The 288,358-nt window shown below is 38.0% G+C and overlaps 3 protein-coding genes across 3 annotated transcripts; 1 reads left to right on the plus strand and 2 right to left on the minus strand.

Annotated features, from left to right (window-relative positions):
• The first annotated feature begins 629 nt into the window (after positions 1-629).
• On the plus strand, positions 630-70,382 carry BORCS6 (BLOC-1 related complex subunit 6). The gene is made up of 6 exons (XM_090369073.1): positions 630-749; positions 29,038-29,812; positions 39,079-39,254; positions 48,486-48,569; positions 56,669-56,745; positions 70,257-70,382. The coding sequence occupies exons 2-6, from the start codon at positions 29,092-29,094 to the stop codon at positions 70,309-70,311; spliced, it is 1,113 nt and encodes a 370-aa protein (XP_090225199.1). The 5' UTR covers positions 630-749; positions 29,038-29,091; the 3' UTR covers positions 70,312-70,382.
• Positions 70,383-79,826: 9,444 nt separating this feature from the next.
• Prp18 (pre-mRNA processing factor 18) lies at positions 79,827-186,238 on the minus strand. Its single transcript, XM_090369074.1, has 9 exons — positions 186,104-186,238; positions 144,507-144,614; positions 125,701-125,775; positions 116,500-116,763; positions 110,844-110,912; positions 108,337-108,549; positions 92,773-92,890; positions 85,714-85,751; positions 79,827-79,945 (listed from the first exon to the last, which is right to left on the minus strand). Exons 1-9 carry the CDS (start codon positions 186,170-186,172, stop codon positions 79,859-79,861), a joined length of 1,041 nt encoding a protein of 346 aa, XP_090225200.1. The 5' UTR covers positions 186,173-186,238; the 3' UTR covers positions 79,827-79,858.
• Positions 186,239-207,834: 21,596 nt separating this feature from the next.
• LOC150090312 (chorion peroxidase-like) lies at positions 207,835-267,919 on the minus strand. The gene is made up of 11 exons (XM_090390259.1): positions 267,874-267,919; positions 267,307-267,391; positions 263,856-264,088; positions 246,920-247,093; positions 238,998-239,153; positions 224,989-225,093; positions 224,057-224,170; positions 221,303-221,438; positions 213,024-213,587; positions 208,160-208,329; positions 207,835-207,896 (listed from the first exon to the last, which is right to left on the minus strand). The coding sequence occupies exons 1-11, from the start codon at positions 267,917-267,919 to the stop codon at positions 207,835-207,837; spliced, it is 1,845 nt and encodes a 614-aa protein (XP_090246385.1).
• Between the last annotated feature and the right edge of the window lie 20,439 nt (positions 267,920-288,358).

A 288,358-nucleotide genomic window follows, 5' to 3' on the forward strand; every position in this document is an offset into this window, starting at 1 on the left:
GTTGGAAACCAAGATCTTGATGATATTTTTACTAAGGATTCAGCTGAACTTTTATGGTAAATTCTCTTCATCAACTGAGATTATAAGGTGGGACAATGATTGTTATCACGGGCCCTGGGAAAATAACTTCTCTGAGTCTCCCTGTTCTACAATTAATAATTAAAAATTAAGACGCCATCTCCTTATGCGGAATTTGCCAAAGGCCGGTGCCCTTCTTCCTCCCTATCAATATTTTTATGATAATGTATCAATTTGAGACTTTTTAAAGAGATATCTGTTGTCAAAATTAGAAGAAGATGTTTTAATTTTCGCAAGGGCATCTGTGATGGTCTTTGGCATTATTTGAATAAAACTCAATAATATTTATGACAGTTATAAGGTAAGGCTTGTTACAATGATTTGATTTAACGCGCCAGTGCTAATTTCTAATATGTTCGATCAGCGAGTTGTTAAGCCGTAAAGATATATCCATGAAGCAAAGTGAGTACAGTATTTGAAATATTGAAGTACAGTATTGTACAATGCGAAAAATTTTTCATCAATATGGATTCAACACCAAGGAAGCGTCCCCTATTGCCCTTTAGTTTTTCATTGGCTTCTTATCTGGCAAATCTCTCCTGGAAGGAAAATCAATGAGTGATTCAGCTGTAGCTGGTAGAAACAGACTTATTTAAATGATGTTTGGAAAATGAAACAGCAAATGACGTGATTTTGCGTTTTAGATTCTCCTAGAAAACTCTACGGGTAATGTAAGTTCGGTTTTGTCCTTTTTGAACGTTGTTATCACTTAGTTTTTTATTGCTAGTACGGCATGCATATTGTTTTCGTATATTATGTAAATATAAATATATTGTCAGATGAATCATGCAGCTCATTGAATGTTAGCAGAAGTTGTGATAAATCTCGCGTTGTCAAAAAATCTTAAAATGTTTAGCGCATTTGTGTAATTGACGCATACATATATTTTTAATAAATGTTGATTTTAAAATATATTAGCTGTCGTTACACAAGTTCTTTTCTAGTGTATGTCGCATTACCTGCAGTTTGGGCTAACTTAACTAGTACCAATCGGAATAATACCTATTTTCCATAAAAATATATCCCATGGAAAAATACTAGCAGTTGACTCTTATGATGCTTGTTCCATTATTACATTTCTTTAGATAGAAAAGTGCGTCTATTAGTTTGTTTCCCCCAAGCTGGCAGTTTTCCGACCCACCTAACACTGGAAAAATATTCTTGCACCCTTTCTAACACAACTTCCAGTAACATGTGACAAATTTTAATATATTTTTTCAATGTGTTTCAGGCATTTTCATTATTTTTTAGTAATAAACTTCGCCCCAACTTTTTATTTATTCATTGCGATAATTGCTTAGTGTTAATAATAAAGTACTTTTAGTACTTTATTATTAACACTAAGCAGTATCATGGTGCAATATCATGGCAACTCGTTGTGAAGGCATTCACAATATGAGATATAACCTAAAACGATGCCACCTTAAAAATTTTCTGTTTATTCAGAAATGGCTGTGTATTATGATGCTAAGCACTTTATATACATAGTCTAAATTTGTTCGCAGCTTGAGGCTCTAGCCCTAAATGCGCCTTAGTCTAAAGTACTTTTATTAAAATTCTGGCTTTAGTCCATACAGAATCATGTATGTCAAGCTGTAGTAAAATCTCAGATATTTCCTAACTATTTTCAGTTTCAGATTGATGAAAATTTGTGCTGCTCACTGAATCTTTAGCAGAAGTTGTGATAGCAACAATTTTAATAACCAAATCTGTGATATACTTTAGCTGGCATAAAGTGCAAATAGGTCCAAAAATACCCACTTGTGCAAACAGCTGATACAATGTGGCCTAAGATGCTGATGTACCATAAAACCAGTAACAGCCCTGGATCATAACTTGATAATGATCCAGTGGAACCTCTGGTTGTGTAACTATTCTCAGGCCTTGTGTTATGTGGATTTCCAAGAATATAAAATGGGCTGATCTGTGATATATATGCTGTAGTTCAGGAGGAAAAAAGTACCTTACAAAAAAAAAATAAATAAATAAATAAAATAAATAAATAAAAATAAGTGAATATTATGGTAATTGAAGCAAAAACAGCTAAATTAATATTTGATTACTGTACATCTGCTGATATATATATATATTCCATAATGATACTATTTGTCCAGTATGTGTAGATGTATCTGCAGTTATATGCAGTTTTTTGTGCTTAGTGCAGTGTAACATTCTTGTAAACGAATAATTGTATCTCCTTTGATCTCTGTGGTAATACTGGAGCAAAAACATAAAATTTAAGAGAAAAGAAGTTAATGGTCCTAATAAGTCTGAAACCTCTGGTTTCTGTTCACGTTTGGTACCATTTTGGCATTGTCCTGCATGTAGATGTTCTTATAGTTGTAGTGTAACAGTAACTATTAGAAGTGTTTTTGTAGTAGTGTTGTTTACTGTGTAGTTAAAAATGAAAATAAGAATTGAGAATGGTAAAGGCAGAGTGTCTGTTGACTGAGTTAGGTTTAACGTGCTCAATGGTAAATTTTTATTTTATCTTATTCTTTTTTATATAATAAGTATGACAGTGAGGGATAAAGAGCAAATTATGAAAATGAGTTTGAGCAGGCAGTGAATCTCTTCCACTTGTGTGTGTAGTAGATAATGGAAGAAATGGAAGGAGTTTTGAAAATGTGGATTGATGAAAAATGTATATATCAGATTCTATTTAATCTTGCAATGAATCAAGAGAAATTAAAAGAAATCTATGAGAATCTGAAACATGAATGGGAAAAGGTAATGGTGAGGGTAATGATTTCGATCCTTTTAATGCAAGTTGAGAGTGGTTTCAAAGAAGATAAACAATCCATGCAGAACTGCTTAATATAAAACTGAACGAGTTGCTAATCCAGATTTAGAAGCAGCCATACCCCCAACTTGTTTTCAGAAATTACTGACACAGAGGTTGGGGATACAGTGCTAATGAAGTGTTCATTGTGGATGAAACAGGGTTATCTGGAAGATGTCCTCCTTTACGTACATTGCAATTGAGGAAGAATTAGTATTGGCAAGTGATTAAGGGAAGTGATTTTTTTTTTTTTTTTTTTTTTTTTTAACTGATTGCAAGCTTACATAGCAAAGAAAAAACCAAAAAAAACCTTCCCTGCCCATTCCTTTAATAATTTGTTTAATTCTTCCTTAGATATATTCAACCTGCTGCCCACTGCCATACATCTATCCTGCATTCATCCTCGGTTTAAATTTGTGCTCCCTTATATTTATTATATCTGAACTAGATTAATGCCATTGACATTTAGCTTATTCAAACCACCCAGTGCCTTAAATCAGATCTTGTAGGTGTCCGACTTTGTGCATTTTGCAGTTTATTTGATATCCATTTAGGTCTAAGCCTTGAACAGTATTTCTTAGTTGCTATAAAAAGTCTTGTAGTTTCTATGATTAATTCCATGAATGCTTTCCATTTAGAATTTGCTGTTGGTATCATCAGTTGGTTCCACTGTATAGAATTTAAAGTGTCTGAGACCACTATAGTCACCTTTATGAAAGCAAAAGCCCTTCCTTTTACTCTTTACAGTAGTTATGCCTAAATCCCACATTAGTACTCTGTGATCACTGCCACCCAGTGGGTCTTTTACCTGAAGATTCTTAATGCATGAAGAATCTCTGCTGATAATCAGGTCACAGTATTGATTTCTCATGTTGTCTAACATTCTGATGTAGAAAACAGTTGTCCAATAAATCCAAAAGTCTTATCTACTGTATATGTGACCAACCCACAAGTTCCAGTCAATATCTGGAATGTTAAAATCCTCATTATTAGACATTTTGATTTACTGGCCCACTCAGTTTGTCTGTATAGTTGTTTGTGATGCTTATCACAGTTGTTTGGTTTATAACTCTTCTATTTTAATTTTTTTCTTCCCCAGTGCCATCATCACACCAAACCAACTCAATATTGCATGGACCACCCATGTCAGTTAGATGCACTGCTTTCAATTCTAAGTGCTTTTTAACCAATAGCATAACCCCCCCCCCACTGTCCTTTTCGTGCACAGTACACCCCATATTCAAACTCACAGTCCCTTATATGAGTGATATCATGTCTCTGTTAACCTCATAATGTCTGCATTTGATGACTTGGCTATTATTTCAAATTCATCAACTTTATTTACTATGCTCCTAGCTTTAGTGTAGTGCAAGTATAAAATGCAACTGTTTTTACTCTTAGTAATCCTAACACAGCTCATGTATTTACTTGTTCCATGAGGGGTCTACAGCAGGTCTTGATCTTTAACACCTTGTTTTCTTGGCTGCTGCATGTTTGAACAGAAGCAGTGCAAGAATCATATTCACCTATGCCTGTGACTATTGTTAATCTGTTAGTCTGTTATCCAGCTTTTCTGCCCTGCACCAGCAGCTTTAACTTAGCATTAGTAATGGCATATGATGCAAAAAAAAAAAAAAGCAGGCTTATACAGCATCAGCAAAAAGAAAAAGAAACAACACTTCCCATTTCACCTGTTATTCCCTCCAAACGTTTTTCTATTTCATTCTTGAATTTATTTAAAATGTCAACTTCCAGAACAACTGATGGAAGTTTGTTCCAGCAGTCAACCAGTTGCTGGCTAAAGTCAAACTTCTGCAAATCTATTCTACCTACACTGTGTTGCCACTTTATTAGGTACACCCCTGCTGTGCACACAAATGATTTGTCCCACAACGTTGCAAGTCACATGACCACAGTTGTGGATATAAATGCAACAGAACAACCTTTTTAGTATCAGTTAAGCGCAGTGGTGAGCTGTGAATATTTTAACAATGGGCTAGCAGTTTTTCAGACTTTCTACTGAGTAAATTTGATCGGTCATGGAAGTGATGTCATCCGCTGCTTCCACTATAGACACTTCTCATGCTTGCACTAACAGTAGTGTGATTAGAGCGGGTGACTAATTTTTCGTGACCGGTATGATATCTTGAGTCAGGAGCGGATTTTGGGGGGGGGGATAGATGCGGATTATTTCTCCCTTAACCATGCACATAAGTCAATGTGTAAAACGTTCCTAGGTCTATTTAAAAAAAAAAAAAAAAACTTAAAAACCTTAATGTCATGCCTTGCCTTATGCAATGATACTGGATATGACAGTCTCTGGAGTTCTAACTTTTTTAGAATTTTTGAATAGTGTGACGTCACAATCATACTTCCTAAAGTTACTACTGCAGTATGATTGGAACAATGCAAATATTTGTCAACAATTTCTTTTTTCGTATCGCATTTTCATTACATTCCATTGTTAGGTTCCCCAACAGCTGCATATGTCACTTCAACTACAAGATCGGTATATCAGTCGGTGCTGTTTTACAGAGATATTTAGATACTTTGCACTCGCAAGTATACATCTCTTACTTTAGATATCATAAATCCATTGTATCTTGTCTTCCAGAGATTATGAAAATCTGTGAATGATAAATAAAATATTTACAATAAAAAAGTTCTTATTTCGTAATCGATACATACAAATCAAAATACCTAAAAAGAAACGCGAAGGATGTTTCACATAAACCATCTATCGCGTGTGCCGAGCACACGTGCAACTTTTTTATTCATTCTTTTTTTTAACAACTAGGGAAATATAATGGATACATTTTTTTTCATGATACAATTTTAATATTGCAAATAAAAAATAACATGAAATATTTCCCATATCACAAATAACATAAAAACTATCACAAAACATTCCACAATATAAAAACAAATATTACATAAAAAAACAAACTTTCTAGAAAAAGTAAACAAAAAATCACAGATTACATGAAAAAAAATTATTTCGCAAATATTCAAGAAAAATTTATTCTAAAAATTGCCATATCGAATTTGTTTCTTTATTAATATTTGTTGTCGATCTTCTGCTTTGCTCAATAGCCGAGCAATGATTTGACGCAATGATCCGGATCAAATTGGAGCAATGGTTTTCCATTTAGGTGTATGGTCTTCATAATCTGTAATGTGTATAATTGTCACAATATTATTCATTACGCTGAAAGCTGAACTCACTGCTTCAGCACTGCTGATTGCAGTGGTTTCAAAGATATTTTCTGGCTGTCTTAATTGAAAAGGGAATTTTACTTGATTTTAAAGATAAACTGTCTTCGACAAAATCTCTAAAATCATTAATTTTTATTTCATATTTTATCAGAAAACTTAAATTTCTTATTCGGTTTTCACCGTCTTGCCACCGAGACAAAAGTTCTTTCACATTCCAGGATTTCGGGTAGCATATATTTAAAATTTCTTTCAATGGTATCATTATTGTCTTTATTTAATTTGAAATCACCCTGTTGCATTAATAACTTTTCCTTTAAGGATAAAACAATGCATTTAATAACTTGTCACGAGGTAATTTTTTTACTTTCGATTTTGATTCTTTCAAATTCTTTCCACTTCAACATGCTCTCAAATTTAGTTTCATAATTTCCTTCAAATTAGCATTGATAGTTTGAATAATTAATTTATATGTTTTTACCATTGTGATTCTGTAAAGCTTCTTCTGAAAGTTAAGAGAGCTCCTGCAGGATGTCGATCATTAGTACTAAATGGTTAAGAAATTCCAAATTTAAAAGTCGATTTAATAATCCTGAATATTTTACTTCTGATTCAAAATGTTTGCACAAAGCGGGATAATTCCTCCAACCCACAATTGCCATCTGCAAGCTACAAGCTGCTCATCATGGCCCAAACGCACGACCGATCTTTATAGTTTCCACATCAAGTTCATTAGCAATCATCTTTAATTCGCGCTAGTTTTTTGGAGATTGGCAATACAGTTTTTTTTTTTTTTTTTTTAAATTATTGTCTTTATGCCATTATATGATGTCCGATGAACCAATGAGACATATGACAGAGAATAAAAATGCATGGGATACATCTAAATTAACATGTGACACAGAAGCCTATGATAGATACAAGTTGATCTGTAAAAAAAAAAAAAAAAGTAAAAGTGCAGCCATTATCAACTCACTGCAGGATGGAAGCCTCCTCAACAATTCATGCTGAGAGAAATGGGCCATAATCTGCCACGCTGGTCCAGTGCGGGTTGGCAGATCGACCGTATTCAGCAGTCAGGGACTTGAACCCCAGTCTACTCGAAGAGCGTGTGCTACTGCACTCCCACTCCTGACCACTCGATGGGTCAACTGTTGATGATCCTGCTCAGGTAGCTAACAAACTAAATGAATATTTTGCATCGACATCCACACATGAGGAGTTATTCAGCGAGGGGAATGCCAGAGGTGTATTCAACTCTGGCAGTAAGCTAGAGAATCTTGTAATAACTGAAAGTAAAGTGGAGGAGAAATTGTTGAAGATAAACACAAGAAAGGCACCTGGGGTGGATGGGAGCTATCCAGTTATATTAAAGGAGGCAGCAAAGGAAGTAAGCAAACTCTTAGCCATAATTATTGAGAGCTTCCTTGGACTCAGGGGAGGTACCCATAGACTGGAGATGTGCAAATGTGACCCCAATTCACAAAGGAGGATCAAAGGCTGACACAAGTAATTATAGACCTGTGAGTCTAACTTCTGTTCCAGGAAAATTAATGGTGGCACTGGTTAAAGAAGCACTGCAGGATCATCTAGACAAGACTTCAGTTATAGCTCGGACAAAGCATGGTTTTGTTAAGGGGGAAGTCTTGCCTGACCAATTTGATTAGATACTATGATGCAGTCACAAAAGAACTGGATGCAGGGAATAACTTTGATATTATATACTTGGATCTTAGAAAGGCTTTTGATACTGTTGCACATGGAAGACTGCTGCACAAATTGGAGCAGTGTGGCATTGGAGGCAAATTGCTGCTATGGATAAAGGGGTGGTTGAGGGGGTAGAAGACAAGAGAGTGGTAATCAAAGGACACGGCTCATCGTGGACTAATGTTATTAGTGGAGTCCCTCAGGGTTCAGTGTTGGGTCCATTATTGTTTTCTGTATTTATAAATGATATTGATGATAGTATATCAAGCTTAATGTCCAAGTTTGCAGACAATACAAAGTTTGGCAGGGTTGTCAAGGACACTACTGACACCATGCTGCTGCAACAGGATCTGGAAATGTTGAGCAGATGGGCTGAGAGGTGGCAAATGAAGTTTAACATTGACAAATGTAAAGTACTACACATGGGAAACAGCAACCCCAGAGCAACGTATCAACTGTGTGGTACTACACTGACAGTGGTAGAGAATGAAAATGACCTGGGGATAATTGTGCATGCAGATATGAAGTTCTCTGAGCAGTGCAGATGGGTTGCACAAGTAGCTCATGGTGTCTTATCAATGATATCGAGTCTGCTGACGAGGCTACTAGAGACGGTCGTGTTCCAAGCCGCTAAGTGGATTTTTCATATTTATTGATTTGAAAGTATTGGTTTTCTAAAACTTTTGATTTAAATTTAGTAGTATAACATTATTTTGTGATTTTCTGATTAACTTGGTGTATTTATTCTTTACTCGGCCTTGTAATTGCATAAAAGTATCGGTAAAGGTTTCCACGTGTTTCAGCTCCGCTAGCGTTCGTAATTTTCCCGCCATTGTGATACGATAGTTGTATGCCGTACCAGATAGCGTTAGTCGAACTTCGTTAGCAGTTAAATTGTACATTTAAATAAATACATATACCGACTTAGATTACAAACGTAATATAATTAATAACATACCATAATTAATTATAATTAATTAATAAATTAATAGAATCCTGACTCAGACCAGAGCAGCAAAGCAAAAGGCTCAAGCTAATGGAAGCGCTGTGGCTCAGAGCAGATCTGAGGGGGGCAGTTGTCGTCTGACTCACAGCCTTATAAAATGCACTGTTTGCTTGATGTTTGCAGAGCAATCGGGTACGGGACATGATACTGCCAAGGGGGATGTCTTTGTGTGTGCGCGATGCAAGGAGTGTATCGATATTAGGCAACAACTCGGCGTTCTTGTGGGCCTATATGAGAGCTTGAAGGACAGGGTGGATGCCCTCGAAGAAACTAAATTGAGGGGCCCATCAAGCTCTCAGCTGCCCACATCAACGCCAGAGCTTGCACTTGGGCATCGCGTGACACAGAGACAACCCCCAAGGCAGAATGCGCTGGTCCCGAAGGAACTAGTAGTTGTTGGTGACTCTATTGTCAGGGAAACGGGAACATGCTTTGTAAAAAAGATAGGTGGAACAGGACCAGGGTATGTCTGCCAGGGGCAAAGGTTGATGACGTTGTAGAGCGAATATCATCTTTTAAGGGCACAAAAGGTGATATAGTTGTACACATTGGCACTAATAATATTAAGAGTAGGAGACTGGCAGAATTACTTAACAAGTACAGGTCACTGTTGAACAAAAGCCAAGAATTAGGGTTGAATTTGAAAGTGTCTGCAATTCTGCCCAGACACGATAGGAGGGAGTATATGATGAGAGCCTTGTCGATCAATTCGGCCCTGGAAAGATTGTGCAAGGCTCAAGGGGTAGAATTTTTTTTCAGCCTGGACTGTACTTGTTAACAGGAGAGATTGCTTCTACAGGGATGGGATACACTTAAATAGAAAGGGTGCAAGAATATTTGCTGATGCTATCGAGGCAGTGTTAGGTGGGTCGGAAAACTGCTAGCTTGGGGGGAGACAAAGACCAATAGATTGACAGTAGCCACTGGCAGAGGTGAAAGAGATTCTTGCACTGCTTCTATTAGAATGAGCAGAAGCCTGAAAAACAAGATGCATGGTATTTCAGAGACTGCTGGGAGCCATTGCGGTACAAATAAACACATGGGTTGTGTTAGGGTAGCTAAGAATAGAAATAGGTGCATGTACCTATATACTTGCGTGTACACCAATGCTAGGAGTTTAGTAAATAAATTTGATGAATTTGAGGTATTGCTCAAAACATCAAAGGCAGATATTGTTGGGATATCAGAGACGTGGTGTCACACAGATATAAGGGATGCAGAACTGCAATTTGGGGAGTACAACGTCTACAGAAAGGATAGACAGGATAGGAAGGGGGAGGGGTTATGCTATTAGTTAAGAAACACATAAAAACCAAGGAAGTGAAGCCAGTCGACATCGCTGGACAGTGCAGTGTTGAGTCAGTTTGGTGTGACATAAGCATTGGGAGATCAAAATTGAGAGTAGGAGTGTGCTATAGGCCTAATGACTCTGATGAGTATAATAAGGAACTGTACAGGGAAATAGAGTGGGCTAGTAAATCAGAGAGTCTTATAATGGGAGATTTTAATTTCCCAGATATTGACTGGAATTTGGGGGCTGGTTACTCACACACTAGCAGGGCTTTTGTGGATTTATTGGATGATTGTTTTCTACATCAGCATGTTCAGGAGGCAACTAGAGGGAGTAATACTCTTGATTTGATTATCAGCAGTGATTCTTCATGCATTAAGAATCTGCAGATAAATGAACCACTAGGTGGCAGTGATCACAGTGTGCTGAAGTGGGATTTACTGAAAGAGGTAACTACCATTAGGGGTAAAGGGAAGGGTTATTGCTTCCGTCAAGGCGACTACGATGGACTGAGACAGTATTTAAATTCTATACAGTGGGACCAACTGATGATGTTACCAACAGCAAATTCAAAATGGGAAGCATTCCAAGAACGTATCTTGGAAGCTACTAGGCTTTACATACCAACTAAGAAATATTGTTCAAGGTTTAGGCCAAAATGGATGTCAGATGAACTAATGAGGCATATGGCAGAGAAGAAAAATGCATGGGATACTTACAAATTAACACATGACACAGAAGCCTATGATAGATACAAGTTGATATGCAACCAAGTTACAAAGGAGGTTAGGCAGGCGAAGGCAGATTACGAGAAATCCTTGGCAAGGGATGCAAAGAAAAACAGCAAAGAGTTCTTTACTTGTGTAAACTCTAGAAGGAAGGGGATGAATCAGATTGGTCCACTTGATATTGATGGGTCAACTGTTGATGATCCTGCTCAGGTAGCTAACAAACTAAATGAATATTTTGCATCGACATTCACACATTGGGAGGTTTTCAGCAAGGGGAATGCCAGAGGTGTATTCAACTCTAGCAGTAAGCTACAGAATCTTGAAATAACTGGGAGTAAAGTGGAGGAGAAACTGTTGAAGATAAACACAAGAAAGGCACCCGGGGTGGATGGGATCTATCCAGTTATATTAAAGGAGGCAGCAAAGGAAGTAAGCAAACCCTTAGCCATAATTATGAGAGCTTCCTTGGACTCAGGGGAGGTACCCATAGACTGGAAATGTGCAAATGTGACCCCAATTCACAAAGGAGGATCAAAGGCTGACACAAGTAACTATAGACCTGTGAGCTTAACTTCTGTTCCAGGAAAATTAATGGAGGCACTGGTTAAAGAAGCACTGCAGGATCATTTAGACAAGACTTCAGTTATAGCTCAGACACAGCATGGTTTTGTTAAGGGGAAGTCTTGCCTGACCAACTTGATTGAATACTATGATGCAGTCACAAAAGAACTGGATGCAGGGAATAACTTTGATATTATATACTTGGATCTTAGAAAGGCTTTTGATACTGTTGCACATGGAAGACTGCTATACAAATTGGAGCAGTGTGACATTGGAGGCAAATTGCTGCTATGGATAAAGGGGTGGTTGAGTGGGAGAAGACAGAGAGTGGTAATCAATGGACACTGCTCATCGTGGACTAATGTTATTAGTGGAGTCCCTCAGGGCTCAGTGTTGGGTCCATTATTGTTTTCTGTATTTATAAATGATATTGATGATGGTATATCAAGCTTAATGTCCAAGTTTGCAGATGATACAAAGGTTGGCAGGGTTGTCAAGGACACTACTGACACTACACTGCTGCAACAGGATCTGGAAAGGTTGAGCAGATGGGCTGAGAGGTGGCAAATGAAGTTTAACATTGACAAATGTAAAGTACTACACATGGGAAACAGCAACCCCAGAGCAATGTATCAACTCTGTGGTACTACACTGACAGTGGTAGAGAATGAAAGGGACTTGGGGGTGGTTGTGCAGGCAGATATGAAGTTCTCTGAGCAGTACAGACGGGCTGCAAGAGTAGCTCATGGAGTATTGTCAATGATATACAGGAATTTTTCCAGCAGGGATAAGGAGGTGATTATTCCATTGTACAAGGCAATGGTCAGGCCACACCTAGAGTACTGTATACAGGTCTGGAGGCCTCATTTCAAGAAGGATGTAGAGCTGCTGGAACGAGTACAGAGAAGGGCAACAAGATTAGTGAATGGAACAAAGGGGTGCTCTTACGAAGAAAGGCTTAAGTTTTGCAAATTACAGTGTCTGGAGACTAGGCACCAGCGAGGTGATCTGATAGAGGTGTATAAAGCCTTGAATGGTTTGAGCATGCTCAGTGCTGATGGGATTCTTCCTCTTGCTCAGAATAATCACTTGAGAGGGCATAAATTCAAATTGAGGAAAGACAGATGTAGGATAGACCTGCGGAAATTTACCTTTAGTCAGTGGGTAGTTGGTTGGTTGGTAGACTTCCATCCCTTGTCGTGGAAGTTGATAGCTGGACAGGTATTTCAAATGAACGGAGGGGTGAAGTGGAAGTGTTTTTTTTTTTTTGGCTGATGCTGCATAAGTTTGCTTTCTTGCCTCATTAAACTGTGAAAGGCTCGACAAAGTTTCAGAATTTGCCAACATTTCATCTTCGTAAAGTTTATACAATATCTTAGTTGCCTCAACCCCACCTCCCACATTGCTACACTCACTAGTTCTTTGAATACAGTGCAAAAAGTCGGAATCACACGGATGAAGTGGAAGTTTTTTTTTTTTTTTTTTTTGGCTGATGCTGCATGACCTTGCTTTCTTGCATCATGTGCATCTACTAATGCTAATATTCAGCTACTGTGACCATGTAAACATAGACAGGAGAAATTTACTGGATGGCATGGATCACTCATTTCTCCAAAAAACATATGCCCGTTTGGCAGAGTAAAGGAGAACCACAACACAGGTTGACCAGAGGCTATAATCCGTGTCGAGAATCTTCTTAATTCCCTGACTGGCTATGAAAAGAATTTTGAATAGTGTGACTTCTCGGTATGTGACTGCATAGGTTTTACTGACACCTCTAACATTGTGAAACGGTAATCCCTCTCACCCTTAATTTGCACTTTCTAATTACCTAAATGGCCTCAAGGCCAGAGGTGAGAACAATGCATACAAAGTTCTCTCCTAACCCATTCGTTACATGGAAATTTTCTTTGTTCAACGGAAAGTATTTTAAATGTAATTACCAAGGGGAATCAAAAAAATTCGCTATAAAGAAGTTCGTTAAACAGAGGTTCGCCTGTAATTTTAAAATACATAACCGATCGATTGTGCCATTAAAATGCTGGGAATGGGGTCACGCTCACCCCACCGTAGTTCCAGCTCTGGATACTCAATAATTGCATTCAGGATTTCATTTGTAAAATAAATGATCGTCTCAACAATGGACTTGCAAATTTTCAAAAAAAAAACAATGGGCTCTCGTGAGCCCACTATAGCTCACCACTGGTTAAGCGTACAAACCGTAGCAAGAATGGGGAAAAGGCGTGATCTAACGGACTTCGAATGTGGCATGGTAGTAGTAGGTGAAAGACATGCTGAACAATGCATCTCTGAAACAGCAGTTCTCCTGAACTTTTCATACACCACAGTTTCAAGGGTATATCGAGAATGGTGCAACAAGCAGAAAACATCCTCTCAGCGGCACTCCTGTGGAAGAAAATCGCTTGTTGATGAGAGAGGTCAGAGGAGGATGGCTAGAATTGTGCAAGCAAACAGACAGGCCACTATTAGCATCAGCATTAGTAGAGGCATTTGATGCAAGAAAGCAAGCTTATGCAGCATCAGCCAAAAAAAAAAAAAAAAAAAAACCCACTTCCACTTCACCCCTCTGTTCGTTCAAAATACCTGTCCAGCTGAGCTTTAAACTTATTTAGGCTATCAACTTTCATGACAAGGGATGGAAGTCTGTTCCACCAACCAACCACCCGCTGGCTAAAGGCAAATTTCCGCACGTCTATCCTACATCTGTCTTTCCTCAATTTGAATTTATGCCCTCTCAGGTGATTTTTCTGAGCGAGAGGAAGAATCCCATCAGCATTGAGCATGCTTAAACCATTCAAGGCTTTATACACCTCTATCAGATCACCTCGCCGGTGCCTAGTCTCCAGACACTGTAATTTGCAAAACTTAAGCCTTTCTTCGTAAGAGCACCTATTTGTTCCATTCACTAATCTTGTTGCCCTTCTCTGTACTCTTTCCAGCAGCTCTACATCCTTCTTGAAATGAGGCCTCCAGACCTGTATACAGTACTCTAGGTGTGGCCTGACCATTGCTTTATACAATGGAATAATCACCTCCTTATCCCTACTGGAAAAATTCCTGTATATCATTGACAATACTCCATGAGCTACTCTTGCAGCCCGTCTGCACTGCTCAGAGAACTTCATATCTGCCTGCACAACCACCCCCAAGTCCCTTTCATTCTCTACCACTGTCAGTGTAGTACCACAGAGTTGATACGTTGCTCTGGGGTTGCTGTTTCCCATGTGTAGTACTTTACATTTGTCAATGTTAAACTTCATTTGCCACCTCTCAGCCCATCTGCTCAACCTTTCCAGATCCTGTTGCAGCAGCATAGTGTCAGTAGTGTCCTTGACAACCCTGCCAACCTTTGTATCATCTGCAAACTTGGACATTAAGCTTGATATACCATCATCAATATCATTTATGAATACAGAAAACAATAATGGACCCAACACTGAACCCTGAGGGACTCCACTAATAACATTAGTCCACGATGAGCAGTGTCCATTGATTACCACTCTCTGTCTTCTCCCCCTCAACCACCCCTTTATCCATAGCAGCAATTTGCCTCCAATGTCACACTGCTCCAATTTGTGCAGCAGTCTTCCATGTGCAACAGTATCAAAAGCCTTTCTAAGATCCAAGTATATAATATCAAAGTTATTCCCTGCATCCAGTTCCTTTGTGACTTCATCATAGTATCCAATCAAGTTGGTCAGGCAAGACTTCCCCTGAACAAAACCATGCTGTGTCTGAGATATAACTGAAGTCTTGTCTAAATGATCCTGCAGTGCTTCTTTAACCAGTGCCTCCATTAATTTTCCTGGAACAGAAGTTAAGCTCACAGGTCTATAATTACTTGTGTCAGCCTTTGATCCTCCTTTGTGAATTGGGGTCACATTTGCACATTTCCAGTTTGTAGGTACCTCCCCTGAGTCCAGGAAGCTCTCATAATTATGGCTAAGGGTTTGCTTACTTCCTCTGCTGCCTCCTTTAATATAACTGGATAGATCCCATCCACCCCGGGTGCCTTTCTTGTGTTTATCTTCAACAGTTTCTCCTCCACTTTACTCCCAGTTATTTCAAGATTCTGTAGCTTACTGCTAGAGTTGAATACACCTCTGGCATTCCCCTCGCTGAATAACTCCTCATGTGTGAATGTCGATGCAAAATATTCATTTAGTTTGTTAGCTACCTGAGCAGGATCATCAACAGTTGACCCATCGATATCAAGTGGACCAATCTGATTCATCCCCTTCCTTCTAGAGTTTACATAAGTAAAGAACTCTTTGCTGTTTTTCTTTGCATCCCTTGCCAAAGATTTCTTGTAATCTGCCTTCGCCTGCCTAACCTCCTTTGTAACTTGGTTACAGATCAACTTGTATCTATCATAGGCTTCTGTGTCATGTGTTAATTTGTATGTATCCCATGCATGTTTCTTCTCTGCCATATGCCTCATCAGTTCATCTGACATCCATTTAGGCCTAAACCTTGAACAATATTTCTTAGTTGGTATGTAAAGCCTAATAGCTTCCAAGATAAGTTCTTTGAATGCTTCCCATTTTGCATTTGCTGTTGGTAATATCATCAGTTGGTCCCACTGTATAGAATTTAAATACTGTCTCAGTCCATCATAGTCGCCTTTACGAAAGCAATAACCCTTCCCTTTACCCCTTATGGTAGTTACCTCTTTGAGTAAATCCCACTTCAGCACACTGTGATCACTGCCACCTAGTGGTTCATTTATCTCCAGATTCTTAATGCATGAAGAATCACTGCTGATAATCAAATCAAGAGTATTCCTCCCTCTGTTGCCTCCCGAACATGCTGATGTAGAAAACAATCATCCAATAAATCCACAAAAGCCTTGCTAGTGTGTGAGTGACCAGCCCCCAAATTCCAGTCAATATCTGTGAAATTAAAATCTCCCATTATAAGACTCTCTGATTTACTGGCCCACTCTATTTCCCTGTACCGTTTCTTATTGTACTCATCAGAATCATTAGGCCTATAGCACACTCCTACTCTCAATTTTGATCTCCCAATGCTTATGTCACACCAAACTGACTCGACACTGCACTGTCCAGCGATGTCCACTGGCTTCACTTCCTTGGATTTTATGTATTTCTTAACTAATAGCATAACCCCTCCTCCCTTCCTATCCAGTCTATCCTTTCTGTAGACGTTGTACTCCCCAAATTCCAGTTCTGCATTCCTTATATCTGTGTGACACCACGTCTCTGATATCCCAACAATATCTACCTTTGATGTTTTGAGCAATACATCAAATTCATCAAGTTTATTTACTAAACTCCTAGCATTGGTGTACACACAAGTATATAGGTTCATGCACCTATTTCTATTCTTAGCTACCCTAACACAACCCATGTGTTTACTTGTACCGCAATGACTCCCAGCAGTCTCTGAAATATCCTGCATCTTGTTTTTCAGGCTTCTGCTCATTCCAATAGAAGCAGTGCAAGAATCTCTTTCACCTCTGCTGGTGGCTACTGTTAATCTATTTGTCTTTGTCTCCCCCCAAGCTAGCGATTTTCCGACCCACCTAACACTGCCTCGATAGCATCAGCAAATATTCTTGCACCCTTTCTATTTAAGTGTATCCCATCCCTGTAGAAACAATCTCTCCTGTTAACAAGTACAGTCCAGGCTGAAAAAAATTCTACTCCTTGAGCCTTGCACAATCTTTCCAGGGCCGAATTGATCGACAAGGTTCTCATCATATACTCCCTCCTATCGTGTCTGGGCAGAATTGCAGACACTTTCAAATTCAACCCTATTTCACGGCTTTTTTTTCAACAGTGACCTGTACTTGTTAAGCAATTCTGCCGGTCTCCTACTCTTGATATCATTAGTAAAAGTTTCCAAGCTGTCAACCTACACATACAAAGTCTTTCTTACACATCCAAAGTCTTTCATCAAAATCGATGCCCTTTTGCCAATCTCAGGAGGGATGTTGCCCATCTTTGGACCCTTTCAAGATGCTTTTTGTCTTTTTTAGGTTTGTCTTCATACTTGAACACAGTATTCCAAGTGTGGTCTAACAATAGCTTTATATAATGGGATTATGGTGTCCTTATCTCTACTAGCAACTGTTTAATAAATTATTGACATCATGGGCCCTTCTTGCGACCTGTCTACAATGCTCGGAGAACTTCATATCTGACAGTTTGATTTGGCAAATTACAGCCTCAGACGCTGTCTGACCGTTCCCAAGTCTTTTTCTTTCACTACTGACTTTAGTTCAACTCCACGGAGTGTATAAGTTATTTTGGGGTTACTGTACCCCAGGTGTTAAGACCTTGAACCTTGATGTATTAAAGCAAAGCTGCCACTTTTTTAACCACCTTGAAGTCCAATTAGGTCACTCTGAAGTAGCTCTGCTTGGTGGCAATCATTAACTACTCTACCAATCTTTACATTATCTGCAAATTTAGACATCATGCCCTCTATCCCTTCATTGATGTGATTTAAGAAAATCAGAAACAGCAGTGGTCTCAATACTGATCCCTGGGGAACCCCACTTCATCATCATAAGCCATTTTCAATCCACTGCAGGATGAAGGCTTCTCCAGCAACTTTCCGGTTCCTTCTGTTTTGAGCCCTGGCCATCCATTTACTACCCACAAAGTCATGACTTTCATCTATCCATCTCTGCCCTTGTCTTCCAGGCTTTCTTCTAGCCCTCTTGGGTACCATTCTGTTATTTTCTTAGTCCATCTGTCATCATGTCTGTGAGCTATGTGTCCTGCCCAAGACCATTTTAGTTCTTTAGTTTTGATAAGAATGTCCTTTACTTGAGTTTGCTGCCTAATCCATGTGTTTCTCTCCTTATCTAAGAGTCTGATTCCCAATATAATTTGTTCCATTCTTCGCTGTGTAGTTCTCAGCTTCTGTTCCATTCTTTTGGTGAGTGCCAAAGTTTCACTTCCATAAGTCATGGTGCGGAGTATACATTGGTTCATTATTTTACGTTTCAGACAAACTGGGATATTGCTCTTCAGTATGTGACTATATTTCCTGAATGCTATCCATCCAAAATTTATTCTTCTCTTGACTTCCAGCCATTTATCATTATTACAGCTGATAACTTGTCCCAGATAAGTATATGACTCCACCTTTTCAATTACTGCTCCTTCAATCATTATTTCCCTTTCTGTGGCATACTTGTTCATCATTACTTTTGTTTTAGCCATATTCATCTTTAATCCAAAATCCTTACTAACTGTGCATAACTGATTAAGATTTTCCTCTAATTCTTTGGGATCGTGGCTTATGACCACAATGTCATCTGCAAATCGTAAATGGTTTAGGTACTCTCCGTTCACGTTGACTCCTTTCTGCGACCAGTCTAATCTTCTGAAAGCTTCCTCAAGGGCAGCAGTAAACAGCTTCGGAGATATTGTGTCTCCTTGTTGAACTCCTTTCTCGATTTTAAATTTGCTACTGTCTTTGTCTAGTCTAATAAAGGATGTAGCACTCTCATATATTTTCTTCAAAATCATAATATATGGGGTATCTATGCCTTGTCTTTCCAGTGCCCGAAACACTGCCTTATGCTGTATGGAGTCAAATGCCTTTTCATAATCCACAAATGCCAGGCATAATGGTGTTTTATATTCATTTGCTTTCTCCATTAGCTGTGATATTACGTGAAGGTGATCCATAGTTGAGAATCCTGTCCTAAAACCAGCTTGCTCTTTCAGTTGATTCTCATCAAGTATTCTTTCTAATCTGTTAGTAATGACCCTTGTGAACAACTTGTAGATGTTTGGATAACAAGCTAATTGGTCTATAATTTCCAATTTCTGATTTATCTCCTTTCTTATGCGGCAAAACTATGATTGCATTATTCCACTGCTTAGGCGTTACACCTTTTCTAATGCACTTTGTGAAGAGTCTTGCCAGTTTTTGTGTTATGTCTCTTCCTCCCAATTTTAACAACTCTACAGTAACTTCATCTTCTCCCCGGGGCTTTCTGATTCTTCATTTTCTTCAATGCATGTTCTGCCTCATTAGGAAGAATATCGGATATGTCGTATGTGTTGCTACTTTACAATCCATCTTCCCCACTGCTGGCGTCATTCCCTTGCTCCTTGTATAATTCTCTTTAGTAGTCTTCTGCTATTTGAATTATGCCTTCTCTGCTGTTTATAAGTACACCATCGCTATTCTTCAGTTTCAGTATCATTTGTCTTTCTATATTACTGCTCGTGGCTGCTGATTTAAATCCTTTGTTTTCCTTTAATGCTTGTTCTACTTTTCTTGTGTTAAATCTTCTTATGTCCTCTCTGAGTCTCTTTCTAATGGCTTTGTATAACTCAGTATACTCAATTTTTTTCTTGTTAGTATTTATCTTGCTCTTCATTTTTTGCCTTCGGTTCATCATATCAAGTGTTTCTTGACTAATTTTTTCTTCTTTGGATTTCTTTTTCCCTATAGGTTTCTTGGGCTTTATCACTTTCAGAAAGTTGTAATATTCCTCATAGATATCTTGGTCCTGAGCAGTCTGCAGAAGCTCAAACTTGTTAAGTTCCAGTACATGCTGCTTTTTCTCCTCTTCTGTTATCTCAAAGACCTTTGTATTATTTACTCGAGTCAGTTTTTTCCTTTCCTTTCCTACATCTATATCAAGTGTACATCTTATCATTCTGTGATCACTTCCAACATTTATTTTATTCAGGATGGTAACATCATTCACAATATATCTTCTGTTTGTGAGGTTGAAGTCGATTTCATTAGTTGTTAATCCATTTGGTCTCTTCCATGTCCATTTTCTGTTCACTCTTTTCTTGAAAAAAGTGTTCATTACTGACAATTCTTGAGATTCTGGAAATTCCACAAGTCTTTCACCTCTTTCATTTCTTTCACCAATTCCAAAATATCCTATAGTTCCCCTTTCTGCGCTGTTTTGTCTTTTTCCAACCTTAGCATTGAAGTCCCCCATAATAATAGTGTAGTGGGTTTTCTGCTCATCTAGGAGACTCAATTTCGGTGTACATTTCTTGAACCTCTTCATCATCATGGCTCAATGTTGGTGCATAAATCATTATAACCTTTAGCTTGTACCTCTTAGAAATCTTGAGTATTAGTCTTTACACCCTTGGTGATGTACTTTTGAATTCCAAAATGTTGTTTTTTAAATCTTTATGGACCAGAAACCCAACTCCACCTTCACTCCTTTCCCTGTTTCCATTGGTGTACAGCAGATTTCCACTTGATAAACTTATAAGTGATTCATTTCTTCTTCTTGTTTCAGCCAAACCGATGATATTCCAATTCACATTTTCTAATTCCTTTTCCAGCTCTAATATCCTGTCTTCCCTGATGAGTGATCTTACGTTATAACAGGCAAAGTTCAGTTTCCGTGCATGGCAGCCTGATCGTACCCAGAGATTCTTAGCACCCTCTGCTTCCATTCTGATCCTCTCGCTGCCGTAAGAGGGGGAGTGAAAGCTGCTCGGGACTGAGGGTCATTTGTTTTGTAGTGCTGTCGTATGCTGGAGGGTTTGGTGTTTTCCTCTTCGTGCTGACCAGCGTCTTGAGAGAACCACTCTACACGTTCGTTGCCACTTAAGTGACATAACAGGGCTTACCATTGAGAAGGTGTGCATGAGTGGATTTTATGGAGCCAGGCCAACCGCACTTCTCCTAAATCTTCTGTAATAGAGAGATATTGGATCCATCAGTATTTTAGGCTGAGTGTCTGATAACATACAGGATACCTGTTCCCCCTCTAAGCCCATTCTTACAGTAACCCCACTTCTTACCCCTCTAACCCCCTACTTTCTTACAGTAACCCCAATCTGAGGAATAACCATATATCACAACCCTCTGCCTCCTGCCCAGAAGCCATCCTGCTATCCATTTAAGGATTTTACCTGTGATTCCAACAACACAACTTTCCATGTGTTCCAACTTATAAAGTAACCACTCATGTGGTACTGAGTCAAATGCTTTGCTGAAATTTAAATAAACAGTGTCAAAAACTATTCCCTAAATTCAGCTGATGAGTGACCCTATCAAATAGCTAACCAGATTTCTTAAACATGATTTTCCCTTTATAAAACCATGCTGCATATCCTTCACAATTCCATTTCTATCTAAATGATCCTGAATTCCTCCCTTGATCATTGCCTCATGATTTTACTGAAGTTAGACTGACCCAGCAGTAATTTCCCACTACTCTCTTAAAGGACAACTAATATCTGTAATTTTGAGTGATTTTTTTTTTTTTTTTTTTTTAAGAAAAAATCACTAGTATTGTGTATATTGCTAAATTGTTTGCTGTTCTGGTAGATAGATTAACAAGTTGTGCTAGGGTGATTAGTTGCACTTAAAGCTTCAGTATCTCAACCAGTTGGTCTCTGTAACTAGAAAATTGCAGCTAGCTGGGAGTTGATACAATAAAATCACCGAGAAAAAATTACCTCATTGTTAGGAAAGTTAGATTGGGGCAAGTTGTTTCAAAGAATGGAAGTCAGAATTATATGTAGAGTTGGGTAAGTGATAGAGACAACAGAAGAATTATACAGACTTAGGTAGATTTAAGTCAGAGGCGATTTAAGATCGCCTAATGCTAATTTCACAGCTAAGTTTGTTCTGTTAGTTTGATTATTCATTCTCATTTTGTAGATAAGGCACATGTATAAATTAATGAAATTTTAGGTTATAGTGAGTCCCCCTCCCCTATGTATACACTGTTTGCGCTTCCTCCAGCCACTAGCTGGCAGGGTAGAGACTGATATTATATGTGAACTAATCCAGTGGACTGTATCTGTCAGCTAGCTTGCAAAATCTGTTTTAAAGCTGTACATTAGAAATGATCCTGCAATGCTTCTTTAACCAGTGCCTCCAATAATTTCCCGGGAACAGAAGTTAAACTAACAGGTCTATAATTACTTGTGTTGCCCTTTGATCCTCCTTTGTGAATTGGGGTCACATTTGCACATCTCCAGTCCATGGGTACCTCCCCTGAGTCCAAAGAAGCTCTCATAATTATGGCTAAGGGTTTGCTTACTTCCTTTGCTGCTTCCTTTAATATAACTGGATAGATCTCCTCCACCTCGGCGCCTTTTTTATGTTTATCTTCAACAATTTCTCCTCCACTTTCCTCTCAGTTATTACAAAATCATCTAGCTCACTACCAGAGTTCAATTCACCTCTGGCATTCCCCTCCTTAAATAACTCCTCATGTGTTAATGTAGATGCAAAATACTCTAGTTTGTTAGCCACCCGAGCAGGATCATCAACAGTTGAACCATCAATATCCAGTGGACCAATCTGATTCATCCCTTTCCTTCTGCAGTTTACAAAGGAAAATAACTCTTTGCTGTTTTTCTTTGCATCCTTTGCCAAAGATTTTTCATAATCTGCCTTTGCCTGCCTAATCTCCTTTGTGACTTGGTTACAGACCAGCTTATATCTATCATAGGCTTCCATGTCACCTGTTTATTTATATGTATCCCATGCATTTTTCTTCTCTGCCACATGTCTCATTAGTTCATCTGACACCCATTTAGGCTTAAACCTTGAACAATATTTCTTAGTTGGTATGTAAAGCCTAGTAGCTTCCAAGATAAATTCTTTGAATGCTTCCCATTTTGAATTTGCTTTTGGTAACATCATCAGTTGGTCCCACCAGATAGAATTTAAATACTGATTCAGACCACCGTAGTCGCCTTTACGAAAGCAAAAACCCTTCCAGTTACCTCTTTGAGTAAATCCCACTTCAGTGCACTGTGATCACTACCGCCTAGTGGTTCCTTTATCTGCAGATTCTTAATGCATAGAATCACTACTGATAATCAGATCAAGAGTATTACTCCCTCTAGTTGCCTCCTAAACATGCTGATGTAGAAAACACTCATCAAATAAGTCCACAAAAGTCTTGCTAGTGTGTGAGTGACCAACCCACAAATTCCAATCAATGGGTAACAGTAACCCCAGAGTAACGTACCAGCTGTGTGGTACTCAGGGTAGTGGAAAATGAAAAAGACCTGGGGATAATTGTACAGTCAGATATGAAGTTCTCTGAGCAATGTAGACAGTCTGCCAGGATGGCTCATTGGGTTTTGTCAATGATATACAGGAATTTTGCTAGCAGGGATAAGATGATTATCCCATTTTATAAGGCAATGGTCAGATCATGTCTTGAGTCTGCATACAAGTCTGGAGGCCTCATTTTAGGAAGGATGTGGAACTGCTGGGATGAGTACAGGGAAGGGCAAAGTGCATTAATTGTCTGGTGGCACCAGGGGTTTCTCCTATCTCCACATACAGGGAAGGGCAATGAGATTGGTGAGCAAACCATGGGGGGGTCTCTTATCAAGAAAGGCTTCTGTTCTGTTAATTGTCGTCTGAAGCCTAGACACCTGTTAGGTGATCTGATTGAGGTTTTTAAGGCTCTGAATGGTTTGAGCAAACTCAGTGCTAATGGAATTCTTCCTTCTGCTCAGACTATGCACATGAGGGGACATAAATTCAAATTGAGAAAGGATGGTTGCAGAATAGATGTGCGAAAATTTGCTTTTAGACATGAGTGGTTGATTGCTGAAACAGACTTCCCTCTCTTGTTGTGGAAGTTGATAGCTTAAACAAAATCAAGAAAGAACTAGACAGACTATTGGAGGGAATAGATAGGTAAAATGGCAAGTTTTTTTTTTTTTTTTTTTTTTGGCTGATGCCATATAATCTTGCATTAAATGTCACTACTAATGCTAATGCAATGGAGACAGCAACTGAATTTTACGAACTTTGAAATATATTCGAATATTATTGTCAGTTATAATATTCTCTTATTTCATTTATATTTACATATATCCTTTTAATTACAGTGGTACCTTGGATTGCGAGTAACTTGGTCTACAAGTGTTTTGCAAGACGAGCAAAAATTTTTAATAAATTTTAACTTGATAAACGAGCGAGGTCTTACAATACGAGTACAGTCAGTCCTCGTATAACACGTGTTCACACTACACGAATTCGATCATACACGATTTATAAATACGCGAACGATAGCTTATATAACACGAACCGAATTCGCTTATGCACGATTCGCCTTTGTGTTTACAAGAAATGGCAGTCGAACGCAGAATCACCCCAACCGAACGCAACACGATAGGAATGAAGAGAAGATTCTGAAAATGTAATTTTTTTTATATCAGTGAAGGGGAAACACATTTCACCATAATAACGTAAAAACCAACACAATTTCAGCTATCAGTATAATCGCAAATGCAATTAGATCAAGTTTACTACCAGTTTATAACAGATTCCACTAGCAGGAACATAACTGGAAATTTTTTATTGTTTTATGGTAGTAACCTCCAGAAATGTGCTTTAGTAAAATGTGAGGTGTTAATAGTGTATCTCTGCCTTTATGGTGTTGTTTATTCAATTGCTACACGCGCGCAGCTTTGTTTATGTGTATCAAGCGTGCCTCCTCATTTTGTAATAGTGCGAGCGATGAATCTGTTTAACGACAATGCAATGTCATATTTCCGTGAAATCCTCAAGAGGAGGCAAATGTCATTGGAGAGGTTCCTTGTTAAAGTCGCACAAAAAGAGTCAACAGATAGCAGTGATTCCGTTAGTGACAGTGAAAGTCGTCCTACCATAAATTCGATTGCTTTATGTATATTAAATTTAAATATTAAAAATATGAAAAGGTATATATGTATTTTGTATTAATCATTTTTACAGTATATGAATATTTTTGAGTTTTGGAACAAATCATCTGGGTTTCCATGATTTCTTATGGGAAAATTCGCTTTGATATAAGAGTGCTTTGGATTACGAGCACGTTTCTGGAACGAATTATGCTCGCACACCAAGGTACCACTGTATATATTAATTTTCTCAATATATATTGTAAAAATGTCTTCATTTTTACTTTTCATTTGCCTTTGAGGGCTGTCACCGCACCAAGTCACCCTATGCTTTTGCCACTACTATACTTGTAGGGTGATATTCACTTCATGTAGAAGGCTGTTTCCTTTTTTTTTTTTTAGCGTACGCACGTTGATGCTACGCTAGGGAAAACAGCAGTTGAAACACTATGGCATCTTTATGAGTCCGGCTGATTCACAGTGAGAGATTGTTACTCGATCGGATCGGATGAACATCGTGGATGTAGTGTTTATAAAATGGTGAGAAAGTATATGACTTGTCAGAGAGAACTGAGTAATGTCAATTAAGGAACATACTTTTGGGTGAAATGTGAACATGATAACTACGGGGTGTGATTGTTGTCTGGAAATTCCTTGTGTAGGAATGAACAGACTTTAAACCTAGTGACTACCGCTGGACAGTCTGGAAATGCCACCCCATACAGATGTGAAGTTCCTCTTTCTCCTCATAAATTCCATTTTTTACCGGGTCAGGTTTCCGAAATAACAGTCACTGGGATTTTCTTTTCCCCACAAAATTAGCCTTTTGACCAATAGAAGGATTTGAAACTCAAAAAGGGGGGATATACATATATGCAGAGTGGAGACAAAGAAAGGGAAGAAAAAAAAGAAAAAAGTGCGTGGACGCAGAGACAGGACAGAGGGAGAACAGAGACGGACAGAATAAAAACTAGGAGAAAAATCTAGAGAGAGATGAACGCTGAGGAAGCTTTTTTTTTTTTTTTTTTTTGAGGCTATCTAACCATAAAAGACGTCTTGTGCTGCTGGCTCCTGCTCTCAACTGCCAACCCCTGAACATACCAAGGAGTATTCTGGTAAGTTTCACTTCATGTTTGTAATACGATAGCTAGCAGAATGAAAGTGTCGAACATTAAGACCTAACCCCTTATTATTATTATTATTATTATTATTATTAGCCATATGGTGCAAGGAAGCCTGAGGCTTATGCTGCACTGGCCAAAAAAAAATTGAGTTACCCTGAGAGAGAGAGAGAGAGAGAGGGGGGGGGGGATCACCAAGAAAGAGAAGAATGATGATATCCAGCTCAGGACCCTGGGTGTGCCAAGCCCATACTCACCGGATGTGAGCCCCTAACTAGAGTACAGTGACAAACAACCCTCCTCCTAGGTACACACTATGGTAGCATCTATTTTATCACACTTAGAACCTAGAATTTAAGGCTAACAAGATCCACTTGTATAAATGTAATACTATCAGTTGTGATTGTCAAACCTATATGGCATCCTTACACTTGTACCCAGATGTTCGGACAGCGAGATGACTGTCAGCTCCAGAGAGTATGAGCAGCCGTGTCAACTTAAGGTTACATTTTTTTTTTTTTTTTTTTTTTTTTTTATGAAAACCCCAAACACGAAAGATATCAAAACCTATAGTACTTAGTACCATGCATGGGTTGAAGGAGAAGTATGGGGAGAGGGGGAAGCCGGAAACTTTGCTCTAGAGACTAAACATGGGTTTCACCACTTCAAGCCTCCAATAAGCAAAGTGGTGGTATTTCACCAGTTGATGAAAGTCATCTACCACCTAAGAATGCAGACAAATTTATATATATATATATATCATTATCATATTAACCTATTATTTATCCATTAATGAGAGATAAAGAATTCTTATTTAACTGTTCGAAAGACACCATAACTTGATTTTTATATCTATTTGTATGCTACAATTAATCAATCATGTTTTGTTTAATCATCCTTGCCTCTTAGCCATTCTCTTGCTACACGTTATCCACAGCACGAGTTTTATATTAAAAGAACCATGTTATGCGGCATTTTGAGGTCTAACTGATAGAAAGATTTCAGAATGAATAAACACAACGCCGATTTTGATATTGCGAGTCTATTCTCAGCGATTCAGAATAGATCTTGAGAACACGAGATTGTTGTCCCAAAGTATAAACCACTAGTCAATCATATAAAACACAGGCATTTTCTGGAACATCCGTATTAGTGATTAGACTTGCCCGGAACTTTATTGTACACATTGAATGGTGAATAATAGTAAGAGCTGATGGCCTTATTCTCCATTGGCATGATGTCCAGCAAGCAAGCACACAATAACAGAAAGCCCTGTGGAACACTGGTGCTGTGATCAGGATGAATTGTTTTTCGGGATGAAAAACCGTTCTATACGAATGCCCGTGAACCATTCTAATTTTTGTGGACCGAGGAGCAAAGTTACAGTAGAACAGACCAGAGAACAGAAGACGAGACTAAGGGGCCTACTACTGTAGTAGAAAGAAAGGTTGGTGGTTTTGTGCATACAGAGAATTGGTCGAGGCATTTCTCTTTCACATCAATACAAACAATACAGACATCTTCAGGAACATTGAAATTGAGCAACAGTTAGCAACTAGTAACGATCTTACCCAATATACTTATAAAAAAAAAGAACGAATCGCTATATGTTGTAACAGTTTTCTTTTTTAGAATTTGTTGATTACTAACGTTATAGTGCCTTTTCAGCTCTACATAAAGGTAAGTCACACCATTTTGGGGGACCCTAATTTTACCCAGATATTAATAAATTCAAAATGGAGGAACAGAGCCCACAAACAACAGAAATAGAATTATCATCCCTGTTATTTGGAACACAGCAAGCAAGCACACAATAACAGAGAGCCCTTTGGAACAATATAGCCTGCATTTTTTGAACTGTCACTTCTTTATTTTTCATTGGCATTGTTGTGTAGCATTGTTGCACATCCTTAGCTTGCTATTTATTCTGTTCCTTTGATGATTTTGACATTGTCTTTTGATTGCAAAACTAAGTTCCATTTCTTTCTTTTCACTGCATAACATTTCTCAAATTAGTTATATTATATTATTATTGTATTGAATTAACTATTAATGTTGCAGTTTCCTCAGCTGTTGTTGCCTTCTGAGATGAATCTCAATAGTCAACTTTCTTTTTATTTTTTATTATGATTTTGTTTTTGTTTTGGTATAAACATTTGCAACATTTCACTCTTTTTGGTATCTATTGGTCTGGGGTGGAGTATAAATTTCTTTATTATTAGTAATTGTTATTACTGGTACCCAGTAAAATATTTATTGATGCTAGTCACACATCTACTCTTATTCTTACTTAATTTTTGTTTACTTCAAAATGCCACAGCAGTTTTTTTGAAATTAAAACACCTATAATGCTATAAATGTTGAGAATTAGACATGTTTTTATGCATTTTTTTTTTGCTTCTTTTATTTATGTTGTACCCTAGAATACTTCCCAGAATTTTTTTTGCACATACTTTGAAACACCCTATACATGTATGTGTACCTTTTTTCTTTTAATGGTGTCATTGTTTTTACTTTTTATATTTTCTCTTGTATTATAAATATTATATGATGATTCTTTTTTCTTCTTATATTTTCACTTATACGTGTGTGATATTTTTGTTGCATTTTTGTAATATAGGAATTTTGTATATTGTAGAAATCTTCCCTATTATGTAGATTGTCCTAGTAAATGAATAAGTGAATATTTTTTTATTTCACAGCATTTCTCCAACTTTCCATGCTTTTTTTATTTTAAGTAAATATTGTCATTTACTTATAAAGCCACATTAAGTTACACAAAATAACCAGTTTTCTTATTCACATATTATTGGTTAATTTGTTCATAATATGCCTTACAGCCCAACAGACTATTTTTACACATGAAGAAAATATATTTATTTAAATGACAGTGGTAATTTATTTTATTCTTTTCAGAATGCAATCCTGTTTTATCCATCCAAATCAAATATTGAAATAAAAATATGCACCATGAACACAGAAGAAATGTGTGCATCCTTGGATAATACTTCTGTAGGAAAGAGTGGAGAATCACTTTTGCAGAACTGTAACACTACTGGAATTGTGGGTGAACAGCTTCAAAATGCTGATGGATATACAAAATCAGATACCAAAGCACAAAATATGTGCACACAGTCAGACAGGTTTAGTGAAACCATATATCGTGAGGATAATGAAGAGTATCCTGTGGATACTATGACAGGGTCATATGGGGAAATATCATTTGATCAGGATGTTTGTGATGTGAGAAAAGGTGTAGTAAAGAATAGGGACTCCAAGCCTAATCAAGAACTAAATAAGTTGTCTGAAGAGGGAGATGAACAGGATAATGATGGTTTTAAAGAGAATAAGAGGCCTAATAGTCTCATCTTACAAAAAAATTCTTCTCAGAGTACAGCAGTGCAGACTGAGGGTGAAGCTAAGTCAGCAGTTGAAACAGAGGAACCCTGGAGACAAGTTCATAAGAGCCAACAAACTTCTGACAGTCAAACAACAAGTTTAGAAGGATCACCTTCCTTTAGCTCGGAGGAATATGCTCTATATTCATCAGGCCACAGAAGAACTGGAAGTGATACAAGTGGTCTCTCAGAACTTCAAGGTACACTAACTGTGGAAGGGGATATGGTATCTTTTGTTGCTGAAGATTTACAGGAAAAGATTAAAATGAGTAGCCCAGTATCAAGATGGACAGGTAGGTTATTAAAAATTTCTAACAAGCTATTCTAAGTAGTGTTAGTGCATTATGTATTTTAAATTGCATTTTTGAAGTGTATTTTTGTTTGTTACATTTAATTGTGTAAGCATTCAGTCATTTCACTCACATTCTTTTTGTTTTTGACACACATTGCCCAAAGGGACCTGTCCTCCAGCAGGTCAGATATTTGTAAGCATTCCCATTTTTTGGCTACCAAAAATTAAAAACATGGTTTACTGAGTAGTAGTAATAGTAGCATGTGATGCAAGAAAGCAAGCGTATGAGCTTATACAGCATCAGCCAAAAAAATTTACACAACAATTCCCTCTAAATGTTTGTCCAGTAACACCTTAAATTTATTTAACCTATCAACTTCCACAACAACAGATGGAAATTTGTTCCAGCAATTAACCACCCACTAGCTAAAGGCAAATTTCCATACATTTATTCTACATCTGTCTTTCCTCAGTTTGAATTTATGCCCCCTTAGGTCCGTAATCTGAACAAGTGGAAGAATCCCATCAGAATTCAGTGTGCTCAACCCATTCAAGGCCTTATACACCTCGCAGGTTCCTAGAGTCCAGCCACTGCAATTTGCAGAACTTAAGCCTCTCTTGGTAAGAGGATCCCTTCATTCCTCTCACCAATCTTGTTGCCCTTCTCTGTACACGCTCAAGCAAATCTACATCCTTCCTAAAATGAGGCCTCCAGACCTGTATGCAGTACTCCAGGTGTGGCTTGACCATTGCCTTATACAGAGGGACAATCACCTTTTCCCTGCTAGCAAAATTCCTGTAAATCATTGACAAAACCCCATGACCTGCCCTGGCAGCTTGTCTGCATTGCTCAGAAAACTTTATATCTGACTGCACAATTACTCCCAGGTCTTTTTCATTTTCTACCACCTTAAGTGTAGTACCACACAGTTGGTACATTCCTCTAGGGTTACTTCTACCCATATGCAGTACTTTGCATTTGTGAATGTTAAACTACAGTTGCCACTTCTCAGCCCATCTTCCAAAATTTTCTAGATTCTGTTGCAGTACCACACTGACATTACTGTCATTAACAACCCTGCCAACCTTTGTATCATCTGCAAACTTCGACACTAAGCCTGATATACCTTCATCAGTATCATTGATAAATATACAAAACAACAGTGGACCCAACACCGAACCCTGTGGGACTCCACTAATAACATTAATCCACGAATTGCAGTGCCCATTGATTACCACCCTCTGTCTTCTCCCACTCAACCATCCTTTTATCCATTGTAGCAACTTATCCTTAATACCATTCTTCTCCAATTTGTACAGTAGTCTTCCATGCGCAAAGGTGTCAAAAGCTTTCCTGAAATCCAAGTATATGATATCAAAATTATTTTTTGCATCCAGTTCCTTTGTAACCACATCATAATATCCAGTCAAATTTGTCAGACAAGACTTTCCCTTAACAAACCCATGCTGTGTCTGAATTATTGCCGCAGTCTTGTCTAGATGATCCTGCAATGCATCTTTAAACAGTGACTCCATTATTTTACCCGGAACAGAATTTAACTGGTCTGTAATTGCTCGTGTCACCCTTCGATCCCCCTTTGTGAATTTGGGATACATTTGCACATCTCCAGTCCATGGGAACCTCCCCTGAGTCCAAGGATGCTCTCATAATTATGGCTAAGGGTTTGCTTACTTCCTTTAATATAACTGGATAGATCCCATCCACCCCAGGTGCCTTTCTTATGCTTAACTTCAACAATTTCTCCTCCACTTTGCACTCAGTTATTATAAAATCATTAAACACCCTGCTACAATTTGATAACCTTCTGTCATTTTCAATCCTTAATAACTCCTCGTGTGAATGTAGATGCAAAATAATCATTCAGTTTGTTTGCTATCTGAGCAGGATCATCAACAGCCTAACCATCGATATCAAGTGGACCAATCAGATTCATTCCCTTCCTTTTAGAGTTTATATAAATAAAGAAATCCTTGCTGTTTTTCTTAGCATCCTTTTCCAAAAATTTCTTGTAATCTGCCTTTGCCTACCTAACCTCCTTTGTGACTTGATTACAGACACATAAACAAACATTTGAGTACATGAACAGTATCAACTGACAAATAAAACAAGCATAAATAATGTATTGTGGCAGACAAATAAAACAAGCATAAATAATGTATAGTGGCAGACAAAAAAACTGCATCACTTTAAAAAAGTAACATTTGTAACATATAAGATGTTTGATTACAGTCATTTTGTTTGTCGCAAAGCAAAGGTATTGCATCAGCCGTTTCTATAAATACACCGTTGGAAGGGTATACATGTTCATTAGTATCCTGTTCTGCAGATGTGTAAGCATGGCTCCATATGTTCAGTTGACACTGAGAAAAAAAAAAAGTGTAGCTGTTGCTCTCTCCCAGGAAGGGCTTTGTATGCATGCTATCGCTGATAAAATAGGCTGTCAACAGTATCCCGGGTGCTGAAATTAAAGCGTGAAACCGGTGATGTGAAGAGAAGACCTGGATCAGGCCATAAGAGAGTGACTATGCCTTCCCAAGATTGATATTTGCAATGGCTATGCCTTCCTAATCGCCCTGCTTCTGCTCCTGATCTAAAACTGGACTTTGAGATAGCCTCTGGTGTTGAAACAAGTGCATGAACTATCCAAAGATGGCTTTCAGAATATGATCTGCATGCCTTTCGGCCCAAGAAGAAGCCTTTGTTGACCAACAAATGAGGAAGAAGTGACTTGCTTGGGCCAAAACGCATGTTTCATGGACAAAAGAGCAATGGGACACCGTCATCTTTTCTGACAAATCGAAATTTAACCTGCATGGCTCAGATGGGAAGCGATATGTCAGAAGATGAAAATCAGAGACATACCATCCTGACTGCATAACACTGACTACAAAGTTCCCTGATAGTCAGATGGTCTGGGGCTGCAGCTCCAGGAGGAACAACAAAATACTGAGAACTTATTTTGCTGATTTACAGTACATAATACTATTACGTTAACTTGTCATTTCAGTTTGTAAATAAACTGAAATGCAGTAAAATGTATGTTTAGTTGTCATGATTGCCATCTGCATGATTTCTCCTATTTCCATTAATTAAGCATTTTACCCTTTGGGGAGATATTTATGGCAATTAGGTATATCAGGTGGAATCTTTTTATTGTATTTCATTCACAGAGATGTATCCAATCTAACAAATGCATTTTGAGCATTTCTGCAACCCACAATTCAGCGCAAAACACATTATTTGCAAAATTCACAAGTGATGCAGTTTTTTTGTCCACCAATTATAAAATGTAAATATAAATAGTAAATTTATTATGCATAAATACTTTTGATACTGGAAAGCCCCAACCATATACTTAAAATATTGAGTGAGTAGTTGTGTATTTGGCAGCTTTTGCAAATTAAAAAAATTTAGGTGCCTTATCTTTTTTATGATTTTTTTTAAGAAGCTTCCCTCTTTAGCCATTTCATTTGTTCATGTTAATGTTTCTTAAATTTGTTTCCAGTACAGATATACTAAATGCTAACATATTCAGTAGGTCTGTATTGGACATAACTGAACAGTCGGGGTTAAAGCCATGATTGATATAATTGTTTATAGATGATACTTATATTAAAATAAATAACTGCACTTTAATATCTTTCCCAATTTTATTCAACACTGATGAGTGTTAAAGGAAGCTTAATCTAATAATGAACGAAAACCAGATAAAACATTGCTTTGCAGACACAAACTTCTGATATTGGTCAGTTGAGGTAATTGCTGGTAAGTTACATGTGCTGAACACGCATGGTTTGATATGTTTTCTGTTCTGTGAATAAAAGATTCTTCTAGGTATGTGGAGAAAATATGTATTTTGCTTTCTTTTATTTGAGGCTAGTTTCCAGCCTTGTCGAAAAGAGCAGAATTGAATTCAAATCCAAATAAAAGATCAAATTCTGATATTTAAAACCAATTGACTGTCAAATGAAACAGCCAATTGGTTTTAAATGTCAGAATTTGATCTTTGCTGTGAACAGATGCTCAGTGCAGACCCTTGAAGTAAAAATAGCTACTGTTACTTTAATCTGTTGTATGTCATCAGGTGAAGAATTATCTCAGACATTATAATAAAATTTTTCTTTTTAATGTTTAAAATCTGAATGTCTGTTAATTATTTTGTTCTTTTCCCACCGTGTTAATGGCATGTTTTTTTTTTTTTTTTTTTCTCCTCCTCTTCTTCCTCTCACTTCAGTTAAAATATATATATATATATATATATAACTTTTTTTTTTTTTTGCATGAAAAGACTCAAAGCTAGCACTGTGTAATTGAATACTACAAAGCAGGGGAGGGAAAAAATACCTCTCGAATATATATGGAGTGATTGATTAGTTTGTGGTTCTGCAACCCACAATGCAGTGCAAAACTCATTATTTTCAAAATTCACAAGTGATGCAGTTTTCTTGTCCACCACTGTATATAATGAATTATAAAAAGTAAATTTAATCTAAGTAGCAGTGACAAAAATTAACATTTATTTTTCTATATAATCTCTCTCCTCTCATGTTACTATACATATTACAGCAGTCTTTTAGCATTTGTTATCTGTTTTTTGGAGACCGCATCTTGGACCTCCAACCTGATTAAACTGCACAAATTACATCATTTTCACTTTAAAATTTAATTTCTTTCAGGAAATTTTTCATTAATCCGAACAAATAAAAATCCCCTTTTTTATTTGTTCATTAAAAAAAAGGATCTAGGGTGCTAAATCTGGGAATAAGGGAGATGGGAGAAGAATTCGGTCACTAGAGTGATTATTGTCATTGCAGTATGTGACTTGTTAGATGGTGCATTGGCCTGATGAAACTGTTTTGGTAAGCAACTCACATCCTTTTATTTTATTTTTTCACAAAGTTGTCTTATTTGGTTAGAATTATTTGGTCTAGAAGTGCAATCTTATTTGGTTAGAAGTGTTCTTCTGCAGTTGTATACCCATTTTTAAAGAGTTTCCCATCATTGTTCCCTTATTCTCATTCGAAACTTCTCCAAAGCAGAAAAAATGGAAATTGGCATGTTTCCACTGCTTTGATTGTTGTGTTAATCGAAGTTTCAGGCCTGTGTTCCATCCATCATCACAAACCTACTTATAAAATCAACTTTTCAACAGTTGTATATTTGCACATGTGTGCACTTGATCCTCTAATGTGTGGTTAAATTCAAAAGTTTTGGTGCCCACCTTGAATTTTTGTTACTTAGAGTACGGTCTAGATTATACTGAACTCTTGTTTAATTTGCACAGAGTGTTAGCCACATGTTTAATATTAAATCTTTGTGCCCAAAAGCGCAATATCATAAATCAGTTTTCTGGAGAAAAAATTTGAAGTTGAAGGCGAAAAAATTCACCTTTAACTGCTTTTTTGAAGCAGTTGAAGGCAGTGGTGGGAATCAAAAATTTTAAAAATCAGTTCTCTATCACCTTACTCCTCCTTTCCAAGGTAAAAAAGAAAAACCAAACATAGACCAAAAGTATCATAGCTTGCATGGCATTCGGGGTGAAACTCGGGAAATTCTAGGAACAGGTTTGCACTAACCAACTGAATCCCACCACTGGTTGAAGGTAATCCACTTTTTGTATTGTCTTAGTGAAAGAATACTCTCTTTCCAAATTTCTATAACCCAGTTGGAAAAACCTTAGAATTAGAAACAGCATTTGCCACCAGTAGTTTCCACCATATTTAAGAATTATTTTTTGCGAGTTAAGCCTTTTATATATAGTTATTTTTTATTTCTATAAACCAAAAGCAATCAAGGCTAAATATGTCCTGTGTCTAAATCTTCATTTCTAAGGTTTCAGCTATTAAAAGTCTTGTGAAATCATGCTGTATGCTCAAAACCTTAGCTTCATTAAACAAGAAGACCTGATCCTCATTTATTGAATGAAATGACAGTTCAGATGCTGTGACCCTCATTGCCCTAACCAATGTTGCATGTTTCTTTAAACGAGTATCTAAAAGGCACCTGGTGCAGCCGACATACGAAGAATCACAGTTACCACATGGAATATTGGAAACTACATCATGTAATTCCATAACTGAAGAGGAAAGTGCGGAGCACCTTTTCAGCACAGAATGCAGTTTTTGAGTGGGCTTAGCTATTACTTTGAAATCAGTGTCCATAAAAAAGAATATAGAGCTGTTTGTAGCATTGTTGGACATATGGAATCATAATAAAATATTTTATATATAAATTCTTTATTGCTGATAAGTGGGCTCTGCTGTAGTCACCTTTGCTCTTCAAGAGCATCTCGTGGAATGCATGATGACTCTTCTTATGATTAAAGCTGGCCCCTTTCAAAATCGGCCATGTAGTAGGCAGTGGCATACAACCACATTATCTGATGCCACAGAGACCATAACAAAACCAACTCCAAAAACTGCTGTTAAAGGAAGACCTGCAACTAGGTGGAAGGATGGGATCAGTGAACTTTTGGGCGTGAAATTTTTCAATGCCTCTTGTATAGCATATGATCGATTCAGTTGGAGGATTTTGTTGGTGGCCACAACAGCTCCTCAGGGAACTATGTGACTGGAAGGAGAAGGGGACTAATGGTGTTTTGATTGTATAAGTAACTACTAATGATATTAAATGTAAATGAACTGAGGAAATGGTTAAAAAGTATAGGATCTTGCCGAAAAATGCCACGAGTAAGGGCAAAACGTAATTGCATCTATAATCCTGCTCAGGCACAGGAGGGATTTTTTGATGTAGGCTTTTCAATTAATCCTGGGCTTGAGGCACTTAACAAAGCTTTTTTGAGGTGGGGTTAATTTTATCAGTGTTGTTTGCCCTAGTAGAAAGAATTCATTCTAAAGTGAAAGAATTCATTTTATTATTTTGGGTGCCTGAGAGGCATCCAAAATAATAAAAAGAAAATAACCTAGATGTTTCATGCCTCTGTATTAACCATCCAGCTGATCTTTGAATTTCTCAGCCATCAGCCTTAACTACCCATGGAGTTAACTTATTCCAGTAATTATCTTACTGGCTAAAAGAAAATGTCCTACAATGCAGTCTAAACCTCCTTGTAATTTGAATTTATATCCCCTATAGTGAAAATTTCCCCTTCATTCATTTTACTATCTCCTCTCAGAGTATTGTAGACTTCAGTCAGGTCCCCTCTAAGATGCGTTGTTGTCAAGCTCTGTAACCCCCATATTTTTGAAGCCTTTCTTCATATGGATCACATTTTACAGATCTCACCAACCCTTCCAACAAACCAAGATGGTTGTCCATCTTTGAGATTGTTTTTAACTCATCTTATATCATCTTTCATATCTGACATATTCTTAACTGCACATTCCATTATCTTTCCCACATTTTTATACAGGGTGTTTTAGTTAAACGTTTCAGAACTTCTAAGAGGGGTAGGGTACATCCTGACAACTCGAAATCATATAGCAATGTGGGGTCGGAAATGCTTTCCTGAAGCGGTGTTGTACACAGAAGCACCATAAAGAAAAGAGACCGTAAGTGAGAAATCGTTTTAATAATACATGAAAAGAAGCAAAAGGTACATGGATTAAAGTAAGTGTTCGAAGTTTCTTCCACGGGCTACAATGCACGCCTCACATCTCCGACGCATGGACATCCGAACATTCTGGAATACTCCAGGCGAATTTCGAATTTCTTGAACAAGAACGCCAAGTTAGTAGGATGGATGATTACACGAACGCAGAGTTAGCCGATATGCATTTGGCGTACGGGGCTGCAAATTGTAGTGGGCCAGCCGCACAGCGTTTGTACGCGGAACGATATCCGACGAGGCGTATTCCCAGTCATAATTTCTTTGCAAGACTGCTGAGAGAGGTTCATTTGAAAGAGCTGACAGGGACAGGGTAAGAACAGCACGGACTCCAGCCGTCGAACAGAATGTGCTGCAGCATGTACAGGGGAATCCAAGAACGAGTACACGAAGTCTAGCAAACGCAGTCGGGGTTTCCCATTGCAGCGTCTGGAGGATTCTCCGAGAACAAGACATGCATCCATTTCACGTGCAGCGTGTCCAGACACAGCAACCGGAGGATTATGCACCTCGTATTGCTTTCGCACAGTGGTACCTTGGAAAATGTGCTACAAATCCCCTTTTTCCTGCTGAAGTGTTGTTTTCCGATGAGGCATCCCTTCACAAGGGAAGGAATTTTCAACACACATAACGACCATATCTGGGCGGTCGAGAACCCGCATGCAATACGACGTCGTGCAGCACAGATTCGATTTTCGGTCAATGTATGGGCCGGTATTATGGGAGATCACCTCATCGGACCTTACCTGTTACCGTGTCGTCTAACCGGACCTATCTACTTGATCTTTCTGCAGCAAGTATTGCCACAACTTTTGAGAGATGAACAGATTTCTGCATCGACGCAACAGACAATGTGGTTCCAACACGATGGAGCCCCTGCCCATTATAGCGGAGATGTTCGTAACTACCTGGATGTCACATTTGGTCAACAGTGGATCGGACGTGGTGGTCCCGTGCGTTGGCCTGCTCGGTCACCCGACCTATCATGTCTTGATTTTTATTTCTGGGGTCATATGAAATCGCTAGTTTATGACACCCCTGTTGACAATGCTGAGGAGCAGGTTGCAAGAATTGCAGTAGCTGCCGAAGAAATTCGAAATTCGCCTGGAGTATTCCAGAATGTTCGGATGTCCATGCGTCGGAGATGTGAGGCGTGCATTGTAGCCCGTGGAAGAAACTTCGAACACTTACTTTAATCCATGTACCTTTTGCTTCTTTTCATGTATTATTAAAACGATTTCTCACTTACGGTCTCTTTTCTTTATGGTGCTTCTGTGTACAACACCGCTTCAGGAAAGCATTTCCGACCCCACATTGCTATATGATTTCGAGTTGTCAGGATGTACCCTACCCCTCTTAGAAGTTCTGAAACGTTTAACTGAAACACCCTGTATACACATTGTAGCCTTTGTTGCTAATGCACCACTAAAACTGAAATTGACTCAACCAAATGTGGGGGAGCAGGGTCTAGGTTGATAATACTCAGTTTTATATTTTTAATACTTAGGTTGCCAAAATTCTTGCTTCCACCAAAGTGAAAGCTTTTTGACACAGGGTACATACACAGTGCATTGCTGATAATTGCCATATTTATTTATTTCAGTTGTGAAGAAATTTTAAAAAAAAGTTTATTTATTTATTTATTTTTTAAGAACAATTTATCTTTTTGTTCTAATAGATTCTCCATCATTTCCTGGATCTCGTTCTTCCACACCTAGTCTGTATAGACAAGCTCTTCAACCTCATGTCCCAATTGTAGATGCAGGGGCAGTTGCTGATCTTGAGGTCCATGCACGCAAAGTTGCAACATGTGTTGATACCATGCTGGAAAATCTCAGTGGAACCCTTCAGAGTGTAAGTATTCCTTTAGTAGTTATAAAACTATTAACTTACAGTTATTGTTTAAATATGTATAAAAATCAATGACTAATTACTTGTTAAAAGTGCTGTTGTTAAAACAGTTATAGGAGTATAGTATAAACAATACATGATGGCTGACACAGTGTGTATGGAATTCTCATATTTTAAAAATTTTCTTACAGGATTGGCTATTTATGTTAACTAAGAAGGCATACAAATTAGTTGATAATTTTTCACTATAATATGCCAAAAAAAATTTTTTTAACAAGTGATAATAAAAATGTTTAATTGCCATCGGTGTCACACAGATATAAGGAATGCAGAACTGGAATAGGGGAGTACAATGTGTACCAGGAAAGAAGGAGGGGTTATGCTATTGGTTAAGAAACACAAAAATCCAAGGAAGTACAGTCATTCAGCATGGCTGGACAGTGCAGTGTTGAGTCAGTTTGGTGTGACATAAGCACTGGGAAAGCAAAATTGAGAGTAGCAGTGTGTTTTAGGCCTAATGACTCTGATGAGTATAATAAACAACTGTACAGAGAAAAAAATAGTGGGCTAGCAAATCAGTGTCTTATAATGGGGGATTTTAATTTTCCAGATATTGACTGGAATTTGTGGTCACTCACACACTAGCAAGGCTTTTGTGGATTTATTGGATGATTGTTTTCTACAGCAGCATGTTCGGGAGGCAACTAGAGAGAGTAATACTCTTGATCTGATTATCAGTAGTGATTCTTCATGCATTAAGAATCTGCAGATAAAGGAACCACTAGGTGGCAGTGATCACAGTGTACTGAAGTGGGATTTACTCAGAGATAACTACCATCAGGGGTAAAGGGAAGGATTTTTGCTTTCTTAAAGGTGACTATGATGGTCTGAGACGGTATTTAAATGCTATACGGTGGGACCGACTGATGATGTTACCAACAGCAAATTCAAAATGGGAAGCATTCAAAGAATTAATCTTGGAAGCTACTAGACTTTTCATACCAAGAAATATTGTTCAAGAATTAGGCCTAAATGGATATCAGATGAACTAATTAGACATGTGGCAGAGAATAAAAATGCATGGGTTACATATAAATTAACAGGTGACACAGAAGCCTATGATAGATATCAGCTGGTCTGTAACCAAGTTACAAAGGAGGTTAGGCAGGCGAAGACAGATTACGAGAAATCTTTGGCAAAGGATGCAAAGAGTTCTTTACTTATGTAAACTCTAGAAGGAAGGGGATGAATCAGATTGGTCCACTTGATATCGTTGGTTCAACCGTTGATGATCCTGCTCAGGTAGCCAACAAACTAAATGAATATTTTGCATCTACATTCACACATGAGGAGTTATTCAGGGAGGGAAATGCCAGAGGTGTATTAAACTCTGGCAATAAGCTAGATAATCTTGTAATAACTGAGTAAAATGGAGGAGAAATTGTTGAAGATAAACATAAGAAAGGCACCTGGGGTGGATGGAATCTATCTAGTTATATTAAAGGAGGCAGCAAAGGAAGTAAGCAAACCCTTAGCCATAATTATGAGAGCTTCCTTGGACTCAGGGGGAGGTACCTATGGACTGGAGATGTGCAAATGTGACCCCAATCCACAAAGGAGCATCAAAGGGAGACACAGGTAATTACAGACCTGTTAGTTTAACTTCTGTTCCAGGGAAGTTAATGGAGGCACTGGTTAAAGAAGCATTGCAGGATCATCTAGACAATTTCAATTATAGCTCGGACACAGCATGGGTTTGTTAAGGGGAAGTCTTGTCTGATCAATTTGATTGGATACTATTATGTAGTCACAAAGGAGCTGGATGCAAAGAATAATTTTGATATCATATATTTGGATCTTAGAAAAGCTTTTGATACTGTTGCACATGGAAGACTGCTGCACAAATTGGAGCAGTGTGGCATTGGAGGCAAATTGCTGCTATTGATAAAGGGATGGTTGAGTGGGAGAAGACAGAGTGGTAATCAATGGCCACTGCTCTTCGTGGACTATTGTCATTAGTGGAGTCCCCCAGGGTTCAGTATTGGTCCATTGTTGTTTTCTGTATTCATTAATGATATTGATTATGGTATTTCATGCTTAATGTCCAAGTTTGCAGACGATACGAAGGTAGGCAGGGTTGGTAATGACACTACACTGCTGCAACAGGATCTAGAAAAGTTGAGCAGATGGGCTGAGAGGTGGTAACTGAAGTTTAACATTGACAAAATGTAAAATACTGCATATGGGAAGCAGTAACCCCAGAGTAATGTATCAACAGTGTGGTACTACACTGACAGTGGTAGAGTGAAAAGGACCTGGGGGTAATTGTGCAGGCAGATATGAAGTTTTCTCAGCAGTGGTGACAGTCTTCAAGAGTACCTCCTGATGTATTGTCACTGATATACAGGAATTTTTCTAGCAATGATAAGGAGGTGATTATCCCCTTGTATAAAGCAATGGTCAGGCCACACCTTGAGTATGGGATACAGGTCTAGATGCCTCATTTTAAGAATGATGTAGAGCTGTTGGAAACTATATAGAGAAGGGCAACAAGATTAGTGAATGAAACAAATTGTTGCTCTTACAAAGAAAAGCTTAAGTTTTAAAAATTACAGCAACCGGAGACTAGGCACCTGTGAGGTGATCTGATTGAAGTGTATAAAGCCTTGAATGATTTGAGCATGCTCAATGCTGATGGGATTCTTCCTCTTGTTCAGAATAATTGCCTGAGAGGACATAAATTCAAACTGAGGAAAGACAGTTGTAGGATAGATGTGCAGAAGTTTGCCTTTAGCCAACAAGCTGGAACAAACTTCCATCTGTTGTTGTAGAATTTGATAGCTTAAATAGATTCAAGGCAGAACTAGACAAACATTTGGAGCGAGTGGATGGGTGAAATGAGAAGGGCGTGTGTCTTTTTTTTTTTTTTTGGCTGATGCTATATAAGCTGGTTTTTTTGCATCGTGTGTACTATCATAATGAATATATTCCAAAGATAGCAAAAATTTTCTCACCGAATGCAGAATAAGTCATTGTCTTACCATAAAGAAATAATAATAAAAAAAATGACTGTTGAAAGTGCTGTGTATAATATCTGATCTATATTATATTAAATGTTGCTGAAAGTGTAATATTTCAGACAGCTAATTGCATTACATCAAGTGATGAATGTAGGTATGCAGTCATAGTGCTAGTTGGAAAGTACAGTGTCATGCTGAAAAAAAATTATTTTGTAAATCTTCAATCCTTTTTGTGGGCAAGTTTGAAGATTATTGCAAAATAACAGTTATGTAGAAGGTGGATAACAATGTGTAGATATGTCCTTCTGTATAACTGCTATTCATTGCATGGTACCTAGCTATTTTCTTTTAGAACACCAAAAAAAAAAAAAATTTTTTTTTTTCTGAGGTGTGATGTTTAGAAAACAAAGCTTTTTCAAAATTAAGTTAAATTCTGCAAGGTAATTTTTGGGAAGTCCTTTTAGTTTCAGGATTCAAACTTGAATCTTGAAACTTGAAAGGACTTTTCTGGAATATTTAAACTTACAATTTTTCTGAATGGAGACTTACAGTGATTTGTTGTTCATGCATAGTTTGGTTTATCTTTCACTTCACTTTATCTTCTAAGTCAGGAGGCCATGCATTATCTTTTAGAACTTTATTCTGTGGAACAGAGAAGAAAGAAATTGTCTTATCTTTAGACATTGATTTCTGAGAAGACCATTTGCAGTAGGAACTTTTATTTATGAATTGTATCCTAATCTGTTAACACTAAACTAAGGCAGGCATGAAAATATTCTGTAGCTACATGCTGCAAGTATAATCTAGTTGAGTATAATGCAAGAAAAGTTTGCAGAAATTATTTGTTAGAACAGGAGGTAGCTTGTATTCTTTAATTGGAGAAATAAAATTTTTTACTTTTCCTGAAAGAAAAAATTGTTTTTGTTTTATATATGCTGAAAACTTTGTTTTTATTATATATATATATATATATATGTGTGAATAAATTTTCAGTACCCATTCGCAAGTGCTGAATTTCCAAAACTGTTAGCTTCTCTGATTTATACAGATGTGATTTTTGAAAACAGAAGAATCTGAAAATATATTTTATTCCCAAATATATTACTTATGTTTTTAGCTAATACTGAAGTAATTAATACAAATTATTAATGACTAGCAGTTGTGCATTTACCTATTTAAGCATAGGAGTCCTTTTTTCTTAAACCATTGTTCATTTTTGATTATTATTGTTGTTATTCTGATTTTTAAATGTTTACTTAGATACCAAATTTGATGTAAATATCATTCCATTTTGTATTAATATTAGTGCTGTCAAAATAATGCAAAGAAGCAAGCTTATATCGCATCAGGTAGGGGAGGGGGAATAATAACAACACAGACTAATCAATGTCAATTTTACTACTTTCAAATATTTGTCCAATTTCTCATTGACTAAAGGAAAATTTTCAGACATCTATTCTACCATTATCCTCACTCAGTTTAAATTTCTGTCCTCTTGAGTATGTTACATGACTTAAGTGTAGATATCCTCAGAATTTAGTTTACTCAACCGTTTTTGAAGTCTTGAACATAACGTGTTATCCCACAGGTGGCTAGTTTCCAGAAAGTAATTTACAGAACAAGTCTCTTTGTTAAGAACAGCCTTGTTACTCTTCTCATTATCTAGCAGGTATATGGGCTTCCAAGTTTATGCAGTATTCAAGACACAGTATAACTTTGTTGTTGTTGCTATCATTAAATAACCTTGTTACTCTTCTCTTTATCTAGCAGGTCCATGGGCTTCCAGGTTTATGCAGTATTCAAGACACAATATAACTGTTGTTGCTTTGTATGATGGAATAATCATCTCTTTATCTCTACTGACCAAACTCCTGTACATTATTGATAGAACCCCATGAGCTTACTTAGCAGCCCCTTGGTGCCTCCGTAGCCAGGTGGGAAGGAACAGTAGTGCGTAGCACATGCTTCTTGATTAGACCGGGGTTCGAGCCCGTTACCCCCAAATACGGAGGATGCGAAAAGGTCAGGGAATGACCACCGCATATCCCGGAGTAATATGGCCTTAGTTGCCAATGCTCCTAAAAACCAAATAACAAACAACAAACAAACTTAGCAGCCCGTATGTTTACTCCCAAGTCCTTTTCATTTTCAATTGTTTTGAGTTTAGTGCTACCCAAGTGGTATATTACTCTAGAATTTCTGCTGCTCAGATGTATTTACTAGTGTTCGATAATAAAAGCCTATTACAACATATACCATTTTAACAAAATTTCACTATAATGAAAATGTCCAGGTTCCACATTACTTCCCTTGTTACTTTTAAAATTTCATCTGAACAAAATCGTTTGGATGAAAAAAAAGTTAGGATAGTGAATTATTTTCAAAGTTCACCTAGTCATAAAATGAATTAACATACAAGGAAATAAAAACTTCATGTGAAAATTGTGAATGGCTTGGTGCAGGAATGAATAATCTCCAGTTGACTTTCATCATTCACACAAACTAATTTTTGGAAGGCTATGTTGAGTACACCCCATTTTGTAAATATGGCTAAGGAAGGGATAAAAAAAAAAAAATGTTGACAGCACTTGCTTGAAGGAAAAAAAAAAAGCATGTTCAAAAATAAATAATAACCATTTATACTCTGGGTGGGTAAGGTCAAAAGAGTTCACAACTTTATTGTAACTATTTTATTGCAGCTGATTTACCAGTGAAACAACTAACAATCAGTAATACACCTTTTGTGGAAGCATGAAGCATATGGGCTTTACCTTGCAATGTGTGTAACAACATTTGCATAGGATAGATGAATTCTGTATAATCCAGAAAAGTTTAAATAATAAATGACATGAAGCTTTTCAGAGTTAAATGGGGCCCTTTTATCAGCAAATTCTAACGGGATAAAGACGTTAGAGACAAAATTTAACGGATACAGAATTGTGCATGCAGTCCACTCTGTATCTGTTAAATTTTGTCTCTAACGTCTTTATCCCATTAGAATTTTCTGATGAAGGGGCCTGTTTAACCCTGAAAGTTTCATGTCATTTATTATTAAAACTTTTCTGGATTATACAGAATTCATCTATTCTTAAACTATGGAATCCAGAACAACAAGCCCATTTATTTTCATTTGCATATGTTACTCCAAGACCACAGCCAGCCCACCCACCAAGGATGTGACAAGAATTCAGCATTGCAGTTTCATTTTTCCACAGTCCAGTGCATTCTTCCCCCACCCGTATTATGCAATAGTACGGTATATAGGAATCTGATGTTGTGTAATGACAAATCTGCATATCAGTTATTTTTAGAAAAAAAAAAAAAAAAAAATACTGCTCAAATTGAAAAAAATAAAAGTAGACATGAAACTATAATAAAAGAGTGCTTATGTTTTCAAGATTTCAAAATTTGTTTCCTCTGGGGTGGTGGGGGATGCAAGTTTACTACATCACAGACTGTCGTAATACACAATTTTCATTAAACAACATGTTAATGTACACAGTGCTTTACACTTTGAGCTTTTTAGCAAATAGTAATAATCCATGATTTATAACAAAAAAAAAAAACCCAAAAAGCAACAACTTTTATGCACAAACCAAGAAAATTACTTCTGCACATCTACCATTACCCATTCAATCTTCCAACCAGAACATGGCAACAAACATAATACTGTGATATGTATAAGAAAAAAATAAAATAAATAATAATAATAATTACCAAATTTGTATTGGTCCAATATTAATGAAATTTTGGAAGGCTTGATAACCTACCCCGGGGGCTCACATCTGGTGAGTATGGGCTTGGCAAACCCAGGGTCCTGAGCTGGATATCATCATTCTTCTCTTTCTTGGTGATGCCTTCTACTTCTCACTCTCGCACACACACAGGGGGTAACTCGGGATTTTTTTTTTTTTTTTTGGCTGGTGCAGCATAAGCCTCAGGCTTCCTTGTACCATATGGCTAATAATAATAATAATAAATCATTCTAAATGGGCAAAATATAAAATTTCATGAAAATCCATTCACTGGGAATTGAGTTATTACATTCTGATGAACACTGCAAGAAATAACACATACAAAAAAAAAAATAATAATAATAAAAAAAATAATTGCCAGATATCCATTGATCTGATTTTAATAAAATTATGAATGATTCAACAACTGTTTGCAAAAGGCCCATATATAAATTTTACTGAAAATCCATCCACTAGGAGGAGGACAACAGGCTCATTACACATACATGCTAACATGTCTAAAAAAAAAAGCATTTTATAATGTAGTCTGTGATGTGATTAATTTGCGTACTGTTACCACCCCCACCAGAGAAAACAAATCTCTTTACAGATATTTTACTTTTGTGGTATGTTTTGTCATTTAATTTATTAAAGCAGATTCTTAAAGTAAAAAAAAAAAAAGTCATTCTTTTAAAATAATTTTTAGTGATTTGTTGGAACAAAATTTTGGTAAAACAAAACAATTTGTGCTCTCCCCTAGAAGTTAAATGTAATGGTACTTACTACATAATCATCAAAAATGTTTTTAATTATGTGGTTTAATCTGGGCCTTTTTTTTTTTTTTTTTTGTGTTTGTGTGTAGGTAGCAGTAAGCAGCTCTTTAGCATTGCCATTTGAAGCAATTCTTGTACACGGTACAATTTTGTTACATCATTATTTGTATGATCATTATGCTCAAGCATGTTACAGGAGATAAAATCAACTTGCAATTCAGACTAAAACATTTTAAATACTAAATATTGCAAAAAGGTAACAATTTTTGCAGTTTGAAAACTACTATTTTGGCTGAAATAGTTATTTCAAGATCGTGAGTGAAATGTTCAAGAGAAATTATTTGGAATGCACTGAGTCCATTGACAAAGGTCATGACAATCTATTTGATGGAGTTTCTGCTCTTCTGAGCTATTATTATTAAAAATCAAAAGATGAAAGCAAGGCTTTTGCTGCAAGAACCAAGGGAGGGAAGCACCCTGCAAATATAACCTATAGAGATCTGCATTTGTCTGGTGATATGGGTGAAAATAATGCCTGCACTCACCTCACGAATTTGTTTGTCGTTGCCACAACAGCTGATGTTGATAAGATGTTCTGAGGGTAGCAATGTTTCAAATGAGGGGGAAGATAAAGCTTGGGATACAAACCTAAATAACTTCAAGGGATATTTCACGTAGTAAACTGTAGAAGATAACTTGGTCTCAACTGTGTCTATAGTAACGTCAGGAGTGTTGTTAATAAAATGGCTGAATTTGAATTCTTGCTTAGGACAACTATTGCTGATATATCCAGAAATTGGTGACAATGAGTTCCATTACAGTATGTATAATGTATTTAGGAAAGACTGAGAAAAATAGAAGGAAGTTTTGTAAATTGAATGAGTGGCAGAATGAGTGCTAAAAGACAATAGTAAGTGGAGGCCAAAGCTGTTTTTCTTATGTAGCATTGAGAAAACTGAGTTTGATACTCACTGCACTACTGATCTCATGTTGTGGCAGTACCTTCACTACAAGTTTCCTTGATATTACACTACTCTGATAAAATGCATTGGCCACCATTCACAATGTTTTTTAGCACTCATGGCATCAGCTTTCACCAATCACTTAATTTACTTAATTTTATGCACCCTCTCGCATCTCATAACTGTGGATACTTCTTGCCACTGGGTTGCCAAGGTCTTCATATTGCCTACTTGCTCACTGATAAGACTCCAAACAGAGTTAAAACTTGAGCTGTGCAGTAGCAAACACTTTAAATAAAACAACAATACACTTCTTAAGTGGAGTAGTACAGTACCAAGGTAACTTGTGAAGGTGCTTCCACAGTATGAAATCAGTGCACTAAATAGCAAACTTAGTTTGCTCAACATTACATAAGAAATATGGCTTTCACCACCACTTATGAGAGTAATAATTAAGAATGCATGCTTAGTTTGGTTATCTGGACCCAAAATATAATTTTCAAAATTGACAATATTTCAAATGCTAACCCTCCACTTGTCCAAAGCCCAACCATAGATCTAGAAAATCCATCTAAAACAGGGCAGTCACAGTACATTAGAAATTTTTAGAATTATTTGTATTTCTTCATATACTTTATAATCATAATACAATGTAAAACATACTTTACTTTTGGTGAGGGATCTTACCAAATATTAGAAAAATTTCATAATTAAAAAGTATTTCTTATAAAACAATACTTATTAGATTTCGTCACTGACAGTGGATTGTATGGAGACCTATGAAAAGGCAGTATGTAAAACCTGTGATGCTGTGGATGGCAATATAAAGGTATGCCACATTTCTGTTTGCTCTTCTAGTTGTAAATAGTTCACCACAGAATTATTTTTCTAATATGGAATTCAATATTTGTTAAATATTAATTCAGTATCACCCAACTTTAAGTATATGAAATAAATGTATGAAATTTATATTTATGGAGGAATTGCAAATGCATGTATATTAAACTATGCTGCATTGAAAGAATATTCTGGAAAGCATCCATGAAAGTAAACTCTGCCTGCTGAGACATTATAGTCTTCTATGCAGCTAATTCTTTTGATAGGCACAATTTTTTTCAAATAAGATACTAAAAAATCATATAACCTAGCATAGTAGAATAGTAATTTATAACTAGAAAATACATAAAGATATTTGTCTTCTGAGGTTCTATCTGGTCAGGAACTACAAGGCCCCAGTGAAGGAAAGAACCCAAAGGATGTAGTATTTCAATAACCTCTAAAACCTACAAAACTGTTCCTTGCATCTGGCTATTCCTCTATAACAGTACAGTAAGTACCCGACATAACGTTCAAGTTTTATGTAACTTGAGAATGACTATAAAATATTGCTACTATATCCCTGATATGCCAAAATTACAAAAACCACATAATGTCCTCAGAAGAATAGTTATATATTTTTGTATATATATATATATATATATATATATATATATATATATATATAGAAAAATAGTTATTTTTTTAATTAGTCCAATTAACTATCTGGGGACAGCAGTGAAATAGCCAGAGTTGCACATAAGAAAAGAAAACACATGTTATTATACTGTAAAACCTGATATGTATTTCATAGCCTTGGTTATTATAGTTGAATTCATTAGGGCCGATCCCTTCACCGCTTTTCATATTCTGTCTTTGTCCTTTATTATTGTGTTGACACTAGGGCTTGCATAAAACCGAGAAATTTCAAAACAGAGTTTAACCGAAGTTTACTCTTAAAACCGGTTTTAAAACCGATTTTCTCAGACTTAGGGAAAATAATTAAAAGCGTATAACACAGGTATTTATTTTATCTTGGGTAGATTGTACAAATCGTAATCAAATCTTTTAAACAAAATCTATCACCTCTTATAGTAAAAAAAATTAAAATATTCCAAAAAAGTAACCAGCTTGAGATTATACAAAATTACAAATTGTATTCAAATCCTTTGAATAAAAACTATCTTCTTGTATAGTAAACAAAAAAATAATAAGCCCTATAATAATAATAATAATAATAATAATAAATAAAAATAATGTGAAAAAAAAAAACAGCTTGGGGAAATTACTTTACTATTTATTGCTCAGCTTTTTTTCTGAAAATGATCCTTTAAAAAACACGGTATATTAAGCATTTTTCCTGATAGACTTGACCTTATTTTTGTGTTAAAGAGACCAGTGATCGAAAACACTCTCAGATTGGATACTTGTTGGTTTAATGGTCAGCAGTGCTCTATAAACTTTCTCCAGCTTTTCACTTCTACTGCTAGTTGCCTCCAAAAGTTTAAATTCTTTGCTGATTTCCAATTCACTCGGATATTTTGAAGGCTATTCAGTTAATCTCTTTATTACACTATCGTACTCTCGCATGAGTGTATCTCCAACATCGGAACTAGACGAGTCTTTGTTTTCTTCTAAAAGAACGGTTCGTTTATTTTCGGTTTCTTCATTCAACGCTAAGACTCCTTCGGAATGTTTTGCAAATAATCTCTGATAAATCTCTTCAGCATGCTTTTTCAAAACTTGCTTACTTGGAAAATCAAAAGTTCTTGAACCTCAATCTTCTTTCCTAAACTTTTTGGGGTTGTGTAGGTAGCTCAGCAAAGCCACAGTTTGGCCATTTCGTCTTGCATTGTAACGCTGCAAAAAGCTTTGGTGAAACTTTAAAGAAAATGGGTTTTCTGCTGTATCAAGCTGTTGAAAACTCTGTTTTAAGTAAGTCTGTATCTTCTGAGGTTATAGCCTTCAGAATCATTTCAACTGGTCGCAAAGTTTCACATAGCAATTCAAGTGTTTTCCAGTCATCGTCAGACACAGCTTCAGTTGACAGTACTGCACATAGAGCATTTGGAATGCAATTTTTCAATTTCAAAAATCTCTCAATCATATAGAATGCGCCATTCCATCTAGTCTTGCAATCTAATATAAGTTTATATTCTTTCCCATTAAATTTTGCTTTAACAACATTTTGTAATACGTCATTTTTGGTAGGCGATTTTCGAAAAAGCTTGCAAATTTTTCTGACTTTGTTAATAGTTTGTGCAATATTGGCCATTGGATTGAAGAAATAAATGAGCTCATCGGTAAAGTCGGTTTGATAAAGTGTGCCTTGCTGTCTTTCTTCAACTTCTTCATCATCACTACTTTCTTCATTATTTTCATTTTCTTCATTGTCTTTGGGAGACTCAGACTGTGGCACCATAAATGATTGCTTTTTCATAAAGTACATCTATAACTGACAGATATATACAATGGGCTATACATTGTTGATGATTAGGCGTAATTTGCTTGCCAAACTTAATCATCATTGCTGCTCCATCGGTGGTGCAAGCAACAATATCCTCATCCAAGTTCAAACCAAATTCCTTCAAGTGTCCATCCACAATTTGTTCAGTTCTTCTGCTATCAAGTGAACCGTTAATCTCAATAAGACCTAACGACCAATGATTGTCTTTTGAATGCACTTTTTATTTTGTATAGACATATATTCGTCTAGAATCAATGAATACCGTGCACCCAAAACCAATGAATTTTTGAAATGCTGAATGAGTTCTTCTTTCTTAGTTTTATAATAATACAGAACCATTTTTTAATTCCATTCACTGAGGTTAGTGGTAATTTATCATATTTATTTCTCTGAAGGTGAAGGCTTGATTGTATAAACTCACTCTTGGAAAATGAATTAAAAGAAAATCCATCTAAAGCAGCTAATTTTGAAATCTCTTCTTCCATAGATTTTTTAACGATCAAGTTTTCTAATGTTCTTACAATCCTCCAGACGACTTCATTATCTTCTGACATTTTGAACATTGTGCTCCATCTTTGCTTTTTCAAGCAAAATAATTCCATAAATTTGATTTCATCTTAGACATATTAAGATCACCGACAATTTTAAATAAAAATATTAAAGATAACAAAGGCACAATACTATGTGTCACTCCCGCAAACACTGAATGAAGAGTCTAAACGAGGCAAGTTTCAAAATTTTCACGAAAGAAATTTTTTATTTATTTACTTGCAATTTTTTTTCCCCCCAATTAAATTATTGTATTTTCAAAATTGCATAAAAGCTAAATTTGGTGAAGCAGCTTTTTGGAGAACATTTGATCGCAAATTTAATAGGAATAAAGAAGCAAAAAACTTTCTACGATTGAAATTTGATGCAATATTCAGCGAATCTGTTTCTAGTGGGTAACCATCAATAAGGCGCGTTCCACAACTTGCCTGGCGAACAAGATAGATGGAACGGAGAAATGTTGAGCATTTTCTTTTACGCTATCGTTCCAACTCACTCAGTCGTCAATGAGTACACCTGCATCGTGCCATGATACAGGTGGGAAGATTAAAGGTACCCCTCCTAGATTTGGGCCACTTGCCCATGAGATTCGTACCTTAAAATAAAATAAAAAACATAAAGCAGTTGAACGATCCAGACAAACGAACAAACAAAAGAAAATGTGCGTAACAAAAAACTATATTCGAGGGCTAACTAAGAAAATATTAGAATCCGGTTTTAGAAGCTCGGTTTCGGTTTTAACAACTCAATATGAAAACTGGATTTAACCGGTTTATAAAACCGGTTTGCAAGCCCTAGTTGACACTGACAAATCTAAATTCCACATGATACTTGTTTATGTTTGACCACTTTCGTACATCATTATTTAAATTTTTTGATCCAAATCGATTAGGTTTCTTTTCTTGGTAGATTTACTAGTACGGCTGTCTCTTAGTCAGCACCATGATAATGATCAAACTTTCTGTAAAGAACTTCACAGGGTTAAGGCACATTATTATCATCTCACGTAAGCTCACATTTTTCTAAAGCACATTTCAGAGGTCACAACCATAAAACAATTCACTTTACAGTTTATTGGGCTTTTCTATTAATGCAATTCATAAGTGGGTAGTAAACTCGATCTTATTGCATTTTCGATAATACCGATAGCTGGAATTCTGCAGGTTTTTTACGTTAGTGAAATGTGTCTCCTTCACACTGAAATTTCAGTCATATAAAAAAAAAAACAAATTTTCAGAATCTTCTCTTCATTCCTATTTTTTAAGCTTTGTAAACTTGTTACTCACTTGTGCAATTTATCCGTGTCATGTTCACCGTTATTGATTGCTTATTTTTTATTGTTATTATTATTATTTTTTTACTGTTTTAAATTTTACAATCCTAAAAAAAAAAAAAAACTGAGTGAAAAAAAATTTACACAAGTCCAAAGTTATGTAATTTGGTTGGCTTACATAAGTGGGGACTTACAGTATATCAGGTACTCCACTTGTGTGGGGAAGCCTGGAGTTTGAATCCTGTTGGAGGTGAATTTTTAAAGGTCTCTTTGATTAGAGCTGTAATTAGCTGATCTTAGATGGAGGGAATAAGGTTTGCCCCTATGAGTTATGCTTTATTTTATTTTTTTCAGATTGCACAGCATACAAATCATTGATACATTTATACAGACATAATATACACTGGGGGGGGGACAACTTAATTTGTGATGCGATCTACTTTTTTTTTCTTCAAAATGTGCCTTGATCTACCATCTTAATTTCATTGCACATGTTTAAAAAAGTTAATCAATACATATCGAAAAATGTTTATAAATTTTAAAATTAAATACAATTCAGAATTCTTATATTAAATTCATACGTTTTTTAATTTATGTGAAGTTTGTGTCTTCATGTCATCTGCCAAGCTTTCAAAATCGGGGATATACTGTGATAGGCCAACTGTAAAGAATCTTCTGTATGCAAGTCCGTAAAAGTACAGCGATTCCTTATTTGTTTCAAATACGAAAAGGCCGATTCACATATATGTGGAACCAAAACAGGAATTTAAAAGTTCACTGATTTTTTTTACATTTAGGCAAACATATTTCCAAAAGTCTTTTTCTGATGATCTGGCTTTTAGGAAGATTTCATTTTCAAGTAACATTTTCTCCATGTAAAAAATCTCAGCGATATTTTCTGAAATTTGTTTCATATCTAAATCGAGATTAAATGGATGAGAAATATATTGAACAATGTCTGCAATTGTTTTAAAATCACTGAATCTGGTTTCAAAATCATCTACAACTTTCTCAATTTCAGAAACATATTTCTCAATATTAAATTCAAAAACAGGATATTTTTGCAAATGATTTTGCATATTTACAAAATGATCGAATTTTTTTTCTTTGAGATCCTTAGCCATTGCCAAATATTGATATTTATATGCAGAAATACTACTAATTGTGTCGCCCACATTTTTATTTTTCCCTTGTAATTCCAAATTAAGATCATTTAATTTACTGGTAAAATCTGGCAAAAAAGCCAGATCACATAACCACTCCATATCTTGTAGCTGTTGATAATCATCTCCACTTTGATCAACAAAATTTTAATTTCATTCAGCAAATTTCGAAATCTCTGTAGAAACTTACTCCTACTCAGCCTCCTCACATGTGTGTAATATCAGGTCTGGTTCATTTTCATCGAGTTGCATTTTGAAAAGTCTCCTTTGAAGAGATTATCCTCTGATGGAATTCACGATTTTGAAAGCTATGTCCATAACACTTACTATTTAATCTTTTTCTGGCTAACACTTGTTGGTGGATAAAAAAAAAAAAAAAAACTGCAGCCATTATCAATCAACCCACTGCAGGATGGAAGCCTCCTCAACAATTCATGCTGAGGGAAATGGACCATAATCTTCCATGCTGGTCCAGTGCGGGTTTACAGATAGACCATATTTAGTAGTCAGGGACCTGAACCCCGGTCTACTCAAAGAGTGTGTGCTACTGCACTCCCGCTCCTGACCACTTGGCTAAGGAGGCCTTTAATGCAGTGGTAACTCAAAAAATCTGGGAATTCATCATCCTTTTGGCACAAAGTGATGAATCCATTAAGATGCCCAGTCACTGCTTTAGCTCCATCTGTTGTTATTGATATGAGCTTAAATAGTGGTAATTTAATTTTTTCAATAAAATTTTTGAATGTGATAAATATATCAAGAGCTCTAGTTCTTTCTTTTAAAGAAACCATACCCAGCAGTTCTTCTCTAGTGACAGATTCATCCAGTTGTAAAGAAAAGAACACACAATTAGCAATATGAGCACGCAATTGTTCGCTCACATTTTTACTCATTTTTTCAATGCATCGCATCACAGTATTTCAAGATAATTGCGGATATATAAGAGCACTTTTAATTTAATTTTTGTTCTTAAAATTTTCAAAAACAGAATCTGTTATTTCTAAAAATGCATATTCGATGAATTGACCATCAGAAAATGGTTTGCATTTTTTTGCAAGAAGATGATTCTCTTTAAATGATGTTCCAGTTACTGCTTTATATTGTAAATTAGTAGGTGTCATGAAGAAATTTTGTTGTGTGAATAATTTGGATTTAAGGTCTTTTAATTTATTTGTTCTAAGGTCACTTAGGTGGAAAATCGGATTGGTATTTACCATGGAGTGTGTTGAAGTACCTTTCTAAATTTCCTTTTTTGGGTATAGCCACGGAAGCATTGCAAGTCAAACATTTTTCTTTTATCATTATAAAAAAGTATTCTAGTTCCCACTCTTGATGAAAATTATACATTTTACTCTTCTTCGTAGTATTCATTTTAAATCAAAGGGTATTAAATTAATGTATAAGTACTGTCCCGTTATTAATATTAAGTAAGCTGAATAAGAATTTGACACACGCACACACCCTGCTCTCCACAACATAACTGCTTGAATTTTCACTGTGGGGCCCATAATAATAACAACATTTAGATTTTGACTAAGCTATTTTTTATATATATTTAAAATTTGTTGTGATCGACCGAAATTAAAGCCACGATCAACGTGTTGGCCACCCCTGATATACACCATAAAGGGTGCAATATTCTCAGAGCAATCAATGTGCTAGGAAATTACAACAAAAAGGACTAAGGGCATGGGTTCCTACATGTAATCTATCAAGATTTTTCCCATTATAAAGCTGTGTAAGTGAATGGTTAGCAAGATGTTTGCACTTTGCCAGTCCAAAGATGACTTCATTAATCCGTAATAGTTTGCTGCTGCATTCAGTACAACCATGAAAATACCATTGGTGCTAGCAGCTTTAATAGAGCAAATGGCTTAATGAGAAGTAGTATAACCATTGGCTAAAAGTGAACTGTAGCAACAAAAAGCATGAGATAAAAGAATTTATCATAAAATAACTTAGAGGCAAGAGGGAGCAAATGCATAGGTAGGAAAGATAAGGGAACAGAATAATTTATAGTAAACAATAGCAGAAATAAGCAATAATAAAAAAAATAAATTTTTTGTTTAATTTAATGTAACTGTAATTTTGCGAATACTCCCCCAATTTATGTTTCTGTTATCACCAACCAAAGGCATTACACGTATGCTAGGTTTGTGTTTAGTCACTCATAGAGAATCACTGATATTGGTACCATAAATGTGGAATTGTACACTCATTAAATTACAAGTCAAGAATAGTGGGTAATTTTTACCACGCAGCGTTTTAAATACAGCATTAGTAAAGGCACATAATGCAAGAAAGAAAGCTTATATAGCATCAGCCAAAAAAAAAAAAAAAATCTAATTTCACCCATCCACTCGCTCCAAATGTTTGTCTAGTTCTGCCTTGAATCTGTTTAAGCTATAAACTTCTACAACGACAGATGGAAGTTTGTTCCAGCAATCAACCACACGCTGGCTAAAGGCAAACTTCCACACATCTATCCTACAACTGTCTGTTCTCAGTTTGAATTTATGCCCTCTCAGGTGATTATTCTGAGCAAGAGCATTGAAATAAGGTAAAATTTTTTTTTAATAAAACATTTATTTATTAAAAGATTGTTTAGAATATAGAGTAAAAATAGTATTTGATTTGTGATATTCACTTTTTTCTTTCAGTCAATGTATCAATTAATGGCAAAATGTGAAGAATTGAGTAATTCTATGAAACCACTTTACAAGATATCTGAGGAAATGTATCCTTTTAGAGATTATTATAATTTATGCAGTAGTGTTAATATGGACTAACATATATAAAATTTGCATAGGCCTTTTAAATTTCATGTTCCAGAAAACCAGGATTGCAGCCTGGTTTTCTGGAGCATGTCTCACACTATTAGAGCGAGTTTTTACTCCTGCCTCTAACACTTCTGTTGCTATGTTCTGCATAGGATTTTTTTATTTTTGGATTTATCTTTCATCACAAATTGAGGAGAGCTATTCATTGTCTTTTGCATCTGAAGTCAATAGCCTTTTATGAGAAAGAAACTGCATGCAGGTTTTTTTGTGCACAGTTTCAAAAGAAACTTCTTTTGAAATGGATCTGCCACTCTCATTAAGATGAAACTATTCATGATTGAGACTTCTAAAAGCCAGAAAAACAACTTCCTCCACCATTTTATTGATTTTCAACTGAACAAATAACTAGCACAGTAATGATCAACTTTGTCTGCAGCGACCATCTTTCTTATGTATTCACAAATAGCAGCTAGCTTTAAAGCTTTCTGCTGTTATTACTTCAGTTTCGGTATAATTTTTTCTTTTTGTGCTAACACCTTAAATTTTGCCCTCTTTTCGAAAACCAGCAATACTGTGTTTTTAGGTGCATTAACATATGTATAATGTACCTATTGTCCTCATTTCTCTGTCTGTATGTAACGACTCTACTTCTAGTGGACAGATTTTTATATTTGGACCTTTTAAAAAGATTTGTTGAGCCATTCCAAATTTCATTAAAATCAGACCCATAGAAATCTGGCAATATTATTTATTTTTTCATACCTATCACATAGGCTACCCATATAATGTATATTATAGATACACTGGATAGTTTATTGTCATGCATTAATTGGGGGAAATCAATGGGCAAATGTGGATTTGCAAAAACAAAATTCTCTATTCACACAAGTCATTGCTTTTTTTTTTTTTTTTTTTTTTTTTTTTGTAGAGCATTAGTAGAAGCATGTGATGCAAGAAAGAAAGCTTACACAGCATCAGCCAAAAAAAAAAAAAATCCTTCCCGTTTCACCCATCCATTCACTCCAAAAGTTTGTCTAGTTCACCTAGAATTTATTTAAGCTGTCAACTTCCACAACAACAGATGAAAGTTTGTTCCAGCAATCAACTAGAAACTGGCTAAAGGCCAGTTTATAGTTGATTCTGCACATCTTTTCTCAATTTGAATTTATGCCCCCTCAGGTGCAGAATCTGAGCAAGAGGAAGAATCCCATCAGCATTCAGCTTGCTCAAACCATTCAAGGCCTTATATGCCTCAATCAGATCACCAGAACAGGTGCCTAGTCTCCAGATGCTGCAATTTGCAGAACTTAAGCCTATCTTTGTAACAGCAAACCTTTTGTTCCACTCAGAGCGTGATTATCCCCTTATACAAGGGGATAATTACCTCCTTATCCCTGCTAGAAAAATTCCTATATATCATTGACAAGACCCTATGAGCTACACTTGCAGCCTGTCTGCACTGCTCAGAAAACTTCGTATATGACTGCACAATTACCCCCTGGGTATTTTTCATTCTCCACTACCCTGAGTGTAGTACTGCGCAGTTGGTATGTTACTCTGGGGTTACTGCTTACCATGTGCAATACTTTGCATTTGTCAATGCTAAACTTTATTTGCCATTTCTTAGTCCATTTGACTAACTTTTCTAGACTGTTGCAGTAGCATATTGCCATTAACCACTCTGCTAACTTGGACATCAACCTAATATGTCTTTATTAATATCATTCATAAATATAAAAAAACAACAATGGGCCCAACACTAAACCCTTGGGGACTCCCCTAATAATATTAGCCCATGAAGAGTAATGTCCATTGATTACCACTCTGTCTTCTCCCACCCAACCAACTCTTTATCCATAGTAGCAACTTGCCCTTAATGCCACACTGCTTCAGTTTGTACAGCAGTCTTTTATGTGCAACAGTATCAAAAGCTTTACTGAAATCCAAGTATAGGATATCAAAATTATTTTTTGCATCTAGTTCCTTTGTGACCACACCACATCATAGTAACTGATCAAATTGGTCAAACAAGATTTCCCTCTAACAAATGCATGCTGAGTTTGAATTATAATTGCGGCCTTGTCTAAATGATCCTGCATTACTTCTCCCTGGAACAGAAGTTAAAATCAGGTCTGTAATTACTTATGTCACCCTTTGATCTTCCTTTGTGAATTTGGGTTACATTCATATAATATAATTGGATCCCATCCACCCCAGGTGCCTTTCTTACATTTAATTTCAAATTTCTCTTTCACTTTCCTCTCAGTTATTACAAAATCATTTAGCTTCCTGTTAGATCTTGATAAACTTGTGGCATCCCTTTCCCCAAAGAATTTCTCATGTGTGAAATGTAGATGCAAAATACTCATTCAGTTTGCAGCAACCTGAGTCGGATCATCAACAGTCAAACTATTGATATCAAGTGGACCAATTTGATTCATCCTTTTCCTACTGGAGTTTACATAAGTAAGGAAGTCTCTGCTGTTTTATTTTGCATTTTGCCAAAGATTTCTTGTAATCTGCCTTTGCTTGCCTGATCTTCTTTGTGATTTGATTACAGACTAGTATATATCTACCATAGGCTTCTGTGTTGCCCAATAATTTATATGCATCCCATGCACTTTTCTTCTCTGCCATGAGTTTCATCAGTTCCTCTGACATCCATTTAGGCCTATACCTTGAAGAGTATTTCTTAGTTGGCAAAATCTAGTAGCTTCTATGTTTAATTCCTTGAACACTTCCCATTTAGAATTTGCTGATTGCAACATCATCAGTTGGTCCTACTGTATAGAATTTAAAAACTGTCTGAGACCACTGTAGTCACCTTCACAAAGGCAAAAACTCCACCTTCACCCTTAATAGTAGTTACATCTTTAAGTAAATCTGAAATCAACTGCCACTTTTCAGCCCATTTGTCTAATATTTCTAGGTCTTGCTGCATAAGACACTTTTATTCGTGTAGTTAATCCTGCCAACCTTTGTATCAATTGCAAAGTAAGATAGTAAGCTTTATGTTCCTTCAATATCATTAATAAATATTGTAAATAGTAAGGGGTCCAGCACTGAACCCAGATGGACTCAACTGATAACATCCCAAGAAAAGCAATAAGCAGTACCCATTTATAATCACCCTCTGTCTTCTGCCACTCAACCATCATTTCAATGCGATGGTTGAGTGGCAGAAGATACTTTTTATTTTCCATAGCAGTAACTTTCCCAGTAATGTTAGTGCTCCAGTTTGTAAAGCATCCTTTTGTGTGGAAGTGTTAAAAGCTGTGCTGAAATCTAAATATGATGTCAAAATTGTTTGCCCAGTTCCTTTGTTATTATGTCATAATAGCTAATCAGATTGATCCATGCTGTGATTTTCATATAATTTCATTCCTGTTAAGATAATCCTCAATATTTCTTTAATCAGACTCCCTTATTTTGTTTGGAACAGAAGTTAAGCTTACAAGTCCATAATTGCTCATGCTGCCCTTTGTGTATAGGAGAAACATTTGCACATCTCCAATTTGTAGGAATCTCCTCCTGAATCCAAGGATGCCCTCATAATTATGACTTAAGGTTTTCTTACCTCTTCTACTACATCTTTTAACTGGATAGATCTCATCAATCTAAGGTGCCTTGTTTATTTTTAGCTTCAGCAATTTCTCTTCCGCTTTCTTCTCAGATAAAAACAATTTAGCCCCCAGAATGTACTTCTGGTGTTCCCATCCCTAAAAATGTGTTGGTGGACAACATCAAAAAAGTGTGCAAAAATCTTTTTGCTAAATACATCCTTGAATATGGGAATTTTGTCTGTACATTCTTCAATATCAATTTTATCATTTAGTCCCAGCTTAACAATAACATGCCTTTAGTTCATTTAGTGAAATCAAAATCCATTCACAGAATATGGAGCAATTGCAAACTCTTTCATTTGAAAGAATTTTTTGGCAGGTTTGTGTTTCTTTCAAAACTTTTTCAAATAAACAATTGGTAAAAATCAGGCTGAAAAAAATTCGAGTTTGGTTTTTAGAACACTTAATTTACCTGACTGAAATCCAAAGTTAAAAAACAATAAAGAGAAAATGTTTGAATACAGCATCATTTACCTAGCTGGATCTCCAATTTCCTGCATAATTTTCAAGTGACGGGTTGTCATCAGTTCCTCATCACTGCTACTAGAAATACTGTTTTGATTGAATAGAGGTTATCATCACTATCTGAGATGCAATTCAAATTATGAATCAGAAAATTCTTATGATTTCTTAGTTTTTTTTTTTATTTGGAAATGCCTTTACAAGATATATAAGCATCTTATACTCTTGAGTTCTACAATGAAGAAAACAGCTACCAGCTGCTGGAAACAGTTTTATATAAACTTCGGTAAACATTGATGTCATTTTTCAGATTGTTTATATGAAATATAAACAGATGGCAGTACAGTACTTACACCAGCACAGCAAATTTCAGAATTGGCAACATCAACAGCTGCACAAAATTGCACTGCAAAGGATCAATGTTTCTGTAGGAAGGAAACCAGAAAGTAACTTAACTTATAGGTGGATATTTGTCTGGAAACTAAAAGCTTTCTGGCAGTTGAACTAAAATTAAATTATTAATTAACATCCTAGTTTTTAATTATACAGGCCATCAAACTGAAATTTGCAGAATGGTACTTTTGGTATGTTTATCTTCCCTAAGCTTACTACACTGATTTCAAAACATTTTTTTTTTTTTTTCATCACGTAAGAATTTTCCATAAATTGAGGAAAAATCATACTTTTTGTTATTTTATAAATTAAATTTATCCAAGTGACAAAACTCAGTTAACAAGTTAGCCATTTCCTCTTGAAAAACATGTGGCATTGGTTTTTGGAAGCTGACTAATTCAGTCACAGTGAGAAGAAAACCCAAAATTGTCTCTGTCCTCTTCAATCCAGGTTAACTCAATCCCAGGTCAAAAAAGGTCGTTAGAAAAACCATCAGTGAAAGTGTTAAAATGAAGAAAATAGAAGAATATTAATAAAAAACAGTTACTTTAAAACTAAACAGTTATGCAGATTCATCAGATATTTAGAATAAATTTTGTCTTTTATGTATAATGCCAAAATCTCTCTTCTCAGAGACCAGCAAGAAATCTTTCTCTCCTTATTTCTCTAAGAATTTGTGAATGAACATTTTTGAAACTAATCCATGCTTTTTATCTTATCCAGTCATTGTTTCTTCAAGCTGATGAGTTAACTTCCAACTTGGCTGGCCAAAAGTTTTGCATCAGATAAACTTTGAAATTGATTCCAGGCTATTTAGTGATTACCATCCTTGTCAAAAGTCTTTACAAACTGTTTCAATCCTAATTTGACATAGAGTGGAGGTAATAATATTTTCATTGGATCCATAGATTTTTGAATTGTTTCTTTCTCTAGCACAGATTAAATTTACTGGAATATTTGAACTGCATGTGTGGGTTGTATATATGTTTGATCTTCCAGTCTGTAGGAACTTCAGCTCTATTTAGTGATGCATTCATAATTATAGTAAAAGCTTAATGACCTCCTTTGCTGATCCCATAAAAAATAACTGGGTAGAAATACTTTAGGCACATTGTTTACTTTTTAATAATTACTCAGGAGCTGAACATTCACTGGATGATAAGTATGGATGCGATTGTCTGGATTCCTCTACAATTTGATTGATCAGTTATTTTATAACAAACTGCCCACAGAGTCTTTCTTGTTTTTGTCTGATATTTATGTACAGTCTGTCCTCGTATAGCACGATAGTTGCGTTCCTAGAAACCCTCTTGCAATGCAAAATCGTGCAATATAAACAACAGGCCCTATGGAAAAAGTAGGGTTAGGTGCTGACCACCCAAGATTGAACACACATTTGGAACCAAAACATTACCAAACACAATAAATAATTGGGTAATTTTAATCGTTATAAAATACTTACGTATTTTATAACGATTAAAATACGTAATAAAAATATATTATAATAAAGTATTTTTTAATACTAAAAAAGTATTTTTTACGAATAAAATGCGTATTTTATTCGTAAAAAATTTATTATATTAAATAAAATAGTCGTAATAAAATACTTACGTATTTTATAATACGTAAGTCGTAATAAAATATTGCTAATGCTTTTGCTTCTATCGTAAGCAAACTTGCTTTTTGTTTGATTTTCTATCCAAACAGATGACAGCCGTTCCATCTCTTCCAATTCTTGTGTCTTAATCTAATGGATATTAATTACACTTTGAGTTGTTCCCGCTATGAAAGTTGTTTTTATTTTCGCTGCATTCTTTGTAATTCTCGGCATTGCCTCATTTAGGTCTGTAGCACGTGCAATATCACATGGTCTTTAATTTCGCTTAAAGCGTTTCACAATTTCGTATTTTTTCTCTATCGACAGAAGAGGACTGGCCATAAGCCTTACGGGGGAAACCACGGTGGGCCGGAGGCCGGTGTGATTTTGGCCATAAACCGTAGTATGAGGCCACTATAAATTTTCCCGGGTAAGAATTTTTGACCCAGTCCGCCTCTGTTTATCGACATTGCTTTTTTTTTTTTTTTTCTCTCTGAATCTGCAGTGTCTTAGCCAGGACGCTTCCTTTTCACACCTTTTAAGTATTTTACTAATTTTTAGGGAATAAAGCACAATTACAAAACGAGGTGGCACGCTTTATACACATAAACAAAGCTGCGCGCGTGTAGCAACTGAATAAATAACACCGTAAAGGCCGAGATACACTATTAATTAACACCTCACATTTTACTAAAGCACATTTCTGGAGGTTACTACCAAAAAACAATAAAAACAATTTCCAGTTGCATTTCTGCTAGTGGAATCTGTTATAAACTGGTAGTAAACTCCCTCTAATTGCATTTGCGATTATACCGATAGCTGGAATTGTGTTGGTTTTTACGTTATTATGGTGAAATGTGTTTCCCCTGCACTGATATAAAACACATAAATACATTTTCAGACTCTTCTTCATTGCTATCGTGTTGCGTTCAGTCGGGGTGATTCCGCGTTCGACTGCCATTTCTTGTAAACACAAAGGCGAATCGTGTATAAGCGAATTCGGTTCGTGTTATATAAGATAATGTTCCCCTATTTATAAATCGTGTATGATCGAATTCGTGTAATGCAAACACGTGCTATACGAGGACCGACTGTATATTCACTTTTTTATTTTTGATATTATCAAACAATTTTTATATGAGGAAGCTTTAATAAGTTTCAGTAGTTGCAGCTAAGTGATGTAAAAAATCATCACTACTTGAGACAGGGCTGGTTTTGGGCTGTTAGCCATCTGCGTGCTAGATATATTTGGCTGCCCCTATCAATGCGGATCACGAGTAGATTCATAACATAACCTACCCCAACCCATGGGAGCCTACTAGTATGTTTTTATGACAGTTCCATATAGTTGATAGGGGTAAAAAAAATCCATAAAAATATTTGATATATTTATTTTAATTTTATTCAAATCAAAAATGTACAAGATATTAAACAGAAGTAACAAAATGTACCCATAAAGTTAGAATTGCACTCTTCTTTTTTATTTGCTATTTCATCAATAACATCTGATAATTCTAAACTTTCGCACAATTCTTTTTCTAGAGCTAGATCATTAAACATTTCTTTAGTCATTGATGTTCTTAAATATGTTTTTATAAGTTTGAGTCCCAGGTGCCTCCGTAGCCAGACGGGAAGGAGCAGCAGTGCGTAGCACATGCTTCTTGATTAGACCGGGATTCGAGCCCGTCACCACCAAATACAGAGGATGCGGAAAGGTCAGGGAATGACCACCGCATATCCCGGAGCAATATGGTCTTAGTTGCTAATGCTCTTAAAAACCAAATAATAACAACATAAGTTTGAGTTTCGAAAAACTCCTTTCACCTGATGTTACACTAACTGATAATGTAAGAAAAATTCTCAAAGCTATAAACAGATTAGGAAATGATGACATCAAGTTATTTTTTGTAATATATGTCAAATTTTTTTAATGGGTCTGCAATTCAAAATTCTATATGTTATCAGCTCATTGAAGAGCCGAAGACCGTCAATATCTTTAATACTTGTACTTCCTTTATTAATTTGAAGGGAAACATCAAAGCAAGATTTTTTTTAAATTTCCTCTCCAGTCATTTCTCCAAATTCACAAAGAAATTTAAACATTATTACATTCATTTAGATTTTCAAACCTTTCCTGAATGGAATTTAAGGCTGTATCAACAATTGTTAGATAAAATTGTATTCTAAACAATTCTTTTGGATTTATGATTTGTTCATCGGGACTTTCACATAATCAAAATGGCGAACTTTAGTTCTACTCCTTACAACTGGAAATTCTGCCACTACATTTAATTCTGCAGCTAAAACTTTTGCATCCCTAATATATTTATTAAATGCCTCATCAAATCTGGCTGCACTTAGAAATTTAACAAGCTCATTCAAAACATTAAGAGATTCATTCATTCAGTTTTTGACAGAATATCGTTCCATATAACAACTGCGCAAATGAACTTGACAGACGCAGCCTGAGCTGTATGTTTTGTTTTCATGTCTCTGGAATTATCATCTATTATGTCATTTGACCTTTTCCAGGCTTCACTTAATTGCAATCTGAGAGGCCACACTGCTTTTATTATACTCTCCCATCTTGTATTACCTGCAGACTTCAGTGTTAATCTAGTGATATTACGATTTAGTATATCCCATCTGTAAGGGGATGTAGAAAAAAAGTGTACAATTCTTGAACAATGTTAAAAAAAAAATTGTTTCAAATGTTACTTTGGCAGCATCATTTACAACTAAATTTAATGAATGAGATGCACAAGGTACAAAAAAGCTCTAGGATTTATATTCCTAATTTTGTTCTGCAAGCCACTATACCTACCGTGCGTATTTGCCCCATTATCATACCCTTGTCCATGCATATCTTGAATATCTAATTCATAATCTGTTATGAGTTCACTTAAAAGATAATTACATAAACCTTCCCTTGTAGCATATGATACTGGATAAAACTCAAGAAATAATTCTCAAACTGCAACATCAGAAGTGTCAATATTTACAATTCGTGCTACAAATGCTATCTGTTCAGTATGACTGGCATCTGGCGTGCAGTCGAGAATTACAGAAAAATATTTTGCTTTCTTTACAAATTCCTTGATTTTTGATTTTATGCCACTTGCTAAAACAGATATGATTTCATTTTGAAAAGCATGGGCCTAAGTAATGAGGTATGACTTGTAGCAGGTTGAGATTGTGTTATGTTATTGACATGCTGTAAGATAATGGGATCAAATTTCGCAAAACATTTCTATAGTCTTTAAAAAATTTCCATTGTTTCATAAAATTTATCATTTTTACCTCTGAAAGATAAACACTGCCCAATTGCATGATTCTTTCAATAATGGCTCGCCATCGTCTTTTTTCAGATTCAAAGTACCGTTGTTGTTATTTGTCACTTGTTGTCAAGGCATATTTTTAATTCATACCACTTTTTACAATTTTGAAAATGTTCTACGCTCGTTTCATGCCTTGATAAACGAGTGGCTAAATGTTGCCAATCTGAAAACCCCTGACTATCTGTTACTTTGTTTTGCTTTAAAACAAACAACTTGCAAAAAAAGCAAAACACACTATTCGATTTTGTAGAATAGATTAACCAAGTTCTTTGAACTTTTTCGCCGTTAGGTAAAAGTCTCATATTGTGACACAGAAAATGATCTTCCATTGTTATCTTTAGGAAACTTCATATTTTGAGGCGTTACTTCTGAATTACGAGTTCTAATAACCGATTATTAATAATTGGTGGCCAGCTAAAAGGATCCCCTATATCATATTCGGCCATCAATTAAACACTATTATTTTCTAAATTATCCTCACCACAGCTTGAATCAGGCACTGTTATTTCTTGGCACAACTTCAAACAAACTTCAAACTTGTCATTTGATTTTTCACCTTCCATTTTGTCCTTACTGTCTGAATTGAATTCCGAAGTGACTGATGTTGATGCTTCCGGGTCAACCTCGTCCAACTTTACGAATTTCAGCATGGATCCTCGTAATTTTTCCTTATCACTTTCATTCTTCCATTTGCGATAAAAAGCACCAGATTGACGTTTTCTTTTCCTATCTGACCCTATAATAATAAACAACCACTCTGTGTACGTGGTAGCAATACCCGTCACGAGGTGGAACCCCCAATCAGGAAGAAATAAAATAAAATAATTCTTTGCATATAGGGCACAAACTATTTTTTTCTCTTGTCGAATGTATAAAAACTTTAATGACCCTAACCTGACTTAAACCTTTCTGTGCGGGTTCCGAAGGTTTACTTACACTAAATTAAAATAAATAAGCACAAAATGAAAACACTTACCTGTTATGTTTATTCTTTATCAGCAAAAGCTCTAATCTCACACGACAGTTTCTTAGGTTACATTTATGATTTCTGCACCCGTTGTCCATCCACATACTTCTCACCTCACTACTCACTCAGTAGTAGCAAATTTTTTGCTGTGAAAATGTTGAAAACGGTCGACAAGAGAATTGGTTGTTGGGTGAATATTTAAATTAATAATGTTTGTGCACATTTCTCTCTTTATTTAAATTTCCGTCAACAATTAAAACAATGATGTAAGTAAGTATCGCTTTAAGATTAACAGTATGGGAATGAAAATTAAACATAATATAAGCATAAAACCTTGTACCTATGTAATTTAATGAAACCATTCACAATGAATTACGTAAGTGTAACCTTAAACTTAATACAAGATGTTAACATGAAAGTTTGCAAACTCCAAGCTTTTATGCTTTTGTTTACATTGTTTAAAACAAGACAATCGTAGAGGTTATGGAAGCCTATTGCTGAATCCTTCTCTGGTTCAACGGATGAACCTACCATCGCCTGTACTTACACTTCTAAGATTTCTGATGCAAAACACCTAACATGTATGCTCCGGCGTTATTTATAACCATAAACTACACAGCTATATCATCCATCATTATGCAAACATCAATTTTTTGAAGTATGAAAGAAGAGCATGTTGTGCTTCCATGGTTACCAAATATGTTTACATTTCCATTGTGAAGAAGTCATACCAACATTCACAGCATCCATTGTACAAATGTTGGTATGACTTCTTAATTTTATGGCAACATTTGTTACATTATTTTTATTGTGAATGGGCCCTTAGAGAATACAATATTATTTGTTAACAATGCCACATTCGCTATTTCATTGCCGACCACTACATTAAAATAAAATTAAATAACATTTTAATTTTATTCTTTAAAGTGCACTATCAGCTGCCCTAGGGATTTGGCCATCTGCATGCATGCACACCTACCAGAACCGGCCCTGACTTGAGGGATGAATGAAAAAGTTATTTGAATTAACATACTTATCCATATTTGTCAGTGAGAGAATGAGGCTGTATGTAAGATAGATTTTATGAAATCGTAATATTAATTAGTGTGCAAAAGTTATTTGGATTGTGGCAGCCATTATTAACCTTCTGTCTGACAAATGCCACTTTTTTAAAATTTGTAAATGAAATCCAGTTTCCTTGTGTACCTTTGCTCACCAAAATTCTCTAAACTGGTTATATGCTGTTTTCATTTTGATATACTGTGAATTATGGGACATTAAATTTGTATTTGGTGTTTAATAGATACTAGGTGAGTTTTAGCATCTACATTTATTCTGCCATTCCATTGCATCATTTTTGAAATGCCAGTGCCAAGTATCTAATCATCTCATAGATAGAGCTTTAATTTTGCTGGATAAACTCACACAGCTGACAAAAATACAGACATTCACACTGTGTCTGCCAGACCATACAAACAATGGTCTGGTAGACAGTGTGCCAGACCATACAAAGGGTACTAGGAAAGTTTTGCAATACAGCTTTGTTTATTTAATTTTTTCAAAGTAATTTCCTCTACATTCAATACACCTCTCCATCCTCCGAAACCAATCTTTAAACCAGTTCTGCCAAGTTTCACTATGGAGTAAAGCACACTCGTTGTCCCAAGCCCGTAGAAGGTCCTCATCACTGGAAAACCGCCTCCCTTTTAGCTTCATTTTCACATGTGGGAACAGTGCAAAGTCGCAGGGAGCAAGGTCTGGACTGTAGGGAGGGTGCTCGAGAAGTTTCAGTCCTGTCGTGGTCAAATATTCGGTGCAGGCTTTGGCGCGGTGAGCTGGAGCATTATCGTGATGGAGGTACCAGGTATCCATTCTTGACTTTGGCCGCAGGTTCTTCATAGATCCAATGACTTTAGGCAGGCATTGTTCAGTATACTACTTAGCTGTGACTGTCTTCTGCGTGTCCAAAACGACACGTTCCACAATTCCACTCGATTTGAAAAATACAGCTATCATTTTCTTCTTTACAGATCGGGATTTTCTGACAATTACGGGTGTGTCGTCATCATCAAAGACCCAAACTTTGTTTTGAGCCTTGGTCGGCAGATCGTAATAGTACAGCCAAGTCTCGTCACCTGTCACGATGTTGTTCACATACCGAGATTGTCCCTTATCAAACTTTTTTAACATCTCCCGGCACCAAGTCACACATCGTGTCATCTGCTCTTCAGTCAGTTGATGCGGCACCCAGAGAGAACAAAGTTTCTTCACGTGCAAATGATCTTGCAGAATCGAACGAATTGCTGGTGCATTTAGGCCCAAAGTATCCTCTATCTGTTGGTAGGTCACTCGCCTGTTTTCGTCAAGCATTTTCCTCACAGCAGTAACGTTTTCCTCCGTAACTGACGTTCGTGGCCTTCCCGGCCTCTCAGAATCCTCCAGAGTGAAATTTCCCCTTTGGAATTCTCTATACCACCTGAATATCATTGTACGATGTGGACAATCATCATCTAGTGCAAGAGTCATTTCTTCTAAGCACTGGTCTATGGTTAAACCACGCACGAAATTATACCACAAAACTGTCCTTATCTCATTTCGTGACCACGATGCCATCGCAAGCACTTTACACTCTCACTACTAATGAATAACTGAGCCCATAGACTTGGCGCGGCGGCTACTATGCACGTATGAACATGTCTCAACATGCAGCAACAAGCAGCTTCCTGTGATTCATTGTTGCATCATATTGCAAAACTTTCCTAGTACCCTTTGTACAAGCATCTGGGTTTCAATCTAGGGGATCAGTGACCATAAATTCTAGAAAATATGACAAAAACTTTATTATTACTATTGGTCAATATATTTAAACTGGGTTTAGTAAATCATAATTAGTAGATCACACAGATGCAAATGTCCTTTTTAAAATTGAGGGTGCAAGTGAAGGAAGGTGAAAGTAGTATTTTGCATAGTTGTTTCATTCATATTTAGATTGATAGTTATAGATTTATTTCATTCAGAGAGGACTTTACATAGTGCTTACTACTTTATAGCTTTATTGTTAACAAATATTTCCTTAATCATTTTACAGAAAAGAAATTAAGAGGCTTCTGGATCACTTTGAAAACATTGTTGAATATAAATGATTGCCAAAACTCACGATCATTACTTTACGCCTTTTTTCCTCCCCTCTTCTGTAAATAGAAGTGTGCCTTTTATGAGGTACATTACAACTATTCAACAATTACCGTTTGGGTTTTAGTTAATTATATGATTAATTTTATGTGAATATGTTGTATTTTGTATTGTAAAGCAGTTGTTTTTATGTGGTGCTATTTTGACAAATTAGTGGTGTATAAATTTTTTAAAATTGAAATGTAATACAAGCATTTTTGTACAGAAGTATTAAACTTATTTAACTGCAGTTTTTATTGCCATTTTTCACTGATTATGTAACCACATAACTATAAAGCATTGCTGAAGGTCTCTTATTCCTTCACTTTCTGATGGAAACATTAACTGTATTTAATTAATTAAATTGTATTAATTAGAATTTTTTTTAAATAAGGCATCGAGCAGCAGGATAAAAACAAGTAGTGCAAGGCATGATATTTTGACCAGTGCAGCAAAAAGCCTCTGGCTTCTTCACACTATATGGCTAATACTAATATGAACTGTAAGCTGCACGTGTTCTTGCACAACTAACTTTACTGTTATATTATCAATGTGGACTATGAAACAAGAATTAATTCTTGATAGATTCTGAATTTAAAAAAAAGTACTGGGTGAGCAAAATTTAAGTTCACCCAAACTGATTGACCTGTAGTTACAATGGTTAGTTTAAAGACAGTAAAAATTGATATATACAATTATTGAGAAGCAGATAAACCAGGAAAAAAAAAAATTCCAGTTTTCATTATTAGAGGAAAATATGGCACCATAATTGTGGAATTACATAGCTGATAAGAAGTGAATGATGATAGTAGCCATTCACAGAAGAAGTCAGAGCCAATTTGGGTGTTTTCTTCTTAAAAAAAAAAACAAAAAAAAAAAGACCAATCGTAAATTCAGCAGTTGTTCCCCCCCCCCCATGTGCAGTCATCATACTGAAACTTCTTGTGACTGCAGTAACACTGTATATTGTGCAGGGATTTTCCTATGCCCATATTATGCAGCTGTGTATTCACAACACCATGCAAATAAAAATAAGTTTCATATGTTCAATTAAGATGTTCCATACAAACATCAATTGTTTGCATTACAAGCAAAGAAGCTGCTACATCTGTTGAATTTGATGTGGGTAATACCACAGAACATTCTTCATGGGCCACGGAATGAGGCAGTCTTAAACATCAGTACTGCAGCATGAGCACTGCTGGTTTCTGCTGCATTCCCCATCCTTTTCTGTTCAGTTTTAGGCGCAATGTTTTAAGCAGCATGTGCAGGACCACATTTCCTTCTTTGTCTCCATTGCACATCTGGATGCCCAGTGCCTTCATATTTTTAGATCGCTTTCCTTAACAATTAGTTGTTAGAGGACTTGTAAAATCGTTCAGCAGCCAAAATGTTCTCAGTGATGATGGTGCACTGCTATTGGTAAAACAGTTTTGCAAGTAATCACATTCCTAGCTTTTGTAGAATGGCCATTGCTCTGGTTGCTCCCCAGTATACTAGCCGCACTCATGAAATTCCTTTAAACAGGTTTTTTGTTTGCATAGAATGTGTATCATGATGCTTCTCACTTGTTTATTCAATTTCTTTGCATGCAAGGCAGTGCATCTTTCCATTTGTTAGACATGGGCTTTAATTTCAGGAAAGGGGACTATGTCAATTAAAGATGCTACACACAACCTACAAATCTTCCTTTCTGTTAATCAGTATCAGTTAACAGCAAAATGCAAAGAACTGAGTAATTCTCCGAAGCCACTTTATAACATATCCGAGACTCATATCAGAGGGAGGATTAATACGTTCGAATTATGGAATATCTATAAAGCAATGGTTACAGAAGCCATGTATGCATATATAACATTAAGAAATATAGCATATGATGGATGACCAAATACAGAGGATGCGGAAAGGTCAGGGAATGACTACCGCATATCCCCGGAGCAATATGGCCTTAGTTGCTAATGCTCCTAAAAAATTTTTAACAAACAAACATATGATGGATGAATACTGAGCCGGCCAGTTTAACAGAACAGGAAAAGATGGCATTGGGCAGTTATGGAGCAGTGAAAAGTACAGAAGTCTATAGCAGCTACCAGATGATCTGTAATAGACCCACAGCAAAGGTGAGGTTGGCAAAGGTTGAGTATAAGAAATCACTAAGAGAACAGAGATGAGTTTTATGTATGCAAATACAAAAAAAAAACATGAATCAGATTGGACCCTTGCATAATGGTCATGAAAGAGTTAGATAACCCTGATGATGAAATGAATAAGTACTTTGCATCAATCTTTAGAGATGAAAGACCCTGCATAGTGGGGAGAGGCTGTATGGGTGAATCTGAGCAGTATGAAATTATGATGCCAGAAAGCAAGCTTATACAGTATCAGCCAAAAAAAAAAAAAACCTTCCCATTTCACCCATCTGGTCACTCCAAATGTTTGTCTAGTTCAGCCTTAAATTTATTCAAGCTATCAACTTCCACAACAAGATGGAAGTCTGTTCCAGCAATCAACTACCCGCTGGCTAAAGGCAAACTTCCGCACATCTGTTCTACAACTGTCTTTCCTCAATTTGAATCTGTCTCCTCAGGTTCTTAATTCAAGCAAGTGGAAGTATCCCATCAGCACTGCACCTGCTCAAACCATTCAAGGCCTTATACAACATCTCACAGGTGCCTAGTCCCCAGATGCTGCAACTTGCAGAATTTAAGCCTTTCTTCGTAAGCATACTCAATCTTGTTGTCCTTCTCTGTACATCCTTCCTAAAATGAGGCCTCCAGACCTGTATACAGTACTCAAGGTGTGGCCTGACCCTTGCCTTATACAAAGGGATAACCACCTCTGTCTTTGCTAGCAAAATTCCTATATATCATTGACAAAACTCCATGACCTGCTATGGCGACCTGTCTGCACTGCTCAGAGAACTTCATATCTGACTGCACAATTACCCCCAAGTCTTTTATTTTTCCATCTCTCTGAGTGTAGTACCACACAGTTGGTATGTTTCTCTTGGGTTACTGCTACCCATATGGAGTTTTTTTGCATTTGTCAATGTTAAACTTCAGTTGCCATTTCTCAGCCAATCTGCCTAATTTTTCTAGATCCTGTTGCAATAGCATATGTCTTTACTGTCATTAACAATCCGGCCAACCTTTGTATCATCTGCAAACTTGGACATTAAGCCTGATATACCTTCATCGATATCACTGATAAATACAGAAAACAACAATGGGCTCAACACTGAACCCTGGGGACTCCACTAATAACATTAGTCCACATAGAGCAGTGTCCATTTATTACCACTCTCTACCATTTCCCATCCCTTTATCCATTTCATTAACTTGCCCTTAAAGCCATACTGCACCAGTGATTGGATGTAGCTTTGCAGTATCAAGAGTTAAAGTCTGGAGCTGTACTCATTCTGGCTTCTGCATCTTCTGGAGACTCCTTTTCCGATCCTGAATCAGAGTCAGCTCCATAAGTTTTTGGCTTTGGCATTGTATCATCGTGAGGAACTGGCCTTAGAGTAGAAGGTATGTGGGGATACTCTATATACTGTATGCTTGGATTTTCCAGAAAAATCAGAAATACTGGTCATGCAAAATTAACAATTGTTTATGTGGTGTCCATATCACCAGAGCAGCAAAAGGCATTGATTTATGACTACCTCTAAGCCAGCCTGTTAATGTCCTTGAACGTGAGCTGCAGTAAATCTTCGGGGCTCATACTTATCTTGATCTCCAATCTTACATCCAAAATAGAGTTCACAGGCTTTTCTTGCAAGTGATAGTGGCTTCTGCTGCGATTTTAATACCACTTATCTGCAAATGTAGCAAAAGCTATCAGGCATATTTCGACAAGAACGCAACCTATTTCATGTATGGTTGCGGTACATGCACATAAGAACACAATTAAGAAATTGTAGATTTTTATTTCTAATTTAAACACAGTTCACGATTTACGTTTATGAACACAACACTTGTTTACAAACACTAATTCAATGAAACACTTGTTCACCACTCCCTCTCGCAACACTTTTTGAAATACGAAAATTTTTGCTTGGTGCAGAACCATATATCCCGGTAGAGAAGTTTCTAGATAACTCCACTGAATGTTCTAGAACCTTTCACAAACTTCTGGCCCTTTCTTCCACAAGCAACCATATTCTAGCCCACTCTGGAACATTCCTGAATGTTGTAGAAAGCTCCAAAATGCTCAGAAAAAAATAATAAAATAAATAAATAAATGGAAAAGATGAGTGAACCAACTACAGGTCTTGTTTTCAGTCATTAACCTATGATATTTGGAAACTGACGGTGACGAGAACTTTTTAAGCATGTATCTTCAGTTTTTGAACATATTTCCTACAAGAATCTGTTGAAATTATTTCAGGGAGGGAATTGATGCCGACCAGTGTAATCAGTCCATGTTATTGCTATGAAGTTTGGCAGAGGTGCTGTCAAACTGTCTGGAACAATGAATTCCATGCAATAGTTGATATTCTCGACAATTATTTTTTTCCTACATATGGCAGCAGTATGGAGAAAGCTCTTTTCTGTTTCAGAATGACAGTACAGGTAACGTTGTATAACACTGTAGTTTGGTTCCTACAAAATCTTGTGTTAATGCTAAACCATGTTATACGGGACTAAGAACCAGTATAAAAAGGGAGGTTATGTTCCAAAAGCTAACAAAAAATACACCATTTTTTTATAACTATTGGAAACTTAATTTTTATAGTAGTAATAACTTAATATTTATAATAGTCGTAACTTAAATAGTAATAACTGAACGAATGTCTTACCTTACAAATTGTGATATTTATGTCAGATAATGTACGCTCATTTAAGTTTCTTCCTCTTCACATAACTGCTAAGCACAATCTCTTCTGCAGAATCTAGATTTCGTGTTGCTCTCTTTAAAAGTCACGAACTGCAAGCTTCGAAGTCAATTTTTTATGGTCTCAAACAAGCACAAGTTCAATAGCACAGAGCCTAACCCAGGGATCTCCCAACAAAATACAGTGGACCCCGTTCAGATCGTGTCAGTATAGTTAAAGATATAAAGCACAAATTTAACTTTTATTACCTTACCAATTAAAGTTAAATGATACGTGAAAATTGGAAGAATATTTTCCATTTAGCAAAATAAAAATAAATTTATGCTTACGTACTGTAATATGTACATACTAATTCATATTTCTGTTCATTTTTTTTTTGTTGTAAAATTTAAACCAGTAAAAATGATAAGCAATTAATAACAAAGACCCAGCATGCACAAGTTGCAACAAACACAATACGCACAAGTGAGATACGGCGTAATGAGTTTCTGAAAATTTGTTTTTTATACGATTGAATATTTCATGGAAGGGGAAACACATATCACCATAAATAACATGAAAAACTCAGAGTTCCAGCTATCGGTACTATAGCAAATGCAAGAAGGTTGAGTTTACTACCCATTTATAATTGATTCCATGCAGTAGGTTGACATTCTGGACAATTATTTTTTTCCTACATATGGCAGCAGTAAGGAGAAAGGCCTTTTCTGTTTCAGAATGACAATACAGGTAACCCTCGTATAACACAAGGATTACACTAACACCAAATTGTTTTATGGTAGTGACCTCCAGAAATGTGCTTTAGAAAAATACCATGAAGGCGATAAAAATAGCGAGTCAACAGCAGGGATTCACAAAAAGGAATGGAAATGTCGAAAATTACATCTAACATAAAAAATAGCAGGGTTTCCCCCAGCACAAAAGCACCATGTTATGCAGATTTCCCACAATTCTCAAACCATGTTAGAGCGAAACCCTGTTGTAGCATGAGTACTGTGTTGTGTGAGGATTGTCGCAATTTATCAATCTTGTTAGAGCGAAACTGTGTTGTAGAAGTACCATGTTATACTGGGGTTGCCTGTACATCGTCTCAGTTCCAATCTTAATATCCATTTCCACTTAGTCTGCCAAACCCCTCTTACTTTTTCTGAGAGAATCCCAATTATCGGTTGATTCAACTACTACTTATTTCAGTTGTTGTAATTATTTGCTGTATGATTTGCATATGTCTGCACTGATAATTTTGCTCTTTTCTTCTTTTCCTTGGTCAGATTAGTTTCAAATCTTCTGATGTCAGTGTTTGTTCAGATTGTGTCAATGAAATTATTCTTGTAGGGATGAAAGCTTTTATTCCACACTCCACCTTATCTCATCCTTTATCTAAACCTCAGTTTTCCAAATTCCTTTCTGCTTGGAAAGGAATTTGCTCCTATCCATCCCGTTCCTAGATAGCATGACAAATCCCTCCAATCCAGGTATTGTCCCATTGCATTTACTTTTAATCTTTCTAAAGTTATGGAGAAATCTATTAACTGCCAACTCAAACTATTTAGAAACTCTTCATCTGATCAATGATTGCCAGTATGAATTCTGTCAGTGTCAGTCCACTGGTGATATACTGGCTTATGTTACCCATCTATAAACAAATTCAATGGAAAAGTTTGGTGAAACTCAAACAGTTGCTCTTGACATTTCAAAGGCTTTTGATCATGTTTGATATAAAGGTCTTCTAAATAAGGTTCCACCTTGTGGTTTGTCGACTGTTTTTTGTAATAGTTATCCAGTTTTCTCTCTGTCTTCTCACTGCAGGTGTCGAGGTTAATTTGGGCAATATAACGTGTATATCTGCAGATAGAATTCGAACTACTGAATAACAATTTTTTCCCCTTCCCAATAATGCAGAGTTAGGTCCTGTCAAGGCTGTGTACTTGCTATATATCTCCTCTACTATAATGTAGGAAAAGTGTAACTGTTAATTTGACATTCCATTCTTTTTATAAGGGTGTGATTCCAATCCTATTACTTTATGCAGTATTAGTAGTGGCAAATGTAAGTTTATACAGCACTGGGGGAAAAATAAAAAACCTTTTATAGTTACACATACATCAAAACTGTGTCCAGTAATGTTTAAATTACCAATGCAAAAGATAAAGATGTTACCAATTCCACAGGAAAGGTCCAAAAATGCTGCTTTCAATATGATTTTTTGAAAGCTATGATATATCCTACTAAGACTGGCTGATAAATTAATGTCAACCTTGCTTTACAACTTGGTCCAAGAACACAAAAACTTAATAATGAGGTGTATCTTTTGCTCTCACATCCTTCTGTTTCCTTTTTCCTATGCTATAGGAAACCCACAATGTTTATGAAACTGGTCTGCTGCATTCTAGTTTGAAATAAATTGGCAAAATAATCACAAAAATGTTACACTGTATTTTCTGTCTGTATAAGTGTTCTTGGTAGGCTGATGTAAAAAGTGATCCCATAATGTAAATTTAATATAATTCTGTGTCTTCCCCACAGAGCATGCCAATTCATTTTGTGGCATGCAACAGACTGAAAACTGAAACATTGATAATTTCTATATGAAATGCTTTTTACCTTACCACTGGCACCTCCATAGCCAGGTGGTCAGGAGCAGCAGTGCGTAGCACACACACTTCTTGATTAGACCTGGGTTCGAGCCTGTGGCCACCAAATACGGAGGATGTGTAAAGGTCAGGGAATAACCACCGCATATCCCCGGAACAATATGGCCTATGGCCTTAGTCGCTAATGCTCCTAAAAACCAAATAACAACAATGACTTACCATTGCTATAATCTAAAAGAGATATTATAGTGTACAACATATGATCTAGGTCAGTGGTCTCCAAATTTTTTTGGTTGTGCACCCTTATTTTACTTAAAAGGATTAGTGTGCACCCCACGAAAAAAAAAAAAATTAGATGTCATATATTTGGATCTTAGAAAGGCTTTTGATACTGTTGCACATGGAAGACTGCTGAACAAATTGGAGCAGTGTGGCATTGGAGGCAAATTGCTGCTATGGATAAAGGGATGGTTGAGTGGGAGAAGGCAGAGTGGTAATCAATGGACCCTGCTCATCGTGGACTAATGTTATTAGTGGAGTCCCTCAGGGTTTAGTGTTGGGTCCATTGTTGTTTTCTGTATTTATAAATGATATTGATGATGGTATATCAAGCTTAATGTCCAAGTTTGCAGATGATACGAAGGTTGGCAGGGTTGTTAAGGACACTAATGACAGTATGCTGCTGCAACAGGATCTAGAAAAGTTGAGCAGATGGACTGAGAAGTGGCAAATGAAGTTTAACATTGACAAATGTAAAGTACTACAGATGGGAAGCAGTAACCCCAGAGTGATGTATCAACTCTGTGGTACTACACTGACAATGGTAAAGAACGAAAAGGACCTGGCGGTAATTGTGCAAGCAGATATGAAGTTTTCTTAGCAGTGCAGACAGTCTGCAAGAGTAGCTCATAGTGTCGTGTCAATGATATACAGGAATTTTTCTAGCAGGGATAAGGAGGTGATTATCCCCTTGTATACAGGTCTAGAGGCCTCATTTTAAGAAGGATGTAGAGCTGTTGGAACAAGTACAGAGAAGGGCAACAAAATTAGTGAATGGAACAAAGGGTTGCTCTTACGAAGAAAGGCTTACATTTTGCAAATTGCAGTGTCTGGAGACTAGGCACCTGCGAGGTGATCTGATTGAGGTGTATAAAGCCTTGAATGGTTTGAGCATGCTCAATGCTGATGGGATTCTTCCTCTTGCTCAGAGGGCATAAATTCAAATTGAGGAAAGATATAGGATAGATGTGCAGAAGTTTGCCTTCAGCCAATGGGTAGTTGGTTGGTGGAACAGACTTCCATCCTTTGTTGTGGAGGTTGATAGCCTAAATAAATTTAAGGCTGAGCTGGACAGGTATTTGGAACAAATGGAGGGGTGAAATGGGAGTGGTTTTGTTTTGTTTTTGGCTGATGCTGCATAAGCTTGGTTTTTTTTTTTTTTTTTTTAGTTTGCGCATCGGCTTCTGTGGCCATAATGCACCCCCCAAGGTTTTTGCAGTACTTTGATCCAAGCCCGAGACAGGATTCGAACCCGTGACCTTTGGGTTGCCAGGCAGGCAGGCACTTTACCCACCTGGCCAGCAAGCTTGCTTTCTTGCATCATATGCCTCTGCTAATGTATAAGTATAATATATCTTTTTATTTATAAATTATTTTCATGGAAGACATATCTAAAATCACAAATGAAAATACAAAACAATTAAATTGAAGTTCAAGTACAAAATGATAAGAAATCCATTAATGCAATACTATTTGTTTTATTTATAAATAATTTACACGGTATGCATCATATATAGATTATATATCAGCGGAGTGGAAAACAGCCCTCATGATTTTATTGCTTGTGCACCCCATGGATCATCTCACGCACCATACTTTGGAGACCACTGATCTGGGTGGTGCCCATTGCAGAAGTACTGAATTAGCTGTAAGATATTTTTTGTGGTGGATCCAATGTATTTAACATTTTTTGATATCTAATAAAAAAATAAGAATTATTGAGACTTGTATAAATAATTTCACATCCATCTGTGGTAAACGTTTTTATTACAAGTTGTCACTATATACACTTTAGTTATTTAACTGATTTCAATCACAATATGCATTATATTCTACAGAACGTGAAGGGGCAGTTGGAAAAAACTTCTGGCACTGTGTCATTAGTCTTTTTAGTGCCTGTAAGAAAGGAGAAAAAAAAACAATTTTAAAAAGGGGAAAATTTTTTTAAAAACTATTGTACTAATATGCAGGTTATTAATAATGAATGATTTACCTTCAGTGGTAAGCAGTTTTTAAATTTTTCTAATATAGGTATACGTACCTGCCAAATTTTTTGGAAATTGTTTTGCAGAAAGTTTTTCTTGTTAATTTAAAGTTTGTTTTTCAAATACATATTGATAAGAGCCCAAAAGTGTTGTTCAGCAGATATGACTGTCCTCATATTTAGTAGGTTGTTTAGGGTTTGTTCATTAGATAGTACTGTATTTGTGTTGTGCAGTACTGTACCATTATATACCTGCATAGGTTTTTAAATTGTTTCAAAGTGATTCTATTGTTTAAAGGGGAAAAAAAAAAAAAAAAAAAAAAACAACAAAATGCTTAGCTTATCTGAGAATTGATGCATTTCCTAGGCATAACTTTTTCCGAACATGACTCTCAGACACCTACTCCGGTATAAATCCTTGCATTTCCTATGTGAACAGATTTCTTTGAACTTTTTTTTTTATTTCACAAGTTCTTTATCACAAATGCCCCACAAATCATTATCATTTTGTATGTATGTGTGGAGGGGGGGGGTGGAAAAGCAGTTACTGTTGCATTACTTCAGTGTTCTCCCCAGGACCTATCGAATGGGTGCACCACCCAGTGAATTTAATTGACTGCCCGTCTAAAATCACTGATCTCAATCAATATTAATTCAAACATACTATGTGATCAAGGTCAATGCGACAGGAGCATATAATGTTAAATTATGCAATTAATTTTTACTCTGGATCGCTTAAGTCACATTTATAAATAACAGAAAATTTTATAATACTGCGAAGTATTACACATCCCCACCTGGCTGGCAAAATTTTCTGGGGAGAACACTTATTTTAAATACAAATAAGTGTCAGGTGACAAAATCAAGAAGTATTATTTTCTTATTGTATTATTATTGCCTTATATAGTGGGATTGTGACCTCCCTATCTCTAGAATCTCCAGATGAAATTGAGGTCATCCAAATCATAAAATGCTAGAGCTGTAGATAGAGTCATACTGGAAATGCTGATGCTGAAGACTGGAGGAAAAAACAGTATCACATTGGTTACGCTACATTATTTAGTTTTCTGAAGAGCAAGTTATAGGAACTTGATCAAAAAAGTAAGTGCATCAATACATATTGGTCTTAACAAAAAAAGTTCTAAGACTATTTATTACAAAAAAGTATAGTATTTTCCAGTTGTGCAAAGAAACCCTAGTCTTTTGCTATGCCCCCCCCCCAAATCTATTTAAAATAATAAAATAAATTACCTGTAAGACTCCATCCTCACATCCGGTATCCTTTCCCCAAGCTGTAGCTACAGTTACCCATGGAAGAAACTTATTACAGTAATTAATAGCTCACTGGATAAAAGTAAACCTGCAATCCAGTCTAAATTTATTCCCCCATAACTTGAATTTATGGCTCCTAGTCATAAATTCAAATGCCCTAGTTATGGAATTATTTATAATAGTGAAGATTTCACAAACATTCATTTTACTTTCACCTCTCAGAGCCTTATGTGCCTCAATCAGGTGTCCTCCAGGTTCCCAGTTACCAAACTCTGTAGCCCACACATATATTTAAAGTATTTTGTCATATGGACACTCCTCTGCCAATCCAGTCTCACAAGGTGTGTTATGTCTTTGAACCATTTCAAGGAGTGCAATGTCTTTTCTATATGTGAACACTATTCCAAGTGCAGTCTCACAATTGCCTTATATAGTGGGATTATGACCTCCCTATCTCTAGAAGAGAATGTTCAATAGGTCATTGCCAACCAGAGAACTTCATGGCCAACCACAAATCCCTTTCATTCCAAGTGCAGTCTTAAAATTACCTTATACAGTGGGATTATGACCTCCCTATCTCTACAAGCAAATATTCAAAAATCACCAGCAGGACACTATGGGCTTTCTCTGCTGCCTGTCTATTTTTTTTTTTTTTTTTTTTTTATGAAAACCCCAAACACCAGAGGAATTAGAACCTATAGTACTTAGTACCTTGCTTGGGTTGGAGGCTGAGAAGAAGAAAGAAGATTTGTTGACATTAAACTTGAATTTCTGTAGACTGTAATTTTCAGGAAATACATATGAAGGAAGGCTGTTCCAGAAAACGGCAGTTGAATGAATAAACGAAGAAGATGAAAAGTTGGACAGCAAATGGAAGTTGGCGGCACTTGTTCGGACAGTTTTGAAAGAGAGAGTGGGAATTATAGAAGCCAATTCAGAAGAACAGTGCCCATGGAAGTATCTGTAGAAGAGACATGCAGCAGAAACAGTAGGTCTATGAGACAGCGAGTGCAGAACATCATGCCTCTTTGTATCATAACTCCCCAATCCTTTTCTTTCTCTACTGTTTTCAGTTAAACCCCACCAAGTGTATAAGTTATTTTAGTTTTACTATTCCCAAAGTGTAAGACCTTGAATTTTTCTGACCATCACAACCTGTATCCCCACATCAATATCATTTAGGAAAAGCAAAAACAGACCGGGACCACTACTGTTCACAACCCTCTGTCTCCTGCAGCCATCCTGCAATCCATCTAATGATTTTCTCCCATAATTCCAACATATTTCATCTTACACAGTAACCTCTCCTGCAGGACTGAGTCAGATGCTTTGCTGAAATCTAAACATGACCTTCCCCTTTATAAAACCATTGTTTCCTTCAAAATTCCATTTTTAACTAAATGATTCTGTATTGCCACGGAAATCAAACTGACCAAACAGTTGCTAGCCACTTTGCTCTCTTAGAACCACCTTTATGTATTAGTGATATATTGGCACTTCTCCAATCCAAATGAATCTCACCCAGGTCCAGTGATGCCCTCATAATTAACCATAACTCTCTTGTCACCTCCCTCAAAAGTAATGGTTATGTGCCATGAATTCCAGGAGCCTTACTCATCTTTAGGCTCTAAAGTTTTTCTAATAAGCAATCTGAAATTTCAATATCGCTAATTTTATGCTTTTCAGCTTCACTCACATGGTTCTTCCTCATCATTTTTTTTTATTTTTTATTTATTTATTTTTTTTATTTTTTGGTAGTTGTTGGCGCATCGGCTTCTGTGGCCATAATGCACCTCCCAAGGTATTTGCAGTACTTTGATCCAAGCCCGAGGCGGGATTCGAACCCGCGACCTTTGGGTTGCCAGGCAGGCGCTTTACCCACCTGGCTAGCCGCTTCCTCATCAAGAAGTCTTTGTAACTACTTATGCAAAGCACCTGCTGTTCACTTCAGCTACATCAGCTGGGTTATCCATGCTCATTACACAAGGGTCTGATCTGATTCGTCTCTTCTTTGTATTCACATATGTGAAAAAGCCCTTATCCCTGCTTTTTGCTCTCTCACACAGCAATTTCACATAATCTGCCTCTGCCAACCTAACCTTTTTTTGTGGCACTATTACAGATCAAGTTTTAGCTGTTAGAGGCTTCAGTACTTTTTACTGCTCTGTTAATTTTTCATGCCATCTTGGAATTTCTCCCTCGTGTTGTATTTTCTTAATGGTATAGACACATTCAAAGCTCCTGTGACTGTAGCTTTAAAGATATACCATAACCCTAACGTATTTATGCTCTGTGAGCTATCTCCTTAATTATTGGAGCATATGTAGCTTAAGCTGTCATAACCTCCGCTGCTGAAGTTGTAACCATTCCATTCCTTTGCCTTTAATACCCCTCTTCTCTTTATCCGAGTTAGAACTTCGCAATTGCTCCCATGTAGTAGAGGTAGAAGGCCAAGATGATGAATAAGCACAAGGGGACAGGCCCCCCCATTACTGGTTAGACCACCCCATAATGTTCTTTCCAACTATATTAAACTTATGATAAGAGTAGATAGGATGGGAGAAGGGAGATTAGCTAAACAGATATTTATTCAAAAATGAATGGTAATACACGCACAAGCAGACCAAGACGAAGATAGGCAAATGGTACCAAACAAGCAAGCTTACTCTCATCAGAGCTAAGTATTAATAGAAAATAGTATAGCATGGAAATCCAGGATGACTAATTTGTACAATCATGGTAACCTTTACCCCCACTGGGCATAAGAGATTTAGACGCTTCCGTAGCCAGGTGGGAAGGAGAAGCAGTGCGTAGCACACGCTTCTTGATTAGACCGGGGTTCGAGCCCGTCACCACCAAATACAGAGGATGCGGAAAGGTCAAGGAATAACCACCGCATATCCCGGAGCAATATGGCCTTAGTTGCTAATGCTCCTAAAAACCAAATAACAAACAACAAACATAACATAAGAGATTTGAGTGATGAAAATAATTTTCAAATACAGTTTATTCATTATGATAAGTAAATTTTTCCATTTGTTTTAAGCTATATAATACTTATTAATTTGGAAGTGATGTTCCCATGTGGTGTGGCCAGAAGTCAAATCTACTTTAAAAGTTGGCAGATGTGTATATTAATTAGATTGCCAAAAGTATCTGGAAAAAATGAACCATAATTATCAGAAATAGGTACAAAAACCAACTGTTTTCTCCCAGAAGCAAACAGATCAACAAAACAGGATAGATGGATTGAAGCACTGAGCTTAGCAACTTCCAATGGGTAAGATGCCATATTAACAATCAAACTGTTCGTGACTTTACAAGAAAACTACAACACCCTAGATAAACAATGTAAATTAAATTACCAAATGGAAACACCATGGTGTTACTATAGCAGAGGAAACTGTTGGGACTGCAAGAACTGATGAAAAGAGACTGGATGGAACTCAGAGGGGTAGTAGATAGATCTTGTATCTCACCAAATATTATCAACAAGGATTTCAAGGAGACCACAGGAATTGATAAGTAGAAGCTGTACAGCATCAGATTTTACAGAAGAGCCACAGCACATGAAACAGTGTCAACTTGCCTGGTGCACAACCTATTGTTATTAGTCCGTGAACATTGGAAAGCTGTATTACAGAGTGAAAAAATACAGCACATAGCAGTTCTCCAATCTGATGGTTGTTTGGATCTGGCAGATGATTGAAGAATGTTATTTCAACTGTGAAGTTTGACAGAGATGCTATCACTGTCTGGGATTGTTTCAGGAACAATGAATGTCATTTTGTACACTGACATTCTAAACAGTTCTTCTCTTCCTACACTGGAGGCAGTGTGGCAGGATCCTTTTCTGTTTCAGCATGACAGTGCACCATAACATACTGCACAGCCTTTAGTGAATTGATTCGAAGACTGGGTTGTTCAAGTCACTGGCTTGCCTGGATCCAGTCTGTATCCAACTAAACAATTTGGAATGCATTTAAAAAGTAGAAGATAAAAGCTAGCAGATAAGTGAAATTTTGAATTATGCTTTCAGTGAAGTTTTTCACACACATGGAGTGAACCAAAATATCAGCTTAGGGACAGGCCAACATGACCACAACCAGTAGCTGAATTGACCACTGCGTTGAAAGAGGAATGGACCAAAATATTGTCTTCCTATTATCAAAAATTGGTTTAGAGTGTAAAACGAGGATACAGTGCATAATTAAAGCCAAAGGTGAGTCAGCACATTATTAAATATTGTTTCAATAAAAGATTCTTTGAAATGCTCAGGTATCTGGTTATATTATTGGTAATAATATAGTGTATATTTGTAGAAATATCCAGGAATTATAAAATTATAGAAAATCAAAAAAATAGTTTTATTTACTTCATTAGAAATAAACATCCAATTTTTACATACCTGAATAAATTTCCTCTGTGTTTCATCATTTAATACATCTGTGAACAATTAAAGAAGAATCCTGCATTATTAATGAGTTGGAAAAAATCACTCATCGTGAATGTTCATTAAATTTAATTTACTAAATATAAGATAAAATCTAGTAAGCATCTGCACAAATGGCCCATGTTGTAGAAGACAATAAAATAAAAAAGTTTCAGTTGATGAAAAATTAATTAGTCAGGTATGACAGATGCACCTAAAAGTGCAAAGCAGCATTAAAGGATGCAAAAGTATATATAAGTATGTATGAGTAGATATATTAGATAAAGTATGCATAGATGGATGTGAAAATTACACAAAGTGCCAGTGACTAGAAGGGCAAGGAGAGTGGAAAAAGTATAGTAGATATGTAACAAGTGAAAGAATGTTAATATCCTAAAAGTTATGATGAATTAAGAAAATTATGAGCTGAATTACAAAGCCAACAGCAGTTAAGTGAACTGTAAAGTAAAATTATTAATAATAAGGTAATATATAATACATATAAAAAAAAAAAATGGTAGAGCTGTCATCAGATATGGGGGGACATATTTAGATAAAAGTTGAATACAGGCAAGGCAGATATGCAGAATCTGATGTCAGCTAAAGTAAATATAGATATTGTTATTTCATCGGGTGTAGTCCCCTGATGAAATACCTGACTATGTATCAATATTTACTTTAGCTGACAGATTCTACATATTTGCCTTGCCTGTATTCGACTTTTATCTAAATATGTTCCCCCATATCTGATGACAGTTCTACCATTTTTTATTTTTATTTATTTTATTTGTATTATATTTTACCTTATTATTAATAATTTTACTTTACAGTTCACTCAACTCCTATTGGCTTTGTAATTCAAGCCCATAATTTTCTTAATTCATCATAACTTTTAGGATATTAATATTCTTTCACCTATTACATATCTACTATACTTCATTTTCCACTATCCTTACCTTTCTAGTCACTGGCACTTCGTATAATTTTCACATCCATCTATGCATACTTTATCTAATATATTTACTCATACGTATTTATATATATATTTAAATTTGTAAAATGCCAAGTTTTATACAAATAGTTATCCATTATAATGAATAGTTCTGCTGCACAATCTCACATTGCACCTTGTGGTCAACTACCCCACAGTGGCTGTTCTCTTAGCCACACAAGCTGCTTCATTCATCTTTCATTCCGTTCATCCATCATTAGTTTCAACACCAAGGTTTTGTGCAAACTGGTTGTTTTGCCTTGTCTGGCACACTCATATGATGAGTGCACTCATTTAGTCAGCCAAATAGATGTAGTCCCTGAGAAAGACACCTCCCTAACTCTGCCAACAAGCAACCTTATCGAGAGTCACAATGCTTATCGCAAATAAGAAATTCTGATATTCATATTATGAAATTCAAACACTATTATATTTTCTCCCATAAATAAATGTGTTTATATTCTTACCTTTGTACAATCATTGAATATGAAGTAAAGTTTTATAATTTGTATAATTGTTGTCATTTTCACCCTCATGTTTCACTTTCAACTTTGTATTAATATTCAAAATGTGGCCCTTAATATTTTTAAGGTCCACTGCTATTGTTGCTAGCAACAAAAGAAAAAAACAAAATGAAAGGATTTCAATGGAAATTTTGAAAAGGGTTTTGGAACTAATGAGTTTTTGTTTTCTATAATGTAACTAGAAAGTTCAAAGGCTGTTCTTTAATATCGAATTATATTAGTGAATGATTCTTGGAAGATATTCATATAATTTTAAAAAGCAAAAGTTAAAAGGATGTAATTTTGTGGGAATATTGCTTTTTAATAGGAAAACACTCAGCCCCAATTTGGAATGCATTTAAAAAGTAGAAAATAAAGCTAACAAATAAGTGAAACTTTGAATTATGCTTTCAGTGAAGTTTTTACAAGTCTTTTACAGCAGCAGCTACTTTATCAAGCCTTCTGGATATGAAGCAGGATGGTTTTTCTTTGCAATACCACTCTTTATATTCAACTTTTTACCAGCAACACTAAACAAAAAATTGCCTTTTTTGCAAAGCAGAAAAGTTTTTTTAAAAAAATCTTCAATAAGTGATCCACTTGTGAATCATTTATTGAAGATTTTGATTACAGCTGTGAAATAACAATAAAGAAAGGAACAGTTTGTGTTTTGGAAAGACACTTTACTCAATTTAGTTGTTTCTGAAACAGTATATGCTTTATAGCATTACTTAGCATTAGTAGAGGCATATGATGCAAGAAAGCAAGTTTATGCAGCATCAGCCAAAAAAAAAAAAAAAAACATTTCACTCCTCCATTTATTCCAAAATGCCTGTCCAGCTCAGCCTTAAATTTATTAAGGCTATCAACTTACATAACAAAAGATGGAAGTCTGTTCCACCAATCAACTACCCGCTGGCTAAAGGAAAATTTCCGCACATCTATTCTATAACTGTATTTTCTCAATTTGAATCTGTGTCCCTCAGGTTCTAATCTTAGCAAAAGGAAGAATCCCATAAGCATTCAGCTTGTTAAACCCATTCAAGGCCTTATAAACCTCAATCAGATTACCTCACAGGTGCTGCAATATGCAGAACTTAAGCCTTTCTTGGTAAGAGCATCCTTTTGTTCCCCTCACCAATCTTGTTGCCCTTCTTTGTACTTGTTCTAACAACTCTACATCCTTCCTAAAATGAGGCCTCCAGGACTGTACACAGTGCTCTAGGTGTGGCCTGACCATTGCCTTATACAGAGGGACAATCACCTCCTTTTCCCTGCTAGCAAAATTCCTATATATCATTGACAAAACCCCATGACTTGCCCTGGCAGCCTGCGTGCATTGCTCAGAAAAACTTGATATCTGACTGCACAATTACCCCAGGTCTTTTTTCATTTTCTACCACCTTAAGTGTAGTACGACACATTTGGTACGTTTCTCTGGGGTTACTTCTACCCATATGCAGTACTTTGCATTTGTCAAGGTTAAGCTTCAGTTGCCACTTCTTAGTCCATCTGCCCAAATTATCTAGATCCTGTTGCAGTAGCACACTGCCATTACTGTCATTAACAACCCTGCCAACCTTTGTATCAACTGCAAACTTCGACACTGACTGATATACCTTCATCAATATCATTGATAAATATACAAAAGAACAATGGGCCCAACACTGAACCATGGAGAACTCTACTAATAACATTTGTCCATGAAGAGCAGTGTCCATTGATTACCACTCTTTCTTCTCCCACTTAACCATCCCTTTATCCATTGTAGCAACTTACCCTTAATACCATTCTGCTCCAATTTGTACAAAAGTCTTCCATGTGCAACAGTGTCAAAAGCTTTCCTGAAATCCAAATATATGATATCAAAATTATTTTTTGCATCCAGTTCCTTTGTGACCACATCATAGTATCCAATCAAATTGGTCAGACAAGACGTCCCTTTAACAAACCCATGCCGTGTCTTAACTATTATTGTAGTCTTGTCTAGATGATCCTGCAATGCTTTAACCAGTGATTCCATTATTTTCCCCAGAACACAAGGTAAACTAACAGGTCTATAGTTACTTGTCTCACCTTTTGAGCCCCCTTTGTGAATTGGTGATACATTTGCACACCTCCAGTCCACTACTCTGAGTCCAAGGAAGCTCTCATAATTATGGACCGGCGCCTCCGTAGCCAGGTAGGTAGGAGCAGCAGTGCGTAGCACACGCTTCTTGATTAGACCGGGTTCGAGCCCGTGACCACCAAATACGGAGGATGCGGAAAGGTCAGGGAATGAACACCACATATCCCCGAAGCAATATGGCCTTAGTTGCTAATGCTGCTAAAAACCAAATAACAAACAAACAAACATAATTATGGCTAAGGGTTTGCTTACTTCCTTTGCTGCCTCCTTTAATATAACTGGATAGGTCCCATCCATCCCAGGTGCCTTTTTATGTTTAACTTCAACAATTTCTCCTCCAATTTCCTGACAGTTATTACAAAATCACTTAGCTCCATGTTAGAGTTTGATAAAGTTCTGGCACTCCCCTCATTGAATAACTCATGTGTGAATGTAGATGCAGAATACTCATTCAGTTTATCAGCTACCTGAGCATGATCATCAATAGTCAACCCACCTATGTTAAGTGGTCCAATCTGATTCATCCCTTTCCATCTAGAGTTTACATAAGTAAAGAACCGTTCACTGTTTTTCTTTGTATACTTTGCCAAGGATTTCTCGTAATCTGCCTTTGCCTGCCTAACCTCCTTTGTGACTTGATTACACACTAGTTTGTATCTGCTACAGGCTTCTGTGTCACCTGATACTTTATATGCATCCCATACATTTTTCTTCTCTGCCACGAGCCTCATTAGTTCATCTGACATTCATTTAGGCCTAAACCTTAAACAGTATTTCTTAGATGGAATGAAAAGCCTAGTAGCCTCCAAAATTAAGTCCCTGAAGGCTTCCTATTTAGAATTCAACTTTGGTAACATCACCAGTTATGGAAAGGTTTTAACTTTAGAATTAGAATATGGTGGCCACTTTTAGTTCAAAGAAAAAAGTCAGTTATATTTTTAAGTCTGTCTAATGCGCAAGTTATTTCAATTAGAGTGAACACTTTTGAATTGTTTTTGTTGTATTTTTAAAACTCAGAATATAATCAATTATTTTCTCTTTTAGAAGTGTCAGTGTTATTGATTTCTCTATAAATGAATATTTTGAAAACTCAGTCAACATATGACAAAAACAAAGTTTCTGGGAATTTCAGAAAGTGGACACAGTTTTTGAAACCTGTCAGTTATGTTCCCATATCCTATATCTTAGTGATCAGTCCACACTTACACTCTGAATTTCTTTTAAGTCTTTTTTCAAAATTGTTTATTGAATTTGGTGTTGGATATTCAGAAGACTGTTTCCCTCCTTTAAATGAAGGGAGGCAGAATTTATCCTCTTTTGGGAATAAGTTGTTCTATTTGAATGTATATAGCACATCACTTTTTTTCAGCCCTTGGATCAAAGTGTGATAGCAAAAACAGTGGCAAATTATATTGTCATTGTTTGTGCATGTCTTGGGGACAGGAACCTAACACTAAGTGTTGCAGTACTGGAAAATCTATAACATTTGTATTACATAAACATCATAAAAGACCCCAATAAGATAAGTCTGCCCAATGTTAAATACCTGTTGGAGAAAACCATAAGATAGCAAAGGACTTAGAAGGCATTCCTCCTGTTGCTGCTGAAGTGCAGGAAAACACTCAGTCACAATTTGGAATGCATTTAAAAAGTAGCAGATAAGTGAAACTTTGAAAGGTAGTGGGCTCTCAACATGCAACCTAATGATGGTAAAGAACTCCTTCAGTGGAGGAGTTAACAGAAGAGAACCTTGAAGCTCTTATTCAATCTTTTGATAATGATGAGAACAAGGATGATGTCATAGTAAAACCAGTTATGACTCTCAGTGATACAAAGGAGGTGCTGAAGGCATTTAATCTTGCTGACCATTTTATGGAAATTGATCTGGTTACAGAGCATAGCTTAAACTTCAATAGTTGAAAGAATTGCTGAAACCCTATAAGGAAGTGCAGAGGGATTTGAGGAGTAAAATGAGTCATTCATCCATTTTTCAGTTTTTTGAAAAACCCTACTACTGAGATGCTCATATAAATTTCTCATAAATTCAATAATTTTTGAGAAATTAGGAATAAAAAGTTTTTTTCCTCATAATTTTATGGCAGAACCCACTGGGTATGCTAGTTTTGTAGTTTAAGCAACTTCTTAGAGGGTTTGGTGTAAATTTCTCTGATGGAAAGAGGAAACAACCTGAGTGAGTAATCAAATGTTAGGAGTTGCACATCCTTCAGATCAACCTGGAGGATGTGTAACTCGTAATAATGATTTTACCACTTATAGAATTATTATTTTTAAACCCCTGCCCCTTCAAAATTGCATTGCCAGACATGAAAAGGTATGCAAAAATAAGATATTCATAGATGTACATTTTCGATTTCTGAATTATCCTAATTATGAAATTTGCACTCAGTGCTGCAGAATTAGAAATTGAAACAGCACAAAATTGAAAGAAGGATGTCATCAGAAGTTTCAAAAAAAAAAACCTGTCAATTAAAAGAACACTAACTTAGGATTGCATTCATTGTGGTAAATTCAAGCTTACTGTATAATTTAAATAGCTTATTGTCAAGCATACAAAATCATCTGCATTTTAATTTTTACTGTTTATTAAAGTTATTTTTACAAAGTATACATTTGATTTGATTTTTATGGCACATGGGCAACTAAGGCATGATGCACCATATCCAAGAATAAAAATGAGATATGTAAAATAATATAGTAAATTAAGTAAAAATAACAGACAGAATACACATTTAAGAAAAAATAGATATAATTAAGCAATGTGTAATTAGAGTTTGAAATCGGAGTTGGAAAATAGGGGAAAATACAGGTGGATGCATTCCTCCACTATGAATGGTAGTTGTAGTTTGGGCTGATTACACAATCTGCATAAATTGTACAGTTCAACATAGCAGGTAACATTTTAAGGTGTACAGTTTCATCCAGTCTTTATCAAGTACATTCCTCTCCTCTGCTGCAGAACAGCAGAGATTCCACAATACACATGAAGCCAGAAACTGCTGATGTCTTGTTTTTGCTCAGCAACTTAACTAAAAATTTATAAACTTAATTACTTGTTTAATTCTTATTTAATACACATTATTTTTTATTATTTTTATGCATTATATATGATACTGATGTATTTTAATATAAATTCTCTTAATACTTTCTTTTTTTGTGGGGTTGTGGGTCAGGTTGTAGGAAACAATGCAGATGGGTCTAATACAGTAGACTATTTCTGTTCCACTTTTCCAGTGTCCTGTGAAATACTGTTGAGGTTGCCACACTCTAGTTCCACTACTGGTGCCAGATAACAAAGCTTCTGTTGTACTTCCTTGATAAATAATACATAAATATAAAGCTTAATCTAAATTTACTACATTTAGAGAATAATAAAAAATATAATAAAAGGATACGGGCTATATTTCTTGAAAATATTTTTTCTCTTCCTGTACGAGCATGAATACCAACCATAGTCACTCCTATAGGCCAAGGTGCATTACCAATGGCCATTTGTAAATATGCATCATTTGCCTAAAGAAACGAAGTGTTAACCATAACTGAAATTTGCTGTTAAAAATTAGAGGCTCTAAACAGAAATGCACTATTATTGTTCCATACATTAAGCGTATGCTAAAATTTTAATTTTGTTAATAAAATTGTCCTTAAAAATACATACTGAGTGGCTGCTTTACTAAGTATGCCTACCATTTTCATGAAAAGCAATCTTTCAGTGACAGCATGTGTAGGGATGCTGTTTGTGTTCAGTTAAGTGATTTTGAATGCAGCATGGTGGTCAGCATCAGACATGCCAGTATAAATATCTTCAAAAGTGCAAACCTTCTGTGTTAGGTATGACTGTGTCTTGTGTATCAAGACTGGTCCAATAACCAAATAACATTTAGCCAATGGTCAGAAAGAGCTTTGCTGTCCTCTTGCTTCATGCAAGAGTACAGCAAAGCAATCGTGTTGGCCTCTGCTGTCCTCTTGCTTCATGCAAGAGGACAGCAGAGGCCAACACGACTTGTACAGGATAACAGAAAGGCTACAGCCAATCAAATAGCAACCCAGTACAACAGTAGTAAACAAAGAGGCATTTCAGAACACAAAACCTGTAACTTGTTACAGATAAGTAGCATAGCCAATTACCAAACTAGGCCAGACTCCTGTCAGAAAAAAAAAAAAAACCAAGAAGGTACAATGGAGTTAGGAACAATAACAGTGGAGGATTTTTTGGAAAAATATTTCCTGGTCTGATGAATCCTGATTCCTGCTGTTTTATATTGATGGAAGGACCAGAATATGGTAAAAATAACACATGCATGGAATCATCCTGCCAGATATCAACAACAATAAAGGCCAATGATGTAATGGCACAATCACTGTTTTTGTGGTACACATTGAATGGCTTGATATCAGTAGAGCAACATGTAGGTGCCATAGGTTATCTGGAAATTGTTTCCAACCATTTGTGGCTACAGTGTATCTACTTGTGAATAGGTTTTTCCAACAGGAAAATGCACCATACCACAAGGCCAAATTCAGCCTACAGGTGGCCTCCCCATTCACCAGATTAATTAAATCGAGCACTTGTAGAATGAAATGGAATGAAATGAAATGATCTTTTCAAAGTGGAAATTCACAACCACACAATTGAGTCAACATGGATCAGTATTCCTCTTGTATGCTTTGACATCTCATTGAGTCTACACCATTCTGAGGGGTAAAGGAGGACCTACTCGCTATTAGGTAGTTGTACTTAATATAGCTCAGTTTATACCAAAAGCATGAAACAAATTATATCTGGTTATTCATTTCACTCACAAATTCTGCAATGGAAACACCAGAAGGGCAGCTGTAGAATAATGGTGGTGGCAGATTTCTAACTGAAGAATTCCAAATAAAAAGTATTCATCAGAGTACATGTGCTGTTGTTGTTATTTGGTTTTTAGGAGCATTAGCAACTAAGGCCATATTGTTCTGGGATATGCGGTGGTCATTCCCTGACCTTTCCGCATCCTCCGTATTTAGTGGTCCTGGGATTGAACCCCAGTCTAATCAAGAAGCATGTGCTATGCACTGCTGCTCCTGCCCATGGAGGTGCCCAGAGTGCACGTGCATTAGCAGCTGAGAGAAAGGGAGACTTTCTATAAATGAATCAGAGACTGTCCATCACAAGACACAGGGCAACAACAAAATTTTTTTTTGGTAAGGATACAGCAGCATGTGGCATCAGTTATGGTGGGTAGGACAGATGCTTCTGAGCTTGTGTTTCATGCAATCACTGATGGGCACGTGTTCCTTTTTAATGAATTGGAAGTTCTTAATAAACAGCGGGAATATTTTAAATTATTAATTGCTGAAACATCAGAAATGAGATTATATGCTAACTCTATTAATATATTCAGACCTTATAATATATCGGACTCGTGGATGCTTACACATGTGTGAACAATAATTCATACATTGGTCTATATAAATAATCTCGTGTCAAGTTTCGATAATTTTATATAAAACGGGGGGGGGGGGGGGAGATATCATTCGCGAATCACTTTTGTACTTCTTGTGAACATGGTAACAAACCGAATAAGTTGGTCTCTTAAAAGAAGTTATAAAATGGTTTTAAAGTTTAAATTGTGTGTGAATTAATGGATATTTATTTGTTTCATGGTTTTAGATTTTTTTTGTGATAATTGTTTTTCAATTCTCATGGTAGCATGCAATGTTGGTTGGTTTTTATGGGGGTTGGTGGCCACAGTCTTTCCAATTTGCTTGGTGTGATATGAGAATTGAAAGCATGATGATTTTAATTAATAGCTATTTTAATTTGATTTGTTTATAACTATGCACGTGGGGTAGGTTCATATTATAATATAATCATCTGTGATTGAGTGTCGAGAGAATTACAGTCCTACTGAAAAGGTATGAGGTTCCCTCTTATAATTTAAGACTACACACAGTAGAATGTAGTTCAAGGATAGGTATCCAAAGACTTCTTCATAAAACCACTACACCTCCAACACATGTGTGACAGTGTCATAATGCCTTTGCAGTACAATACCTTTAAACTCTAATCTTACTGGTATACAAGAGAATCATTTCTCTAGAGTTTCTCTTGATTTAATTTGTCTCTGAGGCCACTAACACTCCAGTTGCCTGGCTGCCCTCAAATTTTCTCTCTATTTCACTTTGGAATGATTCAGTCTTTTTATCAAGAACTACAGGAACTTTTATAATACAAGAAAACATTTTAGTAAAATTTCAGTGGGTAAATAAATATAAAAAAAACAATGAATAAATATGGAACACAAAACTCTGTATCTAATAAGGCACTTTCACATATAAGCTTAAAGTTAAACTTGTTAAAGGCAGGTATTAAACTGAGGGTCATTCTGACAGTTGACTTTCACTCTGTAAAATATTTTTTTCCAAATTTAAACAAAAATTGTAACAGGCCTACCTCAGACTATATACCATGTGACTTCCATGTATAGTGAATATTCCCAATGAGAACTATGTTTGCAAGTGCTTTTATTTCTTTATTGAAATACAGTAGAGCATCAGTTATCCGGAATAATTGATGTCAGACCTTTTCCAGATAATTTGAACATAAGGTAAAATTTAAATAAATTTAATCTTACCTAACGATTAAATTAAATAATTAATATCAATTAAATAAAAAAAAATTATAAACTAATCTCAGAAACAAGAAACATCCATCCGGGCATAGATTTTTAAACAAAACAGGAAAATTAGAAAGATTTTTAAATGCTCTTGGTTTTTTTGATTTACTGATAATGAACACAGACAATCTGTGCATCCCAGTAGCATTTGCACACATTGCAATTGTACTTGCCCTTTTCTCATCTTAAAATCTGGTGCAGGAATTTCTCTTTTAGTGGCTAGTGTTTTTCTTGATAATGCTTTCCATAATAAGCCCATCCCATTAACATTTTATTTCTTGTAATTTGCTAGAACTGAAGCAAACTTAGTTTAAGTGAACCAGTGTCTGGTCCAATGCTTTTTCACACAACATTGGGCCAGACACTGGTTCACCTAAACTTCGCTTCTGAAGAAACCACAAATTAAGTGCACTCTTTAAAGTGGTATTTTCAGGTTTCGACATCATCTTTTTCCTGCTAGATCCTCCTTCACTATCCATAATCAACACAAATTCTGTTATAGCACTGGAATTTTTCTTTTTCTTGATGTTGTAAATTGTTGAAGTGTCCACATTAAACTCTTTGGAGAGATTTCCTAAATTTTCACCTTTTCTAATTATATTATTAATTTCCGTTTTTTTTGTTGCAATTTTAAAACTATGCATTTTCAATTCATTCACATTTTACTTAAAAAAATTGAAAAACAAAAGAAAATAAATAATCGCAGTTTTTGGCTGAAATTATTCTTATCGAATCTGGAGCTAAACTAATCTGAAATTCACTCATGGTTTCCAAGAAAACCCAGTAGTCTCTGTGATATTTTTCTAAAGCACATTTCTGAAGGTCATATAGAATTCTAGAGGTCACAAACAAACAAAAATAATTTGCAGTTTATTGGGCCTTTTGCTTGTACAATCTGTTATAAATGGGTAGTAAACTCGATCTTTTGCTTATTAGAATCGAAATTCAATTTGAAAATGTGATCACTATAACCAGCGCTCACTGTTAATAAAAAAAAAAAAAAAAAGAAAGATCAGCCTTTCAAATTCTGACGATAACTGACGTTCTACTGTATATGTTTTCTTTCTCTGCCTGGTCCCTGGGTTTATTTCACTATTCAAGGTTCCTTTCACTTGCCACTAACAAATACATACATAATTAAACACCTGAGTCAAAACTTGAAGCAATACTTAAAACCATTAAACCACTTCCGCCATAGTTAGCTGCTACATTTTTTTTTTTTTTTTACTGTAAATAATGTTTTCTTAACTAATTACAAATATTCTAATGCTGGCTACCTATGTGATCTGTATAGACTTCCAGAGTTATAAATTACTGGAATAAGTTGCCTTCATGGGTGGTAGAGGCCGACAGTTTGGGGAAATTCAAAGGTCATCTGGATAGTACTTTCGGGTAAGGGAAGCACATAGGATGATAGGTTTAATTTCCTTTTTATTTATTTTTTATTTTATTAATTATTATTATTTAGTTATTTATTTATTTATTTATTTTTTTTTTTGTTTTTATCATTGTTTTGTTCGGATTTATATATTTTTTTATTTTATTTTATTTTATTTATTTTTTTTTTTTTTTGGCTGGTGCAGCATAAGCCATAGGCTTTCTTGCACCATGCGGCCGTTACTAATACTAATACTAATACTATACAGTTCATGTACATGTTGTATAAAGCCGGAAGTATGGTATTTACAAAATGCAGCAAAAAATAAACAGGTTTTGAGGTTATAACATAGAAACTGGGTATATTTTAGAATAATTTTATTGAACAAAAGGGTAAGCACTTTGTTCTTTTAAAACTATTTCCAAATGGATTTTGGCTTAATAAACGTTTCCCCTAATGTAAGCACATCCCCATGTGGAATGCTAATGGCAGCAATTACATATATATTATACAGCTTAATACCAGACTTTAATAATACAATTATTTTAACTATTTATCACTAGAGAGAATGGACACTTTTTAAGATCATGCCCCCGTGTACTGTCACATGATGGTTTACATATCCATTACATGACAAGTATTATTAAAATTTAAAAGATATTTCTTGGCTAAATGCCTAAGGGTATGAAAGAGTTTACTTATGCATGGGTAATGCACACATATCATTTCTACTATCAAGGTAGTTTTAATGCATTGTTTTAATTATACTACCTCATTTTATACATTGTTTTAATTATACTTATGCATGGGTATTGCACACATCATTTCTATTACCTTGGTAGTAGAAATGATGTGTGCATTACCCATGCATAAGTAAACTCCTTTATTATTAAAGTTTATATGAAATGCACTTTAAGAATTAACAAAAAGGCATTTCTGCTTTGAAAGCTTCTCTATTTGTATATACAGTAATGTCTCATTTACAACAAATACCATTTTAACAAATATTTCACTATAACAAAAATATTTGTAGGTCCTGGAAGACTTATTATTAGTGCTTTGTAAGTCTTGCAACTGACATGCTGTGACACCATTGCAACATAAAATGTGCTAGTTTACAAAGAAAGAAAAATTATTGGAAAATTATGAATAGCATGGCATAGCTCATGCAAATTCACTTGAAGAAAAAAAAATTAAAATTGTTTTAGTGAATAATCCATTAAAAGAATTCTAACCTATTTATATTTTTTGAATGATTATGCTGCTTTTTTTTTTTTTTTTTTTTATTTTTTACCACCAGCTATTTATTTGTTATTTGTTATTTTTGGTTTTTAGGAGCATTAGCAACTAAGGCCATATTGCTCCGGGATATGCTGTGGTCATTCCCTGACCTTTCCGCATCCTCCGTATTTGGTGGTGACAGGCTCAAACCCCGGTCTAATCAAGAAGCATATGCTACACACTGCTGCTACTTCCCACCTGGCTACGGAGGCGCCTTTTACCACCAGCTTCCAAAGATTCACAGAGATCTGAATTCAGTTTTTTTTTTATTTATTATTATTTTTTTAAATATGCTTAAATATTCTCTGGCAGTCAGCACTACTAGGGGAAATTATTAAAATTCCAAGAATATCTTGTTACATTTCATGCCTCCTTGTGCACTTAGTTCCCCAAACCAAGGACATCTGTACATCAGTTATTTCATAATAGCATCTGGGTAGGTTCTCAAACTGAAAGAGCTCATGTTACAAAACATCAGTTGCTTCACCTATTTCTTTATCTTAAACCTTCTATCTATTACCCTGGTAGTAGAAATGATGTGTGCATTACCCATGGGTAAAATAATGGAGTCACTGGTTAAAGATGCATTGCAGGATCATCTAGACAAGACTGCAGCAATAATTCAGACACAGCATGGGTTTGTTAAGGGAAAATCTTGTCTGACAAATTTGATAGGATATTATGTGGTTACAAAGGAACTGGATGCAAAAAATAATTTTGATATCATATATTTGGATTTCAGGAAAGCTTTTGACACTGTTGCACATGGAAGACTTTTGTACAAATTGGAGCAGAATGGTATTAAGGGTAAGTTGCTACAATGGATAAAAGGATGGTTGAATGGGAGAAGACAGAGGGTGGTAATTAATGGTTGCTGCTCTTCGTGGACTGATGTTATTAGTGGAGTCCCACAGGGTTCGGTGTTGGGTCCTCTGTTGTTTTGTATATTTATCAATGATATTGATGAAGGTATATCAGGCTTAGTGTCGAAGTTTGCAGATGATACAAAGGTTGGCAGGGTTGTTAATGACAGTAATGGCAGTGTGCTACTGCAACAGGATCTAGATAGTTTGGGCAGATGGGCTAAGAAGTGGCAACTGAAGTTTAACCTTGACAAATGCAAAGTACTGCATATGGGTAGAAGTAACCCCCAGAGAAATGTACCAACTGTGTGGTACTACACTTAAGGTGGTAGAAAATGAAAAAGACCTGGGAGTAATTGTGCAGTCAGATATGAAGTTTTCTGAGCAATGCAGACAGGCTGCCAGGGCATGTCATGGGGTTTTGTCAATGATATATAGGAATTTTACTAGCAGGGAAAAGGAGGTGATTGTCCCTCTGTATAAGGCAATGGTCAGGCCACACCTCGAGTACTGTGAACAGGTCTGGAGGCCTCATTTTAGGAAGGATGCAGATTTGCTTGAGTGTACAGAGAAGGGCAACATTAGCATTAGCAGAGGCATTTGATGCAAGAAAGCAAGCTTATGCAGCATCAGCCAAAAAAAAAAAAAAAAAACCCATTTCCACTTCACCCCTCTGTTCGTTCAAAATACCTGTCCAGCTGAGCCTTAAACTTATTTAGGCTATCAACCTCCACTACAAAGGATGGAAGTCTGTTCCACCAACCAACCACCCGCTGGCTACTAAAGGCAAATTTCCGCACGTCTATCCTACATCTGTCTTTCCTCAATTTGAATTTATGCCCTCTCAGGTGATTTTTCTGAGCTAGAGGAAGAATCCCATCAGCATTGAGCATGCTTAAACCATTCAAGGCTTTATACACCTCTATCAGATCACCTCGCTGGTGCCTAGTCTCCAGACACTGTAATTTGCAAAACTTAAGCCTTTCTTCGTAAGAGCACCCCTTTGTTCCATTCACTAATCTTGTTGCCCTTCTCTGTATTCGTTCCAGCAGCTCTACATCCTTCTTGAAATGAGGCCTGTATACAGTACTCTAGGTGTGGCCTGACCATTGCCTTATACAATGGAATATTCACCTCCTTATCCCTGCTGGAAAAATTCCTGTATATCATTGACAATACTCCATGAGCTACTCTTGCAGCCCGTCTGCACTGCTCAGAGAACTTCATATCTGCCTGCACAACTACCCCCCAAGTCCCTTTCATTCTCTACCACTGTCAGTGTTGTACCACAGAGTTGATACATTGCTCTGGGGTTGCTGTTTCCCATGTGTAGTACTTTACATTTGTCAATGTTAAACTTCATTTGCCACCTCTCAGCCCATCTGCTCAACCTTTCCAGATCCTGTTGCTGCAGCATAGTGTCAGTAGTGTCCTTGACAACCCTGCCAACCTTTGTATCGTCTGCAAACTTGGACATTAAGCCTGATATACCATCATCAATATCATTTATAAATACAGAAAACAATAATGGACCCAACACTGAGCCCTGAGGGACTCCACTAATAACATCAGTCCACGATGAGCAGTGTCCATTGATTACCACTCTGTCTTCTCCCCCTCAACCACCCCTTTATCCATAGCAGCAATTTGCCTCCAATGCCACACTGCTCCAATTTGTGTAGCAGTCTTCCATGTGCAACAGTATCAAAAGCCTTTCTAAGATCCAAGTATATAATATCAAAGTTATTCCCTGCATCCAGTTTTTTTGTGACTGCATCATAGTATCCAATCAAGTTGGTCAGGCAAGACTTCCCCTTAACAAAACCATGCTGTGTCTGAGCTATAACTGAAGTCTTGTCTAAATGATCCTGCAGTGCTTCTTTAACCAGTGCCTCCATTAATTTTCCTGGAACAGAAGTTAAGCTCACAGGTCTATAATTACTTGTGTCAGCCTTTGATCCTCCTTTGTGAATTGGGGTCACATTTGCACATTTCCAGTCTATGGGTACCTCCCCTGAGTCCAAGGAAGCTCTCATAATTATGGCTAAGGGTTTGCTTACTTCCTTTGCTGCCTCCTTTAATATAACTGGATAGATCCCATCCACCCCGGGTGCCTTTCTTGTGTTTATCTTCAACAGTTTCTCCTCCACTTTACTCCCAGTTATTTCAAGATTCTGTAGCTTACTGCTAGAGTTGAATACACCTCTGGCATTCCCCTCGCTGAATAACTCCTCATGTGTGAATGTCGATGCAAAATATTCATTTAGTTTGTTAGCTACCTGAGCAGGATCATCAACACTTGACCCATCAATATCAAGTGGACCAATCTGATTCATCCCCTTCCTTCTAGAGTTTACATAAGTAAAGAACTCTTTGCTGTTTTTCTTTGCATCCCTTGCCAAGGATTTCTCGTAATCTGCCTTCGCCTGCCTAACCTCCTTTGTAACTTGGTTGCATATCAACTTGTATCTATCATAGGCTTCTGTGTCATGTGTTAATTTGTATGTATCCCATGCATTTTTCTTCTCTGCCATATGCCTCATTAGTTCATCTGACATACATTTTGGCCTAAACCTTGAACAATATTTCTTAGTTGGTATGTAAAGCCTAGTAGCTTCCAAGATAAGTTCTTTGAATGCTTCCCATTTTGAATTTGCTGTTGGTAACATCATCAGTTGGTCCCACTGTATAGAATTTAAATACTGTCTCAGTCCATCGTAGTCGCCTTTACGGAAGCAATAACCCTTCCCTTTACCCCTAATGGTAGTTACCTCTTTGAGTAAATCCCACTTCAGCACACTGTGATCACTGCCACCTAGTGGTTCATTTATCTGCAGATTCTTAATGCATGAAGAATCACTGCTGATAATCAAATCAAGAGTATTACTCCCTCTAGTTGCCTCCCGAACATGCTGATGTAGAAAACAATCATCCAATAAATCCACAAAAGCCCTGCTAGTGTGTGAGTAACCAGCCCCCAAATTCCAGTCAATATCTGGGAAATTAAAATCTCCCATTATAAGACACTCTGATTTACTGGCCCACTCTATTTCCCTGTACAGTTCCTTATTATACTCATCAGAGTCATTAGGCCTATAGCACACTCCTACTCTCAATTTTGATCTCCCAATGTTTATGTCACACCAAACTGACTCCACACTGCACTGTCCAGCGATGTCGACTGGCTTCACTTCCTTGGTTTTTATGTGTTTCTTAACTAATAGCATAACACCTCCCCCCTTCCTATCCTGTCTATCCTTTCTGTAGACGTTGTACTCCCCAAATTGCAGTTCCGCATCCCTTATATCTGTGTGACACCACGTCTCTGATATCCCAACAATATCTGCCTTCGATGTTTTGAGCAATACCTCAAATTCGTCAAATTTATTTACTAAACTCCTAGCATTGGTGTACACGCAAGTATACCTGCACCTGTTTCTATTCTTAGCTACCCTAACACAACCCATGTGTTTACTTGTACCGCAATGGCTCCCAGCAGTCTCTGAAATACCATGCATCTTGTTTTTCAGGCTTCTGCTCATTCTAATAGAAGCAGTGCAAGAATCTCTTTCACCTCTGCCAGTGGCTACTGTCAATCTATTGGTCTTTGTCTCCCCCCAAGCTAGCAGTTTTCCGACCCACCTAACACTGCCTCGATAGCATCAGCAAATATTCTTGCACCCTTTCTATTTAAGTGTATCCCATCCCTGTAGAAGCAATCTCTCCTGTTAACAAGTACAGTCCAGGCTGAAAAAAAATTCTACCCCTTGAGCCTTGCACAATCTTTCCATGGTCGAATTGATCGACAAGGCTCTCATCATATACTCCCTCCTATCGTGTCTGGGCAGAATTGCAGACACTTTCAAATTCAACCCTAATTCTCGGCTTTTGTTCAACAGTGACCTGTACTTGTTAAGTAATTCTGCCGGTCTCCTACTCTTAATATTATTAGTGCCAACGTGTACAACTATATCACCTTTTGTGCCCTTAAAAGATGATATTCGCTCTACAACGTCATCAACCTTTGCCCCTGGCAGACATACCCTGGTCCTGTTCCACCTATCTTTTTTACAAAGCATGTTCCCCGTTTCCCTGACAATAGAGTCACCAACAACTACTAATTCCTTCGGGACCAGCACATTCTGCCTTGGGGGTTGTCTCTGTGTCACGCGATGCCCAAGTGCAAGCTCTGGCGTTGATGTGGGCAGCTGAGAGCTTGATGGGCCCCTCAATTTAGTTTCTTCGAGGGCATCCACCCTGTCCTTCAAGCTCTCATATAGGCCCATAAGAACGCCGAGTTGTTGCCTGATATCGATACACTCCTTGCATCGCGCACACACAAACACATCCCCCTTGGCAGTATCATGTCCCGTACCCGATTGCTCTGCAAACATCAAGCAAACAGTGCAGTTTATAAGGCTGTGAGTCAGAGGACAACTGCCCCCCTCAGTTCTGCTCTGAGCCACAGCACTTCCATTAGCTTGAGCCTTTTGCTTTGCTGCTCTGGTCTGAGTCATGATTCTATTAATTCATTAATTAATTATGTTATGTTATTAATTATATTACGTTTGTAATCTAAGTCGTTATATGTATTTATTTAAACGTACAATTTAACTGCTAACGAAGTTCAACTAACACTATCTAGTACGGTATATAACCTACGGTATATCTAGTACGGTATCACAATGGCGGGAAAGTTACTAACGGTAGCGGTAGTTACGAACACGTGGAAACCCTTACCGATACTTTTGCAAGGCCGAGTAAAGAATAAATACACCAAATTAATCAAAAAATCACAAAATAATGTTATACTACTAAATTTAAATCAAAAGTTTTAGAAAAACAATAATTTCAAATCAATAAATAAGAAAAATCCACTTAGCGGCTTGGAACACGACCGTCACTAGAACACGAACATCATCATCATCAGCCATTTTCAATCCACTGCAGGATTAAGGCCTCTCCAGCAACTTTCCAGTTCTTTCTGTTTTGAGCACTGGCCATCCATTTACTACCCAAAAACTCATGTATTTCATCTTATCCATCTCTGCCTTTGTCTTCCAGGTTTTCTTCTAGCTCCTCTTGGGTACCATTCTGTTATTTTCTTAGTCCATCTGTCATCATGTCTTTGAGCTATGTATCCTGCCCAAGACCATTTTAGTTCTTTAGTTTTGATAAGAATGTCCTTTACTTGAGTTTTCTGCCTAATCCATGCAGTTCTCTTCTTATCTAACAGTCTGATTCCCAATATAATTCGTTCCATTCTTCGCTGTTATATCATTAGTAATTACTTATACAATCAAAACACCATTAGTCCCCTTCTCCTTCCAGTCACATAGTTCCCTGAGGAGCTGTTGTGGCCACCAACAAAATCCTCCAACTGAATTGATCATATGCTATACGAGCAGCATTGCAAAATGTCACGCCCAAAAGTTCACTGATCTCATCCTTCCACCTAGTTGCAGGTCTTCCTTTAACAGCAGTTTTTGGAGTTGGTTTTGTTATGGTCTCTGTGGCATCAGATAATGTGGTGGTATGCCATTGCCTACCACAAGGCCGATTTTGAAAGAGGCCAGCTTTAATCATAGGAAGAGTCATCATGCATTCCACGAGATGCTCTTGAAGAGCAAAGGTGACTACAGCAGAGCCCACTTAGTGCAGAAGGCTGATTACAACTGGTTTCCAGAGGTCATCTGACTTATTATATGATTGTATTAGTCTCCATGAGAATTGGTAATTAAGCAGTTGCATCATCAATATTAGCAACAGGAAAACATTCTAGTTCTATTCCACTTTAATGAATTTTCTTTACAATTGAGTTCTCCCCCCCAAATGAAACTACCTCCTAATGAACCAAAACAGCTGGCTCTTGATATTCATATCAGAGGCCTGAATCAAGGATTCATCTCCTCGCATATCACTGGACAAATCATCAGCCATTTTCAATCCACTGCAGGATGAAGTCCTCCCCAGTAACTTTCCAGTTCCTACTGTTTTGTGCAATGGCCATCCATTTACAACCCAAGAACCCTTGAATTTCATCTGTCCATCTCCATTGTCTTCCAGGTTTTCTTTTAGCTCATCTTGGGTACCATTCTGTTATTTTCTTAGTCCATTTTTATCATGTCTTCAAGCTACGTGGCCTGCCAAAGTTCATTTCAGTTCTTTAGTTTTGATAAGAATGTCCTTTACTTGAGTTTGCTGCCTAATCCATGTGTTTCCCTTCTTATCCAACAGTCTGATTCCTAATATAATCCGTTTCATTCTTCGCCATGTTGTTCTCAGCTTCTCTTCCATTCTTTTGGTGAGTGCCCAAGTTTCACTTCCATAAGTCATGGTGGGGAGTATACATTGGTTCATTATTTTACGTTTCAGACAAACTGGGATATTGCTCTTCAGTATGTGACTATATTTCCTGAATGCTATCCATCCAAAATTTATTCTTCTCTTGACTTCCAGCCATTTATCATTATTACAGCTAATAACTTGTCCCAGATAAGTATATGACTCCACCTTTTCAATTACTGCTCCTTCAATCATTATTTCCCTTTCTGTGGCATACTTGTTCATCATTACTTTTGTTTTAGCCATATTCATCTTTAGTCCAAAATCCTTACTAACTGTGCATAACTGATTAAGATTTTCCTCTAATTCTTTGGGATCGTGGCTTATGACCACAATGTCATCTGCAAATCGTAAATGGTTTAGGTACTCTCCGTTCACGTTGACTCCTTTCTGCGACCAGTCTAATTTTCTGAAAGCTTCCTCAAGGGCAGCAGTAAACAGCTTCGGAGATATTGTGTCTCCTTGTCGAACTCATTTCTCGATTTTAAATTTCCTACTGTCTGTCTAGTCTAACAAAGGATGTAGCACTCTCATATATTTTCTTCAAAATCATAATATATGGGGTATCTATGCCTTGTCTTTCCAGTGCCCGAAACATTGCCTTATACTGTATGGGGTCAAATGCCTTTTCATAATCCACAAATGCCAGGCATAATGGTGTTTCATATTCATTTGCTTTCTCCATTAGCTGTGATATTACTTGAAGGTGATCCAGTTGAGAAGGGCAACAAGGGATCCTCTTACCAAGAGAGGCTTAAGTTCTGCAAACTGCAGTGACTGGAGACTAGGCACCTGCACGGTAATCTGACTGAGGTGTATAAGGCCTTGAATGGGTTGAGCACGCTGAATTCTGATGGGATCCTTCCACTTGTTCAGATTACGAACCTAAGGGGGCATAAATTCAAATTAAGAAAAGACAAGATGCAGAATAGATGTGTGGAAATTTGCCTTTAGCCAGCGGGTGGTTAATTGCTGGAACAAACTTCCATCTGTCGTGGAAGTTGATAGGTTAAATAAATTTAAGGAAGAACTGGACAGGGATTTGGAGGGAATGGTGTGATTTTTTTTTTTTTTTTTTGGCTCATGCTGCATAAGCTCATACACTTGCTTTCTTGCATCACATGCCACTACTACTACTGCTGCACCCTTGATTTTAACAAGGCCACTCACAAAGTGCCTATTTAACACTGCTGTTTTGTTTTAATTTTAAAAAGTTAATTTTTAGCTTTTTTTTTACTGAATTAAAAATAGTGATCTGTTAATTATGATTTGGTAAATCCAATTAAAAAATATCAAAAGAATCTAAATGAAAGAAACCAATAGAAAAATAGCCCATCTTTCAGAGACATCAACCACTACTTTCCTTATCCATACAATTTCACTAACAGTGCCTGTTTTCATTCTTCCACAACAATATTTTGTTGGCTATTTCACTACTGAGAAACAAATTTCTGAACTTATATATATATATATATGATCACTTACACAATCAACACAATTCAGAGGAAGATTTTGTTCCATAACAAAAGACGGCAATAAACATTTGTATCTTTTATCATTATAAAATGCTGCACTTATTTATTATTATTATTACCTATAAGGTGCAAGAAAGACAGGCTTTTGATGCACCAGCCAAAAAAAAAAAAAATCCTCAGTTACAGAGAGAGAGAGAGAGAGAGAGAGAGAGAGAGAGAGAGACTCAGAAGTAGAATCACTAAGGAAGAGAAAGAGAGAAGAATGATGATATCCAGTTCAGGACCCTGGGTGTGCTAAGCCCATACTCACCAAGATGTGAGCTCCTGGGGTTAAATTTTCTGCAAACTTTAGACTCTCCTCATGCTTATTTGTTTGCAAATATCTGATTTGATTGTGCTTTGCACCATTTGAAATTGAAAATCCCATCTATATAAGCACACATGGAAAACATTACATTTTTCAGATTTCAAAATACATGGAAAAATTATCTTTTGAAATTTACGTTATATTTCTCTGTCATCTTGCCAAAACATTTTAATTAGCTCTATCACACACAAATATGATGAAATGATTGCACATTACAGCGAAAAATGCTATTATCTCGCATGTATATTTTGAAATATTAACAAAATTCATTAACAAAAATAAGAAGAAATATGCAAATTTTCTTTTGTAAAATCACATTAAAAAAATTCCAATTTTAATGTGATTTTACTTTTCTTTGTGAAAAGAGAAAGGCAGAAAAAACTTGAGTTTTTGCAAAAAAGATGGACAAACTTTGTCAACAACTATATTATAACAGTAAGATGGAGAAGGGGTCAAATCAAGTAAAGAGATGAATTCTCTATTGTAAATCCAGAGTTGGCATCTGTGCACAAGATTTAACTGTATTAGAGAATATACCCCAGTTTATGGTGAAATAAATGATAAATAATATCCAACTGAAAATCTTACCTTTACATAATCTCGTCCAAGGACATATTTTACAATGTATACCAAGTGCTCTAAAATATCTTCTGGTACAGTCTTATTTTTTAGCCTCTTGAAGAGAGGTGTAATATATGCCTGAGTTTGAGTATATGTAGCTGAAGCCAGTTTTCCCCTCATGGAAATTTTTTCACTTTCAGGTCGAGAATTAAGCTTTTTACCCCACAGTTGCAGCAAAAACTATTGAAATACAAATAAAAAAAATGAGACAACATCACATTTGGAAGACTATAAAGTTGTTTAAAATAAAAAGGAAATTTTAGATTAAAGTCAAAACAAACCTACAGCTATTACTTTTATACAGGTAACATTTGCATAACATGCTTACAAGTTAGTGCAAATGCATCAGATCTGCTCGCAGCTAACTACTAAATAGTTATAAGATTGGCATCATTATGTATATCTCATATTGTTAATACCTTCACGAGTTGCCATGATATTGCACTACCTCGAATTAGTAAGGGTTCACCACAGGAGAAGACTATTGTTACTTATTCTCAGTGGATGCCACCACCCAGACAGCACTGTTTCAGAGCTGATTGGCTCCTCTTCGGTGAGTGGGCAGGCACCCTGGTGTTACCCTGGGGTAACTCGAGGTGCCTGGGTTGATGATGCCAATCTTATAACTATTTAGTAGTTAGCTGTGAGCAGATCTAATGCATTTGCACTAACTTGTAAGCATGTTAACTCACTATGCAACTTGAGGCTTTTGCCCTAAAATGGAATGCATTTGCATAACATTAAAAAAAATGGAAAATGTGATTTTCTACAAAATAATTATATGGAATATAATAACCTATATCCACAATGTTATGACTTGATATATATTGGGAAAACATCCTTGAGAATGCTCTTGCAGCATAAATAGCAATATCATATAAATATTCTATGTACAAAGGCTCACTCAAATAAAAGCCACAAAATCAACATAAAATGCATATTACGCAAGTTTGATGATAATATGTCAGATTATGGCAGCATTGGGCACACACATGGCACCTTCTGCTGGCATTACTATCTGGGAACACTATTTTCAACGTGGTGACATCTCTGCAGTCATGCACCAAGATATAAGATGCAATCTGTAACCCACTTTTTGAACAAAGTAAGAATAAAACCTGCTGAAATTTATCAAAGAATGTTAGCTCAGTATGGCAAACTGTACATGAATCAATTCCAAGTCTATGAATGGGTGAATAAGTTTAATTCAGTGGTAGTGGTGCACAATAGAGCTGCATTATGGTGGCATGGGACAAAACAAAGTTAGCACCTGACAACTGCTAACTGTTTTTAATTTCTGGAATATGTTTTGGCTTTTTCAAATTCTTCTTCAGTATTACTAGAATAAATTAGTAAAGGTTGTAAAGAATTTGGCATGAAAACCAGTTGTACAAAAACAAAAGTTAGGAGACAAAGATAAACTGAATGTAGACTAAATAACAAAAAACTGAACAAAGTCAGCTGCATAAAATTAATAGTTTGGCATGGAATTAAACAACAGTTTAAGTAAAGAAATAAGTGCAGGAAACCAGTTAAAGTGATTTGGAGAAAAAGATAAATTAGCTGTTTATAACATAGTTTTAACTGGAGCTGAAAGTTGGGTAAGGAATAATGGAATTGATCAAAAACTAGAATCTCCAAAAAATAAAAGAAACTAACAGATGGAAACAATGGTAATGTCATACTACAAATGATGAAATAAGAAAAAAGCTTGGAGGAACAATGAAAGGTACTGAAAAACTTAAGATGGTATAGGTAGAGAGAAGAGATAGAAGAAAAACAATTAGGCCAATAAATATTTGAAGCAGAAGACAGCAACAGGCCCAGAGTCAGACCAAGAGCAAGTTGGGTTGAGTGTCAAACATTAGGAGGCCTACTAGGGTAGAGCTAAGAAAAAATAGGATGCTGTAGAGAAAAATTATGAATGGAATGCTGATAGACCAGACAAATTAATTTTAATCAGTGACCACCAAGTACTCACTAAACTTAAGAGAACTGGTTGATTAGCTGATGAAAATATTTCATTAAACTTACTCTCATATAAGTTAGTGCATTATATGCAGCTGTTATACTATTAGGGTATTGTATCTATCCACTTACTGATGAGGAACCAAATAGTCCTGAAACAGCTGTCTGGGTGGTGGTGCCCAGTGAGAATAAGTAACAGTAGTCTTCTAATCAGTGACCACCTAGTGGGGAAACATTACTTATTCAAAGTATAATGAGATAGGCAACTCTTAAAGGAATGCACAATATGAGACATTATGTAATGATGCCACTGCACAACATTGGCTGGGTCACTGTGTATAAAGATGATGATAATGCACTAACTTTTATGACAGTAAACTCTTCCTCCAGTCTGAGGCTTTTTTGCCCTAAATATTACATATTCATTAAACTTATTAAAAATTATTTTCTATACATAAAGGTAGAACATTTATTTTCAACATCAAATATTTCTAATGTATGCCTACCTTCAAGAATGTAAGAATCACTTTTACATCATGGCTGTCACTGCCTTGGCCAAGATTAATGGCCATTTCCTAAAACAAAAAAAAAAAAAAAAAAAAAAAAAAAAAGTATATTCTTAAAACCATCTTTTTTTTTTTTTTTAAAATCACAAAGTATTCACAGCTCATCATATGAACTAATCACCCTTTGCACAATATCATCCTGCAAAACACTTTGTATTAGTTTACCAATTACATTTCATATAATGCAGAATATTTTTCCATATTAATGCCATTTGCACATTTTTGGTCTTTCCATTTACCACCGGTGCAAAATTATATGTTGAATGAAAGGAATTCAACTGTATGATAATAAAGACATTATCGTCAGTTTTGCAATAATGCACATTGTTGAAAAGAAAATTTGCTCCAACGCGACTGATATGTTAGGGAACAATGAGAGTATAACGTGATTTTCATGTTGGCACATGCACGATTTCATCTGTAAGTAACACCAGGTGAACGCAAAATCCAGCACCAAACTGAACATAGCAACCCAGCAATACATACAAGTTTACGAAGCTTAAAAAATGTCAAACGTCAAATGTGTGAAAGCTATATTTCCCATTTACTGTAGTTGTATCATTTGGAGACAGTGTTTTGTCATTTGCTGCATTTACAAGATAACACGTGATATTGTAGACCGACTCGTGTTTTCAGGAGCTCACATTTTTCTGTTCGAACAGAAATTTTGTGAGGTGTGATAGCATGAGTAGAGGAGCACATTTCTGGAGGTCACTACCATAAAACAATTTGCAGTTCCTGGTTTATTGGGCTTTTCAGTTCATGCAATCTAATTATAAATGGGCAGTAAACTCGATCTTACTGCATTTGCAGTAAGATCGAGTTTACTGCCCAGTGAAAGATCGAGTGAAATGTGTTTCTCCTTCCATGAAATCTTCAATCATATAAAAAGCATAAATAAATTTTTGAATCGTCTCTTCATTCCTATTTTTTAAGCTTTGTAAACTTGCTCACTTGTGCAATTTGTGCATCCCATGTTTGTCATTATTGATTGCTTATCTTTTTTACTGCTTTAAATTTTACAATAAAAAAAGAAAAGAAAATGTCAGTGAACAGAAATAGCAATCAAGCAAACTTCATATCTTGTCAAGGTAAAGGTGCTACATTTACCTGTGTTAGCAATTTTATTGGGTTTCTAACTTTTTTAGTGTTTTACTTAACAGACTGAACATTTTTTTGAGTGCTCTGCCCCATCTCTATTTTACCCATAAGCCCTGTTGTTTTTAATGTTCAAAATAATACAACATGGAGATCTTTAGGAACACATGTACCACATTATAGCAGAACTGACTGTACTTTTTTTTTTTTCTCATTCATCATTTTGATGCATAACATGACAACAGTGAATGATACCTCAATATCTGACAATATTCAGAAACCAGAATCTCTCTCTCTCTCTCTCTCTCTCACACACACACACACACACACACACACACACACTTTTAATGCAAATCCATCTTTCTGTTGGAATGGCAATCTGAATGTTTCTTTCAAATTCCAAAATGATTAATAAGTATCATACAATGCACATAAATGAAAATTGTGATGTCATTATGAAATGCAATAAACCATATTTTAAAATTATCTGCTTTAGTTTTATAAATTTCCTAAATGTGTGGGCTGCTTGTAGTGAGTTTTTGATAGGGTTGGAGTCCATGGAGTGAGTTTCTTTATTATATTTAAGTTTTCTTTTGGAAGATGCATCCTGAAAATTAAAACTTTGTAGATACAAATTTTTAAATATTAATTTCTTCTCATTTTGACTTGGTTACCCATCATTAAAGTAAAATTAATATAAAAAATGAAACACCAATTTAAAAATATAAATAAAAAATTCACAGAAATTAATGGCTATTTTTCTGAAAGTGTAAGAACTTTGTTTTTTTTATTTGAAGCAATAATATCTTCTACATATATCCCTTAATTTGATATAATCAACTTCAGGATCTAAATTCTAGAGAATTGACTCTTGTGAGCCAAAATCGGACAAAATGACTGAGAGGTGCGATGTCCTCATCTAATTTTTAAAAGCATTTTTGCTGGCCATCCATTAAAACCATGTCTATTATTAGTTGGAAACACAGACAAGATATGGCAACATATACTAGAAAAATTGAAGCACATTCATATATAAAGGAAATGTTATTTGAAACAACCTTCAAAAGCACAGTTGAATGTGTTCATGTTTGAAATTTGTTTCGTTCAACTAATACATGCTGTTACTCAAAAGTAGCTGCTTTTTTCATGAGTGTGTGTGTGTGTGTGTGTGTGTGTGTGTGTGTGTGTGTGTGAGAGAGAGAGAGAGAGAGAGAGAGAGAGAGAGAGAGAGAGAGCGAGAGAGAGATGAAATACTCTGTAAATAAATAAGTACAGGTAGACAGCCTGAAATCTGGCTGTCCAAAAACTAGACATTAAGATTCAGACCATCCCACTTTCCTCCTATTGTAGCATGAAATTTTCTTTCCAAATACTGTTGAACTGGCTTTCTGAATACAATTACATTTAAGTTAAATTTCCCATATTTTATTTAAAGATCCCAAAAATTCATCTCTACATTACAAGTCAGGCACATTTGATATTTTTCTTAAATTAATGCAATTTTAACTTCTTTTTCTGTGATTAACAGAAGTGAAAAGTAAACAGTTATTGCCTTATCAATTAATACTATCTGTAATCAAGTCACAAAGGAGGTTAAGAAAGCTAAGGCAGATTATGAGAAGCCTCTGGCAAAGAATGCAAAGAAATGTAGCAAAAGACATCTTTACTTATATTACAGCAGAAGGGGTCGAATCACATTAACACTGATGATCCTGGAAGCAAAACTGTTCAAGCTAAGCATAAAAAAGGCACCTGGGTGGATGGATATAATCTATCCAATGATATTGGGCAACAAAGGATGTAAGCAAACCCTTAGCTATAATTATGAGAATGTTTTTGGATTCAGAGGAGGTTCCTATGGACTGTAGATGTGCAAATGTATCCCCAATTCACAAAGAGGGATCAAAAGGTGACATGAGTAATTACAGACCTGTTAGATTCTGTTCCAGGAAAAATAATGATAACTGGTTAAAGAAGTAATGCAATATAATTGCAATTCTGTATAGAAATGCAATTATACTGCAGTCAGTCACAGCATAGATTTAAGGATCCTGCCTGACTAATCTAATTGCATACTATGATGGATTAACAAAGAAACTGGATGCAAAAAATAATTCTGATATCATACTTGTTTATTTGGAATTCAGGAGAGTTTTTGATACTGTTGCTCCAATTTGTATAGCAGTCATAATAGACTGCTATACAAATTGAAGCAGTGTGGCATAAGGTTAAATTAGCTATGGATAAAGGGATGTTGAGTGGGAGAAGACAGAGTGGTTATTAATGGATGCTGCTCTTCATGGACTAATGTTATTAGTGTAGTTCCCCCGGGGTTCTGTGCTGCGTCTATTGTTGTTTTCTATATTTATTAATGATACTGATGAAGGTATATTAGGCTTAATGTCTAATTCTGCAGATGATACAAAGGTTGGCAGATTAATAAAGATAAGCTACTGCAACAAGATCTAGAAAAATTAGGAAGAGGGACTGAGAAATGGCAGTTGAAGTTTCAAAATTGATGAATGCAAGGTACTGCATATGGGTAGCATTGAACAAACTTCTAACTGTTGTTTTGGAAGCAGGTAGTTTGAATAAATTCAAGAAAGAACTAGACAAATTATTGGAGGAGATGGACAGGGAATTCTTTTTTTTTTTTTTTTTGTCTGATGCTTTTGTAAGCTCGCTTTCCTGCATCATTTTCTAATAATTACTAAGATTATAACTTTATAGAATACTTGATAAAACTATAATTTATTTTCCTTACACTTAGCCATTCAGTTTAATTACAACTCAATAACACTTATTACTCTCCTCATGTATATATATTTTTCTCTTTTTTTATAGGTGTCTCTTCATAAGCAACACCACATTCATAGGCTGCCTAAAGCTAACAATATTATGTTAAAACCACATTTAATCTATGAATTTCTATTTGCCCAATTTTAATGAAATTTGGAAAGGCCTGACAACTCTTAATTCTTTCTAAGAACTAAATAAAATTTTATGAAAATCTATCCATTGGGAGTTGAGTTATTATATGCAAATGGACGGATGCAAGGACATGGTGACAATACCAGTCAGTCACTTATGCATATGTGTGAACATGCCTAAAAACAGGCCTTGTGCATTGGGGATCATATTAATAATATTATTTGACACAACCAAATGAAATTTATCAAAATAAGTATACAAAAATAAAAAATATAATTAAAAGTAAGTCAAGAATGACAAGCAATATACTAAAAATGAAAAAGTACAAAGTAAAATGAGTTAAAATCACAGAACATAAGCGAGAAGCTGTTAAGTGGGCCATTTATGTCATGCAAACACAATACAGATAAATAGCAAGTTTGTCATATGATAAAAGGTACACCAGGACATGATACTGTAAAAAAAAAAAAAAAAACCCAGAGTCAGCAGTCACTTATCTGGAATAAATGACATGCATTGATTAGTTGCCCCCCACACTCCAATTTTTTTGCAGTATCATCATGTTCTGGTTTACCTAACATCACCTCATTTATGTTTGTGACTAACTCATTTTACTCCGTGTATTTTTATTTCTATATATTTTTATTGTTTTCAGTATATTGTTTATCATTAAAAATTAAATAGGCCTCTTGCTCCAGGATCCATAGATAATACAATATAATATTACGGAGGAATGGAAATAATAATGAAAATTGCAGGTACAAGTAAGGTAGTAACTTTAATAGAACTACAGGTACAAATTAAGGTAGGCAAATGAATTAAAAATTAAAATAAAACAAAAAGTAGCTTTTGAGTCTGAGGAACAACACTTCATCAGCTGAAACAAAGCATGACATGAGTACAAGCAACAGTATGGACAATCAATGGTTAGAACCAGATGCTTGTGGTTGTGAACGTAGGGCATGCACTTGTGGCATGTGCCAATGTTTATCACAATGCAGAATAGCAGCTTCTATGATCAGATGTATGCACATGCCTCTGTTGAGGTTAAAAGTATTATGACAACCGGATATGTGGAGTGATTCCAGCAATAACCAGAGAGGGGTCAAGGTTGTGTTGAGACAACCAATAGTGCTCTGCGACAGCGGAGCAAAAACAGATTTATTTAACTGTGGCTATCCTGCCTGTGCCCTGGACAAGTGCGATCTGCAGGCCCATGAGCTGGCTGCATTTCCCAGACCCTCCAATAGTGAGGACACAATCTCGACCTTACCACCCTGGCATCTCAGAACACCTCTCTACGGTTTCGTTAAACTCCCAGGTAAAAAACCGCGATCTCTTCACTCGAGGATAACCCCATCCCCCCCACTTTTTAAATTTTTCTGGACTAACTGATTAAACTATATATTATGCTGATAACATTTTTTGTTGCAGAGAGAAGTCTCAGAAGGTAAATAATAGTATCACTAATGGCTTAGTACTATCCTCAATTTAAAAAAATTAATCTTCTGCCATAGATTACTCAAAAATCTGAAAATTACCATAGCTTGAAAATATTAAAAAATACCTTAATTTCCTCAATTGTTGTACCTTCATCCTCCACTTTTACATCATTAATAGATTTTCCATCATCAGTTTTACCCTGTGATTTTAGAATTTCATCAAGGTATGCCTGGTCCACTTTTTCCATTGCTTCTTGGAAATCATTCCTAAAGCCACGATCCACTTCAGGTTCCAAAATTTCAAGTCTTCTTAGTCTCTGAAAAGCTTCTAGTTCTGCTTCACCAAATAAAAGAACTGGTTCATTTCTCTCACGGAGTCTCCTAATTACCTGTAAAAAAACTGTAATCACTAAAATTCATACCAAGAAAAAAAAAAAAAAAAAAAAAGGAGTATATCAATCAAAAACAGGGTAAATTTTATAAACAAACACTATGAATCGAATTTCAAACTTATGAATTCAAACATTTCAAGCAAAACAGGTAGTTTCGCATAGAATGAATCATTTTACATAATCTATGAGGTAGTAATGAAACAAACAGAAAATGATAAAACATTTATGTTAATGTAATGGTGGCTCAAGTTTAGTTCAGATTTTTTTTTTTTTTTTTTTTTTTTTTTACAGTGACCATACTCTTATTGCTTTTCAAGAAATAATCTTTGCACACTGGCATATATTCAATAAATATGGCAAGGCACTGATTCTGACAGCATAGAAATATATAGGGTGATCATGTAGCCACTTCCAGAGACTAATTTTGAATAATCCATTTAAAAATTGTCCTCAAGGATATTCTACCAGTGGTCTGAATAAGTGGAAATACTGGTAACCAAGTTCGATCAGTAAGGAGAAAGATGGCTCGTAATTTCAAATTGCAAGATTTCCAGTATTGTTATTATCAAAGCTGCAGTATGCAGCTTTGTTAATAACAATGCAATAGAATCAGAGCAGCTTCAACAGGTTCCTGGGCTTTTTCTTGCAAACTACTCGAAACTGTTATCCACTGCACATCAGTGTATAACAAACTGTTATATTACATATTAACCATTTAAATTTGTGGCATGAAATCAACATGGATTACTTTATCCCCCCCCCCCAAAGTTGCACCCATTGTGCACACTTTTTTTTTTTGAATGGCAAGAATAACTATTTCCACATTTCAAACATTAATACAATGTGAATGCAACGTTACACTTAGCAAGCCTGCTTTTCAAAATCTATTCCTCAATATGAATATTTATGCTAGCAACAACAGTCAGTGAACATGAGCAAGCAGTTGGTGGTGTAATCAGTTTCGTGGTTCTCGGACAACTTGTTGCATCAATATATACCCTCTGATATTGTGACAGAGTCTCTTCTCAGTATGCTTTTCAATTTTAACATGAGCCCAGTCATAAAAGTATGGTTATCTTCAGGATGCTATGGTTCATTAATACCACTAATATACCATTAATATCCATAAGTATCACTAAATTTAAACTAATCTGAATGCATAATAAAACACTGTAACTGTATCTGCCTTTTCTTAGCTTTTAATACTCTTTTTGTATTGCTGCTAAGGTATAATAGTGGAAAACTTTTTTTTTTTTTTTTTTTTTTCCAAGAGTAGAATGCTTATGTAAATATTATATAGGCAACTGATGAGAGATCTTTCAGATAGCAGTACTGCCCATAAGCTATGGTATGGCTAGATCTGATTTATGAACTTTTGCACTATATAAAATGCTGTATAATGCTGTATAAAATATACATCACATATTTTACACTATACTGTGCTGAAAATCAGAATACAGTCAGTTCTGCTATAACATGGTACACATTCCTAAAAATCTCTACGTTATGGTATTCCGCACATTATAAACAACAGGGCTGATGAGAAAAATAGGGATAGGGGTGGAGAAATAAAAAAAAAAAAAAAAAAAAATTCAGTCTGGTAGGTAAAATACTAAAAAATATAGAAACCCAATAAAATTGCTAACACAGGTTTAAACATCTTAAATTTCTAATAAATAAATAAATATTACAGTAAATATAGCACTTTTTTACCTTGACAAGATATGAAGTTTTCTTGATTGGTATTTCTGTTTACTGATATTCTTTTTTTTTTTTGGATTGTAAAATGTAAAAAACAGTAAAAAAGATAAGCAATCAATAATGACGAACACACGATGCACAAATTGCACATGAAGATTTCAGTGAAGGGGAAGAAAAATGTGAGCTCCTGAAAACACGAGTCTGTCTACAATATCAGGTGTTATCTTGTAAATACAGTCTCCGAACAATACAACTACAGTAAATGAGAAATATAGCTCTTACAACATTTCACGTTTGACATTTTTTAAGCTTTGTAAATTTGTATTACAAAACCTGCTGCGCAGGTTGCTATGTTTAGCTTGGTGCTGGAGTTTGTGTTCACCTGGTGCTACTTGCAGATGAAATCACACACGAGCCAATGTGAAAATCGCATTGTTCCCTAACATATCAGTTGAAGTGGAGCAAATTTGCGCTGCAAGAAATGCACGTTATAGCAGAACTGACTGTATAAGGAAGGCCTTGAGACTTTTTTTTTTTTTTTTTTAACTAGTGCTTCTGAATGAAATTTTTGAAAAATAAATTAATAAACAGAAAAGAAATTATATAAAGAATTCATCAGCTGGGATATCATCTTGCCAGGAGGTACCATAAAATCTTGGCAAAAAAAAAGTGCTATCTAGGGGCATTTAACACCTTGACTCAGCCTCCTTTAGTTCTTGACTTCGTAAAAGAGTACAGTGAAACCAAGATTATTAGAGAATAGGATCATGCCTAAGCCTGTGGTAGGGTTTAGGGGTTTACTGAAAAGCTATTCTTTAGGTTTTTTTGCTTTTGTTCTTTTGTAGGTGCTTTCCAAATATTCTATATGATTTTAATATGGTGCAATTTAAAATAATACATACATTAGTAATTTCTGCATATGTGGACCTTCATATTCATATTTCATAGACCTGATTTGGAATGATAAAATAAGATATAGCTAAACATCACAAATCGCTACTTTGGGGCCTCATCCTTGTCAAATACAAGAATGTGCCAGATACCATGTGGTAATATAACAATTTCATGCATTAAAAAACATTTTAAATATATCATCATTAAAAATTTATTTTGCTAAAAATTACTTACTGGCCACAGCAAATAAAAACAAAGCTTTGTTTATTTTTAATTTTATTTGCTGTTGCCAGTAGGTAATTTCACATTGCATTTTTAGAAAGTCACTTTTTAAACAAAGATCTATAAAATTTTGCTTTTTTTTTTTTAAAGAAATCAGCCCAAGGGACTGTAGAAATGATTGCTGAAGCATACAATGGAAAAGCTTGATCAATAGATAGGATATCTAAATGGTGTAAGCACTTCAAGGATGGATGTGATATGTAATGTTGAGAATGTGCAAGGTGTGAGAAACATCACATGTTAACAAATGATGAACTTGTCACTTGCATTCATTATTCAGGGTGATTGTCAAATAAGAATTGAAAAAAAAAAAAAAGTTTAAAGATGAAAAGATTATAAATTCTTTGTTCCCAAGTTTTCAACAGCATATCAGTACAAATAAGGTTTGAACTTTCTGAAATTTGCGACTGTTATCCAAGATTTTTAAAAATAGTGATATGATATAAAACATGGCATTATCTTTACAATCTGCAAACAAAATATCGCTCCTTTAAATGGAAGACTGCATGTATCCCAGGATGAAAAAGACTCCTGGTTCCCCAAGGGGAAAAAACATAAAACAATTTATGAGAAGATTAAGTGCAGTATAAGGGAAGGATTATCCATTTTGTAGTGCTGTTGCAGAGTGATAAAGATACAGGGACAGTCAAGACCTGGATACAAATAACCCCCCCCCCCTCCCTCTAGAAACATGAAAGTTGCAGCATTCTTTTTGCTGCCACTAAGTGTTAGCACCTGGTTGTGATCTCTAACAGGCTTCTATTTAACATGGCCCCACACAGACGTCTCAAGTGAGAAAACCTTAGTGAACTACCATCATTAACTGATACAGAAAATCAAAAGCATCCAACTAAATGCTGTAATAAGAAAATTTAAAAAAAGTGGAAATGTTGGTCATGGAGAACTGCTGTGCAAAAATTTGTGAACTGGCTTAATAGAGCAATTTGTGAGTATTTTCTCTATGGAAAACATCATGCACTTCAATAAGGCTTCTGTCCAAATGGATCCTTTAATTGTCACTTTTCCAGAAAATACAAAGGCAGAATTGTAAAGAGCAACTTTTGATGATGTGTAACAGTAGCTAGAGTGACTTCTTTTCCCAGCTATGGATGAAGAATTAGATTCACTATTTTGACCATGAAATGAAGAATGTTCCAAAGATGTAACATTCTTAGTTCCCAAGTAATCACCTCATTAATAACGAAGAAATCCCAATCTACTAGCTATGTGTTGTTATTATTTTGGTTTTTAAGAGCATTAGCAATTAAGACCATATTGCTTCGGGATATGCGGTGGTCATTCCCTGACCTTTCTGCATCCTCCGTATTTGGTGGTGACGGGCTCGAACCCCGGTCTAATCAAGAAGCGCGTGCTACGCACTGCTACTCCTTCCCACCTGGCTACGGAGGCGCCCCCTACTTGCTATGGATATAATTATAATGTAAAGTCACCAAATCAGAAGGATGGCATTTGTTTTCCAACTACCACACCACAGTATTATTCAAACTTCCTGTCCCATTTACATACAGCCATCAAGGAAAAAACAGCAAGGAATGTAACTGAAAAACGTACTGGAGGAATAGCTTTGGTATTTTGAAATTTTGTTGCATCTGTTGTACTCTTCTAACTGCATCCATTTGGAGGTCCTTCCTTTTCCATCACTTAAGTCATTTTTTCATAGCAAGCATTTTGCTGGAGATGACACATTGATTTATAAGACTTACTCATGGCTTCAAGAACCTGGACATTCCACAAAAATGGCCTTTGGACACATATCCATTGGTGGTAGATATACTGCGGGCAGGGGTGTCAAAAAAGATTTGTATTCACCCAGAAGTGGTTGTGATAGAAGGTTGAAACAAACACCATGTTTTACACTTTTGCAACATAGTCACAAGACAAAAATGACATCTTTTCCATCTCTCAATACACTTCCACATAGGCCAGTTTTGTAGAGGTTCTCTGACTGTCCTTCAGACCAACTCATCACCAGCAGCATAGTGTTTTCCACAAAGAAAGGACTTCAGGACAGGAAGAAAGAAGAAATCTGAAGGTGCAAGGTTGGGAAAATAAGCAGGATGAGGCAATATTTCAAACCCACATTCATGGGCACACCTCACTGTAGCATGCAAGGAATGCACAGGGGCATCATGGAGCAGGCACACAGCTTTCCCCATCTTTTTTCTTTTATGCCAGCATGTGGCTTTATTGGGAGGTTGAAATAATACTTTGCCATCACTTTACAGCCCTTTTGAAGGTAATCTTTAGTATTACATCATGCTGATCCCAAAAAACTGACATTTCGTTGTACCTTTTCTTTTTGGGGAGGGGGTGATTCGGCATGCTTCCATTGTTTTGATATTTATTTAGTTTTAGGATCATAGTGATGAATCCAGGTTTCATCCATGGTGACTAGCTGTGGAAAAAAAAAAAGCTCCTCTTGCTTTTGACAATATTCCATGTGCAAATTGTGCCCTTTACTTCTTCTGTTGAGGATCAGAAGTCCGGGAACCTATCTAGCAGACAGTTTACTCATATGCAACTGTTGATGGATGATGTTCTTCACAGATCCTACACTAATTTGGAACTCTGCAGCTAGTTCTTTGAAGTTAATACAACCTTCCAGGATTAATGCCTCCATTTTTACAACATTCCCTTCTGTTACAGCATTTGCTGGGAACCCTGGGATTTCTTTATCATGCACAGGATCTTCCACACTTGAATTGTTTATACTAATGTGCAATAACACTGTAACCTGAGCAGTCTTCTCCATAAATAGCGACCATTCTTTGTGGATTGTTTTGGGTATTTTCCATTGCAAAAGAGGAACCACATCACTGATCTGTATTCTACTTTATTCTCTGTGACAGTTCACTTCATTTGGTGTTGCAAACAAAAAATGAATTGTCAGATCAAAACCAAAATTTGTGGTTGCTATAGATATTTCAACGTATGAAATATGTCTGGGTGAATTCAAATCTTTTTTGAACTCACCCTTGTATGTCTCTTTGGTTAGTGGCTATTGACTAATAAATATTTAAACTTCTGCCACAGGGTTTCCAAGCAAATCTAAATCTTTACTGAATTACTCTTGAACTTGACCTTTGTTAAGGTTAAATTAATTTTAACATGGAAAATGGTCTTTTGCCACTCCCTACACATGCTGACAGTGTAACCATAAATTTATGTAATCCAATTCTAAGTTATTTGAGTAAGTATACTGCAAAATACTTAAAAGATAAAATATTTCAGCTATTAAAGAAAATTATCTTTTAGACATAAAAAAAATTCAACAAAGGAAGTTGCTAGTAATTTATAAACCTGTGATCAGTGTGGCATTCTCTAATAAATATCAATAGTTTTTAATGAGGAGCCAATATTTGTGTCTCACAGCATGTTACTGAGATAGTTAAGCTGATTTAAAGAGCTTTGCCACAGTATTCGAAATATAACTTTGGCATTATGTTTTGTTAAATTGTATTTTTGATCATCTTAGAAATTCAAAATGCAATTCACTGCTGATCTGATTAAAGGTCTAAGTATATTGAAAATCCAGTATTTATATGAAACTAAGTATATTGAAACTCCAGTAGCAAAATGAAGCAAGCTTATAGAGCATCAGCCATAAAATAAAATAAAAAAAATTCCACTTCAACTGTCCAATCCTTCTTTAAATATATTAAAATTAGCCAATCCACAATACCAGGGTAGTTTATTCCAATAATCAATTTACTCTATAGCCAACAGCAAATTTCTGCACATTTATTCTGCAACCATCCTTTTACAATTTATGAACCCTTTATGTTTGTTGTCTGAGAAAGTTAATTTTGAAATTTGTTTCTTTAACACATTTCCTGGAAACTTAAAAGATGTATATTTTAACAGTACTACCTTTAATCAATTAATAACTAAATCAGTTAATCAGTTTAAATTTAATACCAAGAATATTCTAATTTCCAGCCAATTTCCCACCTTAGACCTCACAATCAAGGCTGAAATAAACGTACTGCATTTACTAGATTTCCTCATTTAAAAAAAAAAAAAAAAAAGCAGATGCAGTAAAGAAAACCGAACTGGATGGCAGCAGTGTCAGCCTTTTTGGAGAAATGGGCAGTAAATTTCCATACATAAGGATAAACAGCAGTTAACATATGGAAAATAAGTTTTAAGAAACGAAGAAATTCCATCATGATGTTGAGATTTACCAGTATCAAGATTATTTGGAATTATTTTTAATCTTCCTGTTAAGAATTCAAATGAGGCATTAAGTAGGGAATGTCTGGTGTAAAAATCAGACATGACCTGTTGTGATTCACTTTGGAAACTGGAGTTTAGCTTTGTTTTGCTTATGATATTTTACCAAATTTTAACAAAGAATATGTAAAGAATTTGTACGCAGATAAATAAAAATTATTGATATATTTCATACACTTATTTGAAGCTGGATCAGTAATTTCTGGTTTTGGGTTTACTGGTGCAACTGCAACCTAAGCCATAATGTGCCAACCACAAAGTAATTTCTGGTGGTGGAAAGAGTATTACAAGAAGAATGCAGGTTATACAGACTTTTTTTTCCCTTTGGATGATGCAGCAAAAGCCTAACTTCCTTATTAATACTAATGGTAAAGTTATATTAGAATTATTGATGAAAACATCTTTGGCAGCACTTATTAAATTTTGGAACTGAAGTAAAGCCAATTTGTCACGAAAATAAGATGCAGAAATTACGCAAATTCCATCACATCTGCTAATGAGGTCACTAGCTTTGATTCTTGATGTGAAAACATCTTTGATGGCACCCACCAAACCCTAGTCCTACAGCGAGTGCCCGGCCCACTGGCGAAAACACAAAACACAAACCACGCTACTCCCTCCAAACAGTGCCAATGCAGTCACCAATGCCGACCTGATAGAGCAAGCAGAGAGTACGAGCACAAAATGCCACCTTGGACCGAAGCAAAACTGATCAACAATGAAGTGCAAGATGGAAACGATGTCATTTCTGTCCCACACCCCACCATCAATCAGTCCTACCCCAGTCCGAAACAACGATGCAATGTTCCACGCTCACGCCCACTCCACCAAATCAACGCCAGTCACCATACCAGTGCCACCCAGGAAGTGCTGCAATCTGCATCAGTTCTGCCACACACCACTGCCAACAGGCTGAACACAGAATGCCAGATAGAAACCTAGTAGGTACCACAAAAGATGTTTTCACATAAAACATTTTTTGTGCATATGTGCCTTTTTTTTTTTTAGCTGTAAAGGCATAATTATTATGATTTATACTAGGAGGTTATATTGCCCATAAGGATATATACTTGGAAATCATTAATCACTTGACAAATGCAATCAGTATTATCTATTATTATCTGTTGCTGGGCAAATAAAATTTGTACATTGTGAAAATGATGCTGCTCTTAACATAGCAATAATTTCTGAATACTTTTTAAAATACAGGTAGTTGCAGCTTTATGAGTTCTTTTTTTCAAGTATCAACAGAATTGAAAATATGAACATTAATTGCAATAAATAAATGCTAAACATTCATAAATATGGCATTTCAAATCATGTGCGTAGCTATACAATTCATTACTACTGTGCGGGCATTTATTTGTTCAGGCAGAGATAAGGAGGGAGGTCCAACTCTTAAAGTTGGAAAAATTCTGTAAGTGACCTTTTACAAGTGACATATGGTTTTAATTTCACTGAAATTTAAAATCCATGACCTTGGGAATAAGAAAAGGACAAGGAATTTGATATAGAAGAGGAACACACTGATAAAGAATTTGATATAGAATTATTACCTCAAGTCCTAAGATTTGCTGCCTTTAGTTATCTGGTAAAGAATTTTTTTTAAATATAATAATGTATCAACAGCAATATAAGTTACATTTGTGAGTCGTTTTTTTAAAATTTTTTTTAAAGTCAGTGATGATGAATTTGAAACATTTGGCACTGTGCATATTATATAACATAAAGTGGTTTTTTTTTTTTTTGCTGGGAAGGTATTCTTAAATATTAGATAAAATAAAAAAGCAACAACCAGCTTACCTCTTTGCGGGGCAAAATTCTTTCTTCCTGTGCATTTTTCGACATTTCAGCTTCTTGAAGTTTGGCTCGATTATACTAAATAAATTGAGGAGAGTTTTTTACATATAACAGAAAAATGAAGTGAATGACTGACACACACACACACACACACACACACACACACACACACACACACACACACACACACACACACACACACACACACACACACACACACACTTTGAATAGGATTTCATATATTGGTGAGTGCTCATCCCTAAAATAATTACAGAAATATCATTTTAAAAAATTATATTAAAATTGATTCCTTTAAGAAAAGAGACTAAAAGGAAATTGCATGACTTTTACATTTAACCCCAGGGGCTCACATCTGGTGAGTATGGGTTTGGCACACCCAGGGTCCTGAGCTGGATATCATCATTCTTCTCTTTCTTGGTGATTCCTTCACCCCCCCACCCCCTCTCTCTCTATGTCTGTTTGTCTGTGTAACTTAAATTTTTTTTGGCTGGTGCAGAATAAGCCTCAGGCTTCCTTGCACCATATGGCTAATAATAATAATAAAATAATACTAAAAATGTTTTACAAATCTGTAGTAGTGCTTTATGTACATTCAATTATCATAATGACATTTCATACATGATATTTTTGGAATGTGTTACCAAGATGGCTACTCACTTTTAGGCAAAACTAAAAAAATGAACATACACTTCTGCATAATTTTAAAATGCAGCTACAATCATTATCAAAGAAACATTTTTCTATTGGAAAAATGAAATAATTCACAATGACAAACAGTTTTAACCATCAACCAATCAAGAATAGGATAACAACTGAATAATAGGGCAAGGAGATCAGATGATATTACAAATGTATCTGTCACACTCTCATACAATATATTTCCATTTATATTCTGCATAGATGAAGATGGAGTCTGTCACTTTACTGCAATTGTTTTACTGTAGTTAACACAATGGCCAATAATAGATGGCAGCATATGGACTTAATCTTGCAATGTACTAATCAACATGTCTGTGTATGGTCTCCAGAATGACAGTGAGCTCAAATAACCACTTACTAAGGTGGACCTTTCAGAATATGAACAGTAACTTAAAAAGATTTTGAGAGTTTCTTGCATAACTAGACCTCAGTTAAACTGTGCCTTTGTTTTTTTGGATTATGAAATCATCGTTAGGACTCCATTTGTTTGCACTGATACAGCATGCAAAATTATTTTCTGATGGTAAACCAATACTTCACGCTGTCTCTGAAAGCTGAGGTTTCATTTAATCACATGCCAGTTTTTGTGTGGCAAATTGCTTTTGTCATTAGAAATAGTTACTATTCCCACATGCCTGCTTACTGTGCAGGGACAGCAGTGCACAATATAACCATATAATGAACTGGCAGGTGACCAACCAGTTTATATGCAATTAAGTGCAATGTTCAAACTGTATTGGAATGCTTTTCGGGGTGAAAAGCTTACCTTTTACAATTAGCTCAAAGTATGAAAGATGTTAAACTCTCCAGAAAGTGTTCCAAAATATTAAAATGGTCACTGTCTACAAATTAAAGCACAATTTGATTAACTGTGATGTTTAACCTTTTTTCTCTTCTAGTCCAATTTCATGTCAGACACGCCTTGCTGTTTTGCCAATTATAAATCTTGTTTTCCCACCCTTCTGGCATAATTACTGAACTGTGGTGAATTGTTAAACAGTTGGTGGCCCTAGTTTTTCTTTGTTTACCGTGTATTTATCTGCCAGAAACAGTGTTTAGTCATGGCATCAACATCTTGTAAAGTCCCTTCTGAAGAAATTGAGAAATTGTTAGAACATTGATTCAGAATTTGATTTACTTTTTGTCCAACAGTGTCCGTAATGTTATTTTTAACCCCAACGATATATCCTGTAGCAGTGATGAAGAAACTGCTGACGACCTATTAACCAATGTTCATGTGGAAAATTGGCATTTCATTCGGACATTTTCCCTTTACTATTTCGAACTGTGGATTTCTTTTGAGTAATTAAAGTATTCCAAACACTGAACTTGAATATTTTCAGTTGTTTTTTACCTATTTTTTGCTTGAATAAATTTTGAAAAAGAAACAAATAATTATGCCAAAAAAAACTTTTCAAATAAGCTAATCCCTGATTGTTCCCATATGGTTTGATTGGTTTTGGTTTCAATAAATAACTAAAGGTTTTTTTTTGGTGTGATTATTAACATAGGACTAAATGAAAAACTTCTATAAAGGAAGAAAGTGGAAGCAGTGGAAGAAAAGAAGCAGTTTAGTGTTGTGAGACATCTACAGAAAACCAGGACTGCATCCAGATGAATGTTTCAAGAAATATCACACACTAAAATCATATAAATAATAAATATTTAAAATCTCTGAAATGTTTTTATAATGTTTTATCAATCAGTTTTATATATTAACTCATGTAAACTCAAAAATAAATAATTTTTGAAGAGCTTATAGTCGGTATTCATTTTTTTCCCATTTCCGAGCTGGACTGAAATGGGAAGACAGCAGAAATAATGGCGGACTGCAAAGGGTTAAATGTCTGAGTCAATGAGAACTGTTGTAATTTTGCAGAAGTATTGGATAAACTTTAAACAAAAGTTTTTAATCTTGTTTTTGTTGAAAACAATTAGCTTTCTGGCTGTTAATAATATTTTCAAATTCAACTTGCTGTTGAAGTGCATTTATATCCGCATTTTTCAGATTTATTTAATTTTGTTTTTATGGTTGCATACAGGGTGACACATGATATGTTTGCTCATTTGTATCATTAATTAAAACTGGACAATCAGCTGTATTTTCTTTAAATTTGACATTAGTCTACAGTACTTCCCTGACAATTTTTTAGGGAACATCAGTAAGTCACAGAATTTTACATGCTCATGAATCCTGTGAGCTCCCAATGAGTAAGCAAAATAGAAGTCATACTGACAATCCAGCAGAAGCTAAAATTGTTCTTTTTTTTGTACCAAAAAGGGGAAAAAAAAAAAAGATAACTGTTGTGCAGAAACCCATTGAACATCTATAAGAAATATGATACTCTGTTTATCCCAGCAGCTTAAAGAGAATGGATGTGGGAAGGAATGAAAACAACCTCAAGCAGCCAATATTCTTTCTCCAGAAAATTTTGAGGCTCTCCAAGCTGCAATGCAGCATAGTCCAGGAGAGTCAACGAGGGAAAGCAATTAATTTGGAATACCTCAACAAACATGCTCAGCAAATGCCTCCAATGGATTTGAAAGGAAAAAATGAAGTGTGATGAAGCTTATTTTCATTTGGATGGAAGTGAGAACAAACAGAATATATGGTTTTGGGCAACAGAACCTCCCATCAGCATCATAAGAAAAGCAGTGGTGGAAGGAAGTGTGACCCCCATCAGCATCATAAGAAAAGCAGTGATGGAAGGAAGTGTGACCATGTGGGTAGCAGCCATAGTAAGTCGTGGTTTAATTAGCCCTTCTTCAAACTCACAGTCGCACCTGCATATGCTTCAGAATGACTTTCTACCACAAGCCACAGCAACTCAGATTTTGGCCCTTGCATATTGTCATACCATATTATCCTGATCATCACAACTGTAGATATTTTTGGCCACCTTATGTTTGAGTCCAGACTTGAACCACAACTTTTTTTAAAAAAGTGGTTGTGGTATAAAACTGACGATGTACTGTTGTATCATTACAAACACTGATGTACATCCCTTCAGGAACTCATTCATCAAAATGTAGGACACACTGAACACTGATAAAACATGAATGTTTTTCGAGAATCTGAGCATGAAAATTCACATTTGTAACAATTAATGAATTTCAAGAAAAGTACTTAAATACATCAACATTTCATGCATCACCCTGTATATTGCTATGCTTCTCTGTATAGTAAAGGTTTGATTTTTTGACATCAAGAATTGTGATCATACTGAACATAATGTGGAATAGTATTATTTCACATCTCTCTCTCTCTCCATACATTTAGCAAAATGTCATCCATAGAATACATTAAGAATTTTATTTTCACTTAAAAAAAACATTCATTTACATAATGTAGATGATGATGACATGTGATATTTTGTTGCATAACCTCTCCATGTTTTCATAAACATTACACTGCTGAATCAGGCTGTTGTTCAATATAATGTAAAGCTATATCTGGGCAATTTTTGGATGCTGCATGAGAAATTTTTGGCTTTGGATTTGATTAATTCACTCATTCATATTTAAATCCATCTGTTTCTGCCACAGTGTGTATGATTTCTGCATTGTCCATAATTTAATTTTCCACAACTTGATTTGTTGGAAAACCTTACTGATCTATAGTATGTCTTCTTGCTGCAAATCTTTGGAATCTTCAATTTCTTTCAGAACTTTAATTAGTGTTGTTAACCTTGGCTCAAAGTTTTCTCCAAGATTTAGTAAATGTTCAGCTCAGAATTTTGTTCCATACTATAAAGTTACCAACATCAAAAACACATTTTTGATGTTGGTAACTTTTAATGATTTTATAATGTCTGTATTTATTCTTCTATTTTTTTTTCCACAACTGAACTCAAACTTTTTATCTCTAATTTGGATCCATAGGCTGAATCAAGACTACTACATTCAGTGGTAAAAAAAAAAAAAAAAAAATCTCTTTATGTCCCTTTTTTTTAAGTTACTCAACTGAAATTTGAAGGTGTGTTATCCAGAAAGAAAATAGCTTTTTCAGGTAAGTTTATTTTCTTCCATTTCTTTATAGAAGGTACAAATTCAAGAGAAAAAAAGCAGAGTCCAGCCATGCTGATTTTTGCAAGTGGTATTAAACTTAACTTTTTTTATCTTTCAAACCTCTAGAATAGCTCATTTACCAACAACAAAAAGTAGCAATCTGCGAGTTTCAGCTGCATTGCTCGAGGCAGATACCAAAATTCTCTCATTTTGTGTATCGTGTTGCAGTAGGCTTTCCTCCTTCCATCACTTTTCTAAGTAACATCTTATAATTTACACTTTTTCCATCTATAAAGTTGTGCTTCAGTCACTTTCTCTAATAAATAACCTTAATATGTAATTTAAAAAATAACTGTTAATACCATGACATTTTTCTGCTGTAAAACTTTCTGCATCAATCTTTTGATGTAAGACCAATGCTTTTTATTTGACATTGCTTTTATGAGTCTGCTGACTGGAGTTCTGTGTCATCTTCCTTACATAAACCACAGCCATAATGCATTGTCTGCTATCTCTAATTTTGGCTTCTTTAAAATGGAGTGAGAACTTAATACCCTTGTGAAACAAACTGAATGAAAAATCAGTGTTTTTTTATCATTTATTTCCCAATCTTTTACAGCTGTCTTGCCCACACGAATTCAAGAACAATTTTTTGACTCACTTTTACTGAGTATTTCTTGAGCATCCAACTTAGTTTTCATAGAAACAACAACTCCATTGTTCACCCATATTTTGTTAATTTATGTAATATTTAATTAAACTGCATACTGTAATTACAATAAAAAAATAATTGTACTGGTGCAAACATGGTTTGGAACAAACAACTAACTTTTCGGGAAGCATACAACTGAACAGATGGATGTGGTGTATTATACTAGCTGCAAGTAAGTACTGGACTAGTGCCAATGGCAGTGGGATGTGGGCATCGGATATCCTGGTTTAAAGAGGGGAATAAGGGTGGGGGAATGTTGGTTAATCCAGGGAGTCAGTTAAGCAGAGGCAAGTTTAGAGGGCTTCTACTGTAATCATTACAAAACTGTACTGTAAGTACATTTTCACAGAGATGTACTCTTGAAATCATTTGTACAAGTAGCATGTTGCAGTCAAAGGCAACCATGAAATTTCCCAGTGCTGTACAGCTGCAAACAACAGCCAATCACATGAACATTAACAAAGATGAGAAGCTTATTCTGGATATCCACTATAATTCTGTGATTATATGTATACCAAGGAAATATTTTCTAACAATACTTTTTGAATAGCCTGTTAGCTGTAATCATTAGCATTGTATTGTTCGAAAATATTGCAGTTTTGTGAACAATACACATTTCAAAAAACAATCCATTATTCATAGCGGATGATTTTTTTCTTCTTCTTTTGCGCACCAGTTTTCAAAGTTTATAATGCAGCTATCAATTGAAATATTTTCTTGAAATTTTGTTAGAAGATCAACTATATATCCAGAAAACCATTGTTCCGATATTGTTCCCTAAAAACAATTACAACAGAGCAAACTTTTATCATATTTGCAGTGTTATCAGTTTTACACCAGTTTTTCCAGTGTGGCTTCCAATAGATGAATTTCCTTGATTTTTTGTTAGTAGGTGCAATGCACATTGAAGAAAGGAAATATGATCTTTTCGCTTTTCTGAAACAATTGTTACTACTGTTTCACTTTACTGTTTCTTATGGCAACTAACAGTAGCTTGCATTTGTCTTTTGATTGTTTTTATTGCCTTCTCGATAAAGCTGTATGGAAAACTGAAGCAATGCTGGAGTGAATTGTTCTCACGCTTCGCTCCATAAACAACCCGTGCTGTAAACAGAGATGCATGCTCTCTCTAAAGCAACAAACAAATCAAGTATTGTGTTTCATAAGCCCTAGGCTAGTTAGGGTGGGAATTAAAAAATAACTGTAAAAGGTGTAAAAAAATGCACACTAGAGGTCACATTTTTGTTGTTTGCATGAAACTGAATTGAAATTTCTGAAAATTGAAGTGGGAACATCAAAGAAAACAGTTCTGGCTCCAGCTATAGCAAGTTTCAGCTCTCTAGATAGAGTAAAAATTATAGAATTTATTTGTTGAACCCAGATGGGGTGGGTACACATCCCAATGGACACGAATCAGAATAAAATTGAAACTGTCAATGTTTCTCAAAATACAGACAAACCATTAAAAACAAAGAAAATATTAAAATCAATAATTAGAAAATGGTTAATGCTCTATTGTAAAACAGTCAGACTGGTAGGTAGGAGTACAGATACAGTACCATCTTTCACAGAATAATGAAAGTGACACCCATACAAATTGTATAAAGCAACAGCAGTGACCAGACAGGTAAAACACTGGCGTTCAAAGAAAGTGCATCACCCCTTAAAATTGTAATTGTTGTCCAAATAACGTAAGTATATGGCAATATTTCTTACAGATTGCATCAGATAAGATTGGCACACATAGGCGATGATGTAATATTGCGTCAACTGTTACTTTCAGCTATATAAGCATGCTCTGCAAGAGTTGCAGTCATTTCTTGCTTGTGTCAGGATGGAGAGTTACGTGCAGTTGATGCCACGAAGAAAGAGTGCTATTGTTGCTTTACGTGAGGAAGGATCTTCTTCCCGTCATATTGCTTATAGAGTGTCTTGTAATCAGTCGACAGTGAGTAGATTTCTTTCCAAACTCAAGAATACTGTTTCTGCTGATAGGAAAAAAGGAACCAGACGCAAACAAGTTTCTACGCCAAAACAGGACCACATTTTGAAGCGCTTATGCCTTAAAAACCGTAAAGCTTCTTTTTCTGAGATGAAAAGAGAATGGGAAGAACATACAGGAGTGGTAGCAGGTGCAGTAAAAGTCAGAAGATGCTTCTTCAAAAATGGACTTGTAGCCCGTTGTCCTAAGAAGCCCCTCCTCACACACAAAATGAAAAAGGCCCGATTAATTTGGTGTAAGGAGCATGTAAAATGGACCCCCAAGCAGTGAACGTCAGTTATTTTCTCGGATGAGAAGAAATTCAAAATTCAACCTGCATGGCTCTGTTTGGAGATAAACGATTCACCGTAGACGTGGTGAAGAATACTATCCAGACTGTATGGTGTCTACAGTGAAATTCCCTACCAGGCAAATGATATGGGGGTGCACTTCGTATCATGGAGTAGGTCACCTGCAGTTTATAAGAGGTTCCATAAATGCCAATAGATACCTGGCTATATTGGAGGGTAAATTGCTGCCAACCATTAGAGACCATTTCAACCTGCCAAGTAACTGCATCTTTCAGGATGACTCTGCTCCTTGTCATCGGGCAAAAAGTGTAAGTAGGCACTTCTGTAGTTACTTTAGCTTCATTTCTGCATTAGAGGCTAGGCAGTAATGTGTTTACATCTGTTACAGATGAAAAAATGGTTGGAAGAATGGTCCGTTACAACTCTTAGCTGGCCAGTAAACAGCCCGGACCTGAATCCTATAGAGAACTGTTGGCATCGTGTGGAATCTGCAGTTGCCAGAAAGAAACCAAAGACCCTTTGTGAACTTCAGGAAGCCATAATTCATGTTTGGAACCATGAACTATCAGTTGATTATCTTCAGAAATTGATCTTGTCAATGCCGCAACAGTGCACTGCTGTCATCAGGGCCAGAAGCAGTTCAACTAAATATTAGTTTGCACCTGGTGTCGTGTTTAGCAAAACTGTTGTAAAGGTTGCAAATGCTCATTTTGGAATATTTTGAGAGCACCTGTCAAATATTACTTGGCTTTGCCTTAATAAATTAATAAATATCTTTTGTTTATATTTCTATTTGTGATGCTAGTAATGTAACATACCATCACAAAAAAGGGTTAGAAATGTGAAATTCCTAGCTGATGCACTTTCTTTGAACACCAGCATATGTTGGAGTTCAAGAACAAAATGTTATATACAGTAATACCCCGAAGTTACGCGATAGGTGGGTCCGACGAAAATCGCGTAAGTCGAATTCGCGTAAGTCGGGGTACAACTTTGCATATAAATACATATAAGTTTTGCTTAATTGGGACCAAGGACTAACAAAAACACTAGTTTAGAAGAAAAATATTAATAAAATTGCAGTTCTTTATACATATTAATACAAAATATGTATTAAAAAAACAAATGACTTACGTTAAAAAGTTATTTCGATGTCGATGGCTTCATAAAATCTAACAAATTCGTCTGACGACACAGCGCGTTCTTTTTTTCACGCAGAATTTCTTCTTAGCAAGCTAATAATTTTTTTATTCCTTGCTTTGTAGCTATAACGCGTTCTTCGTTGGAGTCTATGTTTTCTAAAATTTTTAAGCCCTTTACAATTGAGCCCTTTTCAATTTTCAACCTGTCAAGTTTGCAATTGTCATGTGCTTTTTGCCGTTGCTTCATTTAGGCCTGTAGCACGTGCAATATCACAGGTCTTTCATTTCGCTCAAAGCGTTTCACAATTTCATATTTTTTTCTCTATCGACAGAGGTGGACTGGCAATAAGCCTTACCGGGGAAACCCCGGTGGGCCAGTGTGATTTTGGCCATAAACCATAGTATGAGGCCACTATAAATTTTCCCGGGTAAGAATTTTTGACCCAGTCCGCCTCTGTTTATCGATAATTGCTTTTCTTTTTCTCTCTGAATCTGCAGTGTCTTCACCAGGACGCTTCCTTTTCATTTTTAGGGAATAAAGCACAATTACAAAACGAGGAGGCACGCTTGATACGCATAAACAAAGCTGCACGCATGTAGCAACTGAATAAACAACACCATAAAGGCAGAGATACACTATTAACACCTCACATTTCTAGGGGTTACTACCATAAAACAATAAAAATCCAGTCGCGTTTCTGCTAGTGGAATCTGTTATAAACTGGTAGAAAACTTGATCTAATTGCATTTGCGATTATACCGATAGCTGGAATTGTGCTGGTTTTTACGTTATTATGGTGAAAGTGTGTTTCCCCTTCACTGATATAAAAAACATAAAAGCAGCAAAGTTGAATTTTGCTCATCTTTTGCTCTCATTCTCCGCCGTCGCACCGTATATCGATAACATAGGAAAAACGACCTTGAAGATAGTGGGTGGCAGCGTTGCCAAACGAAAAAAATCAGGAACCGCGTAACTCCGAGTTTGCGTAAGTCGGGGTATTACTGTAATTACTTCTACTGCAAATGCATAAACCTGAATAAGGCAAAAAGTGATATCATCATCAGCCATTTTCAATCCACTGCAGGATGAAGGCCTCTCCAGCAACTTTCCAGTTCCTTCTGTTTTGAGCACTGGCCATCCATTTACTACTCAAAAACTCATGAATTTCATCTATCCATCTCCGCCTTTGTCTTCCAGGATTTCTTCTAGCTCCTCTTGGGTACCATTCTGTTATTTTCTTAGTCCATCTGTCATCATGTCTTCTAGCTATGTGTCCTGCCCAAGACCATTATAGTTCTTTAGTTTTGATAAGAATGTCCTTTACTTGAGTTTGCTGCCTAATCCATGTGTTTCTCTTCTTATCTAACAGTCTGATTCACAATATAATTCGTTCCATTCTTCGCTGTGTAGTTCTTAGCTTCTCTTCCATTCTTTTGGTGAGTGCCCAAGTTTCACTTCCATAAGTCATGGTGGGGAGTATACATTGATTCATTATTTTACGTTTCAGACAAACTGGGATATTGCTCTTCAGTATGTGACTATATTTCCTGAATGCTATCCATCCAAAATTTATTCTTCTCTTGACTTCCAGCCATTTATCATTATTACAGCTAATAACTTGTCCCAGATAAGTATATGACTCCACCTTTTCAATTACTGCTCCTTCAATCATTATTTCCCTTTCCGTGGCATACCTGTTCATCATTACTTTTGTTTTAGCCATATTCATCTTTAGTCCAAAATCCTTACTAACTGTGCATAACTGATTAAGATTTTCCTCTAATTCTTTGGGATCGTGGCTTATGACCACAATGTCATCTGCAAATCGTAAATGGTTTAGGTACTCTCCGTTCACATTGACTCCTTTCTGCGACCAGTCTAATCTTCTGAAAGCTTCCTCAAGGGCAGCAGTAAACAGCTTCGGAGATATTGTGTCTCCTTGTCGAACTCCTTTCTCGATTTTAAATTTCCTACTGTCTTTGTCTAGTCTAATAAAGGATGTAGCACTCTCATATATTTTCTTCAAAATCATAATATATGGAGTATCTATGCCTTGTCTTTCCAGTGCCCCAAACATTGCCTTATGCTGTATGGAGTCAAATGCCTTTTCATAATCCACAAATGCCAGGCATAATGGTGTTTTATATTCATTTGCTTTCTCCATTAGCTGTGATATTACGTGAAGGTGATATTAGATGATAGTCTGGGTGCGAGATTAGCCTGTGCAGACATTGCTCATTAAAGCTCTTCAAACAGAGAAGTTTTTCCTGATTTATTTTCTGCTTTATTAGTTTAAATTGTCATATTAACTTATTTTCTAGAGTAGCTTTATATTCCTAGTTACGATACTTAGTTTAAAGTTTAACTTAGACAGAGATTTCGTAGATATTACTTAGTATCGGTAACGGTATCAAATCCACGTGTCACAAATTGAACGAGAGGTCTTTTAACCAAATTTAGTCGATTTATTAACCAATTGTTATATCAAATTATCTTCTATAAGTAGATTATAGACTTAGTCAGGATCCTTAGTTTATTCTAAATTGAGATAGCGAGATTTCGAAGCTAATCAATACTTACGAGTCTGTAGAAATACCGTTCGTGAATTCCCGCCATTTTTACACGATAGCATAAGCTTAGTGTAGTATACTGCATAATATAATATTGTCAATTAATCAGTAAATCTATTAATCTTGATAAACTTTATTGTCAATTAAATTGTATTTTTAACTCTATAAATATATATAACGACTTAATCGTAACAAATAATTAATACATAACTATAGTGGTACGGAAGTTGTATAAAGGGAACACTAGATACCGAAAAAAAAAAAAAAAAAAATATATATATATATATATATATATATATAACATAACTGTTTTGGGATATAACTTAAGGATTTAATTTTTGTTTTAAATTTTATTGAATTAAATTGGAATCATGACTCTGACCAGAGCAGCAAAGCAAAAGGCTCAAGCTAATGGGAGTGCTGTGGTTCAGGGGAGAACTGAGGGGGGCAGTTGCCCTCTGAATCACAGTCTATTAAAATGCACTGTTTGCTTGATGTTTGCGGAGCAGTCGGGTACGGGACATGATACTGCCAAGGGGGATGTCTTTGTGTGTGCACGATGTAAGGAGTGCAAGGAAATCAGGCGACAACTCAGCGTTGTTATGGGCCTTTATGAGACCTTGAAGGACAGGGTGGATGCCCTCGAAGGAAATAAATTGAGGGGCCCATCAAGCTCTCAGCTGCCCACATCAACGCCAGAGCTTGCACTTGGTCATCAGGCAACACAGGGGCAGCCCCCTAGGCAGAATGCGCTGGTCCCACAGGAACTAGTAGTTGTTGGTGACTCTATTGTCAGGGAAACGGGGAACATGCTTTGTAAAAAGGATAGGTGGAATAGGACCAGGGTATGTCTGCCAGGGGCAAAGGTTGATGACGTTGTAGAGCGGATATCATCTTTTAAGGGCACAAAAGGTGATATAGTTGTACACGTTGGCACTAATGATATTAAGAGTAGGAGACCGGCGGAATTACTTAGCAAGTACAGGTCACTGTTGAAAAAAAGCCGTGAATTAGGGTTGAACTTGAAAGTGTCTGCAATTCTGCCCAGACACGATAGGAGGGAGTATATGATGAGAGCCTTGTCGATCAATTCGGCCCTGGAGGGATTGTGCAAGGCTCAAGGGGTAGAATTTTTTTCAGCCTGGACTGTACTTGTTAACAGGAGAGATTGCTTCTACAGGGATGGGATACACTTAAATAGAAAGGGTGCAAGAATTTTTGCTGATGCTGTCGAGGCAGTGTTAGGTGGGTCGGAAAACTGCTAGTTGGGGGGGATACAAGGACTAATAGATTAACAGTAGCCACTGGCAGATGTGGAAGTGATTCTTGCACTGCTTCTATTCAAATGAGCAGAAGTCTGAAAAACAAGATGCAGGATATTTCAGAGACTGCTGGTAGTCATTGCGTTACAAGTAAACACATGGGTTGTGTTAGGGTAGCTAAGAATAGAAACAGGTGCATGTATACCTGCGTGTACACCAATGCTAGGAGTTTGGTAAATAAATTTGATGAATTTGAGGTATTGCTCAAAACATCAAAGGCAGATATTGTTGGGATATCAGAGACGTGGTGTCACACAGATATAAGTAATGCGGAACTGGAATTTGGGGAATACAATGTATATAGAAAGGATAGACAGGACAGGAGGGGAGGAGGGGTTATGCTATTAATTAAGAAACACATAAAGTCAAAGGAAGTGAAGCCAGTTGACATCGATGGACAGGGCAGTGTCGAGTCAGTTTGGTGTGACATAAGCATAGGGAAATCAAAATTGAGAGTAGGAGTGTGCTATAGGCCTAACGACTCTGATGAGTATAATAATATATTGTACAGGGAAATAGAGTGGGCCAGTAAATCAGAGAGTCTTATAATGGGGGATTTTAATTTCCCAGATATTGACTGGAATTTGTGGGTTGGTCACTCGCACACTAGCAAGTCTTTTGTGGATTTATTGGATGATTGTTTTCTACATCAGCATGTTCGTGAGGCAACAAGAGGGAGCAATACTCTTGATCTGATTATCAGTAGTGATTCTTCATGCATTAAGAACCTGCAGATAAATGAACCACTAGGTGGCAGTGATCACAGTGTGTTGAAGTGGGATTTACTCAAGGAGGTAACTACCATCAGAGGTAAAGGGAAGGGTTTTTGTTTTCGTAAAGGCGACTATGATGGTCTGAGACAGTATTTAAATTCTATACAGTGGGACCAACTGATGATGTTACCAACAGCAAACTCAAAATGGGAAGCATTCAAGGAACTAATATTGGTGGCTACCAGGCTTTACATACCAACTAAGAAATATTGTTCAAGGTTTAGGCCTAAATGGTTGTCAGATGGACTAATGAGACATGTGGCAGAGAAGAAAAATGCATGGGATACATACAAATTAATGGGTGACATGGAAGCCTATGATAGATATAAGTTGGTCTGTAACCAAGTCACAAAGGAGATTAGGCAGGCAAAGGCAGACTACGAAAAATCCTTGGCAAAGGATGCAAAGAAAAACAGAAAGGAGTTCTTTACATACTTGAACTCGAGAAGGAAAGGGATGAATCAGATTGGTCCACTGGATATTGATGGTTCAACAGTTGAGGATCCTGCTCAGGTGGCTAACAATCTAAACGAGTATTTTGCATCTACATTCACGCATGAGGAGTTATTCAGGAAAGAGAATGATGTAGGTAAAGTAAACATTGGCAGTGAGCTGGATGATTTTGTAATAACTGAGAGGAAAGTGGAGGAGAGATTGTTGAGGATAAACATAAAAAAGGCACCTGGGGTGGATGGGATCTATCCAGTTATATTAAAGGAGGCAGCAAAGGAAGTATGCAAACCCCTAGCCATAATTATGAGAGCTTCTTTGGACTCAGGGGAGGTACCCATAGACTGGAGATGTGCAAATGTAACCCCAATTCACAAAGGAGGATCAAAGGCTGACACAAGTAATTATAGACCTGTTAGTTTAACTTCTGTTCCAGGTAAATTAATGGAGGCACTGGTTAAAGAAGCACTGCAGGATCATCTAGACAAGAATTCAGTTATAGCTCAGACGCAGCATGGTTTTGTTAAGGGCAGGTCTTGCCTGACCAATTTGATTGGATACTATGATGTAGTCACAAAAGAACTGGATGCAGGGAATAACTTTGATATTATATATTTGGATCTTAGAAAGGCTTTTGATACTGTTGCACATGGAAGACTGCTGCACAAATTGGAGCAGTGTGGCATTGGAGGCAAATTGCTGCTATGGATAAGGGGATGGTTGAGTGGCAGAAGACAGAGAGTGGTAATCAATGGACACTGCTCAACGTGGACTAATGTTATTAGTGGAGTTCCTCAGGGTTCAGTGTTGGGTCCGTTGTTGTTTTCGGTGTTTATGAATGATATTGATGATGGGATATCAAGTTTAATGTCTAAGTTTGCAGATGATACAAAGGTTGGCAGGGTCGTTAAGGACACTACTGACGCTATGCTGCTGCTGCAACAGGATCTGGAAAGGTTGAACAGATGGGCTGACAGGTGGCAAATGAAGTTTAACATTGACAAATGTAAAGTACTACATATGGGTAACAGTAACCCCAGAGCAATGTATCAACTCTGCGGTACTACACTGACAGTGGTGGAGAATGAAAAGGACCTGGGGGTAATTGTGCAGGCAGATATGAAGTTCTCTGAGCAGTGCAGACGAGCTGCAAGAGTAGCTCATGGTGTCTTGTCAATGATATACAGGAATTTTTCTAGCAGGGATAAGGAGGTGATTATTCCCTTGTATAAGGCAATGGTTAGGCCACATCTTGAGTACTGTATACAGGTCTGGAGGCCTCATTTCAAGAAGGATGTAGAGCTGCTGGAATGGGTACAGAGAAGGGCAACAAGATTAGTAAATGGAACAAAGGGTTGCTCTTACGAAGAAAGGCTTAAGTTTTGCAAATTACAGAGTCTGGAGACTAGGCACCGGCGAGGTGATCTGATAGAGGTGTATAAGGCTTTGAATGGTTTGAGCATGCTCAATGCCAATGGGATTCTTCATCTTTCTCAGAGGGCATAAATTCAAATTGAGGAAGGACGGATGTCGGATAGATGTGCGGAAATTTGCCTTTGGCCAGCGGGTGGTTGGTTGGTGGAACCGACTTCCATCACTTGTTGTTGAAGTTGATAGCCTAAACAAATTTAAAGCTCAACTGGACAGGTATTTCGAACGAACGGAGGGGTGAAATGGGAGAGGGTTTTTTTTTTTTTTTTTTTTTTGGCTGATGCTGAATAAGCTTGCTTTCTTGCATCGTATGCCTCTACTAATGCTAATGCTAAAGGTGATCCATAGTTGAGAATCCTGTCCTAAAGCCAGCTTGCTCTTTCGGTTGATTCTCATCAAGTATTCTTTCTAATCTGTTAGTAATGACCCTTGTGAACAACTTGTAGATATGGGATAACAAGCTAATTGGTCTATAATTTCCAATTTCTGATTTATCTCCTTTCTTATGCAGCAAAACTATGATTGCATTATTCCAATGCTTAGGCATCACACCTTTTCTAATGCACTTTGTGAAGAGCCTTGCCAGTTTTTGTGTTATGTCTCTTCCTCCCAATTTTAACAACTCTACAGTAACTTCATCTTCCCCCGGGGCTTTCTGATTCTTCATTTTCTTCAATGCATGTTCTACCTCATCAGGAAGAATATCGGGTATGTCGTATGTGTTGCTACTTTGCAATCCATGTTCCCCACTGCTGGTATCATTCCCTCGCTCCTTGTATAATTCTCTATAGTAGTCTTCTGCTATTTGAATTATGCCTTCTCTGCTGTTTATAAGTACACCATCGCTATTCTTCAGTTTCAGTATCATTTGTCTTTCTGTATTACTGCTCATGGCTGCTGATTTCAATCCTTTGTTTTCCCTTAATGCTTGTTCTACTTTTCTTGTGTTAAATCTTCTTATGTCCTCTCTGAGTCTCTTTCTAATGGCTTTGCATAACTCAGTATACTCAATTTTCTCCCTGTCAGTGTTTTTCTTGCTCTTCATTTGTCGTCTTTGGTTCATCATGACAAGTGTTTCTTGACTAATTTTTTCTTCTTTGGATTTCTGTTTCCCTATAGGTTTCTTGGGCTTTATCACTTTCAGAAAGTTGTAAAATTCCTCGTCGATATCTTGGTCCTGAGCAGTCTGCAGAAGCTCAAACTTGTTCTTAAGTTCCAGTACATACTGCTTTTTCTCCTCCTCTGTTATCTCAAAGACCTTTGTATTATTTACTCGAGTCAGTTTTTTCCTTTCCTTTCCTACATCTATATCAAGTGTACATCTTACCATTCTATGATCACTTCCAACATTTACCTTATTCAGGACGGTAACATCATTCACAATATATCTTCTGTTAGTGAGGATGAAGTCGATTTCATTAGTTGTTAATCCATTTGGACTCTTCCATGTCCACTTTCTGTTCACCCTTTTCTTGAAAAAAGTGTTCATTACTGACATTCCTTGAGATTCTGCAAATTCCACAAGTCTTTCACCTCTTTTATTTCTTTCACCAATTCCAAAATTTCCTATAGTTCCTCTTTCTGCGCTGTTTTGCCTTTTTCCAACCTTAGCATTGAAGTCCCCCATAATAATAGTGTAGTGGGTTTTCTGCTCATCTAGAAGACTCAATTTCAGTGTACATTTCTTCAACCTCTTCATCATCATGGCTCGATGTTGGTGCATAAATCATTATAATCTTTAGCTTGTACCTCTTAGAAATCTTGAGTATTAGTCTTGACACCCTTGGTGATGTACTTTTGAATTCCAAAATGTTGTTTTTAAAATCTTTATGGACCAGAAAGCCAACTCCACCTTCACTCCTTTCACTGTTTCCATTGGTGTACAGCAGATTTCCACTTGATAAACTTATAAGTGATTCATTTCTTCTTCTTGTTTCAGCCAAACCGATGATATTCCAATTCACATTTTCTAATTCCTTTTCCAGCTCTAATATCCTGTCTTCACCGATGAGTGATCGTACGTTATAACAGGCCAAGTTCAATTTCCGTGCATGGCAGCCTGGTTGTACCCAGAGATTCTTAGCACCCTCTGCTTCCACTCTGATCCTCTTGCTGCCGTAAGAGGGAGAGTGAAAGCTGCTGGGGACTGAGGGCCATTTGTATTGTTGTGCTCTCATTGCTGGAGGGTTTGGTCTTTTCCTCTTCACGCTGACCAGGCGTCTTGAAGAGAACCACTCTACACGTTCGTTGCCACCTAAGTGACGTAACAGGGCTTACCATCGAGAAGGTGTGCATGAGTGGATTTTAGGGAGGCAGGCCAACCGGACTTCTCCTAAATCTTCTGTAATAGAGAGATATTGGATCCATCAGTGTTTTAGGCTGAGTGTCTGATAACACACAGGATACCTGTTCCCCTCTAAGCCCCAAAGTGATAACGTGAACCAAAATGCTTATTACAATACGCATTGTTTTTGTTCTATGTATTAATGTCTCATTAGGACTTCCTAAAAGTGATAATATTACACAAATGATAACAGTCTGCATTCACACCTGGCATGCACTCTATTCCTAATTAACCTCTGGCAGCAAACAAACTATCTATAAATTTAAAAATGTTAACATATATGTGTAATCAATATAGTTCAAAGTTTACCACTCAGTAATATATAATAGAATTTTCATTTGCAATATTCACAAAGGGGGAACACCTTTCTTCTGTGAGCTACTCATTTCTAAATTTTGACTACTAATGTCTGCTTCTGTAAAAATTCCTAACTTAATTTAAAAAGATTGCATTCATACCAGACTTTATTATGTATCAACTTGCACATCAGCATTTAGGAAAATTTCTTATTATCCCCTCCTCCAGGTTTAAAATGCTGCTGCCAATAAATAATTTTTTTTTTATGTTCTCTTAGTAAGTTACAATATAGAATATCACAGAATGATGTTATAACAATATGTATTTCAAAAAACAATATGCTATGAGCAGTGTGCACTTTTTTAGTTTTGTGCTTAATGCAGGATTGGCACAAGTTTACTATTTGATACAATTGTAAAAGCTTAAATTGTGGCTGCCTATGATTTTCCTAAAAATTGTTACCATATCAAATACACATCCAGAAAGGTTTGTGTAACAACAATATTTTCAAAAAATAATTCATTCTGAGTAGTGTCTTTTTTTTAAATTTGCATTCAAGTTGTACTAGCCTTTACGTACTGAAAATAATTTTAACACAACACTAAACAAAATCGAACCTATTTTTTTATATATCAATCATAAGTTCAATGAAATTTTCCTATTTATGAAACTATTAATACTGAAACCTGTTCTGATATAACTGCATTATCTAAACAAAACTTTTTTTTAAGTAATGCACATATATACCTCATCTCTTGCTGCTTCATCTTTATGTCTTTCCCTTTGTCCCTCCCAATAATCTTCTTCTTGTTTCTTTAGCAGTTCACTTCGCTTGAAATATTTCTTTTCAGGACCCTGTCATAAATTCATGGAAGTTCAATGTTAAAATGCTGAAGAAAGCCTAATTTAAATCAGTACATGGTCAAAATACATAAACACGTACTCTGTACATTCTGTTTGAATAAATAAATTATAAAAGCATCAGAATATACAAAAAAAAATTGGAGTCTATTTTTACTTTTAACTACTATCAAGGGAAAGGGAAGAGCTTTTTCTTTTGTAATGGTGACTGTAATGGGCTAAGACAGTTTTTAAAATCTATTCAGTAGGTCCACCTGATGATGTTACCAACAGCGAATTCTAAATGGGAAGCATTCAAGGAAGTAATCATTAAAGCTACTAGGCTTTTTATACTAAGAGATAAAGTTCAAGATTTAGAACAAAATGGATGTCAGATGAATTTATGTGAGTGGTGGTAGAGAATAAAAATGCATGGGATGCTTATAAATTACCAGCAGAACCTATAGCGGGTATAAATTTGCAATCAAGTCAGTCAACAAGGTGGGCATTATTGCCTTAATCGCATCAGCAACTAAAGCTATAATGCGCCAGAACGAAGTCATACAAAAGAGAAGATTTATATTTCAGTGACCTAAAAAATTAGGTCATTACATCAAGATGTATAGAAATAAAGATATGTAAAAAGTTCATAAAGACGGTAACTTTTATTATTATTATTACTAGCTATATGGTGCAAGGAAGCCTGAGGCTTATGCTGCACCAGCCAAAAAAAATTTCCCGAGTTACCCAAAGAGAGAGAGAGAGAGACACACAAAAGGGAATCAGCAAGAAAGAGAAGAATGATTATATCCAGCTCAGAACCCTGGGTGTACCAAGCCCATACTCACCAGATGTGAGCCCCTGAGGTTAAATTTTTAAATACGTGTAAAAATATTTAAACATTTTAAATAACTAAAATCAGCTGATAAACCTGCATTGTCAGATAAAATCTGACTGAGTGTATAAAGCTCCGTCAGATGCTAAAAGCAGTAAAATATAGACGACGTTCGTGCCTGTAAAGTGGGCACTCGGATAAAATGTCTTACTGTTAAAAAGGTGTCACATTGCTCACACATAGGAGTGTCATCTGCCCTCATCAGGAATGAACGAGTAAGATGACTGTGTCCTATGCGGAGGCGAGCTTGAACAACTTCCTCTCGGCGGTTTCTGTGTAGACTCGACTGCCATGGTTTTATTACAGGCTTTATCTGATAGTTTGTTCGTGACCTGCCCATACCACGATTGTTGCCACTAGGAGAGTAATCTTTTGTGTATTGTTATTTTGTTTGTTTGTTATTTGTTTTTTTTAGGAGCATTAGCAACTAAGGCCATATTGCTCCCGGAATATGCGGTGGTCATTCCCTGACCTTTCCGCATCCTCCATATTTGATGGTGACGGGCTCGAACCCCCGGTCTAATCAAGAAGCATGTGCTACGCACTGCTGCTTCTTCCCACCTGGCTATGGAGGCACTCTTTTGTGTATTAATTGCCTGTAGTCTGTATAGGGGACTAACAGGCTACTGTTCTTCTGAGGTTGCGGTGATCTGGCTGCAGCATCAGCCAGTTCATTACCCTTGATCCCAGAGTGGCTAGGGATCCAGCAGAAACGGATGTCAACGGAATGATCAAGGAGAGAATATAACATCTGCTGAACCTGGGTCAGGAAAGAATGAAGATTATATTTCATTCCTGATGAAACCTGTAGTATACTTAAAGAGTCAGTGTACACACCGTACACCTTTGATAGTTGTAGGTTTTTACGTGGCTCAGGGCTAATTCAATTGCATACAACTCTGCTCAGTATATGCTGCATTCGTCGGGTATCTTCTCAGATATAGTGTTATTTGGGAAGATGGCGGCAGACCTGACAGATAACTCCGACTTCGAGTCATCAGTGAAGCCAGGAAAGAAATCGGAGTATTTGGCTTGGTGGGCAGCATATAGTTTTGGGTATACAGAGTTCGAAGTGGTGGCCTTTCCCCATTTGTTAATAGAGAAATTGCACGGTGGTGTTCGAGCATGCTACGGTGGACCTGGTTGCCTCGTGGATATGGCAACATTCTCTACAGTTATACTGATCTCTCTGAGTAGCTCCTGTACACAAACACCAAAGGGACGTTGGCAGTCTGATAGGTGTTATAGAGATTTTCCCATCGTGGCTCAAAAATGGATGCGCTCACATGGGATTTTAGTTTGAAAGTGTACTGTAAAGTTATTGTTTGTTATTTGGTTTTTAGGAGCATTAGCAACTAAGGCCATATTGCTCCGGGAATATGCGGTGGTCATTCCCTTGACCTTTCCGTATATTGATGGTAATGGGCTCGAACCCCGGTCTAAACAAGAAGTGTGTGCTACGCACTGCTACTCCTTCCCACCTGGCTACGGAGGCGCCATGTACTGTAAAGACAACTGTTTCCTACAAAACAAATAGTGATGGCTCATATGCTTCAACGTAGACTTTGGACTGGAGATGTGCGAAATGCTCCAGCGGCAATACGAATTGCCCGATGGTGGATGGGCTCCAACCATCGAAGTACTAGCAGATGCACTACCCAAGAACTGTAGTCTAACTCAGATCACAGAAGTGTGCAATACAGGCGCAATAAAATGCATTGGTCAGTACCCCAGGAGATACGAGATGGCACATAGGATGTTCAAGCCTCTCATGCATTTCGCTCGAAGTTGACGGATGTGCTGTAGAAAGGTCAACTTTCTGTCAAATACGAGCCCCAAAAATCTAGTCTCAGGTACTACTCGAACAGCATTTTGCCCTAGTCTCAGTTCAGGATGAAGATTACACTTGCGGAAAAAGTGCATAGTCTTTTGCAGAGAGAACCTAAAGCCATTATTCACTGCGCGTGAGCTCAGGTGGTCAATGGCATGTTGCAGTTGTCTCTAGAATTACCCTCATGTTGCAAGACTGACAGAATATGCTAAAATCATCAACATACAGGGCACAATTTACAGTTGGAGGAAGTTGTTCCGTGATGGAATTCACTTTTATGGCAAAAAGTGTAACACTTAAGATGGATCCTTGAGGTATTCCCTCCTCTTGGCTGAAATGCCAAGGTAGGGTGGATCCTACACGAACTTGGAAGGAACGGTGGGTTAAAAAGTTTTTGATAAAAACTGGGAGATGACCTCTATAGAGGTCTTTTAAAATTCCAAACCTTAAAATTGTGTCATACACTTTTTCCTTATTGAAGAACACTGACACCAGGTGCTCTCATTTTAAAAAGGCATCTCGAATAGAAGTTTTGAGCCTGATTAAATGGTCCAAAGTGGGCCTATTCCTTCGGAAGCCACACTGTACTCTGGAGAGGAGCCCATTTACTTAAAAATATTATATAAGGTGGGCATTTACCATTTTCTCCAAGATTTTGCACAGACAGCTAGTCAGAGCGATAGGATGATAGTTTGTTGGGATTTTTGGATCTTTTCCTGGCTTAGGAAAGGCAAGCACGATTGCCTTATGCCAAGAATCTGGAAAATTGCTCTTCTAAAAAGATCCTATTGTATATAAAGAGCAAATGGTCCATGGATTTAGCTGACATGTGTTTGATCATTTTGTAATGGATGAGATCGGGTCCAGCAGCATTTGTCTTGGTAAGAATAAGAGCTGTTTTTAGCTCTTCTATGGTGAAGGGTCCATTATAAAGATGAGGAATCTTACATTTTAAGTTAATAGGCTGCCTTTCATGTTTGTTTGTTTTTCAGAATGAAGAACTCTGGGGAGTAAGAGGACGTTAAAGAGACGGTAGCAAACGTTTTCCCCAAGAGCATCAGCTGTTGCAGTTTGATCTGCAATAACACATCCATTACGTTCCAGGACCGATGAAGGGTGTGATGTATATTTCCTCTTCATTTTACTTACAGTCTGGATTTTGTCCCAGATAGTTTTAGTGCTGGTCGACTGAGTAATAGTGGATGTAAAGTGGATCCACAATGGCTTTTGGTTCTGACACGAATATAGCGAGCTTTTGCATGTGATGGAATATCCCCCAAGCTTTGTTTTGTGCCTTTTTTGCTGCTGTGCATTCAGCATTCCACCAAAGTTTTGGAAACCAGGCAGATATTTTTGGAATTGTAGTTGCAGCTGCAGAGACAATGCTTTCTGTGATGAATGCCACTGCATCATTGATAGTCCTCCGGCTGACTGTACTAATGTCAAAGTCTACCAGATGTTGAAAGACATTCCAATCAGCCTTATCAACCTTAAACCACAGTAACCTAAAAGGTAGACATGGCCTGCCACTAATTAGGCAGTTATCATGGGGAAGTGATCGCTTCTGTAGAGGTTCTCCTCTACTTCCCAAGTGAGTGAAGAAAGGAGAGAGGGGGAGCATATAGTAAAATCAATGGCAGAGAACGTACAGGTAGGCATGTGGAAAAAAGTATAGTTCTCACATTTAGGAGGGAAAGGTCATTGTCACCGAGCATATATTCTATGAAACATCCCCTTCCATTGACGTCAGCACTACCCCAGAGGGTAGTATGTCCATTAAAATCGCCCCAAGAGTAAGATAGGAGAAGGCAGCTGCACAATGAGATCATCAAGGTCTTTCTGAGAGATGTCGGCTCCAAGTGGCAAATAAACCGAACAAACTGTTAGTAAAAACCCTACCGCAAGGCAAACTGCTACCACTTCTATGTTGAAATGGGGGTGTGGTTGCCCAGAAGAATAGCAACACCCCCATGAGCAGGTCCATACCCAGTTCTGTCCCTTCGAGTGATGGTAGTATTACGAAAGGAAGGGTTTTTGTTTGTCTTCAAGTATGTCTACTGCAAGCAAAAGCAAACTGGTTCATGCTTTTGCAAAAGGGCCTTGATGTCATCATTGTTTTGACGGAATCCACAACAGTTCCATTATAGGAATTTAGCCATTATTTTGGCTTGGTGGGTGTATCAGGCAGCTTCCGAGGTGTTGAGGGCTTACGGGCTTACTTGTGTCAGTCTTGGATTTCTCTTTTTTGGGGAAGTATGGACGCTGTTCCATGTCCATTTCCTCCTGCGCAAAGAGTTCCAAGACTGAATCATCTTGTATCTCCTTCTCCTTGACATCCATGTTTTCTTGGGCACCGGGAGATACCCGAGGTTTCTTATTCTTTTCTCCTTCAGGCTTCTTATTCTCTCCTTTTTTTACTGGTGGAGCATTAAGAGGTACCGATATGGGAGTGGCAGCTGATTGATCTTTCCTTGTGGGTGTTTGTGAGCTTAGCAGGTAGCAAATGATACGAGTGAATGACTCTTTTGGTGGTATAGTCATTTCTGTTTGAGTTCCAATGGAACATCTCCCTGCCTGTTACTGGGAGGGAAACAGGATGCTTCCATACCATGGAATCCACTTCAGCCTCAGGAAAATAGCAAACCACCTGTGTCCTGTGCATAGGTGGGTTTGTTAACATTTATAGGTTTTACCGTTTTTCTTGCTTCCTGATAAGATATGTTCAGCTCTGCCTTAAGTCGTTGAATTTCTTTTTCTTCTTTCCATCACTGGCATACTCATGAGTATGCAGGGTGCTCTCCTTGGCAGTTAGTGCATGATGGTTTTTCAGCTGAACATGTTGTTTCGTGGTCCTTTACACCACAGAGCGCATGCAAGGGCACCACGACAAGCCATCTGTGAGTTTCCGTATTTTTGGCACTTAAAGCACCATAAGGGATTTGGTACATATGGACGCACTGGACAGTTAATATATCCAGCTTTGATCTCAAAACTGGATATATTACGTAGGTGAATTGAATGTTAGGATGATGTTTCTTGTAGGTATGAGTTGCCCAGCCCTATGCATGAATATTCATTTCACAACTGTCACTCCCTGGGGTTGCAATTCAGAACAGATTTCCTCTTCCATTACATCCATCAGATCCTATTGGGAAATGATACCACGGGATGAATTAAGTGTCTTATGGGGGCTAACTGTGATAGGTATTCGCCAATAGATGTGGCTTAAAGAAGCTGTCCCGAGTGTCTGTCACTTCTGGTCTCTACAAGGATGTCTCCCGACCAAAGTCGTTTTACTGATTTCTGATCACTTGTAAACCATTCCAAACCCTTCTGGATAAAGAAGGGTGACATTTTCCCTAAATGTTTCTCACTTATAGAGTGCATAATCAGGAAATGGGGTGTTGGACATGATATGGTTTCAGTTTTTTGTCTTTTTGCTGAAGTGACATCAGCTGGATCAAGATCTAAATTTTCTGACAGGGACCGGGTTGTGGTCCCAGGAGGGAGAATTTTATCAAAATTCATATAGTGTTGTAGTAGTTCAGTGCCTGGGCTCCCCATCCACCACGGAGCCCAAAGGGACGCTCACTACCCAGCATGCAATAAATGTGCTCGGGAGTGGGACGCCAAGGCTACCCAGACACCATATCTGCACTGCCACCAGCCTGAATCCTGTCCCTCGGACCATGAGGGTAGGGGCGTGGCATTGACATAGCTGACCCTCGCAGGCGAGCCTACCAGTCGATTGATCCTAGCTGGGCCTTCCAGGACCACCCATCTTGTCGAAGCAAGGGCCAAAGTGGTGTATTGAAGCTGGGCCCCTCAACCACCAGGATCCCCTTTCTGAATTTCCATGGGTCGCAGTGCATGGCAAACACGCCAGATTCCATTGATGGTAGCCTGGAACCTAGGCTGTGGGCATTGGATCCCAGTGATGCTAATCTGGAGGATCAGCAGCGTCACTGGGTGGTCCACTCACCACGTACAGGTGTCCATGTCGAGGGGGTGGGTTAGGCAAGCTAAGGCAGATTGGGCAAAGAATAGTAGCAGACTTCTTTACTTATACAGGGTTATTCAAAATGAAGTCCGGGGTTTCAAACAATTCCTGTACACACATGAGCAGACATAGAAAGAAAGAAAGAAATATTTCCAGAATGCAAGTATAGTAATGAAGTTTTTTTACATACCTCATAAATGTTCAATATGAGAACCTTTAGTGATCCAGCAGACAACTCGGAAAGGAATTCTTCCCACACACGGCTTAGTAAGTCAGGAGTAATGCCGTCAATGGTTTTGGTAATCCGATCTTTCAGCTCTGGTATAGTCGCAGGTAAGGGAGGCACAAAAACGTTATCCTTTACGAAACCCCACAGGAAGAAATCGCATGGCGTTAGGTTGGTAGACTGAGGCGGCCAGGATTTGATCTGCAGCCCTCCCACGTCCAATCCATCGCTGCGGTAAATGGCGGTTTAAAAAATTCTGGACTATGTGATGGAAGTGACATGGGGCACCATCTTGCTGTAGGATGAAGTTCGCACTATCGTCCTCTGGTTGGGGTAGAAGCCATAAGCGTAATAAATCCAGATAAATCTCCCCAGTGACAATCTTTTCACAAAAGAAAAATGGACTGTAAACTTTCCTTCGAGATATGGCGCAAAAGACATTTACTTTTGGAGAGTCCCGCTTGTGTTCCACATGTGTATGCGGATTTGATGTCCCCCAAAATCGCACATTCTGCTTATTCACTTTCCCCAACAAATGGAAGATCGATTCATCAGAAAAAAAAAAAAAAAATCACTCAGTCAGCAAACGTGTCATCTTGTTCCATGCGGCTCTGCAGTGCAGTGCAGAAGTTACTCCTCGCGCACAGATCATCTGGTTTCAAAGACTGCAACAGGGTTAGACGACATGGTTTCATTAGTAATCGCTTCTGAAAAACAGGCCAAACTGTAGTTTGTGGGATGTGAAGTTCTTTGCTTGCCCTCGTAGTGGATTTCCTTGGGCTCATTAGAAAAGTTTCCCTAATGCGTTCCACATTAGCATCTGATATGGGCGAGCGACCAGGACTTTTTCCCTTGCACAGACATCCTGTCTCCTTAAACTGCGTATACCATCATTTAATTGTCTTGTCCGTCAGCGGATCTTTCTTAAATTTTGTCCGAAAGTGGCGTTGCACAACGGTAACAGATTTACTTACATGAAACTCGAACACAGTAAAAGCTTTCTCATTACTTTCCGATGCCATGTCGCAACAGAGCAGAACTGGCATCACAGGCAAACAAATGACTGCACGGCAGTATGCATCCAACGCCATCTGGTGGTAGCTGTGCAGCATACCGAACATCGTGAGCGTGGGAACGAAACTTGAGATATTATGCGTTCTTTTGAGATGGCTACAAATGATTATGACACGTGCTTTCCCAAAAAAAAAAAAAAATCTGAAACCCCGGACTTCATTTTGAATAACCCTGTATAAACATTAGAAAGAAAGGGATGAATCACACTAATTTGTTAGATAAGAATGGTATAACAGTTGATCCTGCTGATAAACTGAATATATATTTTACATCCACACATGAGGAATAGTGAATGTAGATGCAAAGATGTGTCTACATTCACAACTTTAGGGATGCAAGTTAACAGAAGTACAGGGGATCCTTGTTATCCAAGGATAATTGGCTCCAGAAAATTACACTTAAAACGGTGACCAATTTTTAAAATGTTTATTATTTAAATAAAACTAAATGCAACTAGGCATAATATTTTAAGAGTTTAATATTCTATATCTATATAATATTGGTGTAGATACATCATAGACAACTCTTAAAGAAAAATTATGATAGTGTGAAAAGCATCATTTCATCTGTATCTCATTGTGCTCATCCTTCAACAACGAGTTGCCCAAGTATTGTACTACCTCAAATAAGTAATGCTTCACGAATAGAGAAGACTATTGTTACTTATTCTCAGTGGGTGCCACCACCCAGACAGCATCGTTTAAAAGCTAGTTGGCTTTTCATCGGTGGGTGGGCAGGTACCCTGGTATTGCAAGTGAAACGTTACTTATTCGAGGTAGTGCAATACATGGGAAACTCGTTGTGAAGGATAAGTAGATATGGTGTATCTACACCGATATTATATAGTAATGTTTATTATGCACTTGTACATAGCAAAAAACGGATGAAGGAACTGAAAAACGAGAAAATTATTTTATTACACATTTTTTATTACAATATGTTACAGAATGTAGGGTTAAGTTAAGTTACACTATTTTTTAGTTGTACGAATAAAGAATAATGCACAGTTGTTCGTGGGTTTTTTTTTTTTTGTTGTTTTTTTTTTTTTAAATTGTGTCGTAGCATTTAGTTATGTCTTTAACTTTGCACTTAACATTTGTTACACAATCATGAAGATTGTTCTCCCAAAAAAAAAAATATTCAAGTGCTTAGTCATTTTTCTCAAGGGAAAAAGCCTTAATTCTTTAATTTTCATATCCTCACAACTGCGGGGACTCGGATAATGAATACTCTGATACCGGGGATCCCCCTGTATATCAAATTACAGGAAGTTAAAGGATTTTGTAATAGCTGAGAGGAAAGTGTAAGAGAAACTGTTGAAGCTAAATGTAAATTGCACATGGAATGGAGTACATCAAGCCAATTATACTGAGAGAGGCAGCAAACTTTCAGCCATAATTATGAGAGCATCCTTTTATGCAGGGAAGATCCCTATGGCTGGGAGATGTGCAAATATACCAAAGAGTGAAGTGGGTAATTATACCTGTAAAGCTGAACTTCGGTTCTAAGAAAAATAATGGAGTCACTGGTTAAAGAAGTAATGCAATATCATCTAGACAGGAATGCAGTTATATGGCAGTCACAACATGGATTTGTTAAGGAGCAATGCCATCTGACCAGTCTAATTGGATACTATGAGACAGTAACAAAGGAACTGGATGAAAAAATCTTGACCATCATATATTTAGAGAAAAGTTTTTGATACTGTTGCACATAGAAGACTGCTGTACAAACTGAAGCAGTGTGGCATTATGGACAAGTTACTAATAAGGAAGATGGTTGAGCAGGACAAGACAGAGTGGTTATCAATGGTCACTGCTCTTCTGGACTAATATTAGTCCAAGAAGAGCAGTTCAGTGAAAAGACCATTGTTTTTAATATTTATTACTGATACTGATGAAGGCATATTAGGGATTAATGTCTTAGTCTGCAGATGATACAAAGGTTGGGAGGATTGTATGACAGTAATTAGGGTATGCTACTGCAACAAGATTTAGAAAAATTAGGTAGATAGGCTGAGAAGCAGAAATTGAAGTTTAGCATTAACAAATGCAAGGTACTGCATACAAGTAGCAGTAATCCAAGGATAACATACCAACTGTGTGTAATTCAGAGGGTAGTGGAGAACAAAAAAGACCTGGGGGTAACTGTGCAGCCAGATGTGAAGTTTTCTGAACAGTACAGACATGCTGCCCAGTGCATCTCATGAAGTTTTAACAATATACAAGAATTTTGCAAGCAAGGATAAGGAAGTGATTATCCCATTAAATAAGGTAATGGTTAGGCCACATCTTAAATACTGCATAGGCTCTGGAAGTCTCATTTTACAAAGGATCTGTTGGAAAAGGTGCAAAGGGCAATGCGATCAGCAAGGAGAACAAAAGGGTAAAAATAAATAAATAAATAAATTTTCTGTTTATACTCCGGGACGACCAAACGGTCAGAGGAGTTTACAAGATACACAGAATACAAGAAACAGTACCGTATTCAGCAGTCACGGGCTTGAACCCAGGTCACTCAAGGCACGTGTACTTATGCACCCGCGCGCCTGACCACTAGGCTACGGCGGCCTCGAGTAAGCAACCAGTTAGAGTGAATTTTCAAATTATCAAAACTGGCTACAATAATCTCTGCAATGTCAATATCTCTGTATAGTGGACACTTTCTTTTGACCCAATGGTGCCCACTTTGGAGAGGTTTCACTGTACTAATTGAAGGGGCAATGTTTAACTGGCAATGTTTCCTTAATTTCTCAATGTCATCAATTAGTACAAGTGTGTTAGTTGTCTGACGGCACTAGGGGGTTCCCCCATCTCCACATTGTATTCTTTGTAGGTGTGATACAGAACTCTGTAGAGGCTAGAGATTTAAAAAGTGTGAGGAGTGGTTTGTTGTGTAGTGTTATGTTCTGTTGTTTCTCTGACCATCGTAGGGTACTCGTAGTGGGAATGGCTTTGGTTCTGAAAACTGCAGTGTCTGGAAACTAGGCACCTCAAGGAGATCTGAATTGAGGTGTTTAAAGCTTTGAGTGAATTGAGTAAGCTAAATCCTGATGGCATCCTTTTTTCTGACACAACAAATTGAGGAAGGTTAGTTGCAGGATATATATCCAGAAATTAGCTTTCAGCCAGTGGGGTTGATTGTTGGAACAAACTTTCATTTGGTGCTGTGGAAGTGGATAGTTGGAATAAATTCAAGGAGATACTATACAAAGTATAAAGAAGTTGGACATATGGTGTGGGAAGCGTTTTTTTTTTTTTCTTGACTGATGCTGTATAAGCTTGCTTTCTTGCATTATTTGCCACTATTAATACTAAAATACAAAAAAGGAATAGTGTTTAAGTAACTCATCATTTTAATTAACCATAATGAAAATGAAATGTTCTAAACAAAACAAATATATATTTATTTTCACTAAAAGTTAATTATTTGAAATGTGCAGTGATGATAATAATAAAAAAAAACCTCAGAGAGTAAGCAACCAGTTAGAGTGAATTTTCAAATTATCAAAACTGGCTACAATGATCTCTGCAATGTCAATATCTCTGTATAGTGGACACTTTCTTTTGACCTAATGGTGCCCACTTTGGAGAGGTTTCACTGTACTAATTGAAGGGGCAATGTTTAACTGGCAATGTTTCCTTAATTTCTCAATGTCATCAATTAGTACAAGTGTGTTAGTTGTCTGACGGCACTAGGGGATTCCCCCATCTCCACATTGTATTCTTTGTAGGTGTGACACAGAACTCTGTGGAGGCTAGAGATTTAAAAAGTGTGAGGAGTGGTTTGTTGTGTAGTGTTATGTTCTGTTGTTTCTCTGACCATTTAGCTGTTGCGCCCTTCAATTAGTACAATTAACACACTTGTACTAATTGAAGGGGCCCAACAGCTAAATGGTTAGAGAGAGCTGTGTGTTGGCTCAGCAGGCACCATAATTTAATATGGCATGGGATAATGTTTCAAACATAATGGCAATGGTGTCTGAAATAGGGGTAGAAATGACTTACTTGTGTTGGGGTGGGCCTGGCACAGGGTGATGCACCAAGCAGCAACCACATAAGACACCCTGTCCTTATGACTTTGGTTCTGCCACTCCCATCATAGAGGGCTATCCTTAGGAACCCAATATCCCCTATTTCCATTTCACCTGGGGATGCCTTTCCTCCCATTCACCTCCCAACTCTAAACCTCTCCTGGTTATCCATGACAATGGACGGCAACTAGGAGTCTGTGGTCTTCCATGGACCCTAGGCTAAGTGGCCAGATGAAAAACATACCAACATAACTCTGCACTACACACACAAACCACATGGAACCTGGCCTTTACAGAGTGCTGTATACATTACAGAGAAACTATTGCAGATTAACCTACCAACCATGTGGTACTCCATTCAGGGTAGTGGAGAATGAAAAAGCCCTGGGGATAATTGTGCAATCAGAAGTTTTCTGAGCAGGGTAAGCAGGCCACCAGGACAGCCCACAAGGTTTTGTCAATAAATTTGCCAGTAGGGATAAGGAGATGATTATCCAGTTGTATAAGGCAAAGGTTAGGCCACACCTTGAGTACTGCATACAGGTCTGGAAGCCTCATTTGCAGAAGGATGTGGATCTGTTGGAATGGGTACAGAGAAGAGAAACAAGGGTGCTCTTAGCAGGAAAGGCTTCAGTTCCACAAATTTCAGCACCTGGAGACTAGGCATCAGTGAAGGAACCTTCCCCTTGTTCAGACTACATACAAGGAGCATAAATTCAAATTGAGAAAGGATGATTGCGGGATAGATGTGTAGATTGCCTTGCCAGTAGGTGGTTGATTATTGGAACAAACTTATATCTGGTGTTGTAGTTGGGTACTTTGAATAAATTCAAGGAAGAACTAGACAAACCGTTTGAGCAAATGGACAGGTGATATGGGATGTGTTGTATTTTTTTTTTCCTGGCTAAGCTTGCTTTTTTGCAACATTTGTCACTACATAGCAAGAATATTTGTTGATGCTATTGAGGCAGTGTTAGGTGAGTCGGAAAACTACTAGCTTGTGAGTATTCAGAGACTAATAGATTAATAGTAGCCATAGGCAGAAGTGAAAGTGATTCATGCACTGCTTTTACTGGAATGAGCAGCAGCCTGCAAAGCAAGGTACTGGGGATTTCAAGGGCTGCTGGGAGTCATCATGGAACAAGAAAATACATGGGTTGTGTTAGGATAACTAAGAGTAAGAATAGGTGTATGTATACTTGCATGTGCACCAATGCTAGGAGTATAGTAAATAAATTTGATGAATTTGAAATGCTGGTAAAAACATCAAAAGTGGATATTGTTGGGCTATCAGATGTGGTGCCACACGGATATAAGCAGTGCAGAATTAAAATTTAGGGAGTACAATGTGGACAGGAAGGGAGGAGGGTTTATGCTGTTAGTTAAGAAAGACAAAATCTAAGGCAGTGCATCCAACTGACATTAGTGGACAATGCAATGTTGAGTCAGTTTGGTGTGACATAAGCACTGGGAAAGGGAAAATGAGAGTAGGTGTGTGTTATAGGCCTAATGAATTTGGTGAGTATAATGAGAAAATCAGATTGTGTTATAAAGGGGGATTTTTAACTTCCCAGATGTTGACTGGAACTTGTGGATTGGTCACTCGCACACTAGCAGGCCTTTTGTGGATTTATTGGATGACTGTTTTCTTCAGCAACATGTCAGAGAGGCAACCAGAGGGAGTAATACTCTTGATTTCATTATCAGCAGTGATTCTTCATGTGTTGTGTTAAGAATCTGCAGATAAAGGAACCACTAGGTGGCAGTGATCACAGTGTACTGATGTGGGACTTGCTTAAAGATGTAACTACCATCAGGGGTAAGGGGAAGGATTTTTGCTTTCGTAAAGTTGGCTAAAGTGGTCTCAGAGAGTTTTTAAATTCTATACAGTAGAATCAACTGATGATGTTACTAACAGTGATTTTTAAATGGGGGGCCTTTAAGGAATTAATCTTGGAGGGTACTAGGCTTTTCATACTAACTAAGAAATACTGTTCAAGATTAAGGCCTAAATGGTTATCAGATGAATTAATGCGGCTCGTGGCAGAAAAGAAAAATGCATGGGTTACATATAAATTATCAGGCAAAACAGAAGCCTATGGTAGATATAAACTAGTCTGTAATCAAGTCACAAAGGAGATTAGGGAAGCGAATGCAGATAACGAGAAATCTTTGGCAAAGGATGCAAAGGAAAACAGCAGAGTTCTTTACTTTACTTATGTAAACTCTAGAATTGGTCCACTTAACATAGATGGTTTGAATATTGATGATCATGCTCAGGTAGCTGATAAACTGAATGAGTATTTTGCATCTACATTCACACATGAGGAGTTATTCAAGGAGGGGAATGCCAGAAGTTTATCAAACTCTAACAGTGAGCTGAATGTTTTTGTAATAACTGAGAGCAAAATGGAGTAGAAACTGAAATTAAACATAAGGAAGGCACCGGGGTGGATGGATTCTATCCAGTTATATTAAAAGAGACAGCAAACGAAATAAGCAAACCCTTAGCCATAATTATGAGAGCATTCTTAGAGTCAGGGGAGGTCCCCATGGACTGGAGATGTGAAAATGTGTCCCCAATTCATAAAGGGTGACACGAATAATTACAGAACTGTTAGTTTGACTTCTGTTTCAGGGAAAATAATGGATTTGGGTTTGGTTTGGATTTTATTGGTGTATTAGCAACTAAGGCTAGGGAAAATAATGGAGTCAATGTTTAAGGAAGCAATGCAGGATCATCTAGACAAGACTGCAGTTATAGTTCAGACACAGCATGCATTTGTTAAGGGGAAGCCTTGTCTGACAAATTTGATTGAATACTATGATGTGGTGACAAAGGAATCGAATGCAAAGAATAATTTTGATATCATATACTTGGATTTTAAGAAAGCTTTTGATACAGTGGCACATGGAAGTCTATTGTACAACTTGGAGCAGTATGGCATTAAGGGCAAGTTGCTACAATGGATAAAATGATGGTTAAGTGGGAGAAGACAGAGAGTGGTTATCAATGGACACTGCTCTTCATGGACTGAGTGGAGTCCCCCCCTCCGGGTTAGGTGTTAGGCTCATTGTTGTTTTCGGTATTTATCAATGATATTGATGAAGGTATATCAGGGCTAATGTCTAAGTTTGCAAATGATACGAAGGTTGGCAGGGTTATTAATGACAGTAATGATAGTACGCTACTACAAAAGGATCTGGAAAAGCTGAGCAGATGGGCTGAGAGGTGACAACTGAAGTTTAACATTAACAAATGTAAAGTACTTCATATCGGTAGCAGTAACCCAGAGTACCATATCAACTGAGTAGTACTACACTCAGGGTAGTGGAGAATGAAAAGTTTCTGGGGGTAACTGTGCAGTCAGATATGAAGTTTTCTGAACAGTGCAAAAAGGCTTCAAGAGTAGCTCATGGTGTCTTGTCAATGATATACAGGAACTTTGCTTGCAGGGATAAGGGGATGATTGTCCCCTTGTATAAGGCAATGGTCAGGCCACACTTTGAGTAGTGTATACAGGTCTGGAGGCCTCATTTTAGGAAGGATGTAGAGCTGCTGGAACGAGTACAGAGAAGGCCAACAAGATTGATGAGTGGAACAAAAGGTTGGTGTTACCAGGAAAGGCTAAATTCCTGCAAATTTCAGCTTCTGGGGACTAGGCACCTGCGAGGTGATACTAAATGAGGTGTATAAAGCCTTGAATAGATTGAGCAAGCTCAATGCTAATGGGATTCTTCCTCTCGCTAAGATTACTCACCTGAGGGAGCATAAATTCAAACTGAGGAAAGACAATTGTAGAATAGATGTGCAGGAATACGCCTTTAGCCAGTGGGTGGTTGATAGTTGGAACAAACTTCCATCTGTCGTAGTGGAGGTCAGAAACTTATATAAGTTCAAGGCAGAACCAGAGAAACATTTGGAGTGAATGGATGGGTGAAATGGGAAGGGTGTTTTTTTTTTTTTTTTTTTTTTTTTGGCTGGTGCTATATAAGCTTGCTTTCTTGTATCATAAACCCTACTTGCTAATACTAATGGCAGAGTTTGGGGAACCTCTTCCCCTTTCCTGTGTTGCTAGACAATACAACTATACAGGGTGTTTCAGTGAAACGTTTCAGAACTTCTAAGAGGGGTAGGGTACATCCTGACAACTCGAAATCATATAGCAATGTGGGGTCGGAAATGCTTTCCTGAAGCGGTGTTGTACACAGAAGCACCATAAAGAAAAGAGACCGTAAGTGAGAAATCGTTTTAATAATACATGAAAAGAAGCAAAAGGTACATGGATTAAAGTAAGTGTTCAAAATTTCTTCCACGGGCTACAATGCACGCCTCACATCTCCGACGCATGGACATCCGAACATTCTGGAATACTCCAGGCGAATTTCGAATTTCTTCGGCAGCTACTGCGATTCTTGCAACCAGCTCCTCAGCATTGTCAACAGGGATGTCATAAACTAGCAATTTCATATGACCCCAGAAATAAAAATCAAGACATGATAGGTCGGGTGACCGAGCAGGCCAACGCACGGGACCACCACGTCCGATCCACTGTTGACCAAATGTGACATCCAGGTAGTTACGAACATCTCCGCTATAATGGGCAGGGGCTCCATCGTGTTGGAACCACATTGTCTGTTGCGTCGATGCAGAAATCTGTTCATCTCTCAAAAGTTGTGGCAATACTTGCTGCAGAAAGATCAAGTAGATAGGTCCGGTTAGACGACACGGTAACAGGTAAGGTCCGATGAGGTGATCTCCCATAATACCGGCCCATTCACTGACCGAAAATCGAATCTGTGCTGCACGACGTCGTATTGCATGCGGGTTCTCGACCGCCCAGATATGGTCGTTATGCGTGTTGAAAATTCCTTCCCTTGTGAAGGGTGCCTCATCGGAACACAACACTTCAGCAGGAAAAAGGGGATTTGTAGCACATTTTCCAAGGTACCACTGTGCGAAAGCAATACGAGGTGCATAATCCTCCGGTTGCTGTGTCTGGACACGCTGCACGTGAAACGGATGCATGTCTTGTTCTCGGAGAATCCTCCAGACGCTGCAATGGGAAACCCCGACTGCGTTTGCTAGACTTCGTGTACTCGTTCTTGGATTCCCTTGTACATGCTGCAGCACATTCTGTTCGACGGCTGGAGTCCGTGCTGTTCTTACCCTGTCCCTGTCAGCTCTTTCAAATGAACCTCTCTCAGCTAACCTCTGGTGCAGTCTTGCAAAGAAATTATGACTGGGAATACGCCTCGTCGGATATCGTTCCGCGTACAAACGCTGTGCGGCTGGCCCACTACAATTTGCAGCCCTGTACGCCAAATGCATATCGGCTAACTCTGCGTTCGTGTAATCATCCATCCTACTAACTTGGCGTTCTTGTTCAAGAAATTCGAAATTCGCCTGGAGTATTCCAGAATGTTCGGATGTCCATGCGTCGGAGATGTGAGGCGTGCATTGTAGCCCGTGGAAGAAACTTTGAACACTTACTTTAATCCATGTACCTTTTGCTTCTTTTCATGTATTATTAAAACGATTTCTCACTTACGGTCTCTTTTCTTTATGGTGCTTCCGTGTACAACACCGCTTCAGGAAAGCATTTCCGACCCCACATTGCTATATGATTTCGAGTTGTCAGGATGTACCCTACCCCTCTTAAAAGTTCTGAAACGTTTAACTGAAACACCCTGTATACTAACTGATATGTAGAATAAGATATTTAGTTACTACTTAAAAGTTTATTTTTTTAAAATATTTCTTATTAGTAAAAGTATTCTGAAGAATAATTTTTCCATTCCATATTTCCTGAGAACTAGAGTTCAATGAATTGAAATTTGATCATATCTGTTATAGTAAATTGCCACTTCACTGCTTGGAATTTGATTCTTTGATGTATACAGTAAGTCAGATTCAGCGGAATTTACTACAATGCTTAAATGCTGTGGCGGTTTTACCCACCCCAAACTATCTGATGCTTTAATCTAATTCTCTTCAGAACAACTCTTCCTCACTGGCATTGTCTTGCACATAAAACATTGAATTTTCACTACATATCTCACTTTCTTTGAATCTAATATATGTATAGGAATAATCTGTGGCACTATTATATCCTGCTGTTGTCAGATATGGATACATCCCAGTCTGTGCAAGCAACAGCACCCTGGTTGATAGAAGTACCTGCAGCAATTCTCCCCCAAGTCATGTCATGTAGACAGCATGACTTGGGAAGAAGATGTATGAAACTAACTCTGCAGGATCTTGTTCTAATCATAGTTACAACTACATAATAAAATTTTTTAGAATAAAATACTATAAAATCTATTATAAAATTGTTTAAATAATTTAAACAATTTTACAATGTTAATATACAGTGATGCCACATACTCAATAAAACATTTATAATACAATAAAATACTTTTTAAACTATTCAACACTACAATTTTAAATTTGACTATACTGTAAACTACCTGCAGCTAATTATTGTAATTACTTTTGTGCAATGGCCATCCATTTACTAACAACAAACTCGTGAATTTCACTGTCCATCTCTGTTGTTGTCTTCCAGGTTTTCTTCTAGCTCCTATTGGGTACCATTTTTTTTTTTTTTTTTTTTTTTTATGAAAACCCCAAACACGAAAGGTATCAAAACCTATAGTACTTAGTACCGTGCATGGGTTGAAGGAGAAGTATGGGGGGGGGGGGATGCCGGAAACTTTGCTCTAGGGACTAAACATGGGTTTCGCCACTTCAAGCCTCCAATAAGCAAAGTGGTGGTATTTCACCGGTTGATGAAAGTCATGCTGCATAAGCTTTCTTTCTTGCATCATATGCCTCTGCTAATGCTAATGCTTATTTTGTTATTTTCTTAGTCCATCTGTCATCATGTCTTTGAGCCATGTGTCCTGCCCAAGTCCATTTCAGTTCTTTAGTTTTGATAAGAATGTCCTTTATTTGTGTTTGCTGCCTAATCCATGTGTTTCTATTCTTATCTAACAGTGATTCTACTATAATTCATTCCATTCTTCGCTGTGTAGTTTTCAGTTTCTCTTCCATTCTTTTGGTGAGTGTTCAAGTTTCACTTCCATAAGTCATGGAGGGGAGTATACATTGATTCATTATTTTGTTTCAGACAAATTGAGATATTGTTCCTCAGTATGTGACTATATTTCCAGAATGCTATCCATAAGAAATTTATCGTTACACCTTTCCTAATATATTCTGTGAAATGTCTTGCCAGTTTGTGTTAAATCTCTTCCTCCCAATTTTAACAAGTCTACAGTAACTTCATCTTCACCCAGGGCTTTATGATTCTTCAATTTCTTCAATGCATGTTCTACCTCATCAGGAATTATATCAGATATGTCGTATGTGTTGCTAATTTGTGATCCATCTTCCCCACTGCTGGCATCATTCACTTGCTCCTTATATAATTCTTTGTAGTGGTCTTCTGCTATTTGAATTATGCCTTCTCTGCTATTTATAAGTACACCATTGCTATTCTTCAGTTTCAGTATCATTTGTCTTTCTGTATTACTGCTCATGGCTGTTGATTTAAGTCCTTTGTTTTCCCTTAATGCTTATTCTACTTTTCTTGCATTAAATCTTCTTATGTCTTCTCTCAGTCTCTTTCTAAGGCTTTGCATAACTTGATATATTCAATTTTGTCCTTATCATTGTTTATCTTGCTCTTCATTTGTCGTCTTAGGTTCATCATGACAAGTGTTTCTTAACTAATTTTTGTTTCTTTGGATTTTTTTTTACCTATAGGTTTCTCAGGCTTTATCACTTTTAGAAAGTTGTTATATTCCTCATAGATTTCTTTTTTTTTTTTTTGTTAGTTGTTGGCACATCAGCTTCTGTGGCCATAATGCACCTCCTAAGGTTTTTGCATTTTACTCTGATCCAAGCTCGAGGCGGGATCCGAACCTGCAACCTTTGGGTTGCCAGGCAGGCACTTGACCCACCTGGCTAGCCCAGTCAGCTATATATAGATATCTTGGTCCTAAAAGGTCTGCAGAAGCTCAAACTTGTTCTTAAGTTACAGTACATACTGCTTTTTTCTCCTCTTCTGTTATCTCAAAGACCTTCGTATTATTTACTTGAGTCAGTTTTTTTCTTTCTTTCCTTACATCTATATCAAGTGCGCATCTTACCATTCTGTGGATACAAATTACTTATAAATTCTAAGACGGGACAGTCATGACTTATAAAGAATGAAGGAGACTGAACAGCAAACTAAGTAAACATGAGATTTAACCTACAAATAACTTCCATTTATTTCTCATTGAGTTGTTACATAATATAAGTCTTTGCTAATGCATCCTACTTTTCTACAGTCCTGCTCTTTGTCTACACAGCTGTCACCCATTTATCCAGTTCTCACAACACTGTATAAAGTTCTCTTTGTGGTGTCTGTAATACCTACCTAGTAGACTACTGTTCCCACTGCATTTCTGGAGTGATATTGAGTTCCATGCAGTGTGCCCTTCAGTTCTTTAAATAGTGCTGGAAGTCTGACAGCCATATATAGGGAATAAAGGGGATCCAGAAGTTTCAATTCCCTTGTGTTAACCTTTTGGGACAGTGCATTGTCTTGGTACAAAATGAAATTGCACAATAGATGGGTATACTCAACTGTAGGCCAAAGTTGGTTCTACAGGTCTCGGTAATATCATCCATTATTGTGACATCCTATGGAATAGCATATTGCAGGATAGCCTTTCCTTATCCCAAAAAATTACATACAAAACCTTGTCAGCTGATGCAGCTGCATGAAATTTTCCAGGTTGGAAACTCAATATTAACATTGTGTGGATTGTTTTTTTTTCTCTCAACTGTACAAAGGACTCATTTGTGATGACTACTCTGCTCATAAAACACCCTGGATCAGCCACATAATGTCAGCAAGGTTTAACATGCAGCTAATCAAGTTGTGTTTGTTATTATATAACAAATATACAAGATTTTGTCCAACACTATGCCAAACTATTAATTCTTCTCCATAGATACCTATCCAAAGTGGACTGAATCCTAAGAAACAGCTCTAGAAATAACTAATCAAAACACAGGTTCTGCCACTGCATTCCCCTCCTTTGATTGATAATCACCAGAAGGTATTTCTAAAAAGCAATATATAAAAATTAATCTGTTTCTTAGTGTTTGGGTTTTTCCTACTTTAAAATACAGGTCTAGATAGCTGACACTTCTGTTCTACGTTGACTGTATCTTAAAATCTTAAACATCTTAAAATCTATAAGAACATGACCCATCAATAAAAACAAACAAGTTACATCTTTTCCTTTCACACAAAAACGTAACACAATTACAATTTTCCATTCACCAAAAATCTTAAATATGCAGATCCCTTATTTAAGAACAAAGCTTTAGTGTCCACCATGGCTAAAACTATATTTCTCTTATTACTATAGCTTCTGAACATTTTTTTCTTTATTAACACCAGGAATTTCTAAATTTAAATTAAATTTCTCTAAGAACAATTTATATGTTGCAAAAACTCTTAACCAATGTTCTTTAAGCTTTTATCTTATCTCGATCTTGATTTCCTTATAGTCCAAGTAAAGTAAATACCTGGTAATGAAAAAACTTCAATAATTTTCATTATTTGCAAAAATAATGAGTTTGCATGCAGTGATAATTCTTTAGCTTTGACAACAAAGTTTTTTTTTTTTTTTTTTTTTAATTCTGACAGCATTTTCCATTATAGAAATGAAAGTTGCCTATCTTGATTTCTTTTCAGAGTTGACCTTTAAATATTTCATAAATACCTGTTGAGTTGCCTTTATTGTGATTTTTTTATCAATAGCAGTTTTCTCTGTTTGCTCAATCAAAAAAGTATTCCAATATCAGCACAAACTTTTAAGCTGCAATTTTGTAATTAACTTTTCCAACAAAATAAAAGTTATCAGATTGCATTAATTTTAACCATCTCTGACTAGAGCAAAATCCTTCTACTTTTGAATTCAATTAAAATTCTCAACTTAGTGACTTAAATTTGACAAGGTAGGCTCTTGCTGCTTTTCACATTAGAATACCTGTTCCATTAAGTGTCTGGCATTCTACAAACGAAGTAGTAACCTAGGGAAGCATAACTTCACTTTTGCATGCATTGTTATTAACAATGTGTGGCTTCAATACCAAACATGTTTCTCACGACAGTAAATTACTACTAGTCATATAAATTCAATTCTGTAGTCTTAGGAATAAAACAAAGGTTTTATTCCTAAATACATAAAGGTAAATGTATTACACAGGCTTAAATTAATGAATATCATTAAAACAACATATACAAATCACTTTAACAGAGTGATAAACAATGTTATATAAAGAAAACTTTCCTTTTTTTTTCTTTTTTTTTTGTAGCAGCTGCTTTCTTAACACAAAGTTTCAAACAAATAACATATAATGGGGAGTATGAAGTATAAGTTCAAAGTTCTTGATGTAAGCACAACACACAAAGTCTACTTTTCTCTCAGGATATTACTTCTGCATAATCCAGTATTCATACACACCTTTGAAATCACCACATCTTAATGGATAATGCCATTCCAGATGTTAGTAATGTCGGTCACTGTTGAAAAATATTGAAAGTGTCTGCAATTCTGCACAGACATTCGTCACTGTTGAAAAAAGATATTGGTCACTGTTGAAAAAAAGCTGTGAATTAGGATTGAAATTGAAAGTGTCTGCAATTCTGCCCAGACATGATAGGAAGGAGTATATAATGAGAGCCTTGTCGATCAATTCGGCCCTGGAAAGATTGTGCAAGGCTCAAGGGGTAGAATTTTTTTCAGCCTGGACTGTACTTGTTAACAGGAGAGACTGCTTCTACAGGGATGGGATACACTTAAATAGAAAGTTGCAAGAATATTTGCTGATGCTATCGAGGCAGTGTTAGGTGGGTCGGAAAACTGCTAGCTTGGGGGGATACAAAGACTAATAGATTAACAGTAGCCACTGGCAGAGGTAAAAGTGATTCTTGCACTGCTTCTATTGGAATGAGTAGAAGCCTGAAAAACAAGATGCAGGATATTTCAAAGACTGCTGGGAGTCATTGCGGTACAAGTAAACACATGGGTTGTGTTAGGGTAGTTAAGAATAGAAACAGGTGCATATATACTTACGTGTACACCAATGCTAGGAGTTTGGTAAATAAATTTGATGAATTTGAGGTATTGCTCAAAGCATCAAAGGCGGATATTGTTGGGATATCAGAGGCGTGGTGTCACACAGATATAAGGAATGCAGAACTGAAATTTGGGAAGTACAACATCTACAGAAAGGATAGACAGGATAGGAAGGGAGGAGGGGTTATGCTATTAGTTAAGAAACACATAAAATCCAAGGAAGTGAAGCCAGTCGACATCGCTGGACAGTGCAGTGTCGAGCAAGTTTGGTGTGACATAAGCATTGGGAGATCAAAATTGAGAGTAGGAGTGTGCTATAGGCCTAATGACTCTGATGAGTATAATAAGAAACTGTACAGGAAAATAGAGTGGGCCAGTACATCAGAGAGTCTTATAATGGGGGATTTTCATTTCCCAGATATTGACTGGAATTTGTGGGCTGGTCACACACACACTAGCAAAGCTTTTGTGGATTTATCGGATGATTGTTTTCTACATCAGCATGTTCGGGAGGCAACTAGAGGGAGTAATACTCTTGATTTTATTATCAGTAGTGATTCTTCATGCATTAAGAATCTGCAGATAAAGGAACCACTAGGTGGCAGTGATCACAGTGTGCTGAAGTGGGATTTACTCAAAGAGGTAACTACCATTAAGGGTAAAGGGAATGGTTATTGCTTTCGTAAAGGCGACTACGATGGTCTGAGACAGTATTTAAATTCTATACAGTGGGACCATCTGATGATGTTACCAAAAGCAAATTCAAAATGGGAAGCATTCAAAGAACTTATCTTGGAAGCTACTAGGCTTTACATACCAACTAAGAAATATTTTTCAAGGTTTAGGCCTAAATGGATGTCAGATGAACTAATGAGACATATGGGAGAGAAGAAAAATGCATGGGATACATACAAATTAACACGTGACACAGAAGCCTATGATAGATACAAGTTGATCTGTAACCAAGTTACAAAGGAGGTCAGGCAGGTGAAGGCAGATTATGAGAAATCTTTGGCAAGGGATGCAAAGAAAAACAGCAAAGAGTTCTTTACTTATGTAAACTCTAAAAGGAAGGGGATGAATCAGATTGGTCCACTTGATATCGATGGGTCAACTGTTGATGATCCTGCTCAGATAGATAGCAAACTAAATGAATATTTTGCATCGACATTCACACATGAGGTGTTATTCAGCGAACGGAATGCCAGAGGTGTATTCAACTCTGGCAGTAAACTAGAGAATCTTGTAATAACTGAGAGGAAAGTGGAGGAGAAATTGTTGAAGATAAACACAAGGAAAGGCACCTGGGGTGGATGGGATCTATCCAGTTATATTAAAGGAGGCAGCAAAGGAAGTAAGCAAACCCTTAGCCATAATTATGAGAGCTTCCTCGGACTCAGGGTAGGTACCCACAGACTGGAGATGTGCAAATGTGACCCCAATTCACAAAGGAGGATCAAAGACTGACACAAGTAATTATAGACCTGTGAGTTTAACTTCTGTTCACGGAAAATTAATGGAGGCACTGGTTAAAGAAGCACTACAGGATCATCTAGACAAGACTTCAGTTATAGCTCGGACACAGCATGGTTTTGTTAAGGAAAAGTCTTGCCTGACCAATTTGATTGAATACTATGATGCAGTCACAAAGGAACTGGATGCAGGGAATAACTTTGATATTATATACTCGTATCTTAGAAAGGCTTTTGATACTGTTGCACATGGAAGACTGCTGCACAAATTGGGGCAGTGTGGCATTGGAGGCAAATTGCCTATGGATAAAGGGGTGGCTGAGGGGGAGAAGGCAATAAATGGAACACTGCTCATCGTGGACTAATGTTATTAGTGTTATCCCTCAGGGTTCAGTGTTGGGTCGATTATTGTTTTCTGTATTTATAAATGATATTATATCAAGCTTAATGTCGAAGTTTGCAGACGATACAAAAGTTGGCAGGGTTGGTAAGGACACTACTAACACTATGCTGCTGCAACAGGATCTGGAAAGGTTGAGCAGATGGGCTGAAAGGTGGCTTTTTATTTGGTTTTTAGGAGCATTAGCAACTAAGGCCATATTGTTCCGAGGATATGCGGTGGTCATTCCCTGACCTTTCCACATACTCCGTATTTGGCGGTCATGGGCTCAAATCAGGGACTAATCAAGGAGCATGTGCTGCTCCTGCCCACCTGGCTACGGAGGCACCCTGAAAGGTGGCAACTTATAAATGATGCTAGAACTAGGGGACATAAATTCAAGTTACGGGGGAAATGTTTATATTGGACTGCAGGAAGTTTTATTTTAGCCAGCGAGTTATAAATTACTGGAATAAGTTGCCTTCACAGGTGGTAGAGGCCGACAGTTTGGGGAAATTCAAAGGTCATCTGGATAGTACTTTCGGGTAAGGGAAGCGCATAGGATGATAGGTTTAATTTCCTTTTTATTTATTTTTTATTTTATTATTTTTTTATTTATTAATTAATTATTATTTAGTTATTTATTTTATTTATTTATTATTTTTTTTTTTTTGGCTGGTGCAGCATAAGCCATAGGCTTTCTTGCACCATGCGGCCGTTACTAATACTAATACTAACTTAAGTTTAACATAGACAAATGTAAAGTACTGCATATGGATAGCAGTAATGTACCCTAGAGCAATGTATCAACTGTGTGGAACTACAATCAGGGTGTAGAGAATAAAAAGGAATGTACCCTAGAGTAATGTATCAACTGTGTGGAACTACAATCAGGGTGTAGAGAATTAAAAGGACCTGGGGTAATTGTGCAGTTAAACATGTTGTTTTCTGAGCAGTGCAGAGTCTGCAAGAGTAGCTCATGGTGTCATGTAAATGATATACAGGAATTTTTCTAGCACGGATAAAGAGGTGATTATCCCCTTGTATAAGGCAATGCCAAGCCACACCTTGATTACTTTGTTTACAAGGAGCATTGAAGTTGATTTTGCTTAGGATATCAGATGCTTCATAAGTTCCAGTGATTACTTCGGCTAGAAGGGTGATGTCAGCAGTAACTCTTCTGGTGCACATAGGCCACAGAAGTTCCAGTGATTACTTCGGCTAATAGGGTGATGTCAGCAGTAACTCTTCTGGTGCACATAGGCCTCAGATGAAAGTAAATCACACAGCGATTCATAATACGCTGAGTGATAGAATAGACGATTGCGGCACGTAAGGTAATGGACAAAAGTTTTTTGGACTGCTTCAAATTTTGTTAAAGTCTTTGTGTGAGGATTCCAGATGGGTGAACTGAATTCAAGGATTGGCAGAAAAATAGTTTTAGAAAGGATAACCGCATATCTGTAATTTTTGAACTTGTATGTATTCCGTTTGATGAATCCCAGTGTTTTGAATGCTTTCTGGTGATTTTAAAGACATGAGCATCGAATTTAGCACTGCTGGAGAAGAGAATCCCCAAGGCGTTAACTTGGTCACACCTTTCGATGATCACAGAGTTAATACTGTATTCCGTATTTATTAGTTGTGGAGATCTGCCGGATGAGAAAGAGATTACTTTGCACTTTGAGGGGTTAGCAGAGAGGCCATTCAGAGATAGCTACAGAGAGAATTTATTGAGAGCACATTGAAGCTGTTGAGAATCGGTAATCTCCTTCACTGCCAAGTAGATATAATCTTTATTGTGTACAAAGGATGTATACAATTTACCCTTCACGGCAGGAATGCCAGGGGCCCATTGGAGGTGTAGATGAAAGAAGGAAGATCATTTGCGAAAACAATGAAGAGAAGAGGACCTAAGGGGAAGCCTTGTGGTACTCCACTTAGTGGTATAAAACAGTCGGAGTTCACTAGATTGATGATAACACTCAAGGAACGATGCATAATATAGCTGCGTAGCCATGAGAGCAAAGGGTCACGGATACATATAGCTTAAGTCTTTCCAGAAGTTGTTCGTGTGGGACTTTATCAAATGCCTTAGATATGTCTGTGTAGACTGCATCAACTTGAAGGTGGTTATCAAGAGTTTCAGAGGCGTATTGCCAGAAAGGAAGTAAATTTATGACTACTGACTTGCCACTGCAGAAACCATTAGCATTAGTAGAGGCATTTGATGCAAAAAAGCAAGCTTATGCAGCATCAGCCAAAAAAAAAATAAAGTAAAATAAATAAATAAAAAATAACCACTTCCACATCACCCCTCTGTTCGTTCGAAATACCTGTCCAGCTGAGCCTTAAACTTATTTAGGCTATCAACTTCCACGACAAGGGATGGAAGTCTGTTCCACCTACCAGCCACCCGCTGGCTAAAGGCAAATTTCCGCACATCTATTCTACATCTATCTTTCCTCAATTTGAATTTATGCCCTCTCAGGTGATTATTCTGAGCAAGAGGAAGAATCCCATCAGCATTGCGCATGCTCAAACCATTCAAGGCTTTGTACACCTCTATCAGATCACCTCCCTGGTGCCTAGTCTCCAGACACTAATTTGCAAAACTTAAGCCTTTCTTCGTAAGAGCACCCCTTTGTTCCATTCACTAATCTTGTTGCCCTTCTCTGTACTCGTCCCAGCAGCTCTACATCCTTCTTGAAATGAGGCCTCCAAGCCTGTATACAGTACTCTAGGTGTGGCCTAACCATTACATTATACAAGGGAATAATCACCTCCTTATCCCTGCTAGAAAAATTCCTATATATCATTGACAATACACCATGAGCTACTCTTGCAGCCCGTCTGCACTGCTCAGAGAACTTCATATCCACCTGCACAACCACCCCCAGGTCCCTTTCATTCTCTACCACTGTCAGTGTAGTACCACAGAGTTGATACGTTGCTCTGGGGTTGCTGTTTCCCATATGTAGTACTTTACATCTGTCAATGTTAAACTTCATTTGCCACCTCTCAACCCATCTGCTCAACCTTTCCAGATCCTGTTGCAGGAGCATAGTGTCAGTAGTGTCCTTGACAACCCTGCCAACCTTCGTATCGTCTGCAAACTTCGACATTAAGCTTGATATACCATCATCAATATCATTTATAAATACAGAAAACAATAAAGGACCCAATACTGAACCCTGAGGGACTCCACTAATAACATTAGTCCACGATGAGCAGTCCATTGATTACCACTCTCTGTCCTCTCCCCCTCAACCACCCCTTTATCCATAGCAGCAATTTGCCTCCAATGCCACACTGCTCCAATTTGTGCAGCAGTCTTCCATGTGCAACAGTATCAAAAGCCTTTCTAAGATCCAAGTATATAATATCAAAGTTATTCCCTGCATCCAGTTCTTTTGTGACTGCATCATAGTATCCAATCAAATTGGTCAGGCAAGACTTCCCCTTAACAAAACCGTGCTGTGTCCGAGCTATAACTGAAGTTTTGTCTAGATGATCCTGCAGTGCTTCTTTAACCAGTGCCTCCATTAATTTTCCGGGAACAGAAGTTAAACTCACAGGTCTATAATCACTTTGACTAATGATATTAAGAGTAGGAGACCGGCGGAATTACTTGACAAGTACAGGTCACTGATGAAAAAAAGCAGTGAATTAGGGTTGAAATTGAAAGTGTCTGCAATTCTGCCCAGACACGATAGGAGGGAGTATATGATGAGAGCCCTGTCAATCAATTCGGCCCTGGAAAGATTGTGCAGGGCTCAAGGGATAAAATTTTTTTCAGCCTAGTCTGTACTTGTTAACAGGAGAGACTGCTTCTACAGGGATGGGATACACTTAAATAGAAAGGGTGCAAGAATGTTTACTGATGCTATCGAGGCAGTGTTAGGTGGGTCGGCAAACTGCTAGATTGGGGGGATACAAGGACTAATAGATTAACAATAGCCAACAATGTAAGTTTAGACGTGCGGACGTGCCTTTCTGCCGCTACTGGAACAGAGAAGTTTTTTCTGATTTATATTCTGCTTTATTAGTTTAAATTGACATATTAACTTATTTCTAGAGTAGCTTTATATTCCTATTTACGGTACTTAAAGTTAAAGTAACTTAGATAGAGATTTGTAGGTATTACTTAGTATCGGAAAGGGTATCAAATACACGAGTTTACCGTTCATAGACAGCCGCCATAGTTACGTGAAAATTAATCAGTAAATCTATTAATCTTGTCGAACTTCATTGGCAATTAAATTGTTCTTTTAACTATATATATATAACGACTTAGAGTACAAACGTAACAAATAATTAATACATACTTGATACTCGTTCGTGAATTCCCGCCATTTTTACACGACAGCATAAGCTTAGTGTAGTATAGTGCATAATATAATATTGTCAATTATTCAGTAAATCTATTAATCTTGATAAACTTTATTGTCAATTAAATTGTATTTTTAACTCTATAAATATATATAACGACTTAATCGTAACAAATAATTAATACATAACTATAGTGGTACACGTGATACGGAAGTTGTATAAAGGGAACACTAGATACCGAAAAAAAAAAAAAAAAAAAAACAATATATATATCCATATATATATATATATATATATATATATATATATAATATAACTTAAGGATTTAATTTTTGTTTTAAATTTTATTGAATTACATTGGAATCATGACTCTAACCAGAGCAGCAAAGCAAAAGGCTCAAGCTAATGGGAGTGCTGTGGTTCGGGGGAGAACTGAGGGGGCCAGTTGCCCTCTGAATCACAGTCTATTAAAATGCACTGTTTGCTTGATGTTTGCGGAGCAGTTGGGTACGGGACATGATACTGCCAAGGGGGATGTCTTTGTGTGTGTGCACGATGTAAGGAGTGCAAGGAAATCAGGCGACAACTCAGCGTTGTTATGGGCCTTTATGAGAGCTTGAAGGACAGGGTGGATGCCCTCGAAGGAAATAAATTGAGGGGCCCATCAAGCTCTCAGCTGCCCACATCAACGCCAGAGCTTGCACTTGGTCATCAGGCAACACAGAAGCAGCCCCCTAGGCAGAATGCGCTGGTCCCACAGGAACTAGTAGTTGTTGGTGACTCTATTGTCAGGGAAACGGGGAACATGCTTTGTAAAAAGGATAGGTGGAATAGGACCAGGGTATGTCTGCCAGGGGCAAAGGTTGATGACATTGTAGAGCGGATATCATCTTTTAAGGGCACAAAAGGTGATATAGTTGTACACGTTGGCACGAATGATATTAAGAGTAGGAGACCGGCGGAATTACTTAGCAAGTACAGGTCACTGCTGAAAAAAAGCCGTGAATTAGGGTTGAACTTGAAAGTGTCTGCAATTCTGCCCAGACACGATAGGAGGGAGTATATGATGAGAGCCTTGTCGATCAATTCGGCCCTGGAGGGATTGTGCAAGGCTCAAGGGGTAGAATTTTTTTCAGCCTGGACTGTACTTGTTAACAGGAGAGATTGCTTCTACAGGGATGGGATACACTTAAATAGAAAGGGTGCAAGAATTTTTGCTGATGCTGTCGAGGCAGTGTTAGGTGGGTCGGAAAACTGCTAGTTGGGGGGGATACAAGGACTAATAGATTAACAGTAGCCACTGGCAGAGGTGGAAGTGATTCTTGCACTGCTTCTATTGAAATGAGCAGAAGTCTGAAAAACAAGATGCAGGATATTTCAGAGACTGCTGGTAGTCATTGCGTTACAAGTAAACACATGGGTTGTGTTAGGGTAGCTAAGAATAGAAACAGGTGCATGTATACCTGCGTGTACACCAATGCTAGGAGTTTGGTAAATAAATTTGATGAATTTGAGGTATTGCTCAAAACATCAAAGGCAGATATTGTTGGGATATCAGAGACGTGGTGTCACACAGATATAAGTAATGCGGAACTGGAATTTGGGGAATACAATGTGTATAGAAAGGATAGAAAGGACAGGAGGGGAGGAGGGGTTATGCTATTAATTAAGAAACACATAAAGTCCAAGGAAGTGAAGCCAGTCGACATCGATGGACAGGGCAGTGCCGAATCAGTTTGGTGTGACATAAGCATAGGGAAATCAAAATTGAGAGTAGGAGTGTGCTATAGGCCTAATGACTCTGATGAGTATAATAAGATATTGTACAGGGAAATAGAGTGGGCCAGTAAATCAGAGAGTCTTATAATGGGGGATTTTAATTTCCCAGATATTGACTGGAATTTGTGGGTTGGTCACTCGCACACTAGCAAGGCTTTTGTGGATTTATTGGATGATTGTTTTCTACACCAGCATGTTCGTGAGGCAACAAGAGGGAGCAATACTCTTGATCTGATTATCAGTAGTGACTCTTCATGCATTAAGAACCTGCAGATAACTGAACCACTAGGTGGCAGTGATCACAGTGTGTTGAAGTGGGATTTACTCAAGGAGGTAACTACCATCAGAGGTAAAGGGAAGGGTTTTTGTTTTCGTAAAGGCGACTATGATGGTCTGAGACAGTATTTAAATTCTATACAGTGGGACCAACTGATGATGTTACCAACAGCAAACTCAAAATGGGAAGCATTCAAGGAACTAATCTTGGAGGCTACCAGGCTTTACATACCAACTAAGAAATATTGTTCAAGGTTTAGGCCTAAATGGTTGTCAGATGAACTAATGAGACATGTGGCAGAGAAGAAAAATGCATGGGATACATATAAATTAATGGGTGACATGGAAGCCTATGATAGATATAAGTTGGTCTGTAACCAAGTCACAAAGGAGATTAGGCAGGCAAAGGCAGACTACGAAAAATCCTTGGCAAAGGATGCAAAGAAAAACAGAAAAGAGTTCTTTACATACTTGAACTCGACAAGGAAAGGGATGAATCAGATTGGTCCACTGGATATTGATGGTTCAACAGTTGAGGATCCTGCTCAGGTGGCTAACAATCTAAACGAGTATTTTGCATCTACATTCACGCATGAGGAGTTATTCAGGAAGGAGAATGATGTAGGTAAAGTAAACATTGGCAGTGAGCTGGATGATTTTGTAATAACTGAGAGGAAAGTGGAGGAGAGATTGTTGAGGATAAACATAAAAAAGGCACCTGGGGTGGATGGGATCTATCCAGTTATATTAAAGGAGGCAGCAAAGGAAGTATGCAAACCCCTAGCCATAATTATGAGAGCTTCTTTGGACTCAGGGGAGGTACCCATAGACTGGAGATGTGCAAATGTAACCCCAATTCACAAAGGAGGATCAAAGGCTGACACAAGTAATTATAGACCTGTTAGTTTAACTTCTGTTCCAGGTATATTAATGGAGGCACTGGTTAAAGAAGCACTGCAGGATCATCTAGACAAGAATTCAGTTATAGCTCAGACGCAGCATGGTTTTGTTAAGGGCAGGTCTTGCCTGACCAATTTGATTGGATACTATGATGTAGTCACAAAAGAACTGGATGCAGGGAATAACTTTGATATTATATATTTGGATCTTAGAAAGGCTTTTGATACTGTTGCACATGGAAGACTGCTGCACAAATTGGAGCAGTGTGGCATTGGAGGCAAATTGCTGCTATGGATAAGGGGATGGTTGAGTGGCAGAAGACAGAGAGTGGTAATCAATGGACACTGCTCAACGTGGACTAATGTTATTAGTGGAGTTCCTCAAGGTTCAGTGTTGGGTCCGTTGTTGTTTTCGGTGTTTATGAATGATATTGATGATGGGATATCAAGTTTAATGTCCAAGTTTGCAGATGATACAAAGGTTGGCAGGGTCGTCAAGGACACTACTGACGCTATGCTGCTGCAACAGGATCTGGAAAGGTTGAACAGATGGGCTGAGAGGTGGCAAATGAAGTTTAACATTGACAAATGTAAAGTACTGCATATGGGAAACAGTAACCCCAGAGCAACGTATCAACTCTGCGGTACCACACTGACAGTGGTGGAGAATGAAAAGGACCTGGGGGTAATTGTGCAGGGAGATATGAAGTTCTCTGAGCAGTGCAGACGAGCTGCAAGAGTAGCTCATGGTGTCTTGTCAATGATATACAGGAATTTTTCTAGCAGGGATAAGGAGGTGATTATTCCCTTGTATAAGGCAATGGTTAGGCCACATCTTGAGTACTGTATACAGGTCTGGAGGCCTCATTTCAAGAAGGATGTAGAGCTGCTGGAACGGGTACAGAGAAGGGCAACAAGATTAGTAAATGGAACAAAGGGTTGCTCTTACGAAGAAAGGCTTAAGTTTTGCAAATTACAGAGTCTGGAGACTAGGCACCGGCGAAGTGATCTGATAGAGGTGTATAAGGCCTTGAATGGTTTGAGCATGCTCAATGCCAATGGGATTCTTCATCTTTCTCAGAATAATCACCTCAGAGGGCATAAATTCAAATTGAGGAAGGACGGATGTCGGATAGATGTGCGGAAATTTGCCTTTGGCCAGCGGGTGGTTGGTTGGTGGAACCGACTTCCATCACTTGTTGTTGAAGTTGATAGCCTAAACAAATTTAAAGCTCAACTGGACAGGTATTTCGAACGAACGGAGGGGTGAAATGGGAGAGGGTTTTTTTTTTTTTTTTTTTGGGCTGATGCTGAATAAGCTTGCTTTCTTGCATCGTATGCCTCTACTAATGCTAATGCTAATGCTAATGCCACTGGCAGAGGTGAAAGTGATTCTTGCACTGCTTCTATTGGAATGAGCCGCAGCCTGGAAAATAAGATGCAGGATATTTCAGAGACTGCTGGGAATCATTGGGGTACAAGTAAACACATGGGTTGTGTTAGGGTAGCTAAGAAAAAGAACAGGTGCATGTATACTTTCATGTACACCAATGCTAGGAGTTTAGTAAATAAATTTGATGAATTTGAGGTATTGCTCAAAACATCAAAGGCAGATATTGTGGGGATTTCAGAGACGTGGTGTCACACAGATATAAGCGATGCAGAACTGGAATTTGGGGAGTACAACGTGTACAGAAAGGATTGACAGGATAGGAAGGGGGGAGGGGTTATGCTATTAGTTAAGAAACACATAAAATCCAAGGAAGTGAAGCCAGTCGACATCGCTGGACAGTGCAGTGTTGAGTCAGTTTGGTGTGACATAAGCATTGGGAGATCAAAATTGAGAGTAGGAGTGTGCTATAGGCCTAATGACTCTGATGAGTATAATAAGAAACTGTTCGGAGAAATAGAGTGGGCCAGTAAATCAGAGAGTCCTATAATGGGGGATTTTAATTTCCTAGATATTGACTGGAATTTGGGGGCTGGTCACTCACACAGTAGCAAGGCTTTTGTGGATTTATTGGATGATTGTTTTCTACATCAGCATGTTCGGGAGGCAACTAGAGGGAGTAATACTCATGATTTGATTATCAGTAGTGATTCTTCATGCATTAAGAATCTGCAGATAAATGAACCACTAGGTTGCAGTGATCATAGTGTGCTGAAGTGGGAGTTACTCAAAGAGGTAACTACCATTAGGGGTAAAGGGAAGGGGTATTGCTTTCGTAAAGGCGACTACAATGGACTGAGACAGTATTTAAATTCTATACAGTGGGATCAACTGATGATATTGCCAACAGCAAATTCAAAATGGGAAGCATTCAAAGAACTTATCTTGGAAGCTACTAGGCTTTACATACCAACTAAGAAATATTGTTCAAGGTTTAGGCCTAAATGGATGTCAGATGAACTAATGAGGCATATGGCAGAGAAGAAAAATGCATGGGATACATACAAATTAACACGTGACACAGACGCCTATGATAGATACAAGTTGATCTGTAACCAAGTTACAAAGGAGGTTAGGCAGGCAAAGGCAGATTACGAGAGATCCTTGGCAAGGGATGCGAAGAAAAACAGCAAAGAGTTCTTTACTTATGTAAACTCTAGAAGGAAGGGGATGAATCAGATTGGTCCACTTGAGATCGATGGGTCAACTGTTGATGACCCTGCTCAGGTAGCTAACAAACTAAATGAATATTTCGCATCGACATTCACACATGAGGAGTTATTCAGCGAGGGGAATGCCAGAGGTCTATTCAACTCTAGCAGTAAGCTAGAGAATCTTGTAATAACTGAGAGCAAAGTGGAGGAGAAATTGTTGAAGATAAACACAAGAAAGGCACCTGGGGTGGATGGGATCTATCCAGTTATATTAAAGGAGGCAGCAAAGGAAGTAAGCAAACCCTTAGCCATAATTATGAGAGCTTCCTTGGACTCAGGGGAGGTACCCATGGACTGGAGATGTGCAAATGTGACCCCAATTCACAAAGGGGGATCAAAGGCTGACACAAGTAATTATAGACCTGTGAGTTTAACTTCTGTTCCCGGAAAATTAATGGAGGCACTGGTTAAAGAAGCACTGCAGGATCATCTAGACAAGACTTCAGTTATAGCTAGGACACACCATGGTTTTGTTAAGGGGAAGTCTTGCCTGACCAATTTGATTGGATACTATGATGCAGTCACAAAAGACCTGGATGCAGGGAATAACTTTGATATTATATACTTGGATCTTAGAAAGGCTTTTGATACTGTTGCACATGGAAGACTGCTGCACAAATTGGAGCAGTGTGGCATTGGAGGCAAATTGCTGCTATGGATAAAGGGGTGGTTGAGGGGGAGAAGACAGAGAGTGGTAATCAATGGACACTGCTCATCGTGGACTAATGTTATTAGTGGAGTCCCTCAGGGTTCAGTATTGGGTCCTTTATTTTTTTTTGTATTTATAAATGATATTGATGATGGTATATCAGGCTTAATGTCCAAGTTTGCAGATGATACGAAGGTTGGCAGGGTTGTCAAGGACACTACTGACACTATGCTGCTGCAACAGGATTTGGAAAGGTTGAGCAGATGGGCTTCGAGGTGGCAAATGAGGTTTAACATTGACAAATGTAAAGTACTACATATGGGAAACAGCAACCCCAGAGCAACGTATCAACTCTGTGGTACTACACTGACAGTGGTAGAGAATGAAAGGGATATGCGGGTGGTTGTGCAGGCAGATATGAAGTTCTCTGAGCAGTGCAGACGGGCTGCAAGAGTAGCTCATGGTGTATTGTCAATGATATATAGGAATTTTTCTAGCAGGGATAAGGAGGTGATTATTCCCTTGTATAAGGCAATGGTCAGGCCACACCTAGAGTACTGTATACAGGCCTGGAGGCCTCATTTCAAGAAGGATGTAGAGCTGCTGGAACGAGTACAGAGAAGGGCAACAAGATTGGTGAATGGGACAAAGGGGTGCTCTTACGAAGAAAGGCTTAAGTTTTGCGAATTACAGTGTCTGGAAACTAGGCACCAGCGAGGTGATCTGATAGAGGTGTACAAAGCCTTGAATGGTTTGAGCATGCTCAATGCTGATGGGATTCTTCCTCTTGCTCAGAATAATCACCTGAGAGGGCATAAGTTCAAATTGAGGAAAGACAGATGTAGGATAGATGTGCGGAAATTTGCCTTTAGCCAGCGGGTGGTTGGAAGGTGGAACAGACTTCCATCCCTTGTCGTGGAAGTTGATAGCCTAAATAAGTTTAAAGCTCAGCTGGACAGGTATTTCGAACGAACAGAGGGGTGAAGTGGAAGTGGTTATTTTTATTTATTTATGTTATTTTTTTTTATTATTTTTTTTTTTGGATGATGCTACATAAGCTTGCTTTCTTGCATCAAATGCCTCTACTAATGCTAATGCTAGTGTCAGCCTTTGATCCTCCTTTGTGAATTGGGGTCACATTTGCACATCTCCAGTCCATCGGTACCTCCCCTGAGTCCAAGGAACCTCTCATAATTATGGCTAAGAGTTTGCTTACTTCCTTTGCTGCTTCCTTTAATATAACTGGATAGATCCCATCCACCCCAGGTGCCTCTCTTGTGTTTATCTTCAACAATTTCTCCTCCACTTTACTCTCAGTTATTACAAGATTCTCTAGCTTACTGCCAGAGTTGAATACACCTCTGGCATTCCCCTCGCTGAATAACTCCTCATGTGTGAATGTCGATGCAAAATATTCATTTACTTTGCTATCTATCTGAGCAGGATCATCAACAGTTGACCCATCGATATCAAGTGGACCAATCTGATTCATCCCCTTCCTTCTAGAGTTTACATAAGTAAAGAACTCTGTTGTTTTTCTTCGCATCCCTTGCCAACGATTTCTCGTAATCTGCCTTCGCCTGCCTAACCTCCTTTGTAACTTGGTTACAGATCAACTTGTATCTATCATAGGCTTCTGTGTCATGTGTTAATTTGTATGTATCCTAAGCATTTGCCATATGCCTCATTCTTCTCTGCCATATGCCTCATTAGTTCATCTGACATCCATTTAGGCCTAAACCTTGAACAATATTTCTTAGTTGGTATGTAAAGCCTAGTAGTTTCCAAGATAAGTTCTTTGAATGCTTCCCATTTTGAATTTGTGTTGGTAACATCATCAGTTGATCCCACTGTATAGAATTTAAATACTGTCTCAGTCCATCGTAGTCGCCGTTACGAAAGCAATACCCCTTCCCATTACCCCTAATGGTAGTTACCTCTTTGAGTAAATCCCACTTCAGAACACTGTGATCACTGCCACCTAGTGGTTCATTTATCTGCAGATTCCTAATGCATGAAGAATCACTACTGATAATCAAATCAAGGGTATTATTCCCTCTAGTTGCCTCCCAAACATGCTGATGTAGAAAACAATCATCCAATAAATCCACATAAGCCTTGCTAGTGTGTGAGTGACCAGCCCCCAAATTCCAGTCAATATCTGGGAAATTAAAATCCCCCATTATAAGACTCTCTGATTTACTGGCCCACTCTATTTCTCTGTACAGTTTCTTATTACACTCATCAGAGTTATTAGGCCTATAGCACACTCCTACTCTCAATTTTGATCTCCCAATGCTTATGTCACACCAAACTGACTCGACACTGCACTGTCCAGCGATGTCGACTGGCTTCATTTCCTTGGATTTTATGTGTTTCTTAACTAATAGCATAACCCCTCCTCCCTTCCTATCCTGTCTATGCTTTCTGTAGACATTGTACTCCCCAAATTCCAGTTCTGCATTCCTTATAACTGTGTGACACCACGTCTCTGAAATCCCAACAATATCTGCCTTTGATGTTTTGAGCAATACCTCAAATTCATCAAATTTATTTACTAAACTCCTAGCATTGGTGTACACGCAAGTATACATGCACCTGCTCTTCCTCTTAGCCACCCTAACACAACCCATGTGTTTACTTGTACCCCCACGATTCCCAGCAGTCTCTGAAATATCCTGCATCTTATTTTCCCGGCTGCTGCTCATTCCAATAGAAGCAGTGCAAGAATCACTTTCTCCTCTGCCAGTGGCTACTGTTAATCTATTAGTCCTTGTATCCCCCGAATCTAGCAGTTTTCCGACCCACCTAACACTGCCTCGATAGCATCAGCAAACATTCTTGCACCCTTTCTATTTAAGTGTATCCCATCCCTGCAGAAGCAGTCTCTCCTGTTAACAAGTACAGACCAGGCTGAAAAAAATTCTACCCCTTGAGCCCTGCACAATTTTTCCAGGGCCGAATTGATTGACAGGGCTCTCATCATATACTCCCTCCTATCGTGTCTGGGCAGAATTGCAGACACTTTCAAATTCAACCCTAACTCACGGCTTTTTTTCATCATCACCATGTTTATTCTGATCAATGAAAGGCCTGAAGAATTTGAAGAGATGTTTGTGTACTGCTGTGTCGAAGAGTTGAGCCAGGCTGTTTTGCAAGGTTATGGGTCTGTAATCAGTTATATCATTTTTATCACCTTTTTTGAAAATAGGAACTATATTGACTGCTTAAAGTGTTTAGGATACTTCCCCAGCCTGAGAGACAAGTTGAAGATCCGCAGTATGAGGGGTTTTAAGGTAGTGACAGTCATCTTCCAAAATAAGCCTGGAATGTCATCTGGGCCTCTAGTATAGTCATTTCACATGCCTTTTAATGCCGAATTTAAATCTTCATCAGTGATAAAGAGGTTAATGAGGATATCATCTTTAACAGGTGTGAAGTCAGGAAATGAGGCAGGTCTCAATGTATCATTTGTTTGAATTCTAGAAAAATGTTTCGCAAACTCTTGAGCAATACTGAATTTGTCCGATAAGAGAATTCCATCTGCATTGTGGAGTTGTAACTTTCTACTGGTTATATTCTTATGCTTCATGTAATTCCAGAATGGTTTGATATCTCTGTGAGTAAGCAGACTATCCTGAACTGACTGAGTACTGCATATACAGGTCTGGAAGTCTCATTTAGGAAAGATGTAGAGTTGCTGGAATGAATAGAGAGAAGGGGAACAAGATTAGTGAATGGAACAAAGGGTTGCTCTTATGAAGAAAGGCTTAAGTTTTGCAAATTACAGTGTCTGGAGACTAGGCACCTGCAAGGTGATCTGACTGAGGTGTATAAGGCCTTGAATCGTTTGAGAAGGCTCAATGCTGATGGGATTCTTTCTCTTGCCCAGATTAACTACCTGAGGAGACAAATTCAAATTGAGTAAAGACAGTTGTAGAATAGATGTGCAGAAATTTTCCTTCAGCCAGCAGGTGGTTACTGCTTGAACAAACTTCCATCTATTGCCGTAGAAGTTGACAGCTTAAATAAAAAGAACTAGACAAACATTTGGAGCAAATGGATAGGTGAAATGGGAAGAGTTTTTTGTTTTTATTTTTTTTATTTTTGCTGATGCTGTATAAGCTTGCTTTCTTGCAATAGAGAAGTTCTTGTATGTCATTAACAAAATCTCAAGAGTTGCCCTCAGAGTCTGTCTACAATGCTCAGAGAACTTCATATCTGACTGCACAATTATTATTCCCAAGTCTTTTTTCACTTTCCACTATATTGAATATCATACCAGAGTTGGTACATTAATCTGGGATTACTGCTATGCATATGCAGTACCTTGCAACTGTCAAGGCTGAACCTCAACTGCCGTATCTCAGCATATCTGCCTAATTTTTCTAGATCTTGTTGCAGTAGCTGTCATTAACAACCCTACCAACATTTGCATCATTTGAAAACTTACACATTGAGCCTGATATATATTCATCAATATCATTAACAAATATAAAAAACAACAATGGGCCCAGCAATGAACCCTGGGTACTCCACTAATAATGTTAATCCATGATGTTGTGGTGTTTTCTGGTGCAAGGGCAACTTAGGCCATATTGCACTTTAATCCATGAAGAGCAGTGTCCATTAATAACCATTCTGTCTTCTCAAAGTCAACTATCTCTTTATCCATAGCAGTAACCTGCCCTTAATGCCACGCTGCTCCAATTTGAACAGCAGGCTTTTATGTGCAACAGTATCGAAAGCTATACTGAAATCAAAATGGTCCATTCATCAAAAATTGACTCAATGGAAGGATATGTTCCAGTATAAGTGATTTCACAAAAGGTGGATATTCATGTTCAGTAATCTGTTTCTTCCAAAAATTTGCTTTTCTACAGAACAGTTAAGTCCAGAAACAAAGATGCATAAATTTAAGTTTCTCAATCTGTTTTTTATGACGCAGACATGTTTTCTATCTTTGTATGCATCTGTGGGTTGCAGTAATCTTTCTAGCAATATTAAAATGGAGGGGAGGGGAGGAAAATCTAGTTCCTTTCATGTGTGTAATCTGTAATTTAACTGAAAATTTGTGCCCAAATTTTTAGTTAAAAATTTACCTATATTCACACTTCTACACATATATAGTAGTTACTAAATAAATGGGGAAAAATTAAATTTAATTCCTAAGTGCATGCACCTTGTTTAAATTGATGCCAAAGTTTAAGAAATTTCAACAGCAGTAAATAAGTTTGTTTCACTATCGTTATATATCTGGTGTAATTTGTGGGAACAGAATGCTATAAATTGCAACTAGATCAGCTATGGGATTCTACCAAATGCACCATACTGAAACAGTTCGGTCGTTAAAGTGCAACATTTGCCCGATTGGAAATAACAAACATCGGCGTATCAGTTCTAGAAGTTCCATTATTCATCCTGCTTTTGTGTGCAATTTACCCATTCCATATCAAATAAAACAAAATGATGGAAAAGATCTTGTATAACATGTAAGGCGGGAATAATTAACGTTAAAGTAATAAAAACCATTTTATTACGTATCTATTTCTCCTCTCCTCTCTTTAGACTTGATAATGGGACCCAGAGGTTGGTTCCGAAATGTCTTCGGAATTAGGACATGTTTATATGCCTATTTGGAACTACTGTATTTTGTTTATCCGTTTCTAATTGTAATAATTGCACGATACTTATGAACCAGTAAACTATTATTCTGTTAGTTTATAGCATACAGTTAAGTATTTTTTTATTACTTTCAAGTTAAAATAAACGGAATTTCAGATTTTGCTACATACACTGAAAATACGAAAACGATAAAATAAACTATCATTAAACGAGGTTACTTACTACCAGTTGATTTTCTACAAGTAACCGCTTCTTTCGTTCAATCTCAGCTTTCAAAATATCAAGCATCATTCATTTAAAAGACTAGCTACAAATGATACCATGAAAACAAACATTCATATTCTTCTGCTGACAATCTTTCTTCGGAACAACATTTAGTATAGGGGGCACAAAAACAACTAAACAACAACTAAAAAAAAAAAAAAAAAAAAATGATAATAATAAATTCGTTATCCCATATCGTTATTATCACAGAGGAATAAAATACTACTCTGTGGTTATTACATAGTATATACCAAACACAAAGCTCAGTAAACTTGTGACCAAAATAATTTTCGAATTTAAACAATTCCAGTCGATTTCTTAGTGGGGCTAATCCATGAAGATATAATCCCATACTCTCTTTACATCATCACAATTGTCGCTTACACCAGTGGTACTCAAAGTGTAGCACGCAGACGGGTGCCGGTCAAGGAAAAAAAAAAAAAAAAAAAAACCCACTTCCACTTCACCCCTCTGTTCGATCAAAATACCTGTCCAGCTGAGCCTTAAATTTATTTAGGCTATCAACTTCCACGACAAGGGACGGAAGTCTGTTCCACCAACTAACTACCCACTGGCTAAAGGCAAATTTCCGCACGTCTATCCAACATCTGTCTTTCCTCAATTTTAATTTCTGTCCTCTCAGGTGATTATTCTGAGCAAGAGGAAGAATCCCGCCAGCATTCTGCATGCTCAAACCATTCAAGACTTTATACACCTCAAGCCGAGAATTAGGGTTGAATTTGAAAGCGTCTGCAATTCTGCCCAGACACGATAGGAGGGAGTATATGATGAGAGCCTTGTCGATCAATTTGGCCCTGGAAAGATTGTGCAAGGCTCAAGGGGTAGAATTTTTTTCAGCCTGGACTGTACTTGTTAACAGGAGAGATTGCTTCTACAGGGATGGGATACACTTAAATAGAAAGGGTGCAAGAATATTCGCTGATGCTATCGAGGCAGTGTTAGGTGGGTCGGAAAACTGCTAGCTTGGGGGGAGACAAAGACCAATAGATTGACAGTAGCCACTGGCAGAGGTGAAAGAGATTCTTGCACTGTTTCTATTAGAATGAGCAGAAGCCTGAAAAACAAGATGCATGGTATTTCAGAGACTGCTGGGAGCCATTGCGGTACAAGTAAACACATTGGTTGTTTTAGGGTAGCTAAGAATAGAAACAGGTGCAGGTATACTTGCGTGTACACCAATGCTAGGAGTTTAGTAAATAAATTTGATGAATTTGAGGTATTGCTCAAAACATCAAAGGCAGATATTGTTGGGATATCAGAGACGTGGTGTCACACAGATATAAGGGATGCAGAACTGAAATTTGGGGAGTACAACGTCTACAGAAAGGATAGACAGGATAGGAAGGGGGGAGGGGTTATGCTATTAGTTAAGAAACACATAAAAACCAAGGAAGTGAAGCCAGTCGACATCGCGGGACAGTGCAGTGTTGAGTCAGTTTGGTGTGACATAAGCATTGGGAGATCAAATTGAGAGTAGGAGTGTGCTATAGGCCTAATGACTCTGAGGAGTATAATAAGGAACTGTACAGGGAAATAGAGTGGGCCAGTAAATCAGAGAGTCTTATAATGGGAGATTTTAATTTCCCAGATATTGACTGGAATTTGGGGGCTGGTTACTCACACACTAGCAGGGCTTTTGTGGATTTATTGGATGATTGTTTTCTACATCAGCATGTTCGGGAGGCAACTAGAGGGAGTAATACTCTTGATTTGATTATCAGCAGTGATTCTTCATGCATTAAGATCTGCAGATAAATGAACCACTAGGTGGCAGTGATCACAGTGTGCTGAAGTGGGATTTACTGAAAGAGGTAACTACCACTAGGGGTAAAGGGAAGGGTTATTGCTTCCGTAAAGGCGACTACGATGGACTGAGACAGTATTTAAATTCTATACAGTGGGACCAACTGATGATGTTACCAACAGCAAATTCAAAATGGGAAGCATTCAAAGAACTTATCTTGGAAGCTACTAGGCTTTACATACCAACTAAGAAATATTGTTCAAGGTTTAGGCCAAAATGGATGTCAGATGAACTAATGAGGCATATGGCAGAGAAGAAAAATGCATGGGATACTTACAAATTAACACATGACACAGAAGCATATGATAGATACAAGTTGATATGCAACCAAGTTACAAAGGAGGTTAGGCAGGCGAAGGCAGATTACGAGAAATCCTTGGCAAGGGATGCAAAGAAAAACAGCAAAGAGTTCTTTACTTATGTAAACTCTAGAAGGAAGGGGATGAATCAGATTGGTCCACTTGATATTGATGGGTCAACTGTTGATGATCCTGCTCAGGTAGCTAACAAACTAAATGAATATTTTGCATCGACATTCACACATGAGGAGTTATTCAGCAAGGGGAATGCCAGAGGTGTATTCAACTCTAGCAGTAAGCTACAGAATCTTGAAATAACTGGGAGTAAAGTGGAGGAGAAACTGTTGAAGATAAACACAAGAAAGGCACCCGGGGTGGATTGGATCTATCCAGTTATATTAAAGGAGGCAGCAAAGGAAGTAAACAAACCCTTAGCCATAATTATGAGAGCTTCCTTGGACTCAGGGGAGGTACCCATAGACTGGAAATGTGCAAATGTGACCCCAATTCACAAAGGAGGATCAAAGGCTGACACAAGTAATTATAGACCTGTGAGCTTAACTTCTGTTCCAGGAAAATTAATGGAGGCACTGGTTAAAGAAGCACTGCAGGATCATTTAGACAAGACTTCAGTTATAGCTCAGACACAGCATGGTTTTGTTAAGGGGAAGTCTTGCCTGACCAACTTGATTGGATACTATGATGCAGTCACAAAAGAACTGGATGCAGGGAATAACTTTGATATTATATACTTGGATCTTAGAAAGGCTTTTGATACTGTTGCACATGGAAGACTGCTACACAAATTGGAGCAGTGTGACATTGGAGGCAAAGTGCTGCTATGGATAAAGGGGTGGTTGAGGGGGAGAAGACAGAGAGTGGTAATCAATGGACACTGCTCATCGTGGACTAATGTTATTAGTGGAGTCCCTCAGGGCTCAGTGTTGGGTCCATTATTGTTTTCTGTATTTATAAATGATATTGATGATGGTACATGAAGCTTAATGTCCAAGTTTGCAGATGATACAAAGGTTGGCAGGGTTGTCAAGGACACTACTGACACTATGCTGCTGCAACAGGATCTGGAAAGGTTGAGCAGATGGGCTGAGAGGTGGCAAATGAAGTTTAACATTGACAAATGTAAAGTACTACACATGGGAAAAAGCAACCCCAGAGCAACGTATCAACTCTGTGGTACTACACTGACAGTGGTAGAGAATGAAAGGGACTTGGGGGTGATTGTGCAGGCAGATATGAAGTTCTCTGAGCAGTGCAGACGGGCTTCAAGAGTAGCTCATGGAGTATTGTCAATGATATACAGGAATTTTTCCAGTATGGATAAGGAGGTGATTATTCCATTGTATAAGGCAATGGTCAGGCCACACCTAGAGTACTGTATACAGGTCTGGAGGCCTCATTTCAAGAAGGATGTAGAGCTGCTGGAACGAGTACAGAGAAGGGCAACAAGATTAGTGAATGGAACAAAGGGGTGCTCTTACGAAGAAAGGCTTAAGTTTTGCAAATTACAGTGTCTGGAGACTAGGCACCAGCGAGGTGATCTGATAGAGGTGTATAAAGCCTTGAATGGTTTAAGCATGCTCAATGCTGATGGGATTCTTCCTCTAGCTCAGAAAAATCACCTGAGAGGGCATAAATTCAAATTGAGGAAAGACAGATGTAGGATAGACGTGCGGAAATTTGCCTTTAGCCAGCGGGTGGTTGGTTGGTGGAACAGACTGCCATCCCTTGTGGTGGAGGTTGTTAGCCTAAATAAGTTTAAGGCTCAGCTGGACAGGTATTTTGATCGAACAGAGGGGTGAAGTGGAAGTGGGTTTTTTTTTTTTTTTTTTTGGCTGATGCTGCATAAGCTTGCTTTCTTGCATCAAATGCCTCTACTAATGCTAATGCTAATGCTAATCAGATCACCTCGCTGGTGCCTAGTCTCCAGACACTGTAATTTGCAAAACTTTAGCCTTTTCTCGTAAGAGCACCCGTTTGTTCCATTCACTAATCTTGTTGCCCTTCTCTGTACTCGTTCCAGCAGCTCTACATCCTTCTTATAATGAGGCCTCCAGACCTGTATACAGTACTCAAGGTGTGGCTTGACCATTGCCTTATACAAGGGAATAATCACCTCCTTATCCCTGCTAGGAAAATTCCTGTATATCATTGACAAGACACCATGAGCTACTCTTGCAACCCGTCTGCACTGCTCAGAGAACTTCATATGTGGCTGCACAATTACCCCCAGGTCCTTTTCATTCTCTACCACTGTCAGTGTAGTACCACAGAGTTGATACGTTGCTCTGGGGTTCCTGTTTCCCATATGTAATTCCTCCATAAATGATTACATTTACCCATATATTTATTTTGTCTGTAAATTTCGTGTATTCTCCGGTCGATTTACTTGTTGGCTGGACAAAGAACTCCAGTTTCTGGGGAAAAACTTTGATATCTACGCCTGAGACCGACTAACTCAGATACGTAGTGAACAAAGCCCATTAAAGTTCCTCGCGTGATCGACAGGATTCGAACCCGGGCCTTTTCCACCCGATGTGGGGGGGCGGTGATGATACACCTGTGCTCCCCGCGCAGACTGTAGTATTCGACAGAAATCTTCATATCAATTACACTGGAATTTATTGGTTGTTAACGCTCTTGGTTAGCACAATTGGTAGGATCGCCGACCTCCCCACAGCGGTTAGAAAAGACATGAGTTCGAATCCAGATGATGACGGGAGGAATTTTTATGGGCCTTTTTCACAACATGGCTGTGTTAATCGGTCTCAAGCGAGGGGAGAATGGTTTTTTTCCCGGAAACTCGAGTGGGTTTTTCGTCCAGAAAACAGAAAATCGACTTCAGAAAACACGCAATTTATAGACAATATACATTGAGCAATATGGTCTTAGTCGCGGATGCTCCTAAAAAAAAAAAAAAATCTGCATTTCCATTTCCATGTATTCCACAATCAGCAGGATGCAACAGAATACTACTGTATCTTGTTTACCTTGTAGCTGGATCAGTTTGAATCTGATTTGTCCCAGCGAAGAATGGTAATTGTGGTTTCATTCTGAATTGAGTTGACAAAGCTTAAAGAATCGGTATAGATGATATGCTGTGTGCTGGTTTGAGAATCTAGGAGCTTAAGAGCTAGGTAGATGTGCAGAAAGTTCTGCAGAGAAACTGCTGAACTCTGTTGGCAGAGAAGCAGAAACCGTGAAAACAGGTAAGACTACCACAGCACCTGCTATCTTGTCTGATTTCCAACCATCAGTGTACATCTGATTGTATTCAGCATAACTTTGGGTGTGGATCGCAGGCAGTTGTCTTATATTTAAGCATTCCAGAAAATGCTTACCACACTGAAATAACTATCATATTTAACCATAATTTTAGTCCAGGGAGGATTATAGAGGATCATTTCTCGAAATATCTTTTCAATCTCTAGATTCCAGTCTGAAGTGATCTCATGGAGTCTAATGCCTGCAGGTTTAATGAAATGGAGCATATTTTTATATATCGAGCGATCCATTAAGGCTGGAAGAGAATTTTGTCCAAATGAGAGGAGTTGGCAAGCGTCAAACTTTGGATGCACAGTTTACTAATAAAACTTTCCTTCTGAGATGTAATGGTGCTTCGTGAGCTTCTATATATAAACTTTGAGCTGGAGAAGTTCTAAAGGCTTCTAACGCAATTTTGAGAGCATTGTGATGAACAGGTTCATCACAACGCTAGTGCAGTCTTCCAGGCAGAGTCATAGATTGGAGAGCCATAGTACAGACGTGATATAATTATTTAAAGTAATAGAGATTGAGAACGCTAGCATCTAAGAATGTTCATTTTTTCTAAGCAGTTGGTTCGGATTTGCTTCTCATGTGCTGAGAAGTTTAGTTTGTCTAGTATCGCCGTAGCCTAGTGGTCAGGCGCGCGGGTGCATAAGTACACGTGCCTTGAGTGACCGGGGTTCAAACCCGTGACTGCTGAATACGGTGTTGTTTCTTGTATTCTGTCTATCTCGTGAACTCCTCTGATCATTTGGTCGTCCCGGAGTATAAACAGAAAATTTATTTATTTATTATTAATCCAATGAAGAGCATGGTACTAATGAATGGGATGATATGGTCCTACAGTGCCGGATTGAGACACGGGAAGGTCCGAAATTCCCATTCGGACCTTCCCATTCTTGAATGTCCGAATGGGAATTTCGCTTTTTAAAAAAATGCGACTGCTGTTTTTGTTTTGATATCCATTGCAGTTTCTCCATGCAGTTGTTCAATTGATCGTTATTTGCAGTTGTCTTTCTATATATGTGATACCTTGAGAGTGACATGATATTAGTAGTAGTAGTAGTAGTAGTAGTAGTAGTAGTAGTGGCACTTGATGCAAGAAAGCAAGTGTAGGAGCTTATGCAGCATCAGCCAAAAAAAAAAAAAAAAAAAAATCACACCATACCCTCCAATTGCCTGTCCAGTTCCTCCTTAAATTTATTTAACCTATCAACTTCCACAACGACAGATGGAAGTTTGTTCCAGCAATTAACCACCCGCTGGCTAAAGGCAAATTTCCGCACATCTATTCTACATCTATCCTTTCTTAATTTGAACTTATGTCCCCGTAGGTTCGTATTCTGAACAAGTGGGAGGATCCCATCAGAATTCAGCGTGCTCAACCCATTCAAGGCCTTATAGACTTCAATCAGATCACCGCGCAGGTGCCTAGTCTCCAGCCACTGCAATTTGCAGAACTTAAGCCTCTCTTGGTAAGAGGATCCCTTCATTCCCCTCACCAATCGTGTTGCTCTTCTCTGTACACGCTCAAGCAAATCTACATCCTTCCTAAAATGAGGCCTCCAGACCTGTACGCAGTACTCAAGGCGTGGCCTGACCATTGCCTTATACAGAGGGACAATCACCTCCTTTTCCCTGCTAGCAAAATTCCTATATATCATTGACAAAACCCCATGACCTGCCCTAGCAGCCTGTCTACATTGCTCAGAAAACTTCATATCTGACTGCACAATTACTCCCAGGTCTTTTTCATTTTCTACCACCTTAAGTGTAGTACCACACAGTTGGTACGTTTCTCTGGGGTTACTTCTACCCATATGCAGTACTTTGCATTTGTCAAGGTTAAACTTCAGTTGCCACTTCTTAGCCCATCTGCCCAAATTATCTAGATCCTGTTGCAGTAGCACACTGCCATTACTGTCATTAACAACCCTGCCAACCTTCGTGTCACCTGCAAACTTCGACATTAAGCCTGATATACCTTCATCAATATCATTGATAAATATACAAAACAACAGTGGACCCAACACCGAACCCTGTGGGACTCCACTAATAACATTAGTCCACGAAGAGCAGCACCCATTGATTACCACCCTCTGTCTTCTCCCACTTAACCATCCTTTTATCCATTGTAGCAACTTACCCTTAATACCATTCTGCTCCAATTTGTACAGTAGTCTTCCATGCGCAACAGTGTCAAAAGCTTTCCTGAAATCCAAGTATATGATATCAAAATTATTTTTTGCATCCAGTTCCTTTGTGACCACATCATAATAACCAATCAAATTTGTCAGACAAGTCTTTCCCTTAACAAACCCATGCTGTGTCTGAATTATTGCTGCAGTCTTGTCTAGATGATCCTGCAATGCATCTTTAACCAGTGACTCCATTATTTTACCCGGAACAGAAGTTAAACTAACTGGTCTGTAATTATTCGTGTCACCCGTCGAACCTCCTTTGTGAATTGGGGATACATTTGCACATCTCCAGTCCGTGGGAACCTCCCCTGAATCCAAGGATGCTCTCATAATTATGGCTAAGGGTTTGCTTAGTTGCTTTGCCGCCTCCTTTAATATAACTGGATAGATCCCATCCGCCCCAGGTGCCTTTCTTATGTTTAACTTCAACAATTTCTCCTCCACTTTGCCCTCAGTTATTACAAAATCATTAAGCACACTGCTACAATTTGATAACCTTCTTCCATTTTCAAACTGTAATGATTCCTCACGTGTGAATGTAGATGCAAAATACTCATTCAGTTTGTTTGCTATCTGAGCAGGATCATCAACAGTCGAACCATCGATGTCAAGTGGACCAATCATATTCAGCCCCTTCCTTTTAGAGTTTATATAAGTAAAGAAATCCTTGCTGTTTTTCTTAGCATCTTTTGCCAAAGATTTCTCGTAATCCGCCTTTGCCTGCCGAACCTCCTTTGTGACCTGATTACAGACTAGCTTATATCTGCTACAGGCTTCTGCGTCGCCTGATAATTTATATGCATCCCATGCATTTTTCTTCTCTGTCACGAGTCTCATTAGTTCATTTGATAACCATTTAGGCCTAAACCTTGAACAATATTTCTTCATCGGTATGAAAAGTCTAGTAGCTTCCACGATTAATTCCTTGAATGCTTCCCACTTAGAATTTACTGTTTGTAACATCGTCAGTCGATCCCACTGTACAGAATTTAAAAACTGTCTGAGACCACTGTACTCCCCTTTACGGAAGCAAAAACCCTTTCCTTCACCCCTGACGGTAGTTACCTCTTTGAGTAAATCCCACTTCAGCACACTGTGATCACTGCCACCTAGTGGTTCCTTTATCTGCAAATTCTTAATACACGAATGATCACTGCTGATAACCAGATCAAGAGTATTACTTTCTCTGGTTGCCTCTCGAACATGCTGCTGCAGAAAACAATCATCCAATAAATCCACAAAAGTCTGACTAGTGTGTGAGTGACCAACCCACAAGTTCCAGTCAATATCTGGGAAGTTAAAATCCCCCATTATAAGACATTCTGATTTACTGGCCCACTCTATTTCTCTGTACAATTGTTCATTGTACTCATTCGAGTCATTAGGCCTATAACACACTCCTACTCTTATCTTTGCCTTTGCAGTGCTTATGTCACACCAAACTGACTCAACAGTGCACTGTCCATCTATATCAACTGGATGCACTTCTTTTGATTTTATGTTTTTCTTAATTAACAGCATAACACCTCCTCCCTTTCTGTCCTGTCTATCCTTTCTGTACACATTGTACTCCCCAAATTCCAGTTCTGCATTCCTTATATCTTTGTGACACCACGTCTCTGCTATCCCAACAATATCCGCCTTTGATGTCTTGACCAACACTTCAAATTCATCAAATTTATTTACTATACTTCTAGCATTGGTATACATGCAAGCATACATGCTCCTATGCCTATTCCTTGTTACCCTAACACATCCCATATACCCAACTATTCCAGGATGACTGCCATCCGTCCCTGAAACCCCCAACACCCCTCGCTCCAGGTCGCTTCTTATTCTAATAGAAGTTGTGCAAGAATCACCTTCACCTCTGCCTGCGGTTACTGTTAAACTATTAGTCTTTGTATCCCCCCAAGCTAGCAGTTATCCGACCCACCTAACACTGCCTCGATAGCATCAGCAAATATTCTTGCACCCTTTCTATTTAAGTGTATCCCATCCCTGTAGAAGCAATCTCTCCTGTTAACAAGTACAGTCCAGGCTGAAAAAAATTCTACCCCTTGAGCCTTGCACAATCTTTCCAGGGCCGAATTGATCGACAAGGCTCTCATCATATACTCCCTCCTATCGTGTCTGGGCAGAATTGCAGACACTTTCAAATTCAACCCTAATTCTCGGCTGTTTTTCAACAGTGACCTGTACTTGTTGAGTAATTCTGCCGGTCTGCTACTCTTAATATCATTAGTGCCAACGTGTACAACTATATCACCTTTTGTGCCCTTGAAAGATGATATCCGCTCTACAACGTCATCAACCTTTGCGCCTGGCAGACATACCCTGGTCCTGTTCCACCTATCCTTTTTACATAGCATGTTCCCCGTTTCCCTGACAATAGAGTCACCAACAACTAATAGTTCCTGTGGGACCAGCGCATTCTGCCTTGGGGGTTGCCGCTGTGTTGCGTGATGACCAAGTGCAAGCTCTGGCGTTGATGTGGGCAGCTGAGAGCTTGATGGGCCCCTCAATTTATTTCCTTCGAGGGCATCCACCCTGTCCTTCAAACTCTCATATAGGCCCATAACAACGCTGAGTTGTCGCCTGATTTCCTTACACTCCTTACATCACTCCTTACATTGCTAGGTCATCTGCAATAAATATATTTGCACTAAATTCAGAAGGTCATTAGTTAGTTAATTAAGTCTGTCTGAGAACAAAGAGATATATAATCCTTGGAAAAAGTATTTTGATATTGTACTTGGAAGGTTCGATGTTCTAGAAAGTTTAGAATAAAGACTCGGAATAGCCTTATGTTCTCTTTTAATATTAGTAAAATAATAAGAGGAGTTTACCTCAATATAGTGCGTAGGACACTTCCGTATGATACCCTCCAGAAATTAAAACAAAAAAATCGACAAGTTACCGGTACATTAGAGTAAAATATAAATAATTAAATAATCAATTTAACGCAATTCAAATCAATTTAAAACAATTAAAAATAAAATTAACGCAATTAAAAGAATCTAACGAAAATATTCAAAACGATTTTTCTTCTTCCTCAATATTGAGGTAAACTCCTCTTATTATTTTACTAATATTATTATCAACGTAGAACATATTGAGTAGTACAGCTCTGATTCATACTATCTAAGTTCTCTTTTAATGAATGCATTGCGAACGTTAGATTCTACTTTGATCATAAGATCAATGGGAGCGGGGAGAATCTCTGCTTGTGAAAGCCAAATTAATTATTATTTAGCAAATGTTGGGTTTCTAATTGCCAAGTTAAGCAGCTAGGAATCATACCTTCAAGGGTTTTCTCAAGACAGTTGGAAAGCGATATCCATTTCAAGGGACTTTCCCTAGTTTTAAAATTGCTACAATTATTAAATGGCACCAAGATTTCGGATAAACATTTTATGGAAATATACGGTTAAGATAGTTTAGTAGGCCTTCTAAGGTTGCTTCATTCAAGTGTCGTAGCATTGAATTGAAAATTTCGTCCGGACCAGCTCACAATTGCGAGTTAGGCTGTTTCAATTCTGATAACCCAAACGGCTGGTTATAGGAAAAATAGATATTTGTATGAAAACTGAATTTGCATTGCTCAGCTCAAGAAGCTGAGCTATAGCTGTATGTTTCCACAGCTGATAGGTGAGCAAGTGTTTCTCCTAGAATGTTCACCATATAAATAAATAAATAAATTTTCTGTTTATACTCCGGCACGACAACCAAGTCAGTAGAATTTACAATAAATCGTCAATACAAATACTTATCGTATTTAGTAGTCACGGGCTTGAACCCCGGTCCACTCAAGGAACGTATGCTATGCACCCTAAATGGGCTACGTCAGGCCTCATGTGAAGAAGATAATTCATTCCCGTTCCAGTAGATGAGTGGAGAGTGAGCTGGTGGAAACTTGTTATTGAGCAGTCTGATCCTTTTCCAAATTAGTCTAATGTCGGTGTCTCTTAACTTGTGAAGCGAATCTGATCCAGGAATTTTCTTTGCTTTTCTGATAACCTGTCAAGCTTTTGCTCTTAAGTTGTTTGTAGTTTATGAGGTTGACAGTAGTAGAATATTCGTGGAATCGGTTCCATGCTTTGTTTTTCGCTTTCTTAGCTTTTGTACATTCTTGATTCCACCAGTCATTATTCCTTCTAACATCTTCGGCGTGATGATACTTGTGGAATGGAGAAGTTTGCTGCATATGTTATCTGTATTTAGTTGTGTAATTATTTACTTCATCGATCGGTTCGGACTGGATAGAATTCTGATCTAGTTTCACATTAGATTGGCTGTTTTGATTTTGTCAACTGCCACTGCCTGCAAGTTTTGCCGTTTGAGTACTTTGCGATTAGCAGCTTGCAGATTATTGGGAAATGGTCGCTGTTTAGTGAATCCTGGTAAACTGACCATTCGAATTTGGGTATGACAAGGGAGAACAGAATGACAGGTCAATTGTTGAGGGCGTTCTATTAGGTAGGTGTATGTATGAATGCCCTTGTGGGTGGTACAGTTGGTAGGACCACCGTCATCCCTCACACCGAGTGGAAAAGACTTGAGTTTCAGTCTTGTTGATGACGGGAGGAATTTTTATGGTCCTTTTTCACAACGTGGCTGAGGTCGTCGGTCTCGGGAGAGGGTAAGACGGTTTATCTCCCCGGAAACTGGAGTTTTTCGTCCAGCAAACAGAAAATCGATAATAGAACCCACGCAATTCACAGACAGTATACACAGAGCAATATGGTCTTAGTCGCCGATGCACCTGAAACTCTACTACAACAATAACAGGTATGTGCTGCTGTTGTCTGAATTTAGCAAGGCGACGTGGTGCTCATTTAATAAGCTTTCAATTAGTCGACCTCGTCCGTCTATTTCTGAAGAAACCCCCAAACAGCAGTGGCCATTAAAGTGTACTAAGATGTAAATTAGAGGAGGCAATTTCCCGCCGAATACACTTTCTCCACGGAGAACTTCGATGATTTTCTGAGAAAATCATAGAAGTCCTCTATGGAGAAAGAGGTATTCGGCGGAAGGTAAATCGAAACCAAAGTTAGAGTCACTCGAAGAATAATACGTACTGCAATTCCAACGAATTATGTGTAAAAATTGTTTTAGATGGAAAGTTGAAAATGATTAGTATGGCAATGTCGCCATGAGCAGCTTATGAATCGTTTTTGTTTCTACTATACAGGGTGATTCACTACCAGTGCGACAAACGTGCAGGGGGTGTAGGGGGCACAAAGACGAATCGGAATCACATAGCATTGCAGGGTCCGAAATGCCTTCGTCATGGGGTAGAGGACGTTGAACGGGAGGTCACGGGAACAGCGATCCCGCTGGAAGTCAGCATTTGCGAACCGGTTCCCGAGGCAGTAGGATGAACGAGTATTCAAACGTTGAACTGGCCGACATGCACCTCGCGTATGGAGCTGCGGACTGTGACGGGTGCGCCGCTCTGCGCTTGTACCAGGAACGTTTCCCGCACAGGCGTGCTCCTCATGACACGATTTTCGCAAGTGTGCACAGAAGGTTACGTGAGACTGGTTGTTTCACGAGAGGTACCATGAATCGAGAGCGAACGACGAGGACGCCAGACAATGAGGAAAATGTCCTACGTCTTGCAGAAGGCAATCCGAGTACGAGTACTCGAGCGATAGGCCAACGATTGGGTATTTCCCAATCCACTGTATGGAGGATACTGTCAACAAACCAAATGAGTTCATACCATCTGCAACGCATCCAATCATTGGAGCCTGCGGATTATCCACTCCGGAGGACTTTTGCTACTTGGTTTCTTCAACAGAAACGGTTCGCAAATGCTGACTTCCAGCGCGATCGCTGTTCACGCGACCTCCCGTTCAACGTCCTCTACCGCAGACGAAGGCATTTCGGACCCTGCAATGCTATGTGATTCCGATTCCTCTTTGTGCCCCTACACCTCATGCAAGTTTGCCGCACTGGTAGTGAATCACCCTGTATAAGATACAACTTTTTATCATAGGATTGACTGAGGGAGTAAGGTAGGTTTCAACAGATACTAGCAGGATTGTATTTGTTTATTAAATAGCAGATATCATTGGTATTGCTTAAGAATCCTCGACAGTTCCATTGAATGAAGTTCATCATTAATTGTTTTTGGGGAAGGAGCTTGAGTTTGACTATTTGGTAGTATTCTGTTTGCGTTTCTCAGTTTCAGCTCGTTCCTTTGCATAAAAGATCAGTAAAAATTCATATCCATTTCTCAATGTGTACCAAGTACTGAAATTGGCGATCCATATCTATTTGTGAATTTTTGTAGTCAATAGTTGTCGCTGAATTTTTTTTTTTTTTTTTTTTTCAGTTTAGGTTTTGCATTTGATGAAGATCTATTTCCTTAAATTACTGATAAAACTGTTTTAGTAATTTGATCTGCGTTTTTGTGATTAATGGGTTCTTTTGGTATCGAGAGAATTGTTGCAACAGCCTGCTTCCTCTGAAGAGATACAACATTAGAAGATTTAGAAGTCAGAGGTGCAATATGAGTTTAGCTTCCTGATATGTTATTTTTTTCTAGCAATCTTAGATCGTTCGCAAGATTTAGAGTATGCTGCATGATTTCCATTGCAGTTTGAAAATTTCATCATTTCTAATGGGCATTCTTTTGATTATACTCTGTGGATCCACATCTTGGACAGACTTGTACTCCACGGTATGCTTTTTTGGGAGTGATCGTATTTTTGATATTTGTAGTATTTTAGTGAATAATAGTAATAAAATGTATGAGCTTGTGTAACCTCAGCCTAAAAAAAAAAAATTCACACAACCATTCCCTATAAATGTTTGTCCAGTTCCTCATTGAATTTATTTAAGCCATCAACTTCCACAACGACAGATGGAAGTTTGTTCCAACAATTAACCACCCTCTGGCTAAAGGAAACTTTCCGCACATCTATTCTACGATTGTCTTTCCTCAATTTGAATTTATGCTCCCTTAGCTGAGGGAGCATAAATTCAAATTAATCTGAGCAAGTGGAAGAGTCATCCCATCAGAATTCAGCGTGCTCAACCTATTCAAGGCCTTATACACCACAATCAGATCACCTCGCAGGTGCCTAATCTCCACCCGCTGCAAGTTGCAGAACTTAAGCCTCCCTTGGTAAGAGGATCCCTTCATTCCCCGCACCAATCTTGTTGCCCTTCTCTGTACACGTTCAAGCAAATCTACATCCTTCCCAAAATGGGGCCTCCAGACCTGTGCGCAGTACTCAAAGCGTGGCCTGACCATTGCCTTATACAAAGGGATAATCACCTCCTTTTCCCTGCTAGCAGAATTCCTGACAAAATTACCCTATTACCTGCTCTTGCAGGCTGTCTGCATTGCTCAGAAAACTTCATATCTGACTGCACAATAACTCCTAGGTCTTTTTCAGTTTCTCTCACCCTAAGTGTAGTACCACACAGTTGGTACGTTCCTCTTGGGTTACTTCTACCCATATGCAGTACTTTGCATTTGTCAAGGTTAAACTTCAGTTGCCACTTCTCAGCTCAGCTCATCTGCCCAAATTTTTTAGATCCTGTTGCAATAGCACACTGCCATTATTGTCTTTAACAACCCTGCCAACCTTTGTATCATCTGGAAACTTTGACACTAAGCCGGATATACCTTCATCAATATTTTTGATAAATATACAAAACAACAGTGGGCCCAACACCGAATCCTGTGGAACTCCACTAATAGCATTAGTCCACGAATAGCAGCGCTCCATTGATTACCACCCTCTGTCTTCTCCCACTGAACCACCCTTTTATCCATTGTAGCAACTTACCCTTAATACTAGCTTATATCTGCCATAGGCTCCTGTGTCGCCTGATAATTTATATGCATCTCATGCATTTTTCTTCTCTGCCACGAGTCTCATTAGTTCATTTGACAACCATTTAGCATAAACCTTGAGTTAGGAATATAAGGACGTACTCGGCAATTTAAGTAGCTAGCGTTCGCTGAGCTTGGTATAATTGGATTGTCAAAGGTATAGATAATTTTTCTTGTGGCCACTAGAATGCCAACTGTTTTTTTTTTTTTTATTATTTTTTTTTAATCAGAATGCTCTTAGCTTGCGTAACCTGCTGATCACTTAATTCTTGAACAAGTTCTTTTTTGTGACATTCATGTGATGCCATTCCATAATGACAACTTTACAGCTATTTAGCTTCACGTGTGCTGAACTGGTAGTTTACTCCATTGAATGACGACAGTTTCAGAAATTCAGCAGCATATTTCTGATTGAGTGTTTCCATGAAGGTATCTCCGAATTTAAGTAGTTTCACCACTTTGGTGAGCCTGCAGATTCTCCAGGTATCAATTCCAAATTATTTATTTATTTATTAGGGTCACCCGTAATTAATTACATCTACCCATGTGTTTTGGGTTGGTAAATTGCGTGTTCTCGGGTGGTCGATTTGCCTGTTTTTCTGGACTAAAAACCCCAGTTTCTGAGGGAAAAAACCTTTGCTATCTACTCCTGAGACCGATTAACTCAGCCACGGAGTGAAAACAGCCCATTAAAGTTCCTCGCCTCATCGACAGGATTCGAACCGCGGCCTTTTCCACCCGGTGTGGGGAGGACGGTGACGATACCACTGTGCTACCGCGCAGACTATCCAGGTATTGCTAGATAAAAAAAAAAATGAAGAGATTTTACTTAGTGACTCGTTGGTGCGGAAGTGAAATATTAAAAAAAAAGTTGGGTAATTTTGATTCGCTACCTCTACTTTTTGTCATTTTGAACTGATAGGTGAAAGGTCGCTAATACCATTTGAATATATTTCTTTGAATTCTAGAGTAAGCATATTAAACTGTAGAAAGTTTTCAAAGTCCGTGTTTCTCCTCAATCACTGGGGCTAAGATCTTTTTCTTTGATTTCTACAACGACAGATGAAAGTTTGTTCCCGCAATCACCCACTCGCTGGCTAAAGGCAAATTTCTGCACATCTATTCTGCTGTGGTCTTGCCTCAGTTTGAATTTATGCCTCCTCAAATGAGTAATCTGATCAAGAGGAACAATCCCATCAGCACTGAACTTGATGAACCCGTTCAAAGCCTTTTGTAAATTGCCTCCTACATTTCCGCAATTCAGACTTCAAAGCGGAAACCAGTACAGCTCTATTTCTTGGGCAGTCTGTCCTCACACGCACTCGACGATTTGAGTTTGGGTACTCAATTCTATAGAGTAGCCAAAGGTACTCCATAGAATAAACAGTAGTAGAGTTCAGCAATGTATGAATATAGACAGTGCCGAGGACTTTCCGCGGATCGCGTCTTCTACCTAGTATATGTTCTGTGCAAGGATCGGTAGCCAATATTGCAAACAGTCACCATTACCTTCAACATGATACAAGGAATCGGCCTTTTTCGGCATTTGCTGCTTTCAGTTTAAGAACTTCTAAAAGCTTAAAGTTCACAACTGTGAGGGTAATTTGTAAATCAATTAATCAGTGAACAGCTTAAAATCTATTGGGAAGAATTATTTGAAAAGAATAGGAAACAGAACTGGTTAGTTGTAAGGCTTCCAGTAAAATTAAATACATCCTCAGTTCACAGTATTGGAGTTGTAGAGCACTGTAACACTTAAAACATACTACAAAATCCACAGAAGGACTGTAGGTGAGATTCTCTATACCATTATTGCAGTGCTACATATCGTGTAGAGTGTTCTACAACACCAGTGTCGAAGTTTGCAGATGATACAAAGATTGGCAGGGTTGTTAATGACAGTAATGGCAATATGCTACTGCAACAGGATCTAGAAAATTTGGGCACATGGGCTGGGCTGAGAAGTGGCAACTGAAGTTTAACATTGACAAATGCAAAGTATTGCACATGGGTAGAAGTAACCCCAGAGGAATGTACTAACTGTGGTAGTACACTTAGGGTGGGAGAAAATGAAAAAGACCTAGGAGTAATTGTGCAGTCAGATATGAAGTTTTCTGAGCAATTCAGACAGGTTGCAAAAGCATGTAATAGGGTAATTTTGTCAGGAATTTTGCTAGCAGGGAAAAGGAGGTGATTATTCCTTTGTATAAGGCAATGGTCAGACCACGCCTTGAGTGCTGTGTACAGGTCTGGAGGCCTCATTTTAGGAAGGATGTAGATTTGGTTGAGCGTGCACAGAGAAGGGGAACAAGATTGGTGAGGGGAATGAAGAGATCCTCTTACCAAGAGAGGCTTAAGTTCTGCAAATTGCAGCGGCTGGAGTCTAGGCACATGCGAGGTGATCTGATTGAGGTGTATAAGCCCTTGAATGGGTTGAGCACGCTGAATTCTGATGGGATGATTCTTCCACTTGCTCAGATTACGAACCTGAGGGAGCATAAATTCAAATTGAGGAAAGACAGTTGTAGAATAGATGTGCAGAAATTTGCCTTTAGGCAGCGGGTGGTTATTTCCTTGAACAAACTTCTATCTCTTGTTGTGGAAATTGATAGATTAAATTAATTCAATGAGGAACTGAACAAACGTTTAGAGGGAATGGTTGTGTGAATTTGTATTATTATTATTATTTTTTTATTTTTATTTATTTATTTTTTTGGCTGATGCTACATAAGCTCATACGCTTACTTTCTTGCATCACATGCTACTATTACTATTACCAATAATACTTGAAGATAGAATTCTGTAAAAATATGGAGCGTAACTCACTCATGCTTCTTTGAACATTTCTGCATTGATCCACTTCACCCAAATCATGGCGATCTGGCTGTATGGTCCAACCCTGATTTGGCATAAAATAATGCGCATTTTTGTAACTTTTTTCATTAGCTTAGGTGATTTAGTTCAACCCCCTAAGCTAATTGAATTATGTTATTATCTGTTTTCACACCTTGCATCTAAACCTACACCAAGTAACGTAATTTTAAAAGTTTTTTTTTTTTTTTTTTTTTATTATAATGCTCATTTACAATCTGTTCGAAATAACGAACATTAAGTAACTTTGACGTATGACAAATGTCAGTAAGACTGTCTTGAATGAAGGAAACGTCCAGTGAGACACTTCTATTGAATTTACTTAGTCACTGGCGACTACATTTACACCGAATAGATTAGTTTATTTTAAAAGTAATGTATTATTTTTTTATTCGATTAACTTGTTTATTTGTTCTGAAAAAAGAAAAAAAAAACGAAGAAAGGTCAGTATTAATAAATGTTTCAAATTTTAGTTGTTTATTTACTCGCCCTTATCCTAATAATATTAAATTACTATACAGTGCTAATTTTAATTCCATCGGCAGATTTTTTTTCCAGTATTAATACTGAAATATCATCTTATCCTGGGCACATGTGATACACCTGGAACAAATTTCCTTCAGCTATTCCATAGGGCCAGACGCATTCGTGGAATTTGGGAACACGATAGCTCTTCATTGCTGTGGTTAAAAATAACGAGTCAGTATTCAATACACAAACATAAATAAACAAATTCACAAATTAATAAACAGTTTAGTGATACGAAACTTCTTCGATTTTAATTGTCTGAGAGGAGGGTATATATGGTTCTTTAGTCTGTATAGAAAAGCAAGATAAGGTGAACTGAAGGTAAGTTTGTCATTTCTAAGTCAATTGTACTTCGCCGGAGCTAGATCCTGTCCACAGATGAGGAAATCTGTGTTTACAATTAAGGATTCCGTCAGGGATCCTTCATCATTAAGAAAACGCAAAAGAAAGCATTGGTTGATTTTTTTTTTTTTTTTTTTTGATTTGGTAGTTGTTGGCGCATCGGCTTCTGTGGCCATATTGCACCTCCCAAGGTTTTTGCAGTACTTTGATCCAAGCCCGAGGCGGGAATCGAACCCGCGACCTTGGGGTTGCCGGGCAGGTACTTTACCCACTCGGCTAGCCCGGTCGGCTAGCATTGGTTGATCAATCTCCCCTTCTATGTAAGATACCTCACTCTAACAAGGCAGTGTTTCATATGAAGGGAGGCCCTCTTGGGTAGTACAGTTGGTAGAATCGCCGTGCTCCAGACACCGAGTCGAATTGGCCTGAGTTATAGAGCTGTTGATGACATGAAGAATTTTTATGTGCCTTTTTCACAATGTGGCTGAGTTGGTCGGTCTCAGGCGAGGGTAGCATGGTTTTTTTTCCATGGAAGCTCTGGTTTTTTGTCCAGCAAACAGAAAATCGACCATAGAAGACACACAATTTACAGACAGACTCGGAACAATACGGCCTTAGTCGCTGATCCTCCTCGATGGGTTGTCCGGGGAATACTTGAACACTCAACTCATCGAGTAGAAATTTGGTGATCTTAAAAGGGGAGGATCTGGGCGATGTTCGTCAGTGATGCAGCGTGTATTGTGATCAACACAACTATGAGAGAGTGAATAATCCAATTACAGATTTTTCTTTGTTTATGTGGTTACCATTGTGCGCTCTGAAATACTACACTGCTCGACAAAATTAACAGATCGCCTAGAAAACGTGGTGTAACTCGTGCAGCTTTCGATGAAGTGGGACAAAATTTGGTAAGCGGTGTACAATAGAATAACGATGAAGACATGTATAAGGGACAGTTATAAGAGTTGTATAAGAATTACTAAAAGATCACATTACAGAAGTCGATAGAAGATGCTCGAAAATATGGTCACATGACATCAGTATGGCGTATGATCCCCTCCAAAGGCTAAACAGGCCTGACAGCGGTGAACCATGCTCGACATAAGAGTGTCTATAAGATTCCTTGACAACAAATCAGATTCTTCCACAAGCGCATACTTACCAAGTGACTGTGGAGTTCTCTTTTGGCGTGCAATGCGACGCCCAAGGCCGTCCCATACATGTTTGAACGTATTAAGTCGAGCGATCGTGCTGGCCACGGCAGTCGTTGGATATCTTCAGTTTCAAGATGTTCTTCCTCCACTTGAGCACTATATGAAGTTATATTATCGTGCATGTAAAGAATATCAAGACTAACCGCACCCCTAAAAAAGTCGCACATGGGTTCTAGGATCTCTTCTCGGTACTTCTGCGCCGTCGGGTTAATGGGTTACAAACCACTGGCTTCCTTGCGTAGAGTCCACTTGAATTGAGCCTTCTTAACACAGTCCCGCTGGGAATGTTTTCACGTGTGGCCACACCAACCTCAAGAGACAGTTGATGACAGGATGTCTTACGGCCACCGTAGCCGAGTGGTTAGGAGCGGGAGTGCGGTAACACACGCTCCTTGAATACACCGGGGTTCAAGCCCCTGACTGCTAAATACGGTCGATCTGCCAACCCGCACTGGACCAGCGTGGCAGATTATGGTACATTTCACTCAATGCGAATTGTTGAGGAGGCTTCCATCCTGCAGTGGGTTGATAATGGCTGAGTTTACGTTTTTTTTTTTTCCGTAGGATTCCTTCTTGCTGTTAGAGCCGAATAGCTGTTTCGATGAGGTAGCCCTCGGGAGACCTTGTCCATCTCTTCTTGTAATGGTTTATGTGTCCTAAAACTGCTTCCATAGTGCCGAGACGACACTACGTGACACATTAAGCCATGTGTCACGTAGCATTTGAGATCTAGCTTGCATTTGGGAGTGGCATATCGGGTTGACACCGATATCATGGTATGGGGAGCCATCATTTACTGAATTTCAATACCGACGCACGTTGGTATTGACATTGCACTATTATGACAGATTTAAATTCAGCATACCACAACACACACTGCGCTTTCTTTTGCACGGCGTCTTACTGACACTGACTGAGGTGGTGCGCACAGAAGTCATTTTGCGCACACTCACAGCGCAGCCATGGTCATTGTTGAGGTGTGAAATAAAACTTAGTGAGTTACCGCACTGTTTGCTGCTACGATCACAGCCATCGATCAAATATTTCTGAAGATAATTAAAAGGAAAATCACGGACACATTTTTCGATGACCCTGAATATAAAAAAAAGACATGAATATGATCACCACCGTAGAGAGAGAGAATTTCTTGTCAACATTGTTATTTATGTTACTTATTTTGAACTTAAAAGTTTGATTTCCTTTTAGGTGAGCAATTTCAAAGATGAGCAGTGTATTTATTTATTTGTCATTTCTCTTAAGGATATTGTTTCAATTAGGCATGGCTGCCCAGTAAGGCATCTTTGGGCAACTGAACTGTTCCAATATATAATCTAAACATAATTGTTAATAATAATAAAAATTCATAATTTAAGAAGTTTACCTGGTACTGACAGGCAGGAATGCATACTTCTGTATGCGATCAAGAGTTGTAGTGTCACACACTATGGATGCCATGGTGACCTTTCTGAGTTCTTTTAACTGGGCTGTAGAAAATGTCGACATTATATAGTATTGTCCAGGAATTTTGCATTTTCTATGTGCAAATAACAGCAAATATCATTTAACTGGAATGAATTCGAAATCGAAAACGTACCTGAAGTAAAGGATCCAATTTGCAAACTGTGTTCAAAATAAAAGCGATCTCCATCTTTAAGAGCTTGAAACTGGAGGCCTACCATGTAGGCCACAGTAGGTCCAACTAGAGCCCCAGGAGAGACGGTTTCAAAAACAGTTCCAATAAAAACGTCAATATCTTTTACGTTCCTAGAAAGTATATGTTTTAAGTTATTTTATTTCAGTCAAAGTGAACCCATTTACTGTCTATAACAAAAAAAAAAAAAAAAAAAGAAAAAAGAAAGAAAATAAAAGAATTTGATTTTATACAGGAATAAAAAGAAATCAAAAAATGGAATTGACTGGAGATTGAAAGTTAACAGTAAAACTTATAGAGCAAACACTTTCGATAAAATATTTATACTATTTACAAGAAAAATTGATAAACAAAAACAGTTTACACAGATGAATTCTACAAAGCAAAAGAACAGTTAAAAATAACCATGTTGATTCATAACCAATTGGGTAGTGTCCTGTCCTGGAGAAGTCTGAATGGATTCATTGAGGTTTGCAGAAACACTCAACTTGAGTTCGTTGTCAAAGAAAAGTTGATCTGATCAGAAAACTGAGCTAATTGATGTTGAGTTGGATTATATCCAAATGAATATACAAACATTATTAAATTCTATTTCAATTTCCTGATAATATAGTAATCAGGCAATCAAGTAAATAACCATGCGCTTCATTTAGTTGCTTACATGGGAACTATGAGCAGGACTTCGAGAAGTCCAACATAACAAACATAAACAAAAAATTAATACATACTAAAGAGATTATGATATACCAAGAGTCGACATCAGCAGTTCAAATTGTAAGAGTAGATTTTACATGATCTGGTGTATTTGTGTCTCGACGAATGAAAGAGTAAGTTTAGAAGATTAATTTAACATCAACTAAAATATTAACTTAAATTTAAGTGTTCTAAGTGATAATGCCACTTAGAACAACACGAAGTTTGACAAAAGGGCGATTAAGAGCTCAGGCCTAGATAATGGTGACTAAAAGGTTCACTTAAAATTGACAAAGGGACACCACACCAGAAATAAGGGCAAGTAAGGAGCCTGGCATAAACCAAGCAACAAGAAAGGCTTAGTGGTCACGCCGAATCAGTGAAGGCCCGTGACTATTTGTGGAAGAGGGCTACAGTAAGCGATTCTCTGGGAAGGCTGTAGGGAAGGAATTTTAAAACCAATAAGAAATAGCAACAAAGAATACGCTATTCTTAGTAAGAATATTGGCGGGAAATAAAAGTTAAGAGAAAGGAATTCGACGTGATTGGTGGAAGAGATCAGGCGATGAAGGACGAACGAATAGATGAGTGAGAAGCTAACATGTGATTTTGGGGGAAAAGGATAGGGGATGAAACATAGAGGAGTCAGAACAGAGAGTCGAAGTCGTAGTCTGAGTGTAGGTCGGAACAAGATCGGTGATGCGAGAGAAGTAAGAGAAAATAATGATAGTGCGTGTAAAGTTAAGATAATTATGTGCCTGACAGGGAGAGAGAATCTCCAAGTAAAGCGATGTCCCTATGGAGAGATGGAATCTATGGAAGAAGTGTGGAGCCGGTCCTTATTTGTCTACCACAATCCGCCAACAGTACAGCCTACTAAACTGGAATGAAGGCCATCTCTTAGATGTAATAATTGCCAATCGCCAGAGATCCTTCAGAAAGGTGGAAGCAGCAGCAGTAATTACACAATGGAACACCAACTTAAGACAAGGCAAGAACAAGAAAGAAATAAAGTAAGTGGACTGTTACTTTCATGCTATATAAGCCACAAAGTAAATTCCAAGGCAGATATATATATATATACATGAGTGTGCGCCTGAAAATGGGCAGTATAGAAAAAGAGGAGTGTGGCAGAGAAAATGGAAATTGTAAGACAATATAAGCGAATGTATTAGGACTAAAGTACTTGTACGTTTGCGTATATGCATATATTAAGGCTCTTGTATCCCTGAGTAATAGATTGAGTGCTTTAGGTTAATGAGATGTTAAGAGAAACGATTAAAGCCAGATTTACACAAAGGAGATGGTTATGTCAGGCATCTGAGCATAACCCGATGAAATTATGTTAATTAAAAGGATAAGGTAAAGCTGCAACAACGTTAGGGAGAGCAAAGTCAGTTAATGCCTTATAGAAGGGGAAAAAATCGCAAATTAAGAAATCTTACACTCATAGGATGTTTTCATACCGAATAAGAAATTAAAGTAGATCTCAGCTTGTTACACGCCTATGGCCAACATCTTAAGAGTACTTAGAAATAAGATAAGTGAAATTCTATATTAAAACTGAATTGGAGTAGCTTCAGGAGTAGAAGATTCCCATAATGTCAGAAGGAATTATATATATATATTAAGTAAGGTAGCCTAACCTGTTATAAGGCAAGAATAAACAATAGAATTGTTAAGGTACGCCTATGTTGTTCACCAAGAGAAAGTAAACCTAATGAGGTAACCAGATTAGAATCTGCTGATATAATGGTTGAGCTATCTTCATTTTGAGTAGTATTTGTAGATATTGCACTTATGAAATTTATAATATGTATTATATGTACTTGTATATATCATGACATGTATTAAAGTTAATTCAAAGGTATAATAATTGTTTGTAATTATTCATAGACTCAGACACTGGCTAGTTTTTGATGCCAGGAGAACTGCAGAACTTGCGAGTGGGTCCATAAAATTAAAATTTCCATAGGATATATGGTTAAAAGAAGTATGATATTTTCTCTCAGGAAGATAGATTTTTTCTTTTCCTTAAATTAGGAAGAGTACTACGAAGCTGACTTCCATATCAATATAATTGCTTTGTCACTTAGCGCCCGTTTGAAAAAGTTTGGGTTCACTTTCCATAACAAATCGGAGGAATTTCTGACGAACTTTCACTCGAGTTTGAGCTGAGAATTCTTGTACAGAGGTACGGCTAATTTTTCGGGTGAAGTATTTCACAGTTTCATGCATTCTGCAAATGGGCAAACTGGTCGTGACCACACACACGCAGACAGACTTGTGATACCAAACCTGATCGTAAAATATTGTTACAATTAATATTTTTTCAAATATTATTCCAGGCTAGATATTTAACTAATTCTCATTTCATTCAGAGCAATTTCATAAATATCATGTAAAACACAGCAACAAAAAAAAAAAAAAAAAAAGCAATTTGTAATCTCACCAGTTGTGCGATCACAAATCGCTAGAAATCATCGATAATGTCCCTAAGTCTAATAGGGACAACTGGATAGTCGAGTTATTATCCCACACATATACAAAATATCCCTGAAACGGTGGTGGTACCTATCTGAGAATAAGTAACATTACTCTTCTCCTTAGGTGAAGCGTTACTTATTCGAAGTAGTGCAATATCATGGCAACTCGTTGTGAAGGTATTCATAATATGAGATATAACTTAAAACGATGCCGCTTTATAAATATTCTGTTTATTCAGAAATGGCTGTGTATTAATGATGCTATTGCACTTAATATATACATATTAAACTTTATGTCATATCAAATGTTGCGAACAATGTTTAAGAAATCTAGAGAGGATAAATGCAAATCTTGGTATTCTTCGACCTTTTTCTTGAGAGGCCCAAACGGCCTTTACAAGAAAAGGGTTGAAGAATGGCATTAAATTTTCTCCCCAGTTAGACTCAGGTCGGTGTACGAACGTACACCGACTGAGTCGAACCTGGGGAGAAAATCCTACGTTTTAAAGTCATTTCAGTGTACAAAACCAAAAGCCTTTGTGAAAATATTGAGAATTCGGCAGATCTGCTGGTCTTGTCGAATGCTCCAGCAATCACAAAACTGGTGGTCCAGTAAGCACAAAGATGCTTTACTCTATTTTTTTTATGCATCTGCTATATGATAATTAGCTCCCCGATCCTACACCAAGAAATTCCTTACATTGGAATACTGGTTCTTAGATGGATTAATACAGCTACCAAGAATCTCTTTTGCAACTCTTAAAATCACCTCATAGAGAACAATTCTGATAGATAGAAACATTCACCTGATAGATAGAAACATTCATCCATGCCCAACTCCTTTCCCATGAAATGGATGTACCAGGTGTATGCCAGTTTATAAATCATGCACAATCCAGGAACTGTCAAAGACGGATAACATCGGGTTCTCCTGCCTAAATATACACAAATGAGTTTCCTACAAGGTATTCTCGCCCCAAAGACCTTTCACAATATAAGGTGTTTGTGGAATGTTTCCCACAAATACTGTGGAATGAATTTAACCTCGACTATGAAAAATTTTGTAGTGATTAGAAATACGGTGATGACAGAAACCTATAAGTTAAGAATTTCAGACTTCTATCAGGCCTTATCTTATATGTTCTACAGTTGAGGAAACCTCCATAACCGTGCAACCTTCCCCGAAGTCGATGAACGTCTGTTTAGAACTGCATAAAATTGGAACTAGAACTAGTAGTTAAACTGTATTAAGTGTGTACTTCAATATAAAGAGGTCCATTAGTTGTTATGTGATATTATCTCTAATAACTTTCAATACTACTGGTACCCATTTGAAATCGTGTGCTAATATTAGCAAATTGCTGTAACTATAAATTTTAAATAGTATAAAATTTTATTCTTCCTATCCATTCAGGCCGTACAGGGGTCAGCTATGTAACTAAACTGGATTAAAGAAATAAATAAGATCAAATGAAAAGATAACAGAGTCGTACTTTTTTTTACTACAGCGAAAGGGCTAAGTTTGCTTACTTGTGTTTGCATATGTTACTCAAAGACCACAGCGGGTCAGGGAATGAAAACGAAACAAAAGATGAAAATAAAACTCTGTTAAATAAAGAGGTATTTACCTATAGATGGACCGTAGTCGATCGGCATTCACTTGAGTCATTAGCGTGCTTTCCCACAGGTCATCGAAATTAGTTATAATCGGTCCACCCCGAGCTTTAAGATAGTCTACATAAGGCGGTAGCCCATGATCTCTACCTCTTTGAATGTTAAGAGTACAAAGATCCTGTCCAGTGCTATTTCCTCTGGCTCGATAGAGAAAATTCGTAATACCTGAAACAAAAAATCTATCAAAAGTCTGAACATGTTCCTTGAGCATTCCTCTTACATAATTGTCCAGTGCTCCTCTATAGAGTCGAAATGGTTCGAAATAACTGTCTTCTAATTGAGCATCATAAATACCTTCAAATGGAGGATCTAAAAATACAAATCTATTAATGAATGAATGCTTTCTAAAGAAAGCAGTCGAGAAGTCTGTGTACAGTCGGGGATCCATGCTTGAGTTATATCTGGTGTATCCGTCTTTCTTCACCCATAAATTAAAGAAATTCATCCAGTAATTCCCAATGGATATAGGAAGGTATTCATTGTAGGTCACCATCTGCATGCATGCAATGATGATACGCCTGTTACATGTGGAAACAAAACCAATAAATATTAGACAATTCGATACAGTAATTGAGAAATCATTTTCACTTTTATACAATACAGTACTGTTTTCGGTTATGAACTTTTCGAAAATACACATTTTATTTTATTTTATTTTAATGGTGAAATAATAAGAATCTTAATTATTGCTTCTGCGGCCGTTCAGAAGTAAAGGCATTAGGGCAATTCCTTAAAAATACGTTAAGTTTTGACTTACCTATTCGCAGTCATTTGAAGACATTATTAGAACTTGAATATTCCATTAAGATTATTACTAAATATAATACCACTCTTATACTACGTGAAATTAATAATATAGTTTATTAAGCTATTCGCGTAAACTACTATACATTAAGGTAACCTTTCAGGTATCTTACCGATACCATCATCAGCCGTGCTGTTGGGAGGAAAAATAGAAAGGGTTACAAATTTGAATACAATTACCAATGATAATTGTAATTGCAATATTGGTAATTGCATTCAAATTTGTAACCCTTTCTATTTTTGTTCCCCCAACAGCACGGTCTGATGATGGGTTTCGGTAAGATTATTTTATTATCATCATATTTTGCAATGATTGTAAGATTTCTGGAAACTCCTTTACTGATATCGATTTTAGCACCCTCGAAGTACTGGACTTCCTCCAACGTGAAAACACGGAGTGAAAAAAGCCCACTAAAGTTCCTCGCGTCATCGACGGGATTCGAACCCGGGGCCTTTCCACCCAGTGTGGGGAGGTGTGACGGTACCACTGTGCTACATGCGCAGACTGTAATTATACAGTGTAAGCCTTGGCTTACCAATAAAATTCTGGGATATTATACCAAAAAAAAAAACAAAATAGGTTAGATAAATTTAGCAATTATTTATTCGAATAAAATAGAAACGGACGATAAATATTTTGAGAAGGTGCGCAAAAGGTCAAGGATCGTTTCCTCAAAAAGACCGTTTTCCTGGAAATGGCCAAGCCAGGAATTATAAATAAATAAATAAATTTTCATTTATTGCAACTACAGCAAGCCCATCACAGCACTAGGCTAGGGGCATTAATTCAGTACAAAGGAGACAAATATATGTATATAAAATTACATAGCATATTCTATATATACATTAACAACGAATATGAATTATAATGATCAAAAATATATATTGCAGAACATCACATTTGGCTCTGGATGTAGTTACTGGGTTGTAGGTAGGCAGCTGTTTGTATTTCTCATAATTTGTTTGGAAATGAGACTCCTGTAGGCTTCAGAGTTGAGCAACCTCTTACAATCAATGTTGTGATAATTTATGAGGTGAAGGGATGCATTGGGGAACATCCTGTCCATTTGTTTTAGTCTGGAGAGTTTGGATTTGAATTGTTGTTGGTTTCTTGAGTTTTCTCTGTTGGTGGGAGCTATTATGTTGGCCAGGTTTGGTGAACTGGATGCAGAAGTAATTAACTTAGCAAGAAGCATGACTCCAGACTCGTTGATCATCTGTTGCAGAGGCTTTGTTTTTAAGTTTTTGTAAAGCTGTTGCCTGGATATTGTACGGGGAAAACGAAGTTTATTGTTCAGCCATCTAAGAACCCAATACTCTAGGGAAAGGAATTTTTTTACGGTAACTTGAGGAGCGCCAGACCAGATTTCGGAGGCATAAGACAGAATGGGAAAAATGCATCTCTGAACATGGTTAATGACTGTTTTTCTATCTTGAATCGCCGCTGTTTCTTGCTTGATCAGCCATCTTGATTTTTGAATTTTTTTAGCAACATATACATAATGAGAATTAAATGAAAGATTTTTGTCAAAAACAACTCCTAGGTCTTTGTGAGCAAATACGTTGGGAATTGAAACATTTGAAATTTTAATTTCTATGTGGTTTGGTTGTTTCTGTAAGGAATAAGTTACTTGAGCAGATTTGTTTGTATTTATAGTGAGATTGAGATTCTTCAGATATTTGATAATTCCGCACATCTGTAAATTCGCATCATGGCTAACCTTGGAAATGTCATCACAAGATTTGGAAATAATAAACAACTTTAAATCATCGGCATAAGACAGCAGATTTGGATTTTCTTGTAGGAGTGGTTGTAGAGATGCTGAAAATATGACACTGGAGAGAACACCTCCTTGAGGGATGCCTGTTGCGGTTGTGACGAGAATATTATCAGTATTAGTGGGGAAGATGAGATTTCTGTGATTGAGGCTGTACTGAAGATAGGATATAACCATTGTATCAATGGGGAAATGATTTTTTAGTATTTCAATGGCTTTCTTGTGATCAATGTTGTCGAAAGCACCTTTGATGTCTAAGTAAAAGACATCGCATTGTGCTTTATCCTGAAACGCAGTTTGGATGCGCACAATGGTGTCAGCTAGGCTTGTTATTGTAGAGCGCCCTGTAGGACCAAAATGCATGTTGTCGGGTGCATTAGCAAAGATCGCATCCCGAAGATATGGCAGCATGATCTTATCTATAATCTTAGCGATTACTGACGATACAGCAATTGGACGATAGTTTATATGGTTATTATTGCTAGCCTGTTTTGGAATCAGGGTAATTCTAAAAGTCTTCCATAATCTTGGAAGGAATGGCTGGGAGATGCAACTGGAAATAATATGAACTAGAGAATCAATGATGAATGCACTGGACAATTTAATAATAAAACTAGGGATGCCGTCAGGGCCTTCACTACTATCAATTCGTAGTTTGTTAATAATTTTCTGAACTGTATCCTTGTTTACAAGTTGGTTGATTAGCAGAGCTTGATTAGGAAGCATTTCATGTTGAACGCTATTTGCGTGTTTATAAGAATCGAATTCTTTAAATTTGTTTTGATTATCTTCATTGCAGATGTCAAAATTGCATGTTTCCATATTGAATTTTATCCATTCCAAAGTCTGGTCATGCTGCAAGGTAGCTCTTGTTTTTGAAGAGAGTGCTCTTTTATTATGCTTGAGCCTGGACATTAAGTAATTTTTGTACGCCTGAATTTTTTTGAGCTGAAACAGTGCTCTGCTCTTTTTATACTTTATGTATGTTGATGAAGTTCCGTACTTCTTCCACTGCCTGTGGCATTTTTGTTTCCTTTTAAAGTATGGTTTTAGATGAGATCTGAACCACGGTTTGGATTGAGAAGAAACTCTTACAAGTTTGGATGCTGACTCTGTTTTTAATTGATTTAACCATTTTATTAATAGAAACGTGGCGTCCTGAATAGGTATATTTTTAAGAGAATCCCATGGATAGTATTTTAAGAGCTGCAAAAACTTTTCTTTCTGAAGGAATTTAATCGATGATATTCTTTTAGTGCTTTCTAGAGGGAGGCGAGGATTCCCACAGCAAATTGTTGCTTGAAATTCTATACTTTTGTGGTCAGATCTAAATGTAATGTTGCTACTACACTTTTCTTGAAGTTGAAGATTGGAGTAAACTAGATCGAGCGCTTGATTACCTCTTGTAGCAGGGACGTTGATATTTTTAGCTCCTAGAACTAATAAGGAGTCGGACAGCAACTTCATTTGTAAATTATATTTGGGCAAGGGGAGATTAAAGTCGCCCATTATAATTATGTTAGCTTGAGACTTATGAACAGTGATTATCCAGGTTATTACTTCGTTAATAATATCATCAGTAGGTCCAGGCGGAATATAAATATTATATATTTGAAGTAGTGAATTTTTAACTTGGATCAGAAGAGAAATTCCTTCAAAGTTGTAAGAACAGGTGTTGTAGGTGTTAATAACTTTAATGTTGGATTTTAAAATAATTGCTGATCCTCCACCTCTTCGATTAATCCTAGATGTCATGTATGGAGTGTAGTTTAGATTTTTCGGCAGTAGAAAAACATCCTGAAGAGGTTCCTGCATCCATGTTTCAACTAAACAAATTATGTCATGAGTTTCTCCAACCAAAAGTGCTATAAGCGTAGACAGTTTATTTTTTACGCTTCTTACATTCTGTAGAAAAATGTTGAGATTAACATAGGTGTTAGAAGGATGTTCGCAAGCATTAGGAGGAAGGATAAATGATGGACTATGATGCGAACCCGGACTGGTATTCTCTAGTTATGCAGACAGCTCAACAGATTGAGAGTTAGACGTTAACTCCTCATTGAAGTTGTTGACAGAACCTAGAACAGTTCCATAAAATGGCATGACTAGTAGACCATTCGGCCAGATATCAGGATTTAGATACTTTTGAAGGTCACAATCCTTTAGTTCAATTCTGAAAGATGCGTAAGTTGGATGTTTGGTTTTTAGCTTGAAAGCACTACCCGGAATTTCCAGCTCCAATAGTAGCTGATCCATCTGCTGGGAGGTAGTATTGGGATCTAGTCTGCTGACAAAAATATTATTACTTTTAAACATCGGACGATTTCTATTTCTAATTTTAATACAAGACTGCGTATTTTTTGTTCCTATTATGCTACTATATTTGTTTCTTCTGCGTGGAACCTTGAAACTTGAGGAGTTTGAAGGCAAGCTATTATGGGTAGGCACTTCAGGATTAGGAATAGATGGATAATTTTGACAGTGCACGTACATACTGCCAGGTTTCTGTTGATTTCTAATTGTGGTGGGTATCAGTTGCAAGCTTGTGTCAACAATACGCTGCGAAGATACACGATTCTGCCCTCTGAGAGAATGAGAGATAGAACTAGATCTGATAGATGGCGCTGCTATTGTTTCTGGAACAAATACTTCAGCATCTGGTCTGAGGACTGGATCTGCAGCAACTTGATGAACATAAGAAGGGCAAGGTATTGGAGGGCTCTCAACCATTGCCTTTAGCTCAAGAAGCATGTGGTAGAATTTGCATTGTTGGTCTTCTATTCGGAAAAGATGCTGCTTAATATCATCATTCTCTCTAAGTTGTTTTCTCAACATTTCTTCCAGGGTAACAACTGAGATTTCTTTGCTCGGGGATATTGTAGGCAGGGGGAGCGGGTAAGAAATGTCCTCAGTCTGTGTGGTGGCATCTAAGCTTGACTTCCTTGAATGGTGAAAAGGCTTCGGAGATGGTAATACATTGACAAAAGGAGATGAAAGATTTTTAGAGCTGCATGGGAGATCGGCATTTGTTGGAGTATTCTGACAGTTTAGCTTATGTTGACTAGGAGACTGTAAATTTGAGCTTTCATTGTTGGCTTTTTTACAGGAAGGACATCTCCAATTATTTTTTAAAGCACTTGATGACTTCGAAAAATTTTTAATTAATGAACAAAAATCACAGTTAATGATACTGCAACCTTTACAGATAACCCAATTACGAACTGTTTTTTGACATCCATTGCATGAGACTGCTTCTTTAGGTGCCATACTGAAGATTTAAAAAAATGACTGAGTACCAGTAAATAGAAAATACAAACAAGCAGGTGTTCCGTTATCGACACAGCAGGGTACTGTAGCGAAGAGTTAGAATGTCTGAGTAGCTGGACTACAGGTGAGATTGACGTAGGTGTGGCTAACGGAAAAATTGCTGGAGGGCTACAGGACTTGACCCAAAGCAGGGACAATGCCAAGGTCACAAACGGTTTTATGACAAAGAAGGCACTACTTTCAACGGTCAACCAGCGTTTCTGTATGTAGCTACGGTAAGCAAAGGCTAGCGATAACGTTGCACACTATAAATTTAAATCTGAAATAAATAGTACTTATCTTTACGAAGTCTTCATAAAAACCATTCAAGCTGCTCAATATTCATCTAAGGAACATGTCGGTGCACCACTTTACAAAAATTCCATTTAAAAAGCACTTATAAATTATTATAAAGCAGGAGCTAAATTACAGACGTCTAACACCTAGGCCACCTAGCGTTACTGATTATACAGCGAAACGAACAGAAAGGGTTTTAGATGGTCAAGGATCGGATTAAAGAGGATTAAACAAGAAAAGGGAAAGGGAAATGAGAGAACATTTTCGAGATATAAGGGACGTAGAGGCGGAAAAAGCGCGCAGTTTTAGGTGAATTTGGAGTGGTGTTTTTAGAGGGTTGTGGAAGTCGAATGGGATATGGAGAAGTGTAGGAGCAGCCGCGAAGAATTTTAGAGCCGTGGTCTTAGCTATCGGCGTGGGTTGAAGTTAAGTTAGAGGGGATCGACTTAGAAATGTGGGTGAACATCGGGTCCAAAAGAAAGTTTTCATAAAGTTATGAGTAACATTTTGGAAGCTTCAGGAATAAGAGAAAAGGTTGGAGATAGGAAGGGGAAGAGCATAAGAGGCTCAAGAAGATTCGAAATGGAAGAAATACCGCGCTTAGTAGACTCTAAAGGACGTTCCTCTAACTATTGTCCTGAGGAATAATAATAATTTGCTAAAAAGAACCCCTTAAGAGGCAATCGGTGTTCCTAAAAAAACTCTTGACTTTGTACAAAATAGTAATTAAAAATGGAATGAGTCTGAACTCTAGGAAGAAAGGTACTTTATGGTGATTATAATTAAAAATTTTGTTGTGTGATGAATAGTAGCTTGGATTTATTATGAATAATTACTTGTATGATTTTAGTACGATTAGTATATATAGAAATAGTACTTTATTGAAAATGATATTGTGAAACCTCATCAGTGTAAACTGTGTAATGGATGTGTTTTTAAAAATTCTTTAACCATTGCTAGTGTCTGGAGTTAGTTGTGTCACCCTACTGAGTTTTCTAACCGGATTTGGAACTTCCATTAGAAGTCAGAGGCCCTAAATCAAACACTGATTAAAGTAGGAAATATTGGCTTTAGCCAGCTAAATTTTTAGCAATAGGCTTCAGTCAGAGAGAAAAAGAGAACGACAACAACAGTCTTATAATTTTATTGGCCGAGATTACAGTTGTATTGAACTGTACTCTCTGCTAATAAAATGATTATTTATTTATTTAAATTCCGCTAGTGCCCATTATATGAACTAAATGTTGTTTCCTTTTAGTAAACTTTTGATATCTACAATAGAAAGAAGTTAGATGAAGTCAAATCGAGTCAATTTTCCATTGGCAACATTGACAACTCCTCGGCTCGCACCACAGTGTCAGTGAAGCAATTTCTGACGGAAACATAATCGATCCCTCAAATGAAGAATTCTCCCTACTTCTCCAGTTTGGCTCAATATAACTTCTTTCTACTCCCAGGTATCAAAATTTCGATGAAAACGGTCAGATTTTGGACTTTTGGAGGAAGTTCGGTGCTGTGAAGTCGTTGGCAGAAGAGAGGGGACTTCATGCAGTTGCCTAGAGGCAACTGCATTGAACTTGCTAATTATTCGCCTCTGAAGGCGAATAATTAGCAAGTTCAATGGAGTTTAATTTACTTATAAAGTCATTCCTGGAACTTCTTAACCACACCTGGTATTATTTCATTGTTCGAGGCTTAGTGTCTGCGTGGGTAGCACAGTGGTATCGTCACCGTCCTCCCCACACCAGGGTGGAAAAGGCCCTGGTTCGAATCCCATCGATGACGCGAGGAACTTTAATGGGCTTTTTTCACTCCGTGGCTGAGTTAGTCGATCTCAGGCGTAGATATCGAGGTTTTTTCCCTAGAAACTGGGGTTTTTTGGTCCAGCAAACAGGCAAATCGACCAGAGAACACACTCAATTTACAGACAAAATAAATATATGGGTAGATGTAATCATTTATGGGGTACTCTAATATCATAATTTGGTTGTTCAAGGCTTAGTATATTCTGAGATTGCATAAAATCCCTTATGATACACAAAACTTACCTTGCTTCCTGAAAAATGGTCTCGTTGGTCCAATATGGATTATCATTTGCGAGAATCCTACTAATTTTGTTATGAAACCGAAGGAACTGAGTATGCATGCAGGTAAGCAGTGTCTGTTGGTTCACCCTTACGTCACCTATTCATGAATAAAAGAAAGTTTCAAAATCACTAGAAAACTCTTAAAAATAACAAAATCATGAGAATTCTGCAGTTTCGTTCCAGCAGTTGCACAGACAGGAATTGTGAAGGGGGAGGTTCAAAATCAACTGACCTGGGGTGTGATGGAAATTAGTTTCGATAAATTTTGATGAACTCTGAATAACATTTCAATAGCTTGTACATGTATTAAATAAAACATGCATTTTCGTGTTAGGGGATATGGCCCCTGCTAAGTTATTGCCTTCATCGAAACGGTCGATGTCTAAATTCCAGTTCGCAGAACAATTTTAAAAATTCGTAAATCGCAAATTGATGGGCATAAAATATTAACAATTTAACAAGGAAATAAACAAATAATATATATAATTTTTAAATGGAATACAATATTTAATTCATAGAATAGCCACCAGAAGGAATTTAAATTAAATAAATAATCATTATTGATAGAGGTTAGTTACAGTCCATTAGAATCTGAGGGCGAAGAACGTCATGCTTTTAAAAGAGAATTTTGAAGGGCCAGTTCTAAGCGTAGAATCCTTGATCTGTCCATGTAGTGTGGATTCGTCTGATGTTAGATCTAAAATTCAGATACTGAAATGGTAATTTGGCTTATATCTGGTACGTCAATTGGGTGTGAAAGATTTAAATTTGAATGCAATTCGATGGTTTTTAATCAACAAACCAAGGTGTCAAATGCCATGGTGTTTAATTAAAAAGTGCCAGTTGCCTTGGCGTCAATATATTATACCAATAAATTTCGTGTGTTATAAGATCGATTTTTTTTTGTTTTCTGATGGAAAATCCCAGGAAAAAAAAAACGTCTCTGCATAAGACCCGTCTTATTCGATCGTGCATGAAAAAGGCTCAATAAGTTTATTTATTTATCTCCGATTAAGACCAGAGGCCTCATTTCGGGATAGTGTCATGCATTGACATGGGTCAATACAAAAAATTAACATTAGTTCTTGGAGTCATTAATGAGAAATGAACCGTGACGAAATTTCAGTATAAATGACAAGTGATATAGCCAACAGCCTGCTGTAGAGAGCGTACATTTTTCAGCGTTCTAGGATATTCTTAATAACCTTAGAAACTACCCAAAGTAAACTTGTTTATTGCTAGCTCAATATTTTATTTTGAAAAAAATGCTGATTATATTCACTATCCTGTTGAAGAACTTGTACGAATCAGAGAACAAGACCGTATGTTATGAGTCTGTCCAGTGAATGCTTGAACAGTGAATGCATTATGGCCTAAGTTTCCAGTGCGCCATGAAAAAATAAATGAAGTAATTAGTGGAATCCAAGACACCATCCGATATATTTCGCCGATCAATTCGTAAAGATTGAAAGGATACTGTCTATACTTTTGTTAAAACTATGCATCTTAAAATTTAGTGTTTTACAAACTTCACAATTAAAATGAGAAAATGGTTCAAATGATGAAGTCCAAGTGCTGCCCGCATAACGTATAGCGTTGTTTCCCAAATATTCTTGTATGTGATTAAGGTAAAGGCTCAAGAAAGTCAGATTTTTGCTGCATCAGCCAAAAAAGAAAGAAAAAAAAGTTGTGTATACAACGTACACACATTCTTATCATACTCCTCCCGCCTCCAATAGTCCAATTCAGCTACTCCTTAATTTTGCCTTAAATATCAGCCTCGGCCGCTCATGGAAGAAGTTTATTACACTGGTTGACAACATACTGACTACATGCCAACTTTCTAAATTGACGTGTGCTCATTATTTTTGATTCATTAATTTCCCACAGTAGTTTGTATTATATTCCTAGTTTTTCTGTTCCATTTCAAAGTGAAAATTTCACTCATTTAGTTTACTTTTGTCTGTTCTCTCTAATGCCTTATACACCTCAGTCAGATCCCTTTGATATGTCTAGTTTCTAGGCTATATAACCCAAGTCATTGTACTCTCTCCTCATATAGATGTCCCTTTACTACCCTTGCCAGACGAGTCGCCCGTCTTTGGAGCCTTTCTCGATGTCTTTTTTCAGATGCGACTTCCAGACTTGAACACAATATTCCAAATACAGACTTACCATTGATTGAGACAGTAGTAACTGGAAAGAAGCAATATGTGGAGGAGTAGGCATAAACGCAGAGGCCCAGGACAATATTACCATCTCGCTCAACATCAGATTAAGTAATAATTCGCATGGCGTGAAGAACATTGTGATTGGACCACCGACGACTAGTATATGCTGTGCTGGTCTGATGAATCAATTTGCCAATACACCACGTGGACAGTAGGTACATGCGTGGGGGAAATAATATGAGTTTGTGATGTTGTGAATGGTGAAAACAAGACTGGAGACAAGTGTATTAAAGTCTTGGAAATTTTTCTTTGCAAAGTTTTATAATAAATGAAGACATACTTTTGTTTTAAGTTTGTTCTTGTTTTCTTTCAATGATTTATACTGAACCAATGAAGGAAAGAAACACCCATTCCGCTGCTAACATCACCATCGTTTCGTTTATGCATTACATGTGTCGCAATTTACAGAGGGAAAACCCCTTTCATCCCATCCCCTCCCAACCTCTAAAACTTAATAGTCATTTTTCGTCACCACGGACCTTACCTGCTGAAAAGCATATTTCATTTTCATTCGGACGACTGCATCTATCATTCTTGGGGGTCCTGCTAGGTGGCAATAGCTCGCCGTAAACACTCGGTGTTGTAAGTAATAAATATCCTATGGAAGAAAGAGATCAAAATTAATTTTCGACAGTTTAAAATTATTTGTGTTCACTGTACACGGTTTAGGGCCACTTAGGTGGAAATGCGCCGAAAGTGGGAAACGTGATCACTCGCCCTCGGATGATACGACCGAGAATAAACAGGGAAGAACCAAGTCTCAAGTGCCAACTGACTCAATTGGACTCTCTGGGGAGATTTTTCCCAGCAAATACTGTGAATTATTTTAATAATTTAAATATAGATCCAGAGAAACTATGTACAGACAAAATGTATAGGACAGAAATCTTTGGTAATGTGTACCGGCAGGTACAAATATAATAAGAAGACTAATTTAATAATTTATATAATAATATTTAGCATTTAACAACCATTAGCAATTAATTAAACCAACTTAACAATTAATTCATTAACCACATACTCTGTTTTTTCATCTCCAAATTGTAAATAAGTTCATGTAAATATGCTTGTAAATACTAATATAATGTAACCACACCCTCTAACCACGTGCTGTCTATGGGTGTCTCGAAAGAGAAATAAACAGATAATAATAATAATAAAATTCAACTGCTATCTTTATAGACACTTCATTTCCCTCTCGTTACTGCTCTCGGAAAACACCAGTTTTTTTCACATTGAATGTTGAATGTTCCGTAATATTGTAAACGTTTTAAACCTTGCAGAACAATAATGGAAAGGGTGATTAAGATCACTTTTCCACTATATATATATGTTTATGTGCGCCTATTTTATTGCGCACGTATACCCATTTTCCTATAGAAGAGAAGCAAATTAGAGATTTTAAAGATGGCTTACCTGTTCCATTCGCTTCACGAAGTGCTGCTGTTTCGTTTTGCGTACTTCCATACACTGTGGAAGCATCAATGAACGTTGTAATTTGATTCATTGGTCGTCTGGGACCTGTAATAATCAATATTATGCGTTTTATCAATACGATATACTAAATCACATTAGCAACATACAGTATATCTGGTATTTATAAAATAACAATTTCAGTGGCAAACTAATCAGCACATCGCAAGATAACATAAAGAAAACATATATTACAAGTTATCCCTTATTAATGAAAAGGTATACTTTCTCTCATGATTTGTAGATTAAAAGGTTGTAACATAAAATGAATAGGAATTGATGGTTCCTTTCCACCAAAACGTTGACTCCTATCTGTCAATTTTAATCGACAAACCATGACATGGAAACAGGTCCTGAGTCTCATTACGCAGTCTTTAGATCAGAAGGTCGGGTGAGAGTGTGAAGAATACCTCAGGAACATTGCTTACCACAGTTTATTGTGCCCTAGCGAAGTTAGGAGGCGAGGAACTCCTTCTAGTTGTTCGGAATCGGTCCGTTGCTTGTACTGCCAAAGTGACAACAACGCAGAGTTTTATCGTGACATCTTGTAAAATTCTATAATGTCCATGTTCTAGAGAAATCTTCTAGTACGATAATGCTCCATCCCAAAGAGTGGCCAGTGGAAAAATCTATTTTGAGGACTTCGGTTTCCAACTACTCATCTAGTTGCCCAGAGTGCAGATATAAATTTGACCTGTAAACCTTCGGAATAAACTGAAATGCTAGAACAGAATGCAAAAGTGTGTTCCTCTTCTACATCTGAACTGGTGACTGCGCTGAACAAGGAATGAAAAGAATTTTCTGCAACAAGAAACTGATTGAAAGCCTTCGGCTGGATCACTTTCACTAGGACTTTGAGCAGTTTTACTGAAATATTTTGTAATGTTTTGTAACAGTTTCACTGAAATGTGTATGCGCATGCGCGGATAGGGTATAGTGTTGTTGATTTGTGCTCCTCTAAGAAAGTTCTCTAAAGTATGGATTATTAAAAGTTTCCCCATAGTGTCATATACTGATGGATAAGAGAATGCCTGAATATATGATCGACTTTATACATGCAAGCAAGAAACAGGTAATTATTATTTTTACGTTTTAGGTTTACTACCCTATACAGTATTTATCCAGTTACTTACAAGGCTAAAGATCATAAGAATGGTCTGATGTATACTGGCAAATCGCAAAGCACTAAACTAGCAAGTACTCACGGCACTTAATAGGGTTAATACCAGAGAGAGATAAACCCTCCTGAAGCAAGTATCTAAGAACAAAGAGAAGAGGATTAAGTGTAGACTCCGAGTAGTATCTTTGTAAACTTCATAAACAGCGAAATTCTACTTTAAGCGAAATTTAACCGTAACATAGATGCAGGCGTAGAAGTGAGTTAATAAAGTATGCAATCTGAAAGGGATAACACCTCTAAAATGACACAGGAATGCGTATCTGTCACCAGAACCCTGAGGCCATCTTTAAATTCTGTACATGTAGCCTTAATTTTTTTACCCAGTTTGATAACTGAGTACAGCCTGCCTAGGTCCATCATTTAAAAAGTTAAATAAAGAAAGACGACTAAAATGGTCTTGTGATTTTGTCGTGACAGCGCGAGAACCAGAACAAAACCAGATCCGCCAACTAAAGAATTAACATCAGGAGAAGAGATAGAAAGTCCAGTTAACCCGGAAGATCAGGACAGTGTAGGAATTACACCCGCAGACATCTCGCAAAAGGAAAATCCGACCACAGCAAATAACTCTGAATTGAATCCTGATAAAGGTAATGGCGATAAAAGTGGCCAAGCGATCTGTGGAGAGTTGATAAACGCGCTTACGGACGCCCTCACTAATCACATTACTCAACTGACACAGCAGTATTTACCTCACATTTCTGAGCTCACATCCATCACTCTACCTCAATGCAACTATAACTCTCTTGCAGAGGAGATGCGCTTACTTCGTCAGGATAATAAACGGATGTCAGCAGAAATTCATCAAATGATATGTCATATCGAAGAACTCAACTGTTACCTAGCAATTGGGAAAATACAGCCGGGGAATCGAAATGAATTAAACGGATCCCACAACTGTGAGAAGCAAAATCAAACAGGATCTAACCGGGAGAGGGGGACAACCAACTCTCAACCTCACTTTGAGGTGTGCTTCTCCAAATGGGGCCCTTTCCACATCTCTGGCAGAGATCACAAATGCCAAATACCAGAAAGAAGGATAACGTAGCAGTTTTGTTCCTAACTGACGCTCCACAACAAGCAGCGACAGGTGATAACCGTGTACTAGCAATTCAGCAACCTTGTCCTCCACAGACCAAAGATAGTCTTGGTCATAATATCTCAGGTGATGGCAACCAGATGAGCCTAGAACAAAAAGAGCATTGCGATCCAGAATCAGTTAACAATCAATCGGTACTCCCGTGCTCCTCAAGCATAAATCCTTCCTATGCACAGGTTGCAACCATGCAGGTGACCGATGCAAGAGAAAACGCCTGCCCTCAGATTCTCCAAAATGAAGTAACCAAAACCACGCAGGTTTTTCAAACAAGACCGGCAAGCAGAACTGAACAGAGTAGATTCCCCAATACTGAGAGATCACCAACTCGTTGGAAAGGAAATAATAAGGACAGCGCCGCTCCAACCCAGGCCCTGCATCCCGCCCTAGCCTACAATATTGCCGCTGTTCAAAAGAGGAATAAAGTGTTTGTGTCACGACTAAATCCGTCCACGAAGGGGTCGGATATCAAGTCTCTGTTTTCTCTGGAATATGGAGTACAGGTGGAAGTAAGAGCCTTGAAGACGAGACACACAACTTATGCCTCCTTCATCATCTCATGTGCCCCTGACAAACAACGTATTGTGCTAGACTTCGACCCCCAGGAACCCTGGGCAAGCCCTATTTGGACAGGAACTATCAATCTCATACTACCAGACGCATGAGCAGCCCATTTGCATAGCAACCAGCAGAGATGACTAGCACAGCAATTTACTACATACCAGTGAAATTGTTTATGCAAAATGTCAGAAGCCTTGTTAACAAACTTGAGACATTACAGTTTCTTCTACATCTAGATGAGTTCGATCTAATTTGCATTACCGAAACATGGCTCCTTGAGGGGAACCAGCTGGAAATTATCACCAAACCCTTGCAGTACAATGTTCTAGTAAACTCGAGAGGTTCCAGGAGAGGTGGGGGTGCAGCAACATTCCATAAAGACGACTTTTTGGTTGGGAAAATGAAATACAGCCAGACGGATAACTTTGAAGCTTTGTGTGTAAATTTACCCAAGGAGACAGATAAAGTGCAAATGTGTGTAGTCTATCTACCCTAAACCATACTGAAGACACGAGGTTGGAACTCCACACATGGTTTATTTGTAACCTTGATTGTGGAATCCCTACAGTTGTTACAGGAGACCTTAATATGCCGCTGGGAAGAGAGCGAGATGCTAGAAGTGACCTTGATTCTATCCTTCATACGGTAGGGCTCGTACAAGTTGTAGATACCCCAACTAGAGGCGATAATATCTTAGATATACGTTATCACAATTTGGACACCATGCATATCATGTCACCCTTCTTTAGGTTCCAGTCAGGCCACATTCCGATCGACTGCAAATTCTCCCTGGTCCAAACAATAAATGCAGCTTACCACTCCCATCAACCTAAACGGCAAATAACGTCAAAAGCTATTTTTTCAGTCAAGTATCTGAAACCTGAAATAATTCTTAAACGCCTAACGTAGTTTAACTGGCAGAATCTATATACCCTCCCTCCGAGGGAAGCTTTATCCTGCTTAGCTCAAGAACTCAGACAAGAAGCGCTGGCTGGGGCATCAAAAGAAGTTCAGATAACATCAAGAACGTCCCCATGGTTCAAATATCATTCAAATTCAAACATCAAGCTCGCTTTTCATCGCAAGCAAAAGGCCTACCGACGATGGCAAAAGACAAATAATCAACAAGATCTCATCACATATAAAAGAGAAAGAGCGTTATTTTTAAAACAAAAATAATGGCTTAGAGGAAGCTGATTATCGATAGGAGCGACACTCGAAAGGAATACGCGCGTTTACGTCAAATCAGTCTACAATGGAAGGGAAGACCTTCATGGAATGGGAAAAACTGATCTTCGAGCAGCCCAATCAGCAGCATAATCAGTCCATCTTTCCAGTGGTAGGACCCACGAGCTACGCTGTATTCTTGAATTTTGCTATCTCGAGAGACCAACTGATCGAGATCATAAAGAAGCTACTGCTGAAATCAGTAGTAAGTCCAGATGGGTTTCCACTGTTCATTGTGTAAATATACAGCGTTTACATTGTTGATATTCTGGTGCATATTTTCAATCAAATAATCACTAGCGCAGATCCCCCAGAAATCTGGAACACGTACTTTGTGCGCCCAGTGCCAAAACACGCATCCGAAGGGACCGAAGGACTACAGGCCGATCGCCATCAGCTTTGGATTCCTGGAACTCTTCAAGAAGGCCATTAAGCCAGCACTTGCAGAACATTGCTTCAACCGCAGGCCTCCCTACCTCCACACAGTAATCAAAGGCAGGTTTACTAGTACCAACCTACTTGACACACACTTACAAGAATACAAATAATGCTCAGCGGCCGAGCGCAACTTGATGTCGTCTTCTTCGATTAAAAAGAAGCATATGACCGTGTCAGCATTGACCTTGGAGAACTATTTCAACGTGGCTGGTAATACTCTACGAATTTTACAAGCACTTCTAAAACATAGACAGCTTCTAATCACTCATCAAAACTATCAGTATAGGTGCCTGGTCACTAGAGGAGTACCATAAAAATGGATCCTTTCCCCCTTACTGTTCGCTGTAGCCCTTGAACCCTTCTTTGCATCACAACAGGACTTTCTGTCTTAAGCGGAAGAAATTAAATTCTACATAACATTATCTAATCCTGACCAAGCAGCTACCAACAATAAACTGGCCAATCAAATAATACAACAACTATAAATGCATCTAGATTCAATAAATCTAGAACTTAATCACGCTAAATCAGCCCAAATGATCTTTAGAAACAAAAGGTTAAGGAACAATATACAAATCTTTTCTGTTTATACTCCGGCATGACAACCAAGTCAGTAGAGTTTACAATAAATCGTTAATACAAATATTTATAGTATTTAGTAGTCACGGGCTTGAACCCGTATCGCAGGGGGACCTGCAGCAAAAGTCATCTCACATAAGGACTTAGGCTTAACGTGGGATGAGGGCCTCACATTTCAGAAGCATTTAAGCGTCACCAAAACGAAGACCTATGCAACAATGATGTGGCTGCTACGCCAAGAGCTCACAGGAATACATGATCCTCAGCTAATCATCCGATATGTCCAACGCTGCCTTTATCCCATTCCATTATATTCCTCCATCATCTAGTCCTCAGCGCCCAAAACCCTCTTCATCAAATTTCTCGGTTAGAGTACTGAATCCTTAAATGGCTTAACAGAATAACAGGGAGACAGTATACCATCTCTAGATCAGTGCTCTACTCGAATTTAAACGTGATGCCTTTGAAACGTCAGATTGCTGCCCAAAATATTCTAACACTCACTAAACTCATAACGGGACACAGATGCCCCCAGAATGGACGACATCGTTAGGATTTCAAGGGCAGCAGGACATTAGGTCGCCTAAGTGCTATGTTCCCCGGAAACACTATCCATCTTATCAACAGACTAGCGATTGATATAGACAAGTTCTGTGACTCAAAAGGATACAGAATAGAGAAACTACAGGAAACTTTCACGTGGATGGAGCTATGACATCTGCTCCCACTGAAAAAGCTGTACCTAAATTTGTAAATTTGTTTACTGTTAAACTGGCTACTGAAATTTGTAAATATTTCATATTTAGCTGTTATTTATGTAAGTTGACATCCACTGATTGTAAAAACTGATTTATATTTCTCATATTTAATGTAAATGTGTTCGTTTATATGGAATGTAAATAATTAATTGTATTACGGATCGCCCTCCTGGCTGAATGGCCGTGTAAAAGGGGTACAGACCATATTTATTGGGTCAATAAACTAATTTAATAATAATAATAATAATTTTAGTTTAACACATGTTGATCATTTGTGCAAAGTGCCATTTCGCCAGACTTCAGATCATGAAGATCAGATCGTTGTTGTTGTTATTGTTGTTGGAATGGAAGCTTATTAGAGTACGGTCAAAATGCGCCTGTTACTGTGTAATGTTTCAAAGTAATAAAAAAATAATAATAAATAATAAAATAAATAAATAAAGTATTATATTAGGGTCACTTGGAAAGTTACTTTCAACTACCTATGTGTATTGTGCCTGTAAATTGTGTGTGTTCTCTGTTCGATTTGTCTGCTTTGCTGGCAAAAAAACCTACTAACTTAGCCACGCAGTAAAAAAAAAAATCCCACAAAACTTTCTCGGATCATGGAAGGGATCCGAGACCGAGCTTTTTCCACTCAGTGTAGGAGGATGGCGATAATACCACTGTGCTACACGAGCAGACATGTTTTAAAATCGAAGATGGGATCAGAAAATAATGATAAATAAATTTGTATGAAGAGCCATTTCACTAGACCTCAGATTTATGGGTAGCACTGTTGGAAGAATTTCCGTCCTACCCACATCGCCAGTGGAAAAGACTTAAGTAAGAATCCCGTGAACGACCCAAAGAATTTTTATACGCCCTTTTCACAACTAAGTTAGTCGGTCTTTTTTTTAACTTAGTCAATCTTAGGCGAGGGCAGCATGGTTTTTCTTCCCGGAAACTCGAATTTTTCGTCCAGCAACAGCAAATCGACCAGAGAACACACCCAATTTACAGGCATATTATATACGGTTTAATACGGCCTAAGATGCTGAAACGTCTAAAACCTTACAATAACCAATATAAAAAAATAATAAGAAGAAAATGAAAAAAAGAAAAGAGCTGTAATTTCAAAAATGCAGAAATTCATTTGCATCTAAATGCGTACGAAAAAAATGTTGATGGATGGCCAGAAAAGTTTGCAAGTTAAGAAAAAAAAATTAAAACTGAAATTATTGGCTGTCTTGATATGTGTGGGCCTATATTTGTTGGAGTGAAATAATGAAACCGATAAAAATTAGTTGAAGCCGTAACTTTTTTTTTAAGATTACGCTTTTATAATATTGCCATTCAGCATAAATACAATACATTTAAACAGATTTCTTTACTGCTGGGATGTATCTCATTCGTAGAAGTATTTATACTACAAGGTTCATCAGAGCAATTGTAGCTGATCCGCTGGCAATCTCTAAAACACCAACGTACTACATATTCTGTAATCAAAACAGTTTTTAAATGACCAGATTTATATTTTAATTCCTAAAAATATTTACATTGGTTTTGCCTATTTCTGGGGAAGCAGAGCGCAATATGATAAAATATAAATAGCCAACTATTTCTTAAAACTAATTCTTGTTTTGAATAATTAATGATTTTAATATCAATGAAATCTCTTACCACATTTTTTGACCATTCAGATGAAGTAATTCTCAAGACAATTTCAATCAGTTAAATTCAATTTTTATCATTTTTATGCAAGGTCAAATAATAATTGTACTTTAGAAATTGAAGAAGAAGAATCTTACGGTTATAAGACTTTATTAGCAGATTAAAATTAAAAATATTTACAAAATTACAAAATTTTGCAACAGTGTCTACAAAATGAATCGCATTTTGCTAACTGATCTCGTAAAATTTAATGGCTGAATATGGATTGCTGAATCTTAAATTATTAATAACTTATTTAATCCATATGTAGGATGTTATAATTTTAAAAAGTATAGTTAAAATATATAAAAAAACAAGTATATAAATCTGAACTATATTGTATGCATATATAAATCTTATACTGTATATGTACATAATATCGTATTATTAAAATGTATTTTCGAAAATATCTAATTTCTACACGTACTTGAGAGAGTGGCGCTGTGAATCGAAAGTTTTGGTAACAGACGATTACGAATAAATAATTCAGTTATGGAAGTTTGTGTTGTTTTGTGTTTGGTGACATGAATTATTAGTAAGTCACTCTACCCTAAAGATGAGAATCTCCTTAGGTCGATCGCAGGACGCTGTTTCTGTTGGCAATGAGGTTAGTGAATTATTATGTTAATATTAGTCAAATTTAAAGCAACAAAATGACGCCATAAGCAGTGCCTCTGCAGTTTCGCAATACATTAAAGCAATGTATAGCTTCTACATTTATTGCCTGTATATTTTCGAAATCTGCTAATTTAACTAATATGGTCATATAAAGTCATATTACTTTGTCAATAAAAGTGAATTGTGTACAGTATTTTAGGAACTTAGTATTTAAGAAAGTCATTAAAACAAAGTTGGTATGTTTTATATTCACTAATTAACAACAATTATACAAGTTCCTGAACGTTTCATGTTGATGTCTTAAAATTCTTAGTGACTTAGATGATTTTATTAAGGTAGGAGAATACTTTTATTTCTTCATTTTCAAGCAGAATTAAAATTCCAAGGATACAAATAAAACATATATTCACCAAAGAACTTTCGGGAAAAGAAAATAAGATAATTAGAAGAAAAAAAAAAAAAAAAAAAAGGCCTTGAGCTTCGATAATAAGCATGCAAAAATAAATTTCGCAACCACCGACGAGACGTGAGATTAAGGCATAAAATTAAAAAATAAAACTTTATTAAAATACTGAAAAACTAAAGTACAGTATGACGAAAAAATTTTATAGAATAAAAGTTAAACTATGTAAATAGAAAAATCGCAATAAGAATAATCAGATAAAGAATCAAAGAACCAAAAGCATTAAAGTGATAAAGACAAAATATAGATATAACGCTTTCGGTTCAATGTAAATTAAATTTCCATTTATTAAAGTAAAAGAAACTTTGGTTAGGCTTCAGTACAGGGCTCTTACCCATATATCTTTGCGACAATGAGTGATAGGCAGGTCTAGCTCCGCCCACTGCTTCGCAGTGATTGGCTGCTTATATCACCACGATTTTGCAAGCTCGTACAGCCGGTTGGAATACTATGTACAGGCCTGGAAACCCAACGTTTGTAGTAGACACTTTTCTCCCATTTGGCATAATAGCATAGTGTTTAGGGTAAGGCGACACCTGTGGTCTCCCACAACTGCACCATCTGTACTCCACGATTAATGAAAGGAATTAATCGTGGATGCTACCAAAAGTTTCATAAATGGCCCCTCCGTAGCCAGGTGGGAAGGAGCAGCAGTGCGTAGCACACGCTTCTTGATTAGACCGGGGTTCGAGCCCGTGACCACCAAATACGGAGGATGCGGAAAGGTCAGGGAATGGCCGCCGCATATTCCCGGAGCAATATGGCCTTAGTTGCTAATGCTCCTAAAAATCAAATAACAACATAAAAGTTTCATACCTATTAAAAAATATTGTTCAAGGTTTAGGCCTAAATGGTTATCAAATGAACTAATGAAACTCGTGACAGAGAAGAAAAAAGCATGGGATGTATATAACTTATCAAACGACTCAGAAGCCTATGGCATATATAAACTAGTCTGTAATCAGGTCATAAAGGAGGTTAGGCAGGCGAAGGCAGATTACGAGAAATCTTTGGCAAAAGATGCTAAGAAAAACAGCAAGGATTTCTTTACTTATATAAACTCTAAAAGGAAGGGGATGAATCTGATTGGTCCACTTGACATCGATGGTTCGACTGTTGATGATCCTGCTCAGATAGCAAACAAACTGAATGAGTATTTTGCATCTACATTCACACATGAGGAGTTATTAAGGTTTGAAAATAGCAGAAGGTTATCAAATTGTAGCAGGGTACTTAATGATTTTGTAATAACTGAGAGCAAAGTGGAGGAGAAATTGTTGAAGTTAAACATAAGAAAGGCACCTGGGGTGAATGGACTCTATCCAGTTATATTAAAGGAGGTGGCAAAGCAACTAAGAAAACCCTTAGCCATAATTATGAGAGCATCCTTGGACTCAGGATAGGTCCCCACGGACTGGAGATGTGCAAATGTATCCCCAATTCACAAAGGGGAATCGAAGGGTGACACCAGTAATTACAGTCCAGTTAGTTTAACTTCTGTTCCGGGTAAAATATTGTTGTTATTATTATTATTATTATTATTTCTATGGTGGTACCTAGACTTCTGCCTGTCTCCACCTGATAAACTGAATTTGTGCAGAACCTCTGCAAAACAGGCCTCTTCGCCACCAGGGAGCAGCCGACACCTGTTATGTTTGTTATTTCGTTTTTTTTTAGGAGCATTAGCAACTAAGGCCATATTGCTCCGGGGATATGCGGTGGTCATTCCCTGACCTTTCCGCATCCTCCGTATTTGGTGGTCACGGGCTCGAACCCCCGGTCTAATCAAGAAGCGTGTGATACGCACTGCTGCTCCTGCCCACCTGGCTACGGAGGCGTCAACCGACATCTGGACAGCTGCTCCATGATGGCTACCCCTAGGCACGTAGTACCGGGCCTGGGCTTACTATTCTAACAGTGCCTTATGCACCAAAATCCGCACCCACCGGAAGTAGTGCTATACTGGTGGGTGCCAGCGATCTCGCTCCCAGGCTGCCCAGACCTGAGAGACAGCAAAAAAAAAAATAAATAATAAATAAATAAAATAAATAAATAAAATAAAATAATAATAATAATAAATAAATAAAAAGAATAAAATAAATAAGTAAATATAAAAAAATAAGTAAATATAAAAAAAATAAGTAAATACTGTATATAAAAATAAATAGATAAAAAAAAAACTGCTACTTGCACAGTCGATCGAATGGATACCATGTTGTAAAGACTAACTCGAACAGCCTTGTTTGTAAGATCTGAAAATCTTACAAAAATAAAATATTTTTTTTTGACTTCCGAAGTTAGTTTTCCTTTTTGGATTCTTGCCGTTGGTAAAATAAAATGGTAATAGCGTCAGTTTCAATAAACAAGAATTATCCAGTAAGGATTGTAAAATTAAAAGGTAGGAGGAACGAAAACAGTAAAATTAGCTTTACATCCGTTAAAACAGAAAACTGACGGAAAATACTATAGCAAGCCCAGCAGGAGGTTCGGCGCAACAAACAACTTAAAGTTTATGAGGGGTCACACACCGGAAACGCATTCGGCAAAACGCACACACAAGCCTCTAAAAATAGACGCGATGGTCTCCAGTGACACATTTGTGGTTTTTCTGAAGTGCTATAGAGACAAGCTGTGATGACACAGGAGGAGTTGTTTTGATACATTCGGCCTACATGAAAGAGCTCAACGGATGTCAACAGGTTGGAAATAAAAAAAAAAAAAAGGAGAGGGGTATTGTGAATCACGTGCTACAGGGCTGGCTGACCTACCAACGAATTAAAGAAGAAAAATGGAAAAAAAGATAGAGGGGATTGGTAGAAACCACTGTGGGAAGGCGTGACAAACTCGGAAGAAAAATTGTGGATGGAGACGGACAGGGGGAGAGTGAGTCAGTGGGAGTGAGTGGTGGTGTGGGAGAAAAAATTAGTGAGTCAGAGTTGGAGAAGAAAAGAAAGGAATGAGTTTCTTTAGATAGAGTAGCCGGTGGAGAAAAGTGGCTAAGTTTTAATGTGTAGTCAGTAAGAGGGGTAGATAAGGTTTAAGTGAACAGTTAAGTCGTTGATTTAATAAGTTAGTGAGAGAGGCAGTCGAGTAAGTGGAAAGATGAAGTTGAGGTGCAGAAGTCGGTCAGACAGTCAGTCAAAAGTAGACTGAGTTTCGAAGTGAGAGATGAACACGTGCCATAGAAAAGGGGGAAAATTTTTCAAGATCCTTAAAGTAGATGAGAAGGAGTCAACTCCATTATGAAGGAACGAGATTGCCTGATATTTCTGAGAGCAATTACGCTGGAGCTGATGAAATCCGAAGCCGGACAAAAAGAGTACAGCCATTCTGATCAGATGAAAATAATGCGTCCTTAAGAAATAAAAGGTACCCAAGAAAGAATCCAGTATCTTATGTCTCACCAAATCACTGGGGGAGTTATTGTGAGATGCGACCCAGATAGAAAAGATCTCCTACTCGCTTAGAGAAGGATGTACCGTGAAGTCTGCCAAGTTATGTAAGTAAGTGATTAGTTTGCTTAAGTACTCTCACCATCACACCGACTATAGACACCCGATAACCAATTTATCAGAACTTTTGATTGAACACATATGTATAAGTAGTACTATATTGTAATGAATAAGTTAGTGAATGGTATGAACTGAAGTACCCAGGGCAAGTCAATATATATAAATAAATTTTGGAAGGGAATAGATATAAAATTTTTGAAGTGATTTGCTCAAGTCATTCAAAGCTTTAAACGCACCTTAATCAGATCACTTTGCACAGCTGCTGCAAGTTTTCAAAATCGAAGCCTTTCTTGGTAAGGGGCACCCCTTTGTTCCCCTCACCAATCTTGTTGCTCTTCTTTGTACCCATTCCAGCAGCTCTGTCTTTCCTAAAATGAGGCCTCCAGACCTGTATGCAGTACTCATGATGTGGTCTGACCATTGCCTTATACAGTGGAATAATCACCTCCTAATCCCTGCCAGAAAAATTCCTGTATATTAATGACAAAACCCACGAGCTCCCCTGGCAGCCTTTCTACAATCAGAGAACCTCATATCAGACTGCACAATTACTGATTGACATTAAATATGGCATAATGGTCCAAAAGAATATTCTAAATAAGTCCTGAAATTTGAGAATCTGTTCCAAAATTTTCTCTTGAAAGGAGGACTGCAACTGCAAGGTGTTATAGAATTAAACTGGATCTAAAACTTCTCTGGGGAATCAACAGAACTGTTAAAAAGCTAGTTTTTTCTTCTTGAGTAATGCCGTTAATATTTGGTTAAATAAGTGAATGACTAAGTATGAATTTTGGAAGGGGATAGACGGATGTCAGTAACCCCCGAATGTGCAAGTAGTTAATTGTAGAAATTTGATAGTAATAATTACCTAGATTAGAGAAGGTTGTAGGCTATAATCTGTTAGAAAACAGAATAATGATTTATACTGAAATTAAGAGTATCGGAGCTTTATCAATTTGGAGTAGGAATTGTTTTGTAATGAAAGGAGAATGTTAATAGATTCTTTTGAAAGTCAATTGAACTCAGGAGTAAGGAAGTAGAAACATTTTGTTAGTTTAAAGGAGGGGATAGTTGATTATGATTTATGTAAAGGAAATAGCCCTCCTTGAGTTTACTCAATAGGCAAAATACCTTGCTCATATACATTCTGTTATAAGAAGATGAAATTAAATCTATTTGGTCATGAGTTTAATAAATTTCTTTTGTTTGATGTATCTATGTAAAAATGTCCAATAAACTGATTTTTTTTATACAACATTTGTGTGTCTCTTTGTTGTTCTGAGTAAAAGCCTATCCAAAGGGAATTAAACACATCAAGGAGATTTTCCCCTAGAACTTGGAATTTTCTGTAAAGTAATAGTCAGATTTGCAAGTGGGGATAAATAAAAAAAAAAAAAAAAAAAAGGGGATATATACGAATATATAAAATATATATATATACAAAAAAAAATAAATCCACCCCCCCCCCCACATGTTCATTCTGTTCACGTCATCCCGTTCAAGAATTTCTGGCCAAAACGAAATACACCCTTCCTTTCCCTTAACTCCCCCTCCACACCGGATCTTGTTTCCTCCGATTTCTTGTTTACAAAGATGAAATCGAAACTCAAAGGGAAGTGATTAAACGATGTTTTTAAGATTCAAAAAAATCGCAGGAGGTACTTGACAGTACTGTATTAAAAAAAAAAAAAATTGAGTTAAACAAATCTTTGTTTTTGAATATATTCTAATAACCTTTGGGTATCACCTCGGAAAAACCAGACATTTGCCAGAGAATGAGTTTTTATTACACACTTCTTAAGAATTAAATATTTCGTAATAGTCTCACCCAAATCACAACTTGGACATAGGGCAGAACGCACGAACTCAATGCAGTTCACTCCATTTCTTGGATAAAAATTGTCACTCCTAGGCACTTCAATGGCAGCGCATATAGAATTTCGATCACGCTGCAGCGGACAACAGCTAATTGGTTTCTCGTCCCCTACATAAAGAAAATAGATGAAATATAAAGATATAATTCACAGCTTCAGTTTCACAAACTCGTTGCGTACATAATAAATAATAAATAAACTTTCTGTTTGTACTCCGGGACGACCAAACTGTCAGAAGAGTTCAAAAGATAGACAGAATACAAGAAACAGCACCGTATTCAGCAGTCACGGGCTTGAATCCCGGTCACTCAAGGCACGTGTACTTTTGCACCCGCGCGCCTGACCACTAGGCTGGGCGCCTCCGTAGCCAGGTGGGAAGGAGCAAAAGTGCGTAGCACACGCTTCTTGATTAGACCGGGGTTCGAGCCCGTCACCACCAAATACGGAGGATGCGGGAAGGTCAGGGAATGACCACCGCATATCCTCGGAGCAATATGGCCTTAGTTGCTAATGCTCCTAAAAACCAAATAACAACAACGACCACTAGGCTACAATCACAATACACGAAAGCCTGGAAGTGACTGCTTCTAGGCATACATTCAGTCAAGGAAAGCACAGTAATATCAATGATGAGGCCTTTTCATGTAAGGAGCTCATTTTCTTGTTTTCATTCGGGCCCACAGAAATTCTTGTTGCTGCCCCTTATAATGCATAAACTAAAGATCCATATTACCATTATGAAGTATAATTTCATTCCACAAATTTCAACCCTATAGTGCAGTGGTGTCCAACCTTTTCCCGCAAAGGGGCCACAATCAAAGTTAGATTTATTTCGCGAGCCGCACTGAGCGATTTGAGAAAAATTAGTGTTACATTTTCCATATCTTATTACATGTAAAATTTCTGTTTTCATGTTAACGTTTTTCATTTTCAGGCTATATATAAAAAATTCAAATTCCCAGCACTGTTATGTGCGACAAATCTATGTCTCACTGATTTATTTTTTAGATTTTATTAAAATTATATAAATAAGACTTTTTTTTTCATTTTTTTAATATTGTTTTTTTTTAAATACCTTAAATTTGCATTTAAATGCCCACTTTAGAAAATTTACAACCTAAAAGGATCACTACTTTTCGATATTAAGGGAAATAAATAAATATAATACACCTAAACTTGAAAATTTGGAAAATTTTATTAAGTACAATACACAATATCATTTACTGAACAAAACTTAACATTCAGTGAGATGATTGAGGCTGGATATTTTTAGGTAATTATTCAAAATTTGGTTGAAAATTTGGGATGCCAATTCACAATATGGAATAAAGATGCTCATCTGTTATTCTGTCTCTTTTTAAATAATTATTCGATTTCATGCATGAAAAAATTTCCTCACAAATATAAATTGATCCGAACACAGCAGCCATTTTCGTGGCATTATCTTTCATTAGTGGAAAATCTTCAATTGGGAGAGCCTTGTAGAATTCAAGTAGTTTATTTTCGAAGTCCATATACACAGAGTGCAGAAATCACACGATACCTACCTAGTAACGGGTAGTCTCGCCTTTTGCCCGGATAAGGGCAGTCACATGGCGAGGCATTGAGTCCTCTAGTTGACGAAAGCGTTCCACAGGTATTTCCATCCATGATTGCTGCACCGATGTCCATTCCATCGCATTCCTGGGTTGAGGATCCAAAGCTCGAACGGACCTTTCCACAGCTTCCCACAGCATCCACACGTAACCTGGACCGTTCTGAGATGCGTCTAGACGTACCAGAGGTCCCAAAGTGTGCCTGTTGAACGCGCTCAAGACCGTTATCGACCGTCCAACTGCCCGAACAGTTCCTTGTTGACATGACGGTGCATAGTTTCGTGCGGTTTCCGCCAGAAATAACCTCCCGTCCGCTCGAAATAACTGGAAACGGGGCCCATCGGACCAGGAGACCCATCTCTAACCATCCAAGATCCAGTGTCGGTATTCTTTTGCCCAGTTGAGGCGGAGAGTCCTGTGTCGTGGTGTTAGCAATGGGACTCTGGTGGGTCGGCGGCTTCCATAACCTATTGCGACTAATGAAATCGGCGGAGATTTGTGCCACTTTCTCTCCGGTTGGCTGAAACAATGTGAGACAGACGTCGACGGCCACGTTCATTCACCACCTTTTTCCGCCCACAGCGCTGTCCGCGTTGAGATGTTACTCTGTATGTGGCGTTTTCCCGATACACTCTTGATACCGTCGAACTGGGACAGTACAATTGCTATACCACCTCCGAGATAGAGTGACCCATGCGTCGGGCACCCACTATCATCCCTCTTTCAAAGTCGGTTAACTCAAGACGTTTATCCATACTGACATCCAATTACTGTTCACGTGAATGCAGTGAACCTATATACCTGCCAAGAGGTGGGTTCGCCACCTAGCGAGAGTTATTGTTATTTTTGGTTTTTAGGAGCATTAGCAACTAAGGCCACATTGCTCCGAAGATATGCGGTGGTCATTCCCTGACCTTTCCGCATCCTCCGTATTTGGTAGTCATGGGCTCGAACCCCGGTCTAATCAAGAAGCGTGTGCCCACCTGGCTACGTCCTGCCCACCTGGCTACGGAGGCGCCACTAGCGAGAGGGATGACAGCGTTGCCTTACCCAGGAACCAGGTATCCCATGAATTCTGTCCTTTCAATGTACTTCTTTTTGAACCATGTTTGTCTTGAAAATCAATAATTTCAAGTTGCAAGCTGGGATTGTAGTTTTCAGCCATAGAAGTAAATGGATTCTCAAACAAGACATAACCTTATGTATTTTTTATGGGATCTTATATCAGCAAATCGACTTTCAAACTCGTCAAAAAAGTAATTGTAATAACGAGAGGTAACGATTCTTTGGACATATCCGTTTCTTTTTTTGCTTGGTACAACATTCAAAGTGAACTGAATGGTTGCCCAATTTGGTATTTAAATAATAACAAATCTGATTTGTATGGTGACATCAAATTAATTCTGAAATGATTTGATGTCACCATACAAATCAGAGACTAATTTTCCTTTCCCTTGTCGTTTTAAATTAAGAACATTTAAATGACTAGAAATGTCTGTAAGAATTGCAAGATGAAACAGCCACTCTATATTTTATTGGTTTTCCTTTTTCTGTTATAAAAATATCAATTTCATGACGCAGTTTAAAGAAATGATACAACAGTTTGCCAGGACTAAGTCTGCACAATGTAAAATTACATCTTTGTATTCAACTTCAATTTCTGAAAGAAACTGCTTAAATATACGATGATTAAGGCCATGTGATATTATAAAATTGACAGTTGAAATAACCCCATTCATAACGTGTTGGAGGTTCAATACTTTCGCACAGAGAGCACAATGCAGTGATGCACAATGATGCATAATGCAGTGATGCACAATGATACATAATGCAGTGAATTCCAATCGGAGGTTCAGCTCCGATATATATCCTTTTCTTGGTTATTCTATTCATACACCCAATGTTTTCACCAATCATATTTTTTCTACCGTCAGTTGTAACTCCTAGCAGGATTTTAATATTTAATCCTAACTTTTCATTAGATTGGCAAAATTTTTCAAAAAGATTTTCACCTGTAGTTGTTCCGTGTATACTTTGTAGATCAGCTAAATCTTCAACTGGTACAAAATTATCATTAATTCCACGTATGAAGATAAGGAGTTGGGCTGTGTCATTTCCATCAGTGTTCTCATCAAGTGCCACACTGAAATATTTCATTTGTTTTAGATTTCCAAAAGTTGTTCAAACAAATTCTTTCCAATATCTTCTGCTCTTCGCATGAATGTGTCGAGACAAACTAATGTCTTGTATTATTGCCTTCGGACAAAAACGTCTTCCACAACTTTTAAAACAAATAAAGTTTAACAAATTCATCATCATTGAAGGTTTACTTTCAAAAGTGCTCAATTGTGCAAAGTGATAACTGGCACTTACAGCAGATAAATTTCTTGACTGATACGTTTTCAGTGTGTATTGTTGTTTTCTTAATTCGGATATGGCTCGCGAGCCATAGGTTGGACATCATTGCTATAGTGTATCAGTAGAAGGAATCCAGACGGAGATTTCTTTGGAGCAAAAAAAAAATTCGTTAAGAAAATCAAATTCTAGTTAACGACACGTTGATTACTTCTTTCATCATTATTATTATTCTTGCCACTAGAAAGCGCAGAGCTGAGATAGCTGGTTTTGTTCTTGATCAGGATAATTGAAAAACTATGTTTTTTAAGGAGTGAAAAGAGTTTTTTGATTAATTTACGGTTGGAATTTTGTGAAATTTAATTATCTGACTTACCTTTATGGCAGATAATAATGAAAATATCTCAAAAAATGTAACTTATCACTACAAGTGAAAGCAGTATTATGTTATAGATGCAAATGGATGTAATAAAACTGTTGATGCTCGTTAAAGGCAACCGTATAGGGTAATATGGGTAAAGCAGCCTGCCCCACCTTTTGTATTTATTGAACTGGCTATTATAATGATATATTTCCTAGGTATTGCTTTCTTTATTGTTTTTTTTTTCTTTTTTCTATGTGATCGCCATTTAACACATAAAAAATTAGTTACACTGCATATTTCGTAAATCTTTCCAACTTTGCGAATAATGTTTTAAACGAAAGACTTACATTTACAGAAAATAGTTTTTAAAGTTATTAAATGGCGGCTTGTTCGGAGTTTCATCTGACTATCTTTGGCATAGAGTATTTGCACCACCTGTAGGTATAGATGCGTTATTTATGAGCGGTGAAAGACGTCCTACAAATTCTTTCTTTTGATTTTTTTTTTTTGACACATCCGACATTTCTCCGAGTGTAGTGGACTGTTATCGGTTCTGCCAGGTCTGTTGGAGATACAGAGAGAAAACACGCCTTTCTCTGTACCTCAAATAACCCTGGAAAAACCAATGACTCGAAACAACGAAATTCCAAATAACAAAGCAGTTTATTCCAGACATCAGCCAAGTTTTCCCCAAATCTCCGTCCTGGTTTTCTCCCGTCTCCCCACTACATTCTTATTAACCAGTCACGGCTCCTTCAAAGGATAAATTAGCATAAATGGGACTCGTTCGGGATCCACTCTGTCAGCGTGGACAGCCTGAAGGTTGGAACCACATCGTTTATGATTGCCCCAGCTAAGAGGATCTCTGATGCATCCTTTTTACAGAAATACAAGATATCTCTCTAGGACCCGAGTATATCTACCTCAATGATGCACATCGCTACAAAACCTTCTTAAATTTTAAAATGTATATTTTCACTAACCCTGGTTAAAGTAAAATTTTAAAAAAATCATGGATTTTTCTGCGGGATTTCCATTTCTAAAGTGAACTTAAGTCTGGTATGTATGTTAGTACAGAATGTCCTGGATACATTTAATAACATTTAAATACATTAAATACATTTAATGTGTTTATTAGTAATAAGATATCATCCATATATCTACCTTAAAACGTTTTATTTGGGAGACGCGGCGCTAAATATACCTGTTCGATCTTATTCAGATAAATTTCAATAACCAATCCATTCAAGCTATTTTTAAATTTTACTTTAACCAGGGTTATTGAAGCCGACGAATATCAGGAAATTTTTGCGCTGTTCGAACTATAATCCTTTCACATATAAACGGAGCATTATTTTTAATCAGTTTCACAATGCATATATATATATATATAGTTCCATGCAGGATTCCTTATTGGATGAGCTTATGGAACTTACAAAAAGATTTTTAAATAGGGGTTATTCATTAGGTATCATTATGCAAATTATTCATCAGGCAAAATATAAATTGGAGACAGGTACAACAAATGATAGAGCGGATCATAAACATTTTATTAAAGTTTCGTATATACAGCATTGGAATAGACAATTCATTAATATTTTTAAGAACACTGAATTTAAGATTGTTGCACAACCCATGAGTAAACTCCACGCCGTCTTGAAACATAGAGCGATTGGTGTAGTCCCTACCATGGAAGCTCATAACGTTGTTTACAATATTCCTTGTGGTGGGTGCAATTCTGGTTATATTGGCTCGACCCAAAATTTACTTTGATAAGGATACAGCCACATGCGGCATCGGTTAGGGCAGGTAGGACAGGTGCCTCGGAGCTTGCGTTTCATGCGATCAGTGATGAGCACGTGTTCCTTTTTAATAAATAGAAAGGCCTTAATACACAGCAGGAATATTTTAAATTATTAATTGCTGAAACGTTAGAAATGAGATTAAATTTAAATAAACTGCCGACTCTATTAATATACGCAGACCTTATAATATTTCGGACTCGTGGACTCTAACGCGCATGTATGTAAAGTAATTCATACATTGGTCTATATAAATAATCTCGTGTCAGGTTTCGATAATTTTTATATATAACGGGGGGATATCATTCGCGTATGGTTTCGCACTTCTTGTGAACACGGAAAATCCGAATAAGTTGGTCACTTAATTAATTAGTAGCTATTTTTAATTTGATTTATTTAAGACTAAGTATGTGGGGTGGGTTCATATAATAATATATTCATCCGCGATTGAGTGTCGAGAGAATTACAGCCCTACTAAAAAGGTATGAGGTTTCCTCTTTTAATTTAAAATTATAATAATAGGATGTATTGGGCTGCACTGCTCTTTTGATTCTAATCACAATATCTGTGTATGAAATTATCAACTGTACTAAAATAAAATAAATTTTCTGTTTATACTCCGGGACGACCAAATGGTCAGAGGAGTTCACAAGATAGACAGAATACAAGAAACAGCACCATATTCAGCAGTTACGGGCTTGAACCCCGCTCACTCAAGGCACGTGTACTTATGCACCCGCGCGCCTGAGCGGCCGCCGTAGCACTAGGCTAAGGCGGCCCTTTCTAGTTTGGTGGCGTTGGCAAACGTTGGCTGGTACAACCTAATTAATTAAATAAATAAAAAAATAAATTTACTATACAGCAGATTATCCTTAAAAGTAACGCAGTTTCAAAAATGTGACCTTGAAAATACAGATAAATCGGTCGGACAGTATACCTTGATTTCAGAATATGCATCAAATGAAGCCCTCGTGTGTAGCACAGTTGGTAGAATCGCTGTCCTCCCTACACCCGGTGTTAAAGACCTAAGTTTGAATCCCGTTGTTGATGGGAGGAGTTTTAATGGCCCTTTTTACGACGTGGCTGAGTTAGTCGGTCTCAGGCGAGGGTAGCATGGATTTTTTCGGGATACTCGGGTTTTTCGTCCAGTAAACAGAAAATCGACCTCAGAACACTCGCAATTTACAGACAATATACACGGAGCAATATGGCCTTAGTCACTGATGCTCCTAAAATCCTCCTATGAGCTATTTTAAAAATAAACGAGTTTTGAGATCGACCTGGCATTTTTTATAAGTGGTTCTCCATTTTAAATAAAATATCTTAGCTATAAGAATTATTATAAATTTATCACATTAGGTAGATACATAATAAAAATTTGAAGTAAAAACGCCAGTGGTAGAAATTTCTAGTATTGGTGGTTTTCGGAGAATTATATTATATTTTATTTTCTGTATACAACTGTCGACCAAAATATGCTTTTGTGATCGACAGTTCGCTGGCCTTTGATCTAAAGCAATTATTCCTTGATAAAACTTTCACGGTTTTAACTTAGTTACCTATCAGTTACCATCAATGGGAACGTTGAATTTTCTGATAGCACAATGTAATTTTAAGAGATATCCATTCTGTTTACTTTTTGTCACATTTATTAAAATAAATAATAATTGCTTTCTGATTTGAATTTTTAATGAAGGTTATAAATGCATATTTTTCTCCATAATGCTATTTGACTTCTTACAGAGAAATGAATAGCTCACCTTTAGTAGACTGTGGCGTAAAAGTAATGTCATGACTAATGAACTGACCGAATTGCATAAACAGATGGTTAGCAGTACTAGGGACATTGGCATCGGGGCAAATGGATCGACAAATATATCGGGGGTTCGGAAGGTCTTCTTTGTTAACCACAGAGCGACGAAATGATGAGATACCTAAAAGCATAAAATAAATATTACTGTCCATTATTCTTGGTTTTACAATACTTATACACTATATTGTATTTATTCCGTTCTTATATTTATTTTCCCATTATTCTTAATTCAGCAATACTTATGGATTAAATCTGTTCTTGGATTACATTATCAAGTGCTGTTAAATAGTATTAAATAAGGTATATTGTCGCTTAAGGGAACTTACGTAGAAACTTGCATATGTTAGTAACAGTTTTTATATGTTAGTACCACTCGACCCTGAAATGGGCCACAAATAAGCATCTCTGACCCCCTCAATTGAGAACCACTGACGTGGTTGAGCAGCTAAATGTATCCAGGCTCCCAAAGCTAATTGATCTCAGACGTTTAATGACTATAGTAAAAATGTTCACAGGAGTGATAAATGCCCCGAATATCTGGGATTTCTGTCAGTGGCACAACTCTCCGTAGTTATGATGATGTTATCTGGCTTACATTCCAAACAGATTCCATTAATGAAAGTACAGTAATATCAACAATTTAAACAATTCTGCAATGCTATGCCCAAAAAATGAAGATAGCACTGAAATAAACGAACACATCGTGAATACTTTACTCCACCACGAATCTAAAATTTACTATAGTGTAGACGCTGTACACTGAGTGGGCAGAAATCATAGGACACCAACCTAGTAACAGGCAGGCCCACCTTTCGCCCCGATAAAGGCAATCACACGGCGAAGCAGTGAGTCCACTAGTTCACAAAAGCGTCCCTCAGGTATTTCTATCCATGCTTGCTGCATCGCTATCCATAATTCCGTCGCATTTCTGGCCGCTTCATTTCTTGTAATATGGCATCTCTCTTCCGGCCATTGTTCTGTTGTGTGTAGTGGCCGGATCGGCAGCCTAGCAGGTGGTGGGGGGGGGGGGCAGAGACACCGAGTTGCTGCCTCCAACCCCCAACCCTGCCACGTGAAGGCGTGCCCCCAACACTCAGGATGGTGGGGAAGTAGAGGAAAAGGTGAGATTTGGTGTTGTCGTCGTTTAATTATTGTCCATAGGCGTGCCGCGTTTTATTGTCATCATTCTGAGCACTCCTAGAGAACGTTAGGAGGGCTCAAGGTAGAGGAAGGAGAAGGAGGGGATAGAAAGGGGGCAGATCTAAGGGAAGATCTGCCCTAGATAGAAGAAATAAGTGTTAAGCAAGTAGAAAGATTGGGAATAATAGTAGATGGTGGGGGAGTAGGGGAAAAGTGAATTTTGGTGTTGTCCTCGCTTAATTATTGTGCATGAGTTGGCAATTGTCAGGTCCAGTTCGGGTGTCCTCTGTTCTTTTGAAGGCCTTCATGGCAAATGTGTTAAAAGCCTTGAAGTTACTTTCTGTTGCAATCAGGTTTTCTTTATTCACTGACGGTATGGCATCCAGCAAGGAGGAGAGCTCCTGTCTGAGGTCTTGATAGTAATAACATTCATCGAGGATGTGGTCAGCTGTTTCTACTTTACTGCAATGGCAGTGCGGTGTTTGAGCCAGTCCTAGTTGGTACAGTTTGGTATTTATGCTACCATGTACCGTACCGTTAGAAGGAATGTTGCTTGTAGGCCTCGTGCCATCCATAGCTTTTCTTTCTTGGTCAATTCTCTTGCTTCCGGGATATAGCACCTAGTCATATCCCCCGCTTCAACCGTGGACCAGATTTCCTGCCATCTCTCCTTCAGTTTATTTCTTATCCTTGTTAGTTCCCTTTCTTTTCTGCTTGTAGGTTGATGGTGATGTCATCCAAGGTGGTGGGTATATTCTTTCTTAGCCTGTATTTAAGATACCGATATTGTATTTCCAGATGGACTGGAATCTTCCCAAGCAGTGCCTGTATGGCCATAGTAGAAGTTGTTCGGCAGGCTCTGGACATGGTTAGTAGAGCTAGCCGTTGCGCTTGATTCAGCTGCTTAATCAGAGCCACCTTGTTCGCTTTATAACCCCAACCCCCTGCACCGTAGGAGAGAGTTGTGAGAAAAATGCAGTTGTAATAGAGCCTTAGTGTGTGAGCTTTAAGGCCCCACTCTCGTCTAGTTATCTGTTTTATAGCAAACAAGAAAGTTTTGGTTTTTTCTTTTATATATTTGACGTGAGGGAGGAAGCTGAGTGTCTCATCTACTATTATTCCCAAGTATCTGTCTGTTTGGGTATACTTGATCCTTTGATCCATATATTTGATTGCTGGCGGTCGCTTCCTGTCAAGCTTTCCTTTGATGAGCATTTGTGCTGTCTTCCTTGTCGACACCTTTAGTTTGTTGTTTTCTGTCCATGTAGCGAGTTCCTTGAGAATTAATATGTCCTGTTCTCAATTTCTCTCCTAGAGTTACCAGCCATGAGTATGGTGAGATCACCTGCGTAAGAAATGAAGGTAGATGATTGAAAGGTTTTCTCTAGCCAGGAGTCGAACACCAGGTTCCAGCATAAGGGGCCCAATATCGAACCCTGTGGCAGCCCCTTGTGACTTTCCTCCTGATTTCATGAACTCCACTTCTCAGCATAACTTCGCGGTCTTTAAAGTAGTTAGACAGCAGGGAGTAGAGGAGCACAGAGATCTCGCCCTCACTGAACCTCGCGAGGGCGCTTTGCCACCATAGTGTGTCAAAGGCCTCCATGAAGTCCACAAAGAGAGCAAGGAGGTATTTGCTGTCGGTGTTGTCTCTGGTTGCTATTAATTCAGTGATTGAGAGAGAGATAATCTTTATTGCCCTTCACGGCCATAAAGCCAGGAGTTTACAGCCTCCCGATACTTCCGGGATAATTGAACAATTAATAACAAAAATAAAAGGTAATTATACAGACGAAAACATATTTTAATACAAAGGAGAGAACTCCTCACGAGAGTTAAGTCTGATTTAGCTGGCTTAACATTGAGATAAGAGCACCAGCTCAATAAGACAGGAACAGATGCATGGTACACGTCAGTCATTGCTGATTAGTCCTGCTAGTCATCAAGTTTTACGGTAAGTCCGGTCAACAGCGAATTTGTTCAGGTGGGTTAATAAGGTTCAGAATTATCTCAAGATTCGATGCATCAAGTATTCAATGCAATAAAGGTAGCAGTCCGTGGAGCACTGGGAAGGGGGGGGGATTCCACATGCACAATGAGGTGCATACTAGCAGTTTTAGCCTCAGGAAGAAGTCCTAAGGTTTTTTTTTTTATAGTGATACAAATAAAATATGATGCATGTTTGTTTGTTTTGTGTGGCATGGGTGCAGGTGCAGCCAGTGCCATGTTATCCGCCCTCCCCTGCTCCACAGGCTACAGAGGTGGCTTAGGCAGCCATGTTGTTACAACACACAAAATTAAAGGATTCCATAATTTCAGTAGCAAAAATATTATATTGAATTACCTTAGCTCAACTTTGACATTTGGGGTCTAATGCTATAGTTTGTGTGTTACCCAACAAGATTTTGGTAGACTATTCAGCAGTTATTAAGAGAGACAGAATACTGTTCTATTTCACTAGTTAGGACAGTTCTGGTGTGTTTGTTACAGATAATATACCAAATTTGCAGCGTCACGTGATCGTCTTAGTGCCATGTTTGAGTATCGATATCTTCTCTTACTTTATTCCTAAAATTTTTGGAAAGGTGTCTCTTAATAAAGGGAGCCTTTTTTTTTTTTAAAAAGAGCTACCGGGGACTTAAATTAGTTCACGATAACCTCCTGGAAGTTTGTCGTTTTTTGGCTAATTTCTCTTAGTTATGGTTACTTTGACGCCATGACGACAACTACGATCACATGCCCTGATGATAAAAACATTTTTAATAGTGAATGCTATTTTATAAGGGTTTAGTAATTATAGAAATTTTTACAGGAGTTTACTGCTATCATTTGGGTGTATTGTAATTTTAAATTCACATTAGTTAGTAACGTATCACCAGTTTTGAGCCCTTTACTCGTTTCCGATCCAAGATGGCGGCCAATATGGGGTTGCTATTGTTACCGATAGCATCGGATCGGGAACGCGTGCAGGAGAAGAAAGATAGATTTTAATTACATTTAAGGTATCAAATAGAGCTAATTATAATCTGCTGGAGTTAGACAAAGTTTTGTACCAGTTATTTTTCTTAGCATTGTGGGGATTCACATTCAGCAGAATCTAGACCAATAAGTAATCTACATGATATAGTCAAGCATAGGGCTATTATTATATGGCATGTGTATCACATAGGTTTACATAGTAAAGGACAACATCGTTCATAATTATGAAATTAGTAACTGTAGAATCATAAAACTTCACCTGTTTATCCAGTTTTGTATGCTCTTTCAATTGACATCCTTCTTTTGGTTTAAATCATAAGATTTCCTGAAAATTAAAAACTTTTTGACAGAGCTAACTTTACACACGTCTGAGTGCCCGGCACCATGATGTTTTTGGCTGATGTTTAGCTGGGTGGTAGACGTCAGAGTGCCCGGCACATGGATGACTAGACCCAGGGTATCCCAGCAGAGCATCGCCCAAAGCATGACGCCGTCGCCACTGGCTTGTTTTCGTCGCACGGTGCATCCAGGCCCCATCAGTTCACGTACCCGGCTGTCCACATGGTGCAAGAGGAAACATGATTCATCGGACCAGACGACCTTCTTCCAATCACTCAAGGTCCAGTTTCGATGCTCGCGTACCCATTGTAGGCGCTGTAGCCGGTGAACCGTGGTTAGTTGGGCACTCGGAACAGCCTGCGGCTACACAGCCCCAATTTCAGCAGGGTTCGATGTGGTGTGTGTTGTGACACATTACTCCCGTTACCAGCATTACAATTAGCAGAGAGTTGCGCCACAGACTCTCTTCTGGTGCCACGTAGCCTTCGCTCACTCCGAGCATCGATGAGCTGTGTTCGTCCAACATCTCGCCGGCGGTTCGTATGTTTTCCCTCCTCGGACCACTTTCAGTAGGTACTAACCACAACTGATCGTGAGCATACCACCAGCCGTGCCTTTTCGGGTATGCTTTGACCCAGTCGTCTGGCAATTACAATTTGGCCTTTGTCAAACTCGCTTAAGTCCGCTGCCTTTGCCTTCTGAAGATCAAGAGTAACACTGATTAACGAAGCTCAGTATCAGGGTTTTTTTATACCGTGTCCCATTAGCATTAGTAGAAACATATGATGCGAGAAGCAAGCTTATGCAGCATCAGCCAAAAAAGAAAAAAAAAAAAAACGCTCCCATTTCACCCCTCCGTTCGTCCAAATACCTGTGCAGCTCAGCCTTAAATTTATTTAGGCTATCAACTTCCACAACAAGGGATGGAAGTCTGTTCCACCAACCAACTACCCCCTGGCTAAAGGCAAATTTCCGCACATCTATCCTACATCTGCCTTTCCTCAATTTGAATTTATGCCCTCTCAGGTGATTATTCTGAGCAAGAGGAAGAATCCCATCAACATTGAGCATGCTCAAAGCATTCAAGGCTTTATACACCTCTATCGGATCACGAGCTGGTGCCTAGTCTCCAGACACTGTAATTTGCAAAACTTAAGCCTTTCTTCGTAAGAGCAACCATTTGTTCCATTCAGTAATCTTGTTGCCCTTCTCTGTACTCGTTCCAGCAGCTCTACATCCTTCTTAAAATGAGGCCTCCAGACCTGTATACAGTACTCAAGGTGTGGCCTGACCATTGTCCCGTCCCGCACACCCGCCGTTGTTCACCTGCAGTTACTTCGATTTGCATAACGACTCGCTGGTCATAATGTTTTGGCTCATCGTTGTATATCTGTCGCGCGGTTGGTTCGACTACTAGCAAGAGGAGTGACAGCATCGCATTGCACGGGAACCAGGTATCCCATGGATTCTGTCCTTTCAGTGTAGATTATGATCAGTGTCCGTACAGTATCAGTGTCGTCCTGATTTTAATATCGTCCAATTTATTTTCGATGCACATATATGCATTTACACGTATCGGACACAATGGCTATACATCAATAGCTATATCATATTGAGTTTTTGAACAGTTTATCACCATCCGATTTACCACCGCATAGACTACATCTGAAACTAAACACCATTGTAATGTTGATTAGAAATTGAAACTCCGATAATGGATTGGGTAACGGAACGCGAATGATCGTAAAATGTTTGCATGAAAATGGTATGGCAGCAGAAGTTATTGGCTCTGGAAAGGCTGTTCTCATTTCCTGGATTCAATTACTGTATCTCCTTCACAATTCCTTTCAAACTGTGTAGAAGACAATTTCCAGTCTATTAAAATTATTTCAGTTTTTTAACGTGCGAATTATTTGCACGGGCTCTGCTAGTTTCTGAATAATGAAACTAAATAATTCACACGGCAATTCCAGGAAAGAACCACGCAGTTGCAAATTTACTAAAGAATTGTGCCGGATATTAGCATTAGAATTAGCATTAGTAGAGGCATTTGATGCAAAAAAGCAAGCTTATGCAGCATCAGCCAAAAAAAAAAAAAAAAAAAACCCCACTTCCACTTCACCCTTCTATTCGTTCAAAATACCTGTCCAGGTGAGCCTTAAACTTATTTAGGCTATCAACCTCCACTACAAGGGATGGAAGTCTGTTCCACCAACCAACCACCCGCTGGCTAAAGGCAAATTTCCGCACGTCTATCCTACATCTGTCTTTCCTCAATTTGAATTTATGCCCTCTCAGGTGATTATTCTGAGCTAGAGGAAGAATCCTATCAGCATTGAGCATGCTCAAACCATTCAAGGCTTTATACACTTCTATCAGACCACCTCGCTGGTGCCTAGTCTCCAGACACTGTAATTTGCAAAACTTAAGCCTTTCTTCGTAAGAGCACCCCTTTGTTCCATTCCCTAATCTTGTTGCCCTTCTCTGTACTCGTTCCAGCAGCTCTACATCCTTCTTGAAATGAGGCCTCCAGACCTGTATACAGTACTCTAGGTGTGGCCTGACCATTGCCTTATACAAGGGAATAATCACCTCCTTATCCCTGCTGGAAAAATTCCTGTATATCATTGACAATACTCCATGAGCTACTCTTGCAGCCCGTCTGCACTGCTCAGAGAACTTCATATCTGCCTGCACAACCACCCCCAAGTCCCTTTCATTCTCTACCACTGTCAGTTTAGTACCACAGAGTTGATACGTTGCTCTGGGGTTGCTGTTTCCCATGTGTAGTACTTTACATTTGTCAATGTTAAACTTCATTTGCCACCTCTCAGCCCATCTGCTCAACCTTTCCAGATCCTGTTGCAGCAGCATAGTGTCAGTAGTGTCCTTGACAACCCTGCCAACCTTTGTATCGTCTGCAAACTTGGACATTAAGCTTGATATACCATCATCAATATCATTTATAAATACAGAAAACAATAATGGACCCAACACTGGGCCCTGAGGGACTCCACTAATAACATTAGTCCACGATGAGCAGTGTCCATTGATTACCACTCTCTGTCTTCTCCCCCTCAACCACCCCTTTATCCATACCAGCAATTTGCCTCCAATGTCACACTGCTCCAATTTGTGTAGCAGTCTTCCATGTGCAACAGTATCAACAGCCTTTCTAAGATCCAAGTATATAATATCAAAGCTATTCCCTGCATCCAGTTCTTTTGTGACTGCATCATAATATCCAATCAAATTGGTCAGGCAAGACTTCCCCTTAACAAAACCGTGCTGTGTCCGAGCTATAACTGAAGTCTTGTTTAATGATCCTGCAGTGCTTCTTTAACCAGTGCCTCCATTAATTTTCCTGGAACAGAAGTTAAGCTCACAGGTCTATAATTACTTGTGTCAGCCTTTGATCCTCCTTTGTGAATTGGGGTCACATTTGCACATTTCCAGTCTATGAGTACCTCCCCTGAGTCCAAGGAAGCTCTCATAATTATGGCTAAGGGTTTGCTTACTTCATTTGCTGCCTCCTTTATTAAAACTGGATAGATCCCATCCACCCCGGGTGCCTTTCTTGTGTTTATTTTCAACAGTTTCTCCTCCACTTTACTCTCAGTTATTTCAAAATTCTGTAGCTTGCTGCTAGAGTTGAATACACCTCTGGCATTCCCCTCGCTGAATAACTCCTCATGTGTGAATGTCGATGCAAAATATTCATTTAGTTTGTTAGCTACCTGAGCAGGATCATCAACAGTTGACCCATCAATATCAAGTGGACCAATCTGATTCATCCCCTTCCTTCTAGAGTTTACATAAGTAAAGAACTCTTTGCTGTTTTTCTTTGCATCCCTTGCCAAGTATTTCTCGTAATCTGCCTTCGCCTGCCTAACCTCCTTTGTAACTTGGTTGCATATCAACTTGTATCTATCATAGGCTTCTGTGTCATGTGTTAATTTGTATGTATCCCATGCATTTTTCTTCTCTGCCATAGGCCTCATTAGTTCATCTGACATCCATTTTGGCCTAAACCTTGAACAATATTTTTTAGTTGGTATGTAAAGCCTAGTAGCTTCCAAGATTAATTCTTTGAATGCTTCCCATTTTGAATTTGCTGTTGGTAACATCATCAGTTGGTCCCACTGTATAGAATTTAAATACTGTCTCAGTCCATCGTAGTCACTTTTACGGAAGCAATAACCCTTCCCTTTACCTCTAATGGTAGTTACCTCTTTTCACACACATATCACACACATTTCACTTTCTCGCGGATGACTGTGCTGTCAAGGATCAGTGCGACCACAGCGAAAACTAGATTTCGTTGCAACAATAATTGACAGTATGCTACGGACAATGTTTCCGGATGCCATTGTGTCCGATACGTGAAATGCATATGTGTGCATCGAAAATAAATTGGACGATATTAAAATCAGGACGACACTGATACTGTACGGACACTGTACAGTTATGTATAAATTAACCCTACATATGTGTTCACGGATAGATTTGCAATTTGTGTAGGCTGAACATCACAGTATACTGTCTTTTTTGCAGTCAGTGAAATAAGTAAATTTTACATGCATGCCTGATGCAATGCCCATAACAGCAAAAATGCTAGGGGTTTAACATAGAAAGGAACTAAAACAGAAAATCAAAAAACAAGTTGTAAAGAAGTGAAAACAATTTTTTTTCTTTTCATAATAGGTCATTGGCTGTCATTGTTTTTCTTTGATACCGATCAAATAAAAACAATGACAGTCACTCCGGCTGAAGACGAGAGCTGCTCCCTGATGATGCATCTTCTGTAGACTTTGTCCTCAATGAATTTCTTATAATCAGCATTCATCTCTTGGACGTTCTGGAGTATCTCCATTGGCAGGAATCTGTCGCCTTGCGTGAGCCTCCACGACACGGACTGTAAAGAAGGGAGGGCTCTTAAGGGTTTCGGGGGAGATTCTCCAATTAGACATCTGCCAAAAATTTGGTATATAAATGAAAGGGGGAACATAGTGGACATAGTGTTTTTTGTTATGCGGTTCCCGTGGTTTCCCACAAATCCGCGTTAAATACTCTGTTAACATAGCAAAGCCAGTCAGTGTGGGTTATGTGTGAATAGTGTGTTGTTTGACTGGCCTCTTCGTTACTGGGAGGCGCGATCACCAGGAAGGAGCCTCCCAGCATCCGTCCACTGGCACTAGGAGCTGGACCAGGGAGTAAAAGACATCTGACGGGCCGTCCACACTCTTGCAGGAGCGAGAGTGGGGAGGGCCAAGGAAAGAGCGGAGAAGAGACAGGAAAGTGGAAGACAGACAAGATAGCGAGGATGACAGAGTGTAGGCATCCTCCCAGGCTAAACGGAGCAGGAAGAGTGCTAGGTGCAGTTGTGGGAGTCCTGGAGAAAGACTGTGGGTAGGAAGAAGAGAATAGGTAAAGTTCAAATTAAAGAGTCCAGGATCGTCACAATGGAGAATCACGGAGCGGCGTCGACAGGGCTGTCCGCCATTTGCAGTTTCATGTCTGGAAGTTTCCGGTGCTGGGTATCAGTTGCTGTCTAGAGGCGGTTATCCAGGAGTAGTGTTTGGGAGTTGCAGGTGATGCCAGCGACGACGAAAGACCTCGTTGGCATAACTGGTCAGTGCACGGAAGGCATCATTAGATTCCAATAACTTGGTTTCTGGCCGAAGTGATGTAGTGTGGAGGTCTAGGAGTAGTTGGTTTCTTAGATCTAAGTATACGTTGCATGAGTGCATTACGTGATCCCAGTCTTCAGGTTCTCCGCAGGTACAGAGGGCATCCTCGACTAGGCCGAACTCTAGAAGGCGTCTCTTGAAGGACCCGTGGCCAGTTAATAGGAAGGAAGCATAGACGTTAGGGAAGAACCAAGTGGAAGTGGAACGTTGCTTGTTGATGAAGGTTACCACAGGAAGGAAAAGTTTAGTAGTTGCACCAGTTGTGGAGTTATTCCAGCGGGTTTGCCATAAGTTTATGAATTGTAGCCACACACGTTTATGTTCCTGATTGATGTCGGTATCGGTACGGGTTTGAATAGTGAGGAATTCAGCTTCCTTATTCTTCTTGATGGCATGAGAAAGTCCGATAAAAGCGACGTGGAGGTCCGAAGGGAGGCGGCCTGTTAGTAGCTGTAGGGCGGCAGTTGATGTCGTTCTACATGCGCGGGTCATTTGTAGTAGCATAAGTCGTTGAATTTGCTGAATTTTACGTTGAGCTTGCACTAAAGTCATTCGGTGGTACCATAGTGCAGCTCCATATGTGACAATTGGTATAAATACTGCTGAGTATAAAAGGCGTAGAGTTGGTCCTTTAAGACTCCAGTCCTTGCGGGTAAAGCATGCTAACATACTGATGTAATTTTTTATCTTTTCTTTGATAGCTTGGATATGAGGAATGAAAGTTCTCCTGTCGTCCAAAATTACTCCTAGGTACTTCACCGATCGGTAGTTTTTCAGTGGGCGGCCATTAAAACGTATGGTAGGAGGTCTGGAGAAGTCCAGTTTGCCTTTTAATAGGAGGGTTTTGCTCTTCTCAGTGGAGACTGAGAGTTTATTTTCCGTGGCCCATACGGACAGAGCAGCGAGAACAACCGTAGCCTGGGTTTCTATGGTGGCGCGGGTGGGGCCCTCAATGATAATAACCATGTGGTCGGCATAAGAAAGCCGAGTAGTGTGTGGGTAGTCCCTCAGGAGCCAGTCGTCGAGTATCATATTCCAGACAGCTGGCCCCAGGATGGAGCCCTGGGGACAGCCTCGGATTAGATGTCGGGTGATGCAGTGATATTTTGTTTTGATGCTGACCTTGCGATTAGAGAAGTAGCTTTTGAGGCAGTGGTAGAAATTCCAAGTGCAGTTAGAGACTCTGGCCCTCTGATGAACGCCCGGCCACCACACTGTGTCAAAAGCTCCTTTGAAGTCAATTAAGATTGCCAGTACATAAGTTGCATCCGACTGTTCTGCAACTTTGAGGGTTTTAGATAGAGCATCAATTGTGGAGCACCCTTGTTTGAATCCAAATTGAAGCGAGGATGCCAAACCACTGGCTTCATATCGGGGTTGGAAGCGGGAGAGCAGCAGTCTCTCAAAAACCTTGCCGAGAATGGGAAGCAGCGCAATCGGGCGATATGCCTTGGAGGTACCTGTGGGATCCTTAGGTAAGAGCCTCAGGTTAGCATGCTTCCAACGTGATGGAAAGTTACCCTCATTCAGACAGGTGTTGAAGAGCTGAAGAAGTATCATTGGAGCTATGGCCCAGAGACGTTGCACAGTCTCGCCTTCAATAAAATCCAGACCAGGAGCTTTACCTTTTGATTTTTTTAATTGCTGCATCGACTTCTTCCTCTGTGAATGGTTCCTCCATATTGTCTGGCTGGAAGCTGGAATTTTGTACTGCTATCTTCATGTGGATGTCAGTGTCAGAGTTGGTGTTGTCCTGATATATTAGTTCATCCAGAATCCGGTTGATTGTATCTTCCCAGTGTGTAGTCTCAGACGAGTCATCAGAGCGGACAGAGTGTATGACATCCGTGGATCCCAGATTATTCCCCACGAGTTTGTGGACTAAACCTCACGGATTCCGGTTCCCCTCAGTCTCGACAAGGGAACGCCAGGAGCTTTGCTTGGCATGGTAAATTTTGTTAGTATATTCACGGCGGACTGCTTTGAATCGGTCTCTATACTGTTCTGCAATGTGACCAGGTTCAGTCCTTCTCTTGCGTTGGTATTCTTTCCGAGCGCGCTTCAGAGAATTGCGCAGGTTAGTGAGTTCCTGCGACCACCATGGAACAGATCTTGGTTTCCTGGAACATTTTTTCATGGAAGCCTCTGAAGCTTTGAGAAGCAGACTCTGCACAAAGTCTGTTTTCTGCGCACTGTTCATTGATTGGTAGAAGTTGCTAGCTGGGTCATGAAGAGCATCTTAAATTACATTGTCAAACTGGTCCCAGTTTGCTGTTTTAGTAGAGAATCTTACAATATCCTGGATAGGCACTTAACGAGGGAGGGCAGAATCGGTGACACTGTAAGTGATGAGGCGATGGTCGCTAGTAGTGGCTGTGTCATGCACCTGCCAATGGAGGAGTCTATTGCTAAGAGAAGAAGTAGTTAGTGTGATGTCCAGGTTAGACTCTCCAGTTCCCGAAGAGTAGGTGGTTGGTTGTCCTGGTCTGTTGATGATTTCAAGGCTGCGTGAGGCAATGAATTCATCTAACATATCTCCTCTTGCATCGGTAGAGGTGTTGAACCATTGTGTTGACCGGGCATTCAAATCTGCGGCTATGATGACATCAGTGTTCTCCAGGAGGTCAAGAGCTTGTTCTAGTCGAGCTATGTGCGGGAGGATATCTGTACCAAATTGGAAGTATGCTGTTAGGACCGCAATATGGCCAAAGCTGCCTTCTATTGTAGCCCCCGCTAGGTGGGGAGTGCAGAGTGATTCTATCTGTGTTACTACTAAGTCTGGATTGCGGACGATGATAGCAGCGAGGCACAATTGGTTTGTCGTCTGGATTTTCCTGAAAGCCAGGGGGTAACCAGAGACCCTTCCACGGACGCAGTATGGTTCCTGAAGGAGAAGAATGTCTAGATTCAACTCGTCCATTAGGGGATGAAGCTGTGTTGCCACTGAGATGGATTTTTGGCCATTGATTTGAGCTATACGAAGTCTGGGAGAGGGGGAGTTGAGCATCCTATTTTCCATAGTTAGTCTTATTGCGTACTATATCTGCTGCTCTTCTATATACAAGGCACGCTCCATCCCGCACAGAGGGATCATAGGGTTTGTTAATTGCTTTACAATTTGAGCATTTAGGAGGTGAGGCTTTGTTGAGACAGTTCTTGTAGAGATGCCCTGCCTCAGCATAATGCCCACACATTGGTTGTTTTTTAAGACACTTAGCAGAGGTGTGCCCATAACCAAGACATTTGTAGCATTTCAGGACTGGTACAAAATCTCTGAACCTGTGGGATGACCAGCCCAGAAAAATTCTATCCTGGCTGTGTAGGAATCTCCTTATCCTCGGGGACACTTCTATAACCCAATTAAGTCGACCGCGAGTCCGTGCATTGGTGGAAAATTGAATTTTCATCTCCTTAATAGCTTCTTCTTTGCTCATGGATTCAAAGAGATTTCTGTTATATACTTCCTCCAGTAGGTCAACTTTCTGGATTGAGCCATCTACATCAAACACAATTAAACTTGGTCCCCTGAGTTTAGGGGTTTCAAAGGTAAGAGTTAGATCTTCAGCTGTGCCGCAAGACTTGATCTGTTCTAGATCTGACTTAGTGGCTGCTTCCAATATTATCCCTTTGTCGCGAATTTTGCGAATGTTTTTGATTTGGAGATTGTCTAATTTTGGTTTTATCTTCTTTAGGACGGTGTCCTTCACTCCATCGCTATCTGGGATGCCTAACCCTTCTCTAGCTTTTATAATCAGCATATGCTTGTTCTGTGTGGTGGGGATCTGAGGTAGTTTGAGCGTGGCAGCATAAGACAACTGGTGCCGAGTATCTTCATCAGAAGCTTGGTTGGAAGGTAGCCCGGTATTCAGAGCTGCTATAGTTGGATTTTTAGTTACTTTAGATAGAATTTTATTAGTTTGTTGGAGTTGGGCATTGGTGGCCTTCAGCTGTTCATTTTCTATAATGACCTCATATAACTTCTTCTCTAAAGAGCCTCAGCAGCACGAAATTTGTAATGATACGGCCCTGGTGACGTTGCTGTTTTTGCTACTGAGACAGTATTCCATTTTGCGCCTCAGTTTGTGTATAATTATCAGGTTGGGAAAATCTTTGCTGAATAAATTTGGCATTTCATCCCATTCCTCTTCATCCTCCCATTGTTTAGGGGGGAGTGAACCAGATGCGTCTGGTCTTTTGAGAACCTTTTTCTTGAGGGTAGGAAGTCTCTTCGTGGATGCTGCAGGATCACAATCGCTGTTCACCCCATTAAAATCAGCATCGTCGCCGCCGGGAGAGTTGTCCGCGGCAGGTATGCCGTGTTCATTTGCCGCGGAAGCCTGTTGTTTCGCGGTCCGAATTTTGTTTTTAGTCATCGCGATCGAGGAGGGAACCCCCTCCGAGTTTTCTTCCCCCGAGGACTGGTGCGGCTGCCTGCAGGAACGCAGTGAAGCTCTACGATGTGCATTTACTTTTCCAGTCATTATGCAGAGCTATAAGCAGCAGATGACAAATCAAGCATTAATAGGGGAAGGGTAGTCAGTTTACTGTTCTGCAGTAGAGTTGTAGGAAGAACAATAACGTTTAAGTCAATTGGGTTAACTACAGGTGGTCGCGGGCGGGCAACTACTGCCGAAGGCAATATAGCGACCAAAAAGCTACCTTCACACCAGTAACCTTCAGCCGGTCAAGACAATGGCAGTAGTTTGCTTCGGCTTTAACAAAATTGTTCAAACACAAATTAAAATTAAAAGTTACTTATCTGCTATAAGTCCAGTGCCTCCATGACCCGTATGATTGGAAAGCATTTGGCGTCCACTATAAGATGATATCTATCATATTGGATAATAATCTAGATTTTTTACTAAATTTAAGTTACTTTAGAGAGCACAATTTACCATCAACTTGTACTACCGGCCACCTGGCGGGCTATCGTGAAAGGGGGAACAGTGGTTTGCCGACCGGGCTAGCCGGGTGGGTAAAGTTCCTGCCTAGCAACCCAAAGGTCGCGGGTTCGAATCCCGCCTCGGGCTTGGATCAAAGTACTGCAAAAGCCTTGGGTGGTGCATTATGGCCACAGAAGCCGATGCGCCAACAACTACCAAAAAAAAAAAAAAAAAAATCTCCGATGGCAGCGGTCTTATAGGAAATCCTCCAATCTCTGACAGGATTTGAACCCAAAATTCTTCAAATGAGTGACAAGGGACGAAAAACTACTATAATATCTTGTAGGTTGTAAAGCTGTTATGCTCTATAAAACACAAGAGATTACGGGAGATGCAACGTTATCACGGAGGACAAGAGAGAGAGAAAAACGTTGACTGTGTTATTTCCCAAACATCAAGTTAACGCGGCCATCTATCCATCTGGAGATATATGGAGGAGCAACCACATCCGGGACAACTTTTAGGAGTAAGGAAGATGCATTTTTCATGAATAAAGAAATCTCCGAACGTTTGGGGAAGTCAAATTTAACATTAATTTACTAATATTAATTTTTAATATTAATAAATAATAGGGGGTTCGCCCTTGCTCGCTTCTTTTGATAAAATAAAATGAAATACTTACAGAAACTTTCGACACTGTGTCTGTGTGTCTTTTCCTCAGCTATGAATATATAAATACGTTACCTATGGAAATCAAGAATGGTACCGCGTGGTCATGTTAGATAAACAAAGCGCGTGCAGGAAGTTTATCTAGCATGACCACACTTAAACAGAACTTGTTTTACCACAGTAAAACAAGCTTCAGTTACGTATTTTAGTATTTGTTATGTTTTACCACGTAATCCGCATCCCTCTTCTCCCATTGGCTGAATAAATATCACTATGAGGAAAATTATTTTAATGTATAGAAAGATAATAATAATAATTCAAACTACTGTACTCACTTTCACAACACCAGATGGAAAGTGTGTTCCAGTAATCAACTGCCTTCTGGCCGAAAGAAAATTTTCTTACATTTATCCTGTAGTCATTCTTCCTCAGTTTAAAGTGTCTACACAAATCGTAGAGCATGTTCAGATCAGTAGTGCAGACTAAGCAAAAAGAACTAATTAAAATATGCTATACTAGTGGTGGTGGTGGTGGGGGGGGGGGTTATTTTAGTTTAGCGTTAAGTCAGTTGGTCTTACCTGTAATCTCTTATAGTTGGTCTCACCTGTAATTAGTCGGCCACAGGAGAGGTTGCATGGATTTTCGTGTAGAAAAGTAGGCAACCTGCCCATATAATTAGCACTGTTTACAGTGTAGTATAGTCATCGGCTTGGGCGCACGTAACAGGGAATTTTTTTTCGAGAAAAATAAAATCCCTGTTACGTGCCCCCAAACATCAAAAAGAAGACTGGTGTCTTCTTTTAACGATACTGAAATGCCATTTTTCTCCAGTACTAGTTCCTGTAGCACCATTTGATAACAGTACTGCAAGAAATGGCAGTGTCCTTCAGTATCGTTAAAAAGAAGACAACAGTCTTCTTTTTTTGATGTAATTTTTGGGTCCGTAACCTATAAGTATTTTTTCAACGAATTCAGATCGTCTTAGCCAAACCAACTAGATTTTCAATATGCTTAATTACAGTTGCATGAATCGGAGAAAGTAATTCCAAGAACTTTTATTTGAGTGACTTTTGCGATTGGTGATCGATTGATTCATTTTAAAAATTATTATTATTTTCTCTTTGTGGGCTGCCCATGAGAAAGCTATTTTGTTACAATATGATATCGAATTATCTTGACTTACCATCATCATAGTATGCTGGCAAAAATCGACGGTTGCATGTATTTAATTTTCCCCATGTAGGATTCTGCAAGTTGTTGCAACTTCCATCTGCAGTCCTATATTTATAGTTGGCGTCGCAGCTGGCATTAAATTGACTAATACATTTTTGGTAGATTGGCTCAGCAGTGGTTCCAGATAGCAGTACTTTCGTGTACAATCTTAGCCATTCTGTTTGATTGGGTGATATGCCCTTACTGAAAACAATGAAAAAAAAAAGTAATAATAAAACTCGCAAGATAAAATATCAAAACAAGCAGAATAAAAGAATACTAAAAATTCAAAACAAAAACAATATTAATTAAATTAGGTGGAATAGTCTGCTCCCTATTACGGCTGAGGTATCCACTGAAGATCAAGTGAATTACAGTACATTAGTGGTCCTCTCGCAGACACATTTGTTTGAGTAGCGGAGAGAGAGTAACAGTGGATTTTTTCGATCTAAGTTAGTAGCGGAAATCTCGGATGTAAACCTTTATCTTGTGAGTGACGACGAAACACGAAGCGAAGCTCGAAACATGAAACGACAGGTTAATGTTTCGAGCCGAAAAGTTCAAGTACGCAGATATGACCAGAAATGTTCCTGTAGAAAAGTGTGATACAAGGAATTGATCTTCAGTGATGAGGAGGTTGAACGTGAAAATATTTGCAAAGCTCGTAGTGAAATGTGGTCCAGTAGAGCATGAGGTATCAAAAGATGAGATACCAGATTATTAAAAATATGTTATTTTTGACAGGTTATATTAACGAGCTCTCTGTTTCGTAAAATTTTTCATTTCTACCCCTACGGAAGGTCAAATATGAAGTGTAAATTTTATTAAAGGTAGGAAGGTCATAAACACCAGAAATTCTACATTGCTCGACAAAATTAACGGAACAAAATGTTTTTTGTGAATATTTTATTGTGAGCAGCGTAGCCGAAGGCAAATTCCGCTACTAACTTAATGATATAATAGACTAATTTGATATAATAGGCGTCCTGGCATGCAAATTCTGAGTATCCAATAGAAATCGATCTCCCACTTTACAGAGCCGCACATTATGCAAATTATTCATGCCTATAAAAACACGAGTTACGACCACATCATTTCATTCCCGTTTTTTTTTGGCTTGCTCAGTGGGAGAGCCATATCTCCAGTACTGAGGCTGGCAGGTCATCCTCGTTTAGATGATTCTTTGAGATGGCGGACCGTTGGACTACTTGAAGCCGAGCAGTCTCAGGCGAAGTGGTACGTTGGCTTAACGTGTCACGCAGTGTCGTCTCGACGCTATGGAAGCAGTTTGCAACTTGTGTCCCGGATGTGAGAGCCATATCTCCAGTACTGAGGGTGGCAGGTCAACCTCGTTTAGATGATTCTTTGAGATGGCGGACCGTTGGACTACTTGAAGCCGAGCAGTCTCAGGCGGAGTGGTACGTTGGCTTAACGTGTCACGCAGTGTCGTCTCGACACTATGGAAGCAGTTTGCAACTTTTGTCCCTGATGTGAGAAGATACTCATTTCTGTCAACAACTTCCAGGCTCTTCAAACCTTCTGCAATGCTGCTTTTAATCGAAGGAAGTCTTTAAATGTTAATGCAAGCAATCAAACTGAAAACACTTCATAAATGAAAATACAACTTGTCGTCCTGATGACGTAATATCCAACATTTTGCTGGTTTTCAAGAACGCACGAAGATTTTAATAGGTGCTGCATTTTTCTGGTTCATTCTTTATCAAGACTCCACAACTCAATCGTTCCTCTGCACAGTGATACTGTCATCAGCGAGCGACTTCTGATACCACTCTAGATTAACAGATTTATATCTAGAACTTGTTCCTGTTGATCTTGTTTCCGAATGACATTACTACTTCTGTTTGACAGTACACCTTTTATCTTTGTGGACTACTTTGGGCAAGCACTGCATAAAGACATGGATAAAGTTTTTATTATTATTTTATTTTATTTTTTTATTTTATTTATTCTTTTTAAAACACTTAAATATTAATTGTATTCCTACATAATTATCTAAATTGATATTAAATAGTTTTATGTATTTCTTATATCCACAATGGTGGCAAAATTCCCTCCTACTTCGACTCTCGTTTTTGAGTAATTTCCTAAACCAAGTAAGAAAAAAATTCACTTATTTTATCAGTTATATTATATTTATCAGTTAAATTAATTAATTCAACTACTTTGGTAGATAGCTATGTTAAAATGATGCATTTGCACTAACCTACATGATAGTCATTCTACTTTGTAGCATGAGGCCTTTGCCCTTAAACACTTGATAGTCTATATCACTACACAGCATCGGCGCCTGCGTATCCAGATGGGAAGGAGCAGCAGTGAGTAGCACACGCTTCTTGATTAGACCGGGGTTCGAGCCCGTCACCACCAAATAGGAGGATGCGGAAAGGTCAGGGAATGACCACCGCATATCCCGGAGCAATATGGCCTTATTTGCTAATGCTCTTAAAAACCAAACAAACAAACAACTACACGCCATCAGGCATTGCTCATATTGTGAAGTTATACTTCAGAACTGGGTTGTCACTTTTGCAACACCAGGGTACCTGCCCACCCACCGAAGAGAAGCCAACAAGCTTGGAAACGGTGCCGTCTGGGGGGAGGGGGCTGATGGCCACTGAGTTTCCTTGAATAGGTAACAACAGTCTTCTCTACTGGGGAAGCGTTGCCTATTCGAGGAATATATGAGCTTTTGAGTTTAAGGAGCAACTGTCCCTTCCTTCCTTCCACGGCATTTCCTTCCTCTACCTCTCCTACGATCACCTTCCTACATCTTTATCTCTTTTCTAAGTCTAATAGGGATAGTATGAGAATAACCGAGAACTTTATCCCATACCGTATTTCAAAACGGTGCCGTCTGGGTGGTGGTATCCGTTGAGAATAAATAACAATAGTCTTCTCCACTGGTGAAGTGCTATTTATTCGAGGTAGTACAATACCATGGCAACTGGTTGTGAAGGCATTCACAATATGAGATATAACCAAAACGATGCCAATTTCATTAATTAATTCAACTACTTTAGTAGATAGCTATGTTAATATGATGCATTTTCACTAACCTACATGAAGAATCGATAACTTCACTTCTAATTAAAAAAAAATTCCAATGATATTGAAATACGTAATATGTATACGAGTCTACTTAGCAATGTTTAAAAATGCTACCACTCGGTAGCTAGCGCAACTTTAGCCATAATTTAGTCGGTACGAGCAGTCAGATGACAATTAAATTAAAATATTATCTTGTATATTTATTAATTTCAATTATTTGATTAATTTTTATCTATATCTTGGAATGTAAACACCACTAGCGCCTTACAAGCATTACCTAGTTGGTGGTGCGATGTTTTCACACTTAGTGCTACGATTACTAATTTTATAATTTAGAAATTAAATAAACTTACATTTCTTTTATTTCTTCGGAGAGGAATTCAAACAGAGCTCCGATATCTTCCTCGGTTATAAACTCATTTTTTTGTGTAGTTTTATCTAAAGGAGAAATCAATCACTTATCTAATTGTGAGCAACGAATAATGTGCTTATCACAAAATTAATGTTTATGAACCATTTAAAATTGCACATTTAACAAGAAATTTTTAGTGATCCACGAACACTGGTATCTGCAGGCGTTTTGAATTAGTGGAATTTCTTGTTTTTAGTTATAGCTCCTACATTGCTACGCTGTAGCAATGTAGGAGTTATAACTGAATATTGTATAGTAAATCCTCGTTATGAGAGTACTTTTAGGGCTCTTTTCTTCCACTCCTTTAAAGTGAAGGAACCGTTTATAAGGCTTTTCCGGCCGATTTTAGTGCTCTTTGGGGCCGGTCTCTTCGAAGGGCTATAATGAGAGTTTACTGTATATGAAATGCTATTTATATGAAACTAAATATATTAAAACTCTATAAATGAATAAATATTACAAATTACTTTAACATCTGTCCTATATAATTATGCACAGATTAGTTTACTTGAAGCTGAATTATTGCCCGCGCTGTAGCACAGTAACTCTGCCATTATTATTAAATATATATATATTAAATCAAAAATCACATAGTATTTTTTATTTTAGCTTTGTCTACGTGTAATAAATTTTTGCCAAATAAAACATTTGTATAGACTCACTGTCATCCAAATTTCATTAATACAGTAAAAAGCTATTAAATTTTTTTGATTATTAAAAAATAAGCAATATATAGTTTAGAATTTCACATTTTATTTCTTAAAAATTATTTTAAAACATTGACTATAGTACTGTATTGACAATGTTATTTATTTTCTAATATTATTATGTCATTTTCGTGTTTCTTAACAGTTGATACATAGCAAAGACGTACCTAGAAATTTTGTTTGAGGGGATTTGTACGTTCCACGCTGGCAGCTTTTAAAAGTGTAAAGTTTGGTGAAACTTAAGCAGTTGGTCGTGATTTTTCAGTGGCTTTAGATCGTGTTTGGCATATTATGGAGTGTCGACTGTTTTTTGTAATTGGGTATCTAGTCTTCTCTCTGACCACTCAGTGATGGTGGTGGTAGATGTCTGCCTCCTAACTTCTCCTCTAATGCCGGTGTTCCCCAAAGTTAAGTTCTTTCTCCTACTCTTTTCCTCTTGTACCTTAACAACTTTCTTCCATTGATCGGAGATCATATCCATTGTTTTGCTGATGACAGCATATTGCATTCTGCCTTCCAGTTTGAGAAGCTGTGTACTGCACAAAGAGCTTCAATTTATGGAATATCCACTTCCAATTCCCTGAATGTTGATCTTTAGGTTATTCTCCAGTGGGGGAAAGAAAATTTAGTTAATTTCAGTTCCTCTAAAATTCAGTTCTGTCGTCATATATCTCGAAAAATTATTTTTGCTCCAATGCTTGTCTTCAACGACATTCATATTTCTAAACATGATCACATATCTCTATTAGGAATTACCCTGACTTCTAATCTAATTTGGCATACACATATTCTTCCTTTGCATCTAAAAAACCGGCTTTTCTCTTTCCCTCTCGGCTGTTAATTTTTTTCTAAACAGCTGCTCCCTCTGTACAATTCTCAAATCCCTCCTACCATGGAATAATATTCCCACATCTGGGATGTTATGGGGACATGACAGGTTTTCTCTCAGGTTTCTAGACTCCAGTCAAAAGCAGACAGTTAGGTTAATTAATGACCCATCTTTTACAAATCTGTCTCTCTCGTGGACGTTCTGTTTCTGCTGCATGCCTTTTCTATAGATTCCTCATTGGCACTGTTCTTGCAATTGGGACATAATAAAATTCTGTTATGTCTAGATACATGATGCCCGTGACGTTAGTTATGGGCTTTTTTCACACTGTTGAGTTAGTAGGTCTCAGGCGAGGATAGCATGTTTTTTTTTTTATTCCAGAAACTTGGGTTTTTCATCTAGCAAACAGAAAATCGACCACAAAACACACGCAATTTACAGACAGTATAAACGGAGCAATATAGCCTTAGTCATGATGCTCCTAAAATCCTACCACAACAACCAAAATATGCACTGAATCTTTCCGGGATTGGTCAACTCCGTCATGATTACAGTTTTTCCATCTACTGCACACATTTCCGGTTGGCAGATAAAAACTTGAAGATATCCTCTATCACCTAGAAGTGGTTTCAAGTTTGTATCATGTACCCTATTCACTTAATAACTTTTTATCACTGACAAAAGTATGCATAATATTTACATAAAGTTGATAGAGGATACACATAAATACAGCTTAGTATTTACTGAAATTACAGAAATGATACATACAGGTTACACAGCGTTTCAAAATTGCATGGAACAAATGTAGAAACGTACTCTAGAGCTAAAAATAAGAAAAAAGTTCGTATAAACATATCTAAAATAGCTTTTACTTCTGAGATATTACATATTAATCATAAATTACAAAACCATGTAGAACGGCAAAGCATTTTTGCGGTCCAGTTTATGTCATTAAAATATAATTATGCTACCTATTTCCCTTAATGTTTGGTGTGGTGTTCTTGAGGACGATCTTGTTGGCCGTTATTTTTACCAGCAATACTTTTAGACGTGTCCTCCCTATATTTTCTACAGAACAGTTAATTGGAATTATTAGAAGATCCCATACCTCTTAGAATGAGAGGTGGCGCTGACCAAGTACTGGCCAGACGCACGTTTTTTCAGTGCTCTTCAAAATGTTAAAATTTAGTGGTGTATTTGGATATTTCTGTTAAAATATCAAGTCTACTGGATTTCTATTGGGTTGGCGAATTGACTGATGTTATTTTTGTGACAAACTTCTAAGGCAAAGCTAAATTACGGACGTTCATAAATTTCAGCTTGACCACGTTGTTACACCGTACGTTAAGGAAATATGGCCGCCGAACCAGCGTGGACGTCTGTCGTAACGCTCCGTAAAAGTTCTGTTTAAATATGTGGTTAAACCATAGTTTAAGTTTTAAATTGTGGTCTCCTTCAAAGATGCTGTTTAGAGGATCCCCCTGGTAAGAAATTTTGAACATTCTATTGGGAATTTAGCAGATTACTAGCGTTAGTATCTATATCCTTTGTTTGCCAGACTGCACTGGTCACCATGTGGCTGGCAGCAAGGCTATAGAAAGGCGCCGATATAACGCGGTGGCCACGCTAGTACGCTGCAATTGACTGGGAAGGGTGCCCCACCAGTGTAAACCCGAGCTGGAAGACTGTTCCAACAAACTGTACCCTCAATTGTGTAAAATGAACTTAAAAACATGTATTTAGTGACTCCCCCCCCACCATAGACTCTACATGGTTTTTGTCTTCAAATTTAAAGTATTTAAATTATGCAAATATAAGTGTCGCTAACGCCTCCAGCTCCCTGAAATACCCCCACAGAAATCTGCTCCGTTCTGGGAACATCTCTTAATTTGACTGTTTCCCCCCCCCATCTGTATCAGTGGGGGATGGCCCAAATCTGCTGCCAGCTGTAACTCAGCTACTATTATAGCTACGGACTTGTGGCAACTTCCATTCATCATCAACTTGGCAGTCCTTTCTAGCTGCTGACCCAGTACCCGCTAATCCGAAGTTTTTCCGATTATCCGTAAAACCCGAGAACTATAGAAGGAAAAATGGAAAAAACACCTGCAGATGCCCAAATGGGACCGGGAATCGACCCAGCCAGCGTGGACTTGCAGGAAAGCCCAGACAAGGTGAGGAACACCCCAGCACCAAAACGCAAGAACAAGAGGGAGACGCGTAGCCAGACAGAGCAAAAAGAGCAACAAGACCCTGCAATACCACAGATAGACCTGGCAGGTGATAGTAAAAAACAGGACAAACATGTCCTGGACCCTAACATCCCTGAGGGCCCTGTTCTCCAACAAATACTTGTGCTCCGAACGGCACTCGAAACACTCTTTAAAGAACAAACAAATAGAATAACAACAGTGCTTCGGGCCGACATAGTCACCATATGGAGCAAACTAGAGACCATACTTCTTGACACTCAATCAAAGTATGAAATCGCAAACGCCAAACTGGAAGTCTATCAGGAAGGAAGGGCGAAAGAAATGCCACAGCGCGCCCCGTCCTACTCCGACGTGCTGAGGATCAAAACACAAGAACCGCAAGTGTTAACCGCAGACAACATACCCAAACGAAAGACTCTCCTGCCAACACCACATTTGGTCATCCTCCGACCAACCTCCACAGAGGAACATCCCACAAGCGAAGAGGTAAAAAACACTGTCATTACAAACCTCGCAGGCGATCTAAAAACGACTAAAATAAAGTCAGTCCGCAAAACGCGTAACATAGGTGTGATAATTGAGACACAGACAGCAGAGGATGCTAAAAAGATAATTACAAATCCAAAGATTCAAACCCTTGGCCTGGAAGCAGCACCACCAAAAAGAAGAGGACCGAGTATTGTAATCTACGACACCGACAAGGATCTGACCCCAGAAATGTTGCAGGATGAACTCTATACAAGAAACCTCCAGCGAGATCACCCAGACATGGAACCCACAAGTCTAATAACACCAAAACATCAAACGAGATCCAGATCAGGCATGGTCACAAATTGGGTCGTGGAACTATCGCCAGCTGCGTGGAAAACCATCAGCCAGCAAAACAGAGTATTTATAAACTGGGGCAGCCACCGCTACAGGGAGCATGTGTCTGTACCCAAATGCTTTAGATGTGGCCGCTTTGGGCACACAACACATACCTGTGCCCAAACCCAGCCTACATGTGGCCATTGCGCTGAACGAGGCCACGAATTTAAATCATGCCCAAAAAAGGACAAACCACCTATGTGTGCAAACTGCAAGTCACAAAAGCTGCAGGCGGATCACTCTATCAGGGACAATAAGTGCCCTATATACCAAAAAGCAAGGAGTAAATACCAATTGAGACTCGATTATGGGTACACATCTTAGACCATATAATAACAACAGGGTACTATTTGCACAATTAAACGCCCAGAGGTCCAAGGCAGTTGCCGCGCAGCTGACCAGGACAGCAAACGAGGAAAACCTGGATATCTTGCTCATCCAGGAACCATATACGCACAGTAAGAAGGTCAAGGGATATCCCCTGAAGTATAAAATCGTGCAAACTGATGATGAAACGCCATGGGCCGCCATTCTAATCAGAAATCCAGACTACACAGTCACCAAAATCACAAATTACTGTCTCTCGTGGGCTGTATGTGCCCACGTCATCACTGCACTGGGCGAATTTTATGCAGTATCGCTTTACTGTCGGCCACGGCCAGGAGAAGATATCCTCCCAGCTATAACTTACCTGCAAAATGTTCTGGAGGAATTCCCGAATGCTAAAATCGTAGTGGGCGCTGATGCAAACTGCCGTTCGCCGGCGTGGTTTAGTGAAACCCCGGAGCGACGTGGCGCGGTAAATGGACAACACCTGGAGGAGTATCTGGCAAACAGTTGCTATATGATCCTTAACAAACCAAACAACCTACCAACATTTTCAAACACGATGTGGGAGGCCACGATTGATGTTACTTTGGCTACCAGATCTCTAGCGGACCACATTGCATTCTGGACTGTCAGAGAAGACTGGACCTCATCTGATCACCGAACAATTACCTTTCAACTAAACCGGAAACTAAATAGACAAATGGTACATAGACAAATGCAACACAGATATGCTGTTGAGAAGGCAGACTGGCCTCTCTTCCAGGAGTCATTACGTACAGCTGCTCAAGCACTTGACACAGAAGGACTAGACCCAGATAGACACCAAGCTAAAATTGTCAAGCTTATCACAGATGCAGCAAACAATTCCATAAAGCGGAAAAAACCTACTCCGGGAGCTGTTCCCTGGTGGTCCCCAGAATTACAACAACTCAGACGTGTGGCAAACACCTGCCGAAAAAATTTTCAACGTGCCAGGCGTAGCTGGCCTGCAGTAGAGGTGGAAGCACTACGACAACAGTACCGAACGGCCAGGAATCAATATACAGCAAAGATCCGTGAACGAAAACAACGCTCCTGGGAGCACCTAGTATCCACAGTTGGAAACGACAACCCCTGGGGAGTGGTCTACAGAGTGACCACAAATAAACTCCCCAGAGGCGAAGTTATCCCCACAACCAAGAAGCCACAAGGGGAGTACACCAAAACGTGGCAGGAATCCATCAATAATATCCTAGATGCCATGTTCCAGAAACACCTGGATCCAACCACCCCAGAACAAACATCGCTCTGCCTAAGAAATAGTACCTACACAACAATCGAAGAGGAGGAGCCCTTTACTAGGATCGAACTGGACATTGCAGCCGCCAAACTAAGAAACAGGAAATCACCAGGTGCAGACTTATTAGAGCCAGAAATCGTAAAAAAGGCAGTTGAGACTGTCCCAGAAAAAATACTAAATTTATTTAACCAGTGCCTAAAAGAAGGCTATTTCCCACACACCTGGAAAACGGCAACGCTTCGGCTCATCCTCAAAAATCCAACAAAGCAGCAGGATCTCCCAGGGTCCTACAGACCCATAGCCTTACTGTCTGTACTGAGCAAACTGATGGAACACCTTCTACGAAATCGGATAGAAACTCACTACTCAAACGCAGGCCTTCAATCCCGAAATCAGTTCGGGTTCAGAAAAGGGTACTCCACCGTAGATGCATTGGAAAATATTGTTAACGCCGCAACCACAACCAACCGAAAGTACTTCCTCGTCATCGCAATAGATTTTGCAAGTGTCCTCGGCAGGCTCCGGGAGGCTAACCTGCCAGCAAATCTATACAAATGCATCAGTACATACCTCTCAGACAGATCAGTCACAGTCACTACTCCGTATTGCTCCGTATCACGGTTGATACACAGAGGATGCCCACAGGGTTCCGTTCTGGGCCCTCTTCTTTGGAATGTCGTCCTAGACGGCTTCCTAAATCTCAACCTTGGAAACGTCACATCCCAGGCTTATGCAGACGATCTTATTCTGATGCTTGCTGAGGACTCCAGAGCACAATTAGAGAACTCCGCAAATAGAGCAGTCACTGTCCTGCAAGACTGGGCTGACAACAACAAACTCACAATTTCTCCAACCAAGACATGTTCAGTCCTACTCAGGGGGAACCTAGATATTAGGAGGCCTCCCCAAATCAAAGTCCAGGGGAAAACCGTCAAACTCGCAACGGAATTAAAATATTTGGGAGTCATGCTCGATAGGAATCTATCCTTCACACCACATCTGACATACATCAGGAATAAAATCAGAAACTATTCTGCACTCTTTGCAAGAGTCACCCGTAAGGACTGGGGCTTGAGGAAAAGGACCCTCGCCCTCTTCTATACGACAGTATTCCTGCCAGCCATTTCATATGCCTCCGGAGTCTGGTACCACAAAGCGACCACCGCGGTCAACAGGAGAAAACTCGAGACAATACAAAGATATACCCTGCTAACGATCTCCAGAGCCTGCAGGACGGTGAGTACTCACGCGCTGCAGGTCCTTATGGGTGCCCTCCCCCTGGACCTGGAGATCGTTCGTCGCGGAATGCTACACCACCTCAGCAAAGGAAAAACGTCCACCTGCCTGAACTACATGATTGACTTAGCCAATGACCCTAAAATGGAAAAGAAGCGACTCACACTGCATCTCCAACAGACCTGGCAAACCCGCTGGGAAAATTCAATCAAAGGTGAAATCACTCGGAAATTCGTGCCGACAATTCAGACGGTATATCCAAAATATCCCCACTGGCTGTCTCCAGGACTCCTCGTCACATACCTACTCACCGGACACGGTGCATTCAGACACAAGTTATCAGGCTTCCGACTCAGTGACACTCCTCTCTGCCACTGTGGCCAAACAGAAACATGGGAACACCTCATGTATCACTGTCACCTGTATCAAGATCTACGCTGCCGGCTCATCACTGAAATTCGATTCACACTGCAAAACCAGGAACACCTCATCCTAGAAGAAGAAGACAGCTACAAAGCGCTAACAAAATTCGCTCAGGGCCTCTTCAGCAGAAGACGGACCTTCCCCCAGCCGCAACCACTGCAATGAAGAGAATGCAAGTACCCATCAAAGCTGCCCATAATCAGAAAAACAATTCGACACCACTAAGGACCACCAGAACAAATCAAACCCCCAGGGATCCGACTTCATAACAGAAGAAACAAAATGAAATCGCAAATGCACATCCAAGCTGACTGGACTAAATAACCTCGGATGGGATCTTAACCAATGAATGGCTACAAAATAAACTGGACTTTGTAAACCTCGGATGGGACAATGTCCCAAAAATGACATTCCACCGACTGAAGAAACTGCAGAGCCTCTCTGCACACTAGCCTTATTGGCGATCTGACCTGGCGCCCTTGCCTGGTCCACTTTTCTTCCCTTTCCCTGGCTGGGGGGGAGGTGATGGTCCCTCTATCTCCTTCCCTCCTTGCCACCCACACTTTCCCTTCTGGTGGGGCATGGGCATGCCCCACCAAATCTTGGAGTCACCCTCCCTATCGACTCCATTCTTCTGTCTGTCGCCCCCCCCAGCCTTCAGTCTCCCTCCCACTCTGCCTGCACGCAAGCGAAAGCCCCACACATCCAAACTTAGTTACAGCCAAATTTGATTCGCCCACAATTTTCGGCCTCACAATTCTAGCACAACCACCACACGATAACCTCTCAAATTTTTTTATTATTTTTATTTTTTATTTATTTATTTATTTATTTATTTTTATTTTATTTTTATTTTTTTTTATTATTTTATTTATTTATTTTTTTATTTTTTTTTATTTTTTATTTTTTTTAGGTCCTAGCCACTGAAATCTCAGGAAACTAGGTGGCAGGACCTGCCAGAGTACTTATTTAAAATATTGGTGTACCTGGTCTGCCTCCACGGGGCAAAGTGTGGGCAACGTCTGGCCTCAGCAGAGGCCTGGCGGCTAAATGGCCAGAAGAATAACGGTACACAACACTACTCATCTACAATATCCATACACTTTTAAATCTCTGGCCTTTACAGTGTACTGTATCACACGACAATGTAAACTACGCGGAGATGGGGGAAACCCCTGGTGCCGTTTGACCCCAAACACACTTTACACTTTACACTTTACACCTCTTAGAATGTCCATCATCATATTTGTACAGACCCATCGCGCTGCTCTCAGTAGTCAGTAAATTATACGAGAGGCTGCTCCACATGCGGATACAGAACCACTACGAAAGGGCAGGCCTGGCAGCAAAAAATAAGTTTGGCTTTAAGCCAGGATCCTCTAAGGTGGATGCCCTTGGAGATCTGCTTAGGAAAGCACAAGAGTGCAGGAAAAAATATTGGTCATTTCAGTCGATTTTTCCGGGGCGTTCGACTCACTTTGGTGGCCGAGCGTCCTGAACAGACTGAGAGAAGCTGCAGTACCAATCAACTTATACAAAGCAATGGAAGACTACCTTTCAGACAGAAGAGTGGAAATAAATACAAATTATCAAAAAATCACAAGAAACATACATAGGGGATGTCCGCAGGGGTCTGTCTTAGGTCCTCTCATTTGGAACATGGTCTTGGACGATTTTCTGTGCCAGGACTTGGGGCTGGCTGAGGCCCAGGCCTTTGCGGACGATCTCATTGTTACTATTGAGGCAGATTCCGGAGTCCAACTGGAAAACATCGGTAATCAGGCAATGCAGAAATTACAATACTGCGCCACAAAAAAACCAGCTAAAAATTGCACCGACGAAAACCATATCCATCTTGCTGAAAGGAACTCTTCAGGTTCAGCGTCCGCCCCAAATAAAAATAAATGGCCTAACCATCAAACTCACCAAGCAAATGAAGTACTTAGGAGTTATCTTAGATAATAACCTATCCTTCATACCTCACCTGAAACACATAAGAATGAAAATAAGAAGATACTCAGCCCTAGTGGCTAGGATTACGAGGAAGGATTGGGGACAAAAAACGAACCCTAATGCTATATTATAAGTTAACCTTCATCCCAGCAATAATCTATGCAGCTGCAGTATGGTACACCAAAACATCACTGGTAACCAACAAGAAAATCCTGGATATGACACATAGGGCCATCCTATTGACAACCACACGAGCTTGCCGCACGGTAAGCACACCTGCACTGCAGGTGCTTGCTGGAGCGCTACCCCTGGATTTAGAAGCTGTGAAAGCAGGACTGCTCTACCTGCACTCAAAGGGAGTGGCCGCAAATCATCAGGACTTCACAATCAACCCAGCAAGCAGTCAAAAAACGGAAAGAGCACGGCTACAGACCTACCTCCTTCAGGAGTGGCAACAAAGATGGACAGAGACGACAGAGGGCGAGATCACTCGTAAATTTTTTCCAGAACTGAACAAAATATACCCAAGGCAACCGGGCTGGTTCTTCCCGGGCTTGCACCTGACCTGGTTACTCACAGGACATGGACCCTTCAACCAGAAACTGTTCAGCTTCTGCCTCGTTGATGACCCAAATTGCACGTGCGGGGAGGTCGAAAGCTGGGACCACCTGCTTTACGACTGCCCACAATACGAAGACCTCAGATGCACCCTCATCACGAAAATCCATTACCTCCCCAAAGGACTTGAACATCATTTCATTGACACAGAAGAGGAGTACCGCGCGCTCTCCCAGTATGCACAGGACCTCTTCACAAGGAGAAGGGTGTTAATTGCCATACACCGAGACTGATAGTACAGTAACATAAATCGCATAAGACAGAGACAACTCCTGGAAAAGAAAACTGTAGAAGAAAAGAAAATGAATGGGAAAGAAAGGAATAAAGAAAAGAAGAAGGGAAGAAGAAAAGAGAATCAACGGGAAAAAAAAAAAAAAAAAGGACAGGGATTGCCTCATGAGTGTCCCAATCTGAATCAAGTGGACAAGAATAGAGACAACAAACAACAAACTGCAGCCTAGCTCCCAAAGCCTCACGGCAGCCTGAAGAGGGCACCCTAGTCCCCTTCACCTTTAAACCCTACTCCCCCGGGGAGACGATTCTCTCGTCGCCCTCCCCCTAATTTCTACTCTGGTGGGGCATGGGCATGCCACACTGAAACTTGGGGCTGTTTTCCCTATTGGCTCCATACTTCTGTCTTTCTCCCCCCAGTTTTCAGCCTCCCCCTCTCTATCTTCACGCTAGCGAAGCTCCAAACACCTAAATTTAAATACATCCAAAATATCTTCACCCACGTTCTGGCCCAACTCAAGCGCCATCAACCCCACGATTGACGTTGGTATGTATATGCACCCAACTCAAGTGACGTCAACCCCACGATTGACGTTGGCACATATGCTGTACATATGTGCATGTGTGTATATATGTGCTTGTATGCACGCATATATGCATGCAATATAAATACAATAAATTTTTTTTTTTTTTTTAGGTCCTAGCCACTGAAATCTTAGGAAATTAGGTGGCAGGACCTGCCAGAGTAACTTAAGCCTACTGGGTTCCTGGTCTGCCTCCACGGGGCAAAGGTGGAGCAACGTTGGGCCTCAGCAGGGGTCCAGCGGCTAAACGACCAGATGAACAACGGTACACGGCACTACACATATATAATATCCATACACTTTTAAATCTCTGGCATTTCCAGTGAACTGGTACACCCACAATGAAAACTACGCGGAGATGGGGGAAACCCCTGGTGCCGTCTGACACTAAATACACCTTACACCTTACCTCTTGAAATCCGGAACAGGATGTCGTTTATGCAAGACAGTGCACCATCCCTCGTTTCCCATGATGTTTCTTACTACGATAACCAATGGATTTTTTGGAACTACCTGTACAGTGACTCCTTGATCACCAGATCTCAGAGTTTTTAGCATAATCCCAAAAGACCAAAAGATTTGACATTGGTAACGATATCAGTTTCGATCGAAGCAATGTAATTTTTATATTGGAAGGAACGATTCTCTTAACCTCGCGCCTAAGCAGTGAGAAGTAAACATAGAAATAGGGGATGTTCATATCATTTTTTTGCAAATGTGATTCTGACGTTTAGATAAGGCAACCAGGCTTATCGTCACTCCTTTAGGAAATATGACTGTGAATTTTAATAAAATCGTGTAAGGAACGAAAAAATGAATGGCTGCAAAAATAACATTGTAGACCACAGTAGCATAGGACTCGACATCAGTTATTCGGGTAGCTCCACCATTTGGCCTCTTGAGCCAAAAGGTGTGGATGTAATGTGTTCCGATTAATAGCATTAAATATGAGAGCACCTTTAGATTTTTAAATATGCAGATTTGAGATAGAGAATTATTGTCCTTAAGGCAATGGATCATCGGTACATCGTGCATATAAATGGCATGTATTCCGTGATCGATTTTCTAGTTTTGTGGAATGAAGAAGATGCAACCCTCGCCAATGGCCGACTAACTGAAAAACTGACGCACAAAATAAAAAAAAAAAAGAAAGAAGCTCATAAAAGTACTCCCCCACCGCCAGCCCAATACAAAGTACTTCTCATCTTTGGCTGGTAATGGGATTCGAATCCAGGCTTTTTTCCACAGTGTGAGAAAACAGCGCCGTTATCCACGCACTACTATGAGGGCTCATAAATAATGAGTAAACAAATAAACACTAAAATATTCATTTAAAGTAGATAATGAATGCCTAAAATATGAATATCGTAAATTAATAAATATATTTATAAATAAATCAATTAACTTTGTTAATTAATAGTACTCCTATTTTGTATTTGTATCGTCTTGACAAACTTAAGTAGAGTATTTAGAATTGTACACTGCTCATCATTCAAATTGTCCCACCTAAAAGGAGTGCTGCTTTTATATTAACAAACATTATGAAATTTTATATTATTAATAACATCCGTAAGGATTATACTCAACATTCAGCCCCTAAGGCCATCTATAGTTTGGCAGGGTCTGGCACCTTTTAGTCCAAAATAAGTTATGCGACAGATATCAGTGTAAACAAGAAGAAAGTCAGGTGAAAGTCAATGTTGCAGTTTTCTTTTCTTCATCCCAATCGCACGAAGTTTATAATGAAAGAGACAATTGAAGCGAAATTAACTTTATGTATCAGTTCAGCAGTATTTATTTACGAAAATTCTGTGCACATCAATATGGGTAAAGTGCTTGCCTGGCAACCCAAAGGTCGCGGGTTCGATTCCCGCCTCGGGCTTGGATCAAAGTACTGCAAAAACCTTGGGAGGTGCATTATGGCCACAGAAGCCTATGCGCCAACAACTACCAAAAAAAAAAGCACATCAATATGAAGTACAGCCTCCACGAACAGTGATGAAAGCTGTCAAACGTCGCGATAGGGAGTCCATAAGGTTAATGCCATCTTGGTGAACATTGAGCCATGCTTCTTGCACTTGAGCAAGTGACTTGGTGTTGGTGTTTAAGGGCACAAGGACAGCTGTGGCCAAAATGTGCCAGGTCTTATATTATTATCCTAAAGTAAAGTGACTTGGATAATGGCAGTATAGGGCTGAGAGACGGCCCGTGAAGGTCCCAAACGTTCTCCATAGAGTTGAACGTGCAGGCCAAGGAAAGCATGTCCGCATCACATAGATATTTTCGGGATATGATATTGGGCGGATATTGTTCTGCTGGAAAATAGCGTGATGGAGCGTAGGAAGAGCAGAAGCACTGGTCTTAGAATAGTTTCAACATAATGTCTTGCCTTCAACGTGTCATCAGTGTACTATTAGTTGCAATAGCCGTTCAGAGTTGAACGGCTGTTATAACTGGCGGTCCCCATACCATGATTCAGAGTGTAGGTCCGATATGCCACTCTCTAATGCAGGCTGAATTGCCTCTGTCTCCAGACTCGCATACGGCTGTTGTTAGATCCCAAACAGAAACGAGATACGACACTAAAGGCGAGATAATACTATTCTTGTCCCAAGTCTCTTTTGCTCTTTTTCTGTCTGATGTCATCGTCTTCAGAGGCAGAGAACTAACGAACGGTTCGAATGCAGCAGTACTTCCACAGTACTCTACTAATTGAGCTCCCCGACACACAAACAAAGAGGGATGGCGTTACTATGTTGGAAATTTGGTGAATTATGACAGAACTCTTATTGCTCGCTATTCAGCTCAGTAAATTCTCTTGTACTGAAGTTGTTTTGATGCTAATAGAGCTTGACGATGTATCCGAGTGCCTTCCTGTACCAATTGTAGTCAAAAGCGTCCAAGCGTTCGGGTATCACGATCCACACGAAAGGCGATTTCATCGTCTTTCATCTTCCAGCTTTTGACAATCCAATGATCTGACTCCACTCAAAGTCCGTTAACAGTGCATAACGTCACCTTACCCGTCTTAAAGGCATTGCACATTCTTAGACGGTCATTTCTCCCCGATTTGTTTGCCTGATAATTAACACACTTTTTATAGCACCCTCAGATCCTACGTCAGGGTGTTAAGCATTGAGTATTTTATTACGCTGATGTGCTAATCGTTTACGTCCACATATGTTACAGTTATTCATGCAGATGATCAGGTAAATGCATGCATTCTTTCTATATGGGAAAATTTCAATGACGAGCAGTGTATTCCAGTTTTTTATGTGTATGAACATTCTGTAAAAGATCTTTAATTTCTTGGAAGAAAGACATGTGGGAATAATTTATTCTCATCACAGATTTATGACAAGTTTGACGACATTTCGTAATCCTTTCGGATATCGTTTTCAAGTGTAGGAACGATATCTTCAAGGATTTCGAAACGTCGTGAAACTTGGTAAAAAAAAGTGGCTGGGTTATTGGAATAGTTTTTGAAAACATTTTTATTTTCAATAAATTCGATCATTTTTCGGAGTGCAGTGTTTTAATCTGTAAATGAAAGTCATTCACGTACACTAGTCGGTACTCACTGTTTATGTTTTTCTGTGCAACCAATTTTTGCAGAGCTTTTTCCAAAGCTTTGTTAACTTCATCAATATTTGTTTCTCTTGGTGCTCTCGTTTTGTTTTGTACCTGGTCAATCATTGAATGTTCCATGATGAAAACGAAAAAGATTATCAAGAAAAGAAGCATTCTGTAAAAAAAAAACAGATTGAATGATGAGTTTAAAAGTGGTAAATCAGAAAACAAACATGTGAAATATTTTTTTCAAAATGTTTTTAGGATAGATGCCATTTAGTTAGAACACTAATAAAATTAGTAGCTATTAATGGAAATTAAATAATATGTTGTGGGGGGGATAAATTTAAAAATTATTACTCCGTTTTGAACCCTAATAAAGTCTCAAACCCACCCTACAAACAAGTCTGTCTGCAATTCATTCACAGAAAACTCACAGGGTGTGTAAAGCGGGTGTTAGCAGAACATTAAAGACACATTTATTTGCAAAAATTTTACAAAACTTTAATGAACATTATATACAGCATTTGCATAAAAACCAATAATTACATACAAGCATACCAATTTACATAAAAACCAATAATTACATACCAGTTTCCATATATTTGAACCATACTACAGTACAATACACATCTCATCTCTCTCTGATCAACTATGCTCAATTTACAAATTATTAACATCAGTTTGTATCAGTTGTATGTTACTTAATATGAATCCTCGATGATTACTCAATCATTCTCTTACATTACCAAGTTTTTATCACTTACATCGGTTAAACTCATTTCAACTCTTATTACTCTTTTTGTATATTTGTTTCTAGCCTTTAAACACATGAAATGTATTACAACTGGTATCCTCTTACCTCAATAATATTCACTATAGATCAATAGTTAGATCAATAATTCCACCTTAATTACTCTCTAGTTATCATCTTAGTCATCCCCTTTACCATCCTTATATTATTTCATAATCATTACATAAAAAAAAAATTATCTCAACCTTTGGTCAGAGTTCGGCATCTGACCAAAGAATCAGGCTTGCCTAATACAACAGGAATGTTCTTTTTTTTAAAAGAACTACACTCAATTCCTTACAGAGCTAGGTTATGAGTCCTTAAGTTCAGGATTCGAGAAAAAAAAACAGTAACAGACTTACGTTCTTTAATGGCCGCTACTTCCAATTTCCTTGCGTTCAGACTTCCTTCGTTGCAGACAGGCTTTCTTCCCTTGCTTGGACGCTCTGCTTTCCTTAGTGGCGGAAAGGCTTTCTTCCATTTCTTGGGCACACTGCCTTCCGATGCCGGACAAGGCTTTCTTTCTCTTCTTGGCTCACATATCTGCACAACTGGCCATTTCTCAACGGGCCGGACGTGGACACAAGTGTAGGCTCTTACACGACAAAACTTCGGAGGTACATCTTGCAATTTCGTTGCTATGGGCGCTGATCACCCTATTACTGCCTTTCGATGCCGGACTAGGCTTTCTTTTTCTTCTTGGCTCACTTATCTGCACAACTGGCTATTATCACTGCCTTCCGATGCCGAAACAGACTTTCTTTCTCTTCTTGGCTCACTTATTTGCACAACTGGCCATTATCACTGCCTTCCGATGCCGAAACGGACTTTCTTTCTCTTCTTAACTCACTTATCTTTAAACTTAACCACCGCCTTGACGGCCTAACACTGCCGTCCGATGCCGGACCAGGCTTTCTTTCTCTCACATTTTTATTATTTTTAATTTTTATTTTTCATCTTGCTACCACAAGATGTGAACTCTGACAAACAAAAAATCTATTTCAACCTCCACCCGCAAATGCACGACCTTCTCTTCTTTAGACCACACAGAAGTCAGATACAGAGTGGACACTTACTCAATTACTCTCCCGAACTTTTCCTTTTTCCTCAAGTTTGGAACGCTTCCCCCAAGGACTCCAACCAATCCCCATACTGTTTAATTTTTAATTCCTTCCTATTTGCTAAAACAACTCACCACAGCCGTCTCCCTAGCGCACAAACCAACCCTTCTTTAGAAATTTCTTATTTTTTTCACACGGCAGTATGACCTTTTCATGTTTGCCGGTCACCTCCAAAACACTCAGTTTCGTGTTCACACCTTCACTGCTAAATATATCGAAATTACCGAAATATCAGCCATCCTCACGCCGTTTTCGTTTGACGCGAACACTGGACGTCCACTAATTTCCTGTTTACTTTCTAACTTAGATCAAACGAGACGTTTCGTAAATCCGGTATCACAGTCCTATTGTCCTTGCCCTCAGCATTCCTTTTTTCGCCTGTTCACAAATGGCACCCCTTCTCTAGTGCTGAACATTGTCTCTGTTTGCTCTCTTATATTAGTCGAAATTACTTGTTTCCATTTAACCGCTATTTAACATATACGTCTATAACTTTCCCATCACCAAATCCAGTGTTTATTCAAACTTTAACCTTATTTACTTTAAAACTAAATATCCAATCTTAATACTTATTATTTTTAAACTTAATACTCCCTTTCAATCGCCCTTCCTGGATTTATTTTAGCAAAACAAATATTTCTATTATATTTGTCAGATCTACATCTTGCAATGTGCTTTGGCACATACTTAAATTCCCATTAATAGCCTTAGTTTCCAAAGCAACTAAAGCTATTAATGGAAATAGCCTTAGTTTCTTTGGCAACTAAGGATATAAGGTGATAGTATATACAGGGTGATTCACTACCAGTGCGACAAACTTGCAGGAGGTGTAGGGGACACAAAGACGAATCGGAATCACATAGCATTGCAGGGTCCGAAATGCCTTCGTCATGCGGTAGAGGACGTTGAACGGGAGGTCGCATGAACAGCGATCCCGCTGGAAGTCAGCATTTGCGAACCGTTTCTGTTGAAGAAACCAAGTAGCAAAAGTCCTCCGGAGTGGATAATCCGCAGGCTCCAATGATTGGACGCGTTGCAGATGGTATGAACTCATTTGGTTTGTTGACAGTATCCTCCACACAGTGGATTGGGAAATACCCAATCGTTGGCCTATCGCTCGAGTACTCGTACTCGGATTGCTTTCTGCAAAACGTAGGACATTCTCATCATTGTCTGGCGTCCTCGTCGTTCGCTCTCGATTCATGGTACTTCTCGTGAAACAACCAGTCTCACGTAACCTTCTGTGCACACGTGCGATTATCGTATGATGAGGAGCACGCCTGTGCGGGAAACGTTCCTGGTACAAGCGCAGAGCGGCGCGCCCGTTACAGTCCGCAGCTCCATACGCGCGGTGCATGTCGGCCAGTTCAACGTTTGAATACTCGTCCATCCTACTGCCTCGGGAACCGGTTCGCAAATGCTGACTTCCAGGGGGATCGCTGTTCACGCTACCTCCCGTTCAACATCCTCTACCGCATGACGAAGGCATTTCGGACCCTGCAATGCTATGTGATTCCGATTCGTCTTTGTGCCCCCTACACATCCTGCAAGTTTGTCGCACTGGGAGTGAACCACCCTGTAGTTTCACTGTGTAGTATTTCTGCATTTGCAAAACCACGTACACACATATATTTATAAATAAAGTGCAAATACTCAAGGCATAATGTATTATGATTTGAAATACACTATGAATTATCGGTGTAAATACACCACATAAATATTTATAAATAAAATAAATTTTATTTTTATACTCCAGGACGATCACACGTCAGAGGAATTCGCATGATAGAGAGAATATAAGAAACAGCACCGTATTTAGTAGTTACGGACTCGAACCCCGGTCACTCAAGGCATGTGTACTTATGCACCCTTGCGAGGGACCACTCGGGTACGGCGGCCCTGTAGTAGGCACTTTCTTCTAATGATGTACAACACGCTGTACGAAAATAAACTTCATGAAATCCAGCCTTCTATTCCCCAAAATTTTACGACGAGCATTTTGTAAGTTTCTTCTGAGAATTGTGTGATTTGGAGTCTACCATGAAACACTATTCATTTTTCGTTTTTTCTTTTTTAGAGTGGACTCACAGACAGTGATTAGAATGTCTTGAACCCTAGAAACCTGCATATCAGCATGAAGCGAGCTGAGTTGGACGATTATTTCTTCTGAAATAAGCTCACGAACGTTTACATCAAATGTACCTCAATACTATTGAGAGTTTGCAATAAAGATATTTTGTCTTTTCAGATTTTGTCTCTTTTTGTCTTTTCAGATTCTCCCCTAAGGTGACTTAGTCGCCAACATTTTTCGCCGCTTTCTAATCCATTCTTACAATGTATACTAACATATACAAGTATATTACAATTACTTATATGCAAGTAAGCCATGCGTATACATGTCTAGCTGTTTAGACCCAGGGGGTACTCATTAGAAAGTGATAAGTGATATATATAATATACACGAGGCATGCACAGGTAGCATCAGAAGTGGATGACAGGCATCAGATGTAGGTGAATCAACGTTATTATGGTTCCACAGACGCTTTGCCATTCAAAGCATAAAGATACAGGTAGTCCCAATGTTGGTGATGTGGATTCTGTAAAGTTAGTAACGGGGAGAAATCTCTTATGTTATGGAGGATTTGCTATTTGTATTTTTTTTCTTTCACAAACTTGGACTATAATCAATATCTGTTTTACTGAGGGTGTTGAGCATTTAGTTCGGAAGGAATCTGTCAGTGAAGATACCCGCTCGTGTGACACGAACATCAGAGAAGATCTAAGTCGAGGTCGTGGGATCCTCCATGAGCACGTATCCCAGATGTTACCTGCATCACCAGGAGGTGATGCAGGGATCTCGAGGCTGGGAGATAGTATTTTGGCTAATTTCTCTTTCATAAATAAAGATATTTTCTGATTGGCAAGGCAGCTGCTATTTTAGCGGTAGTGATACAGTATTGAAATGGAATTTGTTATTATTATTTTTTATTATATTATGAGTATTATTATTTGTTGTTATTATTCAGTATCCAGTACTTTCCGGCGTAGATTCTCTTCATGTTAGAGGGAACTGCTGAGGTCCAAATTTCAGAATCGTTCAGAATTCTGTTTAAATTTAAGTGACTAAAGAGCCTCGTGACGATGCAGGGGTCTCGAGATGTTGGTGCTTGGCAGCCCACCTGAGCCAAGAGAGACAAGTAGTTACCATCCAAATCCTTTTAATGACATTTTCGCATTGTATATTGTGCTGTATATAATATGTCTGTAAACTGCGTGTGTTCTGTAGTCGATTTTCTGTTTGCTGTACGAAACCCCCGATTTTCTGGATTTTTCTTTCCGAGTTCCCGAGCATGCTATTCTCGCCTGAGAACGATTACCTCACACATGTTTTGAAAGAAACCAATAAAAAATTCCTCTTGTCATTGACGGGCTTCTAACTGAGGATTTTTCCGCAAGGGTTTTTGTGGGGAGAAAGGCAATTCTAAACTGTGCTACCCACGAGGGAATTCTACTGTGATGGATGCTGTGGACACCTCGTTGGATAGCTAACAACAAGATTTTTTTTTTTTTTTTTGCTTTGGAACATCGTTGGTAAAAGGGCATTAGTGTTGCGAGAGGCTATGTTGAAAAATAAAAATACTTCCATTGTTGTCATTCTGCTATTTCTACCTGAAGGGTAAAGTAACTTGATCACTCCTCGTGGATGTGTTGTTAAGAAGGGAATTGATGTTTCGGAAAGTTACAACTGTCGGATTTAGCGATTTTGATTTATATATTTAACTTTCTGTAACAATTATTTTATGTATATAATTTTTATATCTTTATTTCTTCTACTATATATTCACATCAAAATTTTTACCAGGATTTTGTACTTAATTCATGAATCCTTTATTGTGTCTACAAGCGCGAAATTCTATAAAGTTCTTTCCTATAGCAGCGACAGTTTGGGTAAAATTTAAACAAAGAAAAACAAGCTAACCTAAACTGATATGGCAAGATATTGTAAAGTCTGATATACATTCAGTGGCAAAAATTTAGAAACCTTTCGCAATCAAATCAAAGTATTCAATGTAAATTGTCACACGGTTTGATTACTAACTCCTTGGTATCAAATAAATACTGTACGCCTTCCTGAGGCGTCTTAGTCGATCCGGTTATGTTGAAGACAGGTGATCTTTCCGATTTTCAGAAAGATGTTATTGTTAGAGCACGTTTCGCAGGACCCACAATTGAAAAAAC

This window comes from Mastigoproctus giganteus, chromosome 2 (genome assembly GCF_048544385.1).
Source record: "Mastigoproctus giganteus isolate SK-2022 chromosome 2, ASM4854438v1, whole genome shotgun sequence".
In the NCBI taxonomy this organism is placed as follows: Eukaryota; Metazoa; Arthropoda; class Arachnida; order Uropygi; family Thelyphonidae; genus Mastigoproctus; species Mastigoproctus giganteus.

Bases quoted from the DNA above. Each gene is read 5' to 3' on its own strand.
- Prp18 (XM_090369074.1), bottom strand. From the start codon at position 186,172: ATGATGCTTGATATTTTGAAAGCTGAGATTGAACGAAAGAAGCGGTTA. The intron at 110,913-116,499 runs GTATTTTTTAAT...TTTTTGTTTTAG, and splicing joins CAACAATTGAGGAAATTAAG to GAAATGGCCATTAATCTTGG. The intron at 85,752-92,772 runs GTATCCTTTTAT...AATTGTTCACAG, and splicing joins ATTTTCAAGAAATATAGCCC to ATGTATTAAATGATGAAACA.
- LOC150090312 (XM_090390259.1), bottom strand. From the start codon at position 267,919: ATGGCAGAGTTACTGTGCTACAGCGCGGGCAATAATTCAGCTTCAA. The intron at 247,094-263,855 runs GTAAGTCAAGAT...TTATGCTTTTAG, and splicing joins GCCAGCATACTATGATGATG to GTATCTCATCATTTCGTCGC. The intron at 239,154-246,919 runs GTGAGCTATTCA...TTCTTTATGTAG, and splicing joins TACGCCACAGTCTACTAAAG to GGGACGAGAAACCAATTAGC.
- BORCS6 (XM_090369073.1), top strand. From the start codon at position 29,092: ATGAACACAGAAGAAATGTGTGCATCCTTGGATAATACTTCTGTAGGA. The intron at 29,813-39,078 runs GTAGGTTATTAA...TTGTTCTAATAG, and splicing joins CCCAGTATCAAGATGGACAG to ATTCTCCATCATTTCCTGGA. The intron at 56,746-70,256 runs GTATCCTTTTAG...ATCATTTTACAG, and splicing joins TACAAGATATCTGAGGAAAT to AAAAGAAATTAAGAGGCTTC.